The sequence below is a fragment of the Schistocerca nitens genome, chromosome 3 (assembly GCF_023898315.1).
Source record: "Schistocerca nitens isolate TAMUIC-IGC-003100 chromosome 3, iqSchNite1.1, whole genome shotgun sequence".
In the NCBI taxonomy this organism is placed as follows: Eukaryota; Metazoa; Arthropoda; class Insecta; order Orthoptera; family Acrididae; genus Schistocerca; species Schistocerca nitens.
Window position 1 is genome coordinate 832,927,308 of NC_064616.1, and position 288,358 is coordinate 833,215,665.

At 43.3% G+C, this 288,358-nt stretch overlaps 1 protein-coding gene across 1 annotated transcript; it reads right to left on the bottom strand.

Annotated features, from left to right (window-relative positions):
• Positions 1–22,627: 22,627 nt before the first annotated feature.
• LOC126249443 (uncharacterized) lies at positions 22,628–186,594 on the bottom strand. The gene is made up of 14 exons (XM_049951097.1): positions 186,469–186,594; positions 115,750–115,833; positions 115,554–115,651; positions 89,079–89,233; positions 88,870–88,999; positions 88,183–88,361; positions 79,670–79,823; positions 71,742–71,872; positions 55,981–56,107; positions 46,467–46,554; positions 45,424–45,964; positions 45,301–45,341; positions 44,778–44,931; positions 22,628–23,177 (listed from the first exon to the last, which is right to left on the bottom strand). Exons 1-14 carry the CDS (start codon positions 186,592–186,594, stop codon positions 22,672–22,674), a joined length of 2,514 nt encoding a protein of 837 aa, XP_049807054.1. The 3' UTR covers positions 22,628–22,671.
• Positions 186,595–288,358: the final 101,764 nt, after the last annotated feature.

The window sequence follows — 288,358 nt, forward strand, 5'->3', positions numbered from 1 at the left end:
AGTAGAGTTGCGTAGCATGTAATGATTGTCATTTGTCTGTGTAGTGTAGTCTTCCACAGTCTTTGGTATGGATACGAACTGTGATGGCTGTGTGCAGATGTGAGCCAAGAAAGTGACACTTTGCTCTCAGCTCAAGGCTGTGATGGCTTCAGTTACACAGCTTGAGACTGCCGTGGATGGGCATCACTGTTGTGGACCAGCTGTGGGGTTCCAATGGGTGTCCAGCACATCTGAGTCTGCCGATCGGTCTACACTGGTGGCCAACCCAGTTACTGCTCGCACTGAGGTTGACCCATCACCTGTGGTTGAGTGGCAGACAGTGAAAGACTTGCCAGGTGGTCGCACATAAGGCCTCCCCGGTTAGTCTGACAAACAGTTTCCAGGTGCTGTCTGTAGCTGACACTCTCCCCCAGATAGATGCAGTCGCTTGTTCTGTTTCAGAGGAAACCTCGCAGCCTGCAAGAACCGAGCAGTCGTAGAGGGTGGGATTATTGATAGTTGATAGCTCCAATGTTATGGGGCCTCTTAAGGACATGGCTGCGAAGGAGGGGAAGAAAGCCAATGTGCACTCTGTGTGCATACCAGGTGGAGTCATTCCAGATGTGAACTGGTCCTTCCAGATGCCACAAAGAGCACAGGGCGCAGCCAACTGCAAGTGGTGGCTCATGTTGGTATCAATGATGTGTGTCGCTTTGGATCAGAAGAGATTCTCTCTGGTTTCGAGAGGCTAACAGAAATGGAAAAGGCTGCCAGTCTTGCTTGCGAGATGAAAGCAGAGCTCACCATTTGCAGCATAGGCAACAAGATTGACTGCAGACCTCTGGTATAGAGCTGAGTGGAGGGTCTGTATCAAAGGTTTTGATGATCCTGTGATCGGGTGGGCTGCAGATGTCTCAACTTGTTGCATAGAGCAGTTGGGTTTTGGATTCCGCTGAATAGGTCAGGAGACCACTACACGCAGGAGGCAGCTACATGGGTAGCAGGTGGTTGTTTGGCATGGCCTGGGTTTTTTAGGTTAGAGGGTCTCAGGGTAACACAAAAAGGGCTTCAGTCTCTTAAGGGTGCAGGTTGAAAACAGGGAGAACGTAGACCCAGGAACCATTGCTATAACAGTTGTAAACTGTTGTAGCTGTGTTGGAACAGTACCAGAGCTCCAGGTGCCACCAGCAAGCACTGATAGTCAACTCATTATAGGTGCTGAAAGCTGGTTAAAGCCAGAGACAAGTTCAGCTGAAATTTTTGCGAAGGATCTAATGGTGTTCAGAAAGGATAGATTAAACACAGTTGGCGGTGGTGTGTTTTTTTCTATTAGAAGTAGTTTATTTTGTAGCGTAATTGAAGTAGATAATTTCTGTGAGTTAGTATGGGCAGAGGTCACACTGGATCCTTTCACTGACCTCCAAACTCAAATGATACAATTTCTGAAAGGTTCAATGAGAAATTGAGTTTAATTTTGGACACGTACCTAACTAATACAATTATAGTTGGTGGTGACTTTAATGTACCCTCAATATGTTGGCAAAAATATGTGTGTAAATACAGAGGTATCCATAAAACATCATCTAAAATTGTGTTAAATGTATTCTCAGAAAATTATTTCGAGTAGTTAGTGTACAAGTTACATGACAAATCAGTCAAATCTAAAAGCTATAAATTCCACTATATACCTAGGAATTACAATTATGAACAACTTAAACTGGAAATAACACACAGAAAAAGTTGTGGGGAAGGCAAACCAAAGACCTTTTTTTTTTTTTTTTTTTTTTTTTGGCAGAACACTTAGAAAATGTAACAAATCTACTAAAGTGACTGCCTACACTACGCTTGTCTGTCTTCTTTTGCAGTACTGCCATCTGGCACGGGATCCTTACCAGATAGTAGCATTAACGGAGTACATTGAGAAAGTTCAGAGAACGAATACAAAAATATTTTGTCGACACTGAACTACATAGGTAGAAATTATTATCATAATAAAATAAGGGAAATCAGAGCTCACACGGAAAGATATGGGTGTTCGTTTTTTCTGCATTCTGTTGTTGACTGGAATAAGAGTGTTATTGTGAAGGACGTTCGATGAACCCTCTGCCAGGCATTTAAGTGTTATTTGCAGAGTATCCATATAGATGTAGATTTCACATTTAATGTAACTAGTCTGTGTATTAGATAGAATGTTTATTCCACAAATCCACAAGGAAGAGATCCTCAGGGATGCAGAACATGTCATAAAACAGGAATACATAACACATATTTACAAAAAAGACAGATGCTAATGTTCCTTCCACAAGTCCTCTGTGAAATGATCATGGAATAAAAATAAAAAAAAAAAAAAAAATCATCCGCTGTTAGCTCTTAAACAAACCTAGTTAAAAATAGTCACAAATGTACACACACTGATGTACATTAAAATCTAGGCTCTTGTAGTCATCCATCATCAACAGAAAGCAGTTTGCAACACATTTATATTGCTCACATTACCGCAATGAGGTCTGCAGAACATAAGTCAGACTTTACATTCCAGTCTCATGATTTGATATTATTAATAACATATACATGAATTAGATCTACTAAGAAATTTGTCAATGTAGCTGAAGAAGATGGCCACCAATATATCCTTTAGACTTTTCTTAAATTTAAACTAATTAGATGATTAGATTTTTAAAGCTTCTGGCAAGCTACTAAAAATGTGTGTTTCTGAATAATATACACCTTACGGGAGTTTTAATATCTATGGATTGGAGGATAAAAAAAAATCACATATTTCAAATTTGCTGATGATGTGGCCCTGTTGTACAGATCTAAGGTCAACTGATACAAATTAGTGACAGTGCGGAGTTGGCAGTGATCAGAATTGTCCGCCCCCAGTAACTGAGTGGTCAGCGCGACAGACTGTCAATCCTAAGGGCCCGGGTTCGATTCCCGGCTGGGTCGGAGATTTTCTCCGCTCAGGGACTGGGTTGTGTGTTGTCCTAATCATCATCATTTCATCCCCATCGACACGCAAGTCACCAAAGTGGCGTCAAATCGAAAGAATTGCACCAGGCGAGCGGTCTACCCGACGGGAGGCCCTCGTCACACGACATTATGATTATAGTGAGCAGAATTGGCCTCCCTAAGAGTGAAGTCAAGGGACTGCCTCTGGAAGTCCAAATCCGATCATATTAAATGGTCCATAATTTTAAATATCTCGACATAATCTTTACAGAGAATGCATCACGTGAGGCAGAAATCAAGGCGAGGATCTACGCCAAAAACCAATCATATTTCAGTCTGAGAAATCTGTTTAAACTGTGCAGTCTCTCAATGAATTTCAAACTCCACCCATACACAACACTTAACCAATCCATAGGGCTGTATGGTTGCAAAACTTGGAATGTCCAGGAAGAAGTCTTAAATAATCTTCTCGTTTTTCAGTGAAAAGTTTTGAGGAAGGTCTATGGAATGGTACAAAATGAGATCACTGAAGAATGAAAGAGACGGTATAATTGTGAGCTGGATGAAATCTACAATAGACCAAACATTATACCCCTGATGAGAAGCAGGCAGCTTTCACAGACAGGACATGTCACTCAGATAGATAAGCGCTGTTTACCTTTGATATCCATGGATTTTACTCCCTGTGGAAGAAGAAGAAGAAGAAGGAGGAGGAGGAGGAGAAGTGGAGAGATGGAATCCATGAGGACATGCTGGAGATTGGTATAGAGGGTGAGTGGCTACAGAAGACAAATCAGAATCTACTGGAAGAGGAGCCTTGTAGCTGTGTGTCATTCTCTGGGCCTGATGTCAACATGTAAAGTACATAAGTAAGGGATTACAATTACGAATTTCTTAAATTGGAATGATCACACAAATAATTTTGTGCAGAAGCTGAACCAAAGACAGCATTTTATTGGCAGAAAACTTAGAAGATGCAACAGGTCAACTAAAGAGACTGCCAACACTATGCTTATCCATCATCTTCCCAAGTACTGCTGCACTTTATGGGTTCCATAACGCATAGGATTGGCAGAGTATATCGAAGAAGTCCAAAGAAGGGTAGCTTGTTTTGTATTACCATGAAACAGGGGAGAGTGTCACGCATATAATAATCAGGTTTGGTTGGCAATTATAAAAACAAAAGTGTTTTTTGTTGCAGTGAGATCCTTTCGTGAAATTTCAAGCATCAACTTTCCCCTCTGAATGTGAAAATATTTTGTTGACACCAGTTGACATAGGAAGAAAGGATAATTGTAATAAAATAATGGAAATCACAGCTCACATAGAAAGATTTAAGAGTATGTTTTTCGTGTGTGCTGTTCAAGACTGGAATGATAAAGAAACAGTGTGAAGAGGCTTCAATGAACCCTGTGCCATGCACTTGAGTGAATTGTAGAGTAGTCATGTGGATGTAGATATATATACAGATAATTCTTAATTCAAGTCTGGAGTCCATAAACTGAGCTCTTGATTTGAAAAACATGTATATTATTTATAACAAATTTAATTAAGGAATAAATACAGTGGTGAACAGTAATTAGCATCCCCAATTTATTGAACAGGCATCTGCAGGATGTTCTTGAGTTCACACCACAAATAATTCATATTACATGCCTTGGACTATGAAAACTTTAGCTTTGCTTGATGATTTAACACACACACACACACACACACACACACACACACACACACACACACAGAGAGAGAGAGAGAGAGAGAGAGAGAGAGAGAGAGAGAGATTATGGGACGGAAGTAAGCAATTTTATTCCAGGATTACTTATGTCTGATAACACCCACATATCAAACAAATATTTGTTAAGGCACATAAATAGTTCTGTGATATGATCCTTGCAATTGAATTTATTGTGAAGTTTTAATCTCAATAATTTAACAGTCAACTTATTATCTGCTTGTTATCATATTTTAGACATATACTGGGAGGAAACATCTTACAAATTCTGAACTGCATAAAGTGAGTCTTTTCAAAGTCTAGTGACAAAGTAGATGTGAAAAATCATTTATTAACATTCATGAAGATTTCATTAAATGAATTTTCTAAAGTATGCTCAATTTGCTACTTACTGTAATGTTTGTATCATCTGCAAACAAAACACAGTTGGCATCTGGAAATGTTACTCATGAAAGGTCATCAATATACACAAAAAAAAAGCAATGGTCTGAAGATGGAACATTGTGAGACACTACATGTAATTTAGGTCCTTGTTGGATGTTGAGTGGTGGCTTAATAAAAGACTCTTTCCTGTTCACACCCTTATTTACTGTCAGAGATAAAATTTCAACCATTTTGCAGCATTTCCTGTTGCACCAAAACATTCTAAATTAGTTAAAAGTTTATTGTTACCTACATAGTCTAGTGTCTTTCAAAGATCACAGAGTATACTTGTTACCACTAATTTACTGTCTAACAAGTGAAGTACATTCTTTCTGCACATGCAAAACAGTCTTCTTAATACCACAACCCTTTAGAAATCCAAATTGTGGTTGGTTGATTGGTTTAAAATAGGGGTAAGGTACCCAACTACGAGCTCATCGGTCCCTTGTTCCTAATAAAAAAATGCCACAAGTGTGAGAATAAAACGGACGAGACATATAACACGAAATGCAAAGAAAGGAAAAACCACAAGAATGAAGGAAAGGCAACAAACATTAAAAGGATCCAAACTCTGACTTCATAATATTTGTAGTCATATGGCTACAGAGTTGCTAGTATATTACCTTTTCTAAAATCTTGAAGACTACTCGCAAAAGTGAAACTAGACAGAAGTTTGATGTTATTTCTTTATCTCCTTTCTTACACAGAAGCTTAGCTTTAGCATATTTCAGCCAATGAGGAAATGTTTGATGAAAAGGCAGAAGCAAATCTAATTGGTGACATGTCTTCCATTTTATCTGGCAGGATAAGAGTACTGAAACTGAAAACTGTGTGTCTGTGGAATTCCAGCCCACACCCAAACTCTGGAGGTTTAACTGTACTGCAGTGAAGCAGACTCAATATTTTAGTATTGTGGTCAGCCAACTACATTTCTCTGCTGTCCTATTTTTGATCTTTCACTACTGACTCATTTTTTTTTTTTTTTGCAGGCATTGTAACTGACAACATTCTTTAGATGCATGGCATGTGAGGTAGCACCACACCCTCCTCACTGGGTGAAACATAAATGGTATCTGGGGGTCCCTAAAGATGTATAGGCTCTCTGCTGTTTATTTACTTATTTTTTTTTATTTATTTACGCATCAAGTTCCATAGGACCAAGTTAAGGAGCAAATCTCCAAGGTCATGGAATGTGTCAGTACATGAAATTGCAACATAAAAGTAATAACAGATAAAAATAAAATATTTATGAACCCAGAAAAAGTCAGGCCACAAGTTTAAGCAAACACAGTCAACAATGTGACATGAATCAGATCAATTTTTCAAGAACTTCTCAATAGAATAGGAGGAGTGACCCATGAGGAAACTCTTCAGTTTTGATTTGAAAGTGCGTGGATTACTGCTATGATTTTTTAAATCTCGTGGCAGCTTATTGAAAACGGATGTGGCAGTATACTGCACACCTTTCTAAATAAGAGTTAAGGAAGTCCGATCCAAATGCAGGGTGGATTTCTGCCAAGCATTAATTGAGCAAAAGCTGCTAATTCTTCGGAATAATTTGGTATTGTTAACAAGAAATGACAGATTGGCAGCAGAGCTTCACCATGCCTTTCTTTAAGAAGGGAAATCCCACTGAGTGCACCAACTACCATCCAGTTCGACTGCTCTGCCATGCCATGAAAATCTTTGAGTGTGTTTTGGACCAAAGGATCTGCAAGATCACACAGGTTTCCAGAAACCAAGGTGGATTTGTGAAGAACTGTAGCACAACTGATGCGATTCATGCTGCAAGACTCTTAGTCAAGAAATATCATGAGAAAGCCAAGCCACTGCATCTAGCATTCCTGGATCTCAGAAAGGGCTTTGATCGGGTGCCACACAGTCTCATCTGGCCAGCACTTCGACAGCGTAATGTGCCGGAGCAGCTTATTAACTTGGTGCAGTTACTTTATGCACAGCCAAGAAGTTATGCCCATACAACCTCAGGACTATCCAAGGACTTCCCCATCACAGTCTGATTCCATCAAGGTTCTGCATTTCCACCACTTCTGTTCGTATTCTCGTAATGGACACCATGATAGCTAATCTGCACCGGCCATTACCATGGATCCTACTTTATGGTGATGATGTGATGCTGGCAGCAGAAAACAAGCTTGATCTCCAGAGCCTAACTCATGAATGGAGTGACCGGTTGGTGCAACATGGTTTGTGCCTTAATTTGAAGAAAACCAAGCAGATGAAATCAGAAAGACATGAAATGGGAACCATCACGATTAATGGTGAAGACCTGACTTGTGTGAGTAAGTTTAAGTACCTCGGTTCCACGATCACCGTTGATGGCCGACTCACCGAAGAGGTCATTACCAGAACTCAGGCAGCCTGGATGAAGTGGCGAACAACAACCAGTCACTTGTGACCACAGGATGAAAGAGAATTTAAAATCAAAAATCTATCGCACTGTCATCCGACCAGTCGCCTTGTATGGTTGCGAGTGCTGTCCGACTACAGTTGAGACAGAACGCCGCTTAAGTGCAATGGAAACGAAGATGCCAAGATGAACAGTGGGCCTCAGTAAGTTAGATCACATTTCTAATGACAGCATTAGGAAACAGTTTGGTGTTGCACCAATCCAAGACAAGATGCGTGAGAGTCGTCTTCAACAGTCTGGGCATGTTTTACAGGCCGGGGTTGACTCTGTTGCCAAGGTGCGTTACACACTTGAAGTCATCGGCAGTAGACCCAAAGGACAACCTGAGCAACGTTGGGCTGATACAATTCATAAAGACCTCAAATGCATGAACATCCACCCAGATGCAGCCCGTGATAGAGCGAAATGGAGACAAAGGACCCATGTAGCGGACCCTGCAGGCACATGGAACAAATGCTGAAGGAAAAAAGAAGAATGTCAAAATACCCATACTAGTGGACAGGGGTCAATAAGAGGTTCACGAACTTACACCACTTATTGCCCAAACTGCCCATTTCTGACTAATCTATATACACAATTTACCAGACGATCTGAGCAGTCCTCTTAGATTTTTTACAGATGATGCTATAGTTTACCATCTAGTAAACTCGTCAGATGGAAATGTATTGGAAAATTTTTCAGACAGTACAGATGGATGGTGTGAAATAGTTTCAACTGACCCAAAACAATAAAAAGTTTGAGGCCTTCCACATGAGTGCTAAAAAAATTCTGTTAGATTTTTGTTACATGATAAATCACAAAAATCTAACAGTTGCCAATTCAAATAAATATATAGAAATTAAAATTATGGTCAACTCAAATTGGAACCAACATACAGGATATATTGTGGGGAAGGCAAACCAAAGACTGTTTTATTGGGAGAACACTTAGAAGGTGCAACAAATCTACTGAAGAGACTGCCTACATTATGCTGGTCCAATTTCTTCTGGGGTATTGGTGCGCAGTATGGGATTCATACCACAAATGTTTGATGCAGGATGTTGATAAAGTTCAAAGAAGAGCAACTAGTTCCGTATTATTGCAAAAGTGGAGTGCATGTCATGGATGTCAGTCATTAAGACAAACACGTTTTTTGTGCTCTAAGATCTTTTCACGAAGTTTCAACTCTAACTTTATCCTTAGAATGTGAAAAAAAATATGTTGGCTCCCCCCTACACAGAAAAAAAATTACTGCTTTGATAAAATTAGAGAAATCTGAGCTTGCGTATTTATTTTTTGCATGTAATATTTTGGTAAGGAACACTCAAGAAATAGTCTGAAAGAGTTCTAAAATGTGAAGTGCAGAGCAGTCATGTAGATGTTGATGTAGACTCAGAAACTTTTCCTCAAAGTCCGCAACACATAAGTTCATTGAAATGCAACACAAAGCATCCCACAAACACACCGTCCATTTGTTCATAGTAGTTGCCATTGAACAAGAAGTAAGGTAATGCGACATTGAGCTAAAGTGTCTAATTAATGTGGCTCTAAACTTCTAATTGGTAACTACATATGTCTAGTGGCACCCTAGTGAAGAGGGACATAAAAATGAGGCGTACAATTAATTAACCTTTTCTGAGGCACAGCTCCTAAACTTGTACAAAAGTCCCTCGTTTTGTATTTAGCATTAGTATCTCCTAATGTGTGCAGTTAGTACTGCTGTTAGGTATTTGGTCCAACTACTATGTCAGTCTTCTTCTTCTTCTTCTTCTTCTTCTTCTTCAAGTTACTTAAAACGGAGTGGAATGGTATGTCTGCCTTGTCTGGTTTCAGAAAGTCAACTAAATATGGTAGCACTTCAGCACCTGCTCATAATTTCTTGACAGCTGTCTCTTGAAAGGAACTCTGAAGGAGTTTGGACATTTCCCCTCCAAACAGCTGATGGGATCCCCTTCTGTTTGCTTGTACACAAAGGCTTGGTGACTCAGCTCACAGCTTTGTCCGTAAGTCTTTCATGGTGTCATCCTTGCATAAAATTCTCTGCTTATCACATTTGAGTTGTTGTTGTTGTGGTCTTCAGTCCTGAGACTGGTTTGATGCAGCTCTCCATGCTACTCTATCCTGTGCAAGCTTCTTCATCTCCCAGTTCCTACTGCAGCCTACATCCTTCTGAATCTGCTTAGTGTATTCACCTCTTGGTCTCCCTCTATGATTTTTACCCTCCACACTGCCCTCCAGTACCAAATTGGTGATCCCTTGATGGGTCAGAACATGTCCTACCAACCGATCCCTTCTTCTAGTCAAGTTGTGCCACAAAATTCTCTTCTCCCCAATTCTATTCAATACCTCCTCATTAGTTATGTGATCTACCATCTAATTTTCAGCATTCTTCTGCAGCACCACATTTTGAAAGCTTCTATTCTCTTTCTGTCTAAACTATTCATCGTCCATGTTTCACTTCCATACATGGCTCCACTCCATGCAAATACTTTCAGAAACGACTTCTTGACACTTAAATCAATACTCGATGTTAAATTTCTCTTCTTCAGAAACGATTTCCTTGCCATTGCCAGTCTACATTTTATGTCCTCTCTACTTCGACCATCATCAGTTATTTTGCTTCCCAAATAGCAAAACTCCTTTACTGCTTTTAGTGTCTCATTTCCTAATCTAATTCCCTCAGCATCACCCGACTTAATTAGAATACATTCCATTATCCTCGTTTTGCTTTTGCTGATGTTCATCTTATATCCTCCTTTCAAGACACTGTCCATTCCGTTCAACTGCTCTTCAAAGTCCTTTGCTGTCTCTGACAGAATTACAATGTCATTGGCGAACCTTCAAGTTTTTATTTCTTCTCCATGGATTTTAATACCTACTCCAAATTTTTCTTTTGTTTCCTTTACTGCTTGCTCAATATACAGATTGAATAACATCGGGGAGAGGCTACAACCCTGTCTTACTCCCTTCCCAACCACTGCTTCCCTTTCATGTCCCTCGACTCTTATAACTGCCATTTGGTTTCTGTACAAATTGTAAATAGCCTTTTGCTCTCTGTATTTTACCCCTGCCACCTTCAGAATTTGAAAGAGAGTATCCCAGTCAACATTGTCAAAAGCTTTCTCTAAGTCTACAAATGCTAGAAATGTAGGTTTGCCTTTCCTTAATCTTTCTTCTAAGATAAGTCGTAGGGTCAGTATTGCCTTACGTGTTCCAACATTTCTACGGAATACAAACTGGTCTTCCCCGAGGTCGACTTCTACCAGTTTTTCCACTAGTCTGTAAAGAATTCGCGTTAGTATTTTGCAGCTGTGACTTATTAAACTGATAGTTCAGTAATTTTCACATCTGTCAACACCTGCTTTCTTTGGGAATGCTAACCAGATGGTAGAATTTTGTCAGGACTGGCTCTCCCAAGGCTGTCAGTAGTTCTAATGGAATGTTATCTATTCCCGGGGCCTTTTTTCGACTTAGGTCTCTCAGAGCTCTGTCAAACTCTTCACGCAGTATCATATCTCCCATTTCATCTTCATCTACATCCTGTTCCATTTTCATAATATTCTCCTCAAGAACACCACCCCTGTATAGACCCTCTATATACTCCTTCCACCTTTCCGCTTTCCCTTGTTTGCTTAGAACTGGGTTTCCATCTGAGCTCTTGATATTCATGCAAGTGGTTCTCTTTTCTCCAAGGGTCTCTCTAATTTTCCTATAGGCAGTATCTATCATACCCCTCATGAGATAAGCCTCTACATCCTTACATTTGTCCTCTAGCAATCCCTGCTTAGCCATTTTGCACTTTCTGTCGATCTCATTTTTGAGACGTTTGTATTCCTTTCTGCCTGCTTCACTTACTGCATTTTTATATTTTCTCCTTTCATCAATTAAAGTCAGTATCTCTTCTGTTACCCAAGGATTTCTGCTAGCCCTTGTCTTTTTACCTACTTGATCCTCTGCTGCCTTTACTATTTCTTTCCTCAAAGCTACCCATTCTACTTCTGCTGTACTTCTTTCCCCTGTATTTGTAAATCGTTTCCTAATGCTCTCTCTGAAACTCTTTACAACCTCCGGTTCTTTCAGTTTATCCAGGTCCCATCTCCTTAAATTCCCACCCTTTTGCAGTTTCTTCAGTTTTAATCTACAGTTCATAACCAATAGGTTGTAGTCAGAGTCCACATCTGCCCCTGGAAATGTCTTACAATTTAAAATCTGGTTCCTAAATCTGTCTTACCATTATATAATCTATCTGAAACCTGTCAGCATCTCCAGGCTTCTTCCATGTATACAACCTTCTTTCATGATTCTTGAACCAAGTGTTAGCTATGATTAAGTTGTGCTCTGTGCAAAATTCTACCGGGCAGCTTCCTCTTTCGTTTCTTACCCCCAATCCATATTCACCTACTACGTTTCCTTCTCTCCCTTTTCCTACTATCGAATTCCAGTCACCCATGACTATTAAATTTTTGTCTCCCTTCACTACCTGAATAATTTCTTTTATCTCATCATACATTTCATCAATTTCTTAATCATCTGCAGAGCTAGTTGGCATATAAACTTTTAATACTGTAGTAGGCGTGGGCTTCATGTCTACCTTGGCCACAATTATGCGTTAACTATGCTGTTTGCAGTAGCTTACCCGCACTCCTATTTTTTTATTCATTATTAAACCTACTCCTGCATTACCCCTATTTGATTTCGTATTTATAACCCTGTATTCACCTGACCAAAAGTCTTTTTCCTCCTGTCACCGAACTTCACTAATTCTCACTATATCTAACTTTAACCTATACATTTCCCTTTTTAAATTTTCTAACCTACCTGCCCGATTAAGGGATCTGACATTCCACACTCCGATCCATAGAACGCCAGTTTTCTTTCTCTTGATAAGAACGTCCTCTTGAGTAGTCCCCGCCTGGAGATCCAAATGGGGGACTATTTTACCTCCGGAATATTTTACCCAAGAGGACGCCATCATCATTTAATCATACAGTAAATCTGCATGCCGTCGGGAAAAATTACGGCTGTAGTTTCCCCTTGCTTTCAGCCGTTTGCAGTACCACAACAGCAAGGCCGTTTTGGTTAGTATTACAGGGACAGATCAGTCAATCATCCAGACTGTTGCCCCTGTAACTATTGAAAAGCCTGCTGCTCCTCTTCAGAACCTCACATTTGTCTGGCCTCTCAACAGATACCCCTCCGTTGTGGTTGCACCTACGGTACGGCTATCTGTATCGTTGAGGCACGCAAGCCACCCCACCAATGGCAAGATCCATGGTTCATTGGGGGGGGGGGGGGGGTCACATTTGAGTAAGAACTTCAATTTTCAAAATTTCTCATTAAACAGGTGAAAAGGAATACAAACTTCTCAAAAATGAGATCGACAGGAAGTGCAAAATTGCTAAGCAGGAATGGCTAGAGGACAAATGTAAGGATGTAGAAGCATGTATCACTAGGGGTAAGATAGAAGACACCTACAGGAAAATTGAAGAGACCTTTGGAGAAAAGAAAACCACCTGTATGAATACCAAGAGCTCAGATGGAAAACCAGTCCCAAGCAAACACGGGAAAGCAGAAAGGTGGAAGCGGTATACAGAGGGTCTACACAAGGGTGACGTACTTGCGGGCAATATTATGAAAATGGAAGGAGATGTAGATGAAGATGAAATGGGAGATATGATATTGCATGAAGAATTTGACACAGTACTGAAAGACCTACGTCGAAATAAGGCCACAGGAGTAGACAACATTCCATTAGGACTACTGATAGCTTTGGGAGAGCCAGCTATGACAAAACTCTTCCATATGGTGAGCAAGATTTATGAGACAGGCAAAATACCCTCAGACTTCACGAAGAATATAATAATTTCAATTCCAAAGAAAGCAGTTGCTGACAGGTGTGAAAATTACTGAACTATCAGTTTAATATATCACAGTTGCAAAATACTAACATGACTTCTTTACAGACGAATTGAAAAACTGGTAGAAACTGACCTCAGGGAAGATCAGTTTGGATTCCATAGAAATGTAGGAACATGCGACGCGAAACTGACCCTGTGACTTATCTTGGAGGATAGGTTAATGAAAGGCAAAGATATATTTATACAAATTGTAGACTTAGAGAAACCTTTTGTCATTGTTAATTGGTATACTCTCTTTCAAATTGTGAAGGTGGCAGGGATAAAATACAGGGAGCAAAAGGCTGTTTTCAATTTGTACAGAAACCAGATGGCAGTTATAAGAGTCGGGGTGCATGAAAGGGAAGCAGTGGTTGGGAAGTGAATGAGACAGGGTTGTAGTCTATCCCCGATGTTATTCAATCTGTATATTGAGCAAGCAGTAAAGGAAACAAAAGAAAAATTTGGAGTAGGAATTAAATTTCATGGAGAAGAAATTAAAACCTTGAGGTATGCCGATGACATAGTAATTCTGTCATAGACAGCAAAAGACTTGGGAGAGCAGTTGAACGGAATTGACAGTGTCTTGAAAGGAGGATATAAGATGAACATCAGCAAAAGCAAAACGAGGATAATGGAATGTAGTCAAATTAAATCAGGTGATGCTGAGGGAATTCGATTAGGAAATGAGAGACTTAAAGCAGTAGATTAGTTCTGATATTTTTGCAGCAGTCTACTAGTGTCAGAGAGGTACCTTTGTTTAGGTTAGGATCAGGATTCAGGCAATCTGTTTTGAGGTAAGTCAAAATAACAGAAGAATCCCACAAAATGCTTAAGAATGCACAGAAAAGTAAGGTTAGCTTATTTCATCAAAATATTAGACGGTTGGGTAATAATGTAGAAGAGCTTCTTGTCAGTTTGGGAAATTTAGAGAGCTCTGAAAAGATAGACATCCTGTGCCTATGTGAGCACCATATAACCACAGGTTTAGATAACTTACATATACAAGAATACACTCCAGCAGCTAATCAAGTTGAACTAGTGTGGGAAAAGGAGGAGTTGTTATATATATTAAGACAGAACACAAGTTCAAAAACAATGAGACAACTAAATTTTGTATTGATCAGCATACAGAAATGTGTGCTTGTGAATTAATGCTGAAAAACAGTTCACTTAAATTTTAACTGTATACAGATCCTCACTGGGAAATTTTAGAGCTGTTTGTAAGGCATATGGATTCCCAACTAAGCTATCACACAGCAGCAAGCACTTAACATATAATGAAGGCTTTCACAACCGGATGTTTCCGCTACAGAGAATTCTTCCAGGTTGTATGGCCATGGTCCATGGAACTTTTCTATCGCTGACATTTCATCCAAAGCTATGTTGGACATCTTCGGAGGTGGTCCTGGTTGAGCTGAGTGTTGCTGACTGTCTTGCCGGCAAAACTTAGCACAATCAGGAGCACCTCTGAAGATGTCCAACATAGCATTGGATGAAACGTCAGGGATAGAAGAGTTCCATGGACCACGGTCATACAACCTGGGAGAATTCTTGGTAGCGGAAGCAGTTAAACAGTCTGGTGATTTCAATGTAGATTTTCTGAAGGGTTCCGATAGGAAAATGACCTGAAACCTCATTTGCATGCTGCAATTTTTTCTCAGCAGTTAACTTTCCAACACAAGTGGATAAAGGCAGTAGGACTATACTTGATAATGTTTTCTTTGATGAAGCTCAAAACAAGAAAATAACTGTATCCTCAAAACAAATGCTCTCTGCTGCTGCTGGTGCACAGTTTGTTAGGATAAATAACTTAGTGCCTCAGAGTACAGATACTCGTTAGTGGAATTCAGTTAGAACAATTAGTTATTCAAGGACAAACATTTTTAATAGTAGTTTACAAGAGATGGCCTTGGATGAAAATTATAATGAACGAAACGCTGACATAAAATTTAATCTAATCCATGATAAATTCATATCATTACTTGAAAATAGCTTTCCACATAATCTAATCAGAAAAGAAACAGCCATGTAAAAAACTATGGATGGGTAGAAGGATTAAAGGCAAATTTACCTGTTGGCAAGAATAAGTAAAACTCTTGCAGTAGTTTCACACCACACTAGCTACTAAAATTTACGAACAATTACAATTAAAAAATTAAAAAAAAAAAATTAAAAAGATGCACATCTATATTACAAAGTGACTACCCTGGACCCCGAAAACAAATTCCCAGTTGCAGGTTGTCTGTCTAACAGCTCCAGGGGCAACAAAAATTTGATTTTCAATATTTCAGGTAACTACTGGCTAATTTAAAATGTTGTCATAATCTACTCACTAAGAGGTATAGTCTTATGTTAATAGTGTACATTAGAAGACACATATTACAGTTAAAAACTGTGTGTTTGTCTTGAGTCAGCATCACTGGAGTTCATTCATCCAGTATCTGAGAATGAGAGCACTCAGTAATTTCCATGAAACTTTACACCTAATTTCAAACTTTTTTGAAACTTTTTCTCATTAAATCCTCCCATCTCTCCATAAAATGATGAAAGGAAAAATGTTTGTTTACCACATTTTAACTGTTCATGCAGTTTAACTTAACAGCATCAGGTATGACATTTTAATTTATTACTATTTTACTACTACATGTATTCACAACACACTTTGCAGACAGTATCCACTAAACGTATTTGCAAAATTATATTGCTGTACGACACACAGTCCAGCAGATATTATGTAAAACATTGAGATGCATGAAAACTTTGCTCAAAATGTAGTACAACAAATCACCCTGTATATATTCATCCAGCGTTTGATAATGAGAACACATAGTGACTTCTAACCAATGTTAAGCTAATTTCAAACCTTTTCTAGATGTCTGCACACACACACACACACACACACACACACACACACACACACACACACACACACACACACGTTGAACTGAAATTGATTATCTTTAATAAAAATAGCACAGCTGTGTGTTTTATAATGCAATTTGTAACCTATTCTAGAATGGAATCCCACCTGAGCAACAATAACATCCTCAGCAAATCACAGTGTGTGGTTTCAGAAGGGATGCTCAACTGAGAATGTAATTTGCATGTTCATTTGACAAATTTTACAAGCACTAACAACCAACACAGCACAAGCTGGTATTTTCTGTGACCTGTCTAAGGTGTTTGACTGTGAGGATCACAATATTCTCCTGGATAAATAGTTTTCTGCAATTTATAGTGAAGCAAACCAATGGATAATGCCATACCTAACTAAAAGAATGCAGAAAATTTTCCTTAATAATTTAACAAATGTAAGTTGGTGAGATTGTTGTCAATGGGGAGGAATCACTTTAAGGGTTCCACAAGACTCAATTTCAAGTCCCCTACTGTTTCCTGATACACGTAAATGAATTTCTATCTAACATACAATAAGCAGAATTGGTTCTTTTCGTAGATGACGCTAGTAATGTAATTAATCCAAGCATAAATACAGAAACACACGAAATGGTAAACAACATTCTTGAAAGCACCATTGGTTTTCTGCGAACAGTCTCCTGCACAATTTTAAAAAGACACATCATCTTAAGTTCTGCACATCTAGGGTCCTACACCAATGATAAGTGTAGCACTTGGTGAGGAAATAAGAAACTGGGTGGATACTTCAAACTCTTAGATGTCCATATTCATGAGAATTTAAACTGGAAAAAGCAAATTTTGCAACTTCTAAAAGAACTTTGTTCAGTCACATTTGCAATTAGAATTATTGCAAATCTTAGAGAGAGAGAGAGAGAGAGAGAGAGAGAGAGAGATATCATTAAGTTGAAATATTTTGATTCAATAACATCATATGGAAGAATGGTTTGGCGTAGCTCACCTTAATGTGGAAAGACTGTGCATTGCTCAAAATTTGCTGTAAATTACCCACTGCAGTTCAGAAGGAACAATGATACACAAACACGGGTTTGACAAAAATATGGAAACATTGCAAGAAATGCATCTTCAACATAAATGCCGATGCTAGCACAGCCAGAAGGTTGCACTGTTGTATTTGACCGAGAATGGCACAAGTGCAATGTCTTCAATACTTTGCAAGTGCCAGTTATGGTCAGAAAAGTATTCTATTTAGTTCTGTTGTAATTAAGTCAATTCGAACTTGGGCAAATTGTTGGTGCTCATATGGAGGGTGCTTCCAAACCCAGGTAGCCAGAGTGTTTGGTGCTTCAAGAGGCACAATATTGAAGATTTATAGTGCATACGGGGGAAGACTATCATTATCTGCTAAGTCACAACACGGATGAAAGTACATGTTTAGTGATTGTGACAGATGGTCTCTGAAGAGGATTGTGGCGAAAAATTAGGTGACAATGGCTTCAAAAGTCACTGCAGTACTGAATGTCTCATTGTTAAACCTTGAAGCATCAAAACATGAAGGATGCTCAATAAGCAGGAAATTGCCAAGTTAGCTGGAATTCCAAAACCATTTATCAGTGATGTAAATGCCCGTAAACAAGGTGGTGAAACATTAAAACTATGACTATGGATCAATGGAAGAAAGTCACTTTGTCTGATGAGTCTTTTCACACTGTTTCCAACTCCTGGCCAACTTTACGTCCCAAAAGTGAAACATGGTGGAGGTTTGGTGACTATTTGGGCAGTCATATTACGGTATTCCATGGGCCCCATGAATACTCTGCAGTCACATTACTGCCAACGATTGTGTGACCATTTTGTTCACACAGGAGTGGTTTCGTGAGCATGAGGATGAATTTTCACCTCTCATCTGGCCACAACAGACACCCGATATCAATATTATTCAGCCTTTGTGGTTTACTTTGGAGAGAAGGGTACACAATTGTTATCCACCTCCATTATTATCTGAATTCCCATTATTTTGCAGAAAGGATGCTATAAGAGTCCCTCGAGAATGAGAAAAAAGCAGTATTTATCCTTTCTGAGATGAGTCGAAGCTGTTTTGAATCCCAACAAATTTCCTACAAGATATTAGGCATGATGATGTGGTGTTGTGTTTTTGGTGGTTCCAAATTTTTGGTCAATCCCTGGAATTACAATACCAGAAGAAAAAAATGACATTCATTATCCCACACTAAAGCTGACTTTGGCACATAAAAGGGGTACACAACGCTGCCACCAAAATTTTGGATTACTTACTCAATGATATATCTCTAGCAGACAGAAAAGTTACATTTGAAAACAAATTGAAGAAGTTTCTCCTTGACAACTCTTTTTCTGTAGAAGAATTTATATTTCTGAAATGTGGTTGGTATGGAATTACTAATTCACAAATGTATTTTAAAAAATTGTAAAAGTTCAGCATATAGCAATATTTACATGTTGTTGTTGTTGTTTTTGTCTTCAGTCCTGAGACTGGTTTGATGCAGCTCTCCATGCTACTCTATCCTGTGCAAGCTTCTTCATCTCCCAGTACGCAATGCAACCTACATCCTTCTGAATCTGCTTAGTGTATTCATCTCTTGGTCTCCCTCTACGATTTTTACCCTCCACGCTGCCCTCCAATGCTAAATTTGTGATCCCTTGATGCCTCAGAACATGTCCTACCAACCGATCCCTTCTTCTAGTCAAGTTGTGCCACAAAATTCTCTTCTCCCCAATCCTATTCAATACCTCCTCATTAGTTATGTGATCTACCCATCCAATCTTCAGCATTCTTCTGTAGCACCAAATTTCGAAAGCTTCTATTCTCTTCTTGTCCAAACTATTTATTGTCCATGTTTCACTTCCATACATGGCTACACTCCATACAAATACTTTCAGAAATTACTGCCTGACACTTAAATCTATACTCGATGTTAACAAATTTCTCTTCTTCAGAAATGCTTTCCTTGCCATTGCCAGTCTACATTTTATATCCTCTCTACTTCGACCATCATCAGTTATTTTGCCCCCCAAATAGCAAAACTACTTTACTACTTTAAGTGTCTCATTTCCTAATCTAATTCCCTCAGCATCACCCGACTTAATTAGACTATGTTCCATTATCCTTGTTTTGCTTTTGTTGATGTTCATCTTATATCCTCTTTTCAAGACACTGTCCATTCCGTTCAACTGCTCTTCCAAGTCCTTTGCTGTCTCTGACAGAATTACAATGTCATCGGCGAACCTCAAAGTTTTTACTTCTTCTCCATGAATTTTAATACCTACTCCGAATTTTTCTTTTGTTTCCTTTACTGCTTGCTCAATATACAGATCGAATAACATCGGGGACAGGCTACAACCCTGTCTCTCCCTTCTCAACCGCTGCTTCCCTTTCATGCCCCTCGACTCTTATAACTGCCATCTGGTTAAAGTACAAATAGCCTTTCGCTCCCTGTATTTTAGCCCTGCCACTTTTAGAATTTGAAAGAGAGTATTCCAGTCACATATCAATGTGTAATGCCAATGTGAAAACAACTGTTTTGACACCATTACATTTACTCATACAAATGATTCATTGAGCATGTAACTAACTTATACTCTCAGATATTATGGAAATGCTATGTGAACTCAAATCAGACACTGTGGAGGGAAGATTTTTTTCACAAAACACTATTGACAAAGTTTAGAGAACCAGCATTTTGCATGCATGAGCAAGAGAGAGAGAGAGAGAGAGAGAGAGAGAGAGAGAGAGAGAGAGAGAAATCAGTCCTAAACTTACACAGTAGTTTTAGTGAAACCATTTTATAAACAGCAGCAACCTACAGTGTTGTCAATTTGTGCAGATCGTCAGACCTACAAATATAAGTGGTACCAAGTTTGTTTTTATTTTAACACATTACTCCTCAGTAAGTAATGTACCTGCTTAGCAGACAGGGTATTTTTAAAAAAACTCAAAGTCATTTCATATAAAAACTTTTACTCATTCTGCACACTCTACTAAGGAAGACAGAAATTAGTCTGATGTGAGAAATGTACAAATATTCACAAACAACTTTATTAATTTAATTTTATTCAGAATTCACCCCTTGCGAAAGTGTGTGTACTGAATACGCAGGATGTAAAACAAACAACAACTTTTGTTGATATGCTATTGTGAAAAACAGTTCTGCACATTGAACACCAATGTAATGTCACGGAGTGCTGCATAGTCTCTAGAATGCACTTCCCCATGACAACTTCCCACTCTACAATGGAACTGGTGTAAGAGTCAAATTACACTTATTGATGAACCCACAGGAACGAAAATGCATTGTGTAACATAGTAACGCATGAATATTTTGAACTTAAGGTGTTGGTGACAGTACCTACTGAGTGTTAACCCTTTGACTGCTTCAGGTGTGCTCTCTGCATTCCGTGCTGAGGTGACCTTTGTTATGCCAGTACTGCTCACCAAATGGTGGTGCCTATGCCAAGAGATGGTACTCCAACTGATGTAAATACTTATCCTATATTTTGGAAAGTATTAGGTGACAAAATATGATTTTTGCACATCTTACAATCCAGTATCTTTGCTCAGTAAAAGACTGAATTTCTTTTGATTATGTGCCACAGTTACCACACTGCATAAAATTAAGAAAAATATTGTGCAAAATTTTAAAGATTTTGCAGAGGTAAAAAACACATTGTATTAACTTTGTGTATGGTTGATTTTAGCTAATATACTGTGGTAAATGAAATGTAGTCAAGATACCGAAATTTTATTTAAAACTGAGAGTAGAATGAGGTATCATTTCGTTCTCAAGTTATTGGGTCTTCTAGCCGAAGGACAACTGCACGAAATGTGCCCATAATAATCACTATGTATCAAAGGATTCAAGATACCGAAATGCATTTTTCTTCTTCTTCTTTTTCTTTCTTTCTTTTTTTTTTCTTTTTTTTTTTTTTTTTGCAAATGATAGTACGCAATTAGGCATGTATGTTGTATGATAAACACTTTAAACTTTATTATTCACAGAGAGATGAAAGTAATTTGGCCACAGCAATGAGAGGTCAGTAGCTCAGGATGCAGACAGACATTCATAGCACTGTAGCAAAACCAAAGTGATGTGCTTATACGTGTCCACAGCACCACAGAAATGGTGTAACAGTATGTATACAGATGCCTACAGCAGCGAAAGGATTAATTAACATGTCAAATGCTATTCAGGGTTTTGTCCCTAATTGTCATTTTTTCCCCTTCCTTGTCTACAACATTTGGTTGGCATCATATGGGTATGCTATGGTGTAGTTATGGCAGGGGAAAAGCTACAGAATGTAGATGTAAAATATCATGATGAATAAGCTAAAATAAAACATTAACACAAATACTCTGTTTCTCTCTTTTGCTACAAGACGGCTTGTGTGTGAGTGTTATCTAGCAACAAAAAGATAATTAGAAAGCAATAATGAACCTGCGTTTCCTGAAAACCTGTAACGAAACCTGCACTAACTTATTAGTCCACAGTACAATATTTATTAACCCAGTCCAATATCTGACAAATGATTGTTGAATCTTTCATTAACTGCATTATTAACAATTTTCAGGCAATCATAGTGCATGATCATTCATTATATGGTTTCCTGTAATGATACAAATGGTGAACATTTTCACTTTTCTGCATTATTTGATTTCATCTTGTGTCTGTAGCATTGTGGAAATTAAACAGTTTTGCATATTTTCTGCAAGCATGAAATGATTTGACTTTACTCTCAATACATTGGGGAGTTCATTTGACATCTACTAAAGTAAGAACTGACAATATGCAATGTCAAAGAAATTTATTAATGAAATCAAAACAGAATAAATATTTAGATGTATATAACTGAAAACTTCTGTTTGAAAGATATGCAACATAAATAATTAACAAGTGTTGTAATTTTTATTGTGCTTTTAACATTCTGCATCATGTAACAATAAAGCATGATTTTTTTAAATTGTGTTCAGATTTATGACAAAGTTTTTATAATAATGGGATGTTACTTGAAACTTTCAGAGATTTGATCTCCAAATTTTATTAGCATAGATACAATTTCATTCTTGATTCATAAATATGCAGTATCGTATACACAAATTCTATCAATGTTACTACATCTTGTCTATGAAAGAACAGTTTAAGTTATATGTTGAAGGAGATGTATGTACATGGCACTTAATTTTATAAATCTTATTTTGTGCATAATGATCAAAGTGACATTGATCTGATAACTTGAACAGAACAATTTAAATCTGTTAGTTTACATAATTTTTCACCATTACATATTCATTGTCATCACAGCTATCAACAATCACAGACATACAGGAAATCTTCAGTACACTTTACAGACATAACAGAATTTGGAATCTCACCTTATGAATATTGTGCACACTGATGAAATGAAACTGGCATATTCCATTTAGGAGAAGCACTTTGAGGTACAATTCCAGGAGACTGACACAGTGTTCCTGGCTGGAGAATATATGGGCCTGTTGCAATATTGTAATATGCATATCCAGGATAGAAGCTACTTTCAGCAGGAACTGGCTGTGTCAGATTGGTGGTTTGAGCTAGTGATGAGGTGTCATTTTTTGAATCAGTTTCCTGAGTAATAGCTAATGGTATATTAGTAGCTACTGGATAATGAAAGTAAGGCACTGATATAGGAACAACTTGTGTCTCTCCATCAACTGGGTACACTGGCATGTACTGTGTATTATACATTGTCAGACATGGCTGGTTCATACCAGTTCCTATTGTGTGAGCAGGAGATCCCATGTTGCCACTAAAATTGGAGTTTTCACACCCATGGTCCATTATAATAGCAGATCCTTGTGGATCATCTGTGAATTTCTGTTGTCCTGTTTGCTGTAAATGACCTGAAAAAGAAGTTCACCATTTAATACAGGAAAATCCTATTCAGAAAATTGTTGAATCAGTATGACAGATGGAGTGCCTTCAGGAAGTGGAGCTATCATTAGACCAATAAAAATTCATACAAATAAATTAGTACTTCTAGGTTGCAGCACAACAGGTGACTTCTTTAGCAGAGAGGAAAAAGGAGGGGTGGGGGTGGGGGTGGGGGGTGGAGGTTGTCACATACAGTCAAGTTGAAAAGGGGCCCCATGAGTCATGATGTAGAGGGTCATCAGTTGCAAGATGGCACAGCTATTCTTGAATATTATCACCATGCTCAACAATGGGTTTTTATGCTCGCGCAGCTGCTGCTTCAGCCACCACCACCACAGCTACAATGAAGTTGTCTGCTTTCAAGTCATGGGTGGGATTCAACATGAGAAGTATTTGAGATCTGAAAAGGTTTTTATGGAAAAACTGGCATGTAATACAGCACATGAAGAATTCTTGGAACAAGTGGAAAGGGTAAAGTTCTTCCTTCAGCCAAGAACAGCAGAAGAATTAAGAGTGTTTATTGGCTTGATCAGGTAATACCATATATTTATTGCTAAATTTAGCAAAATTGCGAAGCCATTCCATGAGCTATTAAAGGAAAGAACAACATATGAATGAGGTGAAGGACAAAACACACTGTTTGATGAACTGAAGAAATTTGTTTAACCCACCATTGCTTCAGTATCCAGACTTTGTGAAGCCATCCACAGTGATGACTGATGCATGCAATGCAACTCTGGGGGCTTTTTTGCCACAAGGCAAGAAAATTGGTGAAGACTTTAGCATTACATACACATCCAGGTCACTGAATAAGGTGGAATTGAACAATAGTACCACAGAGGAAGAATTGTTGGCTCTATTATATGCAGTGAAACAGTTCTGGCCATACATATATGGATGAAGGTTTACAGTGCTAACAGACCATAAACTGTTACGGATCCAGGTCCGAGACTCCTGAAGTCTAGACTTGAAGACTATGATTTCGAGGCTATATATAAACTAGGCAGGTTGAACAGTAATGCAGATGTTCTGGGCACAATAAGGCCTGGAGAACAGGAACAAAGAGACAAGAAACAAGTAGTTCATAAAAATACTAATGTAGGTACAGAGCAACTGAGGAAGATAACCTCAAGAGTTTGCAACAAGCACAAATAGCCCCAGAGGTAGGAAGAGAAATAGAAAACGAAGAGGAAATAGTCCAGAAGAGAAGCAGACTATATTAAGAGATGCATAACAACCCATTTCGAGGTCACCGAGATATGTGTAGAACTTTTGAGAGAATAAAGTCTCATAAGCAGTGCCATGGAATAAAGCTTGTTATTTATGACTATATACAGGAGTTTCCATCATGTTAGAGACATAAGTATACACAAGCAAAAACAACAACACTCTCAGAGATCACAGACACAGCTGATACTGTGGGTCATTACATCAAGTACAGGTAAGAGATACGTTAACTTGTCAGGATGATATAAGTAAATTTATTTTAGCAGTTCTGATTAGAAAGGCAAGATACAGTAGCTGAAGTGCTTGTGGAACAGATAGCACTAAGGTATGGAATTCCACTAGTCCTGGTAATGGACCAAGGTTTGAATTTCTTGAGTGATGTTTTCAGAAGAGAGAGTATAGTGTTAAAGTTTAAGCAGATAAAGACTACAGATTATCACCTAGAATCCAATGGTGCACTAGAATGTTGTCATAACCTGTCAAATATCTAAGGCATTTTGAACAGGGGATCAAACTTAGTGGGACAAGTGGGTGCAACATACAATTTTTGTGTTTAATACCACACCACATAATAGCAGAGGATCCACACATCGAACTATTGTATGGAACAAAAAGAAACGTACCAGGGATACTGCAGCAGGAATCAATGCATGCAAGTTACAATTATCAATCATATGTGAATACACTGAGGGCAAGAATGCAGGAAGCACACAAAACATTGAGAGAATTGACAGTAAAGAATAAGAGAACAAGTTATGAACAATAGAATGAAAAACAGAACCTGAAAGAATTTAAGATCAGTGAAAAAGTATTGCTCTTCAATTAATCGGTAAGACAAGACAGATCTAGAAAGCTAAATTCACAGTGGTGGAGGGCCACATGAAGTAATAAGGGTTAATACTCCAAATGTAATAATAAAGGTTAAAAGGAAGGTACATGCAAACAGATTGAAACAATACTTTTAGTTTCAGGCATGGCACATGCAGGAGGAATGTCACTGCTGCTGCTGCTGCTGCTGCTGCCGCCGCAGCCGCCGCCGCCACCACCAATAGTAGTAATTGCCTGAAGTTCCAACTAAGAGCAAATGACCAGGGATTTTGAAATAACTAACATAGGTAAGTCTTCAGGACTGTATTACATAATTTAGGGGAAGCCGAAATGTACAGTACTACTTGAAGAATTGTAACATGTGTAAATTTAATACTATAACAGATCAATTTCAGAAGACTGAAAGGTGTGGAAAATTGGCAATGCAGAGATGTAGGGACACAATTAATGAACTGACTGTGGGATTAACTGAGTGTCACCTGTTAGATGAACAACTAACAGAACAGAGACAAAGTCACAGGGCAACAGAAATCAGTCCAGCAATTAACAAGGCACAAGAGCAGAAGAAAGAGAGGTATCTTTAACTTTGTTACACAGGTAAGTAAAATAATAGTTTGAACATTAAATGAAGCTTATGCTATGTATTGTAAGGAACACATAGAGGCCGTGGGAAGGAACTCTTAAAGACTCCAAAGTTGACTAAAGAATAAGTGGCAGTAGTAAGAGCAACACTGCCTGGAGTCAATAGAATAGTAAATCCAATAAAGGTAAATGAACACGCCTTAAAATCAAGTCTGAAAAGACCTGAAATATCCACTAAGTCATACGTTAAGGAAGCAGACATTAAATTTAACAGGGTAACAACATTTGTAACAATATGTGAACAGGTGTTGCAACTGCCAGATGAATTTGGGACAAAGGAAGCAGAATATGAACAAATAAATGCAATTGTCAATGCACAGGAGAGCATATTGCAGCCACACAAGTCCAATTCAGATTGTAAAATTTCTCAGTTTAATAAGAGAAGAGTTAAAAGACAAAGTTTTATGCTCCTCTAGCTGTATCATCAGAATACCTCTTATCAAAGTTAATTGATGTAGGTGTATTCACAGCTGGACGTATATCAGATTATGTAGTAATTGTTCTTTTAGTTGATAATGATAGGTTTAATTTGCATAAAATGTTTCCTTCTTCAGTCAAGAGGAAAGTACAAATTTATCCAGCCTGAAGCAGAGTTTTTGTTAACTGACAAAGCAACAAGACAGTACACACGTCTGTCGCCTGAACAACTAAATTGTTAAGAATTAAGTAAGAACAAACAGCTGTACAGACATACGTTTGCACTACTATAAACATTTTTACAGTAAATGTAAAGCATATAGTACAGGGATGTTCATACAGGTAGACTAAATTTATGCATAAATACTACTAATAATGCTCTTGTCAGCCTACATCAAGCAACAAAATCCTGACAATAGCATATTTTAACTGGTATGTGTACAGTTTGCAACTTAGCACAGACATGACTTTCAACATTAGCCGATGGGTTACCATCATTTGGCGATGGGTTTTTATCAATTGAGTGGTGCTGAAATCTTTACCTAGCCTTGCCAATCATTACACTGTGGCATTCTGCAACCTGTGACATAGCATTTACATATGCACCAGAAGATGCAACTCAAAATTTGTGAAACCGGTTGGGGTGGTTTATAAGTGACCTAAACAAATACAGCCACAGCAGACCATTGGCCATTTCATTCAGTTTCATTTTAATAGTTTTCACACACACACACACACACACACACACACACACACACACACACACACAGATATATATATAAAAACTGCCCACTGTAGGAAGTGTCAAGCAATCATGTTTAACTATTTTGCCATGTTTGCCCCAATTTTCAAATTATCTGTTGTGTGATAAATAATAAAAGACAAACATTTCCTTGTTAAATTTATAATTATCTTTAGATCATGTTGTCGCACAGCTTGATGATTGCGAGTGGCAGGGAAAAGGTTCGATGACCTGGAAATAATGGACAATGAACAGCAAGAGGAGATGAAACATTTCAGACACTTCTCATTTCTATCATTACTTACATAACATAATACTTATTATATTGGTTATAGTAGCATGCTGCAGACAATGTACACTGATCAGCCAGAATATTATGACCACCTACCTAATAGCCAATATGTTCACCTTCGGCATGGATAACAGCGGTACGGAAGCACTGAGGCCTCGGTAGGTTGTCACCACATCTGCAAACACAAGTCACCTAATTCCTGTAAATTCCAGGGAAGGGGGAGGGCGGTGTGATGAGCTCTGATGCCATATTAAGTCACATCCCAAATGCGTTCAATCAGGCTCAGATCTGGTGAGTTGGGGGAGGGATAAGGGTGGGGGCAGCACATCAATTGGAACTCCCTACCATGTTCCTCAAACCACTCAATCACACTCTCAGCCTTGTGACATGGCACACTATCTTCCTGAAAATGCCACTGCCGTCGGGAAACATGATCTTTGTAAAGAGGTGGATGTTGTCTGCAAGCAGTGTATGATACTCCTTAGCCATCATGGTGCCTTGCATGAGCTCCACTGGACTCATGGATGCCCAATGTCAGTGTTTTCCTGGGCATAATGGAGCCACCACAAGCTTGCCTCTGTCCTGCAATACAGGTGTCAAGAAGCTGTTCCATTGGAAGACTACAGATTCATGCCCTCCCATCAGCATGATGAACAAGGTATTGGGATCCATCAGACCATGCAACACACTGCCACCTCACCAAGGTCCAGTGCCAATGATCATATGCCCATTTCAGTCGTAGTTGCCAATGTCGTGGTGTTAACATTGGCACATGCATGGGTCATCAGATGCAGAGGACCATTGTCAGGAGTGTTCAGTCACACTTGTACTCTGCCCAGCATTAAAGTCTGATGTTAGCTCTTCCACAGTTTGCCGCCTGTCCTGTTTTACCAGTCTGCCCAGCCTACAACATATGACAAATGACATCTGTAAAGAGGGGTGGCTGCCCAACCCTATGATATCATGTGGTTTCCCTTTGGTTTCGCACATGTTGAAGACACTCACCACCACATTCATCAAACATCCAACAAGTCATACAGTTTCCGAAATGCTTGTGCAAAGCCTCCACGTCATCAGAGTCTGCTCTTGGTCAAACTCAGATCGATTACATGTGTCCCCATTCTACACACAGACAGCACAATTGATTCATTGAGGAGGAGGGGAGGGGGGGTGTCATCAATCATGTGATTCAAAAGCTACTTGCATAAGATAGAGGGTCCATTAAAAGGGGGCAGATCCCATCAGAGGGGTTGAACTATAAAGCAAGGAAATTAAATCACACACAGTAGAAGGCATAGAAGGGTAGGTCAAATCTAAAAAATTGGAAAAACAGAGGGTTAAAAGAGTGGTCTTTGCACGGTGGAGGGGTCGTGGCTCCCAGACCTAGAGAAGAGAGCCCCAATCACCATGCCTCTGCTCCAGGAGTAAAGCAAAACCTTATTACTGCAAATAAAAACCACTTTCACATAGGAAACTAAGGATCAGTTCAACTGTTGTGTCTAGACAAGACAGCCTAGACACAATGAGAGGAAGCCGAAAGGCACGCGGTTAAACTCACGCAGGCTGGTGTGAGGTCTGAAACAGGATACGTAATGAATGCTATAAAGAAAAGTACGTAGCTTCTGGAATACTTAACTTTAATCCACATTTGTAGAACATCGCTCTTGATGATACATTAATAGAATCTCAATATCAATTGAATACGGCGCCTTGCTAGGTCGTAGCAAATGTAGCTGAAGGCTATGCTAACTATCGTCTCGGCAAATGAGAGCGTATTTGTCAGTGAACCATTGCTATGAACGTCGGCTGTACAACTGGGGCGAGTGCCAGTAGGTCTCTCTAGACCTGCCGTGTGGTGGCGCTCTGTCTGCTATCACTGACAGTGGCGACACGCGGGTCCGCCGTATACTAACGGACCGCGGCCGATTTAAAGGCTACCACCAAATAAGTGTGGTGTCTGGCGGTGACACCACATCAACCATCCATGAATAGTCTGGTAACATTAAAGTCAAGGAATCTGGAAGGCTATACTTAGTATCAATGGCCAAAAGAGGATGACATGCCACCAATATGTGGGATACCATCAGTCTGGCTGCCCAAGCACATTGTGGTGATGGCTCATGACAAGAGAAAATAATAGGTGAGCCTAGTATGACTGATGCGTAGACGGCATAAGACAATGGACTACTACTGAGAGGAGTGGAAAGAATACCTCCAAACTGCAATAGTCTCCTTGATTGTGCAGAGTTTGTTACTGAGAGTAGTAGTGCACTAGATGTAAATCCACTTTTGGGCAAAGAGAGATTTAATGTATATCCACATATCTACACCTAGAATCATCAAAGGAAATTGGTGGGGGTGGGAGAGGGGGTGGGAGAGGGGGTGGGAGAGGGGGTGGGAGAGGGGGTGGGAGAGGGGGTGGGAGAGGGGGTGGGAGAGGGGGTGGGAGAGGGGGTGGGAGAGGGGGTGGGAAGCATCTGCTCCTCTAGCCAAATGGTCAGCCAGTTCATTCCCTGGGATGCCTGCATCATAGGACCCAGAGGAAGGCAACAGAGCAAGTGGCATGCCCAAGGGCAGACATAAGATCTTGGATAGCAGAGACAAAAGGGTGACGAGAGTAGCATTGGTCTAAAGATACAAACTGAGTTTGTACATACTAAAACACTGTGGAGGGAGGCATGAAAAACCAAATGGAGGGCCCTGTTAAAGGCTAGCAGTTCTGCTGTGTAAACTCTACATGATCCCAACAGTAACTGTTGTTTAATGCCAGTAGATCCCACCTTATCAAACCTTTTAAAACCATCAGTGTAGAAGACGGTAGCACCATGGAACTCCTGTAGGATTGAATGTAAAAGACACCGGAACATCACAGGGGCGACATAGACCTTAGGATTCTGAAATAGGTTGGTCCTAATCAGTGGTAAAGGCACCATCCAAGGCAGGGTGTGGGAGGAAATACATGGAGAACTTTCCAGTAAGTCAAGATGGAGATCCTGACAGAGGTAAGTGAAACATATTTTAAGCAGCAATCCCACCTGAGGGTGGATATGAGGTGGGAGATGCCCCTCATTTACAAAGATGACAAGATAAATGGGACGGTCCGGGAATCGTTGAATGGCAATTGCATAACAAACCAGGTGTTGGCTCCATAGTATTTATAGAGGGGGAATCCCCATTTCTGTGGGGAGACTGTCAACAGGACTAGTGCTAAAGGCACCCATAGCCAGACACACCCCATAACAATGAACAGCGTCATATACTTTAAGAGTAGAAGAATTCACCAAGCTATAAACCTGACAACCATAGTCTAGTCTGGACAAAACCAGAGTGTGGTAAAGATGGAGAAGAGTAACACAGTCTGCACCCCAAGATGTATGGGCCAGAAAGCAGAGAGCATTAAGCTACCACATGTATGTGGTCTTCAGTTGGAGAATATGGGACAGCCACATCACCTTTTTATCCAAAATAATGCCCAAAAAACAGGATTGTGCTCCAACATCTAGGTGCTGGTTGCTTAAATAAAGTTCTGAATCGGGCTGTACTGTGGGTTGACAGCAAAAATGCATAACCCGCATTTTGAAGGGAGAAAACTGGAGACCACAGGAGAGGGCCCATGCAGAGGCCCATCAGAGGGAGCTGCACAAGACGCAACAACCGTTGACATAGAACACCTGGGTAACCAAACGAAGAGTGTGACACTTAACACAGAATCCTGTGGGATACTGTTTCTCCTGGACCTGAGAGGTTCTGAGTGAAGTACCTACTCGAATCTGAGGAGCCGAGGGGATAAAAACTAGCAGATAAAAATTGGGAGGGGGCTGTGAAAGCCCCAGTCATGGATGGTAAATAAAATGTGATGGCATCAAGCTGTGTTGTATACCTTATGTAGGTTTGAGAAGACTGCGACAAGGTGCTGATAGTTAGTAAAAGCCTGTTGGACTGCTGTATCCAATCTGAGTAAACGATCAGTTCGAGATCATCATCTTTGGAAACCACACTGATATGGGGACAAAAGGCCCCATGATTCGAGTACCCAACATAGTCTGAAGCAACTCATTCTCTCGAGCAGTTTAGAAAGTACGTTGGTCAGGCTAATCTGGCAGTAGCTGTCGAGAGACCTTGGGTTCTTCCCAGGCTTAATGATGAAGATAACTATGCAGTCTCGTCATTGCAAGGGGGAGGCACCCACGAGCCAAATGCAGTTGAAGACCCTGAGTAGATGTTGCCTCTGGGTAATGTCCAAGTGTTGGATGATGTGGTTGTGTATGGAATCCACATCTGGGGCAGTGTCATGTGATGAGGTAAGAGCCTGCAAGAATTACCATTCAGTGAAGGGTTCATTATAGGATTCAGTTTGTTGGAGGTGGGTGTGTGGGTTGGTTTGGGCGAAAACATGTACGAGGGTGGGTGGGCGAAAACGTGTGCGAGGGTGGGTGCGTGGGGGAACGTTTGCATGGGTGGGTGGGGGAACGTTTGGGTGGGTGGGTGGGTGGGTGGGGGAACATTTGGGTGGGTGGGTGGGGGTGGGTGGTTGGGGGGGGGAATGTTTTGGTGGGTGGGTGGGGGGGAACGTTTGGGTGGGGGGGGACGTTTGGGTGGGGGGGGGAAACGTTTGGGTGGGTGGGTGGGGGGAACGTTTGGGTGGGTGGGGGGGGGAACGTTTGGGTGGGTGGGGGGGGGGAACGTTTGGGTGGTTGGGTGGGTGGGTGGGTGGGGGGGGGGAGGAACGTTTGGGTGGGTAGGGGGGAACGTTTGGGTGGGTGGGTGGGTGGGTGAACGTTTGGGTGCGTGGGTGGGTGGGTGAACGTTTGGGTGCGTGGGTGGGTGGGTGGGGGGCGGGAAAACGTTTGGGGGGATACGTCCATTTGACAATGGCCAGCTTTTTGGGGCGTTATACACTTCATGCATCAAGCATCTGCCCTGATACCACCCTCTCCGATCAGGGGCTCTCCCTATGGGTACCACTGAGCCACAGCTGGCACAGCACCCATTGTCGGGAGGTCCGATGCTCATGGATGACAAGGAACTACCCTTTGGCATACATGCGGAGGGAACAGCTCAGGTATCTGTAGTGTGATCCCTGTGTTGGCAAGAGGTTCAGCGAGATGGGGACATAGCAGCACCACCACATGGACTGCTGCATGTTTTGGTGACTGAGTGGGCTGAGGGAGGAAGGGGGGCTACCACAGGAAAGTAATAGGGGTAGGAAGGTGGGGGGGGGGGGAAGAGGAATCTACATCATAGGCACTAGGGAGGGAGTTATTGACCAAATAGCTCACACTAAGGACAGAAAATTTAGAAGTGGTTGTCAAACCTGAATAGGGGACCAAAAATGCTAAAAGTACAAAAGAACAGGCAACAAGAACAAAACTGCAACAAAAACAGGGAGCACGGTGGATAGTCAGGTCAACATAAATTAAAAAATCCCAAGAGAGGGGAAGGAGGAGACAGTGAGGAAGGAGTCAGGATGGGGGAGGGAGCGGCATGGTGAAGGAAATGCAGCCCGCAATGGAACAATGGGCTGCAATAACTTGGGTCCCCTCGTGCGCCACACACATACTCGTAAAAGAATCACAAGCCCCCTGCGGGGACAGACAGCACGCTCACTGATACTACACACAATGTGCGTGTGACTAGCAGTCATTCCTCACCAGATAATACAGCTATCATTTGGAAGGGTTTATATCTACAGGATGTTGGTAGCCATAATGTTCTGGCCGATCAGTGTAAAATGCTGCAGAGATTGTTTCGGAATGATATGGTAGAGAATTATTTTGACAATAACGACTGTTGTGGGAAAATTTGTGTTATATCTACCCAAGTAAAGTAATGCCCAGACAATATGTCATCTCAACACTCTCTGAACATAGGGACAGATGAGAGAGTTATTTTTGCAAGTTGATATTCTGGCTGCTATTAATTTTATTTATCAACTGTCATTTTTTATTTGTAATTCACTGTTGCTACTTGAGTTTAAGTCCAATAGAGCCATGACAGCAGCGGTGGCAGCCAGAAACATTTGCATTGTGTATGGGAATAATGCCACTGGACAGAGAGTGGCAAGAAAATGGTTCTCATTTTAAGGAGGATTGTTCATACATTAATGACTCTCCATTTTCAGGATGACTTTTGGGTTGAAGATCATTAGAACACATTAAGACACAGTGGTCCACATCAGTGTACTCAAGAACTGTCAAATGTTATAGACTGTGATCATTCCACCACTGTGTAGCATTTGCATGTAATGGGGAAGGTTCAAAAATCTGGTGTATGGGTACCGCATGCTCTAAGCCAAAATCACAAAAATTAATGGGTGACTACATGTGCACTTCTAGTTGCTATCAACTGGCTTGTGAACAACACTGGCCATTCCTTTCCAAAATCATTACTGATGATGAGAAATGGTCTCTAAGATAGCATAACGAAAAGAAAGGAATGGTTGAGATCAAACAAAGCAGAAATTCCCCATACAAAGACCTGTGTGCATCCAAAAGAGAGAATATTATGCATCTGGTGGGACAGCGACAGTGTGGTGTACTACGAATTGCTTCCCGGAGGTGTAACCATCACTGCTGAAAATTACTGCCAACATCTGAAACATCTTGCAGATATAATCCAAGAACAATGACCAGGAAGACTGCTTGAAGTGATGCTACTCCACAATAATGCCCACCTGCATTCTGCCGGACTGACAATAAATACTATACAGGGGTGGGTTGGGAAGTCATTCTGCACCCACCTTAGTCACCTGATCTTGCATCCACAAATTTTCACCTTTTCCATTCTCTACTGAACAAACTTCAAGGAACTTGTTTTCTGTATGAAAATAGGCTCAGAACATTGTGCAACAAGTTCTTCACTTCAAAATCATGTGATTTCTATTGACTCAAAATCAAAAAGTTATCCGAGTATTGGCAGTAACGGAAAGAAGCAGACAGTTTCAGTGGACATAGGAGTGAGAAGTGATAGCAGATGGAGGCAGCCGGTGTTAACCTAATGTTGCTGGGTCAGAATTAAATAGCTGCTAGGCTCTGTTGATGATAGGATCAGAGGTGGGTTTGAGTAAGCAGACAGAACAGTGATAGAGAATCATGGTCTCTGTGCAATGATTTGATTTTAAGCATGGAGGTACCTCATCCTGTAAGGTCAATTTGTACTAAACATTTGGTATAAACTTCAATGTTAATTAATCGTTTCTAGCATTTATTTTACTTGTCATCCACCTATTTCCTTAACTTTTATCAGGGCATTCACATCAGACAATCAAGTCTCCCTCTTAATTCGTCAACTGAATGAATTCTCTGTAGCACAAAGACCAGTTGCTCAATCCCTGTCAAAACAGATGCTTGGGACATGACAATGCCAGTGTGATTGAATTTAGATGTAAGGCCATAGGTTACACTTTTGAACAGAATGTGCATCTCAGGAATGGAGGAGGACTTTGATGAGGGATCTGATACTGAACTGGAGCTGCAATTGTTTGTGTTCGGATATAATTATATGAGTGACTGAAATTGGAGATGTGAGCTAAGTTATGCATGCATTTTGGTAAAATGAAATATTTTGAGGATTACACTTTGAGCTGAACAGTCACAGTTATCTGAAGTTACAATCCTCAGAATAAATTTATTGCTTAAGTAAATGTGAAGACAAACAGTATTTTTTTCAAAAGTAAAATATTTGAGTATAGGGCTATGGTCCATTGTGGGATTGGAGTTACAAGATAGAGTTGATCATAAAAATTGAGCAAATGAATAACAAAAGCAAAATGTTCTATAAATAAATATAATGCTTTGGCACGTGAGGAACGACTTATATAAACAAATGTACATAGGCAAGGAATGAATGTTATCTCATAGTGGTAACTGTTGTAAAGAAGAGCAAGAGGAGGGAATCAATCTTTAAACACCCAGTAGATATTGCTGTACTGAGAAAATAATAATTATAATGGTTGAATAATATGACCCCAATGTTGAATATGACATCCTATTTTTGCCTCTCTTCCTCCTCATTTCTCAAAAGCCTTGTCCTCAATTAACCTGGAGTCTGTGTGCTTTGTCTTTACCCCTCCCCCCCCCCCCCCCCCCCTTCAATTTCCCAACCATCTTCTTTCTTGTCCTGGAGAATTTCCTGTGGTTCCAAAAGCTAGGGGTTTTGTTTGTACCAAGAGCTGCACTTCATAAAGGCATGAAGGCAAGTACTGACCAGCCCATCTGGAACAGTAGTTTGTTCAGTATTGTCAACAGACCAATCATGTATGTTCCAAAAAATGTAAGGGTAAATACAATAGTAAATGAAATAAGATAAAAATTAATTTAAATATGATTTGAGAGACAGGAAATTTCTTACACAATATCTTCTCCAACACAGCACATCCACCAACTGATAACTTATGGACAACAAAATTCAGTCTTAAGCATAGAAGACCAAAGGAATGATATAAACATTTAATATGTTGTCAGTGATTAGTCATTAGGGATGCAGCACATATTTAGATTTGGTAAAGCTGTTTTTTCGAAAGAAACAATATTTGCTTTAAATGATATGGGGAAGCCACAAGAAATCTAAAGCTGGATGGACAGGCACAGATCTAAATCCCCGTGCCACCTTGCTCAATAAGACAACAAAAATTAAACAGTAAACAATCTATGGAAGCACAATCATGGAATTAAGTAAAAACTAAGTGGCAAGGAGGAGGGGAAGGGGGTGGGGGAACAGGAAAATTTTAGTGCAGCACTGATTTCTAAGTCAGTGGAGAAATTCCACTAACACTATTGTACAGGGAGGACAGAAAGGCTGCTGTAGCTCCTTTAAAATAATATGCTAGAATTCTCTTGCAGAGCAAGCAAAAATCTACCCACTTTAAAGAATCAGAAAAGGTTCGGGGAAACAAAGATCACTTTTTCACATGTGATATTTCTGGAATAACAGTGACAGGTAAACAGATTTTGTCTTCCTAGGCTTCCAAAAAGTAAACGACACTGTCACAACTGTTAACCAATAAAAATATGATTATACAGAGTATCTTCACATATACAGGATGAATCACCTAAAACTTGCACCGCAAATACTGCAGAAATAGGATGTGACACAGATGTGCGGTTTTCACAGAATGGCTAACAATATGAGCCCCTTACTACCAGTCCAATCAACGGATTGTAATAATACATAGAAATTTTATTTCCTTGCAAACATATACTTTTTAAATGGAACAATGCCTATTGACATTAACAGACCAGAAGTAGGGTAAATTAGAATGTCAGTAGTGTTTGTTGCAGGATTTTAGTGCAAGTTTTTTTCAAGATATCATATTCTGAAACCTTCCCACACTGACACTTGTACAATACTTGTGGTCACACACATTGAAGATCAACATAAGTGCATACACATGTTATGTGGATTCTGACCAGTAACAAGACAATTGATCATCACAGGTTGTGTTCAAAACGACCGCTGGCAGTGGCAAACACTTACAGTCTGGTATGGAACGACTGCTGCACACGTGCTAGCATTTTAGTGGAGATGTCCGAGCACTTTGCAGTAATACATCATTTTTTATCATCAAGTGTAGATGGTGAGTCCTTGATTCAGTTTCTTTCAACTGTCCCCACAGAGAAAAATCTATAGGCATCAAATCCAGGGAATGGGTCAGCCAAGGGACAGGTCCTCTGTGTTTAATCCAACGATTTGGAAATAAAACATGGAGACACACTGTAGTACTTTGTGAACTACGGGCTGAACAGCCATCATGTTGGTACCACAGGTTCCTTCTAGTCTGCAGAGGAAGGTCTTCTAGCATCCGTGGTAGATGGCATGTAAGGAGGTTGAGATACTTGTGCACGTTCAGTGCTCCATCTATGGAAAATGGGCCTATTAGCTGATAGTTCACTATCCCACACCACACATTTACACTCCATAGACACTGACATTCCAGCTGACAAAGCCAATGGGGATTGTCAACAGACCAATAATGCATATTTCAGTGGTTTACCTGGCCATGTTTGGTAAATGTGGCTCAATTCACTACACAAGATATATTGCACATCTGGGGTATCCTGTATTAATGTCGATGTACAAAAGTTAACACAGTTCTCATAATAGTTTCCATGCTTCTCTTGGTGGAGACAGATGTGATTGGAATGGAACCTATGTTGGCGGAAAACGTGTAGGACACATGCCCGACTCTTGTCACTGTCTCATGTGGTTGCGCACACAGAAGCTAACATGGGAATCACCTGTAACAGCAGCAAGAATATCAATTTCCCTCTCTTCCATAGTCACTTGTTTCCTTCTGTAACTTTGCGCAGATGTTGCGCTACCATTTTCATGTAACTGCTTGAAGAGGTTGAAGATGGTTGATGTATATTGGGATATCTTGTGGCTTACACTGTACAAGAATGAATTGCATTCTTCCTACACTCTCCATACACCATCAGCATGTCAGATTTTTCTGCATTGGTAAATACTATCACCCACCCAGTCCCTACCGCTGGGACTGTCAGATGCTAACCGACTAGCAAGTCACAATTTGGTCAAGGAACACATAAGCACACTGCAAGCAAACATAACAGCATCATACCTAGTAACTATGCAGGCTGAATGGCACAAACAAGTGTTGGTGTGGAAACGATTCAAAATACGATAACCTGTGATCGACTTACACTAGAGTCTGACAATGAACAATACTGACATTCTAATTGACTCTACTTTTAGTTTGTTAATGTAAATAGGTAATGTTACAATTGAAGAAATGTGTGTTTGCATTAAAAACACACTTCTAAGTATTATTACAATCTGTTTACTGAATAAGATGAGCCCCTAACTACCAACCCATTCTGCGAAAACTGTAGGTCAATAGCACTTTTCATTTCCACAATATTTGTGGTACAAGTTTTAGCCGATTCACCCCTTGTGTGATGGGCTCCAAGAGGTTTGACAAATAAAATCCAGTATTGTATACTACATGTTTAACTGAAAGTAAGTTACATCAGCTACACTCTAAGAATGTGTACATTAATGGGCCAAAAAATTATGACCACTGCCCATCGCAGTGTTGGATGGAGCCTGGTGGTGTTGCGGGTATGTTATTTATTAACAGAAGTATGTAAGCCAAACAGACACAGATGGGAGATCACCTTAGCAGTGATACAAGCTGAAAATTGGGAAATCCATTGAGATAGGGCAGATTGTTGTTATGCACAGCCTGTGAATGAGTATATCTAAACTGGTGGAGCTGGATGAATGTTCATGTACTACTGTCATTAGCATCTAAGGAAAGAGGTAGGAGAATAGTGAAACTATCTCTGGGAATTAAATGGTCAGACGTATATGAATCCTCACACAATGTGGGGGTCAGAGGCCTGTCTGCTCTTTAAAGTAGGATACATGGCGATTTGTGGCATCTCTGCCGAAAGAGCACAATGCTGGTGCACACAAGTTTTCCAGAGCACACCATTTATCCTACATTGTTGAACATGGAGCTCCACAGCAGATCAGCCGCTGTGTGTTCACATGCTGACCCAATGACCTCATCAATTACAATTGCAGTGGGCATTGGACCATCAGTATTCGACCATTAATCAATGGAAACATGTTGGATTTTTGGATGAATAACATTTCTGCTACATTAAGTTCAGGGTCATCTCCACAAACGCCATCATCGAGGTGAATGGCAGCTCAAAATGTGCAACACACCACGGACGTAGGCTGGTGGGAGCAGTATTATGCTATGGGAGACATTCTCCTGCACTTGAAGGGTAATTGAAGACACACTGTGTGGTGTATTTTTTCCTCTTCTCCTGCTGATGTATATTTTGTAGGGTTTGTGGTGGGTCTTATACCAGCACTAGTGGGAAGTCTTGCCCCATGCCGATATAACTGGGCAATATTTTGCTGACCCTAATACACTGCCAAATGAAAGTAGTATACCTCTATCCTCTCTTCTCAGAGTAGCTTGGTGGTCTGGATCCTTCCATGCCACCTCCCTGTTGATCCAACTGCGGTGAAGATTCCTGGAATGCTTCCGCAAGTTCTCTCTACTGCACTACTAAATAAATAGCCACACTTCTCACAAACAAGGGTTAATTTTGCCCACCATTTTCACTATTTCTTTTAACACAACAAACAATTGCTATGTTAATACCACTCTCGAGTACATTCAAAAAAGTCCGTAAATGCATACTTTAGGACTTGAGAGAGCAAACCAGATAAACAACTACTGCTGTTCAATTGTTCATTATGCCCGTGTTGGTGTGTGTTTACTCCATGGCTCTCGGATTTAGGCACTTGCTGGGATGTTTACAAATACCCCAGAACACAAGAACTCACTGCTGTGAACCACCTAAATCCTTTGATGCTTGATGTCTTTATGTCTTCCCAGATGCACTGTCATCTTTCAGCAGTATAACTGTACAACTCTCTGAGCCAGGATACGATACTACAGTGGTTTGAAGAGCATTATAGTGAACTCACATTGATGTGTCTGACCAAATTCACCTAATGTAAATCCTATGGAGTCCATCTGGGTTGCTATTGGGTGCCATCACTGCGTACGCAAAATCAGTGACCCTATATTTACCTGAATTACATGTGCTGTGCCGGAACATTTAATGCTACACCCTACCAACAAACTGTCAGATCCCTGATATGCAGAATCAGTCATGTATTTCATTCCGAAGATGGACAAACAAGGTATTAAACAGATGGTCATTATGTTTTGGCTCATCAGTGTAATTTAATCCGGCTATTTTGTTCTGGTCTGTACAATTCGAAATGCTTACAAATTTCATTTATTAGTATTTAACTATCAAGATAACTTCATGAAAGCTGATGACTGTCTGAAAATTCAAGGGTAGTATGTGTTTAAAAAAGTTTTAAAATAGTTTAAGCCATTTGGTCACAAGCTGTAATAGTTACAAATGTAAGATTCAGATCATAGTGACCACAACATTAGTATGATTACTCTTAACATCAAATATTTTCTGGTTAACTGTTGTATTTTATAGTAGTAATAACTGACTTACTCTCAACATTCAACAAATCAACAAAGGCACAGTGGTTACAACAATGGGCTTGTCATTAGCACTTAACTGTTTGAATTATCCATCATTTCTGTTCAGTTGGAATTGATAGACTAAATTCTCTACCATTTGTGATCAGTCTGAATTGTGACATCATAGTGATTTTCAATTCTTCCACCTCAACGTCAGCGAATGATGTAAAACACCCCAACAGATGAAGGATAACTTTCAGAGTTCGAACATCATGTCAGTAATGCTTCTGAAAATGAGTGTTATGATGACAGTGATGACTGTCCAATGCCTGTTCGAAATAGTGTACAGACTTCTATTTCTAAAAACGGGAACATAGAATGGTAGTCGCAGCCACCAGCACAACACAGCCGCCCACCTGCTTCGAATGTCATCAACAGTATCCCACGAATAATTTAAGTAAAAAGTTCATCTGAAGTAGGATTCTGTACAGTGCTTGAGAATGATTTAACAGGGTTGTACAATATGAGGGAGGAATGAGTTTATGGTCAACAATGGACAAACCTTGATGATTCTGTTTTTCATGCATAGTTAAGGCTCTTATTTCTTGCAGGTGTATGCCACTCATATGGGCAATGTACAAAAAGTCTGTGGGGTAAGGATACTGGCTGGAACATATTTCAAGTAACCATTTCCCTTGAAACATTCTGTAAAATATCGCATGTTTTGTGGTTTGATAAGAAATCTACACGAGAGGAAACACGATGTACTGATAAACTTGCCACAGCTTCTTGTATTTGGGAGAATTTGTTAGAAGTCCTTCCTAAACTGTATAATCCTGGAGATGTCACAGCCAATGAGCTGTTAGTAGCATTCAGAGGATGCTATCAATTCAAGCAGTACATCCCAAGCAAACTGTCAAAACATGGGATCAAAATATGGACTGTGTATGACAGCAAATCTTCATATGCCCTGAGAGCCCAAATTTCTATAAGAAAGGAGAGGGGAGGGGAGGGGAGCAGCAGCATGAGGGAAAAAGTAATAAGGGAATGAGAGTAGTTGCTGATCTTGCCTCTGATTTGCAAGATCAGAATGTAACATTTGACAACTATTCTATGTCATACCATTTGGGACAACTGCTCCTGAAAAGGAAGCACAGGGTGTATATGCTGGAGAAAGGGGGAAGTAATTTACCGGATTTCCCTGTTAAAAACACACTTTTTCATTTTAAGTGAAGTATACTTTCCCTTGGAACTGCAAAACTTGTCAATCCTTTAAATGTTACAGGTGTTATACATGGATGAAGAATTTCCCAGCACTTTGGGAAACAAAACCCAGCAAAAAACAACACATTTTAGAAAGATCTTTTATGTGCAGCTACATGTATACTGCATAGGTTTGTATTATTAAAGTATAAATACGAATTCCACAAAATATAGTATGGTAGCTCACGAAGCACTAAAATTAAGATTGTGCAGCACAATGTGCTTTTGTCAGCCAATTGTCGTTTGTGCCACATGATGTCAGCCAATAACAGCAGATATTCAGAGCATAGGATATGTAATGTAGCCAGCCAATACCAAAATCATGATTAACAATGTGTGGAAAACTCTGGTTGAAAATCATGAGTTATTTAGGAATAAAGGAGACAAATCATAAAAAGGCAGAAGGCAGGAGCGCTCATTGTCGATAGGCACACAAACCAAAGGTACGGAGCTTGGCTAGCTTTTGGACTGCACTTACTTTTTGTAGCTGTAGGAAAAACGTATGCACATGCATAGCCCCATGCGCCCCCCACCACACACACACACACACACACACACACACACACACACACACACACACACACACACAAAGGAAGGAAGGTTATGAATCTCTCTCTCTCTCTCTCTCTCTCTCTCTCTCTCTCTCTCTCTATATATATATATATATATATATATATATTCTCTGTGTGTGTGTGTGTGTGGGGGGGGGGGGGGGGGCGTGCACGCTTGTTTTTTCTCTTAGAAAGTGCATTCCGAAAGCTAGCCAAGCTCCATACCTTTTGTTTGTGTGCCTATCGACGACACAGCACTTCTGCCTTTCAATGAGTTGTTTCCTGTATTCCTCATCACTGTTAATGGTTTCATATTATTTATATTTTTATAGGACTGCACACAGTATACCTACAAGAAAAGCTGAGCTTTCAACATATAGCATTGTTACCTTGTAAGATGCATAAAAAGCAAATGTGCCACTAAAATTTTAAATAAGGGCATAAGTGGTTGGTCTTCAAAGTGTTAAGATTTGAAGAGTCAAATGCTCTGTGATTTAAGAAATTCACTGCACATTCTTGCACATAATATAATTTATCTTGCACAAAAGGAAATTTACTTTGCAAGTAACACTTCTTACACAACCACTCACAATATTTTCTCATGACCTGGTAGAAACGTACATAGTTGTGACATCATGCTCATCGAAAGGAGTCTGTTGTTATGAAGTATTGCATAGTCTTCATCCTAAAGCCTTTGAAACCTTTTGCTGTCAGCAGACACTTGTGTGTGCACCATGTTTTGTTGTTGAAAATGGTGCATTTTCTGTGCAACTTAAGTTTTACTTTGGTGCTGCTCTCTGTTTTGCTTTATTGCTGCAGTATTACTCTGCAGAAGCTGGATAATGTAAAATTCTTTGTTAGAGTGTCAGGTCTTACCAGTCAAAACTACAAAAATTTAACTGAAAACTACAACCATGAAAAATTCCTGGAATTCTAAAAACTTCCTGGGTTTTCTCCCACATTAAAAAATTCCTGCATTTTTCCCAGGACGTATACACCCTGAGTGCAACAATAAAATTGAGTAGAGGAAGATTATTTTCAGAGGAACATGGAAGACGCTGGTAGCAGAGCACTTTGCATCAAGGAAGCATTTTCCAAGAATGGTCAGGAGCATCCAAGAGCCTCGAGGAGTGGCAGGTGGGCCCAAATCAGCAGGAACATGAAACCCTACTAAATGTGCACACTAAGTTCTGTCCTTCAAGCAATGACAATAAAATAAACATGTTGTGTGGAAAGTGCATTAAACATGTATGCAAAACACATCACCTACTTGTGCCCAAACAGCAGGGAGTAAGAAGAAAAGAACGTGCTATGAATGGACAGACAGATGTTTATAATAATCTTTTGATGGAACTGTCCATTGTTTCTAATTTACCCTATGAATAGTAAAATAATATATTTTCTCCCGTGAAGTTCTGTATTATTATTATTATTATTATTATTATTATTATTATTATTGTATTTTATTATTATTAACAACATAGTTTAATATAACAAGAATGTCGATGGCTTACAATTGTATGAAAAATTGTGCGTGCGAGTAGCTTTTCTGCAGGAATTTAATATGTCTGGTGATACTGAACTAAACAGTACATTTGTATAGTAAAAGAGAACTGAACAGCAGCATTAACTGTTAATGTTCGTATTATACAGCTCTTTCTGACCATTTGCCAGCAATACTGTTGTCTTTAGGGGAAAGCATTGTCACTGAATGATCATAAGGTTATACAGAACGGCTTAGTATTTGCAATTTGAGCATTAAAAGACAGTTCTCCCTAAATATAGATGTATGCAAGGTAAAGCCCATAAAAAAGAGAAAGAACTCTGGTACTGCATTACATGATCAGTGGTTACTTTAGGAGGTTGTCACCTTGTTCAACAGTGTTACATAATTATGTAAAATAAACTTAACATGAGAAATTAGTAGTAAGAGTTCTGTGGTAGTGTAATGCATCCGTAAAGAAAGAGAATCTCATACAAGATTTTTGTGTGAGCAAATCTGAGAGGAATACTCCAGCATTTGGAGTCTTATCAATTAGGTGGATATTAGACTGGGAACAAATTTAGATATCTGCTGTTAAAATTTTACCAAGTCAGTAAACCTCATACAGAACTGTAACAAAAAACTCAGGGAACTGAAATTTTAAACTTTAAAAGAAAAGTGACTATTTCCTTGCAAAAGGCAATTGGATAAATCTAGAGAAGCAGTTTTGGAAGAAGACTGTGAAACCATTTTCTAGCTTCCAGCAGTGTCCTTGTACGAAAGAGCCACAAGAATATTGTCAGCAAGATTGAAGAGCTTAAATCTGCATAAAATATAAATTTTCCCCTTGCAAATCTTATAGGACACAAAATCACAAATATAAATAGAATATACCTTCTGCCATGCACACTACAGTGGCTTGGGTAGATTACACTGTTTCAGATATTTAAGCAAATGGTACCAGAGGAATTAAATCTGCAGTACACTGATGTAATACTTAGAGACAAATTTCCTTTGATTTTTATAAGCCATACTTTCATAACGAAACTTCATCAAAGGTACAGCAAAACCACTGTAACAGTTTCTTCACACGAAGACAGATAGCAAATCTAAATATAATTATTGTGAATTACCTGTGTATGGTTGTGTGGAGTGACAAGGAACTGTGCTGCTTACTTCATTTTCTGGGGCTGTAAGTGTTGCTGCTGCTGCTGCTGATGATGATGATAAACTTCCAGCATATGGGTCAATATGGACTGGCAATGGTAAGCAGCTCTGTCGAAACCACTGAAACGAGCAGTCACTACTACATTTGCACAGTTTTAGTTAAGGTTCATGTTGGTTATAATGTTAGTAATTTAAAAACAGCTATATATTCTATTTTATTTGATATTGCACTGAAAGAAAGTGCACGTCATTTACACTTTATTCTACTTTTCAAAACTGGCTTACTTAGACAAAACCACAGTTATTCTGAATAACAATTATATTAATTCAGTGGTTATATAGCACCAAGACTTCAACCTTTTATTGGTTTCACATAGTTTTGCTCAGCTAAAATTTCATTTTAGTATGTGAAATTTTTCTTGCTCATGATTTTTTTTTTTTTTTTAATCTTCGTTAAGAACTGACTGATTATATTACTGCAATACTTACATCACACCCAAGGTTGTAGTAGAATCTCAGGGTCTGGATATCTGATACAAGAAAATAATTTTGTAGGTTTCTTTATTCTGTGGTCAACGTACACAACATTTTCCATGAATAACAATTACTTACCATGAAGAGGTAAATCACTACCATCAGGCAAAACAGACTTCTGAGCTACCATATTCAATGCCTGAACTAAATTTCCCGTCAATCCCTTGGCTGCAGGACCCGAAACGGTTGTGCGAACACAATCTTCAGTTCCTTCCGATACACGTGGTGGTAAGTGACTGACAAATTGAACACTAGGGCTTAAAACATAGACAGGGTTTGCCTTGAGGCAGGAACTGCCAGGACAACAACTGCATGCAATATGGTTAGGAGAAACTACGGTCTGAGACACTGTTTCACTTGCCGACACATTCACTTCATTAGTAAGAATGACTGGAGGCTTTGTTGGTGTTGTTGAATCTGGTTCTGGTGGAGGAGATTCTGCGGTATTTAAGCACCTTTCTTGAGCAATAGTGCATTCTGGATGGTATCCGCCAGCTGATGTAGATGGTACTAGTATCTGCGTACTAGGAACATGCTGAGTTGAACAAAAATCTTGTGTTCTTGGTGACTCTTGACCCACTACAGGAAGTTGTGCAAGGTTTCCATTAGCTTGAAAATTCTGAAAGAAAATGAATATACAAGATAAGGGTAAACAATAGCTTACAGCAATTATTTTAATACAGTTATGTAGAAATTATTTTAGACAAGCAACTTCAAACATTTATGTATTCATAATAGCACATACATTAATGACAGGTAATAATAAATTAGTGACGAGCAATATTCAGTTTTAAATAACGGTGTATCATGTTTGCCTCTTACAAATTCAAAATCTTATCATGCAGGTTTCATACATTACAGAATTTACATTATAGGCACTTCTGGACTACTTCTAAAATATATTTCATATTTCTCAGCCAACCAAGAGCTCCCATTTTATGGGCAAAAACAATTATTCATAATATCAAGGTAGTTTGGTAGGGAACATTGTAAGAAGCGATTTCCAATAATTCTCATAGTGGTTTACAATTTGTTTTGTGAATATTACATTACATTACATTAAATAGGTAAGGGCTTTTTGCCTTTCAAAAATTCAAATTTTGATAATCAAAACTACTTACTATACTATGTGAAGGATTGCAGTTAGCAACTTGATAATTGCTATAATTTATTTGACACTGGGATGTCAGTAGTTGATCGCCATTGCATCTGAAACAAACCTTACCATTACTGAGGATAAATTTTCATATATGTATAACAAAAAATTATTTGCAGATATTTCCATTCTAGTTTTAGTACTGTGTAATTTAGCTACTGAAGCTTTTTGTAAACTAGCTGCATTCATCAGTCCAGTGCTTGCATGAAACCACCTCAAACTGAAGCACCCACTGCAGTATCCAAAACAATCTGTGACTTAATCACTGGTTTCATGTTCATCTATTTGTTGTTGTAATGGAGAGTGAGCTTCTTGTCCTCAAGTTTGACAAGTTGCTTATGCATACCACTGATTACACATTGCTGTGCCAGGCTTTAATGTTACATACATATTACTGGCAAAAATTGCAAAAATAAGTTTTATTACACTTTTACTGTTGCCCATGATACCCGTGGAAATAATTACAAACACTAAACTTCCAAATCACGAACACCTTAAATTAATAACTGTGCTACAAAAAAGGTATTTAAATTTATGTTAGGAGATTGTTACAACATTGCATACTAACTCCTCATCATCAAGGAGTTGTGAAGTGGGAACCATCAATTGGTGGTAGCATTGGAGGGTGAACCAAAGTATGCATTTACAGTTCCATCTGATCATTACCAATACAGCAAAATCCCATTCAGACTGAAGAATGTTTGGCCCGTTAGCTGGGGTGCTATGAATCCTGAAACCAAAGCAATGTATGGTATACTTGACGACATTACACTATTTTCCAAGGACATCCCAAGAGCAAGTGGGACATCTTTAGTCAATTACAAGTGGCACAATTGACACTTAGTTTAAAAAGTGTCATTTTGTGTTCAATGAAGTTTGCTATTTAAGCCATGTTATTAGTCAGGCTGGTGTGCAAACATACCCCCGGCTCATACAAGCTGTGCCTGAATTTGCAACATCTAATATGGTTATGGTACAATTTCCTACACCTGCTACGGAAAGAGAGATGGAGCAGAGAACCTGATAGCCTATGCTTCCAGGCAACTAAATAAGGCAGAAAACAACTACTCAACCACAGCCAAGGAGCTGCTTAGTCCGATTTATGGTACCAAGTACTTCCGTTGTCACTTATATGCCAAGAGTATCAGAGTTATCAAATGGTCGATGGACCCTGAAAATCCAACTAGCCAGTTGATTCGATGGACTTTACAGTTCAGTGAATTTTATTTTGAAATGGGAAAATGCATGGTAATGCCAACAGACTGAGTTGTAGGATAAGTGCAGTGGAATGTGCTGGCATTTCTACATATGAGCGGCGAAAGAAACAGGCTACTGACAGACTGTCAGCAGTTTGTAACACATGCTCAGTTCTGTGCTGAAGATTGAGTTTTGTAGAAACAAAGTATGGACAATATATAGTTGTTGCCTGTGAGTTTACATGGTGAAGTCTTGAGACAATCCTACAATTCTACCTAAGCAGGTTGACAAACTACCGATTGATACACCACAGAACATTATTGATGGAAAACACTCAAAAAAGACAGAGCAATATGTGAAAAACTAACCTGTGTGCAAAGAGCTGAGCTTAATCATGATCAATTTCATTGTAGACATTATCAGAGATCAACAAACCATTCCATATGATTGGTATGGATATTCTTGGGTTCTTGACACATACACCAGCAGGGAATTGATGCGTTTTGACTATAATTGATCACTGATGGCGATATGGATTTGTGATTGCTGTGCCACATCAGTGAACAGGTATGGTAGCTCAGATAATAGTTAACCACTGGATCTTTAAGTTTGGGGCATTGGAGACATGATAAACAATCAAAGAACGAACTTTATGTATAAGTTGATGAAACTTTTATATTGACTTTTACAGATTCTGAAGTAGTTGTTGAGTGCACTGAATCTGCAAGCAAATGAGAGGATGTAGTGAGTGCACAGTACCATAGGGAAAATGTTATTTGCATAGGCACCATACTGACTGGAATGTTCTACAACCATATGTGGTAGCAGACTAACTCATACATGCCCAAGTATGGAATTCTCACTGGATGTGGCAATTCATGGAGAGAAAATCACTTCACACCAAACTGAGTACACCACACCATGGTGAACATGTGTCAGCTGTATGTAATTTCAGTAAAAGACTTCGAGGGATTTGGCACCAGGTCATTATAAAAGAAGACCTAGAGCAGCAAGAATGTGCACGGAAGAGGTGACCAAGCTGTCCAACTACCGTGACAGGCAGTAGGTAGTGGTTATCAACCCTTCCGTTCTGAAAGGAAAGCTAAATAAATTCATCACACAATACAAGGGGCTCTATCAGGCGATCAAACATACTTATTTGGTCAATATAAAGTTACAGCTCCCTACTCTTATCACTTTGGTGTATTGCACATGTATTGAAAGCAGTATACTGGAAGTTATTGGAGGGTCCAAAATAGGGCTTTCCTTGTGGCATTCTGTAGTTGGCATTCCATGACACATTTGAAGAACTGTAATAAATGCAAAACTCGTAGACCTACAGAAAAGGTGACGCTATAGTTACACTCAGAATGGAACCTTGTTAGAAGCTATGGGATGGTAGGGACCCTTAAGGTACGTCCTTTGGGTAGTGGTGTACTCTTCACCCAGCAATTTGATGCGATATGGGCTAACCATGAATGGACATTAAAGACAGACTTCGCTGCCTCGGCAGTGAAATATGAAAAACACCAACTGGATGACGTTTTTGAGAAGTTGCAGCTCTTTATTTAGAACAAGTCAGTGTTAAACGACACTTTCTAAGATTTGAACTATTACACACCCGACTGGCAACACAAGAGGATGGCTTCTTACCATGGTATTACCATAAGGGTAATTCTGATATCATCCAGGATGGAACCAGTTACAGATTCGGGTACAAATATTGATTACATACATACAGAGGGTGTCACAGTTCGAGTGCTGTCATCCACTCTTACTTGGTAGTATACAGTGCTCTGAAGAAGTTTGTATTATTGAGGGTGAATGACTAAGTCCAGCACACTACTTTCTATCCTTGAACTGCTACAGTGTAAGGCCAAGCAAGTAATATTATGACCCATAAAGCTGATACAATCGATATGAGGGTTTTGAGAGCTCAATCTGTTTTGCACAGAGAAACCCAGGTGTAAGTGTCCTTGGGATGTGATGTGTAAAATAAAATACTTCCACAGGGGTTAGGCTCAAGCTGACTGCTCTCACTGGCATACCCGGTAATCATCCGCTCATGCAACGACCTTGGCACTTAATACCAGAACGCCCAGCTTTGAAGTGTCCACTGGAATGCCCAGTGGAGGTGAAGCGAGCACTAAGGTTTTTACAAAATGTAATGATATTTTGTATTAATTGTCTTTAATCCTGCTTTTATTATTTTTTCATGTATAATAATTAAGTGGGCAAATTTTTATTTGAAAGTTTTAAATTTTATTTTTATGTTATGCCATACAAAAATACATGAAACTGCATTAATGGTACATAATATTAATTACATTTTCAGTGTCCACTTTTACATCACCCAACAATAGGTATTAAATTTTATTATCATAGAATTGCTTAGCTATTCATTAATTATCCTTTTACCTTGTAACAAATATGTGTTTTACTAGACACAGCTATATGGAGAACTCCACTGGGTGTTCTAGTGTTAAGAAACAAGCAATGGTTAGAGTTACAAGGATGAGGTCGAGGTCTAATAATCAATGGCATCAGTCATGATTAGCCCCACTTTTTGGTTACCTGCCACCATTAACAGAACCATATCCTCTAATATCACATATTCACAATGCTATTTACCCAACATTCCTTTCAAAATTCTTCCTGGAGAAAACCTGAGCCACATGAATGCTACCCTGTATTCAACATTTCTTGGTTCCTTGAACCAAAAGCTAGCCACCCAGGATGGTTGGATTCTGATAGGCCAACTATTTGGGCATGTAAAGCAGTACCATAAGGAGCATCAACACAGACTCGTCACATTGGAAACCTCCACCTCAGTTGGACTCTAATGTGGTTGATAATAGACACCATCTACTGCTACCTGAAGTATAGTCTCTCACAGATCCAATCCCTGCTGATCTTTCACCTTCAAACTACCAATTGTGTCGGCACTGATGAAGAAGCAGCTCAGCTGTTGAAAAGCTGGAAGTGAACTCCTGTAAATAGCATTAGCAAAAGACTAAATAGGCTGTGTCTAAAATTAACTGCATACAATTTTACTAGTTCCAGGATCAACCACAGTGAAGAATTTGGAGGGATGAATTCTTGTAAGTGAAGAAGAATTTAATGCCGTGAACCAGAGCAAGGAACCACTGCTACACTCTTATTATTTGCCATAACATACCAATACAGCATTACGCCACACCATCAGCCTACGAGCCGCAACATGACTGTCCAGTCGATGACCAATGAAGTTACCGTACCTGGGACTCTTCAATGGCGTTGCAGCAAGTGGCATATGGGACACCTGTGATGACCACTCAGAACACCCACCCCAGTGTGTGCATAAAAATACTGGCTGGCCATGCAGGCTGAACATCAAACTAGCAGATCATCGAGTTGTCATCCACTGCAGTGTGGGTTTCACACACCTGTCATCCTTACTGGGACCCCTGCCTGTAGATACAGCCATAACACTGATGAGCTGAGGGTCAAACTGATGTACTCCCAGCCACTGAGCCACTGGACGGACACCAACACTAGTGGGTACTTGTCACACACAGAGACTGGGGTTTGCACTCCGGATATTTACTCCTCCGTCACTTACCACAGCTGAGCAGGTGTTTTCATGAACCCAAAAATTTAGTCTGTTGATAGAATCTGTTATAAATTCCTTAACAACCTAGACAGATGGATTATGAAAAAGGAGATGTGTGTCATCTGCAGACAATATAGGTATAGTGTAGGGCAGATTCAGAGGTAGGTCATTGATAAATAGCAGAAAAAGTAAAGACCCTAGGACTGAAACTTGAGCGACATCACAATCAGTTTCATTGAACAGAACTCTAATGTAGTCTTTGTTTGAGAATTCAACCACCTGCCTCCTGTTACTGAGGCATGACTGAAACAACATATTGCAAGTGCCTGTGTACAGTGCAACTGAAGTAATCTGTGATGAAAAATTAGAAGCAATACTTGAGAAATGCTTGTTAAAAGTTGCACTTATCTCCTTTCCATCTGATATTTTAGTCCCATTGTGCATTAGATGATCTGGACCTTCTTTAAAACCTTTAGTTCCAAGAGTGCCTCTAACAACATCACAAGTAACTGTACCTATGTTCGAGTTCTTTTATATCATTACTATTTGCCATTTTCTTAGCTTTATTTATAACTTGCCCAAGTATCTCTGTATTTTTTATAAAATATGTGAAAACTGGGATCATCTGTTGCTTTGTAGCACTGGAGGTGATTATTCCCTTTATAATCCACAGCTTATCAACTGATTTATTTATGTTAGCAGTTACTTGTCTTTTAAGGGGTAAGGCAATATTAAAATAATGGGCCACTGTGTGAAGAAATATTTTTGTTTTCATGTTAGTATCATCCTCACTGAACACATCCTTCCAGGATCCATGACACACGATAAACTTAAACAATTTTAAATTTTTGGGTTCTTTAATTAAAGGCTTGTACATAATTTTTGGCTTGTCAGTGGTGATACAGCATTGCAGCTCCAATTTTATTGAGACCCCTTGGTGGTCAGAAAAGCTATTTGATATACTTTGAACATTTAATAATGGAGTGAAAGAATTATTAATAAAAGCTGCAACAATAGTTTTACAAAAGGTAACAGTTATTCTAGTAGGCTTACTCTCAGTATTTTGCTTATCAAAATAAGTCACGCGGTTGGTCATGGAAGAAATCTACCATCTGAATTGCTTTGGATAGCCAGATAGTTTATTCCTGAGTTACCATTACAAGCAACAGTGTACAATTTTATTTACATTGTAATCTTCAAAAATCACTTCCCTTTGCTTTAATGATTTAAAACATGCATTTATCTTAGCAATTCTTCACATGGTTTTATCACTTGCACCAATGATCAAAGCCAATCTTCAGACTAATCAATCAGAATCATAATTTTTCTTTCTGTTGTCTCGTGGGTCCTTTTGTTCATTCATATTAACAGTAATATTAGGAGTTTTTCTGTAACTAAGAAGCATAAAACTTCATCTAGTATAAACTGTTTATTATTTGGTTCAGAAGTTATCTTCAGCAGTATACACTCAATTCAATATTTTTGATACCTGAAATTAAGCTTCAAACGTGTTTATGTTAATTTGGTGTTTTATTTTACGATTGTTTTACCAATGCACAGCTCAACTTCCCTCTCATCTACTATTTACTGTGGAAGTAAAAAGAGTTAAATTCAATTAAATACAAATTCAACTAGCACACTGTGTAGACCAATCTGAGCAAGTTATTCGTTTATATGCACAATGTATGATGACTTGTCGTCCTCGTCAGACTGAAGACTTGTTCGCTGCGGCTCTCTGTGCATTTTTTTTAGATAAGTGGTGAAAAGTGATTTGCAATAATCAAATTATAAAAGTTATGCAAGAAGAAAACAATGTGGTGTTGCATAAAGTAAGGGATTTGGAAACACAAGTAGACCACTTTGAACAAGCTGTAGTGGAAAATTCGAGTTATGATGCATGTGAATGTTGTATCGTCAGTAACCAGTACCACGTAGGGAGCATTATTCTGCTAGAAAAAGTTGGCAATAGTGGTTATGTAGGTTACTGCGAGAGGCAGCCACAAGAGACTGTTTTCTCCAACAACAAGCTGCCTGAGGGACTCGCCCCCTCATATTGGCATCGCCACTGCCATACCCCACACAAATAGGAGGCCACTGCAAGGAGCCTTTTGTCTCCTGAGTTCAGAAACCAGTGTGAGTCTCTAGAGTCTTCAGTCAATGGTCTACGTCTGAAGTCTGCTTATCTCATATAGAGTAAAAGTGTAACAGGCTTGGGCCTCTTTTTGTTATCAGACAGTGATTAAGTTCAAACAGGACTTCTTGTTTCAAATTGTTAACAAAACAACCTTATCCCCTTCAAAATACTCTCCATTACAACTAATACCTCTGACTTACCGCTACTTTCATGTTCGAAACTTTTTTGCAGTCATCTTTAAAAATAGCTGTCATGCACACATGGCAGGCTGTTTGTTAAAAACCTACAAATATAGTAACAAGGCAGTTATTAACAGAAAGCTGGGTAAAAAAGGACAGTAAAAAAAGTGAAAGTGATAACAAGATACGGGATGCTGTAAATATCACCAATCTCCGAATAAACCTGGTCTAAAAATTTGACTTTAACAACCATCAATGAAGTGGTGTGGGCCTGCAGCTACAAAAAAAAATTTAACATTACACATGTGGCAAATACAAACATAGGTAAAGATGTTATATTCTGCACTATACTTGGGTGAAGTGAATGTCATCTCTCCTAACAGACATGTTGGCTATGGATGACAAGTCAAAACTGTGTGTTGGACTAGAAAATTAACACACTTTTTGTGAATAGTGCACTACATATCACATTATCAAGTCTCATGGACCTTCTCACAGCTTCAGCTGGTCACTGGCTTCCCCTCATACCTGCCAAACTTTTCACAGCCTCTCTCACAAAGATATTATATTTGTGGTATAATCCAATTTATTTTATCGGCCACTTCTTGTCGCCAGGCTTGAGGGGGGAAAAGTTTTGCTGAAAACATCTAGGAAACAGTCTAGAAACGTTTTGAATTTTTTCCCCCCATTACTATTAAAATACTAAATAGAAGAAGTTAACTATGCTGTGATATTAAGTCATTACCTAATATGAACCTATGGGTTACTAAATAAGATTTCTGAAGGTGTACAACAAGAACCACAAGGCAATGTGAAAGGTCAGTAACTTTACACACAATTGTGTGCACGCTGCTTGCATAGGCAGGTATCAAGAGTCAGATCCCAACGCTTATAGATATTTTAACGTTATAGATGTAATTATTTATGTACTTTTGTACTGAATGCAAGACAGTATGGGTTTGAGTGTAGACTTTAAACAAGTATACCCATGACCGGAGGAAACATAGGGGGAGAAAAAAAGAAAGACTTGACAACTAATTTACTTAATATTTAAACTATTTACTGAAATTAATGGTTTTAGCTAATTGCCATAAAGTATTTATTACACCTGTTAACATCAATTACATGAATTATGAATGAAAACACAGAACACTAGTATAATATTGCACAATATTTTGGTTTTTGGCTGTTATGCCATCATCAGATATGAAGATAAATATGTGGTGCAGTCAAATTTTTGTAGGATCAAAGATTTTAGACTAGTGTAGCTATAGTGAATCTGGATTTCCAAAGGTGAAAATAGCTAAAGTTTGATTTACGAATAAATAAAGACATTACTTCAGTGAAAATGTGATGTAAGATTATTGAACTAAGGTAAAATATATGACACATTAACTGATGAACTATACAACAAATTATGACAATTGTTCTTGGAAGAAAATAAACTGAATGATAAACTTTTGTGACACGTTCCAAGGGAGTGGTAGAACAAGGTAAGATTATCTTTAACTGGTCCTAAATTACAAATACATAACATACACTAGTGACAGTAAGCAGGTAAGAGAAGCAGCTGTGATAATATAATTTCTCTTGCCTTCTAACTGAAGAAGGAGTAAGTGGAGCATATGAGTAAGGGGGGAAATTTACAACATGGCCCAGATGGTATTATACAGACAGCAGCGTCAAGTAAGGGAACTGCACCTGATCATTTAGCACTAAGCTTGAAAAATGGTCATATTGCACCCCAGCATGAACACTGGCAGCTCAAAAACACAAAACATGAGAAACTCAACTTAAAGAATTAATTCCATTAAAACTTATACCGAAATGGGATAAGCATCCTTTAAATTTCTAGGAAGTATTGTTGGCAGTAAATTTCATTATATTTTATGTGCATGTTGGATCACTTCATACATAATTTTCATTAACTAAATAAAATCACCCTTTTTCTTGCTAGGGTGTGATATGTTTATTAATTTGTATCATACCAAGGTAGTCCATCTTTTTTCCTTTGCGGGTGTGATGTGCTAATTCATATTGCATCTTTTAACAATGGCCTCCTTTAAGCAGATGGAATGCAAAAGAAGGAACAATTTTCATCTCTGATAACAGAGATAATCTGTATATGCACTAATTTTAAATCTTTGACCCAACAAAAATTTCACTGTTTCACAAATTTATTTTTGTACCCAATGATGACTTAACAAGCAAGAACTGTTTTGTGAAATAAATAAAAAATATAGTAGGATATTACTCCAGTGACGAGCCCTTTCATTCATACTGTGTAAAATATTCTACAAAGAACCAAAGGAACATTTGATCAGTGAAATTACGTAAACAGATGGTTAGCAGGATTTTAATAAAACGTGGATCTCACCTCTTTTCATTGTGCAGAGGCAACTTCTGCGTCATAAGAGTGGAACTAACATTTGAACTTTGGATACGACATAAGTCTTCTTTCACTTTTCGAGGCTTACCGGCTCGAGTTTTTTTAAGTTTTGTTCCTGTAACATTGATTATTTTCCTCACAAATGATATCTGAGTGTCCATAACACAAATTATGCAGGGTGAACCCTAACTCCATTGACAAAATTTCAGAGTTTGTTCAGAGAGATTTTTTCAAGTATTTTGGTATAAGAGACATTTTGCCTCAAGTGGCTCATTATGAAGTAATCCTGTAATTACGATTTATTGATCTGTTACCATAATTACCTTTGTTCCTATAAAAATATTGTCACAACAGTGGAGGGAAAGCCTGTAATATACAATCACCAAATCTGCAACAGAGCAGAGTAACACAATCACCCTCAGATGAAACATATTTATCACAGCACATTTAATCTGTAAGTGTACAGAACTGTAAATTACAAATGCAGACCTGTTCCCTTACCAGTGTTGTTCAAAATGTCTTCCATCATGATCATGGCAGAACGCAAAGTGGCACCACTGGCCGTCTTATATGCTCAAGAATCACTAGAGTTTGGCATATTATTACTGTGGCTGTGATAGGATGAAGTCCAAGGTACATATCACCTGGAGTTTTGTAATCTGGGCTCTTCACATGGCCCCAGAAGAACCAGTCCATTGCTGTCATGTCTGCTGATTGAACAGGTCATGGAACATGGCCACCAAAAACAGTCCACTGTTGCCAAAAGAAATGCAATTACTCTAATGAGCCACCAGAGACCAAGGGTTCCTTAGAGCAAAACACTCAGCAAAAATCCATGAACAACCTCTGAAATGTTACCAGTGGTGTCTGGATTCAATCTGTAGTAATAGTAGCTGAGGATAAAACATCAATACATATTAATTATTCTAACAAACAACTTTAACTTACGAAGTTTAACGAGACCTATGCTGCTGCTGAACAGTTTCATAAATTAAAATGTGATCTTACACTGTAACACAGGGAGATACCATAAAGCAAAATGTGTGGCAACACCGAGAGATACTTGACTGAGTATTAACTTGTCTCTGGAATTTATCTTTAAGACATTCCATTACATTGTAAAATTTTGGTTTTTCAATGTGATTAACCTTTTCAAATAATGCATATATTTTCTTTCTTTGTTATGGTGAAAGCGTAGCTATTGTACAATAGCTTGTCTACAGTTACAGTAGTCATACTCCACATACAAACGGACAAATGTTAATAGACTCATGAGAGTAAGTTAGTATACTGCTCCCAAAAGTAACAAATTATGAACTGACTCTTGTGGTAACCAAGTGGAATAACTGTCATATTTAATATAAAAACTGAGCAGTTTGAACATTGCTATCTCCATATGCAAACCAGCTCACTGACCTCAACCTGATAATACCTTAGAATTTGAGGCGGAAGGGAAACTACAGTGCAGTTGTGGAGATAAAGACTTTACAGAAACCTGAACTTCTAGACTGCTGTTTTAAGACTTAACCACATGCACTAGTATTTAGTATATAAGATAAATAATTTTTTTTATTCTTAACTATCTGCATGTTACCTATTCAGTGCTATTTGGTAATTAGAAATGAAGAGTCCTCCACATTCAGATCCAAAAATTGAACACAATCAGCAGAAGAGAGATAAAAATGAATCATAGAAAGGATGGACAAACTAAATGTTAAGAGTAACTCCATGTTGCTCATGCTGCTGTGTCCTAGTTCAAAAGTACTATAAAGTAGGACAGTTCTGGTCCTGTCCTGAGGAAAGCCATTCTTATACCCTCCCTAATTGGTGTGGAAAAATTGGAACAAACATAAATCTGATATGGTAGGCTAATATTTCAAGCTATATTTGCTCCCCTAAATAAGAGTCCAGTGTCTTACCAACTGTGCTACATTGCTTGGCAGTGGGGTTACAGATAACACCAAACAATGGATGAGATGCTGTTTATAATATTTAAGGCAAACATTTAAAAATTTAAGACAAATTCTCAAAACAATTTTCATGGGGGGGGGGAGAGAACATATGTCACCCTATTGACAAGTGTGACAATACTAGGCACAGCTTTCTTGTAAATGCGACCAACAGATAATATGCACCAACTTGGTCATAAATATATTTTAAGTTGTTGTATGCTAAAGAATACACCTATGGTTGTAGGAAAACGTTACTTCACACACTGAGTGCAGAACGGGCCCAACAGAGTAAGGAGAATGTCCGTCCTCTTTCATGACCCAGAACACAACATGTATTGTATTTTAATCGGCTATCTTGTTTTTACTAAATAGATGAGTTCATTGTTAGTGCACATCTATTTGACCTATCACGACAACTGTGTATTTTTCGAAGATATTTAACAGCTTTAATCCAAACAATTGTGGTAAATTGTCATAATATGGGGCCTTAACTAGATTTTGCCTGATGTAATCGCAGACAAATGTAAAGTTATGATTTAGGTGACAAAGTCAGAACAGTATCCAATCAATGTGAAATTCAAGCTGGGTGCTTTGCCTACAAAATCACCTTTGAGACAACATCAGAAACTGCCGAGAACAGGTAACCACATGATGCCATTACACTGCAACTGCAGCAGCAGCAGCAGCAACCCCAGTGTCAAGTAATCAACAACTGACAAGTGGGGGTGTTAGCCACACGCCAACAGCAAAAGCAATGCTCTGGCTTCATATGCCTTCAGTGGATCAGCAGGACGCTTAATGTTATGTAGTAGTGGCTTGTTTTTGAAACATTGGTTTTTAGGCTTATGATGTGTTTATCAAGAGTATAAAAATGAATAATTCAGATGGTATTTGTCATAACAGTCACCTGTGGTGGTGAGTCTTTATTTAGTGTAATTAGTGTTTATCCAGTTACAAGGGAATCTTCCAATCCAACACTTCGAAACTTACCCTGAAATTTTTCATGGAGGAAGAATACACCAACAGGAATGCACTGTCAATGCTTTAGCTGCTAAAACACGCTGCAAGTATTTTTTTAAAATAACTGTTAAGGTAACCCATTTCTGCTACATGAAGAACCACTTGGAACAGTGGTTTATACAGCCCTTCTTGCCCAGTATGTGAATACACAAATGCAGCAGTGACCAAGAGGATATGGCACCACCTATCACGAAGTTCAAAGTGCACACAAGTGAATTTTAAGCACTTAAACTATACCAAAAATTTCTGAAATTATATATATCACCACAAAAATGTGAAGTGTATTGTATGACAAAAAGAAAAATTCATTACACCAGGCACACCTCATAAAATAAAAGTTAATGGAATCAGGCACTTCACCGTAATTAATAGTTTTATTTACACAGAAGTGGAATGGAGTAAGAAATGGTAATGGCCATCATTCTGCATATTGTGCTGCATACCATGCATACTTGATCAAAGTCATAAAATGTGGTAATGCAAACTGACAATGCAGAAATTACTGAAGGTATCACACTATTAGTTCCAGGTGAAATCTGGATTATATGAATTTTGTCATTTCCCTAATGACAGGCATTATTATGTCCAGGCCAAGAGACCAACATAAGCAATGCATATTTTCTGCAAATGGCAAGCCAATGTTTTGGACTTAACAATAAACATTATTCTCTCCCATTTTTCCAGATTTTGCTCTGTCAATTGCAAGACTTTTGCAAGTAAACAGTCTTTTTTTACATTTCTGATCCTAGTTTGGCTTGATGTTCTTGAATACTGAGATAAAGCTATGGGAACAGTAATCCACTGACATTTATTGTTAGTATTGTTGTATACAAATGTGTCATAGTACTCATAAACTGCATAAGCGACTTCTTCTCCCCCCTCCCACCCCCAAAAATAGTAATGAGGTCCAAGTCAGCTAGACACTGTAAAAGTCATGAATGCCATGGAGCTGAATTTATTTGAAATGAAGAAAGAATGGTAAGACAAAATTCCACTTTCATTGTGACTTTGCTTTTTTTATCAACATGACCAGTTTTGGAAAAAAAAAATATTACCATCTTCAAGTGTACAAATTAACTGAAACAAGGGAGGAAATGAGGTACAAGTCTGTGTAGTATACACAGAACTGAAAAAAAAAATTAACTATCATTGGTAATTCACTTACAAGCATAGCTGAAAGAGTGCAATTGGTTTGGTATGTTTAGAAAAGAGGGAAATGATTTGTGTGGAGACCTTTAACTCTATGCGAGTGAAAAACAGGGCAAAAGTCGAAAGAACTAAAACCAAACAATGGAAAGAGGAACTCACATAGTCAGCTGCAAGGTGGACACATCCTGAATATTTGAAAGGAAACCGAAATCTTGGAAAGTTCACACCCATGCCCGTTATGCTCTCTTAATGAGCAAATCATGTTAAAGCACTAGGTTCTGTTGAACAATTACAACTTCCTGAAATAACATTGTAGTGCCACCCTATTTTTCTCAGATCTCTTCTCAGGTTTCTTGCATCTTGCTTATTGGAGCTATCATTTTCACAGGTTTTAAAGTTTTCCTACCCCTGTTTACAACCAGAAAAACCAATAAATGCTAATTAACAATCACATACGTAAGTTAAAAATATATATGTCATTATTTAAATGCAGAGCGATTTAAAAAGTACAAAGACCATTTTTAGACTTACAGAACACACGCAAGTGATTTATAAGGTCTAATTAAAACCGCAAGAGACACAAACAGGAAAAGACAAATGTATGGACAATTGTCTGATGCATCTCTGTTACAGGGCTAACCTAGAGAACAGAAACTTTTCAAGCAAAAACCCCTTTAGCTTACTTTTAAATAATTGATTATTGCCTCATAGGAACTTAATATTAGTTGGAAATGAATTGAAGATTTTTTTGCTAATATACAAAATCTGATCAAAAGTATCCGTACACCTGGCTGAAAATGACTTACAAGATCGTGGCACCCTAAATCAGTAATGCTGGAATTCAATATGGCGTTGGCCTCTCCACTGCCTCCGAATTTTACTGTTGACATTACACATGCTGGCAGATGATGTTCAGCGGGCATTCGCCATACTCTCACGCTGCCATCGGATCGTCACATTGTGTACCATGATTCGTCACTCCACACGACGTTTTTCCACTGTTCAATAGTCCAATGTTTACGCTTCTTACACCAAGTGAGGCATCGTTTGGCACTTACTGGCATGATGTATGGCTTATGAGCAGCTTCTCGACCATGAAATCCAAGTTTTCTCATCTCCTGCCTAACTGTCATAGTACTTGCAGTGGATCCTGATGCAGTTTGGAATTCCTGTGTGATGGTCTGGATAGGTGTCTGCGTATTACACGTTACAACCCTCTCCAACTGTCGGTGGCCTCAGTCAACAGTCAACAGTCAAGATCAGCCTGTATGCTTTTGTGCTGTATGTGTCCGTTCACATTTCCACTTCACAATCACATCGGAAACAGTGGACCTAGGGATGTTTAGGAGTGTGGAAATCTTGCGTACAGACATACGACACAAGTGACACCCAATCACCTGACCATGTTCGAAGTCTGCGAGTTCCCCAGAGCGCCCCATTCTGCTCTCTCACAATGTCTAATGACTCTTGAGGTCGCTGATATGGAGTACCTGGCAGTAGGCAGCAGCACAATGCACCTAATCTGAAAAACCTATGTTTTTGGTGGTGTCCGGATACTTTTGTTCACCTAGTATACATAGTCCACTCACAAAGTGACCACCTCTCAAAAGCCTGAATAACCACCTTTTGCAGCACGGACCACTGACGGGCGTACAGGAATACATCATTGAGGTTCTGGAAGGTACTAACAGGGATGTGGTGCCACAATGACTCCAGTACCATGGCCACATATGCTAAGTTTCTCAGTTGAGGCGGTCCCACACATTCTTGATCGGGTTTCAATCTCGGGAGTTTGGTGGCCAGGGGAGCACGGTACACTCATCCTAGTGCTCTTTGAACCATGCATGTATCTGCTAGTGGTTTGACACATTGCACTATCCACCTGGTAGAATTTATCATGCTGAGAAGAAAATGAACTAAATGTAGGGGTGGACATGGTCCCCTAGGAGTAGGTGCATGCTCTTGTTGATCTACTGTGCCTTCCAGAATGATGGCATCAGCCAGGAAATGCCACAAAGACATTCCCCAGACCATAACATTTCCTCCTCCAGCCTGGAACCTTCCAACAATTGTTGCAGGGACATACACGCCAATGCCCACAAGTCTGATGGAGCATAAACTGTGATTCATCTAACAAGTCCACCTGTTGCCATTTAATCGATGTCCAGTTTTGGTATTGGCATACAAATTACAGCCTTTGTCACTGACAAACAGCAGTCAGCATGGATGCATAAACAAGGTGCCTGCTGAGTAGGCCCATATGCAGCTGAACGGTCATTGAGGAGAGAGTGTTGGTAGCACCTTGGTTCATCTGGGTGGTCAGTTGCTCAACAGTTGCATGTCTATTTGCAACCCCTACGTCTCCACAGCTGTTGTTCACCCCATCATCTATGGCCCATGGTTCACCAAAGTTGCCTCGGCACTGGTTTTCGATAGGCCATTTTATCATGTTCTATGCTTTAAACATGGTGGCACATCAGTCATTCACAAACTTGGCCATTTCACGAGTGCCTGCAACCTGGGCCTGAGTGCTAATGATCATACCCTTTTGGACATCAAATATATCACCATGTTTGCACATTATGATGACCATATTGTCTTCCACATCCCCGACATGCTTTATACACCCTCCACTACTAATGCTACCAACTGCTGTCTGTTAGTGATTATTGCACATTGATGTCTAACACAGGCAGTGTTCACAATGTGTCTGGACCATGTATTTAACATCTTTTTGCACCAAAGAACAATTCTTCAGGTCAAAATTTCCTTCTTGTGTTGTGATGTTGGTAAACCTTATCTGTTTCACAATGACTAGGTTTGTGGAGCATAGATGTCATGGTTAGAGAGAGATTGTGAGGCAGTGGTTAATATCCCTACATACTTAAAAAGATTACAATGTGAGGTTCTTGGAAGCACCCCATACACAACTCTGACAACCTTTTACTGAATGGAAAAGATACTTTTCAAAAGCAGCAAACTGCCCCCAGATGATGGTTCTGTAACCCATCAGCAAATGGAAGTAGCCAAAATATGCAGATTTGGAGACACTGATGTCACTGATTTTGGAGATTATCCAGATGGTAAATCATGCTGAGTTAACCCTTTTCAAGGTTTGGAGGATGTGGTGTTTCCTGTTAAGAATGGTGCATGGGTGCCTTGGAATTTCAAACAGTATGCCCTCTGTATCTGCTGGCTCTGACATGCAATATTAAACTTCTGTGGGCTTTTGTGATAAGAGTGAAACAATGTAATTGTTTTTGCCAAGGTCCATTGCTAGCAAATTTACGTGACCCGGTTCAGAACACGTGAAAATAACTGGTTGGCATTAAACATTGAGTCAGTGGATGTTTTACTGTCTGTCACAATGGTTGCGTTATCTGCAGAAATGGTGAACTTGCTTGCTTTGTTGGAGGACAGAGGTAATTTGTTTACATGAGGGGGGGACCCAAAAGTAATGGGAATTGGCTTCAGTGGGCACGGAGAGTGGGGGAACCCACTGTTTGACCAGGTGTCCGTTACGGTCACGCCACACGAGTCAGTGTGCTAAGTTGTGTCACTGAGTGCATGGATTCACCCATGACAGTTTTTTTAGTAAGACAACTTTTTTGAGTTCAGTGAAAACATGATAGCAACTTGTTGAAATTTTGTTTCCTTTTTGAGAAATTGGTTGCGGAAACTATGGTAATGCTTAAGACTGCTTATGGGGTTGCTGCACTAAGTAAAACCAGAGTCAGAGGTTTTCATGTTTTAAAAATGGACAAATTTCAATTTAAGACCAAGCTCACTCAGGATGACCCTCAACTTCTACAAGTGACAAAAATATCAACAAAATCAATGCCCTTGTTCGTGAGGACCATAGATGAACCATTTATCAACTCTGCGAGAAGCGTGGAATATCATGGAGTTCAATTTAGAGGATTTTACCATAAGATTCGCACGAGTAGGATTGCAGCCAAATTTATCGCTTGCCTTCTCAGTCGAGCAAAGGGAGCGATGACTTCAGCCATGTTTTCAGCTTCAAAATCAGCTTAAAGACGACCCTGAATTTTTTTCCCAAGGTGATTACTGGTGATGAATCGTGGTGCTGTGGATACAACCCTGAAACAAAGCAGCAATCAAGCCAGCGGAAGACAAGTGGCTCTCATTGTCTCAGAAAAGCTCACCAAGTGAATTCAAACATCAAGACGATGTTCATTTGTTTCTTCGATTGCAGAGGTGTTGTGCACGTGGAGTTCATTCCCTGGGTCAAACTGTCAACCAGGGGTTCTAGTTGGAGGTTTTGGAAAGACTGCGGGAGAATATCTGGAAGAAAAGGGCAGACCTTTGGCACACAGGCCATAATGACAACTTGCCGGCCCGCATCGCCCTTTCCATAAAGCAGTTTTTGACGAAAAACTGGCATGACACTGATTGTCCAACGGCCCCACCCCTCCTACTCACCGGATCTTGCCCCCTGTGATTCCTTTTTGTTCCCCAGATTCAAAAGGGGTATGAAAGGAAAGTGCTTTGCCACTGTGGAGGAGATAAAACAACTATCACTGGAAGGCATAAAGAAATCTCGATAAGTGAATTTAAAATCTGTTTTGAACAATGGAAGGATTGTTTGAAGAAGTGTGTTGAGGTCAATGGAGAATACTTTGAATGTGATCAAAATTTGGTGTAAAAATATTAAGAAATAAAGACATTATGATTTCCCTTTCCCTCTGCCTCTGTGAGCAACACATTTCAACAAATTAAATAGATCACATCACCACACCCTTTCAGGACACTCATACTTTCGGAATAACAACAACCACTTCTTCATTTGTGTAGCCTGTTGTGTAATTACACCAACTGCGACATGGTCACGTATACAAACAGTGATCCAACACTGTCAAATGTTTTTTATTTCAGTCTTTGATCACATTATGAATTCTTTAGATGATCGGTTTCAGTCTGTAATGACCATCCTCAGATCTTTTTTACACAATGTCCTAATCACTTTAGGACATGGTGTAAAAAAGATCTGAGGATGGTCATTACGGACTGAAACCGGTCATCGTGTAAAGAATTCATATTGTGATCAAAGACTAAAATAAAAAACATTTGTTGTGTAATTAGTTTATTGAGGCTCAGTGTGTACGCAACCACTGAAATGCTTTTTCTCGTCACGACGAGCCAATTAAAATATTGTTATTTGTGAGTGCTAGCCTGCAGTGGAAATGTGATGTCCACGTGTACATAATATAATGACTCTTATTACATCCCTATTCAAGTAATGATAAGAAAACGTATGTACTTCAGATCTTGGACGCTTTTTACAAGGATGACTAAGGGGATCATAGCTGTGGAAATTACGCCTTTTCCACTTTTTGTAACAAATCTTAGAGATACGTCAGCTTAACAGGCAGCAAGTTGATAACCTTGTTTTACTTTCCTGCCTTGCTTCTAGATCACATAGTTTTATAATATTCCTTACTTCCTTATTCACTACCCTCACGATGAATCATCTGTCCCTTCTAATGATCTTAAAACTTTGTGGAGGCAGAAGATATTATCCCAGTGACTAACGGCTCATCAATTATTGAACTGCGCATTGTTCTTGACAAAATACACAAAACAAAAAACTATACAGATATATGTATTGAAAACTATTATGTACTAATGAAACATGCTGAAGTGAGCATATGGCAGGACTGCCTTTCCACTCCCCACCTCACCCTCCCAAAGTGCTCACATGTTGCGAGATACTGTGCCACAACCACAATGCCACGTGACATGCTGCAGGCATGTGTTGCGTCGCATCCCAATTTGCACGGTCCTAGTCAAAACTGTGAAGTTACAAAAATGCAAGTAGTGCTGTGCCATGCCACATGCGCTATATACACCTCAATTTGAGCTTAGCGGAATGAGCAACTCTGAATTTACAGTACGAGAAAACAGTGTAAAAGTTACAAAGTCTTATTAGGTAAAAATTGTGACTTCATTTAAACTGTGCTAACAGTCTGCTGACAACTATGGGTAGTGGGATCAGCCTGAGTTATGTGTAGAAAAGACAGCTTGTACAGTTAATATGAGGATTAAAGGGGCTGAAGGAATAAAACAAAGAAGGAGCAACACTCTGTTAGAGAAATATTGTGATTTATTCTCCGACACTCCATGGAAGGTTCAGAATTTTGAATGTATTTTGAACATAAAGCCATAGATACACAAACCTTATCCACTTCAGTAGCAATTTTTGTTATGGCTTCAGATTGTGTGTTATGAAAGCAGTTAATAAATTAACTGAATGTGATGCAATTTAATACACAGCCTCTGAAAACGTTGTAGCAGAGTATCCAGCATTTCCATCTGAGAAAGATATGGGCTGGTTATGCGAACAATGAAGGAAAGTGCTGCAAAGAGAAGGAAACACGTAACAAGAAGATAAAAGATTTAATTTTATATTGGGGACATAGTATTAGCTATAACTAAAGTCAAGCAGCTTGGATAAAGACATGAATATTTTTTTCAAACTTTGTCATGGCTCTTTTGAAATAGTGGAATACCTCAACACAACGGCTGTAGATTAATTTATCCTCAGTCAAAGATATTGTTATGTCAGAGAAACATTTATAATTTGACAGTGTATAAAAGCTGAGTAATAGTTGAAATACTTGAGTATTGATGGAGTGGATATGGATAATAATTAACAATTGTCTTATTTACATGCAGCTTGATTTTTTAAAAATTTTATTAAGGGATACTGTTTCATAGCATTTGGGAATGTTTACTGAAGAAATCTGGAGGACAGGTGCATTTATTGTTTTCATAATTTTAAGGGCGACTTATTTTTTAATAGTCTAGAGGTATAAAAGGTCTGCTGACGAAAGTGTAGCGAGATTAGAATATGAGGTTTCTACACAATCATATATGAGGTATTGGGGGGAAGGGGGGTGGGGGTGGGGGGGGGGGGGGGGCGGTAGCGGATGTAAAATTCTTTTGTTGCCATGAAAAATTGGCAATGTTTACCATTTGGATATGGGAGATAGCATGCTTGCCCATCTGCGTATTTTTGGCTATTTTAATTAATACGGAGTGTTTATTTGCAATAACTTGTGTTAAATTTTAACTAATTGTTCCATGTATTGTTATCATGTGAATTGGAAGTGGATAAACAATAAGGTGAAAAAAGTCATGGGATGCCACCCAATATCATGCTGGAACTCCCTTTGCCCAGTGTAGTGCAGCAACTCTGTGTGGCATGGACTCAACAAGTCGTTGCAAGGCCTTGCAGAAATAGGGAACCATGGTGCTCTATAGCTGTACATAGGTGTGAAGTGTTGCCAGTACAGGACATTGTGCAAGAACTGACCTTGTGATTATGTCTCATAAATGTTCGACGGGATTCATTTTGGATGATTTGGGTGGCCAAGTCATTAGCTCACACTCTCCAGATTATTCGTCAAACCGATCGCGAATAATATTAGCCTGGTGACATGGCGCATAGTCATCCATAAAAATTCCATTGTTGTTTGAGAATGTAAAGTCCATGAATGACTGCAAATGGTCTCCAGGTAACTGGACATAACCATTTCCAGTCAATGGTCCATTCAGTTGGAGCAGAGGAAGCAGCCCATTTCATGCAAACACAGTCCACACCATTATGGAGCCACCACTAGCTTGCACAGTGCCTTGTTCACAATTTGCATCCACAGCTTGGTGGGGTCTGTGCTGCACTCAAACCCTAACATCAGCTCTTACCAACCAAAATCAGGACTCTGCTGACCAGGCCACTGTTCTCCAGTTGTCTGGGGTCCAACCGATATGGTCACGAGCCCAAGAAGAACTCTGCAGGTGATCTCTTGCTGTTAGCTAAGGCACTCAGGTCTATTGTATGATTCTATAGCCAATTAACACCAAATTTCACCACACTGTCCTATTGGATACATTTGTCCTAAGTATCACATTGATTTCTATGGTTATTTCACATAGTGTTGCTTGTCTGTTAGCACTGACAACTCCATGCAAGCACCGCTGCTCTCTGTTGTTAAGTGAAGGCCACTGGCCACTGCGTTTTCTGTGGTGAGAGGTAATGCCTGAAATTCCGTATTCTTGGCACATTCTTTATACTGTGGATCTCCAAATATTGAATACCCTAATGATTTTCGAAATCGTATGTCCCACACATACAACTCCAACTACCATTCTGCATTCAAAGTCTGTTAACTCTTGTCATGCAGCCATAATCACATCGGAAATCTTTTCACAAGAATCATCAGAGTACAAATGACAGCTGTGCCAATGTGTACATGATACTACCACCATCTGCAGACATGCATATCACTATACCATTACTTGTCACCTCAGTCTATTACACCACATGCATAATCCTGATATAAGACAATAATGATAATGATGAAGACGGACTGTATTTAGTTTGTGGTGTGCTCAATTGCATGGTTATCAGTACCCATACAAATTTCCGATCGTTTCAGTGTCCAGTCCTCCTGCGTAGTTGAATGATGATGAAATGAAGAGGACAACATGAACATCCAGGCTCTGGGCAGAGAAAATCCCCGACCCCACTGGGAGTGGATCCTGGGACCATGTGATCCAGAGGCAGCAATGCTAGCCACTAGACCACATGCTAAGGCATTGACTTGAGCATTCAGTCTTTTTAATTGGATGCACAGCTCTTCAAACATCTTTTACAGTCTGTGGTGTTTTTTTTCCCCTATTGCAGCTTGTTTCAAAATGACTGAAGCCTACGTGGGCTAATTTGTGCTTTAAAAAAAAAAAAAAAAAAAAAAAAAAAAAAAAAAAAAAAAAAAAAAGCTGTTTCAAGTCAGAGCATCTAATGTCACTAAGGAGGTTCAGTCTTAGTGCAGGAGATGAGCAATTCAGCTCCTATGTTGGCAATTTCTTAGCTTTGTGAATGTATTCAGACTTTATGTGACTTGGTTTGCAGCATGCAAGTCTGCCTGGTTGCCATTCACCTCTCACCACCTCTCACCTCACCTCGTCACACACAGTGCAAATGGCCATAAATGTTGCCTGCTGCATGCTTTTGTATTTATTTCCAAGATTGCCTTATGTGATGAGGAAATAAAGAGTTTTTGTTGAACAATAATGGTTCAGAGCTACATGAAGAAATTTCCAATTTTGAACCCTGTGATGGTAAGCTACTTAGTTTCATTACATTTTTTCTCTAAGTGTACATATTGTTTATTGTATAACAGAAAGCTAATTTTTACAATATACATTATAGATGAAGAAGACATTTCTGATGAAGTTTCAGTAAGCCCTCAACATTAAACCACTGATGTTGCTGCTGTATCAGAGATCCCCCTGTTTGAACTCAACAGTCTGCCGCTTTCAGCTAGGTGGTGGACAGATGGATGACACTACCACTTCACAGACTCCAGTTATTGAAGAATCATACAGGTTTCAAATTCAGAACTATTGTGTGTTTTATTGTTTCACCTGCTTTTTTGATGAACTGCTGAAGATGGCAAAACAAGAAACCAACTTCTATGATAGAACAACAATTGCAAGCTAACTGAAAAAGCTAAACTGAAGCCTCAGTCAATTCAAGCACTGTGAAACCTGACTAACTGTGGAAGTGGTTTCTCATGTGCACCTCATTAGAAAATTGAAACTGATTGACTACTAGTCTACGAATTCTGCATTACAGATCTCATTTGCCAGAAAGTGTCTACCGAGAGATTGTTTTCTATCAGTGCTGAGAATGTTACATTGAGTAAGTAATGCAACTTATTTCAAAATATCAAGACAGGTATGATCCCGTTCACAAGGGAAGACCCACCTTTGATGGATTCACGATAAAAAGTGAAAGAGCGTCAAATCATGACAAAATTTCACTATAGCCGAAGGTATTGCCCCTTTTTGTGCAGATCTAGTTTTGAGACCTAAATGAAAAATGAGAAACAAATATGGGACAATTTTTTTAATTTTGTATCTGGCAGTAAGACAGATGCTAATAACAACATCTGGCATGTAGTAAACAGATTGAGTGAAAGTTTCCATGGTAAAGGCCATATTCTAAACATGGCTCATTTTACACTAGCCCTGATCTAAGGCAGAGGGGTACAGTACTGGAAAAAAACAGAAAATATCTAGTTGCCCAGATGCTGGAGAAATGAACTAGTGAAATGTAGACACACTAGAGATGTACCAATATTTCTTTTGACGATGAGATATAAAATGAGAGCATCCAGTGTTGATGTTAGAACAAAATTAAGACTGACAGAGAAGATTAAGCATGACTGTAGTTTGGATTATAATAAAAAAACAAGGCTGGTGTGCACCTTAGCAACCAGCTATGAAACTACTACCATTTTTGAGAGGAAGCGAAGTGGGCGAAGGAAGGTTTTTTTTTTTTTCTCCACATTTTAATGATGATTATCATAAATTCATGTGTTGTACATACACTGTGTACACCTACTACCAAATATTTTCAAATTCATTACTGAACTGGCTTTGGAGAACAAAGGGGGCCTGATAATTAAAATAGTTCACCTATAAACAGACTCAGTGGATGATTTTTCCTAACGGTATTTCTGCAACAGGAACGTCAAAAACTGCCTCAGAGGAGATGGAAAGTTTGTGTAAAATGGAGCTAGGTGAGCTCTGGGAAAGTGTCAAGGATGGATACCAGGCACTATTGTGAAGATTGTGATGTACAGCTTTGTTTTCCAAAATGCGCCAAAATTTTTCGAACTAAACCATATGTAACTAAGTAATTTTCAATGAAAAAAACATATTCTGAAAGAGTTTTATTTTTAGTATCAACAACTTCTAATCCTATCACCACATAGGGAATAAGGATTAATTTTTTTTGTTGTGAAGCAAAAATATTTTTATTTCAATAGTATAAAAAAAAATGTTACTAATTTAGTCTATGTTTCTTAGCAGTATTTGACAGAAAAAGGCCCACTTTCAAATGCAATAAACTGAAATTCTGTGTGGTAAAACCACCTACATAAAGTTTAGAAAAATTATGCTCAGTAGCAGTACCACAGCTGCACAGTCCTCAAAGTCTTAACTAGAGAATAGATTACAGTGTTTTGACAGCAAACTCACTCAGGAACTGAAGAATACATGAAGTTAGTGGGGCATTAGTGCTTTGTGAAAACTGATGGCAGTTTGATTGGAGTCTTCATTCCTCTGTTTATCTGTTGACTACATTCCTACTACAACTTGCTACTACAAACGTATATTTGCTGATAGCGATCTTTATGCCTCACTCCAATTGAGTCATAGATCATCAATATATCAGAAATCATGTCACTGTCAAATGTCGTCCCTTTATCAGATTCTCACATTCCATCTATTGGTATCCTCTTGGAAAATGTGATCTAGATTGCAACTGTGGTTAGTTATCTGTTAGAGACATGTAGGTTACTCAATAAATAAAACAAATAGATAATAATAAAACAAATAGATAATAATAAAACAAATAAATAATAATAAAACAAATAAATAATAATAAAAAAAATTAATGTATCACTAGCCACAGCACAGTTACTTTGTAGTTTAGAGACAGACTTTTACTTATTACTTTTTGCAGGTTAAACTTCCATCTCTCATTTGCTAATTTACATCAACTACATGTTCAATAACAGGGTTATGAAGTATACATACCAAAATCATAAGCAGCATTTAATGCTAATTTCTGCAAAACATTTCTTACACGAATTCGGCGAGTTGGTTGAGGCAACGGAGGCCTTTCATTTTTTGGCAAGGGTTCCAGTTGACTGTATTCAACTGTACACCTGAAATTAGAAAAATTCTAATTTCAGCATGGTTAAATGCAGCAAAACATTCACACACTCTTAAGTGTCTTGCAGATCATTTTATGTGGCAAATGGTTGAAATGCGTAACATGTGACTAACAAGGGAACATTCCCAGGTGTAAATAAACCATCCTGATGAAACTAGGCAGGAATGCAGACACGTCAAAGAAACACTACGTACTTTTTTGTTTTAGCACAATTTCACTTTTAAGAAAGAAAACTTTGTACAATACATGATATTTACATGATTGCCAATAAGAATTTGGGAATCATGTTGGATTTTTTATATTGTGTTGTCCATCATGTGTATTAGTTGAAGAAATTCTATTCAACTTATGTGCATGGTGTTGAAAAGGATGTTAGGATGTTTTGAGCATTCATTTACAAATGATCATTATTGTAATGAGTTATCTACTATTGTAAATTATCAAAATAGTGTGTGTTGGAGGGAGGGGGGCGTCGGCGGGGAGAGAGGTGGTGGGGGGGCGCGGGGGGAGATGTGGGGGGGGGGCGCGCCGGGAGAGAGGTGGTGGCGCCGGGAGAGAGGTGGTGGCGCCGGGAGAGAGGTGGTGGCGCCGGGAGAGAGGTGGTGGCGCCGGGAGAGAGGTGGTGGCGCCGGGAGAGAGGTGGTGGCGCCGGGAGAGAGGTGGTGGCGCCGGGAGAGAGGTGGTGGCGCCGGGAGAGAGGTGGTGGCGCCGGGAGAGAGGTGGTGGCGCCGGGAGAGAGGTGGGGGGGTGGGACCCCTGCAATGGAGGGGCTCTGGTGTCTACCAGGACACTGGCCACTGGACTCATCCTGAAAGCCCCTGTCACTAGGCAAACGCCACAGTGGTGCACTGGGTAGAGTAAACGCGCTGTCAAACGATAAACCAGAGCTAGAGCAGCGTTGAGCAATCTGCACCCCAGTTATTGTAGCTCAGGCAGCAGGGAGCATTGAGGTACTGCCAGCACTTCCACTTAAGCTGACGAAGGTGAGGAAGCCAACTCAATTGGGCGTCGAAAACCAGTCCTAAAAGTCGATATGTCTCCACTACAGTAAGTGGATCATCATTATGGTAAAGTTCTGATTCCCAAAAAACGGCACGACGCCGACAGAAATGCATGACACGTGACTGTGCGGCCGAAAACTGGAAACCGTGGGCTAGAGCCCATGAGTGCGCCTTGTGGATGGCGCCTTGCAGGCACCGCTCAGCAACACCAGTACTGATGGCGCAGTACGAAATGCAGAAGTTGTTTGCATACAGAAGCGGAGAGACGGACGGCCCTACAGCTGCTGCTAGACCGTTAATGGCCACTAAAAATAGAGACACTAAATACAGAGCCTTTTGGAACCCCATTATCTAGTATATGGGAAAGGAACTATTGGAGGCACCAACATGGATACGGAAAGTACGAAGCCACAGGAAATTTTGGATAAAAATCGGGACCCCCACTCTTATGATGTGGCAAGGATATACTGTCATCAGGTCATGTCACACGCTATTCGTAAATCAAAAACGAAGGCAACCAGGTGTTGCTGCCTGGAAAAAGCTTTTTTTTTTATGGCTTTAGGGCGCAAAAATGCTACAGTCATTAGCGCCCGGTCTGTGACTTACGAAAAGCTAAAAAAACGAAACTGGAAACCAGCAGCAATGGGAGCAAAATTCAAAAAAGTGGGGAAACCAAAAACAGAAGAAAAGCTTAAAAAACCACTACAGAAGGGGGTTTTTTGTCCCCAAAAAGAGCTTCAAATTACTGACGTCATCTCACTGGCACTAATGAACTCGAGAACGCGATCGACTGATCGCGTGTCATCTGCTAAAATGGAAGAAATATCAGGCGACAGCTGTAGATGGGCGCATAACGGAGTAAAATAGGTGCACTCAACTAAGAGGTGTCCCACCGTCCATAGTTGAGAGCAGTGGGGACAGAGTGGGGGAGGATCACCGCTTAAAAGATGTCGATGGCTAAAAAGACAGTGCTCTATCCAGAGTCTAGTTAAAATTACCTCCTCCCGACGACGAGTTCGGGAGGAAGAGGTCAAAGCACAGGGAAGAGCTTTCACGTCACGCAATTTATTATTGAGAAGTGTCGACCAATGTGCGTGCCATAAAAGAGCAACACGACGACATAAAACACTCCATAGATCGGTGAAGGGAATCATGCGAATAGCTGGCCGAAGAAGAGAGACTGCAGCCTTGGCCGCTATATCGGCCACCTCATTTCCACAGATATCAACATGTCCTGGGATCCAGAGGAATGCCACAGAGATGCCCCAAGTGGAGCAAGTGGAGGCAGTCCTGAATCCGGTGGACCAGAGGATGGACAGGGTAGAGAGCTTTGAGACTGAGGAGATAGCTGAGAGAGTCTGAGCAGATAACATACTGTATCCACCGATGGCGACGGTTGTATTGGACAGCCTGGAGAACAGCGTAAAGCTCCGCAGTGTAAACCGAACACTGGTCGGTGCGCAGAGAGCAGCAAATGCCCGACGATAAACAAGAGAAGGGGGTACCATCCTTGGGAAACTGACAAAGTAGGCAGGTCCGGGGCCTGAGCCAAGGCGGTGCTGTACCTCAAGTTGTCAAGAAAGTTTTAGGAAAGTGGAAGGAAAGAGAATGGAGCAGTTGATGGAAGCGGACTCCCGGTGGTAGTAGGGAGGAAGGGTGGCCAGCATACCCTAAATCCAAGGAGGCATCAAAAAAAATGTTATGGGCCAGATTTGCAGGCATGGAAGACAGATGGCTAGCATAACGACTCAGAAGGACAGCTCACCAATTGGACAGCGGACGTTCAGCAGTCTCAGCATAAAGGCTTTCCACAGGGCTGGTGTAGAAAGCTCCAGACACTAAACGTAATCCACGGTGGTGGATAGAGTCGAGACGCCAAAGAATAGATGGCCGAGCAGAGGAGTAAACCATGCTTGCATAGTCCAATTTCAAATGCACTAAGGCGCAATAGAGGCGGAGAAGGACCACTCGGTCCGCTCCTCAGGAAGTGCCATTCAGGACACTGAGGGTGCTGAGGGATCACAGACAGCGAGCCGAAAGATAGGAAACGTGGGAGGACTAGCACAGTTTTCTGTCAAGCATAAGACCCAAGAATTTAGTGATGTCCGCGAACGGAAGGTTGACAGGCCCTAGATGTAAGGAAGGCAGAAGAAACCCCATACGACGCCAAAAATTAACACAAACTGTCTTACTGGGAGAAAAGCGGAAGCCGGTTGAGAGCTGTAGAAGATCGTAAAATCGTCCACAAAGAGGGAGCCCGAGACATCAGGAAGGAGACAATCCATAACTGGATTTATGGCAATGGCAAACAGTAAAACACTTAGCACGGAGCCCTGGGGTACCCCGTTTTCTTGGGAGAAAGTACGGGAGAGAGTAGTGTTCACCCGCACTTGAAATGTGTGCTCTGCCATAAATTCACGAAGAAAAAGGGGCAGCCGACCTCGAAAGCCCCAAGAGAACAGTGTGCGGAGGATGCCTGTCCTCCAACAGGTATCGTATGCTCTCTCCAGATCAAAAAATATTGCTACTGTTTGGCGTTTCCGGAGAAAATTGTTCATGATATAAGTGGAGAAAGCAACAAGAGGGTCAACTGCAGAACAATGCTTTCGGAAACAGCATTGGGCAGGTGTTAAAAGACTGCGGGACTCCAGCCACCAGGCTAAACGGCAATTCACCATACGCTCCAAAACCTTACATACACTACGCGTGAGAGGAATGGGGGTGATATCTAGAGGGGAGATCAGCTCTTGAACATACAAGGTACCAGGGCGAATAAGAGCCACTGCCATCCTTAGCCTAACATTCCTCCCATGGTGTGGCCAGGGAGGAGAACGATTTGGGGTCGTACTTCTGTAGTTTGAACTGAGCCCATGAACGCTAGTGTCTGACCACCAGCAAAGGATGGATGATGTGCAATGCTTCATCACGTGTCATCCACCTTGATGCCACCAACTTCAACCAGGGAACCTCCCCACAGGCACCACCCAGCCGCAGCGAAGGCCATCTGGCAGGATGGCCATTGCCCAGAGTCCTGATTCCCTTTCTTCCCATTGCATTTGTGTGCAGAGAAGACAGTTCAAATGCCTATTTGTGTGATATAATTCGTCAAATTCTGTGTTTATAATCCGTACAGTAATGGTAAATAAAGGGCTGTAATATGAGCCATTTTCAGAAAGTAAGTTTACTGTGACCATAACACACTGTGGTAGTTTGTTTTTTGAGGGTTGGAAACAATGTGTGGTAAAGGAGGATCTCCTGTCTAGGGCAATCATCACAGGAACACAGTAGTATGTAAACTTACATTATTGTGTCCAGTTGCGGAAAGATGCTGGTAAGAAATCCCACTAGGTGCATGCTATGTGCTGTGATCTGCTTCCTACTCATGGAAGTAATAACACCTACCAAAACTTCTACATGGATCAAAACGGTTTATGATGAAGATGTTATGAACAGGATGCGTGTTTAAGTTGTGTAGGGAGTTTGGTCAAAGCAGAACAAATGTTCATGATGAACAGAGGAAGGGAGACCTTCCATTTCGACTGATTTATAGGTGCAAAAACTATCCGCAAAAACCACTGACTGACAGTGGATGAAATTTCTGCAATAGTTTCACAACTCTCTGGAACTTACACGGGACACTCACAGAAACATTGGGATACCAGAAACAGTGTGCAAGATGGTTCCCAAAATAGCTGATAAACCAGCACAGGAAAAAATTGAGTAAATAGCACCAGTGAGTTTCTTAAGGGACTTGAACTGGAAGAAGATTTTAGGAGCTCTATAAGGACTGGAGATGAAACATGGCTTGCTCATTACACACTTGAGACAAAAAGACAGTCCCTAAAGTGGTGTCACACCAATTCCCCATCTACCAAAAAATTAAAATCTCGAATTTCAGCCAAAAAACCATGGCCTCTGTTTTGAAGAAACACTATTCACGAATTTCTGTGGCACTAATTTTGGTGACACCAACAGCTAGTACTTGGACAGAATTTCTTTGCGTTTTGTGAAATCTCTTTCAATAATAATCTGCTACAGTAGTCATTTAAAGATTCACACAGAGCCATTTTGACAGCCAAATGTGTTATAAATGGTTCAAATGGCTCTGAGCACTATGGGACTAAACATCTGTGGTCATCAGTCCCCTAGAACATAGAACTACTTAAACCTAACTAACCTAAGGACATCACACACATCCATGCCCGAGGCAGGATTCGAACCTAATGTGTTGTAATTAGCATTTATCTATCTGTAGATATATGTTTTATTTTCACTTATTGTGCAGTATTCACCATTTCTTTAACAGTCTCCTTACAGTGACTGTATATCATAGCGAGTCCCTCCAATCAAGATCTTTAATATGTACACCATTCTCAGCGCTTTGTCAATTACCATCCTAAGCTTTATCCACAGTTCCCCAACATGCTCCTACCCAGAGTTAAATTCTTCAAATTCCTTCCTGAGATACTGTTTAGTGCCCTACATCATAAATCACCAGCATCCTTGAGATACTTTTTTTTTACTTTTTCATGTCTGAAGATAAAGATTTTTGCAGCACAAAATCAGGCTTCGCTGGTTCCCTACTATAATTAATTGGGGGGTACACTTACTGGCACAGTGTCATCAGATGCTTCATGTCCTGATATTCGCTACAATCACATCTCTCATCATTATCATCTATAAGGCCCCAGTTGATCAAGTTTGCCCTCACTTGTGCTGTGCCCACTCTGATGCGATTCCAAATCTTCCATCTCAAGCTCTTGCCACTCTGTATCTTCTGTACTGTGGAGTAGTCTTTTCGAAGTTTAGCAAGTTATTGGTTCAGTCTTTCATACCCACTGGAAGCATCAAACAAGGCGTGACACTAATTAAAGGTATACTTAATCTTCTCAATGTGTTTGTGAGCAGCCTTCGTGAGTTGGGATCTCTAATCCAGGCACTTAATATAATTTATAAAGCTAGTTATTAGTCAGCATGTCTCATATATGCTTACACTGGCCTTTTTTTTTCCTGTGAACAAATCTGGATCACACTGGGCAAGCACACACTGTCATGGAAGAGCACAGTGCCTGACTGTGCTTTGCAGAACCTTTGATCTTGCTCCCCATTTGCCACTCGATATTTTTTTCAGCATGTTATTTCTTGCTACTTTCTGGTGGGTCTTCTTACAGAGATGTTTGTAAGTCAATGACCAGTCCAGTATCACACTCACATATGTAAGTTTACCTGTGTGTAACAGAGCGATGTCATTCCAAGTTACGTTTAGCATTTGATTTGCTTGTTTTGGGTGAAGATTGAAGGTGCTGAATTGTGTCCGAGGGATTTGGTTCGATGGAATTTTTTGCGATAATATTCTGACATGATGCTTACGTTTTGTTCTACCTCCTCAAAACTTTCCCCAAGTTGCAATGAGCAGATCGTCACAGGAAATAGGTCATTTAATTTGGTGTTGGTTGGTCATTGGTATACATGCTGAATAAGAGGGGAGCCAGGACACTATCCTGGAGGTGAGCCAATTTTTCTGCTGCTGCCATTGGCTCTTTCTGATCCCCCCTTCCCAGCCCAATCTGTAAGTGGTTGTACCCCGTTCTTCAATGGCTGCCCCAACAGGCTATTAAAGTTTCAATGCCATTTCTTAATCACATACTTATGTGAAGGTGATATCTTTTCCAATATTATTAATACACTACCAAAACTTCAGGAAAGAAGAAGCAGCACTCTTGTGTACTGAGAAGGGAGGGATGGCAGTATTCGTGTAAAGATTTAATAGTAAGCAGCAGACACCAAATTCTTTTTCTCTCTTTCCCAGGAATCCCTTTTGTTTACCATGATGTCCTGTTTTGATGTATACAGTTACATTATGTTTTATAACAAGGTATGTTTTTGCACTATATTTTCCACTCATTTCACATATATACATATTCACTTCCTCATTTTGAGCTCTGCAGGTGTAAAACTGTCTTTGGACCACAAAAACTATCATTAATATTCCATATACAGGAATACATTGCTCTTACCTCAACTACAATTTACCTGAAACATAATTTACATAGAGTAACCACTTTTGCAGTCTTTGATGAAAATTTTGTTGTAAAGGGTTTTTACTGGCTGCCAGGAAACATACATTGGATTAAGGAAGTTGTCACCTAAAGCACATGTACTACTGCTGTTAACTGCAATGTTGTTCTCGAGAAAGGAGTTTTAATAATAATATTAAAAAATAAATAAATAAAAATAAAAAAATAAAAAAACAATGTGGTTGTAAATAGTATTTTATTACTGAACACCTGAAACAAAAGTAAGTTATTGTAGGATGATAGAGTAAAATGCCATTTAATATTGCATCAACGACATCTTAGGTTTTGCACTGCATCTCTTCTGCATTGTTTAATTGGCAAGCTGTTTTAGGCAAGATAATGATGATAAATTCATTTTGTACAACCCCCCCCACATTCATATGTTCCTATGAGTATCCACTGAACTGTGTGTTGAACCAAACTATTGTACCCAGTGATGACCATCAAAATTAACTGTGGTACCTACAATAACCCACAATTATTGCAGAATGTCCACAATGTACTTTGAAAACAGGATATTAGCACATATTTCAACAGCTGTGGCTACAGTAGCAATTGTTTACACATTCTTGCAAAATGTTATTTTTTTGAAGATATTCTAAGCAATTATAAATTACATAAGTATCTTCTTGTATGCAGGTCTAGTATCTCAATTTACCCATTTACCTACCTTACATTTGTTTGGGGTATTATACCGGCATTCACACTTACATTTTTGCAAGATCTTCCACATACACAACAACTGGTCCCTCATCTGGTTCCATATGTTGTATGTAAGCATAAAATAGTTTTTCTGGGTTAAGTTTCACCAAGCACCTGACGCCTTCACCAAGTTCATTTCCTTGAAGAATTCCATATTTTTTGTCTAACAGAAAAAGAAAAACCAACATAAAAACAGCTAAGTCTCACATTCAGTAACATAATCAAGTTCAAAAATACAAGGACTGAATGGACTTTCATTCGAACATCAAACTCCATTTACTTAAATTTAAAAAAAAACTGCCAAGAGAGAGGGGAAAGAAACAAGAGGCTACATACAAATGTAGAATCTGCTGTTGAAAACTGAGAGCTACAAAAAATAATTATTCAACTTGCGAATAAAGCAAAAGTGTCTGATTTTTGGGAGTTGAGTGGCACAAGCTTACTCCATTGCACTGATAATAGCTATATGACAAAAACTAATCTCGCAGTAGGACTACAATGCATAATGCATGTTGTTTTTTCAAGGATGTTGGGAGGGACATAGTAGGGCTGCTAAGTGCAGTTGGGAAGTTTAAGTGAAGGGAAGGGGGGGGGGGTTAGGGAATGGAGCAGGAAAGCGGAGACGTAGAGAAAAGGAAAAAGACTAAAAGACTGGTGGGTGCGTCGGTGCAGGATGGGAGCAGCAAAGGGGATAGGTGGGTGACAGAGGAACTAGAGAAGGTCGAGATCATGTGAGTAAGGGAACATAAGACATATTGCAGGTAAAATCCTAATCGACACAATTCAGGAAAGTTTGTACTGGTAGGAAGGACCCGGATTGCACTGGCTGTGAAGAAGTTTAAGTGAAGCACATTGTGTTAGCCAGCACGTTCAGCAACTTGCTGGTCCCACTAACTCTTGGCCATAGTTTGTCGGGGGTCATTCATGTGGACAACACCTTATTGGTTGTCATGCCTATGTAGAAAGCAGCGCAGCAATTGCAGCTTAGTTTGTAGTTCACACAATTGCTTTCAGAAGTAGCCCTGCCTTTGACTGGATAAGGGATGCCTATGACCAGACTGGTGGTGGTGGTGGTGGTGGTGGTGGTGGTAGGAGGAGGAGGATGTATGGGACAAGTTTTGCAGCTATGTCTATTTAAGGGACATGAGCTATGAGGCAAAGGGTTGGAAGCAAAGTTAGAGTAGTGATGGACAAGCATAATGTGTAGGTTCAGTGGTCAGCAGAATACCACTCTGGGAGGGGAAGGGAGGGAAGGGTGATGGGTGGGATATTCCTCATTGCAGGGTACAGAGGTAGCTGAAACCCTGGCAGAGAACGTGATTCGGTTGCTCCAGTCCTCGGTGGTTCTGAGTTACAAGGGCAGTGCTCCTCTGGCTGGACAATGGGTGTGCGGGAGGTGGTAGATGACTAGAGAGACAAATCATTGGAGATCTGATTCTGTACAAGGCTGGGTATGTAATTTTTGTTTGTGAAGGCCTCAGTGAGACCCTTAGTATATTTGGAGAAGGACTGCTCTTCACTACAGGTGTTACGAACACTGGTGGCTAGGACGTATGGATGGGATTTCTTGGTATGGAATGGGTGGCAGCTGTCCAAGTGGACACTTTGCTGGGGGTTGGTAGGTTTGATATGGACGGAGATATAGCCATCCTTGAGGTTGAAGTCAACATAGGGATAGATAGCTTGTTGTGTTGAGGACGACCAGGTGAAGTGAACTGGGGAGAAGGTGTGTAAGTTCTTGAGGAAAATGGATAGAGTGTGTCATTACCCTCAGTCCAGATCACAAAGATATCAACAATGAACCAGAACCAGATGAGGGGTTTGGGATTCTGGGTGGTTAGGAAGGATTCCTCTAGATGGCCCATGGAAAGATTGGCGCCATACAGGTGCCAACTGCTGTACCATGGATTTGTTTGTAGGTGATGCCTTTACGGAGAAGTAACTGTGGGTGAGGATATAGCTAGTCATGGTGACTGGGAAGGAGGCTGCAGGTTTGGAGTTATCTGGGCATAGTACAATGTAGTGTTCGATAGTGGCAACACCATGGGCATTTTGGGTATATTAGTGTAGGAGGTGGTGGCATCAACAGCGACGAGCTGGTACCATGTGGTAGAAGAAGAGGAACTGAGGAGAGAGAGTGGAGGAAATGATTGGTGACTTATGGGTAAGTTATGGGTAAGTTACGAGTAAGAGGCTGAAGGTGTTTATCCGCTACAGCAGAGATTCTATCAGTGGAGGCACAGTTGGGTTTATTAACTTCAGAAAGCACATAGAAGGTAGGACTGCAGGGGGAGGGGGGAAGGGGGATGGGGGAAGGGGGGAGGGGGGAAGGGGGGAGGGGGGAAGGGGGGAGGGGGGAAGGGGGGAGGGGGGAAGGGGGGGGACTCTAAGGAGAGGTTCTGGGATAGGCCTAATGATTTGAGAAATAGTGTCACTGTGGCAGGGTTTGCAGGTGGAAGAATCTGATAGCTGGTGGAGTCCCTTCACAAGAAAATCCTTGCAGTTCAAAACCACACTGGTGAAGTCTTTGTCGGCAAGAATGATTATTAGGCCAAGATCAGTTTTTAGGTGGTGGATTGTGGTTCTTTAAATGAATGTATAGCTAGTTTCCATGTTGAGGAATTTTCTCCCCATACTTCTTCCACCCCATATTTGTTATAATTTTGTTCTCCATACCTTTATGCATTTTGTTGTCCCCCAAATCATAATGGATCCCTACTCCTACCACTTTTACCAATACAGAAAAGTTTCCGTATCTGTATCCCAAATCCAGCCCCCACATATTGTTCCTGCAGTATTGCCTAGCACATGAAGCACCCCCCCCCCCCCCCCATATAGCCTTAATATCAAATTACCCACCTATGGTTGCAAATCCTTCAACAATGACCTCTATCTGTTCAAATTGTCAGTCTATAACCCTCACCAACTGAGTCCTGTAAAACTATATAAATCAGGCCCAAACCACCTTCCAATACCTCCTCCCCAGTCATAGAATTCACCTGTTCTGCAGTCACAAATGCCTACATCTCATCTCCCATACTGATACTCTTGCCTTCCAAGAACTAGAGCAGCATGAACAATGCCACCTCAAAAAACTCTCAAACCTATCCACCTCGTACCCCCATCTTGGACTACCACTATCCACCACCTCAGACAAGAGCCTCCATACCTGCCTCACATCCCATCAAAGTCAACAAACCATGCTTTGCAGACCTACATTTACCACACCTTCAAAATCTCCCTCCCACCACCACACAGAATGGAGAACCTAACTAGAACAGAACCACAGTAATAAACATTTCCTGCAAAGTCTTCATCCCACCCAATTATCAGTCCTTTCCAAACACCTTATCTTTTGCCTCACTCCCAAATACAATCATGCTGGACCTGTTAAAGACACACTCTCCTCCTACTGGTACCCACTGGCGATTCAGCTCTGATGACGAGGTAAAAGAAGAGGTTCATAACTTCCTGAACAGCATGGCATCGAGCTGGTATGGCACGGGCATACAAAAACTGCCACAGTGTCTACAAAAATGCATCAACAGAAATGGTGATTATGTCAAAAAAGAGCTAAATGTTCAAGCTGTAAACTGATGTAAACCATTGTAGAAATAAACAGGTCTATGTACTTATAAAAAATAAGAGACCTTACTTTTGGGATTACCCTTGTACTTAATGCTAATAAGAAATAATTTCGCATAGTTGGGTTTGAAGTGCTGCCCACAACACACTAGCCAGCAATGTTAACTGCTACACCAGCCCGCATACAGCACAGATTGCGGCGATGACCAGAAATTATTTGGTTCTTTTTTAGCGATCTTTATATTATCTTGTGCAACTGTAGTTATTTAAGGCTTTGCACATTAACAGCCAAACATTTTTCAGACAGCATCTCTGTCTATATCTCTACACTTTGTTATGCACTTCCTAAAATTCAGAGCACTTCTTATGTCACTGACAAATGGGTTACTTGAAATGAACTGGTCATTTGAACAAGAATTTTTATACTGAGGCGTTTCAGATGCAGCCTAACTTCAGAACATCTGTCAAATGAAATACAAAGACATAAGCACAAGCATAGCTAACAGGTCATTAAGAGCAAAGATATTAAAGGCATTACACAAATATTCAAACATAATCATACCAAAAGAAATTGGCCTTCATCCAAAATATGATGTTGCAAGCCTACATCTTCACCATCAGTACTCAACTGATGGAGATTCAACTGTTACAAAATCTAGCTACCCACATATGCCACCATGGGGAATAGCTGTATGGCTGCAGTGGCACTATTTGCATCCACGGAGATAAATTAACAACTTGAAAACTAAATAGTATTGTAAATTTGTAAAGAAATGGGAATGAATATGTATATGTAACACTAAATACAATAATCCTAAATTATTTATACAAAACCGAATTACTGCATCACATAGTTCATTTAGGGCTTGTAGGGAAGGAATAAGAAGAAAAGACAACAGGATAAGGAAAGAGCGGTTGAAGGGGGTGTTGGTGGGGGGACCGGGGGGGGGGGGGGGGGGCAGCATATTGGGGCAGAAACAAACCATCACAATTAATACAAATGACCAAAGCATGTAAAGCGAACAATATAATCCTAAGTAAGTTTACTTTGTTGATCTAACAGTGTTTGCTAGATTACTAATTAATTCAGTGGTGTATAAATTGGTGTATAAATATACTGTCAGTGTAGTGGCACCATTTACATAATAAACATGCTTCTCCCCATCCCTGATGTCTGTCCTTAACCACCAGGCTACTTGGATGTGTATTTCATTGAGCACTTAGGATGATTTTGTTGCTTTATGGATTTTGGTTCTTTGTATGAATTGCGATTGGTTTGTCACTGCCCCAGTATGCTCCTCCTTCCTCCCTCTCCCCCTTTCCTGTTATTCATCCTTCCCCTTCCCTTCCAGCCTAAAATGAACCATGTGATGCATTAACATACTTTTTCATATACAATTTTGAAGTATTTTATTTAATTTTACATACAGATCTTTGTTCCCATTTTCTTACAAATTTCCAGTACTATTTTGTTATCAAGATGCTCATTTATTTCTGTGGATTCTAGTAATGATACTGTACCCATATAACCATGCCACCTGGCTGCATATTTTGGTAGCTAGGTTATGTAATGGCTACTCTCCATCAATTGAGCTCTGATGGTGAGGATGTATGCTTGTGATACCACATTTTGTAAGAAGGAAATTTTATTTAGTGCATTTTTTTTAAATTTCTGTGACACCTTCAATATCTTTACTCTTAATGACTTTTTTAAAGTTATACTTGTGCTTGTGACTATTTCATTTGGCAGACATTCCAAAGATGTGCTGCACTTGAAACACACCAACATAAACATTTTCGTACAAGTGACACATTTACAGCAGGACTACCTGGGTGATGAAAACATAGCTGCAGGCTGGAGGGCAGCAGCACACAGTAGCCATTGCTGAGCTGGCAGGAACTCATGGCTTGATCTGGACTGTGGAGGTGGTGGCAGGTGGTAAAGGCTGAAGCTCAAGCAGTTAGACAGTGGTCATTGCTTCACGGCACGAGATAGCAAATGTAGCTGTATGATAATGACTGGCACTGATTAAATGTCACAGATCTAACTGGTTGTCATCTGCAGAGCTGGTTTCTACTGAGGGTTTAAATATTGTGACCCAGTGCCGAGTTTGCAGAAAAGTCATGCTTCTGTGTCACCTGGAAACCTTTGGAGTGGAGGTCGACAACCGGTGTCCGACTGTTGTTATACAGCAGCCAGTGAAATTGTCAAAGATTCTGAAGTGTTGTTCCTCTCCCAAGTGACTGGCTGCTGAATTTCAGCATCAGTGGGTGCACTGTCTGGCTAATTGTAGCTGATACCTCATTTTGGTTCTGGGCTGCTTTCCATGCTGCTAGATTTTTAGGCTGCTGCATTTCCTCCCTCCTTACATTAATCCAGCCCCCGTTCACTGCTCAAGAGTGTGGTTGAAACAGAGACACTGTTTTTTCCCCCACCATCATTTCTACACTTTACATTCTACTGCACAAGATCAGAGTGTAACACTTTTTCGGAACTTTTCCCGTTTGTTGTCCTTACTGCCTTTTCATATTACATTATGTACAGTATCTCATTCTTGTGATGCTTAAGCACATATTTCTAGGTCCACTTATGTTTTTCCCCATTTTCACAATTTAACTTCACTTACTGTGGTTGAGTCACTTCTTCACTGGTCCTGAAATATCTGCTACGAACCCACAAGTTGAAGAAAGGTGGGTTTTGGGTGATTCTACATCTGAGGTGGCAGTACACAATACTTATTATTATTAGAATTATGCAGGAAGTTGGTGTGCTAATTACTATGGTGGTGATGTGATGGCAGTGTTTGGTTTGATATTTCTTGATACGATTGAGAACAAGTTCCATAGTCATGTGACCATTTTGCGCTGCTATCATCTGGTCCAAGTAAAACAGAAGGGTTAGGTCTATTGTGCCATTTAAGTGGCTTTAGTTTGGCAGGATCCCAAAGTATAGGTCCAGCAGGTAGATTAATGAGTAAGTTGTTTAGGGTGTGGTTCTGGTGATAGTGGCACGTAACCAGAAGACACATCCCAAGATGTCACATCGTGTACCATTTATAAGCACTCTCTGCCCTTCTAGTTCTGTGCATTGCCAAAGTGATCTAGTTAGTAATAGGTGCACAAATGATAACTGCTGGTTTTGGTACTGAGAATATCTAGTGTAATGCTATATTTTGAAAGAATCTGGTTTCACTTTTAATAACCTCCCTGAGGAACTCTGTCACACATTTAACAATGTGTACTTGCATGACAGCAGGTATTTGTTTTGTGGGGGCATTTTAAATAATTCAACCGACAAAGAAAACATCCTTTATAAAAACTCTTGAACCTAAAACTTAAATGCCAAAGTCTGATGCGCATGCACATGTAGCATTGCTGTTTTTCTTCTAAACTAAATTAGACCTGCTATGAGTCAACTAGCATTGCAAATAAATTTCACCTGAAAATTGTTTTCACTTACTAGCTAAACAAGAATATTTTTCTTGAGCCTTTCTCATAAAACCAACCAACACTAGTTCGTAAAGCCACCTCGTGGCCTCAAGGCATGTGGACGCACCTGAATAACTGCAGACACTTGCTTAGTTATACGTTTATCTATCTTCAACCACTTCCATTATTTCTCCACAAGGGACTGCCAGTAATTTAGACAGTGCTTATGGTTCACGCTGGAATGGTAAAATTCTTCCCCGATGCACAACTGCGCTTCGGGTCGGGAGTTGTAGCTTGACATTAACTAGAGAATGTCATCTTTACTAACTGATAATGTCCCTGGTGAAGCAAAATAAATTTTAGTTTTCCGTTTTTGCACATAAGGATTAGGTAACATCGCCAACTGCCCGAAATAGTACTTAGGAAGGCACCCAAAACAGAGGGGCGGAATTGCTTATCTTTCTAGGGCCCTTGTATTCATCTTTTTTAATCAGATGACATATTTTGTAACCTTGCAACAAAATCTCTAACAAAAGATACATCATCACACAGAGTAGGTTGGCCTAATTCAAAAGGGGAGAGCATTTTTGGCTCTAGACAAACTCTTACAGAGTAAGCCGACATTTTTGTGGATTTTCAAGTCGCACACAGCCACAACAAATCATAGAAAGATGTCTCAAATATTGTGGCTACTATTTATGTAATGAATAAACATTTTCCCCACTGTATTTGAAACGTTTTCAGTTTTACTATTCGCTTGTGGCTGTAGAGAGAGCGGTTGTCGGTAGCCAATGTGACAACACTGTAGCGGCAAGTGACAGATGTCAACTATCAAGTAATTTTAATCACAATATAGTTGATCATGATGTGTTTAAAGGGACTAAACTACTGGATCATCAATTTATGAGAGAAACATGTAAAATGGTAAAAAGTGAAAAGTGGGGACTTGGCTGCTCCAGCTAAATAAGCAAGTCAAAGATTTTGAAAAAAGTCGTGACAGTAGTTTTAACGGAGTACAGTTGAGGAATGGTTCTCGTGCAAGTTATCTGATGCCATCGTGAAATCGCCACTTATTCCATATGCATAACTGAGTGACATTTTCAGGTGCAACAAGCATATAATGCTGAAAATGGCAAGCAGACATGAGTAGCAATGACGTGGAGGTTTATAAGAAGAAAACAAATACAATGTCATTCTGAGATCAAGGAAACACTGACAATGAAAGAGGACAGTTTGAATACCTATTTGAGAACCATAGATACTGGAATTAGGAGATCAGCACTTTGCAGTCATTGGTGCCTGGAAACATGTTCAGAGATTTTAGGAGCTGCACTGGGAAAAGAAGAGAACTTGAAAGGTAGGTTAGAATATTGTAGTTTCCAGTTATAAGTTTTTAAAAACAGACACTGATAATAGTTACCAACAAATTAATGCTTTTATTTAGTAATTAATTTGCTTAGTTCTCTACTGCAAGGAAACAATTTCCAACACTCCAACACTAACATTACCTCTTTTCATATCACTCCAGGCATCAAATTCTACATTTCTGTATATATTTGCATCTAATGCCTTAGCAACCTTGTACGGAAATGGAACTAGTCCACATGCAATTAAATATTTCATGTTGCTAAGCAATTCATCATTTTCAATAGTCTCCGGTTTTGGTGAATTTGTAAACACATTAAGACTGGAAAAAGAAAAGTGCATGTAATAATTGTGCCATGAAAGTTATTGAGGAAGACAGATCACAGTAAAATTACACCAAGGATATCATTAAAGTAGACCTGGAAACTTCTTGTACCTCTGCTGACTAACCACTCTCATGTTGTGCAGTATTACACTTAAAATTCAAAATTACACTTAAATTCAAAATTACACTTAAATTCAAAGAATGCACCAATACTTCCATATGTTACTTTCTCATAGTGTAAATTGGTAAATGAAAGGGAACAATGAAGGGGAATGAAGTTAGTGAAGTAGTAGAGTGAAAATAAGAATAAAAATTCAATTTAACAGTGCTCAATTCTAAGGCTATGCAAAAAATGAAAGAAAAAATTCCCTCATTAATGATTTGTTAATTCCTCTGGGTAATTTTGGTCATGGTTTACACATTTCACAACTTTCAGATTCAGTTGAATAAATATAGTAGTTAAATTCTGAAAGTAAGGGTACACTAACAGATGGTACTAACTCACCTCTCTGTGTCCTCAAAATCCGCAAAATTTTTTTTCTTTGCAGTCACTGACTTCCGTAACATTATTTCTACAGCAGTGCTTACATCATTCATCAAAAAAACATTGGAATAGAGTATTGTATAAACAATTGCTGGAAAGAGAACAAACCTATAAGCACTGCTTTTAATGTAAGATTATTTATTTATGTTTTAATTTGTTGAAATACTTACACTGGCAAAATCCAGCATTATTAATATAGGAATTCAGGTACACAGAATCATAATGTGTTTCTGATGAATAACATAAAACAATTTGTTCCTGATAACCATGTTTTGTAAGAGGTATTGGTGGTTTCCCAATTTGCTGGAATATGTGCACATCACGCCTACAACAGAAAATGCAAATGCATGTGCAAAAACATACAACATATTTAGAAAGACTGTATTTAAGATTTTTATTTCAAACACAATCACAGTCTATGAAAAGTGTTACCAGTTTTAGGCTACATCATCTATCTATAGATGCTGCTTGCGATTTAAGTACAGTAAAAATGGAGTATATGTGGGTCATACCTAGTTATCATGTCAGCAATTAATGAAACACTGTCACTCTGTATTTTATTACAACGTGGTATACGTTTTGGACTGACATAAACTGTTTTATGGATTGCTCCAGTTGTTAATTGTCCTTTCTTGTAATTTTTATAATCTGACATATTATTGCCAAACTTGACAGTTGTTACAGTTGGCAAAAGATGCTGTATGGTCACAGTTGCTATGTTATCATGTCAGGCTCTATATATAATCTTTGCAATCTGTGTGTCTGTGGGTAGTTATGTGTGTCCATCAATCTGTGTGTCTGTGGGTAGTTATGTGTGTCCATCAATCTGTTCATCCAAGGGGCCATCAAGGCTCTGTACTGTGTATGTCGATTTCTCTCTCTTCAAATATGTTCACTGTTAAACCTTTAGGCATTTTGTGTAAAATTTTCCATCGCTAACTCCATTCATTCTGCATTGTAGTTATTGTTCTTTAAGTGGTTGATGAATATAGACTGATTATTTTTGCTGTTTTCCGTGTGCGCTCGATATCTTATACTGTCTTGCAGCACCTGTCCTGGAAAAAAAAAAATCATCTGGGAATAGACCAGATCTATAGTGGTGAACACAGGATTAAGGATGAGAATCAAAGCAGACAACTTAAGGGAATTCCACCCCTGGCTTTTGCTGATGCTCCGACTTAACTGCAAATGACATGCAAGAGGCTTCTATACAACTCCAAGCACTGCATTTAACAGCAAAGAATACATGTTTATTGAACAACATCGGGAAGACCAAATTCATTATCACGGTTAAAAATATCCCTAGAATGATGTGTCAGCACTACCAAGCACACCAACATATCCAAAGCTGTGAAGTACCTTGTAGAATGGAGGTCAGTGACATGGTAGCTCTCTAATAAAGGAAAATCTAACTAGATAGGGCATACTAAGCTTGATGAAAAATGTCCACCTCAAAACCTCAATCAATGAATATCAAACTAAGACACTGCAACATAATAGTCAGATGATCAGTCATCTAAGCAGCACAGCACCTATCCCTAACCACGAAGACATCAATATGAAGCCTGTGATAACCGTAAAGGAAATTCCTGTGAAAGAGTGAGAAATTATGTAGGAATGCCTTCGATATAGCTGTCTCCAGTATGGTAACTTTATCGAGAGTACAATTATATTGTATGCACCTACTATGGAAGAAATTTATATGGTTTCTAGATTCGAGTGTCCAGATAAGGTGGAAGTTGAGATCACTTACTATTACTTCTTTCCTGCACAGCTTGTAAGAGCAACACTACATCTGCTGCTATGGTGTGTTTGCTCCTTCCTCAGTTCAATAAGTGGAATCATTGTCTATTTCCTCAAAGGGTCAGGATATTAGCCATCATTCCATATATTATTTAAAGAATTAAAATTAAAGGTTAATGTGTCACAGCATGCCACAATGCGTGGCCTTCATCTCAACTGGAAACTGGAGGGTGGGTGGGATGGTTGGTTTGGTTGGTTCGGGAAGGGGACCAAACAGCGAAATCATCGGTCCCATGATCTAAGGCGGCAGAAGTCAAGGGAGGAACAACACGAAGAGCACAGTTCAGTTAAGGGGGAAGGGAAAGCAAGCTGGCAAACTGGTAAACAGAACAACAGGGCAGCAGGAAAAGGAAAGAACAGGAGAGTGGGTGGGAAGAAACTGGGAGAACAGTGGTGCCCCAGAGACACTACCCACATTGGAGCACCAGCATTGCCACCAACCCATCCCAATCCCCACACCATACCATGATCATGACAGTGAGGACAACACCAGGGGAAGAAGACACAAGAGAAGGAGAAACAAAACTGCATGACAGACCGAACAAAGTGGAGGGAAAAGGCAGGCAGAATCTGGCCAGTATACAGGCACAGTCAAGGCCTCCTTAACCAGTGCTTACACTAACTGATGGACTCCAATTCCAGAATAAAATCAAGGACTTATTTCTGAGAGTACAAACCACTTTTGCAAAGAAAACCGAGAACAGACGTAACAATTCAAGGGTTGACTGCTACCACCTGAGACCAGGAAGGTGGGGCAAAATATGGATCACCATGAGGAGAGCCCTGCATCTAAATAGGGGGGTGGGGGGAGGCAGCTCATTGCAGAGGAAAAAAACGTGGGTCACCTTAGGTGGTCAATACAAAGACAGCAGAGGATTGTTGAGTCCCGCTGGATGAGGCAGGGGGAAGAACGCCACATGGTGGGAGTCTCCTTGATTGCATGAAGTTTAATGGAAAGGGGGGGGGGGGGCTCCTAAGAGCCAGCCCACAATTCAGCATAAAAAGGGATTTGATATAATGCCACTACTCTGACCCCAAAGGGGTCACAGAGAACTGGTCAGAGATTAGCTGGCCACCACCCCAGCCAGATGATCAGCAAGTTCATTAGAGGAATACCTACGTGGCCAGGAATCCAAAGGAAATCAACCGAACAAGCAGAATCACCATGATCAGCATGAAGGTCGCGGATTGGAAAGACCAAAGGGTGACAGCAAAAGCCTGAAAGCCTCTCGTTGTGTCCGTACATAACAAGACTCAGGTGAATGAAGAATGTTTAATGAGTGAGATGATCATCAAAGGAAACTGCAACAAAATGGCAACACAGAGAAAAGGCCTGCCGAACTGCAGTTTCCAATCAAAGCAGATGATACATTGGACACTGTCTTCCAAAAGCTGCACCGGTAAAAGATCCCAAGATTCAAAGACCCAGTTGTGCTGACAAGCCACCATCATTCTAGTAACTTGCAGGGGATATTGGTCAGGCTGATTGGCCAGTGATTATCAAGGAACAATGAATCCTTGCTGAGCTTATGGGCAGTAACCACAATACTGCCCCTTCATTGAGAGGGGAAAATGCTTTGGAGCCAGAGACGTTAAACACCTGAAGGACATATTGTCATTGTGGAGGATAGATGTATTAAAGCAATTGGATATGGATGGAATCGGGGCTAGGAGCTGAATCGTGGAAGGAGGAGAGTGCCAGAAGAAGCTCCCATTCAGTAGATGCTTCACTGTCTGATTCCACCTGTAAGGGACGAAAAACATGTGGGAAGCTTCAGCCTGCTGTTTCCAGAGGAGGAAGGCAGCTGGATAGGAGGTCGACACTGATGCAGGCACAAAATTGGTCGTGAGATGTTCCACGAGAACTGATAGATCTGTACAAAGTCCACATGGAAGGGCGAGGAAGACCGCCACCGTCCACCTTTGAGGGCGTGAAGTGTAGCCCACACCTATGACAAAGGGAGAAAAGAACCTAGAGAGGACGCAAAGCAGTCCCAACACACCCATTTGGTTTGTTTGATTAATGTGTGGATTATCTTATCAGACAGATCATGGACAACTTCGTCAGTACAACCTGACAAAGAAGGTATAAACATGACCTGGGACATATATAGAGGCTGACCAGCATGATGGAAAGCCCAGTGGGCTAATGTGGTCATCAGGAGGTGGGAAGGGAATGAGAGAATCAAAAGAAATTTGTCATGATCACAGAGGTCATCATGTGGTGACGAGTGTAAGGAAGGAAGAAGGGGAGGGGAGGGGAGGGGAGGGGAGAGAGCAGGATATGAATGGCAGAGAAGTGCCATATGTGGAACTGAAATGAAGAGGGGAAACCATCATTAAGAAGGGATAGGTTGTGGTTCACAAGAAACTGGTGATGGGAATTAAAAACTTTGAGGAGCAGGAAGGGAGTCACTGAAGGAGGGCGGTGAGGACAGCAGATGTAGTTGGCCTGTTAGGATGGAGACAGAGAATGCAAACCATGACCACAGAGTCCAAGTGGACCTGGACAGCTACTGCTTTCAATGTGGTATAAAGTGGGATCCATGTAGTAACAATATCCACATGAACCAATGTGCAAACGCCATTATAAGCCCTCAAAGTGCCGACCCAGTTCCGATAAAGCATGTAACCCATGAAGGGTCGGTGAGTTAATATCAGTAAAATGAGACACAAGCTGCTGAGTAAAAGGCAATAGGTGACTGCAACTCTAGGAGGTGACAGTAGTATCAATCACAGTTCCATTGAAGAAGCACAAAGCATGTACCACATGGGAAGAGAACAGGCTGGAGGCAATCACACCACAGGGTCACCATCCATCACCAACAAGGATGGGTTACGTCCATAAATAAGAAGTCAGACTCTGGTTGCAATGGGGGAGATGGTGCCTCTGGGACCATGGGGGAGGGGCTTATCCTGGGACTTGTGCCTCTGCTTTTCTTTCCTAGCTCAAGGAGGACAGAGAAGGCTTTTGCTAGATGTGGAACCGACAGGGGAGGGGACCTTGGGGGACTCAGATTGTGTGTCTCTTGGCCGTGACACCGGGCAGAGGGGTCCCAGGAGTGAGCCCCATCACCGGTGGATGCCAAAGAAGGGGGAGCGACACCCTGGAGGGGTGGGCGTGGGAACTGCAAGGAGGAGGGGGAGAGGAGAGCAGAGGGGGGACAGTACTGGGGTAAGGAAGAGGGAGGACAGGAAATGGATGTAACAAAGGTAAAAGTCAGTCATCGACACAGGATGAAGTCTGTCATATTTCTGATGGGCCTCAGTGTAAGATAAACGATCCAGGGACTTGTACTCTTGTATCTTCTTTCCTTTCTTATAAGGCAGAAAAGGAACAAGATAATCAATGGGAAGTGGCCACTATCACAGCAGTCATCATGTGGCAACTAGTGTAAGGCAAAGAAAAAAGCACTCAAATGAGTAGGGGAATCATCAAAAAGAAGGCATAGGTCGTAGTCCACAAGAAATTGGTCAATGACTAGCCCCCCAACTAGACAAAGAAGCACTGCCCCACAAAGGTTATGGACATTAAAATCCCTAAGCAGGCAGAAGGGAGAGGGGGGTGACTGAAAAAGGGTAGTTAGGGCAGCCGGTGTAGGTGACCCATCGAGAGGGAGGGAGGGAGGGAGGGAGGGATTGCAAACCATGACTTCAGAGCCCAAGTGAACCTGGACACCGACTGCTTCCAATGTGGTATGAAGTTGGATCCAAATACTAACAACGTCAGAATGGACCAATGTGCAAAGACCGATTCTGACAAAAAGCACAAAACCCAAAAAAGGTCAGTGAGTGAGCATCAGGAAGAGATTCCTGGAGAACAACACAAGCTGCTGAGTAAAAGGCAATAACGGATTGCAACTCTGGGAGGTGACTGTAGTACCCATTACAGCTCCACTGAATAAGCATGGAGCAGGTATCCAAATCTGAGGCAAATGGGCTGGAGCCAATCATGTTGCAGGTCACCATCCATCACCAATGACGACACGGTGACATCCCTAAATAAGAAGTTAGAATCAGGTTGTAAGGAGGGAGAGATCACCTACAGTGGCACGGGGGGAGGGTTTGTTTTCTTCTTTTCTTTCATAGGTCGGGGGGGGGGGGGGGGGCGGGGGAAGGACATGGAGGTAGAACTGGCTTCTGCAAGATCTGGAACTGAAAGAGAGCGGGTGGACTTTTGGGCACACAGACTACGTGTCCCGTGGCTGAGGTGCACTGGCAGGCCTCTGGCCTGAGGGATGTGGGGGAGGGATACCAAGAGGAAGCCCCATCACTGGTGGGGGCCGAAGAAGGAGGACACTCTCCGGTCGGGGAGGGGAGGGAGGGGGGGGAGGACTGAGGTAAGGAAGAGGGAGGAGGGAGAAAGGACATAACAGTGGCAAAGGTAGAAGCCATCGAGACAGGTTGAAGTCTCTCGTATTTCTGATGACCTTCAGTGTGAGATAAACAATCAAGAGATTTCTATTCCTGTACCTCTCTCTCCTTCTTATAGCCAGGAAATCTGGTGAGTGTGGAGAGTGACAGTCATGACAACACACACCAGTGTCTGAACACATGGGCTCCCCTCATTGAGTGGGTGTCCACTTCACTCATCTTACTGAGAGACTCCATTTGCTGAACTCTTCCTCGATATTCTCCTCAACAAACAACAGTATTGTGGTGATAAATGTGTTCCTGTCAGTGCTAGTACAGACCAGGTAGTTGGGAAAGTGTTTCACCCCAAGCTGGCGAGCTTGGCTCTCCTCCTAGAGTGTAGCCAGTGAAAGGAAGGCCGCAAGGTCATAAGAAACAGCATTAAATAATCCATTAGCAACTAGGGATATGGCCATAGAAGAACAGCCCCTTTTTTTAGAGCTTGATACATTTCATACACAAAGTATCCACCCTGATACAACCTACTCTGATCAGGGGCTCTCCCCATGGGTGCCACCCAGCCACAGCAAGGGCTGTCTGACAGGACAGCCATTTCCAGGAGTTGCAATGCTCCAGAATGACAAGCAACCACTCCTGGGCATACATTGAGAGGAAACAGCTCTGGTATCTTAAGTGTGATCCCTAGGTTGTCAGGTGGCTCAGCCCGATGGCTATATAACAGCCCTACCACACAGACTGGCTACACGTGTTGGTAATCTAGCAGGGCAGAGGTGGGCTATGACAGGGAAGGAAGAGGGGGCAGGAAGGGGGAAGGAAGAGGGAAGAGGTACTCACACCACAGATGCTAGGGAGCAAGTTCATCCCCAAACAGCTAGGGAGCAATTTCGTCTCCAAACAGCTCACGCTACGGAAAGAAAATTTAGAAGAAGTGGGATCAAGGCTCAAAAAGGGGGACTAAAAACACCAAAAAAAGAAAAAAAAGGGCAATGGGAACAAAACTGTAAGGAATATAGGAAACAAAGTGGATAGCCAGGACGAAATAAATAAGAACACAAAGGAGATGGAGGGGGGCATTTGGGAAGGAGCGAGGACAGGGAGGGAGGGGCACAGGGAAGGGAATGCAACCCAGGAAGGAAGAATGGGCTGAAATAACTCTGGGTCCCATGTGTGCAACGTACGAACTCACGAAATAACTGTGAGCTCCCTACCTGTGTGTGTGTGTGTGTGTGTGTGTGTGTGTGTGTGTGTGTGTGTGTGTGTGTGTGGCATCTTTTTAAGGATAGACAGGACATAAAGAAAGTTTTAAGTGAGGTCAGGATTGAAACAAAACTTTAGTTTGAGAAAGAAACTAAATGACTTAAGTCTGGCATATTGTTTCAGCACAAACAGCCGTTTATTAAAAATCTTCAGCAATCGGCAAAAATTTTATTCCCACCAAATTTTATATTAGTCAATGTGTCTATTGCATCACAATATTCAAGGACTAAGAAGCAAAATTAATGCAACTGCTTATATGCATTGATGAATTAGAATCATCAAACCTAATTGACAGTCCCATTCTGAACATTACATGAGCATTGGTACAGATACAGGGGTCGGACAAGAATACGGAAACACCAAAAAACACAACACATTACCATGCCTATTACGGTGTAGGAAACCCACTGGCATCCGAAACAGCTTCCCGTTGTCTTGGAATGGATAAATACAGGTCTTGTAGGGTTTCCAAGGGGATCTTATACAATTTTCCTGCAAAATAGAGCAATTTCAGGTAATAATGATTTGTTTTGTTTTAGGGCACAAAAACAACTAGGGTCATATGCACCCATGATGGAACTGTAGAACTAGAGGACAAAAGAAGGAGTTAAAAATGACTACACATGAAGCCCAATCAACGGAAGGAAAGACTGTTAAAGACATGGACTTTGAGTATTTTGTGGACCTTTCTCCATAGAGAGACAGAGGTCCTGGACTAAAGATTAAATGTCCTTCACCATATTACGACGATGGGTAAAAAGTAAAACACAGTCAATACCCGATGTGTCATTTGCTAAAATGGCCGATCACTCAGACGGCAAACATAAATGAGAACATAAGTGGTTTTTAAAAAAAGGAAGACATTCGGTCAGTAAATGGGAAACCATCAAAGGTTGAGGGCAATGAGAACAGTCTAGTGGGGGAGCACCACTTAACAAATGGCGACGACTCAAAAGAAGTGCCCAATACACAACCTATCTAAAATGCTCTCCTCATGGTGAGATGGCCAGGAGAAGGTCATCCAAGCCACTGGGAAAGGTTAATTCTCCTGAGCTTGTTCTCATGGAGGGAGGGCCAGTGGTGATGTCAAAGTGACACCACATGCTGACAGACGGCAACACAAAATCAGCACATGGAATGGAAGAACTAGCAGGCTGAGGTACAAGGACTGCAACCTTGGCAGCAGCTTCAGCGGCCCCGTTTTCCATCAGACCAATGTGACCGACCAGGATGCACATAAACATCACAGTGACTCGATCAGGAGTGAGCAAGTGACAGCTTTCCTGGACTCGTTGCACTAATGGATGGACAGTGTACAGCACACACAGGCCCTGAAGGGCACAGAGTCAAAGCAGATGACACGATCGTAAAGCCTGTGTCGCAGGATGTACCGCATGACGTGATACAGGATACTGAGCAGTGTTCCGGAAGTTGATACCGAAAACTGAAAACTGTTGGTGCCAATGACTAAGGCACACCTGATACCATGGTCAGTCAGAGCCATCAGTGTACACAAAGGTACTATCACAAAGTTCTGTGCAAAGGTTGTGAAACTTACAGTGACAGAGCGAGGCTGGAGTAGTGTCCTTCGGAAATGAAAGAAGGCCAAGGTGATCACAGGCTGCCACACGAAGCCAAGGTGGTGAAGGGTTCACACCTACCAGGAAAATTGCTTTGAGCATGAAGTTAAGCTGCCAGAGCAAGAGCCAGAAGCGAACTCGAGGAGTTAACAGAACAGTGACGCACCCCATACTGGTGACCCAACGAAGGAGGTGGCACAGGTTGGGTGACCAGGCATGGCAGATGAACAGCACGAGTATCTGCTGAGGAGAAAGTAATGGTGTTACGACAGCGATAGTATGGCAACTTCTGCATACAGACTCTCAACCGGGCTAGTGTAAAAGGCGCCAGTGGCCAAACGGATGCAATGATGGTGGATAGAATTGAGATGGCGTAAGAGGGACAGATGGGTAGATGCAAAAAATGGAACGCCCATACTCTAGTTTCAAACAGACAAGGGACCAGTACAAAGAGAAGAGGGTGGTCCAATCCGCTCCCCAGGAAGTGCTGCTGAGGACAGATAGGACACTGCGGGACCGTGTACAGCGGGCGGCCAGCTAAGGTATGTGGCAGGACCAAGAAAGCTTCCTATCAAGTGTGAGCTCCAGGAATTTTGTAGTTTCAATGGACATAGGGCAACTGGCCCAAAATGTAAAGATGGTGGAATAAATAAACTGAGCCACAAGAAATTCATAAAAACTGTTTTATCAGTGGAAAAGTGAAACCAATGTTGATGCTCCATAAGTAAAGACGATCAAGACATCACTGAAGATGCCACTCCAGGAGACAAGTGCGTGGAGTACTGTAACAGATCACAAAATCGTCAACAAAATGGGAGCCAGAGACGCCCAGCAGGAGACAGACCATAATAGAGCTAATGGAGATAGCAAAGATTATGATGCACAGGACGGAACATTGAGGCACACAGTTTTCCTGGATAAAGGTGTCAGACAAGGGAGAACTCACACGTACCTTGAAAACTCTTGTCTTTTAAAAATTCCTGAAAGAAACTGGGCAGGTGGCCAAGGTAGCACCATGTGTAGAGAGTACGGAGGATACCAGTCCTCCAGCAGGTGTCATAGCCACAGTCTGGTACATCCACACCAAACTATTCAAGACATGGGTTGACGAAGTGATGAGATGATCAATTGCACAAGAGCATGCTCAAAATCCAAACTGTGCAGTGGCTAGTAAATTTCGAGACTCGAGCCACCACACAAGCTGGGCATGAATCACCTTGAAGATACAGCTGATGAGGGAAATGGGGTGATAACTAGAAGGACCGGGTGTCCTCACAAAGCTTCAGTATGGATATAACAGTAGCTTCATGCCAGCATCTGCGGAATGTGCACTCTGCCCAGATGCGATTGTACGAATGAAGGAGAAAATGCCTCCCTGCAAGAGAAACGTTCTGCAGCATCTGAATGTGAACATTGTCTGGCCCTGGGGCGGAGGATTGGGATGCTGAGAAGAGAAGGGTATTGCCTGAGCCACCCCCACTCATTTCCCATGGAGGAAGGCATGGTGATCAAAATCTCCACAAAATAGTGGCCCAAGGTGTTGGAGATAGCAGTATGGTCCACTATGACATCATCTGCTATGGTCAGGCAAGAAACCAGGGAATGGACCTTGGTCTCAGAGAGCCGATGGAGTTTACCCCCGTATGACAGAAGAGCAAGGACAAGTAAATGAAATCCAGCTAGCTTTTTTGCTATCCCAAAGAACATGACAACACTATGCATGTAACTGTTCATAATGAATGCAGTTTGCCACCATAGGATGACAGTTAAAAATGCATAGAACACGTCTCTGCATGCGAATTGAATCATGGCATGCCTCAGTCTACCAAGGGACCCAGATATGGTGCGTAAAGAGGATCATTTTTAAGATATTCTACCTGGTCATCACAACTGGGGAAATGTTGTTCGTGGAAGGTCACCAGCAAGGATCTTTGTAAACACAGACATGCACACCTCAGAAAACTTTAATACTGGCTACAGTGACCACAATGCACAGCTACTTGCCGTATGCGGAAGTATTGACTTGTCTAGGAATGGAAGTGTTATCTACAAGAGAAAATTCAGCATGCAAAATATTGAGCACTTCAAACATATGCTAAGTACCCACTCGTGGAATAAAATCCACAACAATTACAACACAGATGAAAAGCTGGATAATTTCAAGGAAATTTACAGGCATTGTTTTGAAATTGCATTTCCAAAAAAGAAAATAATTTGTAAAGGCCCCAGCAAACCCAAAACTTTGATTACGGCAGGGATCAAAGTATCATGTAGAAGAAAAAGAGAACTTTTTGCACTATCAAAAACAGATAGCAGTCCTGAATTTGCCCACTACTTCAAAAAATACAAGTTAACTCTGAGTCGTGTAACAAGGGAAGCAAAATTAAGGGAAAATGACAAACTTATTATGGAATCATCAAACAAAGCTAAGAAATGTGGAACACAGTACAGAGACTTACGGGAAAGGTGGAAACACACAAAAATATTGTATTGTCACAGGCGGGCAACAAGATCACAGATTCAAAATTAATTGCTAACCACTTCAATACTTAATACACCAATATTGCTGGTGAGCTAGTGAAGGAACAAATGGGAAAAACATCAAACAAAATATTACAGGAAATTTCTGGAAATAGTGTAACAAATACATTCATGTTCCTTCGACCAATAAGTAGGGAAGAACTGTTAAACACCATAAAGTCATTAAAAAATAAATATTCAGCCGGAGTTAATGATGTGCCAGACTATATTATAAAAATATCAGCTGAACAGATACTCACACCACTGGTAGATATATGCAATTATTCACTATCTAGTGGTATTTTTCCATAACAGTTAAAAACTGCAAAAGTTGTACCCCTTTACAAAAAGGGTGATCGGTAGCAGACGGTCAACTATAGGCTTGTGTCACTCCTCTCAGGTTTTTCAAAAATCATTGAAAAACTAGTTCTGTCACATTTAACTGATTTCTTTAACAAAAAAAATATGATCTCAGGATATCAGCATAGCTTCAGGCCTCAGTGCAGTACTGAAACAGCCATTTTTAGTCTCACAAATCATATTTTAAATTCAGTGGATAATCACAAAAATTTTGGGGGGATTTTCCTGGATTTAACAAAAGCATTTGATTTACTAGACCATGAAATTCTCCTAAGAAAGTTAGAGTGGTAAGGTGTAAGAGGCCTGCCACACAAGTGGCTGAAATCCTACCTAGAAAATCGCTCTCAGATAACAGAGGTAAAACACATGGGAAAAAACGAACTCCAAGCTTATCAATCGAAACCTCCCACATTAACCAACGGTGTACCATAAGGCTCAATTTTACATCCCTTTCTCTTCTTAATTTTCATAAATGACTTCCCCCTACACGTTCAACACTCCGAACCAGAGCTATTTGCAGATGACACGAGCATATTAATTGAAGGTGAAAACGAAATGGCTCCAAGTTTAAATGCCAAAGTCACAAATGAAAATGTCACAGAGTGGTTTATGAGGAATAAATTACTGACAAACCCCTTTTTTTTTAAAAAAAAAACTGTTGTCTTACACTTCCATACACAACAAAATAAAAACCCATTAAAACCAAACATGTCCATGGAAAACCAGAGAATTAACAGTGTCACTGAAACAAAATTTCTTGGCATCTACTTACAAGACAATCTTAAATGGAATTCCCACATCACATCATTAAATATTAAACTATTGAAAATGACTTATGCAATGAGGATTATATGGAACAACACAGATCCTGAAACAGTTAGAGCGGTGTATAACAGTTGCATACACTCCCTACTGAGATATGGCATCATATTCTGGGGAAATTCTCCTCATAGCATAACAACATTCTGGAAACAAAAAAAGATTGTGAGGATAATGAAAAATGCTAACAGACAAAAATCATGCAAACCATTCTTTAAAGAACTGGGGATTCTACCTCTACCATGTATCTATATGCCAGAAGGCATGCTAAAAGTGGAAATTTATTTATTCAAAACAAATCTGTATATGAACACCATACAAGGGCAAATAGTGACATACACAGACACCATTGTTATACCACACTGTGCAAGAAAGATGTATATCACTCAGGTTCTCATTTGTTTAATAAGCTGCCACGTAACTTAAAGGCCATAAACAAAATCCATAGCTTTAAAAAATCTGTAACTTCATATCTCTAGGAAAACTGTTTTTACTCAGTAACACACAGTATCTTGAAAAATAAGTTAATTTCTGTTGTAACAATATAAAAATGTAATGTGACAATATAGCAATATAACAACTGATAAATGTAACAGCAGTATATTAATGTAATGTCATTTTGTCCAACATCTAGGGTATAGTATATGTAACTCAAAGATTCAGGACATAAATAAATAAATAAATAAATAAATAAATAAATAAAAGGTGTAGAGACTCCAGTCAGCTTTAGAAAGCTGCCATTTGTGTATGCGCATGGGGGGGGGGAGGGGGGAGGAGGAGGGAGGGAGGGAGGGAGGGTAGGAGTCACCAAATGGATACCACAGGGGAAACAGTCACCCAGGTAAGCATCAGAGGGAATGTACCACTCAAGATGATGGGCAAGCTGGGCAGTGCAGAAGGAGAGGTCCAAATGCGCGTCTGGAAGGAATGTGGGTGCTCCCATGTTAAGGCCGATGAGGTTTAGTTGATTGAGAAGGTCAGCCAAGAGGGCACCTCACTGACAGATTCTGGGAAAACCCTAAAGGGAATGATGCGCATTAAAATCACCGAGCAGCAGAAAGGGGCAAGGAAGTTGCCTATTAAGCTTGAGTAAATCTGCCCTGGTAATACCAAATGACAGAGGGATGTAAATGGTACAAAGCGAAAAGTTCAAGTAAGGAAGCAAAACGTGGACTGCAACAGCTTGAAGCCAGGTAGTCGGGGAGATGGGATGACTATGATCATCATCCCAGATGAGCAACATGAATCCCACTCGAGATGGAATGCCATCATTAAGGGGAAGGTCGAAGAGGACCTGGAAGAAATGGAGAGCTCAAAAGCAGTCATGAGGGCACAATTTAGTTTCCTGGAAGCAGATAACAAGTGCATGCTACGATTCCAAAAGCAACCGTAATTCATCCTCGTTGGACTGAAGGTCGCAAACATTCCATTGGAGGAGAGTCATGATGAGGAAAGGGGAGGAGGGAAAAAATGAAGAGGGTGTCACCTCGACAGCTGCCTAGTGCCGGCCTTCGAAGGCTCACTGCTACAGGGTGCAGAGGCTGAAGGATCCTGCTCCACGAGATCTACAGAGGTATAGGCATTCCCCTTCTCTGTCTGTGGAGTCCAGGGCAGAAAAACGGTAGGCGGTGCACAGAGGTTAGCCAGGCGAGGGTATCACGTGGTGACACTGTCTAAGAGGATCTCTGAATCAACGAAGGAGAAGACCATATGCCTTTGTTTGATTTCTTTGAGCCTTTGCAGTTGGCATGTGGTGATTCAGATGTTTGTTGGCTGGAGGAATGGAAGAAGTCTTCGCAGGAGTATTCCTTCCATCCTGTCCAGCCTCCCGATTGTGTAGCAGGTGACTTCACCCTATAAAGCCAAAGTTTGGTGGCTTGTTGCACAGCTGGAGGAGACAGTGTTGCTACCATGACATTGGGAGATTTTAGAACTGTGGTGCTGACTTTGAGGTCACATGTCTGTATGACATGTCCTTCGTGACGCAAAATGTAACAACAACAGTACTGTAGGTGCCACATGGTAGAACTCAGGTTTTCCGACTAGCCAACAATTTGAGAGTGACTGGTAAGGCACTTTTTCCTACACCCACATCTCCTGGATGGTCCGCTCATCGAGATACACAGGACAATCTTGGGAGGAGGCAGCATGGTCACCACTGCAATTGATACAGCATGGAAGAGGAGGCAGACAATCACCCTTGTTTGCATCCGTATCACAGGTTACACATTTGGCTCGGTGTCAACAGGACATTTGAGTGCGGTTGTAACAATGACACAGGTAGAAGCACTTGGGTTCAGAATGTACGGTCCAACTGTGATAACTTCATATATCCTGCTTTGACCTTGGCCGGAAGAACCACTCTATCAAAAGTGAGAAAGAGAGTGCGTGTGGGCACTAAGGTAGCCTCTACCTTTTTCATCACCTGATGGTCTGCAGTGACACCCTGATCAGAGATGTATGTTTGGATTTCTGCCTCAGTCAGACCATTGAGCAGCCTAGTGCAAACAACACCACGAGAATTCAGTGTTCAATAGGCCTCGACATGAACGGGATAACTGTGGAGGAGCAAAGCTGCAAGCAGTTGTTGTGCTTGAGAATTAGAAGTTGTCTCCAAAAGCTAAGTGCCATAGTGCAAACAAGAGCAGGATTTCACATGGCTGGCAATTGCATCAACACCTTTCTGCACAATAAATGGATTTACCATAGCAAAGGACTGACAATCTTCAGTACGTGAAACCAAAAGGAACTGTGGTGAAACTGGAAAAGTCTTTGAATTGTTAACCTCATTCTCTTTACGTTTGGTAGATGTTGACTGTGAAGAAGATTGGTTCATTGCAAGAAAATCCCCATGGTTGCCAGCATCTCAGATGGTGTGCTCCTTCCAACTGCCCCCCTCCTGAACACCTACCAGAGGAACCAATCGGCAATTTGGAAAGCTAGCAGCTAAAGCAATCGCGTCTCCCTGTGCGTTGCCTGTACCACGGGATACGTGCAAACCATACCTGTCAACCTGCGGCTGGGAATCATGCGTTCTCCATTCACCTGTTATGCATCAGACACATGGGCCGGCCTTCAGGAGCGAGCGTACAGGGAGGAAAAAGAAAAACCTCAAACACCAAAGCGGCGGAAGGATAGTGGAAGGGAAACAAAGAAAAGAAAAAAAAGAAAGAAAAAGAAACAAAAAATGGTGGAGAGACTATTCTGATGTCTGGGATGTTCTTGGAGATATGTTCTTCATTTCCAGTAGCTGACATGTTCCCCAAGAGAGGGAAAAAAGAATAGCAAGTGAATATACATGCAGCATGGAATGGAAAAGCTGCTGCAAAGGCTGGGGCCCTGTGGTAGCCAAGCATTAACCCACCGAAGAGTGCTAAGCCCCTTGTGGAGGTGACAATGGAGGTGGAAAGTGATCATGCCACATTCTCTCCAAAGTAGACCACAAAGGCTCAATAATACTGAGATCCGATGATTGTGGTGTACAGAAGAGGTGTCATAGATGATCACTGTGCTCACAAAACCAGTCCTTGACAATGTGAGTTGTGTGAACCGCCCCTGTCATCTCTGAACACACCATTTCCATTGGGAACAAATATTTTACTATGGAATGGGCCTGGTTGACCAAAATGGTTATATAATCCTTGGCAGTAATATGAGCTTGCTGAGTAACCGTGGGGGTCATGGAATACCATGATGTGGCTTCTCAGATCATCAAAGCCCTGTCATATTTCACTCTTGGTACATAAACTCCATCAAAAGTTGGCAACAGTGTGAAATAAGACTCATCCGACCAAATGACTTTCTTCCATTGCTCTGTAGTCCAAATTTTGATGCTGGCAGGATTTGCAAATTTGACATTCATTTTTGCAGTGAGTTCTGCAGCTGTCATCCTCTTAGTTTTCATCAGAATTGTGTCACAATCACTCAACACACACTTTCATCCACATTGTCTCAGTGGATGATATTTTTCCACTTTCCTCGTATACAGCATAAATCTTCAATTTGGTGCCTTTTACAACACCAAACACTTTGGCTACCTTGGTTACAGAAGTAGTTACCATATGAGCACCAACAATTTGCCCACATTCGAATTCACTTAGCTCTGATACAATGCAATCACAACTACACAGAACACTGTTCTGACCAAGACTAGCACTTGCCATGTACTTAGGACACTGCGCAGATGCTGTTCATGGTGAAATACAACAGTGCAACCAGCATGCTTGGCTAGTACCTATATTTATGTTCAAGTATGCATTTCTCAGGGAGTTTCCATATTTTTGTCCAATCCCTGTTAGTCAAGTGTTATAGTACTTAGGTAAGAATCTCACTTTTGTAGAGCAGAAGTGGAAAGGAGGAGTTGTCACATTAATCAGGAACTGTTATAAATTTAAGAACACAAACATTCACAAGTTTTGCCAAGAGCAGCACAGAAGTAGAATTTTGTAATAAATCATTCATAACAGTTAGTGTATCTTGAGCACTTGCAGTTAATTTTAATTTGTTCATACATCACCTTCAAAGGTCTATTGGCCTATTTAACAGTGAAAAAAACAAAGGTGTTGCTGGTGATTTCGAAGTAGATTTCCTTAAAAACTCTTCCAGTAAGAATTTATGACCATCAGCAACACTATCATTCAACTTTATACCTACTGTGAACTTTCCAACTATGGTAGCCAATTGCTCACAAACTGCAACTGACAATGTTCAATACAAAAGGCTAATGAAGAAAATTATTGACCATCCAGTCACATTAATGTGACCACTTGTCAAATGCTTGAATAACCACCTTTTGCAGCGCAGACTACTGAGAGACATGCAGGAAGAGAGTCAGTGGGGTTCTGGAAGGTACTGACAGGGATATGGAGCTATACGGACTCCAGTGCTGTGACCAGCTGCACGAGGTTTCTCAGTTGAGAACCCATGATGCGAACAGCCTGACTGAGGTGGTTGCTCACATTCTCGGGAGCTGTTTGACATTTTGCACTCACTGATCATCTGCCTGATGTACAGATCCGAAAAGGCCACCTGTCGCCACAAGGTATATGTCCAGTTCAGATGCTGGCATGCAAACTCCAGCCTTCATAGCTAATAAATACCAATCAGCAAGGGTGCAAGAACCAGTTGTCTGTTGTGAAGGCCGATACACAGCAACGTTCCTTGAACAGTCATTGAGGAGACACTGCTGGTAGCCCCCTCGATTCTTCTGGGCAGTCAGTTGCTCAACAGTTGCCCATCTGTTCATCCGAACACATCTTCACAGCAGTCATTCACCAATGTTGTATACGGCCCATGGTGCAACACAGTTGCCTTGGTGCTAGTTTTCGATAGCATTGTTTTGCCATGCACGGCATACTTTAACCATGCCAGCATGTGAATGGTTTACAAACTTTGCTGTTTTGGAAATGCTTCCACCCTTAGCCTGAAAGCCAATAATCATGGATGTCAGATGAATCGGTTTGTTTCTCCATTATGACAATGACTGCACTGTTTTCCGTGTCCAACCCCCCCCCCCCTTTCCCTGACACTTTACCCCTTGCCTGACACACCTTATTTACTTTCCACTGCTAGTGTTGTCACCTGCCATCTGAGATGGCATGCTGATGTCTAATAGAGACAGTTATCACATTAGCCATGTATTACAAAATCAGTAGTCAATGGCTTCTCAGACATGAAATTTCTTTTGTTAAATTACTAAACAGGATATAAAATCTACTAAATGAGTTCAAGACAGCAGTGAATAAGTGAAAACTTTATTATTCTACGATACTGTTCAATGACATGAACCAGAATGGTCATGTACATGAATGCAAACTGCAGCACTTTATCAATAAAAAGTCCTTTTATTGTTTGAATACTGTTTTCCACCAAAGCTAACCCAAAGTCTGCAAAAGAGCCATGAATTATTCAAGGAATAAAGGTAACTTGTAAGTCAAAAAGAAATGGTATTTTTCAGTCAAACTACTCTGATGGTTATGCCATAGCTCATTACAAGACATGATGCAAAATATAGAAGACAGTAATCAGATATGAAAGCAAATGTATTGCAAAAGAGAGATAATCAACTCGGATAACAAAATAAATACAATATGGGTTATGGTGAAGGAGGAGACTGGTGTGAGATATTCCATGGTAGCAGCTACTTAACCTGACAACCCAATTTTTTCAGTAACAGTTATGAAATATTTGTTAAACGGTTTTGCAGTGCTGAATGCATCTATTACCAATGTATCATTTATACTTAATGCTATCTGTTGCTCTTAATGTATGGTCCCACCAGTCATTATAAACCTCTTCAGTAAAATGAATATGACCCTCACTACAGCAGCAGAAGTAACGCCCACCATAAAATCTTAAAAAATCTAGTGGTTATGAAACAGTATCAACAAAATTACTTTAAGAGTGTACTTTTGAGTTTAGTAATACTGTATGTACTGAATTATAAGACGAAGTTTTCTCCCAAATTCATCATTTGGAAAAGATAAGGTCATATTACATTCGCAGGTTAAACTTTAGGTGCTAAGGTTGAAGTTTTCATATTATGTAATATGATTACTATAGGGGATGACTTAGATTTATGGATGAAGCTTCGACAATTGAGGTCACATGCATATTTATTTCTAAGAATTTGGATGGGTTGTTTAGTATCACAAACAATGTCTAATCTGACTACAGTTTATTTTAATGTACTATTAATTAAGGCATTAAATTTTTTCTTTCACAAGAGTTTGGTACTTGTTGTTAGGGCTTTTCTGTAATCTATTAACTTCATGTGAGGTGAGCCAATATTGCACACTAACTTAGTACAAAATTTTTTGAATGTCTGCAAGCCAAATATAAACTTCCTGTATATTTGGTTCAAATGGCTATGAGCACTATGGGACTTAACATCTGTGGTCATCAGTCCCCTAGAACTTAGAACTACTTAAACCTAACTAACCTAAGGACATCACACACATCCATGCCCGAGGCAGGATTCGAACCTGCGACCGTAGCGGTTGCGCGGTTACAGACTGTAGCGCCTAGAACCACTCGGCCACACCGTCCGGCTCCTGTGTATTTGTTCCGATTTTTGTCGACTGCGCTTCAAAATCACTAACTGGCCAATTGTGTGACTATCAATAAAATAAATACACAACAGTTGAGGCAGAAACTTCACAATATCTTTCAACAGATAGAAGAAGTCGACAGTGTTAAAATTCTTGGAATTAAAGCTTGGTAATGAATTCAGCTGGGAGGAGCATACCACAGAACTGCTAAAGTGTCTGCACAAATCTCTTATTTGTAGTGTGAAGATAGTCAGATGTAGGTGATAAAAATAAAACAGACTAGCATACTTCCATATTTTCATTCCATAATGTCAAATGGGATTATTGTTAAAGTCCCAAAATGTGTAATATGAACATCCTGCAGACGCTCATTTAGGGAACTAAGGATACTAACTACTACTCCTCAACATATTAATTCCTTAGAGAAATTTGTCATTAAAATATCTCTTGAAACCAACAGGTCAATCCATAGGATCAGTATTGGAAATAAGAATAAACTTTCATGGAGATTTAAAGCCAGTTTGATCCAGAAATGTGTCCCTTATTCAGGAACACACATTATCAATAACTTGCCAGCACCCACAGAGAGCTTAACTAGCAAAGTTCAATTTAAGAGAAGCCCAAAGGATTTATTGGTGGCCTCCTACTCCTACTCTATTGATGCATTTTTTGACATTATTAGTAACATACACACATCAGCTGGTTCTGCTAAGACATTTTAATATTACATACAATCTGACTTCTGTACAAATTCAGTGCAGTAATGCGATGATTGTAAATAAATGTTATAAACTGACTTTTCTATTTCATGATCCAAGGCCCCACCAGCCTACAAAACATTTACATTTTTCATCACAAGCTGTTTATTACCTTTTAAATTGAAATATGTTTAAGATTTTTTGACTTGCTCTACATCCATGAGCACCATTTTCTTTTTTTAAAAAAATGTTAATGTGCATCCCTGTATTCAGACACTTTTTATATCTCAGAGGATTTTTTCACTGTGGATCAATTGGATGGTTAAGTACATCTAATCTAAGTCTAGCCTCAGAGCCGTAACAGGAAATGCACATAGTTGTGTGTCCAATTCCCACACAGAATTTCAGGCTTCTTCACTGTTACAACTGAAGTTAGCTCTTTGCCTCTCCCTAGTCTCTTGATATGCCTGGAAATATGGAAATGGACTCGTGGACTATCTTCTGTCATGAAAGTACTGCACTGTGCTCTGGGCTGTCTCCACTGGTGTTACTTTCAGGACGCCATTGTCCTGTATGGCAACTAATGGACATGACATCCTTTTCCCTGAGATCATCTTTACCGATTCCCTTACTTCAATGGAGGATGTCTACTAGTTAATGGACTTCAGAACCTCACATCAAGGTCCCTTCTTGTCCTCATTAACTTTCTGTCAGGCTTTTGCCCTCACTTTTGAAAGGCTTGAAGAGCTCTTGCTTGGATCTCTGTGCCACTGTTTACCTGTCTCTTATTGCACGCCAGCACTGTTTGTTCCACATGCCGCATATGAGGGCTGAAGATTTTGCTGTGGATGCATCAATGGCAGAGCTGATCACATGTGTAATGTGACACACTGTGTGTTCAAATAAACCTATATGACTGTATAGCACCCAGTTTGCCTTTTTGATCATTCATTTAGGCAATTTTATTTCTGGTTCTGTTCTTTGTATACACTGAGGTGACAGAATTCATGGGATACCTCCTAATATTGTGTCAGACTTCCTTTTGCCCAGTGTAGTGCAGCAACTCAATGTCGCTTGGATTCAACAATTTATTCGACGTACCCTGCAGAAATATTGAGCCATACTGCTTCTATAACTATCCATAACTGTGAAAGTGTTGCCAGGGTAGTGAACTGACTTCACTATGTCCCATAAATGTTCAATGGGATTCATGTCGGGTAATCTGGGTGGCCAAATCATTTGCTCAAATTGTCCAGAATGTTCTTCAAACCAATTGCGAGCAATTGTGGTCAAGTGACATGGCATATTGTCATCCATAAAATTTCCATCATTGTTTGAGAATGAAGTCCATGAATGGCTGCAAATGGTCTCCGAGTAACTGAACACGGCCATTTCCAGTCAATAATCTGTTCAAATGGACCAGAGGATCCAGTCCATTCCATATAAACACAGTCCACACCATTATGGAGCCACCACTAACTTGCACAGCGCCTTGTTGACAACTTGGGTCCACACGGCTTCTTGGGGGTCTGTGCCACACTCAATCCCTAACATCAGCTCTTATCAACCAAAATCAGGACTCGTCTGATCAGGCCACTGTTTTTCAGTTGCCTGAGGTACAACCAATATGGTCACGAGTCTAGGAGAGCCACTGCAGGCGATGTCTTACTGTTAGCAAAGGCACTCTTGTCAGTTGTCTGCTGCTCATTAACATGAAATTTCACTGAACTGTAGTAATGGATATGTTCGTCGTATGTCCCACATTAGGCCATTGGCCACTGCGTTGTTTGTGAAGAGAGGCATTGCCCAAAATTTGGTATTCTCGACACACACTTCACATTGTGAATCTCAGACAATTGAATTCCAGAATGATTTCTGAAATGGAATGTCCCTTACGTCTTGCTCCTACTACAATTCTGCACTCAAAGTCTGTTAATTCCCATTGGGTGGCAATAATCACTTCGGAACCTTCACACATCAATCACCTGCATACAAATGCTGGCTTCACCAATGCACTGCCCTTTTATACCTTGTGTACACATACTACTGCCATCTGTATATGTGCATATTACTATTAAATAATTTTTGTCACCTCAGTTTAATGTGGACAGAAACTGGTAAATGGTTGTTGTAGTGGAGGTCAGCTACCCTTCCCACTTAGCAGATTCTGTGAGAGCATAAGAGAAAACATCAAGGGCAGATAATGACCCTGGGGTGTGCTACAATGTGTCATTTTCCCAATCTTCAGGAGGCATATGTTTTCTGATCATCAGAGATTTGTAGGTGGAGTTACAGGCCCAGATCTATCGCCCAAAAGGAATCATGTTTGGGGATGGTGGTAGAATGACTTCAAGAGCACCTCACTATGTATGGATTCCTGTGGCCGGAGATCAATGGAACAAACTGTTACCTTGAACAACATTACATGTACTTTGATAGCAACTAATGATGCTTTAGTACCTATTCTATTGCACTGACTTCTTCCCCTGTACTTTAGCTTTTTGGGAAGAAACAGAATGCTTGACAAAGTGTACCAACTGTTGTTGATGAGATTGTAGCTTTTGGGACACTGTCATTATGTTGTCAGTCTTCAAAGTCTGTGGAACTGATTCTCTGGCAGTTGTCCACTTACTGGTGCTGTAACTCTACATGTGCTGCAGCATAAGAAATCGTTGGTAGTCTTATTTACTGCTTGTGCAAATAAGGTAATGAACTATGAAAGCAGTAGAGGCTTAAGTTATTTCTTTCCTTCAGCATATGGCACATGTTTTTAAATTTGATACTGTACTTTTCTTCGATGTAGACTGGATCCACTCTCTGCTCCAAACAATGTTTGTTAGACGATTTAGCATATATTGGTGGAGACACATATTCTATACTTTGCTCATGAGCTGCTTGGCTGTTAAAAATCACTATAGGTTTTTCCTCGAGGCTTCCATTTACCCCCTTCATCATGTTCTGCACATCTGTAACACCGTTTTCTTATCTGCCCATTCTTTTTGTATTTCAATGACACTCGCTAATTAGGTCACCTGATTCCACTCCACGGTTGGAATTTTGAGTTTTATGTAGTTCAGCTACAATGGGAGAGTCAGCAAGCTTCTTAGATTTATGTAACTTTGTTACTTTCCCAGGAGTGACAGTTTTGTTCAGCAACTTATTTCAGATTCTCCCAATTGGTTCTGGGCTACTTTTAATAGTTACTCTCTACACCTTTTTGTAAGTAAAATGGGGATATCTTATCAAACGTGTCTTCTGCACTTTTAATTATCATGAAAACATTTTGAAACGCCTGTGTTCTGTTACTACTAAGTGTTTCTTATTTTTGTAGATGAGCGCTCAGGAGGGTTAATCTCCAGAATTCTCTGGTAGGGTTGAGTAAGTACTCACTATTGGTGAAGCCAATCCACTAGGAAACTTTTTAAGAATTTATAACCTCCATTGGCATTCCACAAGCAGCTAGGGTAAGAGGAGTCCACCCACAGCACTACTTACCTGGGTAAGTTTTGTACAAGTGAGGTGAGCTAGGTGCTTCAGAAGCTATCCAGTAACAACTGTTTCACCTCAACAGCCAGCACACAGCCTCTTTCACTGTGACACCACAGGGTGGTTGCTGAAGCATGCACAGACCTTCATGTTACAGAACAGCATTTACCAGTCACCGCTTAGGAATCCCATGTCAACCAAACCTGCCAGCCCAACCAACAAAGACCGTGCTTTCCGAGATGCTTGCCATTTGGCATGATCTTGGTAACCACTTCATGAATGTGACAACTACAGAAACTAACAAAACATGCAGAACATTAGTAGTATTAGAAATGTTAATATGATGCTGATTTAGGTTCAAAATTCAAATGGCTCTGAGCACTTTGGGACTTAACATCTGTCGTCACCAGTCCCCTAGAGCTTAGAACTACTTAAACCTAACTAACCTAAGGACATCACACACATCCATGACCGAGGCAGGATTCAAACCTGTGACCGTAGCACCTGGAACCGCACGGCCACACCGGCCGGCTGCTGATTTAAGGGTCAGGAGTATTTATGCTGTTGGTGGAATGCAGCAGCTGAAAGCAAATCTGTGTGCCATATAAATAATTTCACTGCCACTCTCCTAATTCGCATACATACCATTCAACTGGAAGGATGTTAGATTAAGGCCACAAGACCACTCTGACAGATTACAGTTCTACCAATGGATTCCAAGATAGAACACCGAAGAGCTGCAATTCATAACTAACTTCTTATTTACAAATGAGATGTGATTTCACAGAGAGCGTGATGATTAATTACTACAATAACCACGTGAATGTATATGCAAATTCTTGAGTGGTTGTGGAAGCAAACATTGGATTTAGTATCACTGTGTGGGGAAGAACTGTGGGCGAGACTCATAGGGCCATACATCTTACCGAACAAACTAGCAGGTGCTGTTTATCACATACTTCTGCAAAAAAATTCTAATAATAATAATAATAATAATAATAATAATCACCCATGCTGAAAGAAAACACATATAGTTCATGCACAAAGGGGAATCACCACATTCTCTATGCCACATGACAGTACCTAACACCTTGATTAATGGATGTTGTATTGGTCGACAACTAAAATCATTGGTGTGAATGACTATCAGCAAGGTGCACACATTAGAGGAGCATCTGCCCCACACATATGACCAAGGGCATGCAGGTGTATTTGGACACGTTCATATTTCTATGGTGGGGGGGGGGGGGGGGGGGCTGAAGAATATAAAATAAGTGGAAACCACACTGAACACATGCTGTAGCATTGACAGACATATGGCTATCACAGGACAGAATGGCCCACATTTTGTTTTTTGTCATTGTGTTTACAAGGACTTTTATAGTTTTTAGTGGTATTGATTTATTTGTCCATATAAATCTTTTTTTAAGTACATATATTGTACACAGGATACTGGACAGAAAACCTTTTTAGCTATTGGATTTTCAAATGTCAAACATAAATTTTATAAATTTTTATGACAAATTGGATCTATACAGTTAATAATTACAAATTTTTGAAATACTGTATATTTATAACTTATTTCTACAATTAAAGATACAAATTACATTTTTTCTTGCATAAGATACTGTGAGACTGAATAGTAGCAGTTTTTCAGAAGGTAGGATGTCACAGACTTTTTAAAGCTTTGTAGTTCAGTAAGAGATTTTATATGTCTTGGTAATCTGTTGTAAAGTTTTGTTCCTGCATGATACTGTTTCCTGTAAGAATATGCAATATTCTTTCCAGAATATTTTTTATATTTTAAACATTGGAAAATTTGGGATGGAATAATGAAAATAGTGGAGATGGTGAGCAGCAGATAGGCACAACGAAAAGACTTTTGAACAAGGAACAAGTAAGCTTTCGGTCAAAAAGGCATTCATCAGAATTACACACACACACACACACACACACACACACACACTCTCTCTCTCTCTCTCTCTCTCTCTCTCTCTCTCTCTCTCTCTCTCTCTGCCACAGCCTCTGTCTGTCGAGGCCAGCCTGTTTAAGTTTGATCATATACCTTGTTTTAATACATTTTGTTCGTTATACATTTCATTGTCAAGCATTTTAGACAAAGAAATGATACAATAAAATTGTTTAATTGAGTTCAGAATAAATCTAAGTGTCCTAAATAAATTAATTTCCTCAAGCAATATTATTATGCAGAACACCTTATTGTGAGAATTAATCAATGTATTCTTCGACCTTGTTTTCTGTAAATTATGACAGAGACTGTTGTACATACAAAGGATGGTATACCTCACATCTTATCAGTGCTTTTAGTTGCAAGCCTTCAGTGTGGCAAAGGCTAACAACTTGCTTCTATGTTTTAAGCTTTAGAATAACACTCAAAGAATAGTGCAGCACACTGTAAAGCAGTCTCAATAATGTCACTACTCAAGTCCTAGAATCCTTCATTAAGAATAGAAATATTACTTCAGAGTTGGAGAAACTTGTTTCCAGTTCCTACATTAAATAGCACACAACAATAACAAAAGCTGAAATGCTTTTGAATGTTTCAGTCACATTACTAGACCTAAAATGAAGTTTCTGTATTGTTGAGCTTTCATGTGGAGCCTTTGGAGTAGTTACGAGCTGTAATTTGTGGGGGAAAAAACATGCCTAGTAATAAAGAATGGAATTTTCTGTCATACCGGTAAAATTCTGCAATTGCCTGCAGTTCCAAAGTACCACCAGCTTCATTCACATTTCGAATTTTTTTCACATAGTCATCAAACGAACCGTCTACAAACTGTAAAAAGAAAAAGAAGAGAAGTGTGAATGTCAACACCAGAGAGAAAGAGAGAGAGAGAGAGAGAGAGAGAGAGAGAAAATTTTCCATCAACGTACCTTACTGAATTTAATCCTTTGTCTTAACATATAATCCGTACAATGTTTACGGACTATTTTATGAGCAGCCTGTGTGAAGAAAATCTGAAAAACAAAGAATTATGTAAACCATCTTTTTTAAGAAAGCATAAGTAAAACTATCTTATTTGAAGAAAGCAAAAGTGAACTTTTATAGGCTCATCATTTGCTTAAGCAATTACAGTGCTTAATATTACAAAGGAAGAGCACTTTCTCTTCTAAATTCTAGGAAAGGACTTGTTCTTAGTTGATTCAATTTACAAAGAATGAACGAGAATTCACTGGGGTAGTGTTGGGTTGTGGTTATTAGTTGTTGTTGTTGTGGTCTTCAGTCCTGAGACTGGTTTGATGCAGCTCTCCATGCTACTCTATCCTGTGCAAGCTTCTTCATCTCCCAGTACCTACTGCAACCTACATCCTTCTGAATCTGCTTAGTGTATGCATCTCTTGGTCTCCCCCTACGATTTTTACCCTCCACGCTGCCCTCCAATGCTAAATTGGTGATCCCTTGATGCCTCAGAACATGTCCTACCAACCGATCCATTCTTCTGGTCAAGTTGTGCCACAAACTCCTCTTCTCCCCAATCCTGTTCAGTACCTCCTCATTAGTTATGTGATCCACAAACTCTTCATTTAAAGCCGATTAACTTCTAAACTAGTCACATCCAAATACACATTTAGACAAAACCCAAAACTGAATATGTACTTATTGTGAAAGATTATCTGTTTTATGGTGTTCCACAGCCTGATAAGTTCCCTTAATAAATATGAAAGTATGCATTTAGTGAGTGGAACAAAATCTTCCTTCATAAGCAGTTTTCTTGAGAATGTTAACTGATACACTTAAGTCATCTTAGAAAATTTTTTTCTAATGATAATATTGGATCCAAATCTGAGGCAAAAGCTGATCATCTCAACTCACCCCTGCACTAACACCACTATTCAGTGCTGGGAAACTAACATTTAAGAAGGCATTATGCTATTAACAATAACTAACAGCTTAATAGAATGACAATAGAAGGAAAACTGATCCAAATGCAAGTCGAGGGAGTGGGGAATCTGATTAACTAGTTCTCTCCACTACAAAAGAAATACAAACTTCTGAAGTGCCAAATTTAACTCAGGTGTATCGTCGGACACTCAAAAAATCAGACTGAACAGCCACCTTGCCAGTTGCGAAACTCCCCCAGACTTTAAGGTATGGGACAAGGTAATACTGTCATATTGTACCCTACGTCAAGCCCAAATGTGAAAGCAGGGTTGTCATTTATGTCTAACAGCTCTCTCAGCATGTTTATGGCTAAAGTCAATATACAGACATAAGAGAATAGCTTCTGGGCAGAGATTGCTGCTATTCCTACACACACAGTATTGCTAAATACACACATCACAAACATAAGAAATTTTGAGGACTTTCCATAAATGAAAAATACTAAATAACAAATAATTGCTGGTCATTGGGTTTGAAATGCCGGCCCATAGCATGTCAGTAATGCTAACTGCTATGTTACACTGCACGCAATATAGCTTGTGGCAATATCTTATACTGCATGCTGTCGTCAGCACTCCAGACTAGTTTATCCTGTGCAAGCCCTTCATCCCTGCATTACTACCACAACATACATTCATTTAAATATACATTTTGTATCTGAGCCTTAGTCTCCTACCACCATTTTTAACTCCTCAGCCCCTCCCTCTCTGCCCCAAATTGACAACTCCTTGATGCCTGACAGGATATGTTCCATAAACTGATCCCTTTTAATCAAGTTGTCCCATAAATTTATATTTCCCCAATTTGATTCAGTTCATCCTCTTTTATTGTTTGATCCACCCACCTAATCTTCAGAATTCTTCTATTCAGTAACACCACATTTCAAAATCTTCTAGTCTCTACTTGTCTGAACTGTCTAGTGTGAAATTTTACTTCCATACAAGCCTATGCTTCAGATAAATACATTCAAAGAAAGATTTCCCAATAGCCTACTTAAATTTATATTACATTGTTCACAAATTCTTCTTTTTCAGAAATGTTCTCTCACTATTGTTAGTCTGCATTTTATATCTTCCCACCTTCGCGCATCATCAGTTATTTTTCTAGTGTTTCATTTCCTAATCCAATTCCCTCAACATCACCTGTTTTACTTTTGGCTACATCCCATTACCTGTTTTTTACTCTCTTCAAGACACTGTCCATGCTCCTCCAAGCCCTCTGCCATCTCTGACAGCAATACATTGCCATTAGCAAATCACAAGTTTTTATTTCTTCTTCCTAAACTTTAATTACATTTCTAAATTTCTCCTTGCTTTCCTTCACAGCTTGCTCTATGTGCAGATTGAATGGTAATGGGGATAGGCTAAAACCCTGTCTCACTCCCTTCGCAACTATGGCCTTCCAATGCCATTTAACTCTTCTATATGCAATCTGTTTTTTGTACAGGTTATAAATAACCTTTTGATCCTTTTATTTTACCCCTCCTACCTTCAAAATTTCTAAGAGTGTAATCCAGTCCACACTGTCAAAAGCTTCCTCTAAATCTAAAAATGCTATATATGTAGGTTTGCCTTCCTTCAATCTCTCTTAGAAGATAAGTCAGAGTCAGTATTGCCTTGGGTGCTCCTACATTTCTCTGGACTGAAAACTTCTCTTCCCTGAGGTAGGCCTCTACCAGTTCTTTTTCCATTCTTCTGCAAATTATTTACATTAATATTCTGCAACCATATAAACTGATATGGTGAGTAGCAACTATTCTTTTTATTATATTGCAATAGTCTCATTGTTTCTAAAATGGAAAGGTTGTGTATTTCCTAATTTAGCACTCCTAAAAATTAAGTTACTAGAGCCTTTAATCCTGTTCTCATTGGACTGAGTCTAGAGCACTTGAAAGTCATGACACAGAATATTAAATAAAATGTGTGCAAGCTGAATGGAAGTTCTAAAGCTTTTCTTCCAGTACATCTGTCTGGTTGATCACTAATAAACCACATAAAAAGTATAATCTGTTTTAAAATGACTTTTACAGCTGTAGGCATGAAAACTATTTAAATAAAAATTTTAGTAATAGTTTAAAATGTTAAAATGGAAACAAGCAAGCAGTCAAAGCTGTAAATATGATTGAGATAAACAAGGCCACTTTATTAACCAGAAAGCACTGACCCATCAATTCAGTCATATTACCAACAACCTAACCAGTAATTTGGGCAGAAGACTACGCAATACACAAATCTTCAAAATCTTTTCCACTCATCACCTAAACCACTGGAAAATTTGTTACCAGGGAAACCTGCTGCTCTCTCGTCAAAATATGAAAGGCAATCAAGTAAAATTTAGTGCACCAGCACAGGTAGGCCACAATAGTGAGTCCCAGGAGAAGCACCTGTGTGTCTGAGGACAGTGCCCCCACTCTCAATCATGCTGAAGCCACTTCTTTCTATCCGTGTGACTGGCGTGATGACTGCCATAGTAAGACTTAACTTCAACTGCCTTAATTTGTACCTAGTGTCACTCATTATCCCCACACTTGGTGCTTTGTCCACTGGATACATTGGCTGCACTGTTCTTTATGACACTCAAGTTACTTTTAACCTGTGCGCCTTGTACCTAGTCATCATACACCTGCATTTTCCCCGCACATGGATTGAGGCATCTTTGTAGGCGCATGCCCCTGTTACAACATGGGCACATGAACAATTCCATTCACAGCAAGAGAGATGGACACATGCTACTCTTGTCATTAGGCTGCAGGTGCAGATGCAGATGCAGATTAAGTTCACCTGTATGGCTGACCAGTTGGCAGTGGGTTTGTTTATCAAAGCCAGGTAGGTGAGTTGGTGATCTGCATAAGTGCGGCTGAAGCATAAACATGCCCTCTAAAGGGTAGACTGACAACCTAACATTACTGACAAGGTTTACTATAAGGAACATATATCCCTTAGTGGATTTTAACATTTACAATGAACAGGTTAAGAATGTGCGAGCATGTGTATTTTATTTATCTCACAAAATTTGCAATCATAATGATGAATTCTAAGTATGAGAAAACTTTACATTAAAGAGAAAGTATAATTCAACAAACCAACATGGTTATAAAGTCCTTCACTGTATATTATGAATGCATATTTTTGCTTTGTTTAGAGAGTTAGTTAGACTGAAGCATTTGAAAGTGTCTGAAATGTCTGCACATTTTGTTGTTGCTCTGATGAAATCGATTCCCTGGCTAAGCTGGGTGCACTGGGAGTTGCAATTTGTGAGGTATATAGGGAAGCAGTTTCTGCAGTATACTGATTTGCAACATACAAGGACTAGCTGGCAGATAATGAAGAAACGGACATTAGATGAAAAGTTTCCAATTCAATCTTTAAATCAGAAAGTACTTTACAGATATACATTTATGCTAGAGACTGAAGACTTGGTGCTAAGGTTAGAACGATTTTCAGAAATATCTCCTACAAAGAAAGGAAGGTGATCACCATTGATGAAAATGATTCCCCAAGTGCAGCAGGGTAAGGGCATCGTCATTTATAGGGTCAGTTACCCTGAGCTTGAGTTTTAGACATCCCTATGAACATGTAGCTGTGTTTTTCATAGCAGCTTTTCTAAAACCTTGAACTGTTGTCATTGAACGTGTAAGGTCCGATTCCTTTACTTTCCTCCCTCTGCTACATCGGAACACTTATACGGAAGGAAAATACAGAGATGCTATAACAGTAGTAGTGAGATTAGCACTGACACTTCGAATTATTGCTACTGGGGACAATTACTCCACTTTGAAATTCCAGTTCAAGGTATCTTCTGCATAAAGCTATCCTCGCCCCAGAATTTTGTGAAGCTCTGGCTAAATCCCTGGAAGGCTACATTAAGGTAGGTTGATGGCTGAATAAAGTTTCTTTCTCTGGAAAATGAAACACTTATCTCATTTTTGTTTAGTTTTTAACTTTGCTTTATGCAACATACAATGACTTTCTTTTTATTACAGAGACCTGTCTCAACACCTCTGTGGGACAAATTTATTTTCATAAAATATCATATAAAGTTGATGGTCATTTATCTATTTTAGCACTAAAAACTATAACATATTTGTTTCATTTAGTTTGTTTTGATTGCCGACATGAAAATTACACTGCTAGAGAGAATGTATTTTTACAGGACAGTTTTTTTTGTGGCCCCTCATCATTTTGACAAAATGTCATCTGGAAAGTAGTCATGAAGAAAATTTCTTATTTTGAAGTACTTTTTTGTGGGTAGGGGTTGTATACGGCATTGTACTTACATTTGCTGTCCTGTTGTGGATCTCTAGTGGATCTCTCTTCCTACTGAAATTGTGTACAAAATTTCCGACACTTTTTCACATTTAACTCTCATCTTTTATTTCCTCAGAATTGTAGACGTGCCCATATGGGCACGCACGCGTGCATGCAGTGGCGGGTCTTATTTTGTTTTGTCGTAAGTGTTTAATTACATTATTTTCTTTCTACCGTCAACTTGCTAATTCTAGAAAAGATTAATTTGATGTAACATAAGATTTTAAAGTGAAGTTTCTTTCACTGTTTAGGGAATTTGGCAGGTGAACATGTGGTTCTACTGTACTCTGACAACTGTGGAAGCAGCTATTTCAATTATAAACACTATTTCCATGTTCTTTTATTTGCTCATGTTGATGCAAACTATTTGTGAACTGAAGCGGCTCATAAATGAACCATTACAGCTTTTGCACATCAGAGCCTCACAATCACTCTTCTACAACATGTATATGTCTGAGGTATGAATGAAAGCTTTTTATTTTAAGTTTTTAGGACAGCTACAATTCACCATCAATTTTAATAGACCAGTTTCGCTCAACTTAACAATAGCTTTGTCAGAAACTGTGGAATTTACTAATTTGGACAGAAAATTCCACAGTTTATGATTATGCTTTTGTTAAATTGAGTGAAATCGGTAACAATAATATTGCAACTCGTGGCTGTCCTATAAACTTGATTTCAACAGTCACTGTTTTCTCTATGAGCAATGGCTGCTCTGTCTTTCTTTTGTCCAAATTTAATTTTGTTGTTTCCAGGTTGTTGTTACTTGTGAGGAACTGTACACAGTCACTTCATTTCACTCTGTCTTTACAAACTGTTTAATTTACCAGCCAGAAAAAATGAAATGCATGATAATACTTTTCAAATTCCGTGTGTTTATCATTAGACCACTCAGCCAAAGTGCTCATAAAATAACAAATTGAAAGATTGTTTTGACAATAATTTAAATAGTGAGCTTTAGTAAAACAAAGCACAAAATGGACAGAACCACGGGAGGGTCACAAATGCTGTACGTGTCTCCATCTTAGATGGGGACACTCCTGTGCCTGGAACTGCACCTCCACCTCTACCTGTGCACGGTGATCTGTGTGCACAACCTAGAGGCATGTGTGACTTCACACAGGTGTGCGCGCCTCCTTCCTTCTTTGTGCAACAGCTGCATGCACCTAGTCTACACGGAAAATTGCACAGGTGTAAACACCTTTAGGGAATCCGAGCAGACAAAATTATTCTGTCAGCTGCACCTCTATCTGCTTCAGTGCCTGTAAGATAACAGAGCTCTACACTGCAGAATGTACATTTGTCAGTACATCTAATCCTAAACATACTGCTGGGCATACTTCTTAGCAGATGACAGTACGGACCTGCTTAGATACGTCTCTGTAAATGACCAATTTTGAGGCTAATCTAAAAAATTGAGAAGAATTTGTTTAAAGTCACGCATATAAGATTTCTTGTACTTTATTAAATTTAAAGACAGCCTTGGACACACAACTAACTAGGGACAGTAAGAGAGACAGGGGTCTGAATAGGTTAGTTGAGGAAAACCACACAATACAGCCATTGCCCAGCCATCACACGACAGAGCAATGTCTTTAGTGCCCGTGTGAAAACAGATAGACGAGTGTCAGGAAAATGCACAAAACAGGAAGACAAAACAGCACTTACAACACAGGTAACAAAAGCTAAAAAATTATGCGCTTACCTGTACAGAAACACAGAACGAAGTATTGCGTCAGTAGTACAACATTAACGATACAGGAAGAAAGTGGTATAAGGAGCTAAAACAATATAGCAGATGGGCAACAAAGGAGAAGCTAGACACATTGCAGTGCACTTAAACCTCCAGCCTAAAAGTTTAGGCCAGAGTCCATACACATGTCAAAACTTTAAAACCTTAGTCACACTCATCATCAGCTAACATAGAGGGCACATCCCCACCAATATTTGCTTCTGCCCTTGCATAATGATATAAAATGCACTCCATTAAAATATGGTGGATAGATATGTGCACGCCACAAGCATCACAAAACGGGGGATCCTCTCGTCATAGTAAAAAGCAATGTGTGAGACGGCAGCATCCAATTCTAAGACAAGTGAGGGTCACTTCATCCCGCCTGAGCAACTGGCAGGAGGAACACCACAGCCGTGTTGTTGACTTCACCAAACACAGCTTATTGGCTGTTAGCACCAGCCATTCCTCATCCCACAACTGCATGCACTTCCTGTGTAGTGCAGAAATGACAGCCTGCAAGGGAATAGGACTCTCTGCTGCATCTTGTCCTCTGCAGGCCTCCTTGACAGCCTGATCAGCCTGTTCGTTTCCCTATATCTCTACATGACCTGGCACCCAGCAGAATGACTCCCGCTTACCCTGCCAATGGAGCAAGTACAGTTGGTCACATATCAGCCAGACCAGTTCCTCAGCTGGATACAGGTTCTGTAACGATTGTAAGGTACTCATGGAATCAGAGCAAATGAGAAAGCATTTGCCCGGAATACAACGCATTTGCTCCAGAGCCATCAGGATTGTGTGGAGCTCCGCTGAGAAAACAGTATACTTGTCAGGAAGGCGAAACCTTGTGACATGGTCGGGGAACATGACAGAGCAGCCAAAGGAATTCCCTTGTTTGGAGCCATCAGTGTACGCTACTGTTAAACTGTGATGCATATCTAAAATGTTAAAAAACAGATATTGAAATGTAAAATCTGACATACAATCTATCTTAAAATTTGTCAAGTCTGAAATAAGTCTGGGCCTTCAGAGATGCCAAGATGGAAATTATTCCCACTGCGATTTAAAACATGAAAACCGGCCACAGCGATCTCTAGAAGGCAACCCTGTGTACAAATACCATAGGGCCTCATTGCCTGTTGCCTGTTACTTGTTACGAAAAAGTATTTCCAGTGGAGGCTGAGCAACTAGTATAGTAGGCAGGAGTGTATGGTGTGGACAGTGTTTTATACGCCTGGCACACCGGAATCAGCCGTGGCCTGATGTGAAGTGGCGGTTCACCAACCTCTGCACAGAGGCTTGGTATGGGGCTTGTTCTGAATGCCCCAGTGGCCAACTGAATCCCTTCATGGTACACCACGTCAAACATCTTTAAATAAGAGGGTCTCACTGACCCATACACCATGCAGCCATAATTGAGCTGAGATCACACGAAAGCCACAGTACATGGGGAGCAGACAGGACTTGTCTGCTCCAGTTTTATGGGGCAAAGACATTTTAGAATACTTAAAGCCGTAAGTAACCCTTTCTTTCCATGTCCTTAAGATGTGGTAACCGCGTAAGCTTAGCGTGAAATATGAGGCCCAGAAACTTCACTCTATCTTTACAATTAAGACAGTGTCTCTCATCCTCAACTCAGGAAAGTTTAAAATGGAACGAGAATGGTTAAAAAGAACACACATAGACTTCTCGGTGGAAAACTTAAAACTGCTCGTTTGCGCCCATTCATCCAAATGTCTAAGACTTGGTTGCAACTGATGTTTTGTCGTTGCGAGGCTTTAAGGAGATCAAAACACAGAGAAGTCATTCACAAACAAAGAACACTGGACAGAACTTTTCACTATGGATGTAATGCTATTAATGACTATGACAAAGACAGTCATACTTAAGAAGCTACCTTGACTGACACCATTCTCCAGCTCAAGAGTTATCAGACAGGACTGAATAAAAATGGAAAGACAACCATGAAAAACCCATTCATAAAGCTTCTCCAGGATAAAATGCCCCAAATAGTACCATAGGCCTAGCCCACCCGGCTAGCCGTGCAGTCTAACGCACTGCTTCCCAAGCTGGAAGGCGTGCCGGTACCCGGCACATATCTGCATTGCAGGTTAGTGTTGAGATCTGGTGTACCGGCCAGCCTGTGGATGGTTTTTAAGGTGGTTTTCGATCTGCCTCAGTGAATGTGGGCTGGTTCCCTTATTCCACCTCAGTTACATTATGTCGGCAATTGCTGTGCAAACACTGTCTCCATGTGCACGTACACCATAATTACTCTACCATGCAAACAGTGAGGTTACACTCGTCTGGAATGAGAGATTCCCAGGGGGCAGGGGAGAGGGGGAGGGCCACTGGGGGCTGAACTGCACAATAACCCTGGGTTCGGTGTATGGCGGTGGTAGGGTGAGTGGACTGCAGTAGCCTGTCGTGTACCACTGAGGGCTGCAGCAGGGACAAAGCCTCTCCGTCGTTTCTAGGTCCCCAGTTAAATACATACATACATACATACATACATACATACATACATACATAAAACGGCTGAAAGCAAGGGGAAACTACAGCCGTAATTTTTCCCCAGGGCATGCAGCTTTACTGTATAATTAAATGATTGGGTCCTCTTGGGTAAAATAGTCCCCCACTTGGATCTCCAGGCAGGGACTACTGAAGAGGATGTCATTATCAAGAGAAAGAAACCTGGCATTCTATGGATCGGAGCGTGGAATGTCAGATCCCTTAGTCGGGCAGGTAGGTTAGAAAATTTAAAAAGGGAAATGGATAGGTTACAGTTAGATATAGTGGGAATTAGTGAAGTTTGGTGGCAGGATGAACAAGACTTTTGGTCAGGTGAATACAGGGTTATAAATACAAAATCAAATAGGGGTAATGCAGGAGTAGGTTTAATAATGAATAAAAAAAAATAGGATTGCGGGTAAGCTACTACAAACGGCATAGTGAACGCATTATTGTGGCCAAGATAGATGGTGGTGGTTAGTGTTTAACGTCCCGTCGACAACGAGGTCATTAGAGACGGGCCAAGATAGACACGAAGCACACGCCTACTACAGTAGTAAAAGTTTATATGCCAACTAGCTCTGCAGATGATTAAGAAATTGATGAAATGTATGATGAGATAAAAGAAATTATTCAGGTAGTGAAGAGAGACAAAAATTTAATAGTCATGGGTGACTGGAATTCGACAGTAGGAAAAGGAAGAGAAGGAAACTTAATAGGTGAATATGGATTGGGGGTAAGAAATGAAAGAGGAAGCCGCCTGGTAGAATTTTGCAAAGAGCACAACTTAATCATAGCTAACACTTGGTTCAAGAATCATGAAAGAAGGTTGAATACATGGAAGGGGCCTGGAGATACTGGAAGGTATCAGATAGATTATATAATGGTAAGACAGATTCAGGAACCAGATTTTAAATTGTAAGGCAATTCCAGGGGCAGATGTGGACTCTGACCACAATCTATTGGTTATGGATTATAGATTAAAACTGAAGAAATTGCAAAAAGGTGGGAATTTAAGGAGGTGGGACCTGGATAAACAAAGAACCAGAGGTTGTACAGAGTTTCAGGGAGAGCATAAGGGAACGATTGACAGGAATGGGGGTAAGAAATACAGTAGAAGAAGAATGGGTAGCTTTGAGAGACGAAATAGTGAAGGTAGCAGAGGATCAAGTAGGTAAAAAGATGAGGGCTAATAGAAATCCTTGGGTAACAGAAGAGATATTGAATTTAATTGATGAAAGGAGAAAATATAAAAATGCAGCAAATGACACAGGCAAAAAGGAATACAAACGTCTCAAAAGTGAGATCGACAGGAAGCGCAAAATGGCTAAGCAGGGATTGCTAGAGGACAAATGTAAGGATGTAGAGGCTTATCTCATGAGGGGTATGATAGATACTGCCTATAGGAAAACTAGAGAGACCCTTCGAGAAAAGAGAACCACTTGCATGAATATCAAGAGCTCAGATGGAAACCCAGTTCTAAGCAAACAAGGGAAAGCAGAAAGGTGGAAGGAGTATATAGAGGGTCTATACAGGGGCGATGTTCTTGAGGACAGTATTATGGAAATGGAAGGAGGAGGTAGATGAAGATGAAATGGGAGATATGGTACTGTGTAAAGAGTTTGAAAGAGCAGTGAAATAGCTAAGTTGAAACAAGGCCCAGGGAGTAGACAACATTCCATTAGAACTACTGACAGCCTTGCGAGAGCCAGTCCTGACAAAATTCTACCATCTGGTGAGCAAGATGTATGAGACAGGCGAAATATCCTTAGACTTCAAGAAGAATATAATAATTCCAATCCCAAAAAAAGCAGGTGTTGACAGATGTGAAAATTACTGAACTATCGGTTTAATAAGCCATGGCTGCAAAATACTAACACGAATTCTTTACAGATGAATGGAAAAACTGGTAGAAGGCGACCTCGGAGAAGATCAGTTTGGATTCCGTAGAAATGTTCAAACACGTGAGGCAATACTGACCCTACGACTTATCTTAGAAAATAGATAAAGGAAAGGCAAACCTACGTTTCTAGCATTTGTAGACTTGGAGAAGGCTTTTGACAATGTTGACTGGAATACTCTCTCAAATTCTGAAGGTGGCATGGGTAAAATACAGGGAACGAAAGGATATTTAAAATTTGTACAGAAACCAGGTGTCGGTTATAAGAGTCGAGGGACATGAAAGGGAAGCGGTGGTTGGGAAGTGAATGAGACAGGGTTGTAGCCTATCCCCGATGTTATTCAATCTGTATATTGAGCAAGCAGTAAAGGAAACAAAAGAAAAGTTCGGAGTAGGTACTAAAATCCATGGAGAAGAAATAAAAACTTTGAGGTTTGCCAGTGACATTGTAATTCTGTCAGAGACAGCAAAGGACTTGGAAGAGCAGTTGAACGGAATGGACAGTGTCTTGAAAGGAGGATATAAGATGAACATCAACAAAAGCAAAACAAGGATAATGGAATGTAGTCGAATTAAGTCGGGTGATGCTGAGGGAATTAGATTAGGGAATGAGACACTTAAAGTAGTAAAGGAGTTTTGCTATTTGGGAAGCAAAATAACTGATGATGGTCGAAGTAGAAAGGATATAAAATGTAGACTGGCAATGGCAAGGAAAGCGTTTCTGAAGAAGAGAAATTTAACATCGAGTATTGATTTACGTGTCAAGAAGTCGTTTCCGAAAGTATTTGTATGGAGTGTAGCCATGTATGGAAGTGAAACATGGATGATATATAGTTTAGACAAGAAGAGAATAGAAGCTTTGGAAGTGTGGTGCTACAGAAGAAAACTGAAGATTAGATGGGTAGATCACATAACTAATGAGGAGGGATGCAATAGAATTGGAGAGAAGAGAGATTTATGGCACAACTTGACTAGAAGAGGGGATCGGTTGGTAGGACATGTTCTGAGGCATCAAGGGATCACCAATTTAGTACTGGAGGTCAGCATAGAGGGTAAAAATCGTAGAGGGAGACCAAGAGATGAATACACTAAGCAGATTCAGAAGGATGTAGACTGCAGTAGGTACTGGGAGATGAAGAAGCTTGCACAGGATGAAATAGCATGGAGAGCTGCATCAGACCAGTCTCAGGACTGAAGATCACAACAACAACAACAACAACAAAAAATAAATAAATACATACATACATACATACATACATACATACCGTAGACCTTCTCAATGTCAAAAAATATACCTAGAAGGTGATGCCGATAGAGGAAAGCCAATTGTATAGCTGCCTTCATGAGGCCAACGTTATCAAAGGTGGAGTGATGCCTCCTGAACCCACACTGAAAGCGACTAACAAGTTACTTGGATTCTAAGATCCAGACAAGTCGGCAGTTTATCATCGGATCCAAGGTCTTCACCATGCAACTAGTAAGGGCAGCACTATGGTAACTACTTGGGCATGTATGATCTTCCCCAGATTTTAAAAGAGGAATTAAAATTGTCTCTTGCCACGAGTTGGGGAAGTGACCTGATGCCCAAATGGCATTAAAACGTGCAAGGACAATATCTTTGTTTCAGATTGTGAGGTGCCACTGCATACTGTAATGGATCCCGCTGTCACCAGGGGATGTGTCACGAACCACCACCAATGCAGAAGCCAGCTCCCACATGAAAAATGGCCAGTTGTAACCTTCATAGCAGGTGGACCGGAAATACAATTTACACCTCTCAGCAACCACTCTATAGTGTTGGAAACCTGGGTCCTGACTGGCGTTGCTGTAACTGTGGCAAATCAAGCTGCCATGGTCTGGCTAATGTCTCCCAGATTGGTTTGGAGAGTGCCGTTTCTCATTACAGAAGCCATGGGGCACCTGCCTCCTCTCCCAGAAATTCCCCTGATCATCTTCCACAAAACAAAACTTTTGATAGAACGATTAATGGTGTTCAGGAACTGTTGCCATGACCTCTTCTTGCTCTCTCAAATAATTCGGCAAAACTTTGCTCTCACCACCCGAAAGTCTGCAATATTCTCTGTAGTTGGCCGACGCTTGAACCTACACAAAGCCACACACCTGGCCCTGATTGCAGAGCGGCATTCGGCACTCCAAGGGACAGGTTGCCTATTCTGTTGTCCCAATGACTGTGGGAGCGATGCTGCAGCAGTGTGGAGGACCATTTTGGTAATATGATCCACCCATGCCTTGACATTCGCACAATATTCGAACTGGGCCTACTGGCTATAAAGTGTTCAGTCAGCTGTACCGAGCACCCATCACAGCAGTTTCCTTTCGGGCTCCACCGTATCTGGCAGGTGAATCCAGAATGGGCAGTGATGACTTCCGTGCAAGTCATCGACCACTTCCCAGTGAGCAATGTGAGCAAGAGCTGGAGAGCAAAGCTAGAGATCAATGGCAGAATGACCCAGTTGCTGTGCAGAAGTGAGTGCTTTGTCCTGTATTTAGTAATTATGCACATGATGGCACAAGAAGTCTCTTAATTGTTCTGCCCCTGGGGAAGGTAGTTGCAGAGCCCCAAAGCACATTCTGTGCATTAAGATCACCACAGAGGATGAAGGGGCAGGGTAGCTCTGTAATAAGGTCAATTAGGGCCTCTTCATCAAGTGCATCATGTAAGGGCAAGTAAAGGGAACATATTGTCAATGGATGATGCATGTGCACTGATACAGCAACTGCTTGTAAAGTCTTAAGAGAGAGAGGTGATGAGTGTTAGTACTGACAAAAATACCTACACCACCTCTAATTCTCTCTCCACTCGGGTCATCCTTTTTGTGGAGATCATAGCCTCATAGCTCAGGGGTGTACGATTGATGGAAATGAGTCTCCTGGAGAGAGAGAGATACAGTGGTCTACCCTGAGATAGAGACGGAGTTCCTCCACATGCGTCCTGAACCCCTGCAGGTTCCACTGTAGGATGGCAACCATTTCATCGACGTGGTTTTAATTTACCCCTATCTCTGCACTGCGGACGTGAATCACTTTTAGAGCGAGAGGGAGTGAAGGGGCTGCCTGAATCCAAAGCATCTAATTCCATGATGTCCTCCTCATTAGTCAGACGTGAAAGAATGATGTCTGATGGCACTTGGGACAGCTTTTGACCTGAACGTCGTGAACCTTTCCCTGCACCCTGTCCCTTCGAGGATGAGGGGGACCGGGGCCATTTAGAGGCACTCTGCGGCTTGTGTGTCGTCTTGACAATCACTACGGAACTACTGCTGGTCTTTCTGTAATGGCTGCTTGGATTGCTTTATCCTTACTTGTTTTGCCTTGGTGCGATTGATTGGATTAATTAATCAATTAATTAATCAATTAATCAATTAGTTAATAGAGTATGGGACCAAACGGGGAGGTCAACAGTTCCACGATTCCAAAGTGGGTTACATAAGAAAGAGGGTCTGCTAAAATTGGACGGATTCAGTCAGAGGAGTCAAATTATAAAAGAATTAACATTAAACACACACAGTAAAAGCATAAAAGGTGAGACCAAATCTAAAAACTGGAAAAAAAAGGGGGGGGGGGGGGGTAGTCATGGGGTCACAGACCGTGAAGACTGCAAAAGGAGTCGCAACCACAACCAACCTGCACCTGCTCCAAGACTGAAGGAGAACCTTTTATCTGGAAATAAAAACCACTTTCATGGATGAAACCGAGAACCAGGTCAACCATCCGTGGATCGTCCACTAATATTAAATTCAAGGAAGCAGGAAGACTATACTTAGCACAAAGGGTCGAAAGAAGGGGACATGCCATCAATATGTGAGATATCGTCAGTCTGATGCCACAACCACATTGTGGGGGTGGGTCGTTATGTAGGAGGAAACAATGGGTGAGCAGGGTATGGCCAATGCATGAACGGCATAAAACAGTGGACTCCTTCCGAGAGGGGCTGAAAGAAGTTCCTCAAACTGCAGTAGATTCCTTGATTGTGCAGAGGTTATTAGTATGAGCAGTAGCGCTCCAGATGGCATTCCACTGTTGGGCAAAGAGAGATTTGACATAGATCTGCATACCTGCAGCTGCAATCATGAAAGGAAAGGCGGTAAGTATCTGCTTCTCTAGCCAAATGGTCAGCCAATTAATTACCTGGGAATCCCACATGACTTGGGATCCAGAGAAAGACAACTGAACAGGTGGCAAGCTCAAGGGCAGAGAGAAGGTCATGGATGGCAGAGACCAAGGGGGTGACAAGTATCATCGATCGATAGCTGGCAGGCAGCTCATGGAGTCAGAGCAAATTAAAACACTATGGAGGGAGAACTGAGGAACAAAAAGGAGGGCCCCGTGAATGGCTAGAAGCTCTGCTGTAAATACACTACATGATCCTGGCAACAAATGGTGCTCAAAGCTGGTAGGAGATGTGAAAGCATACCCCACCTTATCAGTAGTCTTAGAACCATCAATGTAAAAGATGGTGGCACCCTGGAACTCTGCAAGGATGGCACACACAAGATGCCAGTAAACCATAGGAGCAACAGAGACCTTAGGACCCTGGAAGAGACCGGACCTAATCTGTGGTCTACGCATAGTCCAGGGCGGGGAGGGGGGGGGGGGGGGAGGTATGGGAGGAAATACATGAGGCACAGTCCAGCGAGTGCAGATGGACAGCCCGGCAGAGGGTTGTGGGACGCATGCCAACTGGCAATCCCATCCATGGGCGGGCGTTAGGAGGAAGACATCACTCATCGGCGAAGAGCACAGGGTACACAGGATGGTCAGGGAATTGGAGACTGTGTAAGACGCAAGGAGTTAGCTCTGTTGTGTGTGTAGAGGGGGAATCCCTGCTTCTGGGAGGAGACTATCAACAGGACTAGTGCGAAAGGCACCAGTAGCCAGACACACCCCACAATGATGGACAGGGTCAAGGAGTTTCAAAGTGGAAGGAGCTGCTGAGCCCTAAATCTGGCTACCATAATCGAGTCTGTACAAAACCAGAGCACAGTAAAGATGGAGAAGAGTGGAATGGTCAGCACCCAAGATGTGTGGGCCAGGAGGTGTGGCATCCATGTCAGCTTGTAATAAAAAATAAGGCCCAAGAAACGGGGCTGTGCTACAACATCGAGGAGCTGGTTGCCTAAATAAAGTTCTGGATCAGGGTGTACTGTGGGTCGATGACAAAAATGCATAACCCGGGTTTTGGAGGAGGAAAACTGGAAGCCATGGGCGGCAGCCCACACAGAGGCCCGTCGAATGGCACCTGAGTGGGAGCTGCACCAGATGCAAAAATCGTCAACGTACAACACTGTGGTAGCCGGAGGCCCAACAGAGGCCACAAGCTCCTTTATGGCAATGAGGAAGAGTGTGACACTTGGCACAGAACCCTATAGGATACCATTCTCCTGAATCTGAGCGGTGCTGAGTGAAGTGCCAACTCAAACCCGGAAGAGCCAGCAAAATAAAAACTCGTGAATAAAAATCTGAAGGGGACCACGGAAGCCCCAACCATGGAGGTTAACTAAAACGTGATGGCGCCAAGCCATGTCATATGCCTTATGTAGGTCAAAGAAAACTGCGACAAGGTGCCGGTGGTGAGTAAAAGCCTGTCGGATGGCTGATTCCAATTGGAGTAAATGGTCAGTTGGAAATTGCCCTGCCCAGAAGCCACACTGATACAGTGACAAAAGGCCCCGAGATTCGAGTACCGAACATAATCTGGAGTTGACCATCCTTTGGAGCAGTTTACAAAGCACATTAGTAACGCTAATGAGGTGGTAACTGTATCGCCATTGTGACAGAAAAGCACCCATGAGCCAGATGTGACTAAACACCCTGAGGAGCTGTTGCCTCTGGGGAATGTCCAACTGTTGAATCATCTGATTATGAATGGAATCTGGCCCTGTTGTCATCTTGTGAAGAGCTAGGAGCCTGCACCAATGCCCCTTCAGCAAAAGGTGCATTATACGGCTCAATGTGGTGCGGGATGAAATGGAGGGGGGTCTGTTCAACACTGTGTTTCTGATGGAGAAAGGTAGGAGAGTAGGAAGTGGACGACATATCATCACAAAGTGTGTTGCAAGGTGTTCCGCGAGGACCAGTGGATCAGTGCACTGAGCTCCTTGAAGGCTCAGACCCTGGACACTGGACACTTGCTGGTGGCCCAGAACACTACAGAGCTTTGACCAAACCTGTGATAAGGAGGTATACGTCCCAAGAGAGGAAACGTAAGGTAACAAGCCTTAGCTCAGAGATGCTTAAAAGTGAGGAGGTTGGTCTGGGAGGGGTGTCGCTTAAATCGCTGCAGCGCTTGTCAGCGGTCCTGGACAGCGATTGCAACATCCTTGGTCCACCACGTTATCAGCCGATGATGAGGGAGCCCTGTGGATAGGGGGACAGCAGTGCCAGCAGCATGAAGAAGAGTGGAAGAGATGCCTTGCGCAACTATATCAATGGAATTCGAGAGGGTGGTGTCAAAGTCGACAGCAGACATGTATACAGGCCAATTGGCCCTGTGGAATGCCCAGCGTGGGGGCCCGTCTCCCTGGTGGCAGCAAGGGAATGATAGTGTCACTGGAAAGTGGTCACCGACACAAAGGTCATCATGGGATGATGAATGTAGGGAAGCCACGAGGGCAGGGGAGGAGATCGTGAGATCGATAGCAGAGAAGGTAGCTTGAGCAGCACTGAAGTGGGTAGGGGAACCATTGTTGAGGGGAGACAAATCGAAGTCTATGATAAGTTGGTTGATTAGTATACCCCAACCTGTTTAAGTGACACTTCCCCACAGTGGATGGTGGGCATTGAAATCACCAAGGAAGAGAAACGGGGGCGGGAGTTGCTGGATTAAGATAGACAGTGCAACATAAGCAAGTTGCTGATCTGGACGGAGGTAGACACTGCAATTGGTGATTGCCAGTCGTGTGCACTCTAACCACTATCACTTCCAAGGTGGCACATAGGGGGATCCAGTCACTAAGGACATCAGAGAGAACCAAAGTGCAGACCCCCACCAGATGCTATACCACGGCCAGCATGGTTCCGACAGAACGCCGGATAACCATGGAAAGTTGGAGAGTGGTCATCACGGAAATGCGTTTCTTGGAGAACAAGACAGAACACAGAATAAGAGGAGACAAGATGTTGCATCTCCGGTAGGTGACAATAGTATCCGCTGAAGTTCCACTGGATGATCGTGTGGCGCGAGTCCAAGGTAGGCATGAAGGAGCCGAGGAGGAGGAGGAGGTCAGGTCACTTTGTCAGTAGTTGTCACCAACAAGGTTGGGGTGACATCCATAAATAAGATATCAGACTCAGGTTTTGAGAGAGGAGTTGGCACCTCTGGGGGCACCAGGGGTGCCTTGTCATGGGATTTATGTTTTTCTCCTCCTCCTCCTCCTCCTCTTTCTGAGATGGAGGAGGGAAAGACACAGGGGGAGTGTACAGGCGGCTGCAAGGTCAGGGACCGAAAGAGAGTGGGCGACTTTGGGGCGCACAGGTGGTGTGCCTCGTGGCCGAGTGGTGGTGAGTCTTCTGGTCTGAGAGCTGCTGGGGCGTGGGAGTGGAAGGCAGAGGCAGAGGAAAGAAAGTAACAGGGGCAAAAGTTGAAGATAGTGACACCAGATTTAGTGTCTCATACTTTTGGTGAGCCGCAGCGTAAGACAGGTGATTGGGTGGCAGAAGAAGCTTTGATTAACAGGGAGCCCAACTGCATCTTGTTAACAGACTCCACTTCACCAAACTAGTCCTTGATAATTTCCATGAAAAACAATGGCTTTGTGGTGGTGAAAGTGTCCCCATCCGTCTTAGTACAGACGAGGTAATGGGGAAAGAGTTTCAGCCCAATACAGCGAGCCTGGCCCTCCTCCCATGGGGTAGCCAGGGAAGGGAAGGCTGTCAGGTCATACGAAGCAGCATTTAAGGATCGTTCACCATTCAAAGACGTCTGTGTGAGAATGGCCAGATTTTTGCAGCTTAATACACTTCATGTTTCAAGCATCCACCCTGATACATGACCAGGGGCTCTTCCCATGGGCGCCACATCCAGCCACAGCAAGGGCCCAAGAAGACAAGCTACCACTCCTAGGCATACATGTGGAGAGAACAGCCCAGGTATCAGTAGTGTGATCCCTGTGGTGTCAAGGGGCTCAGCCGTATGGGTACATAACAGCCCCACCACACAGACTGGCTACAAGTGCTGGTGACTTAGGGGGCTGGAGCGGGGAAGGGGGATCCACACCATAGATGCTAGGGAGGGAGTTCTTCCCCCTATGGCTCACACTAAAAAAATTTGGAAGTGGAGGTCAAATCTCAAGTGGGGACCAAAACGCTAAAAAAGAGTGAAAAAACAGGCAAAAGGAACAAAATTGCAACAAATACAGGAACCCAGGGGAACAGCCAGGTCGACCTAAATCAGAACACCTAGAAAGGGGAAGGAGGTGGCAATGGGGAAGGAGCGGGGATGGGGAGGGAGGGGGCAGGGAGAAGGAAATACCGATAGGGAATGAAGAATGAGCTGCAATAGCTAGGGGCCCTGTGAGCGCCATGCACGAACTCACAAAAGAACCGAGAGCCCCCTTGGGGTGCCTTGACATGTACATATGCAAGTACAGGTGGTGGTGGTGGTGGATGGTTGTACATTGGACAATGTCTGCATCAAGGTGTTGACATTAGGAACAGGTTTCTGCACCATGGAAGCATAGGAAGTGGTAAAGATTGGAAGTTTCATCACTTTATATTCCTTTTCGGCTTCAGCATAGGGGATCTGCTTGGTGACTTTTAGTTTCTGAATTTTTTGTTCCTCTGCAAGAAAAAGGCAATCTTGGCTCCAGACACTGTGGCTCCCAGAGCAGTTAACACTGACTGCTGGAGATAAACAGTCAATCCCAGATTCATGGGCTGCCTTCCCACACTTCCCACAGGTCGCTTTACCCCCGCAACTCAGTGTTGTGTGACCAAAACGCTGGCATTTTGTAGCACCGTATAGGGTTAGGTACATTAGGCCTAACCCTAAGTTGGAGGAAACCTGCCATGATGTGGTCAGGCAACATTGGACAATTAAAGGTAACAATGAAGGTGGCAGTCTTCTCAATTTCTCCATTATTCCTATGCATCCTTTGCTCTACATCCACTATCCCCTGTAATGCCCATTCTTGTTTATGGATATTGACATATCCGAACTTAATGTCATGGCATGTGACCACACCCTTGCTAGAGTTAAGGGAATTATGCAGTTCAACAGTTATACCACATACTCGCCCAATTTTTCGGTCTTCATAAGTAGTTCCACCTGCTTTGCCCTGTTAGTATCTAGCAGTAGGTAACCATTCCACAGCCACTTAATAGACTTCAGGCTTCCATCAAGTCCTTCCAAGGCTTTATGGATATAGAAAGGGGATACTTTTTCAAATGTACCCTCCTTCCTGTTAATGAAAAAAAAGACATTTTGATTTATGACTCCTTGAACCCTGTTACTATAATTCAACTGATGCAGGTTACCGGGAGGACTGGGTGTGAACACACCCAGGCACACACCCCGTCCACTGGGAGGAAAAGATGATAATTTCAAGGGTTCCATTTCAGTCCCACAAGCAGCTAGGGAAACAAGGGTCCACTCAGACAGAGCCCCACATGCCTGAGTAAGCCTTATAAAACTGAGGTGTGGCAGGTTCCCCAGAGGTTGCCCACTAATAAATGTTCCACTTCAACAACCATACATCTCATCAGCGCGCACCCCACCTCGAGACTGAGAGGATTCTTATAGAGGTTTTTACTGTCCTCGCAATCCGGTCATTGAAGCATGCCCAGATCTTATGGTAGCTGGAGACTGGCAGCGCTTACCAGTCCACAGCTTAGGAACCACAGGGTCACCAAGCCCGTACTCAGCAAACGAATGCTGAGCCTCTGAGGGCAGTCACTTCACTTCAAAAATGCTGTTAATGTGTAATATGGACCAATGTTGGAAATGACTATCGCAAGGTATTATGGAAATGGGAGATGCATTGTTGACAGTTGATTTTAAGTGATCAATGGCTGAACTGCAGCAGATGACATGTTTTGTGGCCCTGAATTTCAAGTAGTGTCCTAATCTAGCCACAATCTCAGGATGTGCAATGTATTGGAGAAAACAACGATCAACAATCTGCGGCAGAACTAAAATCACAAGTGCTTTGTTTGCTAACCTCTAGAAGTAAACACAAAATAGAAAATTTTCATCATGGGGTAAAAGCAAACTAATTTCTCTGCCACTGGTTACTTGAAACTAACATCATACTGGCTACACAGACTGTTGCGTTACCAACCAATGAGCAATGCTGTTTGGCAGTTGGTTTGCAATTATAGGTGACAAGCAGATTCCAAACAAAAACAGAATGGTAGGAAGAAAAATAACAGCAAATAAAGTCAATATGAAAGTATTAGAAATAAGAATTAGAAATAAGAAAACTACATTTATCAGTTAATTGGTTCAAATGTAACAATCACAGTCTTCTATTAAATTGAGAAACGTAAAAAAATTTCATAGCATTTGACGAGTTTTGAACCCACGACATTCCATGTGTGAGCCCCATATGCTAACTGTTTTGCCAAGTCATTATACTGCAAGAAGTTGTTATATTTGGAAAGGATCTAGTAGTCTGGCAAAGGATAATGGTTTGGATGTGACGCTGAGTGCACGCACTGACTGGAGAAACCATCTACAACATGTTAAGTGTCAACTGTCAAGTAATTTTAATTGGGCTACAGCACACAAAAACTAGTGTCAATGCTGTTTTCTGTTACGTGTTTCTGTGTTCTGCACATCGATCCACTATAGATGAGTGGTTGCTTTTCCCTTATTTTACGTACTGCCCCATACAGGAATTTCCAATATTGTTATGAAATAGCTACAGATTATTTTGAAAGATATGAATGAACTACACAAATGCCTGGCCACATCCAGCATCGTAAAATATTAAAATTGAACTCAAAATTACAAATACTTTTCAAATCATCAAATTTTGGTCATTTCTACATTAGGAATGTTGGGTAACAGTGTGGAGTACTCAAGCTGATATGTTAATGTGTAGAGAATTCATAGTAAGCAAAATTTGCACATAAATTCAGTTATTTGTTTATATCCATGCCCAGTTGTATACAAACTCAGTGAAGTGACTACTGGCAGTTTTCATACAACACATCATTTGTACAAATTGATTCACTGAACCATTTGTTGATAATTTTATAAGCTATTCTCATCAAGACAAGAAGTAAGGTTGAAACTGTAATGAGCTTATCTCACAATTTCCCTGTTTTATCTAGTTTCTGCATAGCATGTCCATAACAAATGTTCTGAAGTTTTCCAGAGAAATATTATTATTCACCTTCTCTTTTCAGCCATCTGGACTCTGCATATTGCCAAAGGTCTGGCCACAGAGCAGCCCTTGCTACACCAGCCTGAGGTTTTCACCTAAAATAAAATCCACACTGGTCAGCCACATCCTGCATGCCTCCTCCTCGTCCTCCTCCTCCTCCTCCTCCTCCTCCTCCTCCTCCTCCTACTCGGTCTCTGCTACCTTGGCCGCATCTCAGGCTGCTTAAACTGTCCTGCCACTCAACTTGTCATGCCAACAAATACTTACCAGCACCTCTTGCCTAGTGAGCCACTCTCTTGTAATGTCACAAGCAGGCTCATGGCTCATCTCAGATTAGACTCACAGAGTAGCTACAAATCAAAAAGTTTTTTGCTGTGGTAGTTTTGATGTGTTGCAAAGCCTGAGATATGGTTACCAACTCTACAGTGCATACACTACATGCACTCAGCAGAGAAGGCTTTAGTGTCACTTTGTATATATGAAAGCACAACCAAATGTCACTGTCCATCTGTGTAGATGCACTCGAAATTGGGGTAGCCATGGAGTACTGAATGGAACAGATGGCTGAGAATTGTTGGGCCTGTATTTTTCTTAGGATCATGGAAGTTATCCACCTGAATCACAGGAGTGGGTACACATCACTAGAAGTGCAGGGAACTATGCATACAGACAAAAGAGAAGTTTGAGGTTCTTACACAGATTATATAATCATACCCCACCTGGTCTACCCATTCTTGGGTGTTTCTTGAACAGGCTGAACAGTTGGCTGAAGCAGAGTCTAGTAACATGGATGGGTATGCATCTGACACATTAGGACTGCACAGTTTGCCAGAATTTGCTGGTGTCCAACTGTCTGAGGTGGGATACGAACTTCCACCAGGAGGCTGTCTCTGGGGCTTGTACGGAAGGCTCCAGTTGCTAATCTCACACCACTGTAGAGGACAGACTAACAAGCTCAGTACTGACTGTGGTGCTGATCTGCAACACGTCAATAGTCCAAGTACAATAATATCAAAGCTTTGTAGAATCTTAGAAAAACTGTGTGATTAGCTCTCCACGTGGTGTTACTGGGAAATCAGAGGGTATTAAGTTTCCTAATGCAATTTGCTTTTGGCTGGCATACATGTGGTAATAAGGTTAACTTACTGTCATGTAAAAGGCCTAAAAATTTGGAATTTTCAACCCTATGAAGTAACTGGTTATTTTGGTTAAGTTCTAGGTAAGGACACACAGTTCTGAGTTGACAAAAGTGTACGACAGACGTTTTCTCTAGAGAAAATCTATATCCATGACTCAGGGCTCAAGTTTTTCTGCTTGCTATGTGCCTTCCCAAAGATGGCTCTCTGCAGTACACAATGATTTAGAGCTATAATACAGACAAAGGTTGATCATATATAGTGAGGTTTAGGGGTCCCATGGCAGTGACTATATGATCAATTGCAATGGCAAAAAGGATTATGCTCTAAGCCAATTTCTGAGAGCCTATTTTCCTATAAATTTTGGCTTCTAAGGGTCGAATCTATCCGGACCTGGAACAGTCTGAGGGATACAAGATTCTGTATAAAAATGGGTAAGTATACTGCATAGGTGGAGGTTTCCACAGTTAAACAGGATGTGATAGCTTCCTGCCTTCTGCAGATCAAAGAACACAGTGATCAAGTGTTGACAATGTGTGAAAGCATGGAAGACTGCAAATTCCAGATGTATCAATTGGTTTGTGGAGGACCAGAATGCCTGAAAGCCACCCTGAAATTGCGATAAACGGCTTCTGGCTTCCATGCACATCCACAGTTTCTGGTTGATCATTCTGTCAAATAATTTACACAGCTCATTCATTAAAGAGTCTGATTAATAATTAGTCAAAATTGGAGGATGTTTCCCCAATTTCAGGACAGGAACAACAATACTCTCCCACTATTTGGAGGGAAATTCCCCTGCCCATCAAATACGATTAAAAACACATGGATGTGTTTTATGCTGGCATAGTTAAGGTGTTTAAGCATCTGATTGTGAATTTTATCATGTCTAGGGGCTGTGCCTCAATACACTGCTAAAGCACTGTGGCACTCCCATTCCCTAAATGGAACACTGCACGATTCAAGGCTAAGCACAGAGGAGGACAAGTAGTTTTGCTCTACCAGGTATTTATGAGTCAAGAAATAAGGGTTGTAGTTACTGAATGCAGACACGTTGGCAAAGTGAGCTGCAAAATATTCAACAATGCCTGAGGGACCTGTACAGATGTTGCCATTGAAGGATATACCAGGACTTCTGGGGACGGTTGGTGGCTACAGAGACAGTGGAGTTTTATGGGCTCCCACAAATTATACACACTATTTGCAATGCTCCTGCTTTCTCTTTTTAAGAAAAAGGTTTACATCCATTCTAAGTCTCTCTTGTATGCTTTAAATCTTCCCTGGAAGAATCCCAAGTGTGTTGAAGTGCCACTCTACACTGTCTTAGCTGCAGCTATTTCTTCTGACCACAGCAGTACAAATTTCCGGTGGGGAGATTGCTTCCACAGTGTGGATAATCGTGTCAAAAGCATCTTGTACCTTTTCTTCAATGGGGCTGCAAACTCTAATATCTATGGCACACTACGTCACATAAGCCATACTGAAATGTGCTGCAGCTCCAGTGGTAAGTAGGCCTACTTCCAGTCCCGAAATTAATTTCTTTATTACTTTACCCCTGCTAGACGTGTTTATGCTGCCCCCACAGAGGACTGTCAGTGTTCAAATCTCTCAGAAGAAGCATGGAGGCAGATGGTCCACTAGCTACAACACTTTGTGATACATTATCTGTCTGTCAGTAGACATATATTAAATACTGTTATCTTAACTGTCAGATGGACACTGAGTGCCAAAGCTTCTAGTGCAGTCTTTAGAGGCACCTGGTCACTGAAAGTGTCAGCTCGTATGAGCGTCTATGTTCCCCCACATGCATTTTTGGCATTCATGTGCATTTAATGGTAGAATTCATAATTTTTATTAATAAGGAGTTTAGTTTCTGAGAAACATGGCTCCTGAGTTACCACACTGACTGCAGAATGGTTATCCTTTAGTTTGTGGAGTTCTGCCAGGTGGTAATTGTAGGCATTGAAGCTCCACTGCAAGAACATCAGATTTGGATCTCTGAAAGCAGCGAAGGGGAAACAGGATTACGAATTACTTTGCTGTTGATTATTGCTCCATCTGGATGTATGGTTTTGCATCTGTGCTCGAAGGCTCAACTTCAGGGGAAGTGGGGGATAGATTGACTGGAACAGCATAATCTGGTTTCAATTTCTGTTGGGAGGAGGGGGGGGGGGGTTATTCTCATTGCATCCATTGTGTATCTGAAGAGATTCTCTCTGGTTTCCGGTGGCTATCTGAGTTGGTGAAGACTGCCAGTCTTGCTAGCGAGATGAAAGCAAAGCTCACCATCTGCAGCATTGTCAACAGGACCGATTGCGGACCTTTGGTGCAGAGCCAAGTTGAGGGCCTGAATCAGAGGCTCAGACGGTTCTGCGACTGTGCAGGCTGCAAATCCCTCGACTTGTGCAATAGAGTGGTGGGGTTTCAGGTTCCACTAAATAGATCAGGTGTCCACTGCACACAGGAGGTGGCTGAACGGGTAGCAGGGGCTGTGTGGTATGGACTGGGCAGCGTTTTAGGTTAGACAGTCTTGGGAAACATCAAAAAGGGCTCCAGTCTCAAAGGGTACAGGGCAAAGAAATGATGAGAATCGACCAAGCAACAGTCGGTATTGTAGTTGTAAATTGTCATAGCTCTGTTGGAAAAGTACCAGAGCTTCAAGCACTGATAGAAAGCACTTAAGCTTCAAATCATTATAAGAACAGAAAGCTGGCTAAAGCCAGAGATAAATTCTGCAGAAATTTTTACAGAGGCACAAACCATGTTCAGAAAGAATAGATTAAATAAAGTAGGTGGTGGTGTGTTTGTGTCTGTTGGTAGTAGTTTATATTGTAGTGAAGTTGAAATAGATAGTTCCTGCCAATTACTATGGGTAGAGGTTATACTCAACAGCTGTACCAAAATAATAATTGGCTCCTTCTACCGACACCCCTGACTCAGACGATATAATAGCTGAACGGTTCAAAGAAAACTTGAATCTCATTACAAACGAGTACCCCACTAATACAGCTATAATTGGTGGAGACTTCAATCTACCCTCGATTTGTTGGCGAAAACACATGATCAAAGCTGGTGGTAGACAAAAAACATCTTCTGAAATTGTACTAAATGCTTTCTCTGAGAATTACTTTGAACAATTGGTTCATGAGCCCACACAAATTGTAAATGGTTGCGAAAACACACCTGACCTCTTAGCCACAAACAATCCTGATCTAATAGAGGGCGTCATGACAGATACTGGGATTAGCAAACACAAGGTCATTGTAGCAAGGCTCAAAACCATATCAACCAAAACCACTGAAAATAAACACAAAATATATCTATTTAAAACAGCGGATAGAAATTCTGCTTGATGCCTTCCTAAGAGAGAGTCTCCATTCCTTCCAAGCTAATTACGTAAGTGTAGACCAGATATGGCTCAAATTCAAAGATACAGTATCAACAGCAATAAGAGAGGGGACTGATCCACCATGGTATGCAAAACACGTCGGAACACTGTTGCAGAAGCAACGAAAAAAACATGCCAAATTCAGAAGAACACAAAATCCCCAAGGCTGGCTAAGTTTCACGGAAGCTCGAAATTTAGTGCAGACGTCAATGCGAGATGCTTTTAATAGTTTCCACAATGAAATATTGTCTCAAAATATGGTAGATAACCCAAAGAGATTCTGGTTGTATGTAAAGTACACCAGTGGCAAAAAAACAGTCAATATCATCATTGCGTGATAGCAATGGAAATGTTACTGATAATGGTGCCACTAAAGCGGAGTTATTAAATACAGTTTCCCATAATTCCTTCATGAAAGAAGATTAAGTAAATATTCCATAATTCGAAACCAGAACAGCTGTTAGCATGAGTGACTTAAAAGTAGGTATCTTAGGTGTTGCGAAACAACTCTAATCACTTAAGAAAGGCAAGTCTTCTGGTCCAGATGGTATACCAATCAGGTTCCTTTCAGAGTATGCAGACACAATAGCGCCTTTCTTAGCAATCATATACAACCACTCACTTGACAAAAGGTCTGTTCCTGAAGACTGGAAAGTAGCACAGGTCACGCCAATATTCAAAAAAGGAAATAGGAGTAACCCATTGAATTACAGACCCATATCACTGACCTCAATTTGCAGTAGGATTTTGGAGCACATACTGTAATCAAACATTATGCATCACCTTGATACATAACCAACATAGATTCAGAAAATATTGATCTTGTGCAACACAGCTAGCTCTTTATTCCCATGAAGTAATGAGTGCTGTCGACAAGGGATCTGAGATCAATCCCATATTCCTAGATTTCCAGAAGGCCTTTGATACCGTTCCTCACAAGCGACTATTAAATCATGTGCATATGGAGTACCGTCTCAGTTGTGTGACTGGATTCATTATTTCCTCTCAGAGAGGTCACAGTTCGTAGTGATAGACGGTAAATCATCGAGTAGAACAGAGGTGATATCTGGCATTCCACAAGGTAGTGTCATAGGCCCTCTGCTGTTCCTGATTTATATAAATGATCTAGGTGATAATCTGAGCAGCCCCCTTACATTCTTTGCAGATGACGCTGTAATTTACCATCTAGTAAAATCATCAGACGATCAATTCCAATTACAACATTATCTAGAGAGAATTTCTGTATGGTGCGAAAAGTGGCAATTAGCACTAAACAAAGAAAAGTGCGATGTCATCCACATGGGTACTAAAAGAAATCAGATAAATTTTGGGTATACGATAAATCGCACAAATCTAAGGGCTGTCAATTCGACTAAATACCTAGAAATTACAATTACGAGCAACTTAAATTGGAAAGACCACATAGATAATATTGTGGGGAAGGTGAAACAAAGACTGCGCTTTGTGGGCAGAACACTTCGAAGATGTGACGAACCCACTAAAGATAGAGCCTACATTACACCTGTCCGTCCTCTGCTGGAATATTGCTGCATGGTATGGGATCCTTACCAGGTAGGATTGACGGAGGACATCGAGAAAGTGCAAAGAAGGGCAGCTCGTTTTTTTGTTATTGTGCAATAGGGGTGAGAGTGTTACTGAAATGACATGCGAGTTGGAGTGGCAGTCACTGAAACAAAGGCGGTTTTCTTTGTGGCGAGATCTATTTACGAAATTTCAATCACCAACTTTCTCTTCTAAATGCGTAAATATTTTGATGACACCCACCTATGTAGGGAGAAATGATCATCTTAATAAAATAAGAGAAATCAGAGCTCAAACAGAAAGGTTCAGGTATTCCTTTTCCCCCCTCACGCACCATTCGAGAGTGGAATGGTAGAGAAGTAGTATAAAAATGGTTCGATGAACCCTCTGCCAGGCACTTAAGTGTGAATTGCAGAGTAACCATGTAGATGTAGATGTTTTGTTTTAGGGTGCAAAAACCACTAGAGTCAAATGCGCCTATGTCAGAACCATAGAACATGAAGATGAAAAATGAGTTAAAAGCAACAACATGTTAAGCGTAATCAATGGAAGGAAAGACAACTAAAAACAGGGACTTCAAGAAAGGTCCATAAAATACACCACAGAGACAACAGAAGTTCTGAACTAAAGATTAAATGTCCTTCGCCATATTGGTACGATGGATAAAAAGTAAAACGTGGTCAACAGCCCTTGCATCGTTCACTAAAACTGCTGATACCTCAGACGGCAAACGTAAATGAGAACGTAAGTGGTTAAAACAAAGGACATTCTGTTAGGAAATGGTGAACCGTCAAAGACTGACCACAATGAGCATGAAGTGGTGGGGGATTACCACTTAAATGGTGATGGCTAAGAATACAGTGCCCAATATGCAACCTAGCTAAAATAATTATCTTGCAGCGAGAGGGCTGGGAGGTCAACCAATCCTCTGGGAGAAGTTTAATTGTCCTGAGCTTGTTCCCACAAAGGGACGGCCAGTGGTGATGTCAAAGTGACACCATATGCTGACAGACAGCAACACAGATATCACTGGAGTGAATGGAAGAACTAGTGGGCCAAGGTACGAGGACTGCAACCTGGGCAGCAGCATCAGCAGCCTCGTTTCCCGTCAGACCGATGTGACCAGGGACCCGCATAAACATAACAGTGGCTCCATCGAGAGTGAGCAAGTGGAAGTTTCCCTGGACCGATTGCACTAAGGGATGGATGGTGTACAGCACACAGAGGTTCTGAAGGACACAGAGAGTCAGCAGATTACACAATTGAAAAGCCTGTGTCACCATATGTACTGCTTGGCCTGATACAGGGTGAAGAGTTCTACTGCTAATACTGAGCAGTGTTCCAGAAGCAGATACCGAAAATCGTTTGTGCCAATGATAAAAGCACACCAGACACTGTGGTCAGTCCATGCACCAGCAGTGCACACAAAGGTACACTTGCAAAGTTCCGTGCAAAGGTCAAAAAACTTACGGCAACAGAGTGAGTCTGGAGTAGAGTCATTAGGAAGCGAATGAAGTCCACGGTGGACACTGGCTGGCGCATGAAGCCGAAGAGGTCACTGCATCCATGGTATTTTTGATGAAACCTTGGGTCTTTCTTAGTGACACTCACCTATGGGAGCTCAGCGTTTGTTTGCTGAATATGAGCTGAATATTAGATGGTGACAGGTGAGCTCCACCAGTCCTCTAGCTGTAAGCTCAGAGTGTGCTTTAGTGACCACTATGCAATTGGAACACTGTCACAAGGAATGGGAATCTTGGCTTAACCAACTGGATCAAGAGGATGGTAGAAACCTCAATCTCAAAGTGTGCTGCAGACTGATTAGATGAACAGCTGTTGAGGCAGAACATCTGGTGGACCTCTGCTGCACCTCAATTGCATAAGCCTTACCCATTCATGTGGGGCCCTGTTTATGTGGACACTTACTACTCTAAATGCTCATGTGACTTTCACAAATCTTAAATCATTTTTTTCTGCTCCTAGTGGTTTGGGTGGTCTATTGGACAGTATTACCATCCAGACCCCACAGAGATCTCATGTGAATAGTCCACCAGAGGCATCCAAATATCAGTGTAAGCAGTACTTGTACAGACCACATCCCCCAGTATATAATGTGTGTTGTTAGAAATGCTTAAGGTTCATCTGAAAAACTGCCATCTTTCTGCATCCGTAAATTTCCAGAGGGACTTGCGGGGCAACTTAAAATCAATCAAAAGGCTGCACAATGGTACATTCCTGAATGAGACACTGAGAGTTAGCCAAGTAAACAAGTTGGGAAATATTGTCGTAAGTGAGCTCCACAATGTGCTAAATTGTTTAAATGGGTTATAACATGCCAGGACATTATGGATACAGATACCAAATAACTCCAACAGGAAATGAAAACAAATGGGGCACTGAAGTTCAGAATTTCATGAAAAGGTTGATGGTGAATTCCAGAAACAGCGTCTTTTATCCTGACATTCATTCCACCAAAGTGGCCAGAGTACAATACGACACACTTTCTCCGTCTTGAATTTAGACCCTATGTACCAAATCCAATTCACAACTTTGTGTGTCAATGCTTTTGTCATTCCATCATGGGTTGCAATGGTCTGACTGTGTGAGGACAATGTAGCTCCGCTGACCACAAACCCGGTATTCGTCGCATTGTTCCACCCACGTGTGGAAATTTCTCCGAAGCCCATCCAGTTTGGAGGAAAGAATGTCTTGTCTCTGTGGACGAGAAGAAAATACAAGAGATTAAAGTGATATGAAGATGATGTTTAAGGCCTTGCAGCCAACCACTTTCATGCAGTCATCTGCGTATGTGTTGAAACAACCTTTATGGAAACTAGTGTTGGCACCCATATGATGACAGCGGAGCAGGACATCTACCTGCAGTTAATGTAACTGCTCATCTGCACATCAAGTCTAACAACCAATCATTACTACACCCGAAATAAAGGTCGCAGCACAGGCTATTGCTCAAAAGAATAACAGATCCTTACGACAGATGGAAGAAGAGAACCAAAAACATATTTCTGTTACAATGGGCTAGCCTCCACTTCCAAAATCCAAGCCGAGGACAAAGAGCAACAGGCCAAAACAATCAGGTATGAAGCCACCAGACCATGCAACCACAGTCCTGTGATGGATCAGACAATGACAACACTATCAACTGTCTAGATGCCAATGTCTGCCTGAGGGAACCAGCAAGTCTGAAGTATAACCTCCCCCCCCCCCCCCCCCCAATACACCAATCCCCTTTCACTGCAATCTTTCCACCACAGAGGGAATGACAGAGGAAAACCTCACCATTTAGTTGGCTTCAATACTTCAGAGGAACTTTAATGAGTTCAAGACACATGAAGGAACAACACATTAGCTCAGGACAGCTTGATGTGCATCACCCTTCAAGACATTTTAAATTCTGACACCCCAGAGCAATGTGGCTACATTCTCCACAAAAAGGATGGCTTTAGTGGAGAGAGCACTTAAGGAGGAGTTGCTATGCTCGTAAAAAAGGCTACCAGTCCTCACTTTTCTCCCTCACAATCACCTTACAAGCAGTTGCTGTTCCACTCTACCTGCCCCCACTTTAAGTGCTAAGATAAAGCAGCTCTCCATTAACTCCTTATTCAGCTCCACCAACACTTTCCTCCTCCAATGTGATTTCAACACACACCTGTCCCAGGACTAGAGCAAATGAGAGTCTTCCCATGTCCTCATTGCATATTTGTTTAACATGGGGTAAAGCACACACTTCAGCACTGCAACAGGGCCATTCACAGCTGTCTATCTTATCTACCTTTCGATATGCTCTCTGGCTCTTGCACACAGTACTCAATGGAAAGTGGTTGATAAATTGCATCAAAGTGATCACTTCCCAATCTAGATTCATCTGCCTGACAAAATGGTGGGAAAAAAAGAGAAGCCACCACAATGGGTGCTCAATAAGGCAGACTCGGCACTTTACAGCCATTTTGCTGTGTTTGAACACTGTAACAGCATCCGGAATGGGTGGATCATATTACCAAACTGCTCCACCACACCATTGAATCATCTATTCCACTGTCTCCAGGCCAGCTCAGCTGAAAAGGTGGACTGTCTGACAAATGCCACTCTGCAATCAGGACCAGGTGAGCAGCTCTGGGTAAGGTTCCAAGTGCCAGACAACTGCAGAGAACCTCACTGACTTTTGGATAGTGAGGGCAAAATGTCACTGAATTATTACACACACTGGAAAGAGGTAGTGGTAACAGTTCATTACTACCATATACTGTTCTGCTAAAGTTACAGTAATATGGAAGACCATCAGAAGGATTTCTGGGAGGGTAGTGCCCAGTGGCTGCTGTAATGGGGAACTGAAGTCTCCAGACCAAGCTGTAGGACATTGCCCAGACTATGGAAACCTATTTTGCTCCAGTTACTGCCACTACCAGTCAGAATTCAGCCTTTCAACGCTACAGAGTGACTGCTGAGATTGACTGATTAATTGAGAGGAGTGACTGCTGAGAGGGACAGTTGGGACATCAATTCCACCAGTGGTGAATACAACTGCCCTTCACCACGTGGGAACCACATTCTGGATTATTTGAAGATTGTGACATATCAACTGGTTACGATAGGGTCTATTATAGTACGTTACAGCATCTGCTCGCTCTTTTTAACCTGTAGCAAGAGGCAGTTTTAACTCCTCTTTTAAAATGTGGGACAAACTGCACATACCCAAGTAGCTATCATAGTGGTTCCTTCTCTAGCTGTTAGGGAAAGACCTTTGAGCGGATGGTCAGTCAATGCCTTGTCAGTATCTTAGAATCCAGGCAGCTCTCTGGCTGCTTTAAGTGTGGGTTCAGGAGATATCCTTCTGCCATTCATAACCTGGCCCTCCTGAAAGCAACTATACAACAGGCTTTCCTGCACAGGTATCACTTAGTAGGTATGTTTTTTGACATCAGGAAGGTCTACAATACTACTTTAAGACATTATCTTGGGCAGCTCCATGAATGTATTTTTTGAGGTTGTTTTGCTTTTGCTTTTTCTTTCTTTCTTTCTTTTCATTTTTAGGGCATAAAGACAACTGGGGTTATAGGTGCCCACATCATAACCTTAGACTGCCAATGAGGAAAAGGAGTTAAAACCAACTACACCTGAAGGTCAACCAAGAGAAGGAAAGAACTAAAAACAAGAACTTCCTTTGGAGAAAAGTCCATAAAATAAGCCATAGAGACAGCAAAGATCCTGAATCAAAGATTAAATGTCCTTTGCCAAATTGCTATGACAGATAAAAAGTAAAATGCGCTCAATAGGCGAGGTGTCGTTAGCTAAAACGACCAATAACTTAGCTGGCAAACATACACTAGAATGTAAGTGGTTAAAAAAAGGGGTGTTTAGTCAGGAAATGGCAAACCATAAAAAGTTGACAATGAGCACGTAGCAATGGGGGATGGCTAGAAGGTCTCCTTGCAGCAAAAGGGCTGAGAGGAGGTCAGCTAAGCCGCTGCAAGAGGTTTAATTCCATGGAGTTTGTTCATGAGAAGAAAAGACCAGTGGTAATGCCAAAGTGACACCACCTGCCAACAGACAGCAACACTGAGATCATCCAAAGGAATGAAAGAGCTAGCAGGCCAAAGGAGGAGGACTGCAACCTTGGTAGCAGCATCAGTCACCTCATTTCCCATCAGACCAGGAACAAACACAAACATCAGAATGACTCTCTCAACAGCAAGCAACTGTGAGCTCCCTTGGACTCATAGTAACAGATGGACTGTGTACAGCACACAGAGGTTCTGAAGGGCACCGAGAGTATCTGAGCATATGATACAATGAAAAAGCCTGTGTCACTGGATGTACTGGGTGGCCTGATAGAGGGCGAAGAGTTCTGCTGTAAATATTAAGCAGTGTTCTGGAAACCGATACTGAAAATTGTCAGTGCCAATGACAAAGGTACACCCAACACCACAGTCAGTCTTAGAGCCATCAGTGCACATAAACGTGCTATTGCTACACTGCGTGCAAAGGTCGAGAAACTAACAGCAATAGATCAGATTGTAGTAGTTACCTTTGGAAGCAAATGAAGTCTAATATTAACACAGGCCGCCGCATGAAGCTAAAGTGGTGTAAGGTTCACACCCACTGGGAATGTGGCAGGTAGCATGAAGTTAAGCTGCCAGAGCAGTAGCCGAAAGTGAAGTCCGACAGGCAACAGAGAAGGGCACACACCATAATGGAAGTGAAGGCAGTCATTGAAAAAGAGGGCATAGGATTGGTGGCCGAGAATGGCACACAAACTGCATGCATATCCACTAAGGAGAATACAATGCCGGTATGACAGTGGTAGTTCGGTAGCTTCTGCACAAAGACTCAACCAGGCTAGTGTAAAAGGCACCAGTGGTCAAACGTATTCCACTACAGTCGATGGAATTATGATGTCATAAGGTGGATTGACATGTTGATGACTAAACGAAACACACATTGTCTAGTTTCGAATGGACATGGGATAGGTACAAATGGAGTAGGGTGGTCCGATCCACTCCGCAGGAAGTATTGCCAAGAACACATTGGACATTCTTGGACTGGGTACAGAATGTAGCCAGGGACACGTGGGAGGACCACAAAAGTTTTCAATCAAGCATGAGCCCCAGGCATTTCATAGTTTCAGCATACGGAAGAGCAACAAGGCCAAGATGTAAAGGTGGTGGAAGAAACCCATTGCACTTCCAGAAATTGGTACAAACAGTTTAGTCAGTGGAAAAGTGAAAGCCACTGTTAATGCTCCACTAGTAAAGATGATCGAGACATTGCAGAAGATACTGCTCAAGGAGAAAAGTCCATGGAGAACTGCAACAGACCGCAAAGTCGTTGATGGAAAGGGAGCCGGAGATGCATAGTGGGAGAGAGGCCATAAGGTTAATAGGTATAGCAAAGAGGACAGTGTTCAAAATGGAGCCTTGAGGCACCCTGTTCTCCTGGATAAAGGTGTCTGACTAGGCCGAACTCACATATACCTTGAAAAATCTGTTTTACAAAAATCCTGAATGAAGCACAACAAGCAGCCTCTGAAGCTTGTGACTAAGCAAGCTGGTATCTTTTTACTTCCTCTCTTATTTTGCCATCTGCCTCCCTAAATTCTTTTTATTTCCACTTTTGCCTAATTACCATTAACATTCATTCATGTGTATAATCTGCATTTTCATAAAAGAAAGGTTGCCCCTCAGTCTTAAGAAATATAGCGCCAGATCTAATTTTTTGCATGTACTTAATTTCCTAATTTATTTTGACTATTCATAGTTAATATCTTTGTTATAGGGTGAAATCGATAATTGTTTTGCGACTTAGATTCTGTTGTTGACTTATAAACAAATATAAATTCTGTAATAATTATAAACATTTGGAAGAACAACTATTAGTATTCCTTAAGCATTGATTTGGCTCCATTCGGAAACTTATTAGCAAAGCCAGCCATTATTGAATTCCAAACTAATTACCAGTTTGTCAAAAGAATTGTTTGCATAACTATATCTGTTAATTTCATTATTTAAACAAATAATTTGGCCTAAACTTTGTGGTAGAACGAACTGTTAAAGAGCAGCATTTTTTCAACAGAGTCAGTTAACTGAATGAGTTATGTTTTAATAGTAATTTCTGTAACTTAAACATTGAACAATGTATAGTTTAAGTGCCCATTATTGTGAGGACATATAAAGGCCCATTTTTGGGTCACAAGATAGTCAGTCCACAGCCGATTTTCAGACGGGAAGTCGGTATCAATCAGAGTAATGTGTCAACTGAACAGTGGAATTAGTGTAACATAAATAGGCCGTGTGTTAAAAAAAAAATGACAGTGTCTGTTCAATTTATTTGAGAAATAGCGAACTGTGTGGTTAGGTATTTACTGCTCATAGATGTTCAACAGCAAATTATTGTAGCAGTATGCTGATGTTTGCCTGCAAACTATTAATGAGGCTTATCAAAAGTTAACTAATAGTGAACTGGCCATATATCTGTATAATATTGGGGGATTGTGACCAGTGAAAGTAAAGATCTATGAAATGCAACTTTGCAACTGTTGACTACAGCATTTATAGTAGTCAGTGTAACTTCCGCCCCCTATTTTTCAGCCAGTATAAAAATGCAGTACATAGACACCGAGGACTATCAATGAAGAAACAAAGCAGGTGAACGTCACAAGTTCCATGTGTATCGATTACAGAGGATACTAGTCCTCCAGCAGGTGTCACAGTTACTTTCCGCATCAAAAAACATTGCCACTAGCTGGTATTTCTGCAGAAAATACCATTCACAACATGGGTTGACAAAATGATGAGATTGTCAATTGGAGAACAGCACATTTGAAATCCACATTGTGCAATGGTTAATAGATTGTAAGATTTGAGCCACCATACCAACTGGTTATGATGCGTATGTTCCATAACTTGTGAACACAGCTTTTGAGAGAAATGGGGTGGTAGCTAGAAGGAAGGTGTTTGTCCTTACCAGGCTTAAGTATAGGCATGACTGGCTTCACACTAGTGTCTGGGAAATGTATGTGCTATCTGCCCAAATGCAGTTGTATGTATGAAGTAGAAATTGCTTGCTGCAAGAGAAAGGTGCTGCAACATCTGAATGTAAACGTCATCCAGCCCTGGGGTAGAAGATCGGGATGAAGCGAGACCATGATCTAGCTCCCTCATAGTAAATGCGGCGTTGTCACATTCATGATTCCAATAAGAGAAAGGTATTGCCCGAGCCGCCTCCACTCATTTCCAGGGAAGGACGGCAGGGTGATAGTAGACGGAGCTTGAAATCTCCTCAAAATAGCAGTCTAAGGTGTTGGAGATAGCAATAGGGTCCACTATGAAATCATCTGCTATGTTCAAACCAGAAACCAGTGAATGGACCTAGGTCTCAAGAGAGCCAATGGAGGTTGCCCCATATGATGGAAGAATGAGTGAAACTGATAAAAGAACAAGTAAATGAAATCCAGCTAGCTTTCTTTGCTACCTCAAAGAATGCAATGATATTGCGCATGCAGCTGTTCATGAGGAATACAGTTTGCTATCGTAGGATGACAGTTAAAAATGTGGAGAACACGTCTCGGCACACAAATTGCGTCGCAGCAAGCCTCATTCCTTCAAGGGGCCAGGACATGGCATGGTAAAGAGGAAGTGCAAGGAAAGGAACATTCAGCAGCAGTAAGGATAACATTTGTAAGATATTCTACCTGGTCACCACAACTGGGTAAATGTTGTTCTTGAAGGTAGCCAGGGAGGAGTAAAACCTCCAGTTGGCCTTAGAAGCTGCTAATTGGGTTTACATACAGGTGGGGTAAGAGTCAGGAAATGGAACAGCGCACAGGAGATAGTCTCTCAAGTACACTCCTGGAAATGGAAAAAAGAACACATTGACACCGGTGTGTCAGACCCACCATACTTGCTCCGGACACTGCGAGAGGGCTGTACAAGCAATGATCACACGCACGGCACAGCGGACACACCAGGAACCGCGGTGTTGGCCGTCTAATGCCGCTAGCTGCGCAGCATTTGTGCACCGCTGCCGTCAGTGTCAGCCAGTTTGCCGTGGCATACGGAGCTCCATCGCAGTCTTTCACACTGGTAGCATGCCGCGACAGCGTGGACGTGAACCGTATGTGCAGTTGACGGACTTTGAGCGAGGGCGTATAGTGGGCATGCGGGAGGCCGGGTGGACGTACCGCCGAATTGCTCAACACGTGGGGCGTGAGGTCTCCACAGTACATCGATGTTGTCGCCAGTGGTCGGCGGAAGGTGCACGTGCCCGTCGACCTGGGACCGGACCGCAGCGACGCACGGATGCACGCCAAGACCGTAGGATCCTACGCAGTGCCGTAGGGGACCGCACCACCACTTCCCAGCAAATTAGGGACACTGTTGCTCCTGGGGTATCGGCGAGGACCATTCGCAACCATCTCCATGAAGCTGGGCTACAGTCCCGCACACCGTTAGGCCGTCTTCCGCTCACGTCCCAACATCGTGCAGCCCGCCTCCAGTGGTGTCGCGACAGGCGTGAATGGAGGGACGAATGGAGACGTGTCGTCTTCAGCGATGAGAGTCGCTTCTGCCTTGGTGCCAATGCTGGTCGTATGCGTGTTTGGCGCCATGCAGGTGAGCGCCACAATCAGGACTGCATACGACCGAGGCACACAGGGCCAACACCCGGCATCATGGTGTGGGGAACGATCTCCTACACTGGCCGTACACCACTGGTGATCGTCGAGGGGACACTGAATAGTGCACGGTACATCCAAACCGTCATCGAACCCATCGTTCTACCATTCCTAGACCGGCAAGGGAACTTGCTGTTCCAACAGGACAATGCACGTCCGCATGTATCCCGTGCCACCCGACGTGCTCTAGAAGGTGTAAGTCAACTACCCTGGCCAGCAAGATCTCCGGATCTGTCCCCCATTGAGCATGTTTGGGACTGGATGACGCGTCGTCTCACGCGGTCTGCACGTCCAGCACGAACGCTGGTCCAACTGAGGCGCCAGGTGGAAATGGCATGGCAAGCCGTTCCACAGGACTACATCCAGCATCTCTACGATCGTCTCCATAGGAGAATAGCAGTCTGCATTGCTGCGAAAGGTGGATATACACTGTACTAGTGCCGACATTGTGCATGCTCTGTTGCCTGTGTCTATGTGCCTGTGGTTCTGTCAGTGTGATCATGTGATGTATCTGACCCCAGGAATGTGTCAATAAAGTTTCCCCTTCCTGGGACAATGAATTCATGGTGTTCTTATTTCAATTTCCAGGAGTGTATATGTCAGAGACCACTCAAGACGAAGGCAAGCTGGCCGGTGCAGAACGAGAGGTCCAAATAGGAATAGGCATGTGTAGAGTCTGAAAGGAACGTGGGTGCTCCAGTGTTCAGGTAGATGTCGAGTTGATTGAGAATCCTCATTGTTGGATCCAATGCCCCAAACGTTCCATTGGAGAAGAGTCATAATGTGGAATGAGGAGGAGGGAACAAATGAAAGGCAGTCACCTCAGCAGATGCTGAGTGCCAACCTTTGAAGACTCACTGCTACAGCGTGCAGAGGCTGGAGAATCCTATTCCATGAAATCTAGAGGCATCGGCATTCTCCATGGGTCAGCTTGCAGATTCCAGGGCAGGAAAATGGTAGGCGGTGTGTACCGGCGAAATGGAGATCGGTCGGGTGAAGGTCTCACATGGTGACACCTTTGAAGAAGATTTCCAAGTCAGGAAAGGAGAAGACCGTTTGTCTGCCAACTGTAAACGCTCCAAGAAATCTAATAAAGGCAAAGTCTTAGAGGGTTATTGCCTAGAGGGACATAGGAAGTCTTCACAGGATTATTCCTGTTTGTCTTTTCTGGCTTGTCGGTTGTGTAGCAGGTGATTTCACCACCAAGGATGAAGATTTGGTTGATTGTTGTGCAGCTGTAGGAGAACGAGATGGGGATGCTACTCTGACACTAGACGATTTTACAACTGCAGTGCTGAACTCGAAATGAGAACTCTGCATAGCCATGTCCTTCATGGAGTGAGATGTAGCACGAACGGTAATAAAAGTGCCAGTTGATAAAATGCAGGGTTTTCAATCAGCCAACAACTTGTCAGAAACAGGGTACGGTACGTTTTCCTTCACCCAGATCTCCTAGATAGCTCACTCATCCAGATACATGGTGCAGTCACGGGATGAGGCTGCATGGTCGTCAATGCAATTAATACAACAAGGACAAGGACACAGGCTATCGCCCTCATGAGCATCCCTACCACAAGTAAACACATGTGGCCATGTTTTGCCAAGACATGCGAGTGTGGTTGTAACGTTGAAACTGGTAGCAATAAATCGGGTTTGGAATGTACAGTCAGACTGTGATGACTTCATACATAGCCTGTTTTGATCTTCAATGGAAGCATTGCTCTATCAAATGTGAGAAAAAGAGTAGGCACTAAGGTTGCATCAATCTTTTTCATTACTCAATGGACTGCAGTAACATCATGAGCAGAGAGGTAAGTTCATATTTATCCCTTAGTCAGACTATCAAGCAGCTGCGTGTAATTAACATTATGTGAAGAATTCAGCATTCGATGGGCCTCAACACAAACAGGATAGCCATGGAGGAGCAAAGCTGAAAGCAGGTGTTGGACTTGAAAATCACAATTGATCTCCAGAAGCAAATTCCCATTATGTAAGCGAGAACAGGATTTCATAGGGCCTGCAATTGCATCAACACTTTTCCGAATAATAAATGAATTAACGGTAGTAAAGGACTGACCTCCTTCGGTATGTGACACCCTGAAGAACCAAAGTGCAACTGGGAAAGTCTTTGAATCTATAGCCTCATTCCATCTCCGTTTAGTAGATGTAGACTGAGGTGGTGATTAGCTCACTGCGAAAAAAATCGGCCACAATTGCCAGCAACTGATGGCACGTTCCTTCCAACTGGGAGCCTCCCTCAGAGGGGGGGGGGGGGGGGGCGTTCACCTGCCTTAGGCGATTGTCCACACCTCCTGAACTCCTGATAGAGGGATCAATTAGCAAATGGGATGGTAGGGACCAATTAGAAACTAGGAAGATAACAGTTCAAGCGATCACCCCTCCATGGGCCGGCTTTTTCCGGGTCACATGCAAACTCTACCTGTCGATCCACAGATGGAAATTATGCATTATCTAGTCACCTGTTACATGACAAACACATGGGCCAGCCTTCAGGATTGCACAGAGAGGAAAATGAAAGAATGAGAAGTCTCAAATGCAGAATTGGAGGAACGGGAGAAGACGAAGAAAGAAAAACAGATGAGGGACTGTTCCGATGCTGGTCTATTGAAACTGCAACACGCATTCCTGAAAGATCTAAGAGATGTTCCCCAAAGGAGGGGAGAAAGAGTAGGAGGAGGATAGACATGAAGCACGGTTAGGGAAGGGGTGCTGCAAAGGCTGGGGTCCCTGGTAGCCAAGCACAAACTTACCAAAGAATGGTGAGCCCCCTGGGGCATCTTTCCATCTTGGTACAGCCATTCCACCAAACAAACAATTTTATACAGCCTCTCTGATCACCTTGAGCAGGAGAACGGTGTACCTCAAGGTAGTGTTCTAAATGCCTTTAGCATAGTTATTAACAGTACCACGTTGGTCGTCAAACTTACTATCCAGTGTCATTTGTTGACAACTATTGTCTTTCATTCCTCCATTAACTTACGACGACGACAACTCATCAGTTGCAACTGCATATTTGATGGTTTTAATTTCTCCACTGAGAAGTCTGTGGGCATTAGTTTTAATCATTCATTTCCATTTTAAATTTTCCTGAGCTGCAGATGGGGGACACTGCTCTTAATTTTAAAGACACTGAGGTTTCTGGGACTCACATTTGATTCTAAACTTACAAGTATATGGTTGTCATACATTAGGGATCTTAAAATCCAGTCCCTAAAAGCACTCAATATTCTCGAATGTCTTAATTGCAACACATGGGGAACAGACTGAACTTGTCTGCTCCAGTTTTACAGGGCCTTCGTGTGAGATTGGCTTGTTATGTGTGCATTGTGTGTGAGTCTGCATGACCCTAATATCTAAAAATGTTGGTCATGGTGCTTCATGAAGGAATTTGGCTGGCCACTAGGTCTTTTAGACTCAGCTCTGTATCGAACCTTTGTGATGAGGCTACTGACCCTTCACTTCACATTAGCTGAAGACTCCTCATGGTGCAACAAGCATATAAAACATTGTCAATGCCACACACATTTTAATACCATACCATTGCTCAGTCACCAATGGAGAGCCTTTTTAATAATCGACAACGAGCAATGATTTGTAACATTTGGTGTATTTAGGTAAGATGAATTTGTTGCATGGCTGAATGCTAGGGGGCCCTGGGCATAGGGCATGCCGCAGCCAGTCTGGCTAGTTGACCATTTCTAACCAACCAGGTACAGTGCCAAGCAGCTTTACCGGAAAAGGGAAAAATCACAGTATGGGATTCTGGAAGATGCATCGATTGCTTAAGAGGCCAGCTGTGCTCTCAGCTATGGCGGGCTTTGAGAGAAACTGAAAGATGGATTCTTACAGCTCTCTGACAATCTATAATAATTAACAATCAATTATTGATGCAAATCTGATTCCATTTGCTATCTCAGAAAAATGAGGTGCATAATGAACCTCTGAATTAAAAACTTTTGAACACTTCATGGGATTGCAACAAATAAATCTCAGATGATTGCACTGTAGCTGTCATCTGTGAAAGCTACGTGTCTATCTATTTCACTTCTTGATTTACTATGTCTTTTATATATTTTTAATTACATAAATGTTTGTCTGAACATGGTATCCACCACAATTAAACAGCAAATGGATACCTCATATTTTGTCATACTTGTGTATTTATTTAATGAACCATTTATTTAAATGTCTATTATAAGTGCAATTAAAAAACTGTGCTAATTTAAAAGTGGTCAATTTCATGTTTTAGCAGACACCACAATTGAAAAGAGAACCGAAAGAGGATTCTGTCAAAAAGACGTAAATAATTGTTTAATCAATATTTAAGGACAATCTGTTATTTATTGTGAGCAAACTTGTGCAAGAATGCTTGCTAACTTATTTATGAACTAACTACTACTAATATTTATTGTAAATGATGCAAGTGTAACCGTATGTTTTGACATTTCTTTATTTAAATATTGTTCCAACTATTTGACCACAGCTGACCTCATGCCGGCCACTCAAACTGGATGAAGTAACCTTGACCCACCTTTGAATGGGGGCAAGGTACCCTAACAGATGGCTTCTTACTCCAGCAAGAGGATACCCCAATCTGTGATGCCTATGGTGTGTAAAGCACTGCATTTTATTTTGAGATAAGAGAATAGAAGCAAATATCTGGGGGGGGGGACTGTCCTCTATTTTAGCTGATGGACGAGTCTGGTGAAGGTTTTAAGGCTTTGTGAAGTGTCTGGGCTCTGCGCTAAGCTTTCCAGCTGGAGATTATAGTGTCTGCAGGATGGCTGGCTCATCCTTTTTGTTTCAGTGATCAGCCAGCCACAGGAATCTACTGATTTCTTTTACTTCTTTCCCTTGGTTTTTCCTTTTACCGTATATTTTCAATCTGACAATATACATGATGTGTGTGTCGCAAATTCTTGGGGCACTGACACGGTGACCCACTACAGACTGTTTAAGCTCCAAGCATACATATTAGGTTCCCAAATATGTGAGTGGCTCCAAGACTAACAGAACCCAGTACGTCATCCTCAAAAGCAAGTGTTCATCAGAGACAAGGGTATCTATCATGAGGAGCACCCAAAGAAGTTAGTTGGTTGGTTTAAAAGAGGGAAGGGAAGGGACCAAACTGCGAAGTCATCGGTCCCTTGTTCCCGGTAAAATAATTCCACATGAGAAAGAAAAAAAGAAAGAAGGCATACAATACAATAACAGGAGAAAGGAAGAACTAGAAGAACAACACAAGGACAGCAAACACTACCATGGACAAAATGGGAAAAGAAAACCACAGAGAGGTGCAAGAAACAGGTAGAAGGGGTAAAATCGAGAGCAGATGACCATAGCTTGCCGACCATGAGAATAAAAACGAGAGGCCAGCCACTCTGCCACACTGCAACCAGCCAGCAATGAACATTGTTCAGAATGATCCCCAAGAGTAATAGCATAACCAACTCGACCATCAACCATCGAACCACCAGTATAGACCACGTCAGAGATGTGAAATGTGGCAAGGGAGGGCCTCAGGAAGGACTGAGTCCTTCGGGTCCTGAGCCAAATCCAGCTGTAGGCATGAGCGGGGCGCACACCACGGGGTCATATGTATATAGGCCCTGAAAAGAGGTGGGAGACGAGGAAAAACGCAAGCTCAGAGAGAAGAGCCCGGACGCAAACCGTGGTCAAACACCCTGACCGGGGCCACCATTCTGGAAGACGGACAACTGAGTTGGGGAACAGGAGAAAGCAATTTGGATGCCCAGGCAAGCTACAAACATGTGCAGCATAAGCGGCCAGTAGTCATTGGCGGCAGATCTGCAATGGAGGGACACCAGCCTCCATAAGTAGGCTGTTTACAGGGCTTGTGCGGAAAGCACCAGTTACGAGTTGGATCCCGCAGTGAAGTATGAGGTCAAGCAGCCTCAACATGGAAGGTGATGCCAAACCATAAGCCAGGCTCCCGTAATCAAGACGGGACTGAATCAATGCCTGATACAGTCGTAGAAGGGTAGACCGATTGGCACCCCCGCTGGTGTGACTCAAGCAACGAATAGTGTTAAGATGCCACCAGCATGTTTGTTTAAGCTGCTGAATATGAGGGAGCCAAGTCAACCGGGTATCACAAAGCAATCCCAAAATCTGATGTGTCTCCACCACAGCAAGAGGTCCGCCATCAAGATAAAGCTGTGGATCAGGGTGAACAGTGCGACACCGGCAGAAATGCAAGACAAGTCTTGGCGGCAGAAAAATGGAAGCCATGCATTACGGCCCAAGACTGCACCTTGCGGATATTGCCCTGCAGCTGCCGTTTAGCAACTGCAATTTCGAGTGCAGCTGTAGTACAGACAAAAGTCATCAGCATACAAAAAATCTGTGACGGATGTTCCCACAACTGCAGCTAGCCCATTGAAAGTAACTAAAAAGAAGCAGACACTCAAGACAGAGCCTTGCGGGACCCCATTCTTCTGGACTGGGGAGAAACTATGGAAGGGACCAACTTGCATGTGGAAGGAATGAAGTGACGGAAAATTTTGAATAACACCACGGGGTCATATGTATATAGGCCCTGAAAAGAGGTGGGAGACGAGGAAAAACGCAAGCTCAGAGAGAAGAGCCCGGACGCAAACCGTGGTCAAACACCCTGACCGGGGCCACCATTCTGGAAGACGGACAACTGAGTTGGGGAACAGGAGAAAGCAATTTGGATGCCCAGGCAAGCTACAAACATGTGCAGCATAAGCGGCCAGTAGTCATTGGCGGCAGATCTGCAATGGAGGGACACCAGCCTCCATAAGTAGGCTGTTTACAGGGCTTGTGCGGAAAGCACCAGTTACGAGTTGGATCCCGCAGTGAAGTATGAGGTCAAGCAGCCTCAACATGGAAGGTGATGCCAAACCATAAGCCAGGCTCCCGTAATCAAGACGGGACTGAATCAATGCCTGATACAGTCGTAGAAGGGTAGACCGATTGGCACCCCCGCTGGTGTGACTCAAGCAACGAATAGTGTTAAGATGCCACCAGCATGTTTGTTTAAGCTGCTGAATATGAGGGAGCCAAGTCAACCGGGTATCACAAAGCAATCCCAAAATCTGATGTGTCTCCACCACAGCAAGAGGTCCGCCATCAAGATAAAGCTGTGGATCAGGGTGAACAGTGCGACACCGGCAGAAATGCAAGACAAGTCTTGGCGGCAGAAAAATGGAAGCCATGCATTACGGCCCAAGACTGCACCTTGCGGATATTGCCCTGCAGCTGCCATTTAGCAACTGCAATTTCGAGTGCAGCTGTAGTACAGACAAAAGTCATCAGCATACAAAGGAGCTGTGACGGATGTTCCCACAACTGCAGCTAGCCCATTGAAAGTAACTAAAAAGAAGCAGACACTCAAGACAGAGCCTTGCGGGACCCCATTCTTCTGGACTAGGGAGAAACTATGGAAGGGACCAACTTAGATGTGGAAGGAATGAAGTGACGGAAAATTTTGAATAACACCACGGGGTCATATGTATATAGGCCCTGAAAAGAGGTGGGAGACGAGGAAAAACGCAAGCTCAGAGAGAAGAGCCCGGACGCAAACCGTGGTCAAACACCCTGACCGGGGCCACCATTCTGGAAGACGGACAACTGAGTTGGGGAACAGGAGAAAGCAATTTGGATGCCCAGGCAAGCTACAAACATGTGCAGCATAAGCGGCCAGTAGTCATTGGCGGCAGATCTGCAATGGAGGGACACCAGCCTCCATAAGTAGGCTGTTTACAGGGCTTGTGCGGAAAGCACCAGTTACGAGTTGGATCCCGCAGTGAAGTATGAGGTCAAGCAGCCTCAACATGGAAGGTGATGCCAAACCATAAGCCAGGCTCCCGTAATCAAGACGGGACTGAATCAATGCCTGATACAGTCGTAGAAGGGTAGACCGATTGGCACCCCCGCTGGTGTGACTCAAGCAACGAATAGTGTTAAGATGCCACCAGCATGTTTGTTTAAGCTGCTGAATATGAGGGAGCCAAGTCAACCGGGTATCACAAAGCAATCCCAAAATCTGATGTGTCTCCACCACAGCAAGAGGTCCGCCATCAAGATAAAGCTGTGGATCAGGGTGAACAGTGCGACACCGGCAGAAATGCAAGACAAGTCTTGGCGGCAGAAAAATGGAAGCCATGCATTACGGCCCAAGACTGCACCTTGCGGATATTGCCCTGCAGCTGCCATTTAGCAACTGCAATTTCGAGTGCAGCTGTAGTACAGACAAAAGTCATCAGCATACAAAGGAGCTGTGACGGATGTTCCCACAACTGCAGCTAGCCCATTGAAAGTAACTAAAAAGAAGCAGACACTCAAGACAGAGCCTTGCGGGACCCCATTCTTCTGGACTGGGGAGAAACTATGGAAGGGACCAACTTGCATGTGGAAGGAATGAAGTGACGGAAAATTTTGAATAAAAATCGGGAGCTGGCCCCTAAGACGCCCCCCCTCCCCCCCCCCCCCCCCCCATGAAGTGTGGTGAGGATGTGATGTCACCATGTTGTATCGTATGCCTTCCGCATGTCAAAAAAGATGGCAACCACATGCTGACAGCAGGCAAATGCCATACAGATGGCAGATTCCAGGCAAAACAGATTATCGGTCGCAGAGCGGCCCTGACAGAACCCACCCTGAGACGGAGCCAGAAGGTCCCGAGACTCAAGTAGCCAATTCAACTTCCGGCTCATCATGCGTTCGAGCAACTTGCACAGATCTTTGTGAGGTTAATGGGGTGGCAGCTGTCCACCTCCAGTGGGTTCTTGCCCGGCTTCAACACTGGTATGATAATGCTTTCCCGCCACTGAGACGGAACTCACCTTCAACCCAGATACGGTTGAAAAGGTCTAGGAGGTGTTGCTGGCAGTCCACCGAGAGGTGTTTGAGCATCTGATAGTGGATGCGATCCGGACCAGGAGCCGGATCAGGGCAAGCAGCTAGGGCACTTTGGAATTCCCACTCACTGAATGGACCATTGTACGATTCGGGGTGGCACGTATGGAATGAAAGGCTCAGATGCTCCAACCTGTCTTTCAGGGAGCAGAAGGCCAGTGGGTAATTCGTAGAAGTGGGACTCTGAGCATAATGCTCGGCTAAGAGTTCTGCAATCTTGTCCGATTCAGTACAGACTGCTCCATTCAGGGAAAGCCCAAGTACACTGACGGCGATCTGATACCCATAGAGTTGCCTAAGCTTGGTCCAAACCTGCGATGGATAGGTACGGATGCCAATGGTGGAGACATACCGTTCCCAGCACTCCTGCTTCCATCGGTGAATAAGGCGTCAGGCTCGAGCACGAAGCTGCTTAAAGGTAACGAGGTGTTCCAGTGACGGGTGCCGCTTATGACATTGGAGGGATCACCTGTGATCTCTAATTGCCTCGGCAACCTCCGGTGAGCATCAAAGCACAGTCCTCTGCCGAAACAATGGCGGCAGTGGTCGTGTTAACCACCACATCAATGGCGTCATGAGAAAGAGGCTCAATAGGCGTCCACACACGAACAGCGGCAGCCTCTAAAGGTGTTTGAAGAGGTACACACTCGCTGTAAAGAGAGTTAAGGACGTAAATGCAGACTCCACCAGATATCCTCGCATAAGCTGCCCGATTCTTATAATAACCCTGATAGCCACGGAGGGCGGGGGTTCGCAGTGCAGGAAACAAAGTTTCCTGGAGAGCAATGCAGAAGAAAGGGTGAAGGCTGATAAGTTGTCGGAGCTCAGCAAGGTGGTGGAAAAAACTGCCGCAATTCCACTGGAGGATTATAGGATCATGAGGCTGGGAAGGCACTGAACATTCAATGAGGTGGTTTATGCCTCACGGTCACCTGCTGCCACAGACTTATTCAGTTAGTATAAGCGGACAAGGAAAAAAAATTCCCGGATTTCCGGGTTAAAAATACACTTTGTCCCTGATGAAAACACACTTTTTCCGTGTCATTAAGTGACAGTATATTTTCTTCGGAACTGTAAAACTTTTCAATCCTTTGAATGGTTACGTTTTTATACACGGGCGTAGAATTTCCTGGCACTTTAGAAAACAAAACTCATGGAAGAAAATTCCTTTTGGAAAGATTTTAAATGAGCAGCAACATGTACACTGCATATTTTCGTATTATGAAAGTATAAATTCAAATTCAACCAAAAACCCACACGTTACTTTTAGGACCATTGAAATCTAGATTGTGATGTGCTTTTGTAAGCCAGTCATAGCCCATGTAACGTGATCCCGCCAGCCGATGACAGCGGATATTCAGAGCATAGGACACGTGATGTGGTCAGCCAATAGCAAAATCACTGTTACGTAGCGCGGATACACAAGCAAGGAAAATTAATGTTTTAAATTAATATACAGTGTTGCTACAAGAAAAGCAAAGCTTTCACATATAATATTGGTCTCCAAGGTTAATAAGCTGCAAGAGAAGCTAAGCTTTCATATATAATGTTGATATTTTTTGCGCGTGTTATGCTTTAATACATATCACACAAATGTGTCAGTAATTTTTTAGCAGAGTCCAGTGACTTGTCCTCAAAGTTTTCCACAAATAAATTAGCCACCGCAGAGGAGAGAGAGCTTCCCGTAGCACTACATCACATGAATGTCTGATCTTTGGGCTCTTAATACTTCTAAAAGGCTTGTCATCATCAAACATTCTGTCATTTAAGAAATTCATCGTACATTCTCGCACGTAGTTCAACATGCATAAAAGGAAATTTACTTTGAAAGTAATGCTTTTCAAACCACCATTCGCAATATTTTCCCGCGACCTGTTAGAAATCTGTTCGTTTCAATAGTCATCAGAGAACGCCAGATAATAGGGGCATCACCGCGCTTTGGCAGCTGCTATGACGCAAGAAGCCTGTATGTTCATATGTGTAAAACACTAAAAGATCTTACATTATGTCATAAAAGACAAAAAGACATCAGAGGATACTGCAAGAGCATCGGATTTTCGTGAACCATACTAAAATGGCACATTTAAAGTGCATACTTAAAGAGCACATTCGTATGTCCAGATTCCCAATGAAGCAGGCCTCGACCTGATATTAAGCTTTTCAGTGTGGGTTTCAGGATGTAAATTTTCTTTGAGTACCAGTACTGTATTAACTCATTTTTTATTCTTTACTATGGCATAATGCCGTATGTACTTGAAGATGAAAACTTACACTTGAAATGCAGCGAGCAGTTGAAATTAGCAAATAGTGTGGAGCTAAACACTTCGTTTCAAACACATTGACTGCCTCAGCATAAAAGATTAATGAAAACCAAATTTCTTTAGCAAACCGACAAAAATAACTTCATTATTCTACAAGGCGATTAATGCATGGCTGTCAGAAAAGTGGAAATAAAATGAAATCTGAAACTAAAACGTATATTAGTCTTCCATAATTATGTGAATGTATTTTAATTCACTTAATAGCTCCCGGCCACAGAAATCCATTTTATTTTCATTTGATGTGAGAGCAGTGAACAAACAGGAAACAGCATAATCACTAAATGTAAACACGAGTCACACGGAGACTACACACTTCCCCACTATAACTCTGACTGCTCTGAGCATCCGCACCGGATCTACGATATTTCCGAACCAGAGGAGTCGGATACATAAAACATTATGTTCGAGGAAATGTAAGACATGTTATTTGGTCGTAAGTGTGCCAGAGTGCAGTGCCACACCTCTTCGCACAGCATTCTTCTAATGCATGTCACTATTTCACTCTGTGGAATTGAAACATGTATATTTTGTACTGGGTGCCATCAAACTATATTCACTACAGTGGAAATTAAAATGTCCTGTGGTGCCTCTCCTGCTCCCTTGTAATCGGGAGAACAAGAACCCTTCAGAAAATTTGCAATCTTTATTGTTTGTTAGCTAATAAATTTCTGTTTAGGGTGACATAAAATTAAACATAGGGTACGTAAGACCATTCCCAGCTAGCACTCAAGCTTATTTCAAGGTGGATATTGAGTTTAGGTTCAGTTGAAAATTCAAGATTGAAAAATCAACCTGTTACACAGCTTATTTCAAGGTGGATATTGAGTTTAGGTTCAGTTGAAAATTCAAAATTGAAAAATCAACCTGTTACACAGTTTACATCAAGCTGTAAAAATTTAGCTTGAATTAAAATAATTTTCCCAAGCTTGAAATAAACTGTAATTTACCTGGAAGGCTGTACAGCAGATGCGCGCGCAGCATAGCTTCCATAGACGTCCACGGGAAGCGCCACAAGCGTTTATAAGCCTTGCAGTTGCACTGACACTGCTAGGTTTACGGCCATTTTATTTTTGTGACGTGCGTTAATGATTGTTGACTGTTGTGAAGTTTGTTTTATACTGGAAAATATTTCGGAAAGTGTGTGGCGACCCCTGCCTTACTGCTACACCGGGTCTGAAGAAGATATATAGTGTATTACAGGTACGCTGGTGCATTTTTTCTCTAGTGGTACGTTAATATTACAAATGTTAAATATTATTACGTAACGTAAAGAAATATCATATTCTTTTACGTAGAAAAATTGAACCTGGATGAAAGTGAAATGGATTACCAGCTAAGAAAACATATTAAAAGTTGTTCAGCAAAAAGAGGTCGTTTTAAACTAGCTCTCTAGTATGTGGCACCAATAAATTAAAACTTAATGTTATTTTACCTTTTTAAAATCTCGCCTTTTTATATATATCGCCCTATTACATTTGTTTACTTGTAAATACTTGCGTGTGTCACACCATGAATGAATAATCATGAAGTGTGAAAAGTTTCTTTGCTAATACAAATAGTAATGACATGGTGAACGGGAAAAGTGCATCAAGAACCAGTCACTACATAGGTGTCAGTCTTTTTTATTTAGTAGCTTTGACTGGTCTTCAATTGCTGTTAATTTTGTTGTTCCCTAGGTGAAATAATACTGCAAGGCCTACTGGTATTTCTTACTTTTATTGTTAGGCTATTTGTAATGTGGCTGAAATCTAATAAACGGCAATATTAAAATATGACAAGGACAACATTTTTTGTTCTTTTACATTTCAGTTCCACTGAACTGGTAATTTCTTAGATTCATTTCGATTTCATCTTTTATTTCATTTTGATTCAGTTTTACTCACCAAAATATAATTGTGGATAGAATAAAACGTCTACATTTTTCTAAACGTTAGTTTCCTTATAAGCTTACAGTATGAGATGTATATGATTTCAAGTAATTGCTTCTTTATAATTCAGATTAAATGGTCCTGAAACGGTTAGAAATAGTGATGTGTGGCTTCTTCATGAAGTCATCGCAAAATTACCCAAATGTCATATTTACTTTCAAAATTTCAAACAAAAAGTTATTTCAAATTACTTTAAAAACTGTTTGGAATGAAGTCACCAAAAGCAGCTGCTTACTCAGTGACATTTATACTAGTTAATGATTCTTACTACATCAGTGAGTTTGAAGTTATTTTGCTAATCTGGGGCATAAATTATATTTAGGTTGATCAGTTTCAACGTTTTACATTTTTTATGTTTAGGTATGGCTAACATTTTCTTTTACCTGTTACAGGAGCATTATACCAGCAGAAGTCAGTGATATTTGATCCTGCTCTGGTCTGTGTACTGGGGCCGGAGGGGCTTCAGAATAATTGAATTTTAAATTAAAACAATTTTAAACACTTTGAAAATAAATTTTTTTAAACATACATGTCTTGATAATTTTTTTCACACCATTTCCATTCTGATATTTATTTAATTAATTAGGTTCAATAAATTCAGATTAATAATTATGTAGCTTAAAACAAGCTGTAAATACCAGGCTGTATTCCACGTGTGTAGATACAGCTGGAGCCAAACTTGATAAGTCAAGCTGGAAATATAGCTTCAACTCTGCCAACTTTGATGTTTGTTTCAAGCTTGAATCCAACTAACAGGCCGGAATATTCCAGCTTTGATCAAGCTTATAAACTTGAACTTTACATCTGGAAACAAGTTTGAAACCGGCTTACTGTGCTATCTGGGTTAAAGACAAGAGAGACACAATACAGTACACATTTCTTCAATCCTTAGCTCCTAGCATTGTTTTCTCTCTAACCTTGCTAGAGTTTTACATGGCGTGCTTTCCTTTCTGCGAAATGACTATTACCTTATCAAAGCTCGTCAAACGTTTTGCGACATGAAAAATCGAAATATCGTTGACTAATACTGCATAAGCTGTTAATACAAATAGTACTCAAGACTGGTGTGGTCACACACACACACACACACACACACACACACACACACACACACACACACACACACACACACACACACATTTTTATAACACGACAATATAATTCACGATGTCTCAAGCACGAGATCAAAAATAAGTAGTACGAGATTTTTATATAAATTTGGAATCCTCACATTCTTCCCTAATTTGTGTGATGTCCCTGTTTCTTCTCCTTCCTCGTTCCAACAAACAATCTTGTCATGACTAATTCTCGAACTATTCCTGCCTTTGTCAAAACTTATTCACCGGTTAACTTCACTAATCCTGCCAGAATCACTGGTTTAGTTATCCCCAATTATTCTCCGGTTAGGCATTGTTATGTTCGTACAAACCAAGCGGCTGCTGGACGGCGACTGTACAACTGGCCCTTACTAGTGTAGCAAACTGACCAAAAAATTGGACAAAATTTCATTTTCCTGGATACACCGAGAAGATAATACGGAATCTTTCTTAATTGTTATTCCTGTTAGTCATTTATTTCCACTCTGGTAGTCTGAATCTATGGATTTCCCTAGTAATTATAACAATGCTGATCACTCACAAACCCAATCAACAACGTAATCAGACAGCGATTGGCGTTCACTTGTTCTGCTTTACTCCGCTCAGCTTGCATAGCCCAGTCCACTTTTGCCTGCAGGAAACTTTATTTCTAAATGCAATGAGGATTCCCCCAACAGAGACATCACGAACACTATGCACCCATTCAAAAATCAACTTATGATTTTTTTTATTTGTTTATTTAACTATGAGACCAAACTGCTGATGTCATTGGTCCATAGGCTTACACACTACTTAATCTAACTTAAATTAACTTACACTAAGGACAACAAATACACCCATGCCCGAGGGAGGATTCGGACCTCCGACGGAGGGAGCCGCGCAAACCATGAAAAGTGGCCTCAGACTGCACGGCTTATGATTCATTCAGAAATCAACAGGAATGCGCATCAAAATCATATCAGTAATTGATAGACCAATGTGCGCTGGATGCTAGACGCTTTGTGAAACAAGGTTTTTCTCCTCAAGAATACGAATTTGGCATCCCCGCCCCCCTCCCCAGGCCAGCTGCGCATGCGCGAATCTGGCAGCTTGGGCGCGGCAGTAAAAGTTTTCCCCGATGCATCTAGCTGCTTGCTGCGACTGTTTACACAGCCAACAGCCCCATTTCTGTAGCCAGAAACGGGAGAAGGTACTACTCATACGTCACTTAACTGCGCATACGCATGAGCCCGCTCGTAACTGCTAAAACGAATCTAAACAGTTGTGATGTCACGCTCATCAGAGGCAATTTGTTGTTATGAAGCATTGCATAGTCTTCCTAAAGCCTATGACACTTTTTGCTGTTGGCAAACAGCTTGCGTGAGCACGGTGTTTTGTTGTTGTATATGGCACATTTCCTTTGCAATTTATGTTTTATTTTCGCTTCTCTCTCTCTCTCCTCGTTCACATTTCATTGTTGCAGTATTATTCTGCAGTTGCAGGATACAGTAATATCCTTTGTTAGAGTATCCATTCATACCAGTCAAAACTACAAAAATTTAACTGAAAACTAAAACAACTAAAAATTACCAGAATTCTAAAAAATTCCCGGGTTTTTCCCGGTTTTCTCCCGGATGAAAAAATTCCCGGGTTTTTCCCGGATCGTATACACACTGTTATTGCCTGAGCAGTCTATCTACTGTGTCTAAGGGTCCATCGAGATCTAGGTCCTCAGCAGACGCCAGACTCTCCACCTCATCCTCAGACGCAGAGCTTGTAGCTAGCGGTGGTGTGGGTCTCACCACAATTTCCTTGTTCCTGGGGGACTTTGATTTCACTACGCACACCAGTCCTTGGGTTGCTCTAGCTGGGAGGGCTTCTTTGAGGCAGTCTCTGGAATGGAGGAGGACCGCGAAGCCCTACGACCAGCTCCCTGTGGCTGCTTCAGCCACTGGTAGGAACTTGGGAAGGGAGTGACCCAAGGGACCCCTTCCTAGTTAGAGAAGCCAAAGAAGACTTACACTTCTCTGACAATGGTTGGGGGGTGCTGCTCCCGAGGTAGGTGGTGTGGGAGCAACAGGGAGGGAAGTGCCCCCCACCATCAAGGGGGCAGGTGTAGTCTTATGGCTCTGAGAGCTGGCTGTAATTGGTACAACAGATGTGCGTAATCAAAACCAAAGACCCCCAGGAACAAGGAAATTGCGGTGGGACCCACACCACTGCTAACTACAAGCTCTGCATCTGGGGATAAGGTGGAGATTCTGGCGTCCACTGAGGACCTAGATCTCGGCGGACCCTCAGACACAATAGACATAGTAGACTGCTCAGGCAATAAGTCTGTGGCAGCAGGGCTGTAACATTAGTGATAGCAGCGGCGGTGTAAGATGTTGTCATGCGCACGGGGTGGAGTCTTTCAAATTTCCTTTTAGCCTCGGTGTAGGTCAGTCTCTTGAGAGCCCTCCATTTTATCATAGCAAAGACACCCTAACACTTTGGCCCCATTACAATGATCTATGTCCGATTTCCTTAATATATTTCAAGCAGACTTTTAGTTGTACAGACGTTGATGGTCTAACAGCCCACATGTACTATTGAAAGATTTGTGAGGATCTATGTTCTTATGAACTCTTAGGAATTCATTTAAATCACACATGAAGAGCCCATTTGCCTGGGTAAGCCTTCTAGAGCTAATGTGAGTATATTCAATAGAGTGCCTGCTACAAACTGTTTTGCCTGAACAGCCATCAATCTACGTTTTTAAAATATGGAGTCTGTACCACCTTCACAATCCAGGCAGTTAGGTCAAGCCCCCAGCTCTGTGAAATGAACAATGTTAGAAAAAGTTCAAAGTTTACAGTAACAAAGAGTAGGTGGTGCTGATCAGCTTACATTTCAGAAATCCAGGCTTGCTATGCCTATACTCCCCAGCTATCAATGGCTAATTCCCTGAGTGACTTGCAACAAGTAAGAGGAAATAGTACTTCTACGGCTTGGGGGCCCACATTTCTGAACACACCCTAACAAAATAGCTGTAATGTATCCAGATGGGAGGGGAGGGCAACTTATCTCTTGACCTGTAAAATACAGAAGATACATCAGGTTGCTACTCCATCGTCACAATACAAAATATTTTGAACTGAAGCATTGTGTATCAAAATTTGTACGTCACAAGCACCACACACACAGGTAAGTCCTCTCACCAAAGAAGAAATCCCTGTGTAATATGGCAGAGCCTATTTGGAAACGTGTAAGTAGCACTTCAGCATACCTCTGCAGCTGGGAGAAACTATGGTCAATAGTTTGTTTCACAATCTCAGCTGCTTATTCCTCAAGTCTAGCCACTGCCCTCTTACTGGTGCAAGGCTTCCTTCAACTCCTGGAAGGACAGGTATCATTGTAACCTACCACATATGTAGACACTTTGAAATGGTGGTGGTTATTGTGGCTAACAACATTTTTTTCTCGTTTACCGCTCAGGGGTGGTAGTTGTTTCAATTGATCAACGTTAAGTTTCATTAGATGGCCAGAGAACCACAGTGCAGTACTTCTGCCATGTATTTACGATGTGAGCCGATATTTCAAGCACTGCTGGTGGTGTCAGTGGAAGCATCGTACATTTCTCTCTTCAGCCCTTCTTTAAATCACTGATTTTGGTAGTAATGTTTAAATTTGTGTGTTTACCTTCCATAAATCTACATGTAATATTACTTTTTATTCAAATAGAATTTTCTGTACTTCACAGGTGGATTTCTGTGTGAGAGTGGCACTAACCCTCGCCCTCCTCCTCCATCCAGTATGTCATGGGGGAGGTGGCGCAGAGCAAGCATGTTACGTAATACTATTTGATGAAATTTCTTCCAGTGACAACAGTGTGGACAGTGATGAAAGTGATGATTATGACCCAGCATTTACTTCTGTTGAGAGGTGTAAAAAAAGTTTAATGCTGCTTCATCCTCTGTATACAAAAATACTTTTATCATCTCAGATCAAGGCACATCAACTATACGTAGACAAAAGTATTCGCCACGAAAGCAGTAAACATCAGCCTATTCACTCATCATCCAGATGATGTGCAGTTTGCAGTTCAAGAAAAACCCTCGTTTGAACTGTGTGGATGTGTCCAGCATGCAAAGTGCCTTTCTGCATGAGAGCAGGCAAGACCTGAAGAGATACCATGAAAATTAAAAGGAAGTTATAGCAAACCTAAACCACCAACTATCAAACTTTTATACTACAATGGGGTAGATGGTTAGCTGCAGTGCCCCATTTAATGCCAATATTTAGTAGTAGTAGTTGTTGTTGTGGTGACGTTTTACGACCCTACTGTAAAAAACATCACAATAACAAAACTAAAGTGTTATATGTGGATCAAATTTGAAATATGTAAATTATTGTTCACGCTCCTCTAGGATAAATTTTTATGGCATTTACCTGCACCTCTAAGAGTTAAATGAATGATTGATTGATGGGGGTTATGGGACTAAACAGCACAAACATCAGTCCCACAATTCAAAAATTACTTTTGTAAGATAGAGGTGTCCCATAAAAGTGGGAAGATCCAGTCAGAGGTGTCAGAATACAAAGCAAGGAAGCTAAAAGCACACACAGTAGGATGCATAAAAGGGTAAGCCAAATCTAAAAACTGGAAAAACAGAGGGATAAAAGAGCGGTCTTTGTAAGGGGGAGTGGTCATGGGTCCCAGACCCAGCAATTGCAAAGAGAGGCCCAAACAACAACCACCCTGCCCCAGCTCCAGGGGGAGAGCAAAAACTTATAACTTAAAATAAAAACCACTTTCACAAAGGAAACTGAGGACCAGTTCAAAAATACCTGAATCATTTTAATACTGAAGACATGGAATCTGGAATGTTATACTTAGTAAGAAGGGCCAAAACAAGGGGGTATTCCACAAATATCTGGGATACCGTCAGTTTGTTTCTTCAACCACATCGTGGAGGTGGCTTATAGTGCAAGAGAAAACAATGGGTGAGCCTAATATGATCGATGCGTAGACGGCAGGAGAACAGTGGACTCCTACCAAGAGGAGTGGAAGCAAGAGCACCAAAGTGCAGTAGTCTCCTCGATTGTGCAGGGTTTATTACTAAGAGCAGTAGAGCAACAAATGTCGCACCACATTTGGGCAAAGAGAGATTTGGTGTATAGATGTATATCCACATATCTGCACCTGGACTCATGAAAGGGAACTGGGGAGGAGGTAACTATCAGAGTCTCGAGCCAAATCGTCAGCCAGTTCATTCCCTGGGGTACCCAATGACTCGGGACCCAGAGAAAGACAACTGAGCAGGTGGAACAGCCAGGGACAGAGAGAAGGTCACGGATAGTAGAGACTAAAGGGTGACAAGAGTAACATCAGTCTATATAGCCTGCAAGTTGCTCATTGAGTCAGTACATACTAAAACACTGTGGAGGGAGGCCTGAATAACATAATGTAGGGCCCTGTTAATGGCCAACAACTCTGCTGTGAACACGTTACACTACGCCAGCAGTAAATGGTGTTCCAAGCCAGTAGGAGATGTAAAAGCATATCCCATCTTCATTTTAGAATCAACTGTGTAGAAGAAGGTACCATCCTCGAACTCTTCAAGAATGGAACACACAAGATGCTGGAATATCATAGTGGCAGCAAAGACCTTAGTACCCAGGAATAGGTTGATAATCTGTGATCTACACAGGGGGGGCGGGGGTTTAAAGGGACCAAACTGTGAGGTCATCGGACCCTTTTTCCTGGTAAAAAAATTACACAACAGAAAGAAGAAAAGAAACGAGATTTACAGCACAAGAGCAAGAGAAAGGAAGAACCAGAAGAACGACATGAGGACAAACAACACTACTACGTACAAAAACAGGAACAGAAAACCACAGAGAGAAGCAAGAAACAGGTAGAAGGGGTAAAAACAACAGAGCAGATGACCGTGGCTGGCCAATCATGAGAATAAAAAGGAAAAGCTGGCCACTCTGTATCACATTAAAACATCCACCCTAAAAGCATTAGAGTGGAGAACACAAAGGGACAAAGGACATGTGTGAAAACTTGTACAGAATGATAAAACCCACCGTGGCATATAAAACGTAAAACCAAATTAGCCGATGAGGAGTTGTCAGCTAAAATTAATGGCAAAGAGTCTGGTAACCGATGAGTTCGTTGCAGGGCAGCCAAAGAAGGACAGCTCACCAAGATATGGGCCACTGTCAGCCAGGCGCCACACCAATACTGAGATGGGTCATCACGGCACAGGAAGTAGCCATGTGTCACCCAAGCGTGACCAATGCGGAGCTGGCAGAGAACCACAGAGTCCCTGTGAGAGGCCCACATGGAGGACTGCCACACATTTGTAGCCTCCTTAATGGCATGCAGTTTGTTCTGCATGCTGAGATTATGCCATTTTGTCTCTGAAAGCCGCAAAACCTTGCGGTGTAGTACTGAACGCAGGTCAGTTGCAGAGATGCCTATCTCCATAAGTGGTTTCCGCGTAGCCTGTTTGGCCAGCCTGTCGGCAAAATTGTTGCCCGGGATTCCAAAGTGACCTGGGGTCCAGACAAACACCACTGAACGACTTGACCGTTCAAGGGCATAGATGACTCCTGGATGGTTGCTACCAAAGGATGACAAGGGTAGCACTGGTCAATAACTTGTAGGCTGCTCAAGGAGTCAGTACACAGAAGGAACAACTCCACAGGGCATGAACAGAGGGGCTCCAGAGCATGAGATATAGCCACCAACTAAGCAGTGAGAACACTGCATCAGGCAAGGAATGCTGTTCAATATGTCTTCCATGGACATACGCAAAGCCGACGCGAGCATCAGCCACCAAGCTCTCGGTGTAAACCACTTTGTGGCATCGGTACTTGTCAAGAATAAAGAGGAAGTGGCAGCGGAGACCTATGGGGTTAACAGAGTCCTTAGGGCCAAGTGCAAGGTCTAGGTGAAGCTGCAGCCTAGGTCTACACCATGGAGGTGTAGATGACTGGACCTGAAGTATAGGTGGTAAAGGCACGGACCCCAGTTCCGAAGGGATCAGACACTAACTGCAATTGGAAGCCCTGACCTGGGCCGCAGATGTGGCAGATGAGCAGCCGTGGGTGGGAAAAGTAGATGGTGATTCGAATAGGCAGGAGAACTACAAACGTGTGCTACATAACTAGCCAGCAGTTGTGCGTGCCTAACCTGCAATGGAGGGACGCCAGCTTCCACAAGGACGATGGTCACCGGACTCGTCCTAACAGCTCCTGTCGCTAGGCAAACGTCACAGTGGTGCACTGTGTCAAGTAGACGCAATGCTGCAGGTGCCACCGAACCATAAACCAGACTCCTATAGTCAAGGTGGGATTGAACAAGGGCTCTGTAGAGCTGCAGCAGTGTAGAGCTAACTGCACCCCAGTTGGCGTTACTCAGGCAGTGAAGGGTATTGAGGTGCTGCCAGCACTTCCGCTTAAGCAGACAAATGTGAGGAAGCCAAAACAATCTGGCATTGAAAACCAGTCCTAAGAATCGATATGTCTCCACTACAGTGAGTGGATCGTCATTAAGGTGAAGTTCTGGTTCTGGATAAATGTTACAACACCGACAGGCGTGCATAACACATGCCTTTGCGGCCGAAAACTGGAAACTGTGGGCTAGAGCCCATGACTGTGCCTTGTGGATGGCTCCCTGTAGACACCGCTCAGCAACACCAGTACTGGTCAAGCAGTATGAAATGCAGAAGTCATCTACATACAGAGAAGGTGAGACAGATGGCCCTACAGCTGCTGCTAGACCATTAATGGCCACTAAAAATAGAGAGACACTCAAATACAGAGTCCTGCGAGAACCCATGATCCTGGATATAGGGGGGGGGGGGGAGGGGGGGAGAACTATGGGAGGCACCAACTTGGGCATGGAAAGTTGGAAGTGAAAGGAAATTCTGGATTTAAAAAAATCTGGAGTAAGCCTTCAAGACCCCTCTCGTATAATGTGGCAAGGATATGACGTCACCAGGTCGTGTCATACGCTTTTCGCAAATCAAAAGAGACGGCAACCAGGAGTTTGTGTACAGCGTCCCTGTCAGAAGCCGGCCTGACAAGGAGCCAGCAGGCTATGTGACTCCAGGACCTGACCCAACAACCGACACACTATACATTCCAGCAGCTTACAAAGAACGTTGGTGAGGCTGATGGGCCAATAGCTATCCACATCAAGTGGGTTTTTACCAGGTTTGAGCACCGGAATGATGGTGCTCTCCCACCATTGTGATGGAGAGAAGCCATCGCACCAGATTCAATTGAAGATGACGTGGAGATATCACTTGCAGTCAGGTGAGAGATGTTTAATCATCTGACTGTGGATACGATTTGGCCCACGAGTTGTGTCGGGGTAACGTGCAAGGGCACTGAGGAGCTCCCACCCTGTAAATGGGGCGTTATAGGATTCACTGTGGCGTGTAGTGAATGAGAGGACTTTCCCTTCCAGCTGCCATTTGAGAGTGCGAAAGGCTGGGGGGTAATTTTCCGATGCAGAGGCTCGAGCATAGTGCTTTGCGTTGGTAGATATCACACCATTTATGTTAACACCGGGAAGACCTGTTGAGGCCTGGTACCCGAAAACATGTTTGATCTTGGCCCAGACTTGGGAAGGTGACATATGGCACCCAATGGTCAAGACATCTCTCTCCCAACACTCCTGCTTCCGTCATTTGATGAAGTTGACAAACGCGGGCATGGAGCCGTATAAAGGCTATGATGTGCTCCAGGGAAGGGTGCTGACGCTCCTCAATTGCTTCAGTGGCTTCCGGCCACCACCAAGGTACTGTCTTTCACCGGGGGCTACCTAAAGAGTGAGGGATATTGTTTACTGTCACAGAAATGATTGCTGTAGTCACCTGCTCAACCATCACATTGATGCTCCCGTGTGGGGAAGATTCCATGGTGACAGCAGAGGTGCAAGTTTTCCAGTCCGCCTTGTTTAAAGCCCATCTGGGCAGTTGTCCATGGGCCTGACACTGGGGCAGTGACAGAAAGATGAGGAAATGGTCACTACCACACAGGTCATCATGTGCTTTCCAGTGGATAGATGGAAGAGGTCCTACGCTGCAGACTGATAAATCAATGGCCGAGAAACTACCATGAACCACAATGAAATGTGTGGCAGCCCCAGTATTTGAGAGGCAGAGACTGAACTAAGACAGTAAAGTTTTGACATCTCTGCCTCGGCCAGTAAGCACGGTGCCACCCCACAAGGGGTTATGGGCATTAAAATCTCCCGGAAGTAGGAAAGGTTTAAGGAGTTGATCGATCTGTGCAGCAAATACATTCAGGCATACTGCACCATGCAGAGGTTCAAATGGCTCTGAGCACTATGGGACTAAACATCTGTGGTCATCAGTTCCCTAGAACTTAGAACTACTTAAACCTAACTAACCTAAGGACATCACACACATCCATGCCCGAGGCAGGATTCGAACCTGCGACCGTAGCAGTCCCGCGGTTCCGAACTGCAGCGCCTAGAACCGCATGACCACCGCGGCCGGCGCACCATCCAGAGGAAGGTATACATTGTAGGTAGTTATTTCCTACATCATTCTTATTCTGACAGCCACAGCTTCAAGAGGGGTTTGAAGGGGCACAGGTACTCTGCAGACTGAGTTTAGGACAAATGCAAACTCCACCTGACAACCAATTATAGTCACAACAGTTCCTGTAGTATCCCTTATAGCTGCGGAGGGCAAAGCAGAAAGCAGGTGTAAAGCTTAACAGTTGCCGTAGCTCAGCCAGGCGGTGGAAAAAAATCACCGCAATTCCACTGGAGGATGATGTGATTGTGAGACTGGGAAGGCATGGAACATTCAATGAGGCAGTTTATGCCTCAGGGTCACCTGCTGCCACCAACTTTTTGCCTGAGCAGTCTATATCCATTTTGTCTGAGGGCCCGGTGGGATCTAGGTCCTCCGCATACACCAGAACGTCCCCTCATTTGCAGATGCAGAGCTTGGAGGTAGCAGTGGTATGGGTGCCACTGCAATTCCCTTGGTCTTGGGGACCTTCTTTTCTGGTTTCTCTCTCTGTTCCTTGGGTTTCCCTGGCTGGGAGGACTTCACTGATTCAGTCTTCGGGACTGAGGATGAGCGTGAAGCACTATGACCATCTACTTTTGGTCTCTTCAGCCACTGGCAAGTGCCATCTTTCCCACTAGCAGAAACCTGGGAAGGGAGTGACACAAGGGACCCCTTCCTAGTGAGAGTAGCCAAAGAAGTTGTAAGCTTAGAAGTGGGGACAGACGTCCCTGTTGGTTGGAGGGGGGGGGGGGGGGGGGAGTTGTTGAAGTAGGTGGTGCAGGAGCAACAGGGAGGGACAGCACCAAGCCGGGTCTTATGTCTTATGCCGTATGTATGTCAAAGAAACCTCTTCAGGAGAAACTGTCTTAACGTAGCACTGTCTGTGCGGGCATGGAGGTTAGCGTACTCTGGATCTGGAGGGCTAAGCCAGCTGTAGCGTAGCTGCCAGCAGGGTCACCTGTGCCAGACAGGCTGAAGGGGAGGAGCCAGACCAACTGTGTCCCAAAACGACTTATCGAAAACCTGTCTCCTATCCTTTTCCTATCCCTAGCCCATCTTTTTTCATTTCCTTTCCATTTCCCCCACTCAACCAATGGTGGCGGTTAAACCACATATAGTGGTGTGGAGGAAATGCCAAGCCCATATACCAAACGTAGGGTAAATCGTCAGTGCCTGGGCGATAAGGTGGCAGCCTCACCAAGGCAATTTGAAGCAGTGGGCTGATCACCTGCACCCTTCTTAAATTACCCCATTACTGAAACCGAGATGAGAATACAAAACCGGATGGATAAACTAATGACAACCTTTGGTATGAAAAATAATATTGCCTTTTAAAATATACAAACCTTGAGTGATAGTAGCAAGCTGAAACAAGTGACCAGGGAAATGAATAACTATAATCTTGATATCCTGGGATTGAGTGAAGTGAGGTGGCCAGAGTTTGGTGAAATACAGACATTGGATGGAATTAAGTTTTTATACTCAGGATGTGAAGAGGAAAAGGAACACTGGGATGGAGTTGGGCTATTGTTGACCGAGGCAGCAAAGAAGAGACTTCTAGAATGGAGACCTATGTCTAGTAGGATCATGACCACCAGATTTAAGATGCGGATCTGAAAGTGACCCTCATCTAATGTTATGCCCCCACAGAGACATCAGATATCGAGAAGGAGGAAGAGTTCTATTATCTGCTACAAGAGACTGTAAGGAAAGTGAGCAAGAAAGATATCCTCATTGTTATGGGAGACATAAATGCCAAGGAGGGAGATGACAATGATGCATTGGAACAGATAATGAGGGTACATAGCTTGGGTAAAATGTATGATAATGGGGAAAGATTTAGTGACTTCTGCTCAAACCATGACCTTGGAATAGGAGAGGGGGGGGGGGGGGGACGACCTTGTTTCCTCATCGGAGATATCATAAGAATAAGATAACATGGGTATCCCTAGATCGTATTACAGAAAATCAAATTCACCACATCACAGTATCCAGGAAGTTCAGGAAGAGCCTGGAAGATGTACGGAATAGAAGAGGAGAAGATGCAAGGAGCAACCACCATCTTGTTACTTCCAGTTTCCAAATGCAGATTGTGGCTTCCAGAAAGAAATTCGAGCCAATAAATAGAAGATTCGACATAGGTAAACTGAAAGATCCACGGATAGCTGAGGGGTTCCAGCTGGAACTCCTGAATAGATTCCACACGCTGGAACTGGAGATGACAAGAGGATAAGGACATGGATAAAAAGTGGATAGAAGTTTTGTGCAAGTAAGTGAGAGACAACTTGGCTTTAAAAATCGTCTGTTGAGAAAAAAATGGCTCTAAGCACTATGGGACTTAACATCCGAGGTCATCAGTCCCCTAGAACTTAGAACTACTTAAATCTAATTAACCTAAGGACATCTCTCACATCCATGCCTGAGGCAAGATTCGAACTTGTGACTGTAGCAGCACCGCGGTTCTGGACTGAAGTGCCTAGAACCGCTTGGCCACAGCGGTTGTCTGTTGAGAGATTGGGTGTCCGAACATACCTGGAGGAAGATCACCCATAGAAAGGAGGCCAAGGGAAGAGTAAACCAAAGCAGGACCAGACAACAAAAAGCACAGGCACAAGCTGATTATAGAGCAGCAGATAAGGAAGTGAAAATGCGTGTGAGAAGAGACCACAGATGATGGATAGATGAACAGGCTGATAGAGCAGAACAGGCAGTGTGGAGGGAGGATGTGAAAGAACTATATGGTATCACTAAGATGCTCTCAATGAAAAGCTTCCAGAGGAACCAAGCAGTAAGGAATAAGAAAGGTGAGATACTAGCTATACATGAAGAAATATCACGTAGGTAAAAGGAACATTTTAGCAAATTTCTAAACAGAGACCTTGGCAGTGAGGTAGAACAACAAGAAGAAATGTAATACAATGATCCTAGTTGCAGCATTGGTGTAAATGCACCTACAAAAGCAGAAATTCATATAGCGCTGACACAGATCAAGGATGGGAAGGCACCAGGACCATATAATATAACATCCGAGATGCTGAAAACAGACTTGTACACTATTTTGAGTTATTGCACATCCTCTTAGAGAAGATATGGAGAAAAGAGAAACTGCCAACCGACTGGAAACAAGGTATTATCGTGAAAATACCCAAAAAAGGCGATGTTACTAACTGCAACAACTGGCGGGGCATTACCCTATTGTCAATACCAAGTAAGGTACTTTCGAGGAAGCACAACTGAGGAGAGAGCAGGTGGGTTTTATAAAACATCGAAGCTGTGTGGACCTAATAAATAGTTTCAGAATTATTGTGGAACAAAGCATGGAGTGGCAAAACACTCTACTTTACCTTTATTGACTTTGAAAACTTGCAAAATATGGCATTCCAACAAAGATTATTAACACCATCAAGGAAATGTATGAAGACTACGAATGCCAAGAACTACATAATGGATAACTAACAGAGCCTTTAAAAGTAAGATTACAACAAGGGTGTATTCTTTTCCCAACACTATTTCTTTTGGTGTTGGACCATGTAATGAAGAGAGTGATGGGGGGGACGGAAGACAGGTGTGCAATGGGGGATGCGGAATAGGCTCAAAGATCTAGATTTCCCAGACAACCTCTGCTTAATGGCACAATGATATTGAGACATCAAAGAGAAACTGGCCAGGTTACAGAGAGAGGCAGAAGCTGCAGGCCTCAAGATCAATGTTTGCAAAAGCAAAGAAATTTGGATAAATTCAACCATCACTACTAAGCTGGGCATTAATGCAGAGGACGTAGAACATGTCAAATCTTTCCTCTAACTCAGAATTATAGTCACGACTACAGGAGGCACCAAGGTCGATGTCCGTAGTCGCATCCGCAAAGCAAATCGTGTGTTTGTACAACTGTACACCATTTGGAGATTTAGGAACATCTCAAACAAAACCAAACTCTGGCTTTTCAATAGCAGTGTGAAGGCTGTTCTGTTGTATGATTGCGAAACTTAGAAAGTGACTAACCACATAAAAAAAACCAGCTCCAAGTTTTATCAACTGCTGTCTCCAGTGTATTTTAAAAGTGAGATGGCCAGATATAATGGCAAATGAAGATATTTGGATAGAGACAAATCAGCAACCACTCAAAATGCAAATCAAGGAAAGAAAATGGAACTGGAATGAGCATACATTTAGGAAACCAGATAGTGCTGCTGAAAGGGTGGCATGGGACTGGAACTCTCAAGGAGTTCGAAAACATGGTCATTCCAAATAGACCTGGAAAAGGACAATCGAGAGAGAAGCTGCAGAGGGAACGACAGGAACTAAGTGAAGTGAAGTGATGTCAAAGAAGACTGAAAGGTGTTGGCGTATAGCGAATGCCTGTCAGATTGCCGTTTCCAATCAAAGTAAATGGTCAGTTTTAGATCATCCTTCCTGATCAGGCTATTCAATCAGTAACTGTCGAGACACTGGGTTCTTGCCAAGCTTAAGGATGTGGATAACATGCTGTCTTGCCACTGCAAGAGGAAGGCACCCTTGACCCAAATGTGATTTAAGACCCTGAGTAGATGTTCCCTCTGGGTAATGTCAAAGTTCTGGATCATCTGGTTGTGGATGGAATCCGGGCCTGGGGCCGTGTGATGTGAAGAGGCAAGAGGCTGCACAAATTCCCATTCGGTGAAGAGTTCATTATAGGCTTCAGCTCGGTGGGTGTTTAAACAGAGGGGGTTTCTTCAACGACAGGAAGAGGAAGTCAATGCCATCGCAAAGTGTGTCGCGAGATGTTCTGCAAGGACCAATGAATCAGTACAAAGAGCACCCCGCAGTGTAAGACCCTGGACTGTTGATTGTCACTGGCAGCTTAGAGGGCTATGGAACTTTGACAAAACCTGGGATGAATAGGTGTACGTTCCCAAGGAGGAAACATACCATTCCTAGCAGTGGAAACTGCAGAGAAGAGGGAGGGGGAGAGGAGAATGGGATGGGGATGGGACCAGGGTAAGGAAGAGGTGGGAGAAGTAAGCATGTAACAGAGGCAAAAGTAGAAGAAATCTACACTGGGTGGAGTGTCACATTTTTGGCGAGCCTCAGCATAAGGTAGACTATCGAGGAACTTTTACTCTTGGATCTTCTTTTCTATTTTGTAAACTGAGCAGTCTGGCTATCATGGAGAGTAGAGATCATGACGATTTAAACACCATGGCAGAACACAGGGGCTTCCCTCATGGAGTGGGTGTCCACAGTCACCACACAGATGGTCCCCTGTACAGTGGAAAGATCTACATCTACACGATTACCCTGCTATTCACAACAAAATGCCTGGCAGAGGGTTCAATGAACCACCTTCAAGCTGTCTGTCTACCATTCCACTCTCAAACAGTGTGCAGGAAAAACGAGCACTTAAATTTTTCTGTGCGGGCCCTGATTTCTCTTATTTTATCGTGATGATCATTTCTCCCTATGTAAGTGGGTACCAACAGAATGTATTTGCAATCGGAGGAGAAAACTGGCAATTGAAATTTCATGAGAAGATCCCACCGAATGAAAAACGTCTTTGTTTTAATGATTGCCACTCCAATTCAGGTATCATGTCTGTGGCACTATCTCCCATATTTCGGGATAATACAAAAAAGCTGCCTTTCTTTTAACTTTTTCAATGTCATCCGTCAGTCCCTCCTGATGCTGATCCCACACCGCACAGCAGTTCTCCAGAATAACGCAGACAAGCATGGTGTAAGCAGTCTCTTTAGTAGACCTGTTGTGCCTTTTAAGTGTTCTGCCAATGAATTGCAGTCATTGGTTTGCTCTACCCACAACGATATCTACCTTTTCTTTATTCAGGGTCAATTGCCACTTTTCGCACCATACAGATATCTTATCTAAATCATTTTGCGATTCATTTAGGTCATCTGATAACTTTAGAAGGTGGTACATGAAAGCATCGTCTTCAAACAATCTAAGAGGGTTACTCAGATTGTCTCGCATGTCGTTAATATAGATCATTAACAATACAGAGCCTGTAACACTTCCTTGGGGAACATTGAATACCACTTATGTTTTATTCTATGACTTTCCATCTATTACTAAAAACTGTGACCTTTCAGACAGGAAGTCACAAATACAGTCGCACAACTGAGGTGATAATCCATAGGCACATAGTTTGGTTAGAAGACACTTGTGAGGAACAGTGTCAAAAGACTTCTGGAAATCTAAAAATATGGAATCAATTTGACATCCCCTGTTGATAGCACTCATTACTTCATGTGTATGAAGAGCTAGTTGTGTTTCACAAGAATGATACTTTCTGAATTCTTGCGGACTATGTGCCAATCAATCGTTATCTTTGAGGTACTTCATAATGTTCGAACACTGTATATGTTCCAAAACCCTACTGCAAATCAATGTTAGTGATATGGGCCTGTAATTCAGAAGATTACACAATTTTGGTAAACATTTTTGGAAAGCAGTGATCAATTAATTGTTATATTTTGACTAAAGTTCAGTCTTGATCACTCATGTATGTTTTAATGATATAGGTAACCGGTTTCTGTTCTTTCTACAAAACCATCATCAGACCCATGGCTCCCTTAGGATGGTAGGCGGAGCTCTCCTCGCTGCTACGCAGCGAAAGTAGAAAGGTGTTTAGTTGTGAAAGACTTAATATATGCATAGTAACTAAATTTGCTATGGACCATGTAGATATTTCATGTCAGATAGGAATTTGTTTGAAAAGTAATATTAAACCTATGTCAAATTTAAGATTCTACAGTGAATATTAATAGAATGGTTATTGAGACCATTTACTTTTACTAAGTCCTCAAGGCAATAGTGTGTTTTTTTATCTGTTATATTTATGTAAATAGTTTATTCTAATCTGTTAGGTGGTGGTGGTGGTTAGTGTTTGATCTGTTAGGTCCAACCTTGACGTGAACATACTGCATTCAGGTGCCGGAGTTCATTGCACTCGTGTGGCAAAGTATAGGTTGTGTGTGTCCGTTAAAAGTTACTCATACCTATTTTCTTGAACAAGAATGTCAATCATTCTCTTGCCTAATTAGGCTGGTGACCATTTTCCTTTATCCTGTGAACAGTGTGGATAGGTTAAATATTTTTTAACATTGTTTAAATATTTATGTACTTCTGATTTTCATTTCCGATAAGCCACCTCCATTAGGTATATCACGGTCAGCACAACTAATATCCTTTCAGAGGGTAACACTGCTCTGCTTATTCATACTATAATTACTTGAATAAAAATAATTTCATGATACGAACTTCCTCCAGCTTTGAGGTTATGGTATAGCAGTAGTGGACAGTAGTGTTATAAACTACCAAGTTAATCCCAAAAAAGGGGACTATATAATTAATAATGAAAGTTGCAGAAGTCCGGAGGGTACGGAAGCTAGTGTCCAAAACTCAGACCAGATTCAAGCACAAAAGCACAATCTCCACCAAGAAGACCATCTAGCAGAAAGGTAGAGAGGGGAAAAAAAAGAACAGGGGAAATAGACTTGCAACACGGAAAGGAAGGTAGTACTACAAGAGCTGTGACCCTGTCTTGGCCAAGCATGTAGTGAAAAAAGTGATGTGACCCCCTGGAGCAGAACAACTTTTCTTGCTCCCCTTTTTCACTCACAGGCATTTGGCCTTTACTGCCCAAAGGACTGTAATATTCTTTGCAGTTGCTTGGCATCTGAACATCACAGACCTGACCATCTGGCTTGGGGTGCAGAGTGATATACAACACACCAGGGAACAGGTCATCTTTGTAGGAGGTCACAAAACTTTTCAATGGTCACACGCTCCACAGCCAGCCAGTTGACTGTACTTATATTACCACCACCACCACCACCACCACCACCACCACCACCACCACATACCTGTTCTGAAACTGCTCTAAATAAACAAGATTCATCTCTTGCTGTGTGCTTGCGATAAAATCCATGTGACTCCAGCCACTGGTCCATTGGATCAGAATTCTTTGCACAGAACTTACGACGTGCCATGATCTGCAATAAAATAGACTGGATGTTATTTCCTATAGGGTGAGTTGAGGAAATGTATTTTTAATCCCACCCCTCTCCCCTTCCCCTGCCCCCTGATACACTAAGCTATCAAGCAATGGAAAATGGCATTCTATCAATACTCTCAAAAATAAAATGATAAATCTTCTGTCCTTAAACCATCTCTAACAACACACACAAACCACTGTAGGATGTCAGTGCTCTGTATTCTTCTGTAAAACAGATGCAGTGGAATATCAGCTCTTAAAATAATTTTGCCCCCAACAAGGACACTGGTGTTGCCCTGTTAGTCCATTTTCCACAACACTGGCATGGTTGTTCCAGGGACCAGTCTAACAGTTAGGGTGAATCATTCCTGATTAAAAACCAACTTACCTGTTTACAGGAAACTATCCCACTGTTCTTTGATTCATGTCTAGTGCATGACACACTACATTCTCCGAGCCACACAACACCTTTGTTCAGCAGAAATACATTTGATGAAACATTGAGAATAAATCCTAAAAGGTGACTACACACATTCTGATGGAAGATTTGTGATACAGGTGTCTGGCATGAGATCTATAGCCAGTGCAAGTGGGACACTATTGGACACTTGAGGTAAGAAAGATTCTGGGCTGCATTGTAAAACATGGCTGATCCTGCCCACATGGCAGTTTATTGTATACTGCCTACTGAAATCATCTTCACAGCTGAGAAATTATGCTAGGAAGCCCTTTCCATAGGAGCAGGATTTTCTAAGGATAAGTTAATAACAAGGTAATTCTTCCCAAGAACAATTCCCTGCATAGTGGCAGTATTTCAGTTGTTGTTGTTGTTGTTGTGGTCTTCAGTCCTGAGACTGGTTTGATGCAGCTCTCCACGCTACTCTATCCTGTGTGAGGTTCTTCATCTCCCAGTACCTACTGCAACCTATATCCTTCTGAATCTGCTTAGTGTATTCATCTCTTGGTCTCCCTCTACGATTTTTACCCTCCACGCTGCCCTGCAGTACTAAATTGGTGATCCCTTGATGCCTCAGAATTTGCCCTACCAACCGATCCCTTCTTCTAGTCAAGTTGTGCCATAAATCTCTCTTCTCTCCAATTCTATTGCATCCCTCCTCATTAGTTATGTGATCTACCCATCTAATCTTCAGTTTTCTTCTGTAGCACCACACTTCCAAAGCTTCTATTCTCTTCTTGTCTAAACTATTTATCGCCCATGTTTCACTTCCATACATGGCTACATTCCATACAAATACTTTCAGAAATGACTTCCTGACACTTAAATCTATACTCGATGTTAACAAATTTCTCTTCTTCAGAAACGCTTTCCTTGCCATTGCCAGTCTACATTTTATATCCTCTCTACTTCGACCATCATCAGTTATTTTGCTTCCCAAATAGCAAAACTCCTTTACTACTTTAAGTGTCTCATTTCCTAATCTAATTCCCTCAGCATCACCCGACTTAATTCGACTACATTCCATTATCCTTGTTTTGCTTTTGTTGATGTTCATCTTATATCCTCCTTTCAAGACACTGTCCATTCCGTTCAACTGCTCTTCCAAGTCCTTTGCTGTCTCTGACAGAATTACAATGTCACTGGCAAACCTCAAAGTTTTTATTTCTTCTCCATGGATTTTAATACCTACTCTGAACTTTTCTTTTGTTTCCTTTACTGCTTGCTCAATATACAGATTGAATAGTATCAGGGAGAGGCTACAACCCTGTCTCATTCCCTTCCCAACCACTGCTTCCCTTTCATGTCCCTCGACTCTTATAACTGACACCTGGTTTCTGTACAAATTTTAAATATCCTTTCGTTCCCTGTATTTTACCCGTGCCACCTTCAGAATTTGAGAGAGTATTCCAGTCAACATTGTCAAAAGCCTTCTCCAAGTCTACAAATGCTAGAAACGTAGGTTTGCCTTTCCTTTATCTATTTTCTAAGATAAGTCGTAGGGTCAGTATTGCCTCACGTGTTTGAACATTTCTACGGAATCCAAACTGATCTTCTCCGACGTCGGCTTCTACCAGTTTTTCCATTTGTCTATAAAGAATTCGTGTTAGTATTTTGCAGCCATGGCTTATTAAACCGATAGTTCGGTAATTTTCACACTGTCAACACCTGCTGTCTTTGGGATTGGAATTATTATATCCTTCTTGAAGTATAAGGATATTTCGCCTGTCTCATACATCTTGCTCACTATATGGTACAGTTTTGTTAGGCCTGGCTCTCCCAAGGCTGTCATTAATTCTAATGGGATGCTGTCTACCCCCGGCGCCTTGTTTCAACTTTGCTATTTCAGTGCTCTGTCAAACTCTTCACGCAGTATCGTATCCTCCATTTCCATAATACTGTCCTCAAGAACATCGCCCCTGTATAGACCCTCTATATATTACTTCCACCTTTCTGCTTTCCCTTGTTTGCTTAGAACTGGGTTTCCATCTGAGCTCTTGATATTCATGCAAGTGGTTCTCTTTTCTCCAAGGGTCTCTCTAATTTTCCTATAGTCAGTATCTATCATACCCCTAGTGAGATAAGCCTCTACATTCTTACATTTGTCCTCTAGCAATCCCTGCTTAGCCATTTTGCGCTTCCTGTCGATCTCATTTTTGAGACGTTTGTATTCCTTTTTGCCTGTGTCATTTACTGCATTTTTATATTTTCTCCTTTCATCAATTAAATTCAATATCTCTTCTGTTACCCAAGGATTACTATTAGCCCTCATCTTTTTACCTACTTGATCCTCTGCTACCTTCGCTATTTCGTCGCTCAAAGCTACCCATTCTTCTTCTTCTGTATTTCTTTCCCCCATTCCTGTCAATTGTTCCCTTATGCTCTCCCTGAGACTCTCTACAACCTCTGGTTCTTTCACTTTATCCAGGTCCCATCTCTTCAAATTCCCACCTTTTTGCAATTTCTTCAGTTTTAATCTACAATTCATAACCAATAGATTGTGGTCAGAGTCCACATCTGCCCCTGGAAATGTCTTACAATTTAAAACCGGGTTCCCGAATCTCTGTCTTACAATTATATAATGTATCTGAAACCTTCCAGTATTTCCAGGCCTCTTCCATGTATACAACCTTGTTTCATGATTCTCGAACCAAATGCTAGCTATGATTAAGTTATGCTCTGTGCAAAATTCTACCAGGCAGCTTCCTCTTTGATTCCTTACCCCCATTCCATGTTCACCTACTATGTTACATTCTCTTCCTTTTCCTACTATCGAATTCCAGTCACCCGTGACTATTAAATTTTCATCTCCCTTCACTATCTGAATAATTTCTTTTATCTCATCATACATTTCAACAATCTCTTTGTCATCTGCGGAGCTAGTTGGCATATAAACTTTTACTACTGTGGTAGGCGTGGGCTTTGTATCTATCTTGGCCACAATAATGCGTTCACTATGCTGTTTGTAATAGCTCACCCGCAATCCTATTTTTTATTCATTATTAAACCTACTCCTGCATTACCCCTATTTGATTTTGTATTTATAACCCTGTATTCACCTGACCAAAAGTCTTGTTCGTACCGCCACCGAACTTCACTAATTCCCCCTATATCTAACTTTAACCTATCCATTTCCGTTTTTAAATTTTCTAACCTACCTGACCGATTAAGGCATCTGACATTCCACATTGTGACCCGTAGAATGCCAGTTTTCTTTCTCCTGGTAACAATGTCCTCCTGAGTAGTCCCCGCCCGGAGATACGAATGGGGGACTATTTTACCTCCGGAATATTTTACCCCAAGAGGATGCCATCATCATTTAACCATACAGTAAAGCTGCATGCCCTCGGGAAAAATTACGGCTGTAGTTTCCCCTTGCTTTCAGCCGTCCGCAGTACCAGCACAGGAAGGCCGTTTTGGTTAGTGTTACAAGGCCAGATCAGTCAATCATCCAGACTGTTGCCCCTGTAACTACTGAAAAGGCTGCGTCCCCTCTTCAGGAACCACAGCAAGCTTTTAGTACTGTGTTGGAAATGACATCAGTTCCATGTGAGCATTTACTATTGAGTAAATTTATTATTTTCCTAATTTCATTAGGAGAGGTGGGCTGAATTTCAGTTTTATCAAATTGCATAGGTACTGCCCCTTCCATATACTGCCTTGCTTTTCTAATGAATAGCTGGATCATATTTTCTCTACAACACTTACATTATTATTAAAAATGTTTTCTTATTCTGACTTCTTGTTGAACTTTTCATTGTGTTTGATAGAAATACAGTCTTTCTGTGCTCTCAGTTGCCCTGTTTCCCTTTGAACAATATTCCAAATTGTTTTAATTTTATTATCAGATGTGCTAATCTCAGACCTAATGCACATACTTCTAGTCTTTGTAATAACTTTTCTTAATACAGTGCAGTAGTTTTTATAATGTTTCACTGTTTCAGGGTCAGTACTCCTCCTAGCTCCAAGATACATTTCCCTCTTCTGTTTTCAAGATATTTTTATCCCTTTAGTAAGCCATGGCTTTTTACATGGTTTCGTGGAATTATATTTCACTGTATTCTCAGGGAAACAGTTTTCAAATATACTCTCACAAAGGTATCATGAAATAGGTTAAATTTTAAATTAGCATCATGTTCCCTGTACACCTCATCCCAGTCTAACTGTTGCAAGCTTTCCCTAAAATTTTGAATTGTTAAAACATTAATCGAATGCACTATTTTTGGAGGACTGTTTTGCATTACTGTATGGAGCTATGTCATATACTGTAACTGGCCGTGCATCATTATCAGATAGACCCTTCTTGACTGGAAAAGTTTTTATTTGATTAAATTCATCTTGGTCTATTAAAACATTATCTATCAGTGTGCTGCTTTCCTGCACAACCCATGTAGGAAAATCAATAACTGATGTCAAATTGAAAGAACCATGTAATACTTCAAGGTCAAGCTTTCTATTTTACTCTTTTAGAAAATCTACATTGAAATCCCCACAAACAATAATTTGCTTTCCTTTGTCTGATAGATAGCACTATTTTCACGGTTCTTTAACATGATGTTAATATTGCCAGTTGGCGCCCTGTATAGACAAATTATAGCAATTTTTTCCATCCGTGATTTCAATTCCATTTACCTCAATATCTTTCTCTATGGATAATTTTTCATCATATGGCATACATGTAAAATTTATGCTATTTTTAACATAAATGCAACTACCACTATGTTTATACAATTTCTGACAAAAATAACTACCCAATACAAAATTTGGAAAGCATAGCATATGAAGTTTCTCTTTGTCAAGCCAATGTTCAGTAAAACATAATACAGAGGTGTGTTTCATGTCACTTTCCAACAAAATTTGAAATTCGTTTACTTTGTTGGATAGTGATTGTACATTTTGATGAAATACCGTCAGGTTTGGAGTTAAACACGAGTTCTGAAACTTACTATCCTTAATACTTATATTTATATTGGAATTTCTGCCTGGAAGATAATTTTTATTTTCAATTTTCAGTTTTGAATTTTAACCCCCTCCACACGGTATCAGTTTGCCTTGTTCTTAATGATTTTACAGATGTCTGTAACCATTTTACTGAAATTCATTGAGCCTAGTCCGTTTAAAAGCATGCCATCCTTTCCCAAGCATTTGTCACTTACAAATTTTTTGGGGTCAACGAATATTGTGCCGAGTTCGTCACATTGTTCCCTGATAGCACTGTTTATGTTGCTTATATAATAACTGCTTACTGACCTGTGCAGAATTCCACTTACAACCAGTCTTGAGTTTGTGTATAATGCTTTGGCTGAAAAAATGATTTTTCTCGTCTCACTTACAATTTCTTCCTGACTGCTGCTTCGTATTGAATTCGTCCCAAGTAGTCATTTAGAATGCAAATTGAAGAACAGAAAACTTCATCTTTCTCATTTTTAAAGTAGAGAATAAATGAATGCACTGTTGCTTGCTCATTGACCCAGTGGTACCCTTGTATTGCATCCTGAATTACAAATGTAAAATTTTCTGCAAAATCAGTTAGCACTATGCATTCAGTGTCATGAAGTTGTGCTTTTTTGTCCTTCAAAAACTTACTTTGGATTTTAGAAACATAGTGGTGACTTCAGAGTTTTTGTAAGTTATCAATTAAAGATTTGAAGTACTCCTCCTGAGATTTAACCACTGTTATCATTTCTGTACTGTCAGTTGTGACCTACTGTTTGAAGGTAATACTTTCTGGCATTTCCTTATCATTTTCGTGAAACAACATTACCAGGGCATTTATTACACAAACTAATCATGCAGTCGGTGTCACAGACCATTAAATCTAGTAATTCTTTGTAGTTAAGATCACTAAGTTTTACACCCACAATCATCAGTTTGACATTTTGATGATATAAACAAACATATGGAGTGTGTCCCTGAGGATCCAGCCAAAATACACCACTTAGGGCGGAGGTCACAAAATCTTGACCTTCCAATTTTGCATTCAGGATGAGAATTTTTGAAAGCTACATAAAGTTCATTTCAATTTGACAGCACTAGTCGTTCTGCTTTGTTACTTTAACTCCATTTATAACATTCTACTGTTTTCATCATCTTCAAAAAACTGCTGGATCTTTTTAATTGTTTCTTCACTTATACCTACTCCTTTCTTCTTTCCTAAAACTGGAAGAAGAATGCCTTGCTCTTTCAGTAATTTTCAGGTTAGCTCAACCAAACGATGAGAAATGTTGAATCCATGAACTATTTCTTTTCTTGAGCATAAGTGAGGGAGAAAACTTAAAATTTTAACTTTTTATTCTTTACATGTCACTGAACATTTAATTTCTCTATTAAGCTCCAATATTCAGTGGCAGATGATGCTGGTTGTAGGTTTTCTTCTTCTTCTTCTTCTTCTTCTTCTTCAGAAATAATGTTGGTATCTGAATTATTAAAGAACGATTCCACATCCATTCTAATTTTGTCTGAAATTTGTTGTACCTTATTTTCAATAGCTGCTTTTCTTTTTCTGCTACGTATAACTTAGAACAAGGAAAATCCAATATGCTAATAGCTTCCTCTTTAGGAATATAAATGTCATTAACAAGGTTACATGATTCTGGTTCTTGATTCATAACAAATATTTTTGAGTAACACTTTGGGCAGAGAAAATTTCCAGGAATCACATTAAGTTTCACTTGGAAAGCTGTTCCACTCTCACATAACAAGGACAAATGTTCAAGTTTTATTTCATTCAAACCTTTAGTAATAGGCTTTTTATGAACTTTAAGTGGATCACAGCACTTTCTTCCAAAAATGTGGTTCTACTTCAGAATTATTTCTTCTCGCGATACTCGCATGCTGATGTTACAGAAGAACTTACTCAAAATTTAAACAAAGTTTGTCTAACTGCATCGAAGCCATTGAAATTTGTCAAGTTTTTTGAAACTGAGCCATAAAATGTTTTGTGACACACTTCACTTGCTATCTGTCCAACAGAGAACTGCTCATCCATGTTATTGCATTCCAGTTAATTTCTCAAAATTAATCACAAATTACACACAGAACAAAGCACATAACACATTCTACACTCTCGAAGTATGTACATCCACTCTAACAGAGGTTTCAGAACAGACTGACTACAACAATGCCACACCCAGCAATAGTGTAATTCTACAATGCCACACCCAGCAATAATGTACTACTTTATTGATAATAAACCTAAGCGTAAATGGGAATATTTATTACCACAGAACAAAAGCGAAAGCTCCTATTGTTTAATATTGCATTATTAAAAACAAATACTCTAAATGAATATTGGGTGGTAGTGTTATATATACACACACAGGTCCATTGATAGTGCCCGGGCCAAATATATCATGAAATAAGCATCAAATGAAAAAACTACAAAGAACGAAACTCGTCTAGCTTGAAGGGGGAAACCAGATGGCACTATGGTTGGCCCGCTAGATGGCGTTTCAATAGGTCAAACGGATATCAACTGCGGTTTTTTAAATAGGAACCCCAATTTTTTATTCCATATTCATGTAGTACGTAAAGAAATATGAATGTTTTAGTTGGACCACTTTTTTTGCTTTGTGATATATGGTGCTGTAAAAGTCACAAATGTATAAGTATGTGTCAACACGTAACATTCCACCAGTGCGGACGGTATTTGCTTCATGATACATTACCACGTGTTAAAATGGACCGTTTAACAATTGCAGAAAAGGTCGATATCGTGTTTGTGTATGGCTATTGTGATCAAAATGCCCAACGGGCTTGTGCTATGTATGCTGCTTGGTATCCTGGACGACCTCATCCAAGTGTCCAGACCGTTCACCGGATAGTTACGTTATTTAAGGAAACAGCAAGTGTTCAGCCACATGTGAAATGTCAACCACGACCTGCAACAAATGATGATGATGTCCAAGTAGGTGTTTTGGCTGCCGTTGCTAATCCGCACATCAGTAGCAGACAAATTGCGCGACAATCGGGAATCTCAAAAACGGTGGTGTTGAGAATGCTACATCAACATTGATTGCACCAACACCATATTTCTATGCACCAGGAATTGCATGGCGACGACTTTGAACGCCGTGTACAGTTCTGCCACTGGGCACAAGAGAAACTACGGGATGATGACAGATTTTTTGCACGCATTCTATTTAGCGACGAAGCATCATTCACCAACAGCGGTAACATAAACTGGCATAATATGCACTATTGTGCAACGGAAAATCCACGATGGCTGCGACAAGTGGAACATCAGTGACCTTGGCGGATTAATGTACGGTGCAGCAGTAAGGAAGGAAGGACAATTGGCCCCCATTTTATCAATGGCAATCTAAATGGTGCAATGTATGCTTATTTCCTACGTAATGTTCTACCGATGTTACTACAAGATGTTTCACTGCACGACAGAATGGCGATGTACTTCCAACATGATGGATGTCCGGAACATAGCTCGCGTGCGGTTGAAATGGTATTGAATAGCATATTGCATGACAGGTGGATTGGTCGTCTAAGCACCAATACCATATTTCTATGCACCAGGAATTGCATAGAAATTCCTGGTGCAACTGTGTAATAGCAGGCCCCACGTTCACTGGATCTGACATCCCTGGATTTCTTTCTGTGGGGAAATTTGAAGGATATTTGCTATCGTGATCCACCGACAACGCCTGACAACATGCGTCAGCGCATTGTCAATGCATGTGGGAACATTACGGAAGGCGAACTACTCTCTGTTGAGCGGAATGTCGTTACACGTATTGCCAAATGCATTGAAGTTGATGGACATCATTTTGAGTATTTATTGCATTAATGTGGTATTTACAGGTAATCACACTGTAACAGCCTGCGTTCTCAGAAATGATAAGTTCACAAAGGTACATGTATCACATTGGAACAACCGAAATAAAATGTTCAAACGTACCTATGTTCTGTATTTTAATTTAAAAAACCTACCTGTTACAAACTTTTCGTCTAAAATTGTGAGCCATGTGTTTGTGACTATTACAGCGCCATCTATCACAAAGTGAAAAAAGTGGTCCAACTAAAACATTCTTATTTCTTTACATACTACATGAACATGAGATAAAAAATGAGGGTTCCTATTTAAAAAACGCAGTTGATATACGTTTGACGTATGGCAGCACCATATAGCAGGCCAACCATAGCACTGTCTAGTTTCCCCCTTCAAGCCAGACAAGTTTCGTTCTTTGTAGTTTCTTCATTTGACACTTATTTCGTGAGATATTTGGCCCAGTCACGATGAATGGACGACCCTGTGGTGTGATTTTTTTATTTATTTCAGATATCAATGTTGTAATTTTTACAGTACATTGCTATCATATAGGTATACAAACTGTACAAAAATCATTTTTATTCAGTCCCACCTGAGATAACTAAACCCCAAACTTCACAAAAAATGAAAATTTTCAAATTTCAAAAATTCATAAAAAATTAAGGAAACATTTGTAAGTGTTCTTGCTCTGTATGAGGCTAGTAGTGTACGATATCTAACTATAAGAAAAAATACACCCACATAAATCACTCCTTGTTTGTTATTTTTGGGCCTAAAACTGGATTTTTGAAAATTAGGTGGTCATTTTGACTTTTGTGTAATAGACAATGTTGTAGATGACACTTTTCAAAAACAATCATGTCAACTGCAATTTTGTAACTTAACCCACTGCAGAGATATTCCAATTTTCACTGATGTCTCCAGACGGAAAAATTGTCGCGCACCTACAAATAAAACTGGCCACCATCCAGTAAAGGTGCAAGATAAATTATTTTAAAAAACCCGTTTTGAACTGCTCAAATATAGGGCAATCACACATTTAAAAAATTAAAATATTTAAAAATGGTCAAGCAACCATCAATGGACCACTTCATATAGATTGACCCATTAAGTTTAATTTCTATCAATGTTATTGGACATTGATCTTAGTCTAAAAAAGTACTACCACAAGTTTCAGCCCCCCCCCCCCCCAACTTAAAAATTTTGCTATTATCCTAGTCAGTTTACCCTTCCCTTTCCTACTGAGATGCAGGCCATGTCTTGTGAAGTCCCACCTACCAATACCAGCAACAGGAACCAAACCTATGCCTGACAAAGTAGCTGCCCGAAGTAGCTGATCTAGCTCCATACTGACCCTCCTGACAGAGCTGTTCAATTGGAGCCAATCATAGCGCATCAAAACAAGAACCAAGCCAATATTTGTGCAATTTGTTGCAGATGCTATTTTCACCAGGTCACACTCAATATTGTAGCCCTGATTCCTATCAATATTGTTTCCCACTCCACCCACTACCACAACATGATCCTGCTTTGTAAAACCCTTGCACAATGATCCAACATCCTCTACCACTTGGCTAAGACATGCACTGGTGATACGAAGACAGTGGAGCAGAATGGAAAGATTACTGCCGCCAGACTTGGATATAGTTTTATCAATTGTTGTTGAGGTGAAGATTGAAATCAAAGCTCAGTTTCTGAAAAGTATCTAAACAGCATAATTCCAGCATATTTCATGTGGGCAGAACATTTTTATTTGCAAATACAACCTCCATCCCCAAATATTGTAATATGATCTGTGTAAAATATCAGCTATCTACATTGCATCATTATTTTCCATGAAGTAGTACCTTGGTAAAATTAGTGAACTACTCATATACATTCATGAATTAGATCCATCAAATCCAGTTGCCAATCTGCATGCTTAATCATCATGTGAGCACAGCTATAGATATGATATGTTACTTCTGTAGAACAGATCTGGAGAAAAAGAGTTGCCACATTCAAGACAAAATATGATAGATGTAAGAAAGTATAAATAAATTTTGGTCAGAGCATATACATACATAAGCATGGAAAATGGAAGTAAAATTTCAGTCAGTGTACACAAGGCATTTGCAGCGAATTTTATGATATTAATCAGAACACCTTTAAAGTCCTTTTGTCGAATTTAACAAAGAGTAAAAGATATCACACTTTCAATGAGATGTTTGTTCTTTTAAACAATTTTACCAGGAAGTTTTTGATTATTTTACAGATTTTCTTAAAAAGAAAAAACTGTTCCTGTAAGAACTTATTACAACCAGTATATCATAAGTTACTGTCCCCTGTAAACTTTGCAACTTCTCAAAAACAACAATTAATGATATTGTTATAGCCAAGTGTAACAAAATAATACTACAGGACCAGTAGTCAAACCCCCCCCCCCCCACTCATACCATGCCATACAATTACTTACAGCAAGTGGTAATATTGACCAGGAAACAAAATTTACTAAATCGGAATCCGAGATAGCAGTTAATAGCCAAGATCTGATTACTGTAATTTGTCAAACTTCTCAATGAAATGAAATGTTTAAAAATGCTGGCGATATGAATAATAAAATGCAATACAGTTATTAATAATTTTCTCCATCTATTTGAAAACTTTTCACCCTCAAAGTAATTAAGATTAGGTGAAAGTTGAATAGAAAACATGGGTTACTCCATTGGCGACAAGGAAGTGGGACAGGATCACTGTTGTTCACACACGTAAATGATTTGGCAGACCAGTGGGCAGCAATCTGCAAGTGTCTGCTGATCATGCGGTGGCGTACAGTAATATGTCGAAGTTGAGTGATTGTAGAAAGATACAAGACAACTTAGATGAAATTTCTAGCTGGTTTGATGACTGGCAGCTAGCTCTAAATGAGGAAAAAATGTAAGTTAATGCAGATGATTAGGAAGTACAAACCTGTAATGTTCAGATACGGTATTACTAGTATTCTACTCGACACGGTCAAGTTTTTCAAATATCTGGGCATAATATTCATCATTTGGATTTGCAGCTCCTTGTGTTTACAGTTAATATTGTGGGATGTAAGGTACGCCACTTATGCAAAACACCATTTTTTTTCCAAGTTCCCAAGCATTTTTCAGCACCACTGTGCCATCAGTGGGTTTCCATTTTATTTAATCTGTAATGTGAACAGTTTTACTAAATGATTACAGACTTATGTGGATAGTTAGTTCAAACAATAATGAGTTTCTTTTTGTTAATACCTTTACACTTTGCTTGATTTTTCAGGACCACTTGTGTATTATTTATTACAGGTAGCTTTTCATCTGCAACCAAACGATGTTTATGAGACATTTGGTTGGGAGTTAACCTAGCAACTAAACTTGATTTAGTTTGTCACAATATTTCATGCTTATATTCGTTTTCACTTACGTTTTCATGTGGCAAGCCCTTTTATTCTCAGCGTCATGGTGAGGTGTTGTGAAGCACACGTCAATATAACACGTATTTTCACAAATAAGGTCGTAAAAGCACTTTGCACTTCACCAAAACACAGTGCAATTGTGGTTGTTGTGTGTCCCAGCCCAGTCAGTGTTCATTTGTTCACCAGTGACTTTGGCACCAAATTTGAATTTTGTTAACATTTTATCTGTTTGTGTTGTCTTTTTTGTAAAGTTTATTTAATGTGTTAAATAGTGTGCCCTTGCAGAGTGTAGTGTATTCATTTAAATCTGTTTTCCTTCTGCTATTGCCTTGTATACGCGGATGTTTTCCTCAATGGTCAGTTTGCTGTATAGGCTGTGGCTGGGTTTTAGTATTCTTTAGTCTGTTTCTATGGTAGTTGAGTGGTGATTGTGGGCTATTAGGTGGTCAGCAAATGTGCTATGGGAGCTGTTGCATTTTAAAGCTCTGAGATGTGTGTGTGTGTGGGGGGGGGGGGGGGGGGGGGCACTATTTTCATTTTTTTACTGTTTATATATTTTTTTTGATTTAACTTGTCTACCATATGGGTATCAACCATTTTCTACTGTTATTTGTTTTATTGTGTTTAGTTCTTGTGTGTAGTTGTGTTTGTTCATGGGTGTTCTGTTTTCTCTATGGTGCATGAATCTGAAGTTAGTTTGCTAATGTGTCAATGGGTTGGTTGGTTGTAAGGACCAAACAGCAAGGTCTTCAGTCCCTTGTTTCAAATGAGGTCCATTCAAACAGTTTGACATCTCAGAAAAGTCAGAACGATAAAACGGAAAAGGCTAAAAAACGTAAAAGTGCAGTTGTGTCATCAATGGTAAAAACAAGATGAGGGAAGTCAGCAAGAGAGCAACCCCAACGCTATGCTAGAGGCAGGAAATATCCCACCTATGAAGCAGTAGAGGCAAGACCACCTGCTATTTAAAAGCGTTCAACAGATAGAACGTAGAAGTGCATAAGGGAAAAGGAGACTAACCAATTCTAAAAAGTGATAAAAACAGAATACAAGGGAAAAAAAAGAGGATCTTGGCCAGGGAGGGGAGTTGGGAATCTCCCGACACAGCTTACAGTGAGAGACACCCCAACCCTCACCACCCTGCCCCAACACCAGAGTGAGATTAAAAAAAACCTTACAACTGAGAATAAAAATCACTTTCACAGAGGAAACTGAGAACCAGTTCGACCATCCGGGAATCATCACCCAATATTAAAGGTAAAGGGCGGGGAAGTCTGTATTTTGTACACAGAGCCAAAAGAAGGGAGCATTCCACCAAAATGTGGGCTACTGCCTGGAAGCCTTCACAACCACAAAGTGGGGGTGGCTCATTACGCAAAAGAAAACCATCGGTCAGCCTGGTATGGCCGATGCGGAGACGACACACGGTGGTCGAGTCCTTTCAGGAGAGGTGGAAGGAAGAACGCCACGGGACAGGTGTCACCTTAATCGCACAAAGTTTATTAGACAGGGAGTTGGCCTTCCAAGAGTTGGCCCATGATTATGCGAAGTGGGATTTGATGTGAAGCCGTAAATCCGCTGCACGAGGGGTTACAGAGAAAGCGGGTCCCCCAGCCAAACGACCAGCAAGCTCATTACCTGGGATACCCACATGGCCAGGGACCCAAAGGAAGTCTACGGAACAAGCAGCACGGTGAAGATCAGCGAGATGGTCATGGATGGCCGAGACCAAGGGATGGCGGGAAAAACACCAGTCAATAGCCAGAAGGCCACTCAGAGTCCATACATAACAGAACGTGGTTGTGTTGGGATTGTTTAATAAACGTAAGGGACTGGGAAACTGCCATCAGTTCCGCAGTAAACATCCCAAATGTAGATGGCAGGAGATGATTTTCCCGTGCCAACAGAGGACGTGAAGGCATATCCCACATGATCAGCAGATTTAGAGCCATCAGTGTAAAAAACAACAGCATCCCGAAACTCCCACAAAATTCGGCAGAAGAAACAACAGAATACCATCGGGGGAATGGAATCTTTCGGACCTCGACAGAGATCCATCCGAATTCGGGGCTGAGGAACTAACCAATGGGGGGGGAGGGGTTGGAGAGGGAGCATGGGAGACAAGACAAAGAAGAAAGCTGAAAATCACGGCGGAGAGAAGCAAGGCGGAGCCCAACCAGTAAACCTGCCCGAGGGGGGGAATCAGGTGGGCGACGTCCGTGGTCTGGGAACAGTATAGAATAGGAAGGATGAGTGGGAGAGGAATAGACAGTGATTGCATAAGAAACCAGAAGCTAGGACTGATGAACAGAAAGGGGTGGGGAGGGACCCAGCTTCAACTAGTAGACTATCAACAGGGCTAGTAGGGAAGGCACCAGTGGCCAAACGGATACCACGATGGTGGACCGGAGCCAGCAGGTGCAGTGTGGAAGGAGCAGCCAAGCCATAAACTTAACAACCATAGTCTAAGCGAGACAGCACTAAGGCCCAATAAAGGCAGAGAAGAATGGAGCGGTCCACACCCCAAGAGGTGTGAGCAAGGAAGCGAAGGACATTGAGTTTACATAAACATTCTACCTTCAGAAGTCTCATATGAGGCAGCCAAGTGAGCTTGTTGTCGATAAGAAAACCCAGGAAACGAAACTGTGGGACCACAGGTAATCGTCGTGCATCGAGATAGAGCTCCGGATCGGGGCGGATCGTAGTACGGCGACAGAAGTGGACTACCCGCGATTTTAAAGGAGAGAATTGAAACCCGTGTGAGAGGGTCCATGCAGAGGCACGCAAACCCGAACTAATAGGAACTGGTGGATAAATATTGGGAGTGGGCCCCGAAGGTCCACTGATGAAGTGTAAGTAAGCTGTGATATCGCCAAGCCGTGTCACAGGCCTTGTGAAGGTCGAAAAATACTGCAACCAAATGGCGGCGCCGGGAAAAAGCCAGCCGAACTGCAGATTCCAAGCCAAGTAAATGATCAATCGCAGACCGTCCGTCTCTGAAGCCACACTGGTAAGGGGACACTAGATCCTGAGATTCGAGGACCCAATTGAGCTGACGGGCTACCATCCATTCAAGTAGCTTGCAAACAACATTTGTCAGACTAATTGGCTGATAGCTTTCGACAAACAGGGGATTCGTACCAGGCTTCAGGACAGGAACCACGATGCTATCCCTCCACTGAGAAGGGAAGTCACCCTGGAGCCAAATACGGTTAAACACCCAGAGAAGATGTTGCCGTTGTGGAGCAGTGAGATGTTGGAGCAGTTGGTTATGAATGGAATCTGGGCCATGGGCCACATCACGAGAAGAAGAAAGTGCGCAAAGAAGTTCCCATCAGTAAAAGGTTCGTTTTAAGATTCTGAGTGACAAGGGGTAAAACATAAGGCGGAAGCTTTGGCTCGCCGTTTCTGGTGAAGAAAAGCAGCCGGATAGGAGGTCGATGCTGATGCTGTTGCAAAATGGGTCGCAAGATGTTCCGCGAGAATCAACGGATCCGTGCAAAGGCCATCTGGGAGGTGAAGGCCTGGGAGGGTGGACTGCCGATGGCAACCTTGGAGAGCGAAGAGTAACCCATACCCGTGACATAGGGACAGTAGAACTGAGGGAAGAAACAAAGCATTCTAAACACATCCATTTGCTCTGTTTGATTAAGTAATGGGCTTTAGTGCGAAGGCATTTAAAGGTAAGAAGACTGGCAGCTGATGGGGTGCCTCTTAAGGTGTTGCAAAGCTCGACGGCAATCACGGATGGCAAAGGCAATGGCCGTACTCCACCAGGGGACTTGCCGGTGGCAAAAATGGTCCAGACGAGCACGGTACAGCAAGGATAGCAGCGCGAACATCGCGTCAGACATGTCACGTAGGACGTCATCAATACAACCCGACCAATAGGGAGAAAACATGACCTGTGCAGTGTATGAGGCCAATTGGCGCATTGGAAAGACCAACAAGGTAACCTGTCCATCGGGGAGCGGGAAGGGTGCAAGAGAATCAACGGGAAATGGTCACTATCACGAAGGTCGTCCTGTGGCGACCAGTGTAATGGAAAGGAGGAGGGAGGGAGAAGAAAGAGAAAGCTCAATGGCAGAAAAGGTACCACGACCAGCACAGAAATGAGTAGGGGGAGCCATCATTAAGAAGGCACAAGTCGTGGTCTGTGAGAAGACCCCGAGTAGATGGAAATGCACTGCCCCACAAGGGATGATGAGCATTAAAATCCCCGAGAAGGAGGAAGGGAGGAGGAAGTTGCTGAAGAAGGGCAGTTAAGGCAGCAGGTGTAAGAGTCCTGTCAGGAGGGAGATAAAGATTGCAAACCGTGACCTCAGAGTCCAGGTGGACCGTAACAGCAACCGCTTCCCATGTAGTATGAAGAGGAATCCACGTGCTAGCAACGTCAGTACGGACCAACGTACAAATGTCGCTAGAGGCCCGCAGGGGGCCGACCAGATTTCGACAGAAAACATTGAACCCACAGAGGGTCGGTGAGTGATCATCACTAAAATGAGATTCCTGTAGAACCACACAAGCTGCAGAGTAAGACGAAATAAGGGATTTCAACTCCGGAAGGTGACTGTAATATCCATTACAATTCCATTGGAGAACCACAGGACAACGATTCAAATGGGGGTTGAACAGGCTAAAGCCAGTCATGCCGCCAGGTCACCACTTGTCGCCGACAAGGAGGGGGTTGACATCCATGAACAACAGGTCAGAATCAGGTTGCGAAGCCGGGGATGGGACCTCTGGTGACACCAGAGGCTCCTTGTCCCGGCACTTATGTTTCTTCTTCACTTCTGTTTGAGATCAAGGAGGGCTGTGCGGCATAAAGGAGCCAGCTGTAGCAAGACCAGGAACAGAAAGAGATCAGGCGACCTGGGGGCCTACAGACCGTGGTTCTCACGTGGCAGCAGATCTTTGGCCTGGAAGGGGTATCCCGGGAGGGGCACCCCTGACCAGCAGACACCGAAGAAGTGGAACACTTCTCTGGTTCGGGAGTGGGTGCAGTGCCCGGAGGAGAGGGTGTGGGAGCCGCAGGGGAGGGGGGCGGGGGGGGGGGGAGGAGAGGGGTTCAGGACTGGGGTAAGGAAGGGGTGAAGATGTAACTAAAGCGTAACTAGACGTCATGGGCACAGGGTAAAGACGTGCATACCTCTTACGAGCCTCAGTGTAGGTTAAACAATCAAGCGACTTTTACTCCTGTACCTTCTTTTCCTTCTCATATACTGAGCAATCTGGTGAACGTGGAGAATGATTGCCATGACAAGTAACACACACAGGAGGGGGAACACAAGAACTCCCCTCATGGAGTAGACGTCCTCAGTCACCACAGAGAGGGACCTGCGAACAGTGGTCAGACCTGTGTCCAAAACACAAGCACTTGAAACACCTCATAGGAGGTGGGATGTACGGCTTCACGTCACATCGATAAACCATAATCTTTACTTTCTCAGGGAGGGTATCCCCTTCAAAGGCCAGGATAAAGGCACCAGTATCAATGTGATTGTCCTTCCAACCCTTCTGAAGGTGCCAAACAAAGTGAACACCCCACCATTCGAGATTGTCCTGAAGTTCCTTATCAGTTTCAAGGATGAGGTCCCTGGGAAAAATCACACCTTGAACCATATTTAGAGACTGGTGGGGGTGGGGGGGGGTGGTGGTAATGGACACAGGAATTGTGCCAAGATGGTTACAGGCACAAAGGGCTGCAGATTGGGCAGCTGAAGCAGTTTTGATCAACAACGAACCCGACCGCATCTTGCATAGAGAGTCCACTTCGCCAAACTTTTCTTCAATGTATTCCACGAAAAATAAAGGTTTGGTATTGGTGAGAGAATCCACATCAGTCATGGTGCAAACCAAATAGCGGGGGGAAAGGTTTCGCCCCTAGCCGACGGGCCTGACCCTCCTCCCAGGTGGTAGCCATGGAAGGGAAGGCCGAAGGGGGCAGGAGAAGCAGCACTGAAAGAATCAGTTCCACGGGGAGAGACAGCCGTAGAAGAACGGCCACAGTTCTGGACCCGTATGCGTTTCATTTCCATAGCGTACACCCCGATACCACCCACTCCGATGAGGGGCTCTCCCCACGGGCGCCACCTAGGCACAGCAAGGGCCGTCTGGCATGGTGACCATTGCCGAGGGTTCCGATGCTCCAGGATGACAAGCACCCACTCCTAGGCTTACATGAGGTGGTCACAGCTCAGGTATCAGAAGTGTGATCCCGGTGTGTTCAGGGGGCTCAACCAAAAGGGTACATAGCGACCCCACCACACGGGCTGACTACCGTGCTGGCTATGCATTGGACAACGACGTGAAAGAAAAGGTGGAATGAACTAGGAGAGCACACGTTGGAGACACTAGGTAAGGTGCTCTTCCCCAAATGGCTCACACTATGGAATAGAAATTTAGTAATGGCGGTCTAACCCCAGAGGGGGACCAGGAAATGCCAAAAGTATGAGGCGATTACGCAACAAAACCAAATTGCAAAACAAACATAACCTGGAGGATAGGGGGCCAACATAAACAAGGGCACCAAGAGAGGGAGAGGAAAGGGCAAAGGGCAAGGAGCAAGGAGAGGAAAGGTGGGGAAGGGCAAGGAAATGCAGCCCTGGAAAGAAGGAAGGCTGCAATAGCTCAGGGCCCCATGCTCGCCACACACATACTCACGAAAGAACCGTGAGCCTCCAGGGGGGATGCGTCAATGGGTGGTTCGATAGGTTGTGAATGGTGGTGCTTGTGGTCTCCTGAATATTGTGAAGTTGTGTGTGTCGTTTGTTTTATGTGTGGGGAGACCTAGAAAATGTAGTGTGTTGTTAGTTTCTGTTTCTAATGTGAAGTTAATTTTTGGGTGTAAGTTGTTTATTTCATTGTGTAGCTGTTCTATGTGGTTCATCAACCAGGCATATTATGTCATTGATGTAACAGTACAGTATATAATTTTGTAGTTTTTTTTGTTTTATTGTTTGTCTGAAGATCATGTTCTCCAGGTTGTTCATAAATATATTAGCTAGGAGGCCACTAATTGGTGATCCCATTGGCAGCCCTTCATGTTGAGAATAAAATTCTCTGTTGAACACAAAATAATTTTGTGATGTTATGGTCTTGAATGTGATTGTTATTTCATTGATGTGTGTGTCTGGTGTGTTTCCTTGTTGTTTTAATCTTTGTGTGATGATGTTGATTGTTTCACTTATTGGACGACAAGTGTACATTGATGTGATGTCAAATGATATGATTGTTGCTTTGTCTGGTACGTGTATGTTCTTGATTCTTTTGATTAATTTCTTTGATTTTTCCAGTTTCCCATCATCAAAAGTGTACAATTTTTTTAGTAGAGAGAGAGAGAGAGAGAGAGAGAGAGAGAGAGAGAGAGAGAGACTGTGTGTGTGTGTGTGTGTGTGTGTGTGTGTGTGTGTGTGTGTGTGTGTGTGTGTGTTTTGGGCTAACGTAAGGGATAGGCTGGTGCATTTTAGAAGTTGATGGGCCTTAATGGGATATTATCCTTGTGAACCTTTCGTAGGGAATTGAGGGTGGGGGCCTTTGGATTTGTATGTGTCATCCTTTTTACCTGGCCTTTTGAGAATGTATTTTTGCTGTTTTTCAGTGTCTATTGAATGTTTTTCTGGTACCTTGCTGTTTGGTCACTGGTCAGTTTTGTGATGTTGTTGTCTTTGAGAAAATCGTGTTTTTCTGTGTTCTTTTTCATCCCTAATTACAGTAATTTTCCCTTTGTCTGCTCTTGTTACTACAGCATTGTTCTGTTTTAATTTTTGTTTTAGATTGTTGGCTGTGATTTCATCTGATGTTCTATGATTAGAAATAATTATGGATTTGTGTGTTCTGATTATCTGTGTTATTTCTGCAGTTGCTAATTCTCTAGTCAAGTTTCCATTAAAATTTGGTGTGCTCAGTCTTTCTTGTTCCTTTGTAATGTGTTCCGATTCTGTTATGAGGTTTTCTATTGTTGTGTGTGATATGTTTGTGTAAATGTTGTGTTTTGGCCATTTTTCTAGTAGACTCTTCTCTTGTTCGGTAAGATTTATGTCAGTTAGGTTAATGATTCTGTCATGGAATTTATATTGTTCATTGTGCTTGCTTTCAGTGGGTATGTTTGTGCTGTTAATTATTCTGTTGAGTTTTCTGTTTTGTTTCTCCTGTTTTTCTTGCATTACTTTCTGTGTGTATGCTTTTTCTCTCTCCGTTATTTCCTCAAAGTGAACTGGTATTGTAAATTTTTTGGCCAATTCTAAATGTGTTTGGTAAAGTTCAGTGTTGGGTGATTGATTTTTAGCATACAATTCTCTACTTTCTTGCTTTAGCCACATTATGTCCACTTTCTTTGGTGCAGATGACATGCTATTTACAGAGTTTTAGATATAGTCTGGAATTACATTATGAGCTAGTCAGTTTTTATTAAACTGTATATTGAGGGTTGTCTTCTGAATCTTCATTAAGATGTGCCTGTATTTGTTGTAGAGCTTGCTGGGGAATGCCTGGATGGGCGACGAGATATTCATCAAACTTCCTGGCAGATTAAAACTGTGTGCCCGACCGAGACTCGAACTCGGGACCTTTGCCTTTCGCGGGCAAGTGCTCTACCATCTGAGCTACCTAAGCACGACTCACGCCCGGTACTCACAGCTTTACTTCTGCCAGTATCTCATCTCCTACCTTCCAAACTTAACAGAAGCTCTCCTGCGAACCATGCAGAACTAGCACTCCTGAAAGAAAGGATACAGCGGAGACATGGCTTAGCCACAGCCTGGGGGATGTTTCCCGAATGAGATTTTCACTCTGCAGCGGAGTGTGCGCACCCGGGCGTGAGTCGTGCTTCGGTAGCTCAGATGGTAGAGCACTTGCCCGCGAAAGGCAAAGGTCCCGAGTTCGAGTCTCGGTCGGGCACACAGTTTTAATCTGCCAGGAAGTTTCATATCAGCGCACACTCCGCTGCAGAGTGAAAATCTCATTCTGGAAACATCCCCCAGGCTGTGGCTAAGCCATGTCTCCGCTATATCCTTTCTTTCAGGAGTGCTAGTTCTGCAAGGTTCGCAGGAGAGCTTCTGTAAAGTTTGGAAGGTAGGAGACGAGATACTGGCAGAAGTAAAGCTGTGAGTACCGGGCGTGAGTCGTGCTTCGGTAGCTCAGATGGTAGAGCACTTGCCCGCGAAAGGCAAAGGTCCCGAGTTCGAGTCTCGGTCGGGCACACAGTTTTAATCTGCCAGGAAGTTTCATATCAGCGCACACTCCGCTGCAGAGTGAAAATCTCATTCTGAAAACATCCCCCAGGCTGTGGCTAAGCCATGTCTCCGCTGTATCCTTTCTTTCAGGAGTGCTAGTTCTGCATGGTTCGCAGGAAAGCTTCTGTTAAGTTTGGAAGGTAGGAGACGAGATACTGGCAGAAGTAAAGCTGTGAGCACTGGGCGTGAGTCGTGCTTTGGTAGCTCAGATGGTAGAGCACTTGCCCACGAAAGGCAAAGGTCCCGAGTTCGAGTCTCGGTCGGGCACACAGTTTTAATCTGCCAGGAAGTTTCATATCAGTGCACACTCCGCTGCAGAGTGAAAATCTCATTCTGAGATATTCATCATTTGGATCTGCAGCTCCTTGTGTTTACCGTGTTTGCAGTTAAAATTGTAGGACGTAAGGTCTGTCAGTTATGCAAAACGAATATAGGTGCAAAATATTGTGACAAACTAAATTACGTTTGGATGACAGGTTAACTCCCAACAAAATTTCTCATCAACATTGTTTGGTTGCAGATGACAAGCTACCTGTAATAAATAATACACAAGTGGTCCTGAAAAATCATGCACACCAAGTGCAAAGGTATTAACAAAAAGAAACGAATTATTGTTTGAACTAAATATCCACATAATTTTGTAATCATTTAGTAAAAATGTTCATATTACAGATTAAATAAAACGGAAACCCACTGATAATGGCACAGTGGTGATGAAACATATTTGAGAACTCTGAAAAAAAACTGTTTTTTCATAACTGGTGGACCTTACATCCTACAATCTGGGCATAACATTGCAAAGTGATAGGAAATAGGACGAGCATGTGAGAACTGTGGTAGGGAAGGTGAATGGTCAACTTTGGTTTATTGGAAGAATTTTAGGAAGAAGTGGTTAATCTGTAAAAGAGACTGCGTATCAGACACTGGTGCAACCTATTCTTGAGTACTGCTTGAGTGTTTTGTGATCCGTATCAGGTCGGATTGAAGGAAGACATTGAAGCATTCAGAGGTGGGCTACTAGATTTGTTACAGTATGTTTGAACAACACGTAAGTGTTATGGAGATGCTTCATGAACTCAAATGGGGATCCCTGGAGGGAAGGCGACATTTTCAAGAAACACTTAAGAAAATTTAGAGAATCAGCGTTTGAAGCTGACTGCCAAATGATTCTACTACCGCCAACATACATTGCGCATAAGGACCATGAAGATAAGATATTAGGGCTTATATGGAACCATATAGACATTCGTTTTTCGCTCGCTCTATTTGTGAGTGGAACAGGAAAGGAAATTGTACACCGTACAGTGGCTTGTGTAGTATCTATATATGTGTAGATGTAGAAGTAAATATTTCTTGCAGGACAAAAGGAAACTGCATCTACCCATCTGAATTAGGTCTGATGATATTGTAGCTTATCACAAAGCACACTGGAGAAAACTGAAGACAGTAATCCAGGCATTGAAACTAATGCACTGTAAGAAGAGGATAGCCCATCAGGCAACAAAATAAACACAATGTGGAAAACAGTGAAGGAAGAGGAGACTCATTCTTGGAACTTTGTTAGTAAGTTTTTGTGGGCTATCGGCACCCGTCTTTAAGTGTATGATAGGTCCAATTTTAAACAATTCAGTGACACACTCTTGTGGGTAGAAAAACCCACCTGCATTTCATGTCCTTTATTTGTCAGACTTGGTGTGTGTTCCACACACTTTAGCAATATTCTAAAATGGGACACAAGTGATGTGTATGCAGTCTTCATTGCAGACCCCACTATATTTTCCCAGTATCTTGCGAACAAAGCAAAGTCTCCAACCTTTAGTACAACCGAACTTACATGATCATTCCATTTGATATCTCCACAAATTATTACATCCAGAAATTTTTACAAGTTGTCTGATTCAAAATGTTACTCATTTATTTTTAGTCATAGCATAGTTAGTGCTTAATGAAGTGTACACTTTTAGAGTTCTGAATGTTTTAAACAAGTTGCCAATCTTTTGCACCTTACTAAAATCTGTCTCGATAACAGTGCAGCCTATTTTTAATAATACTTTATTAACTTCATTATAGATAACTGCATTATCTGCAAAAACTTTGACACTACTGGTAATATCTGCCAGGTCACTAACATACAACATTAGCAGCAAGGGTCCCAATACACTCCCCTGCGCATGCCTGAATTAACTTCTTCATTTGTAGATGACAACATTATTTTGTGTGTGTGCTGCTTCAAACTTCTACAAAACTGCACACCTATAAGAACAACTCTTAGCATAAACTACATACTTTTTCCAAGGGTACTGACAAATCAAACTCTGGATGAACGTTCTACAGGAAACAATATAAATGTAAAATTCTTGAAGAAACGTTTCCGAAGTGATCACTTCGGCAGCAGCAGCAAATAAATTGATAACAGTACCAAAAATTCCTCCAAGACTTAAAATATCTTACATGGACATAGACAAGAAAGTAATCCATAGTGAAGACTCCAACTGACCAATGGGTCAGGGTAACAGAAAAGAAGAAAGAAGATATTTGAGGAATTGACAATGATCCCGAATAAAACTACACAGAAGAAAGAAGAGATCAAGATAATAAGTGCAACTGTGAACCTGTTTGCCAAAAATGTTGTCCCAGCAACTGTATTTTTTTGTTTTAGGGCACAACGACAACTAGGATCATATGTGCCCATGTCAAACCTGTTAAACACGAAGAGAAAGAGAGGAGTTAAAAACAACTACACATCAACCCCAATCGACGGAAGATAAGACATCTAAAGACAGGAACATGGAGAAAGGTCTATAAAATACGCCATAAAGAAACAGAGGTCCAGAACTAAAAAATTAAACAGCCTCTGTCATATTGCTATGATGGATAAAAAGTAGAATGTGGTCGACAGCCCATGAATTGTTCACTAAACCGGCTGATAATTCAGACGGTAAACACAAATGGGAATGTAAGCAGTTGGTTTTTTTAAGGGGGGTGGGGGGCATTCCGTCACGAAATTGCGAACAGTTAAAAGTTGGGCCAGTGTGAACAAAGTGGTGGGGGAGCACCACTTAACTAATGGCAATGACTATAAAGGTAGTGCCCAATATGTAACCTAGTTAAAATGACCACTTTGTGACGAGAGGGACCAAGAGGAGGTTGTCCAAGGTGCTGGGAGAGGCTTAATAATCCAAAGGTTGTTCGCATGAAGGGAGAACCAATGGTGATGCCAAAGTGATACCACCTGCTGACAGATGGTAACACAGAGATAATTGGAGGGAATGTAAGAACTAGTGGGCTGAAATACAAGGACAACAGCCTTCTCAGCAGCCTCGTTTCCTGCCAGACTAACATGACCAGGTACCCTACATAAACATCATATTGGCTCCAGCAACAGTGAGCAAGTGACAGCTTTCCTAGACTTGTTGCACTAAGGGATGGATGGAGTGCAGCACACAGATACTTTGAAGGGCGCCGAGAGACTGAGCAGATAACCCAATTGAAAAGCCTGTGTCGCCAGATGTACTGCATGGCCTGATACAGGGTGAAGAGTTCTGCTGTAAATACTGAGCAGTGTTTCAAGACGCCAATACAAAAAAAACATCGGTGTCAATGATGAAGGCACACCCAACACCATGGTCACTCCGAGAGCCATCAATGTACACAAAGGTACTGTCGCAAAATTCCACACGAAGGCAATGAAACTGAAGGCAACAGAGCGAGACTAGAGTAGTGTCCTTAGGAAGCAAATGAAGGGCGAGGTGAACATGGGCCACTGCAGAAAGCCAATGTGGTGAAGGGTTCACACCTACCGGGAAAGTTGCAGGGAGCGTGAAGTTAAGCTGCCTGAACAAGAGCCAAAAATGAACTCCAGGAGAAAACAGGAAAGAGGAATGTGCCCCATACTGGTGATCAAAGGAATCGTCAAAGAAGGAGGCATAGAATGGGTGGCCACATGTGGCAGACAAATGGCGTACATATGTTTAATGAGCAGAAAAATTCTGGAATACCAAACCACACTGCATAGAATGTTGGAAGTAACAAATATCAGAGAGACGCATGCTAACACAGAAGATGGAATTAACAGCACAGCAGGGACCCCTCTCTATCTTCCACATTGAAACCCTGACAACCCTCTCTGGATCTGTCTATCACCAACTGCATTTTCCACCATCTTTCATACACTTGCGAACCACCTAAGTCTTGTTCTCTTTGTAACGGCAAAATTCCAGATAATCTTTGACACCAGAGCATTTGCTGTTTTGAATATGTATCTTTACAACAGCAGCATTTTTCTCTCTAAAAGATTATATCAATTTAGGCTCTGTGCATATCCTCACTAGGATTTAATCATATCTGTCCTTCAATATCTTGTCTAAGAGATCTCAATGACCAGCTTTAAGTCCCTACTGGCTAGACCTATCTTAGTCACATTACTCAATGTGTGTAATTATTCTGATTTGATAATCTTACTTTTTCATCTTAACATGGATAAATTATTCTGATCTTATGACAAAAGTTCTTTTCCTAACCCGATACACCTGGGGCATAAAAATAAGACTGTATTAAAACAGACCACAAAAAAGGAAAACTGACATTGACCCAAATGTTATTTGACCACCACACAGCATTTCACCAGGCATCTTCCCATCCTTACTCTGACCTTTGAATTGAATAACGTTACCCCTTAAATCATCTGATGAATATGAAGGAAGTATTGTGTTGTCAGCAGAGAAGCAGTAACAGCAGAATTGTTTGGTCCGGAGTGCTCAGAGACTTTGAACACTGACTAGTCATTGGATGTCATCTGAGTAACAAATCCAGCATATATTCCAAGCCTTCTAAAGCGTACATGCGAAGAAAACCATGACCTGGGAGACCTCATGTACTGACCGACATTGAACGTCTAGCATTGCAGAGGGAGGTTGTAAATAAACATGAAATCGGAGGAGAAATTACTTGCGAGTTCCAAAGTGTTACCAACTGTACTACTAGCACAATTAATGTGCATAGAGAGTTAAAACGAATGACGTAAAATGGTCAAGTACGTCCTCATATGCTACATTTTCTGTAGTAAACGCTAAACGATGCTCGAGATCGAATCACACTATACCCTGTGGCAAACCAATGGAAGGGTTCGGCTTTGGTGGATAGATAGGATGGGTAATACACAATGCGTACAAAGGTAAATAAGGAACAATAAGATTGGAAGAATAAGAACAAAATGCTCAGTCTAAAAAGGCTGTAACATAAGGAGGCAGACTTTCGCCCCCATCGCTCAATCTGTACATTACAAGAGTGGGATTAAAATTTGGGGTAAAACATTATCAATGACAAGATTTGATGGTGACATTGCCATTCTCAGTGAAAGTAGGAGAGAATTACATGATTTGTTGAATGGAATGAACAGTCTAATCAGTACAAAATACGGGATGAGAGTAAACCAGAAAAAAAAGTAATGAGAAGTAGCAGAAATAAGAACATTGAGAAACTCATCAAAACTGGTGATCACAAAGTAGACGATGTTAAGGACTTCTGCTAACTTGAAAGCAAATTAACCTAGAATGTACAAAGCAAAGAGGACATAAAAAGTAGACTGCTACAGACAAAGCGGGAATTCCTGGCCAAGTTAAGTTTACTGGCATCAAACATACACTTTAATTTGAGGAAGGAATTTCTGATTATATGTGTTTCAAGAACAGCGTTGTATGGTAGTAAATGTCAGACAGTGGGAAAATTGGAACAGAAGAGAATATGAATGTTTGAGATGTGGTGCTACAGAAGAATGTTGAAAATAAGGTTGACTGATAAGGTAAGGAATTAAGAGATTCACCACTGAATTGGGGAAGAAAAGAATATATGGGAAACACTGACAAGAATAATGGACAGTGTGGTTGGACATGTGTCAAGGCATGAGGGAATAACCTCCACAGTACTACAGGAAACTGTAGAGGGTAAAACCTGAGGGGAAGACAAATATTAAAATACATACAGTAAATAATAGAGGACCTAATGAACAAGAGCTACTCTTGAAATGAAGAGGCTGGTGCAGGAGAGCAATTCATACCATGCCTCATTAAAACAGTCACAATACTTATTTGAAGGGAGGGCGGGGATGAAGGGGGGGGGGAGTATAAGGGACCTACAGTTTAACTCTGATGCAAAACCATGATGCAAATTAGCATATTTCACATTAACAAAGCAATGCCACAAGTGAAAGAAGCAATTAAAGTTTGCTCTCCAGAAGGTGTCAGATCGGCTTTCTTTGGCTACTTTCAGTCCCTTGTAGTTTATAGACTAATATGTTGCAATAAAACTAACAGTCAAATGAAATTTTTACATCATAGAACATGGCTATTCAAACCTTGACAATGCCCTCCAAGGGTGCACTGCAAACACCTATTTGAAGTTTTGTCTGCTCACAGTATTCTCACTACACATATACACATGCTGGTAGTTGATCAGAGCCAAACTTTGACATGTACAAACTAACAGTGATTACCGCAATTACAACATCCCTTTCGCCGAGGTGGGTTGTTGCCTACATCTGGGGGAAGGGGAAGGGGGGGGGGACAATAGCAGAAACATTCTATTGCAAAGATCCAAACAGCAAATATAGCACACCTGCTGACAGAAATGCAAAATACTCAACAATAAATGAGGGCATAGTATTTGCTCCCTCCACATAGAGTGAGCAACAACAACAATGACGAGATGCCAACAACTTGCACTCCAAGGCCATGTGATCTACATTGATCTCTTACTTTACAATGTACTGAAGCTGATAAGGAAACAGCTTTTAGAGCAGAGTTAAAAACGTTGTTTGAGAAATGTTTATCATCCAGGGATCATCTCACAATGATAAAGGATTTGACATCATTAACACAATAAAAACAAATCGCTTTAATATACACATACACAATATTTACGTATGTCCTTACATGGATGGGAGAGGAGGTGAATATGTTAGCATAAAGAAATACTATGCCCTCATTTATTGTTGAGTATTTTGCATTTCTGTCAGCAGGTGTGCTATATTTGCTGTTTGGATCTTTGCAATAGAATGTTTCTGCTATTGTCCCCCCCCCCCTTCCCCTTCCCCCAGATGTAGGCAACAACCCACCTCGGCGAAAGGGATGAGTTACAAGAATAGTTGAGAAGCGAGTAGTGTTTGTAGGTATTTGCGTGTGTGTTTTTCAGAAGTGTAATATAATGAAGCTTTCAGGTTCTGGTAACGTTCTAGTTTCTATTTCTTGTGTATGATGTAAACTCCTTGTGGACTTTGATGGCTGCTTCCTTATCATATAGCAAATGAGGTGGCACGTTGTTAAGGCACTGGACTAACTTGGGAGGACCAAGGTTTGAACTCTTGTCTGGTTATCCTGACTAGGATTTTCCTTCGTTTCCCCAAGTTGCTAAGCTGAATGCTCAGATAGTTCCACAATTGGCTGGGAACTATATTTTTAGTCTCAACTATGAACTTAGCCGACCCATAAGCAGATCACACTAAAAACTGGAAATTAACAAACTACTGACCTGTACGGAAATATGGCTTACATGAAAACTAATGTGAAAAGGGATTGCAGTGATAAACCACTGCCACTCACAAAAAAAAGACACCATTATCCAAATAGCTTGGCATTTGTGTTGCATATTTCGACTGTGAAAAGCAAAAACCACTTGCAACTAAGAGTGCTACAGGGATTAGACATTTTGAACACTGATAAATAGGGGGGGGGGGGGGGGGGAAGCACAATGGCAATACTCAGCTAACAACAAGATTTTTCTTCCAATCTTACTTCATAATATTTTCCAATAAATGTTCACACATTTATCAGCAATAGGAAGGACAGCATGCATAGTGATTTCATGTTTGCTGCCCTCCTTCACTTTCACGTGTGTCGTGCAACTCTAAGGGGAATCTCCAAGTTTTCAACACTAAGGACAGTAAATTAGAGACCAAGAGTTAGAACCCAATACTCAAAGAAATTACACCTATATACCTACACTAAACATATTAGCAATGTTCCCAAATATAAAATTTAGTTACCATAAGATATTTATTAAAATAAAATAGAGTTGAAAATGCGAACATATTCTAAATGTTGCTCTTCGTATTCTGGTGAGTTGTGAAAATTTGTACGTGATATGCCAGAAGGCGAGGAATAACAAGGGGGAGCGATTCTACGCGACTTTACTCAACTAAAATATTATGTAACGTGGTATTTCTCTTATCAGCAAGTAAAATTTATTATTCCTTGGAATGAAGCAATTGAAATTCACGGATACATTAACCCTGGCAATCTTACTATCTGGGGAAAAAAAAACATGTACACTGAGTCATTTTCTAGAATATCTCTCCCTCTCGCGCTGTCAGCATTTGTTTGAACCGAATTAGCAGAAAAAACACGACTATAACATCATGAATACTGCGTTTCGGTCGACTGGAACAAATCTGATGTCTATGCATGCGAAACGTAGCAGAGTAACAAATTGAATTCGTACTTACCCACAATAGCGACACCGACCTACAAATGCGAGGCCCTAGCACACGAAACAATGGATCGCACGTAAGTGTTGACTGCTCTTATTTACCACACCGTCACACTTGTTTCAAATGGGGAGGTTTATCCCGGGTGTGTTTGACCAATCCCGCGCCGGGACTACAAAGATTGTACATATCACATGTGGAAATTCAACAATAATCAAATGGTTCCGGGACGGAAATAGTGTGTTGCCAATGCCACTGAAAATTCTATATTTAGGGCCCTATATATCACTCACTCTTATGTTCGAACAACACAAAAGTAAACAAATGCTACAGTAGAGTTTCGGTCTCAGACTTATGCTATTACTGCTTATTTCATTCTGTTCCTTCATTCATTATGAAAATTTGCAAGTTTCAGACATATCACTTGTCAACAGACCTCACATACTCTACAGTCTACACTAAATAAAGTTTGAGTTTGTGCACAAGAGACCTTGCCCTAGTGGTATTCGCTGTTTTTCTCCTTCCTTGTTGCTAGTTTCTGTTATCTACCTCTTCACTCTGCAAACCACCGTGAAGTGCATGGCAGAGGGCACTTAGTAGGGCAACACATCATGTATTTTTTTATTATTGTTATTGATCCATGGATTTTTGCCCGTTACAATTACGTACTCAACATGGAAAGAATTAGTGCTTGCCGGCCGCGGTGGTCTTATGCTATGACTGCTTATTTCATTCTGTTCCTTCATTCATTATGAAAATTTGCAAGTTTCAGACATATCACTTGTCAACAGACCTCACATACTCTACAGTCTACACTAAATAAAGTTTGAGTTTGTGCACAAGAGACCTTGCCCTAGTGGTATTCGCTGTTTTTCTCCTTCCTTGTTGCTAGTTTCTGTTATCTACCTCTTCACTCTGCAAACCACCGTGAAGTGCATGGCAGAGGGCACTTAGTAGGGCAACACATCATGTATTTTTTTATTATTGTTATTGATCCATGGATTTTTGCCCGTTACAATTACGTACTCAACATGTAAAGAATTAGTGCTTGCCGGCCGCGGTGGTCTCGCGGTTCTAGGCGCGCAGTCCGGAACCGTGCGACTGCTACGGTCGCAGATTCGAATCCTGCCTCGGGCATGGATGTGTGTGATGTCCTTAGGTTAGTTAGGTTTAAGTAGCTCTAAGTTCTAGGGGACTGATGACCACAGCAGTTGACTCCCATAGTGCTCAGAGCCATTTGAACCATTTTTGAATTAGTGCTTAAATGCCACTATGCGTGCTGAAATCTGTCCAATATCTTTTTCACAAGCCCTACGGGAGAGACATGTAGAGTAATGAAGAATATCTCTGGACTTTTCACTGCTTCCTGAAACTCTGGAAGTATGCTTTTGCGGGATAATTATCACTTTTCCTCAAGAATCTGATGATTCAAGTTTTTCAACATTTTAGTGACACTCTTCCACGTGGCAAAGAAAACTATGATCATTTGTGTTATCCTACTTTATATTCGTTCATTATCTCCTGTTAATCCAAGTTAATGTGGGTACCACACACTTGAACAATAATCTAATATGGGACGCACAGGTTACCGTATTTGTAAGCAATCTTCTTTATAGACTCATTGCATTTTCCCATTATCCTCTCAATGAATCAAAGTCTGTCACGTGCTTTACCTATGATTGAACCTATTCAATTTCATATGCAAAAAAAATTTTATACCCAGGTATTTATATGAGCTGACTGATTCTGACTGTGAGTAGGGTACTGATGTAGTCATAGAATATTACTTTCCTGAGTTTTGTGAAGTGTACAGTTTTAGATTTCGGAACATTTAAAACAAGTTTCCGGTTGTTGCACCACTTCTAAATCTTATCAAGTTCTGAATGGATATTTGTGCATCTTTTCTTTCAGATTATTCTTCATTGTTGACAACTGCATCAACTGCTAAAAGTTGATATTACTAATAATATTGTCTGCCACGTTCCACTACTTCTGTCGGTGTCTCTAGCCAAGATAACATGCTCCATGTTCCCTATCAAAAAATCCTTCATCGATCCAAAAATTTTGTTGCTACCCCATAAAATAGTACTTTTATTTGTGGGAGTGGTGTAATTGACTAATCAATATGCAATTTTTCTTTAACTTTCCGGTGTTCTTTGAGCTTTCTGTTCTTGTTAGCTTGCTAATGTGTTCACAGAGTGATTTTTGGCTGTACGTAATGCAGGGTTGAGAATGATAAGTCACCCGATTGACTTTTGATCCTAGAAATATACTATAGGGGCAATAGCTTTCAAATTGTGCGATCAACTTCGTGCAGTTCATGGAAATTACGCCAGATGTCGTTGCGAGTTCATTGCTTCCGCTGTGAGACCGTCATCTCAGTTTGCCGCGATGGCGGACAAAGGAAGGTCGATCATCGCACAAAAGACAAAGATTGTGTTTCTGTTCACGGCGACGAACAGCGTTACATTGACACTGAGAAGGTCTCGTGCTCATTTCGGCACACAATGGACTCCCAGCCCACAGACAATACGCAGATTACATAAAAATTTGAAGATACTGGATCTAATTTGGAGTGTCAGGGACCACATGCACATACTGTACGTTCGCCGCAAAATGTTGAATCAGTTCAAGTGGCTTTGACGTGTAGTCCGAGTAAATCAACAAGAAGAGCCAGTGCCGAGTTCGGAATTTCACGCCGATCTGTACAATGAATTATTCAATCTGACCTTCACTTATATCCATACAAGATGACTGTGTCACATAAGCTTATTGCGAGAGATAAGGAGCGGCGACTGCAGTTTGCAAGTTGGTCAATTGAGCAAGACCAAGAGGCAGTGCTGCACAACACACAGTTTTCTGATGAAGCTTATTTTTACATGAACAGTGTTGTGAACAAACAGAATGTCCAATTCTGGGTATGCGAACCTCTGCAAATAATACACATGAAAGACACCTACAGGGAGAAAGTGTGCGTGTGGGTCGCGATGTCAAGCCGTGGAATAATTGGGCTGTTCTTCTTCGATGCTACAGTAGCTGATGAACATTATTTACATATGCTGTAAAACCAGTTCTTTTCTCAACTCATGGCCTCATGTCTTCCATTGCAGACAGAATGGTTCATGCAGGATGGAGCATGCCCCCATATTGCCAAAGTTGTGCTTGATTTTCTACAAGAAAGACTTGGGCTCAGGGTACTGTCAAACAGATTTCCAGAACGTTATGCAGACATTAACTCATGTGGCATTTTCCTTGGGAGGGTTCCTTAAAGAGAAGGTGTACCAGAAAAAAACCGAAAATCCAGTGCAACTGAGGGCCATCATTGTGGAGCTGTGCCGCACCATTCCAGAAGATTCGTGTAGAAGAGTCATCACAAATGCACGTGTGCCACTTGAAGAAGTTGTCAACCAAAACAGCAGTCATGTTGAACATGTGATTCATTAGGTTGTACTTCCAAACTGTATTCTTTACTTCTACATCAATAAATTACAAATCTTGTCAAAAACAAATATGTTATCCATAAAACAAATCAGGTGACCTATCATGTGCCACCCTGTATTATCATAACTACAATTTCTGTATGTACTTTATATGTAGACTGCAGTGGTCCTACATGATTGGTGACCCTAAAGAAGAAATTGTGTTAATTTGGACAGGTTATTTGCATGGATACTTTCTATTATGGCCGACATGAATAACCTACTGCATGCCATCGACAGTGCCATCCATGACATTAAAGACGATATTGAGCTTCTGCGATGCCCATCTCCTGTATGTCAACCACCGGATTACATACCAAACGCTGGACTGGCTTGGAACAACCCGCCAACATCTGCGCCAGTTATGCCATGAGCAGCTACAGTAATGCAACCGCAGAACAATGTTTCACATAGTCACGCTGCTGTGTTAAGTGACATTAAACTCAATGTGAACATGCTACCAGTTACAGTCCCTACACCTACGTCAGTACCCCATATGAGCACAACAGCCATTCCATCTATTTGCTCCCACAGACATTCTGCACCATGTTTACAATTGCAGGCTCCACTGCTTGTACCTGACCAATCAGATATATGGTTTACGATAATGGGAAACACAACAACAAATCTGCAAACATATCAAACAGTTCATTTTAGTGATCAGTAACCTCAGTCAACAAATGACTTTTTTGACATCGGATGTTATCTTGTGCTCCCATCCCAGCATGCCTACAACACTCTGCTAATGGTGCTGACTACACATTACACAAAACTAATGGATTAGATGCTCATGCATATCCCTTACCATGAGAGGTGTGATGAATACACCATATGGATTGTCGACACATCTGCACAGAATGATTCACGCCAGAATCATCTTGGGCAGTTTGCTACTACACATCTGGTAACAACAATTCCTACCAAAATGGTGGCTAACCTTAATTGCTCATGAAGGGGAGCCATTATGCAAGTTTCTCCAAGATACTGACAGAGCGTAAACTACGCTTGAATTGTGTGCCATGGTGGCTGCCACAACGATCATCGTTCCTATCGAAGACAGCTAATCCATGCCGAACCCGTCCAACGAATCGATGCTTCATTGCAATGCTGCATCGAGCTTATCTGAGGATCTACCTCCAAACTCTTTGCACCACTGAGGAGAAGTTGGCTAAGACATTTTAGATACATTTCTGCTACGAACAGTGGCTGCATGTAGAATGTGTCCACACCATACCCTTGCACCTGAGTCTCATAGTTACGAGCTACCTCAGGTAGACATTAGCTAGTTTCACAGACATTTTGGTTATAAGGCTATGAAGTACTTGAAACCATGCTCATACCGGAACACCAATCTGGTTTAGGCGCAACAGATCGTGACATCCAAATACAGCGTCTACCACAGATGACCAGTTGGTGACCTACAATACACAAGCCATGTAAGCCTACATATTGTGCTGCCAGCTGCAGTACGATACTGACATTGTCACTTCCAGCATGACTACACTCTAACTGCATCACAGAGACTATTCGTCACTGACTATTCTTCAGGTTTAGTGTTTTTAATCAACACAGGATTAAACATCAGCACACTGCCGACCATGTACTCTCCTGACGCCAAGCAAGCTGTAAGGTCCGTTTAATGGCAGTCAATGGATCCATCATATGCACATATGGTCCCAAGACTTGGGTGTCTAACATCAGACTCACCAATCACTGCAAGTGGACATTTGTGTTAAGTGACATTGCTCAACCAATTTTGGCCACAGATTTCCTCACACAAGCCGCTTTGACTGTGAATTTATAGAACGCTTGCCTGATACATTCTATTGATAGTCACACTATTCCCAGTGTAAAAGGTCGTTCGACAACACACACTGCTGACAGGGTAGACAACTTAAATACTTCTGTACTGGACAATGAAAGGGGCCAGTGGGTATCCAAGATACATCACATTGAAAATGATTATGCAACAACCAAGCATGAAACTACCAGTCTACATACAGAAAACAGAGTGTTAGACGACACTCTGAAGATCACAGAATGCAAAATACAAGCAGCCCACAAAACACTGGAGACGCTCAAGACATCTTCATAGCGCGACCTTGTCTCAGAAACAGAAAAGGCCATAAAGCCACAGGGCGTGGTCACACACACAATGATGCACCATATTCATACCACCCCCAGTCTGCCTGTTTCATTATGTGACCATCAAATCTCGCCAGAGCGACTACATGAGAAAGTTATTTCGACTATATGCTTCAGAACAGAGTCACACGCTATTCAAACAATCGTTGGTCCTTACCACTCCATGTCGTATGCAAAAAGGATGCTTAAAGGTGACCTTGTGGCAATTTCATGTAGTGAATGCTTGAACAATCCTGGATAGTGACCCAGTACTAAACATCCAGTATTTACCCAGTGATCTGGCAGGTGTGACCAGTTATGGAGGGTACCAGGGAAATAAAATACCTGGGGTGGACCAAAACCAATAGGTGTGAGAGCCAATGGCTTGGAAGAAAGGCAGAGGAGCACCCAACCATCAACTGCTGCCTTGCAGTCACTAGAGGGATCTACAAAGGCTAAGGATGTTCCCCTGAAAATGGAACCAGCTATCTGGGGAGCTGTAAGGGGCAACCCCTAAAATGGTTGGGCAGAAGATTAAGAATCTTCCCCTGTAAAAATCACTTGTTGCGAATGCTAACAAAGGACTAAGCCAGACAGATATTTTGATGACGACCCTAGCCAACAGAAAAGGGATAAGAGATATGTACATAGGAACGTGGAATGTATGGAGCCTATATCAAGCTGGAGCCCTACGGCAGCTGCTAACGCAAGTAAACAACTACGGTATAAAACTATTGGCTCTTCATGAAATTAGGTGGATGGGAAGTGACATAATGGACTCAGAAAATTTCACTATCATCTATAGTGGCAGAACGACGAATACCTTTGGTACAGGTTTTTTGGTCGCTGAAGTACTGAAATATTTCCTCAGCAAGGCTAAACTTTACCGACACCATCTCCCAGGAACCACCACAATACGAACACCTCTCACAAATCCACTGGATGCACTGGCAGGCCATAACACTACAGGCAAGAGCCCTCTCTGGTGGGCACTGTAGTTGGAAACTTTTTTAAGGACTTACAAGAATGCCTCGCCGATGCTGTTGTGCTCACTCACCCTGTGCCAGAGCGCACTTAGCTTTGTTTGTTGATGCCAGCGAACACTCTCTAGACACAGCACTACACCAAAAAGTAAATGGACAGTGATAAACTCTGAGTTTCCTTTCTCAAAAACTTCAATACAACCAAACACATTGGAGCGCTTATGACAGGGAGCTTTTTGTGATCTACTTGAGATTTCGGCATTTCTGTCTCCTTGTCGAGGCCCTACCTGTTTCCATTTACACTGACCACAAACCCATCATGTCAACATTCCAAAAGATCAGTGGTAAGTGCTCTCCATGTAAATTTAGACACATCGAATACATTTGCTAATTTGCAATGGACGCCCATCACATATACAGCACTGATAACATTGTAGCTCACTACTTTTCTCGTATCAGCGGTCTAATGCCTGTTCTGAACAACAGTGACCTCGCCACTGTTCAGTCTCTGGATCAAAAACTTCAAATGTTACTGAATGCCCCCTCCATCGGCCTATGCCTCCAACTGTTGAATGCACCTGGTGGCACAGCAAGCATAAGCCAGTAGTATCTAGAAACAAAGCTAGACCTTACATCATGCCTCAGTTTTGACTGATGGCTTCCGACAGCATCTGCTACCTGGCGCACCCTAGGCCACAGTCAAACAATTGACTGATCGGTTCGTGTGGCCTTCAGTCAGGGAAGATGCACATGCCTGGGCTTGTGTGTGCATTCAGTGCCAATGCAATGAGATCAGACATGAAGATATGAGACATTTTCCGGCGTTAATAATGAGGTCTGGGCACGTCCACATTGTTCTAGCTGGCCCTCTTCCCCCATCTGAAGTCTACAGACATTTAATCTGGTGGTGGATAGATGCACACAACAGGCAAAGGCTGTTCCAGTCAAGGACATATCTGCTGATATGACAACCATGATGTTCATCGAGACCAGTTGGCACATTTTGGTTGCTCTCCCCACATCACTAAGACCAAGGGTGAAAGTTTGTGTCCAACCTTTTGAATGAACTGTCAAAATTGTGCAGTTTGCATCGCTATCATACTACAAGCTACCACCTGGCAAGCAACAGTATGGTTGAGACATGGCACCACACGTTAAAGGCTGCCTTAATGTATGCACATGCACACTTTGACTGAGGCATTCCCCATAGGTTCTCCTAGGACTATGAACATCCTCCAACATGGACCTCAGTTACTCGTCAACAGAGATGTTATATGGCGAACCGCTGCACTTCCCAGCAGACTTCCTCATCCCCTCATCACTGCAAGGTGATCCACAGCTTGCCATATGGTACAACAACTGCAAGATCACGTAGCACAGATATATTGCTCTTCTGTGTCGTGCCATGTATCACCTGGTTTTTGCTTCACTAGCAGACTGCTCTCACGTCAGTGTTGGGGAAACAAGGACATCAACACACATTATGGGTTGCCTAAATCAGGGGCAAGTATATATTCGAGGGTAAACCTATTATTCTCTTTCGATTGAAAGAGGATTATTACCCCCTGGACATAATCCACCCTTTTGATTGAAGGTTCAAAGAAGTGTGCGAATTCCTAAGGAACCAAATTGCTGAAGTCATCAGTCCCTTGACTTACACACTACTTAAACTATCTTACACTAAGGACAACACACACACCCATGCCCAAGGGAGGGCTCGAACCTCCGGCAGGAGGAGCCACACAAGTCTTGACATGGCGCCTCTAACCATGTGGCCACTCTACACGACGATTGACAGGTCCTTAACCTATTGTTCCCTCAGCCATCCCCTTCCATCTCCCCCTCCTCCCCATCCCTCTTGGAACTCCTCTTGCTGATACAGGAACACTTTCAATATTAATTCGATTGACTAATTAATTAAATCAATCAATTAATCAACGCAATCCCCTGGGGAACCCTCCATCCTTCCCTCTCCCATCCCCCACCTGGAAATTGGCGTGATAAAGACTCAGTTGAGTGGCCATTTGGCGGAAAATCGATTGCAGTGTATAGAATATTGCTTAAAATTATAGACAAAGTGTGGAATATTATTTATTTAGACAATTCATGGAATACAAGACTGTGTATGAAAATAGTTTATTTATTTATTTAAAGAATTTAGTGGGAAATCGATTGCAGTATATCAAATATTGTTTAAACAATTTAGACAATGTGTGGAATATTGTTTATTTAAACAGTTTATGGGGTATGAGACTGTGTATGGAATAGAGTTTATTTATTTATGTAACGAATTTGCCAGGGAATCCATTGCACTGTATGGAATATTGTTTAAACAGTTTAGACAATATTTGAAATATTGTGTATTTAAACAAATTACAGGATGAAAGGTGATATATATGGAATGTTTCAACAATTGCGATGATTTTTTACTCTGATTGCATAAGTAAACACGCATTTATAGAACCGCTTATACATATCTGAGAACCTTTCTTGATTCTCACCACGTGCGGAGGCTGCCCAGAGTAAGGTTGCACTGGAGGTCCCCGTGAAGTGACACGTCCATCAGCAGCTACACCATGCAGCAGACTTTGGCTGTCAGTGGCTCCACAGCTAGGTGAAGTACCTCACTGATCCCTAAACAAAAGCTTCAGATGGCGGCAATTCTTTGATATTGACAGCTGGGATGCTCTTGTTTCATCCCCGCCTGCCATCTCAAGTGGTCTGTATACATAAACCTACCTGTCAGACACGAGCACAAGTGAGAGAGGGCTTGCATCCAAAGCAAATACCTGATTGGGAGCCTATCATGAAATACTGCTGAAGTTAATAATTAATTAATTCCTGATCACATGATTGTGATGTAGGAGATATAAGGCAGACATGGTAGCTACATTGCAAACACAAATTGATGATGTCACAAAACTAGAAGCAGGCTGACTCAAAATACACTTTAAAAAAAGATCGCTGTATACAAGAGAAAGAGAGAGCTGTAGTTTGCTTTGAAGGTGGCATAGGAACTAGCATGTGATATTTCATTCTGCCGTGGGCTCTAAGCTTCCCCGGCCTCTCTGGCGCACTTTCTTCTGTTGCATTTCACAAACTGTTTCAGGATTTATTAAATCTGGTGCGGAATACCAATCTGGAAGATTTGATATTTTGCACCAGATTTAATAACCTCTGAAGCAGTTCATGAAATCTTGAAGATTATATCCAGGGGGGTAATTACCCTCTTAGGAGAATAATAGGTTAAGGACCTGTCAATCAAAAGATAACAACACGTTTAACCCTGAATGTGTTATTGCTCCTGACATAGGCAACCCGCAATGTGTGCTGATGTCCTTGTTGCTCCACTACTCACATCACATGTTGTATGTGTTTCGTCTGTCCACTGTCACAGCCTCCCTACTCTGGTCCTTTCCCGATTCTATGGTGAAGGGAGCACACGAAAGATATCCTCCAAAATGGCAAGTGCTCTAAAGTCTCTATCAAGCAGTTAAGACTGCCTGGATTTTGCCGGCAACTTCTGTCAGCGCCATGCTGACACCAGGGGAACCACTACCTCACACTCCTCCTCTGCTGTCTTTTACCGACCTTCCAACCTCCACTCCCCAGAATCAGCTGTGTCAGCTAGTGTAGTTATGTATCCATCATGCTGAGTCATCCACACATGAGCTGGCCACATGGTAAAGCAGAAATGCGCGTTTGTCTCTGGTGCTCCATACTTTGCGGGGGGGGGGGGGGGAGGGAGTTCTGTGTGGTGGGAGTGAAATAATTGACTAATCGATATGTGACAAGTGGAATGTTTGTTTAACTTTCGAATGCTTATTGATCTTTCTGTTCTTGTTAGCTTGGTAATCTGTTCACGTCGTGCTTTTTGATTATGCGTAATTCTATCATACCGATAATTTGTGTATGTGTTTTATATGTGGACCATAGTGTTCTTACATAATAATAATCGTTGGTTTGATACCCATTCAAATGCTTTCTGGCATTCAAAAAATCCACTTGTTTGCTTTAATCCACTGCTTACAGTGTGGCATGTGAGAAAAGTGTGCCGGCCGGAGTGTCCGAGTGGTTCTATGCGCTTCAGTCTGGAACCGCGCGACCGCTAAGGTCGCAAGTTCGAATCCTGGCTCGGGCATGGATGTGTGTGATGTCCTTAGGTTAGTTAGGTTTAAGTAGTTCTAAGTTCTAGGGGACTGATGACCTCAGATGTTAAGTCCCATAGTGCTCAGAACCATTAGAACCTTTTTTTTTTTTTTAGAAAAGTGTAAGTAGGGTTTCGCATGATCACTGTTTTGGAATCCATGCAGGAAGGCAGGAAGGCATGAAGGAGACCATTATCTTCAAGATACCTCATTATGTTGGAGCTCAGAATATGTACCAAGATCGCACAATTGATTAATGGCAATAAGATTGAATGGTTGTTGCATGGATAACTTCTGCTACCCATTTCATAGATGAATGTGACCTGAGCTTTTCCCAATCACTGGGCATAGTCATTTTTTCAAGATATCTTATCTACAGTGTATTACAGTTAATATAGGTGCTAACTCACCTTCAAGTTCTGTATAGGATTGGTCAGGGACACCATCCGTCTCCAGCACCTTGTTTAATTTTAGCGATTTTATCTGCTTATAAATGCCACTACTATCTACATCACTCATATTTACAGTGGTGCAAGAATGTGAAGACTTTGATTCTTCTACAACTGGCTCGCTGGGGGCAAACTGATTGTGTTTGGCATACTGTCAAACTCTTGTTGTTCCGTGAAGGCATGCTAGCTGCTGCTCCCCCCTGACTTGCATCTATCAACGATTCTAGCGTCCACAGCCTTCCTCTGGTAGAGAGGCCATGGTGTTACTCTATACCACAACCGCCATCCTATACAGAGCTGTTGTAACTTTACTTGGGCGCTCATAGATGTCCACGAGTGCATACTAGTAATACATGTCATCGAGCTGTGGCGTGTCACCACCAGACAAACAACGCCTGCTGCCAGCTGGTCCTGCCACCTTGCATGGCGTCACTTCTGCCACGTTAGCTGTCATGATCTCACTGACTGTCTCAAGACTGCTGAGATGAACAATTCAGTGCATTCCAATCCTGGATGCCACGTCCGCACCCTTGCTGCTGCTGCAGAGAAGATGATTCAATTGTAAAACGAAAACTAGCAAATGTCTAAACCGCTAGTGATGTCTCATTAGCGCCAGGGCGCCTGACAGGCCTTCAGCACCATGTTCCTTGCGTCATCACCTTGCATCTGTAAGGGTCACAGCCCATCGACCCTTACAAGTTACCTACGAGGCATGCTGCACTGAGTTTTCTAATGTAAATGATGTCATATGGAATTGTTACATTGTTGTAGATTGTAGGCAAGTGATAATATACTTCGTTCTGATGTTCTTTTGGCATCAAGCAGCTTGTGGCACGCAACATCACATGAGGAGCTGTTAACGAATAATTACAGAAACTGACAAATTAAATTTGTCAAGACAATTACATAATCTTTATTTACATTATCAATTATGTTTAGTGCATCACACTGTTTGGGGACTGAAGCATAAAATTAGTGAACTACCTATTTGTGTCGATCAACTGTATTTGTATAACATCGCTGGCATAATCAGTTACTTTCATCATTAGGTGACAACTGGTTGACATGTATCGAGTGTCACGAGATTGAGTTAAGCATCTTACATCTGTAGAGTAGGTGTGGATTACGGAAAAGTTGTTGTTACTACATTTATTAGAAATCATCATTAATTAAAGAACAAAAGTCAATAAATTTTACTTAGAGAATCATGTAGAAACATGTACAACAAAAGTAGGATTCTCTAACAATTCTTTTATAAATGTTGCTGCATTCTAAAGATGTGCAGGAAATTCTAACCTGCCCATGAACCATCTCAAGTCTTCATTGATATACTTAATAGCATGAAACAGAGGAATACTCATTACTGGTGATACCATGCAGATTTTTTATCTTATTTTGGTAAATATTCACTGCAGTCACTAAAACGGTTATTCAATGCAATTTCTATAGTAGATGTTTAAACGTTTGCAGCTAAACGCTGTAATGAAGGTACTGACATTACAGACAAGTCTAATCAGCAAAATCATATCGTAAGCCAATAAACTTTATAGGATTTGTCGAGGAAATGATTACAAGTTGGGATGTGAGTGAAAAGAAATTGATGAAGTAGAAAGAGACATGTTCAGAACAAACGGACTGCGGTTTATTTCCAGATATTTAATTCTAAAGGATACAGATTCAATACTGCAGCGAAACTGAGGGCACAGCACCCAAAAGAGGAGCAGGAGAACACATCTGGTTGGGTCGAGAGTTGGCTAAAGAGAGATGTCGGCAATACCAGCGCACCTTCACCAGTTCGCCCTGCGTCTCCCACATCACTATTCACAGTTTCACAGCCCCCTGACTGGCTGTTGAAGGGTACTTTACAAGCACGCCCTCATTAGCAGAGCTGTAGTGGAGTGTTACCTCGTCAGCAGTACTCGCTATTCATGTGGACTGAGTGCAGGTGGGCGGCAATATCCAGTGACATCTGGAGTTGTATCGGCGCAAACCCAACCACAACCCTACAGTGAGACACAATTCCGCTGCATCGGAAACAAAAGCTTGAAAAATAAACTTGTATAAACACTAATAAAATTTTTCCCACCAGTCTGGCAGTCCTCCATGAACATTCCGTCCCCCTTCTGCACGAGCAGGATGTTGTTGTTGTAGTTGTGGTCTTTAGTCCGAAACTGGTTTGATGCAGCTCTCCATGCTACTCTAGCCTTTGCAAGCCTCCTCATCAGGATATAACTCTCAAAATTACTTGACATAGATACAATGGTTAAGAATGTTGATTTAGGCAAATGCTCCTCTTAATAGGTTGCACCGACATTTAAAAGGGGCTGTTGCCTAAGGAGGCTGACTTAAAATAGATGTTAATGTTACATAAATTCGATGATGTGCTTTTGACTTAACAAAATTATTACAATGAGTTGTAATGCAGATGGCCACATTTAATTAATAATAAAACAAACAAATGCGGCCTGCTGAGGTGGTGTGCTGATGTGCGGATATAGTGGCGTGGAGGTGACGCCTGTCGCACGATCGTGTACGAAGCCGTCAGGGGCAGCGCAAGGGCTGCTGAGTTGCACCATCCTGGCAGTGGCTAGGCTGGCGCGTTGGCGACTCCTGAGTGGAGTGATAGAGTACCGTGATCGGAACTGACAGTGCTGATGCTGTCGAGGATGGTTGGCTTGTGTGGCAGACTGGTCTCGCAGGTTACGGGAGACTGTAGCACTTCATGAAGGGGGCACATCAATGGAGGCTCATGGTGGTGTTTCAGTACAAAGATGGGGTGTTAACCCCATTGTATGTATTGTATTGTATGTTAACTGGGGGCCTAGAAACGACGGAGAGACTCTGTCCCCGCAGCAGCCACAGTGGTCCACAACCCCACAACGACTACCACAGTCCACGTCGCCCCTCCTCTGCCCAACACCGAACCCAGGGTAATTGTGCGGTTCGGCCACCGGTGGACGCCCCCAGGGAATGTCTCACACCATACGAGTGTAGCCCCTGTGTTTGCATGGTAGAGTAATTGTGGTGTACGCGTACGTGGAGAACTTGTTTACGCAGCAATCGCCGACATAGTGTAGCTGAAGTGGAATACGGGGAACTAGCCCGCATTCGCCGAGGCAGATGGAAAACCGCCTAAAAACCATCCACAGACTGGCCGGCTCACCGGACCTCGACACAAATCCGCTGGGCGGATTCGTGCCGGGGACCAGGCGCTCCTTCCTGCCCGGAAAGCCGTGCGGTAGACCGCACGGCCAACCGGGCGGGCGTGTTAACCCCATACTATTGGTACAGTTCATTAGATTTCCTACAGACTCTAGCAGGCACGGCTCATAATTAGAGGACCTGAGGCGGAGCCACAGCAAAATGTACATTAAAATAAATTCTCAATACCATATTGGAAATCTGTGGTAATGTCTTATGGGACCAAACTGCTGAGGTAATCAGTCCCTAAGCTTACACACTACTTAATATAACTTAAACTAACTTACGCTAAGGACGACGCACACACCCATGTCTGAGGGAGGACTCGAACCTCCTACGGGGGAGGCGTGCGAGCCGTGACAAGGCGCCCAAGACCACGCGGCTACTCCGTGCGGCAATACCATATTACACAATTCAGATTATAAGAATGCATTTAGCATATTTCCCACGCAGATTTAAGTAATGCCAGTCAGTGTATTTGGAACTCTTGATATGTGGTGCCACGTGATTTTTTCAAACAGTTAGTAGCTAGTCTTAAAGCTGCGCCTTGAAATCCGGCTTAGCTGTACGCAGCAGAGATGTGGAGCACAGGCGCCGACTCCATGGGGCCTGAGGGAGCCCGAGCTCTGTCAAAAATTCGTTTGGGTGGTGGAGCCCCCGCCCCCCCCCCCCCAATAATTTAAGAAAATTGTTAGTTATATTATGCTTTGTAAAATCACAAAATTATGTCAGAATTTTTCATTTTCCTTGTTTGACGATAGTTACCTTTTAAAATACATTCAGTAATGAGTTAAAACAAATAATTATTACGGTAGTAAGCAGGTTAACTGAAAACGAGTGGCGTGGATCATGATAGTGTTACGGTGCTGCGGGCATACTTAGAATTTGTCCCGGTGCGTGAACCTTCGGGTAAAGTCTGGCGCAGGCGGTCCAGCGCTGCGGCCATGACGACATCAAAAGGACTGCAGCAGAAGCGCCTGGAACCCTCCACGTCGCGTCGCCTCTATGCTTCGAGACATTACGACGCCGCGGTTGTGTAAAGCACACCCTGCTGTCGCAGTCATTCAGTGTGGATAGTTTCGTTCAGTGCATGCTGCAGACGTGGTTAGAGTTCCAACTTGAGTGTCTAGTGGACTACTTTACATGACTACATTTTATTCGTTTACTTTAGTCTCTTAGTGTATTGTGAATTAAGTTTGCAATGGATAAATTTGTTTACCAAAAAGGCGCGCTTGGAAGTTGATGATACTGCAAGTCAGTCTCCAACAATTATTGTGTCGTCAATTGCTTCGTCGTCTTCAGCTGAGAACCATTCACAGCCGAAACCTGGACAATCTGGTAAGGGAAGATCATTTCAGAAGTCTTGGTTGATCAAATATACACGGCTAGAATATGAAGCATCTACCGAAAAAGTTTTTTGCAAAATCTGCAAAGAGACAGATGCTAAAAATCTATTATAATTTTCTTCAAAAAAAGAAGATGCTTTTACTTCCGTAGGGTTTTCTAACTGGAAAGAGGCTTTGGAAAAATTCCATCTTCATGAAAATACGTTTACGCATAACGAAGGTGTTCCGAAACTAAATTCTATCACTAACCGAGGTGTGGCCTCCAAATTGAATGAACAGTTAGATAGTGATATGAAGAAAGGCCGTTTAGCTCTTGAGACAATTTTTACTACCGTGCAATTTCTGTGCCGACAAGGACCAGCAATTAGAGGGCATTAAGATGTAAATTCAATTTTTTTTCTATTGTTGGAATGACATACCTGAGTTTAAAGATTGGTTAGGGCGTTCGGGGTGTAAGTGGACGTCCAACGATATTCAAAACGAGATCATTGATCTACTAGGAAAGTCTGTGTTGAGAAAGGTATTGGCTTCAATCAAGAAGACTGAAAATTTTTCTGTTCTGGTTGATGAAACAAGTGATTCTTCGATTCACAAACCAGTGTAATTTTGTATTCGTACTGTCGATGATTCCTTAATCATCAACGAAGACTTTATTGGCTTATACGAGACCCCCAACACTGAATCACAAACTCTGTTTAGTATTTTAAAAGACTTTTTGCTCGTCTTTATTTGTCAATGGATAACTTAAGAGAAGAGTGCTGTGATGGTGCCTCGAATATGAGAGGTAAGTTCAAAGGACTAAAAAAGTTAGTTTTGGATATACAACCAAAAGCAAATTATGTGCACTGCACTGCTCACAGTTTAAACTGGGCAGTTGTAGACAGTCTCCGCCATCTTACATCTAAGAGGGATATTATGGCTTTAGCCAAGGACTTAATAAACACCATTAGGGAATCCAACAAAAGGATGGGACTTGTCAGAAGCATACACTGTGAGAGCGCCAACGACCAAGCTGGTCTACGACCCCTTGACCGACTCTATGGACTATCCGAGCTTCTAGTATGTTGAGAATAGTGAAAAACTTTGAACAACTTCTAGAGTTTTTTGAAACATTTTCTGTAGAGGACAAAACAGATACGGGTTACAAATGTGCAGGCTTACTTGAGTCAATGTTAAAATTCAAGACTTATTTCTTTTTACGTCTTTACTGCCATGCAATGATGTCGATGAAAAAATTCAATGCCCTCATCTAAGTGTTGCTGATCTGGAAAAAATATATGAGGGCCTGATTTGTATATTGAATGGAAGGCGTGATAGTTTCGGACACTTCTGGGAATTGTGTTTAAAAGAAAAACCTTCACAAGTTGATGACCCTTCGCTTCCTCGGAATCAAAGTATACCAAAGAAGTATAAAAAGAACGAAGTCAGAATTAAATTAGCTTTTTACGAAAATACCGTTCGTGTTTGTGTTTTGTTTCTTTTTTCAAAGCCAAAAAGTGTGTCAGGCTTGTCGAGTTTCCCAGAGTGTCGAGTTATCGAGTCCAGTTTTCGGAGTTCTAATGTTGATCATATGACTCTAAAATTCTTAAAAGAACTTTAAAACTCACTATTTTTCATCTAAAATTTAGAAAATTTCCCGGGGTAGTACCCTCAGTATGCACCCCCCCCCCCCAATGTTTTTTTATAAATCGGTGCCCCTGGTGTGGGGACATGGTTTCCTCTGAGTACAGCTCTTATGGATGTCCCAAAGGCTCTGGTGTTTCAGCCTAAAGGTGTCCTACCAACAGGCACACAATTCTCACGTTCCACTGCTTACATCAAAAGGGAATGAAGAGTTGCTCGAACTTCGCTATCGACTCCCCTTTCTCTGTTTATCTGTATTATGCTTTGATGCGTCTTTAATCGACGTTTAGTATTATTGTTCTGATAGCGTTTAAAGTGGCCTGCACACGTTCAATATTTATTGACAATTCTAGTTTGTCAAACCTTCAATATATTGAAGCGACCTCGCACTATCAATATAACCCTTAGAAAAACTGTCGGTTGACATCGCAATTTTACAAGGTTAAGATGTGGAACGCCCAAAAGAAAGCGTGTGTGCAGTTATATTAGCTGTAGCTTGCAAGCAACTGAAAACAATGAAAAAGATGAAATGAGTCTGAGAATGGTTGAAAAAAAAAAAGGAGTGACTGTTCACTTGTTAATTTACTGACTGAAGTCAGAACAATGGAGCTAAAAGACTTCATAAATTATTTATTATTTTCCAATGAGCCCCGCATCGTATTTCAAGTTATTTGTGTTGATACTAGATAAAATAGAGAAACAAAATAGGTAAATGAGAGAGGCAACAGCAGTCGACAAGAGGTTAGGAGCAACTTACAGATTTATGGGCCAGGCAGTTCATTCTAATTCTCGAAGCTCAGTGTTGTAATATCAGCTAGCACAATGAGTAAAATTCCGTGGAAACCTGTGAAGTAATTATATCTGCCTGACAAGGACCTGTTTAGGCAATTAGCGTAAAATATTTTTTTCATGCTCTGTGATAATTTGGCGAAACGGACGTGTATTTCGCAGACCTCTTACTAATCATTGCAGATATATGACGAATTTTTCGAAATAGGAGTGTTTTCCCAAATTGCTATGTAATACACCAATATGTACTATATTTTCAAATTAATGAAGTAAGCAGTGTCATAGAGAATCCTCCGTTAACCATCCTAAGTGGTAAACACAATGATTACCCTTGCACAGGCCTATTAAAATTCTTTTTATATTAAAAGGCGCCTTAAAAACTGAATTTGAGGCAAGATATACACAACGTCGTATTGAAAAATAAACAGTTTTCACTAACGCCACGTGGCTGATTACTAAGCTCTGTCAGCATCTGAATAGAGATTATTGTCAAACCGTCAATACTTGACCTCGCAGGTTAGTATGTATTGACAATACTGAGAATATTTTGAGATCTATCAATATTGCTCGTCAATATAACTAATATTGATGTCAAAGCGCGTTCTCAGATGGTCAATATATTGACAATTTGACAATACTATTGAACGTCTGAGGGGATTTTAGACAGATTTTTGTTTCTGCCTTTGGCCAATGTACCTACTGCTGCAATAAGTTTGCCAAGGTTTCGCCAGAGTGCACGAGAGTACAGTAACATAAATATCACCACGTAGTGACAGTTTCACGAATTATTAGTGGAAAAAGTGCGCGAAATGTACCCCTTGCGCGAAATATGTCCTGTTACTTTAGTTTCCTTGGCCGGCCGAAGTGGTCGAGCGGTTCTAGGCGCTACAGTCTGGAAATCGCAGGTTCGAATCCTGCCTCGGGTATGGATGTGTGTGATGTCCTTAGGTTAGTTAGGTTTAAGTAGTTCTAAGTTCTAGGAGATTGATGACCTCAGAAGTTAAGTCCCATAGAGCTCAGAGCCATTTGAACCATTTTTTTAGTTTCCTTGTTTGCTGACTGCAGGTAATGTGCGTTATTAGCAAGTTTCTTTTTGTGAGTGTATTATGCACGAGTTTAGTTTTACTTTCTTGCAAATAACAGCAGGATATCACGAGTTCAAAAACAACATACTATAATATGAATTCAGCCTGCAATTCATCAGGTAAAATTTTGGTACATTAGAATGAAAGTGAAGAGACCCGATGTTAACATGAATCAAGAACAAAGACAGTGTAAATCTAGGCAAAGATACACAAACAATTTTAACGGAGCACTGCACCACGCATTTGAGCGTTTGTGTGTGCTGTATCACATACAATGCGTCAGGCGCGGATCTAGGGGGAGGGGGGGGGGGGGGAGCACACGGGGTGTCTGTCCCAGGCGGCAATTTCAGGGGGGCGCCAGATTCGTATTCTTGAAGAAAAAAAAACCTTGTTTCACCAAGTGCCTAGTTAGTCCATCGATTATTCATATGATTTTGAAATGCTTCCCTGTTGGTTTTTGAATATTTTTGAACACCCTCTAAACTGATTTCTGAATGTATCAGAAGTTGATTTATGAAAGTATGCATAGTGTATGTGATGTCTCTGCGAGGGGAATCCCCATCGCATCAAGAAATAAAAGAACTTTCCCGCCGACAAAAGGGGATGGGGCTATAAGGGCTGAGCCAAATAAACCCAAACGGGTGAATACCAGTCGCTGTTTGTTCATGTGGTTGATTTGGTGTGTGAATGATAAGCGTCGTTTTAATTATTAGCGAAATCCATAGATTCAGACTACCAGAGTGGAAACAAACGACTATGAGGAATAACAGATAAGAAAGATTACATATTATCTTCCGGTGCATCGAAGAAAATGAAATTTTGACAATTTTTTTTTGCCAGATCGCTACACTACTAACGGCCAGTTATGTAGTCCCTGGTTACGCGGAAAACGCGTTGTACGAACACGTAATAACGCCTAACTGGAGAATAAATGCGGGATAACTGAAACGGTGATTCTGGCAGAGTTTGTGAAGTTAACTGGAGAATAGTGATGACGAGATTGTTTGTTAGAACGAGGAAGGAAAAGAAAAGGGGACATCATAAAAATTATACGGTATGCCATTTTCAAGTGACTGAATGTATCTCATTAAAACATATTGCAGGACATTTATGGCCTATTTTGAGCTTGATGTCCTGCAATATGTTTTAATGACATTAACTCAGTCACCTGAAAATGGCATAAAAGGCGGAACCCTGGGCCATAATTAAATAAACAACAATACATCAAATGGCGGTGTGTTCATCTAAAAATTATATGGAAGAATATGACGATTCCAAATCTACACTCCTGGAAATGGAAAAAAGAACACATTGACACCGGTGTGTCAGACCCACCATACTTGCTCCGGACACTGCGAGAGGGCTGTACAAGCAATGATCACACGCACGGCACAGCGGACACACCAGGAACCGCGGTGTTGGCCGTCGAATGGCGCTAGCTGCGCAGCATTTGTGCACCGCCGCCGTCAGTGTCAGCCAGTTTGCCGTGGCACACGGAGCTCCATCGCAGTCTTTAACACTGGTAGCATGCCGCGACAGCGTGGACGTGAACCGTATGTGCAGTTGACGGACTTTGAGCGAGGGCGTATAGTGGGCATGCGGGAGGCCGGGTGGACGTACCGCCGAATTGCTCAACACGTGGGGCGTGAGGTCTCCACAGTACATCGATGTTGTCGCCAGTGGTCGGCGGAAGGTGCACGTGCCCGTCGACCTGGGACCGGACCGCAGCGACGCACGGATGCACGCCAAGACCGTAGGATCCTACGCAGTGGCGGTGCGGTCCCCTACGGACCGCACCGCCACTTCCGAGCTAATTAGGGACACTGTTGCTCCTGGGGTATCGGCGAGGACCATTCGCAACCGTCTCCATGAAGCTGGGCTACGGTCCCGCACACCGTTAGGCCGTCTTCCGCTCACGCCCCAACATCGTGCAGCCCGCCTCCAGTGGTGTCGCGACAGGCGTGAATGGAGGGACGAATGGAGACGTGTCGTCTTCAGCGATGAGAGTCGCTTCTGCCTTGGTGCCAATGATGGTCGTATGCGTGTTTGGCGCCGTGCAGGTGAGCGCCACAATCAGGACTGCATACGACCGAGGCACACAGGGCCAACACCCGGCATCATGGTGTGGGGAGCGATCTCCTACACTGGCCGTACACCACTGGTGATCGTCGAGGGGACACTGAATAGTGCACGGTACATCCAAACCGTCATCGAACCCATCGTTCTACCATTCCTAGACCGGCAAGGGAACTTGCTGTTCCAACAGGACAATGCACGTCCGCATGTATCCCGTGCCACCTAACGTGCTCTAGAAGGTGTAAGTCAACTACCCTGGCCAGCAAGATCTCCGGATCTGTCCCCCATTGAGCATGCTTGGGACTGGATGAAGCGTCGTCTCGCGCGGTCTGCACGTCCAGCACGAACGCTGGTCCAACTGAGGCGCCAGGTGGAAATGGCATGGCAAGCCGTTCCACAGGACTACATCCAGCATCTCTACGATCGTCTCCATGGGAGAATAGCAGCCTGCATTGCTGCGAAAGGTGGATATACACTGTACTAGTGCCGACATTGTGCATGCTCTGTTGCCTGTGTCTATGTGCCTGTGGTTCTGTCAGTGTGATCATGTGATGTATCTGACCCCAGGAATGTGTCAATAAAGTTTCCCCTTCCTGGGGCAATGAATTCACGGTGTTCTTACTTCAATTTCCAGGAGTGTATATAAAAATTTCGTACTACTGCTACTTTTCGATCTCATGCTTGAGAAACTGGAGCATATGAATGACATGTGAAACTCTTTCCTAACACAAAACTTTTTGCTTGTAGTAAGCCTAATAGGCATTTGATATTGGTACTTCGTGAATTATATTTTGTCGTGTTATTTATGTAAACGAGGTAGAGAAAAATGACCATTTGTGTCAAAACAGTGTAGCTTATTTGGCGTGTGCTACAATTGCTGCAATATTAGAAAGGCCTATTACATTTTATCTAGCAGACAGTGACAAAATGGACGTAATCAAATCGAGAAACCACACCAGTCTTGGGTACTATTCGTATTAACAGGTTTTCCAGTATTAGACAACGGCATTTTGATTTTTCATGTAGCAATACGTTTGACGAACTTTGATGAGGTAATACATTCTTTCACAGAAAGGAAAGCATGCCGTGTAAAGCTGTAACAAGATTAGAGAGAGAACATTTCTGGGATATAAGGATTGAAGAAATGAGTGCTGTCTTGCTTGTCTCTTGTCTTTACTGATTTTGTGTTTCCTATATTTAATTTTATGTCACACAAAAGAGAAAATCATTAGCTAATAGGGAATAAAGAGTGCAAATTTTCTGAAGACTTCTTATTCCCCCGGTCACAAAGAATCCCACCCAGTACTAATTGTGTGTGTGTGTGTGAGCGCGTGTGTGTCAAACCGGCCGACAGGGAGCAGGAGAGGCACCACAGGACATTCCTGTCCTGAGTATAGGTTTGATGGCTTCCATTACAAAATATACACATCTGAATTCCAAAGAGCAAAATACAGTGACGTGCGACTGAAGAATGCTGAGTGAAGAGGTGTGGCACTGCACTTTGGCACACTTAAGACCAAATAACGTGTCTTACATTTCCTCGAACATACAGGGTGTTACAAAAAGGTACGGCCAAACTTTCAGGAAACATTCCTCACACACAAAGAAAAAAAAATGCTATGTGGACATGTGTCCGGAAACGCTTACTTTCCATGTTAGAGCTCATTTTATTACTTCTCTTCAAATCACATTAATCATGGAATGGAAACACACAGCAACAGAACGTACCAGCGTGACTTCAAACACTTTGTTACAGGAATTGTTCAAAATGTACTCCGTTAGCGAGGATACATGCATCCACCCTCCGTCGCATGGAATCCCTGATGCGCTGATGCAGCCCTGGAGAATGGCGTATTGTATCACAGCCGTCCACAATACGAGCACGAAGAGTCTCTACATTTGGTACAGGGGTTGCGTAGACAAGAGCTTTCAAATGCCCCCATAAATGAAAGTCAAGAGGGTTGAGGTCAGGAGGGCGTGGAGGCCATGGAATTGGTCCGCCTCTACCAATCCATCGGTCACCGAATCTGTTGTTGAGAAGCGTACGAATACTTTGACTGAAATGTGCAGGAGCTCCATCGTGCATGAACCACATGTTGTGTCGTACTTGTAAAGGCACATGTTCTAGCAGCACAGGTAGAGTATCCCGTATGAAATCATGATAATGTGCTCCATTGAGCGTAGGTGGAAGAACATGGGGTCCAATCAAGACATCACAAACAATGCCTGCCCAAACGTTCACAGAAAATCTGTGTTGATGACGTGATTGCACAATTGCGTGCGGATTTTCGTCAGCCCACACATGCTGATTGTGAAAATTTACAATTTGATCACGTTGGAATGAAGCCACATCCGTAAAGAGAACATTTGCACTGAAATGAGGATTGACACATTGTTGGATGAACCATTCGCAGAAGTGTACCCGTGGAGGCCAATCAGCTGCTGATAGTGCCTGCACACGCTGTACATGGTACGGAAACAACTGGTTCTCCCGTGCAGTGACGTGGTCAACGTTACCTTGTACAGCAGCAACTTCTCTGACGCTGACATTAGGGTTATCGTCAACTGCACGAAGAATTGCCTCGTCCACTGCAGGTGTCCTCGTCGTTCTAGATCTTCCCCAGTCGCGAGTCATAGGCTGGAATGTTCCGTGCTCCCTAAGACGCCGATCAATTGCTTCGAACGTCTTCCTGTCGGGACACCTTCGTTTTGGAAATCTGTCTCGATACAAACGTACCGCGCCACGGCTATTGCCCCGTGCTAATCCATACATCAAATGGGCATCTGCCAACTCCTCATTTGTAAACATTGCACTGACTGCAAAACCACGTTCGTGATGAACACTAACCTGTTGATGCTACGTACTGATGTGCTTGATGCTAGTACTGTAGAGCAATGAGTCGCATGTCAACACAAGCACCGAAGTAAAAATTACGTTCCTTCAATTGGGCTAACTGGCGGTGAATCGAGGAAGTACAGTACATACTGACGAAACTAAAATGAGCTCTAACATGGAAATTAAGCGTTTCCGGACACATGTCCACATAACATCTTTTCTTTATTTGTGTGTGAGGAATGTTTCCTGAAAGTTTGGCCGTACCTTTTTGTAACACCCTGTATATGTTTTATTCGTCAACCTCTTCAGTAAGATGTGCGCTACAAAATGAACTTTTTTTTTTTTTTTTAATTTTTGACGTCCTATCTCAAACACTCGAGTGGAAGGGAGGCGGAGGGTGCCACTATCAAGTTTCCGACCGGGGTCGGAAACATCGTAGATCCGGGGCTGCAATGCATAGTTTTGTAATACACAAGTATAAATGTGACAAGTATGGTGTATAAATTTCCATGGCGGTTGCTCGGGTTGCTCCCCGCCCAAGCAACCCGAGATGAGTCCCGCTCAGGCAGCGGAGGTGAGCGGATCACTGCACGCTAAGCGCTCGCCATGTTAATTACGCTGTCGCTCCTCAGTATGCCTGGACGACGTGGAAGGGGAAGTAAAGCCGCCTCCCGGCTGCAGTTGCTGGGGCTCGTGCTCGGCGCATCAGATGATGCGGGACGCAGGAAGAAGAAGACGACGGAACGGAAGGAGCAGTGCTCCCGCTGCCAGAAACTTGGCCACGTTACCAAGTACTGCCAAAAGCCAGAGGCGTGTCTCCGGTTTGCGCAAGCACACGATTCGCGCCATTGTACGAAGGACGCCACACACTGCTGCAGCAACTGTGGCGGTGCTCACGCAGCGAATTACCGAGGTTGCAGATATATCAAGAACTGGAGTCGCGGTGAGAAGACAAGACGGAGACGCAAGACCACCAAGAAGGCGGATACGACGGCGGCCGCTGCGTTCGCCTCCCCCCCCCCCCCCCCCCCCCGCCATCGGAGGATCCTCGGTAGTGGGTCTGCGCCGACGACGACGAAAAAATTGCTGCCAAGAGTCCTGCATGACCGAGTAATCGAGCACAAAATACGAGGTGGGGCGAGCACACCCTAAATGAATAGGCTGCCCATACTGGTTCTAGTTAACCGAGCATAGAAGCCGTGACCGAATGCGTACACACAAACTTCAGACACATTACACGTATGAGACTGCAGCCAGTACGCAGTACGAGCTTCTCATTTGTGGTGTCTCTCTCTGTAATCATGCAGCGCGAGGAAGCCAGCGCAGTAAGACGTAAGATTGAAACCAATGTTCACACAATGAAGAAACGGGAAGGTCTAAAAAGCCAAGTATGGAGTATATTTCTGTTGGTTGTAGAGGAAAACAGTGCGTCTACTGGGTACGTATCGTGCATAAACTGCTGTCCGCAGCTCGTGGTCGTGCGGTAGCGTTATCGCTTCTCACGCCCGGGTCCCGGGTTCGATTCCCGGCGGGGTCAGGGATTTTCTCTGCCTCGTGATGAGTGGGTGTTGTGTGATGTCCTTAGGTTACCAGAATGAGATTTTCACTCTGCAGCGGAGTGTGCGCTGATATGAAACTTCCTGGCAGATTAAAACTGTGTGCCCGACCGAGACTCGAACTCGGGACCTTTGCCTTTCGCGGGCAAGTGCTCTACCATGTGAGCTACCGAAGCACGACTCACGCCCGGTACTCACAGCTTTACTTCTGCCAGTATCTCGTCTCCTACCTTCCAAACTTTACAGAAGCTCTCCTGCGAACCTTGCAGAACTAGCACTCCTGAAAGAAAGGATATAGCGGAGACATGGCTTAGCCACAGCCTGGGGGATGTTTCCAGAATGAGATTTTCACTCTGCAGCGGAGTGTGCGCTGATATGAAACTTCCCGGCAGATTAAAACTGTGTGCCCGACCGAGACTCGAACTCGGGACATTTGCCTTTCGCGGGCAAGTGCTCTACCATCTGAGCTACCGAAGCACGACTCACGCCCGGTACTCACAGCTGTACTTCTGCCAGTATCTCGTCTCCTACCTTCCAAACTTTACAGAAGCTCTCCTGCGAACCTTGCAGAACTAGCACTCCTGAAAGAAAGGATATAGCGGAGACATGGCTTAGCCACAGCCTGGGGGATGTTTCCAGAATGAGATTTTCACTCTGCAGCGGAGTGTGCGCTGATATGAAACTTCCTGGCAGATTAAAACAGTTTTAATCTGCCAGGAAGTTTCATATCAGCGCACACTCCGCTGCAGAGTGAAAATCTCATTCTGGAAACATCCCCCAGGCTGTGGCTAAGCCATGTCTCCGCTATATCCTTTCTTTCAGGAGTGCTAGTTCTGCAAGGTTCGCAGGAGAGCTTCTGTAAAGTTTGGAAGGTAGGAGACGAGATACTGGCAGAAGTAAAGCTGTGAGTACCGGGCGTGAGTCGTGCTTCGGTAGCTCACATGCTACAGCACTTGCCCGCGAAAGGCAAAGGTCCCGAGTTCGAGTCTCGGTCGGGCACACAGTTTTAATCTGCCAGGAAGTTTCATATCAGCGCACACTCCGCTGCAGAGAGAAAATCTCATTCTGGAAACATCCCCCAGGCTGTGGCTAAGCCATGTCTCCGCTATATCCTTTCTTTCAGGAGTGCTAGTTCTGCAAGGTTCGCAGGAGAGCTTCTGTAAAGTTTGGAAGGTAGCAGACGAGATACTGGCAGAAGTAAAGCTGTGAGTACCGGGCGTGAGTCGTGCTTCGGTAGCTCACATGGTACAGCACTTGCCCGCGAAAGGCAAAGGTCCCGAGTTCGAGGCTCGGTCGGGCACACAGTTTTAATCTGCCAGGAAGTTTCATATCAGCGCACACTCCGCTGCAGAGTGAAAATCTCATTCTGGAAACATCCCCCAGGCTGTGGCTAAGCCATGTCTCCGCTATATCCTTTCTTTCAGGAGTGCTAGTTCTGCAAGGTTCGCAGGAGAGCTTCTGTAAAGTTTGGAAGGTAGGAGACGAGATACTGGCAGAAGTAAAGCTGTGGGTATCGGGCGTGAGTCGTGCTTCGGTAGCTCACATGGTAGAACACTTGCCCGCGAAAGGCAAAGGTCCCGAGTTCGAGTCTCGGTCGGGCACACTGTTTTAATCTGCCAGGAAGTTTCATATCAGCGCACACTCCGCTGCAGAGTGAAAATCTCATTCTGGAAACATCCCCCAGGCTGTGGCTAAGCCATGTCTCCGCTATATCCTTTCTTTCAGGAGTGCTAGTTCTGCAAGGTTCGCAGGAGAGCTTCTGTAAAGTTTGGAAGGTAGGAGACGAGATACTGGCAGAAGTAAAGCTGTGAGTACCGGGCGTGAGTCGTGCTTCGGTGGCTCACATGGTAGAGCACTTGCCCGCGAAAGGCAAAGGTCCCGAGTTCGAGGCTCGGTCGGGCACACAGTTTTAATCTGCCAGGAAGTTTCATATCAGCGCACACTCCGCTGCAGAGTGAAAATCTCATTCTGGAAACATCCCCCAGGCTGTGGCTAAGCCATGTCTCCGCTATATCCTTTCTTTCAGGAGTGCTAGTTCTGCAAGGTTCGCAGGAGAGCTTCTGTAAAGTTTGGAAGGTAGGAGACGAGATACTGGCAGAAGTAAAGCTGTGAGTACCGGGCGTGAGTCGTGCTTCGGTAACTCAGATGGTAGAGCACTTGCCCGCGAAAGGCAAAGGTCCCGAGTTCGAGTCTCGGTCGGGCACACAGTTTTAATCTGCCAGGAAGTTTCATATCAGCGCACACTCCGCTGCAGAGTGAAAATCTCATTCTGGAAACATCCCCCAGGCTGTGGCTAAGCCATGTCTCCGCTATATCCTTTCTTTCAGGAGTGGAAGTTCTGCAAGGTTCGCAGGAGAGCTTCTGTAAAGTTTGGAAGGTAGGAGACGAGATACTGGCAGAAGTAAAGCTGTGAGTACCGGGCGTGAGTCGTGCTTCGGTAGCTCACATGGTAGAGCACTTGCCCGCGAAAGGCAAAGGTCCCGAGTTCGAGTCTCGGTCGGGCACACAGTTTTAATCTGCCAGGAAGTTTCATATCAGCGCACACTCCGCTGCAGAGTGAAAATCTCATTCTGGAAACATCCCCCAGGCTGTGGCTAAGCCATGTCTCCGCTATATCCTTTCTTTCAGGAGTGCTAGTTCTGCAAGGTTCGCAGGAGAGCTTCTGTAAAGTTTGGAAGGTAGGAGACGAGATACTGGCAGAAGTAAAGCTGTGAGTACCGGGCGTGAGTCGTGCTTCGGTAGCTCACATGGTAGAGCACTTGCCCGCGAAAGGCAAAGGTCCCGAGTTCGAGTCTCGGTCGGGCACACAGTTTTAATCTGCCAGGATGTTTCGTATCAGCGCACACTCCGCTGCAGAGTGAAAATCTCATTCTGGAAACATCCCCCAGGCTGTGGCTAAGCCATGTCTCCGCTATATCCTTTCTTTCAGGAGTGCTAGTTCTGCAAGGTTCGCAGGAGAGCTTCTGTAAAGTTTGGAAGGTAGGAGACGAGATACTGGCAGAAGTAAAGCTGTGAGTACCGCGCGTGAGTCGTGCTTCGGTAGCTCACATGGTACAGCACTTGCCCGCGAAAGGCAAAGGTCCCGAGTTCGAGTCTCGGTCGGGCACACAGTTTTAATCTGCCAGGAAGTTTCATATCAGCGCACACTCCGCTGCAGAGTGAAAATCTCATTCTGGAAACATCCCCCAGGCTGTGGCTAAGCCATGTCTCCGCTATATCCTTTCTTTCAGGAGTGCTAGTTCTGCAAGGTTCGCAGGAGAGCTTCTTTAAAGTTTGGAAGGTAGGAGACGAGATACTGGCAGAAGTAAAGCTGTGAGTACCGGGCGTGAGTCGTGCTTCGGTAGCTCAGATTGTAGAGCACTTGCCCGCGAAAGGCAAAGGTCCCGAGTTCGAGTCTCGGTCGGGCACACAGTTTTAATCTGCCAGGAAGTTTCATATCAGCGCACACTCCGCTGCAGAGTGAAAATCTCATTCTGGAAACATCCCCCAGGCTGTGGCTAAGCCATGTCTCCGCTATATCCTTTCTTTCAGGAGTGCTAGTTCTGCAAGGTTCGCAGGAGAGCTTCTGTAAAGTTTGGAAGGTAGGAGACGAGATACTGGCAGAAGTAAAGCTGTGAGTACCGGGCGTGAGTCGTGCTTCGGTAGCTCACATGGTAGAGCACTTGCCCGCGAAAGGCAAAGGTCCCGAGTTCGAGTCTCGGTCGGGCACACAGTTTTAATCTGCCAGGAAGTTTCATATCAGCGCACACTCCGCTGCAGAGTGAAAATCTCATTCTGGAAACATCCCCCAGGCTGTGGCTAAGCCATGTCTCCGCTATATCCTTTCTTTCAGGAGTGCTAGTTCTGCAAGGTTCGCAGGAGAGCTTCTGTAAAGTTTGGAAGGTAGGAGACGAGATACTGGCAGAAGTAAAGCTGTGAGTACCGGGCGTGAGTCGTGCTTCGGTAGCTCACATGGTAGAGCACTTGCCCGCGAAAGGCAAAGGTCCCGAGTTCGAGGCTCGGTCGGGCACACAGTTTTAATCTGCCAGGAAGTTTCATATCAGCGCACACTCCGCTGCAGAGTGAAAATCTCATTCTGGAAACATCCCCCAGGCTGTGGCTAAGCCATGTCTCCGCTATATCCTTTCTTTCAGGAGTGCTAGTTCTGCAAGGTTCGCAGGAGAGCTTCTGTAAAGTTTGGAAGGTAGGAGACGAGATACTGGCAGAAGTAAAGCTGTGAGTACCGGGCGTGAGTCGTGCTTCGGTAGCTCACATGGTAGAGCACTTGCCCGCGAAAGGCAAAGGTCCCGAGTTCGAGTCTCGGTCGGGCATACAGTTTTAATCTGCCAGGAAGTTTCGTATCAGCGCACACTCCACTGCAGAGTGAAGATCTCATTCTGGAAACATCCCCCAGGCTGTGGCTAAGCCATGTCTCCGCTATATCCTTTCTTTCAGGAGTGCTAGTTCTGCAAGGTTCGCAGGAGAGCTTCTGTAAAGTTTGGAAGGTAGCAGACGAGATACTGGCAGAAGTAAAGCTGTGAGTACCGGGCGTGAGTCGTGCTTCGGTAGCTCACATGGTAGAGCACTTGCCCGCGAAAGGCAAAGGTCCCGAGTTCGAGTCTCGGTCGGGCACACAGTTTTAATCTGCCAGGAAGTTTCATATCAGCGCACACTCCGCTGCAGAGTGAAAATCTCATTCTGGAAACATCCCCCAGGCTGTGGCTAAGCCATGTCTCCGCTATATCCTTTCTTTCAGGAGTGCTAGTTCTGCAAGGTTCGCAGGAGAGCTTCTGTAAAGTTTGGAAGGTAGGAGACGAGATACTGGCAGAAGTAAAGCTGTGAGTACCGGGCGTGAGTCGTGCTTCGGTAGCTCACATGGTAGAGCACTTGCCCGCGAAAGGCAAAGGTCCCGAGTTCGAGTCTCGGTTGGGCACACAGTTTTAATCTGCCAGGAAGTTTCATATCAGCGCACACTCCGCTGCAGAGTGAAAATCTCATTCTGGAAACATCCCCCAGGCTGTGGCTAAGCCATGTCTCCGCTATATCCTTTCTTTCAGGAGTGCTAGTTCTGCAAGGTTCGCAGGAGAGCTTCTGTAAAGTTTGGAAGGTAGGAGACGAGATACTGGCAGAAGTAAAGCTGTGAGTACCGGGCGTGAGTCGTGCTTCGGTAGCTCACATGGTAGAGCACTTGCCCGCGAAAGGCAAAGGTCCCGAGTTCGAGTCTCGGTCGGGCACACAGTTTTAATCTGCCAGGAAGTTTCATATCAGCGCACACTCCGCTGCAGAGTGAAAATCTCATTCTGGAAACATCCCCCAGGCTGTGGCTAAGCCATGTCTCCGCTATATCCTTTCTTTCAGGAGTGCTAGTTCTGCAAGGTTCGCAGGAGAGCTTCTGTAAAGTTTGGAAGGTAGGAGACGAGATACTGGCAGAAGTAAAGCTGTGAGTACCGCGCGTGAGTCGTGCTTCGGTAGCTCACATGGTAGAGCACTTGCCCGCGAAAGGCAAAGGTCCCGAGTTCGAGTCTCGGTCGGGCACACAGTTTTAATCTGCCAGGAAGTTTCATATCAGCGCACACTCCGCTGCAGAGTGAAAATCTCATTCTGGAAACATCCCCCAGGCTGTGGCTAAGCCATGTCTCCGCTATATCCTTTCTTTCAGGAGTGCTAGTTCTGCAAGGTTCGCAGGAGAGCTTCTGTAAAGTTTGGAAGGTAGGAGACGAGATACTGGCAGAAGTAAAGCTGTGAGTACCGGGCGTGAGTCGTGCTTCGGTAGCTCACATGGTAGAGCACTTGCCCGCGAAAGGCAAAGGTCCCGAGTTCGAGTCTCGGTCGGGCACACAGTTTTAATCTGCCAGGAAGTTTCATATCAGCGCACACTCCGCTGCAGAGTGAAAATCTCATTCTGGAAACATCCCCCAGGCTGTGGCTAAGCCATGTCTCCGCTATATCCTTTCTTTCAGGAGTGCTAGTTCTGCAAGGTTCGCAGGAGAGCTTCTGTAAAGTTTGGAAGGTAGGAGACGAGATACTGGCAGAAGTAAAGCTGTGAGTACCGGGCGTGAGTCGTGCTTCGGTAGCTCACATGGTACAGCACTTGCCCGCGAAAGGCAAAGGTCCCGAGTTCGAGTCTCGGTCGGGCACACAGTTTTAATCTGCCAGGAAGTTTCATATCAGCGCACACTCCGCTGCAGAGTGAAAATCTCATTCTGGAAACATCCCCCAGGCTGTGGCTAAGCCATGTCTCCGCTATATCCTTTCTTTCAGGAGTGCTAGTTCTGCAAGGTTCGCAGGAGAGCTTCTGTAAAGTTTGGAAGGTAGGAGACGAGATACTGGCAGAAGTAAAGCTGTGAGTACCGGGCGTGAGTCGTGCTTCGGTAGCTCACATGGTAGAGCACTTGCCCGCGAAAGGCAAAGGTCCCGAGTTCGAGGCTCGGTCGGGCACACAGTTTTAATCTGCCAGGAAGTTTCATATCAGCGCACACTCCGCTGCAGAGTGAAAATCTCATTCTGGAAACATCCCCCAGGCTGTGGCTAAGCCATGTCTCCGCTATATCCTTTCTTTCAGGAGTGCTAGTTCTGCAAGGTTCGCAGGAGAGCTTCTTTAAAGTTTGGAAGGTAGGAGACGAGATACTGGCAGAAGTAAAGCTGTGAGTACCGGGCGTGAGTGGTGCTTCGGTAGCTCAGATGGTAGAGCACTTGCCCGCGAAAGGCAAAGGTCCCGAGTTCGAGTCTCGGTCGGGCACACAGTTTTAATCTGCCAGGAAGTTTCATATCAGCGCACACTCCGCTGCAGAGTGAAAATTTCATTCTGGAAACATCCCCCAGGCTGTGGCTAAGCCATGTCTCCGCTATATCCTTTCTTTCAGGAGTGCTAGTTCTGCAAGGTTCGCAGGAGAGCTTCTGTAAAGTTTGGAAGGTAGGAGACGAGATACTGGCAGAAGTAAAGCTGTGAGTACCGGGCGTGAGTCGTGCTTCGGTAGCTCACATGGTAGAGCACTTGCCCGCGAAAGGCAAAGGTCCCGAGTTCGAGTCTCGGTCGGGCACACAGTTTTAATCTGCCAGGAAGTTTCATATCAGCGCACACTCCGCTGCAGAGTGAAAATCTCATTCTGGAAACATCCCCCAGGCTGTGGCTAAGCCATGTGTCCGCTATATCCTTTCTTTCAGGAGTGCTAGTTCTGCAAGGTTCGCAGGAGAGCTTCTGTAAAGTTTGGAAGGTAGGAGACGAGATACTGGCAGAAGTAAAGCTGTGAGTACCGGGCGTGAGTCGTGCTTCGGTAGCGCACATGGTAGAGCACTTGCCCGCGAAAGGCAAAGGTCCCGAGTTCGAGTCTCGGTCCGGCACACAGTTTTAATCTGCCAGGAAGTTTCATATCAGCGCACACTCCGCTGCAGAGTGAAAATCTCATTCTGGAAACATCCCCCAGGCTGTGGCTAAGCCATGTCTCCGCTATATCCTTTCTTTCAGGAGTGCTAGTTCTGCAAGGTTCGCAGGAGAGCTTCTGTAAAGTTTGGAAGGTAGCAGACGAGATACTGGCAGAAGTAAAGCTGTGAGTACCGGGCGTGAGTCGTGCTTCGGTAGCTCACATGGTAGAGCACTTGCTCGCGAAAGGCAAAGGTCCCGAGTTCGAGTCTCGGTTGGGCACACAGTTTTAATCTGCCAGGAAGTTTCATATCAGCGCACACTCCGCTGCAGAGTGAAAATCTCATTCTGGAAACATCCCCCAGGCTGTGGCTAAGCCATGTCTCCGCTATATCCTTTCTTTCAGGAGTGCTAGTTCTGCAAGGTTCGCAGGAGAGCTTCTGTAAAGTTTGGAAGGTAGGAGACGAGATACTGGCAGAAGTAAAGCTGTGAGTACCGGGCGTGAGTCGTGCTTCGGTAGCTCACATGGTAGAGCACTTGCCCGCGAAAGGCAAAGGTCCCGAGTTCGAGTCTCGGTCGGGCACACAGTTTTAATCTGCCAGGAAGTTTCATATCAGCGCACACTCCGCTGCAGAGTGAAAATCTCATTCTGGAAACATCCCCCAGGCTGTGGCTAAGCCATGTCTCCGCTATATCCTTTCTTTTAGGAGTGCTAGTTCTGCAAGTTTCGCAGGAGAGCTTCTGTAAAGTTTGGAAGGTAGGAGACGAGATACTGGCAGAAGTAAAGCTGTGAGTACCGGGCGTGAGTCGTGCTTCGGTAGCTCACATGGTAGAGCACTTGCCCGCGAAAGGCAAAGGTCCCGAGTTCGAGTCTCGGTCGGGCACACAGTTTTAATCTGCCAGGAAGTTTCATATCAGCGCACACTCCGCTGCAGAGTGAAAATCTCATTCTGGAAACATCCCCCAGGCTGTGGCTAAGCCATGTCTCCGCTATATCCTTTCTTTCAGGAGTGCTAGTTCTGCAAGGTTCGCAGGAGAGCTTCTGTAAAGTTTGGAAGGTAGGAGACGAGATACTGGCAGAAGTAAAGCTGTGAGTACCGCGCGTGAGTCGTGCTTCGGTAGCTCACATGGTACAGCACTTGCCCGCGAAAGGCAAAGGTCCCGAGTTCGAGTCTCGGTCGGGCACACAGTTTTAATCTGCCAGGAAGTTTCATATCAGCGCACACTCCGCTGCAGAGTGAAAATCTCATTCTGGAAACATCCCCCAGGCTGTGGCTAAGCCATGTCTCCGCTATATCCTTTCTTTCAGGAGTGCTAGTTCTGCAAGGTTCGCAGGAGAGCTTCTGTAAAGTTTGGAAGGTAGGAGACGAGATACTGGCAGAAGTAAAGCTGTGAGTACCGGGCGTGAGTCGTGCTTCGGTAGCTCACATGGTAGAGCACTTGCCCGCGAAAGGCAAAGGTCCCGAGTTCGAGTCTCGGTCGGGCACACAGTTTTAATCTGCCAGGAAGTTTCATATCAGCGCACACTCCGCTGCAGAGTGAAAATCTCATTCTGGAAACATCCCCCAGGCTGTGGCTAAGCCATGTCTCCGCTATATCCTTTCTTTCAGGAGTGCTAGTTCTGCAAGGTTCGCAGGAGAGCTTCTGTAAAGTTTGGAAGGTAGGAGACGAGATACTGGCAGGAGTAAAGCTGTGAGTACCGGGCGTGAGTCGTGCTTCGGTAGCTCACATGGTAGAGCACTTGCCCGCGAAAGGCAAAGGTCCCGAGTTCGAGTCTCGGTCGGGCACACAGTTTTAATCTGCCAGGAAGTTTCATATCAGCGCACACTCCGCTGCAGAGTGAAAATCTCATTCTGGAAACATCCCCCAGGCTGTGGCTAAGCCATGTCTCCGCTATATCCTTTCTTTCAGGAGTGCTAGTTCTGCAAGGTTCGCAGGAGAGCTTCTGTAAAGTTTGGAAGGTAGCAGACGAGATACTGGCAGAAGTAAAGCTGTGAGTACCGGGCGTGAGTCGTGCTTCGGTAGCTCACATGGTAGAGCACTTGCCCGCGAAAGGCAAAGGTCCCGAGTTCGAGTCTCGGTTGGGCACACAGTTTTAATCTGCCAGGAAGTTTCATATCAGCGCACACTCCGCTGCAGAGTGAAAATCTCATTCTGGAAACATCCCCCAGGCTGTGGCTAAGCCATGTCTCCGCTATATCCTTTCTTTCAGGAGTGCTAGTTCTGCAAGGTTCGCAGGAGAGCTTCTGTAAAGTTTGGAAGGTAGGAGACGAGATACTGGCAGAAGTAAAGCTGTGAGTACCGGGCGTGAGTCGTGCTTGGGTAGCTCACATGGTAGAGCACTTGCCCGCGAAAGGCAAAGGTCCCGAGTTCGAGTCTCGGTCGGACACACAGTTTTAATCTGCCAGGAAGTTTCATATCAGCGCACACTCCGCTGCAGAGTGAAAATCTCATTCTGGAAACATCCCCCAGGCTGTGGCTAAGCCATGTCTCCGCTATATCCTTTCTTTCAGGAGTGCTAGTTCTGCAAGGTTCGCAGGAGAGCTTCTGTAAAGTTTGGAAGGTAGGAGACGAGATACTGGCAGAAGTAAAGCTGTGAGTACCGCGCGTGAGTCGTGCTTCGGTAGCTCACATGGTACAGCACTTGCCCGCGAAAGGCAAAGGTCCCGAGTTCGAGTCTCGGTCGGGCACACAGTTTTAATCTGCCAGGAAGTTTCATATCAGCGCACACTCCGCTGCAGAGTGAAAATCTCATTCTGGAAACATCCCCCAGGCTGTGGCTAAGCCATGTCTCCGCTATATCCTTTCTTTCAGGAGTGCTAGTTCTGCAAGGTTCGCAGGAGAGCTTCTGTAAAGTTTGGAAGGTAGGAGACGAGATACTGGCAGAAGTAAAGCTGTGAGTACCGGGCGTGAGTCGTGCTTCGGTAGCTCACATGGTAGAGCACTTGCCCGTGAAAGGCAAAGGTCCCGAGTTCGAGTCTCGGTCGGGCACACAGTTTTAATCTGCCAGGAAGTTTCATATCAGCGCACACTCCGCTGCAGAGTGAAAATCTCATTCTGGAAACATCCCCCAGGCTGTGGCTAAGCCATGTCTCCGCTATATCCTTTCTTTCAGGAGTGCTAGTTCTGCAAGGTTCGCAGGAGAGCTTCTGTAAAGTTTGGAAGGTAGCAGACGAGATACTGGCAGAAGTAAAGCTGTGAGTACCGGGCGTGAGTCGTGCTTCGGTAGCTCACATGGTAGAGCACTTGCCCGCGAAAGGCAAAGGTCCCGAGTTCGAGTCTCGGTTGGGCACACAGTTTTAATCTGCCAGGAAGTTTCATATCAGCGCACACTCCGCTGCAGAGTGAAAATCTCATTCTGGAAACATCCCCCAGGCTGTGGCTAAGCCATGTCTCCGCTATATCCTTTCTTTCAGGAGTGCTAGTTCTGCAAGGTTCGCAGGAGAGCTTCTGTAAAGTTTGGAAGGTAGGAGACGAGATACTGGCAGAAGTAAAGCTGTGAGTACCGGGCGTGAGTCGTGCTTCGGTAGCTCACATGCTACAGCACTTGCCCGCGAAAGGCAAAGGTCCCGAGTTCGAGTCTCGGTCGGGCACACAGTTTTAATCTGCCAGGAAGTTTCATATCAGCGCACACTCCGCTGCAGAGAGAAAATCTCATTCTGGAAACATCCCCCAGGCTGTGGCTAAGCCATGTCTCCGCTATATCCTTTCTTTCAGGAGTGCTAGTTCTGCAAGGTTCGCAGGAGAGCTTCTGTAAAGTTTGGAAGGTAGCAGACGAGATACTGGCAGAAGTAAAGCTGTGAGTACCGGGCGTGAGTCGTGCTTCGGTAGCTCACATGGTACAGCACTTGCCCGCGAAAGGCAAAGGTCCCGAGTTCGAGGCTCGGTCGGGCACACAGTTTTAATCTGCCAGGAAGTTTCATATCAGCGCACACTCCGCTGCAGAGTGAAAATCTCATTCTGGAAACATCCCCCAGGCTGTGGCTAAGCCATGTCTCCGCTATATCCTTTCTTTCAGGAGTGCTAGTTCTGCAAGGTTCGCAGGAGAGCTTCTGTAAAGTTTGGAAGGTAGGAGACGAGATACTGGCAGAAGTAAAGCTGTGGGTATCGGGCGTGAGTCGTGCTTCGGTAGCTCACATGGTAGAACACTTGCCCGCGAAAGGCAAAGGTCCCGAGTTCGAGTCTCGGTCGGGCACACTGTTTTAATCTGCCAGGAAGTTTCATATCAGCGCACACTCCGCTGCAGAGTGAAAATCTCATTCTGGAAACATCCCCCAGGCTGTGGCTAAGCCATGTCTCCGCTATATCCTTTCTTTCAGGAGTGCTAGTTCTGCAAGGTTCGCAGGAGAGCTTCTGTAAAGTTTGGAAGGTAGGAGACGAGATACTGGCAGAAGTAAAGCTGTGAGTACCGGGCGTGAGTCGTGCTTCGGTGGCTCACATGGTAGAGCACTTGCCCGCGAAAGGCAAAGGTCCCGAGTTCGAGGCTCGGTCGGGCACACAGTTTTAATCTGCCAGGAAGTTTCATATCAGCGCACACTCCGCTGCAGAGTGAAAATCTCATTCTGGAAACATCCCCCAGGCTGTGGCTAAGCCATGTCTCCGCTATATCCTTTCTTTCAGGAGTGCTAGTTCTGCAAGGTTCGCAGGAGAGCTTCTGTAAAGTTTGGAAGGTAGGAGACGAGATACTGGCAGAAGTAAAGCTGTGAGTACCGGGCGTGAGTCGTGCTTCGGTAACTCAGATGGTAGAGCACTTGCCCGCGAAAGGCACAGGTCCCGAGTTCGAGTCTCGGTCGGGCACACAGTTTTAATCTGCCAGGAAGTTTCATATCAGCGCACACTCCGCTGCAGAGTGAAAATCTCATTCTGGAAACATCCCCCAGGCTGTGGCTAAGCCATGTCTCCGCTATATCCTTTCTTTCAGGAGTGGAAGTTCTGCAAGGTTCGCAGGAGAGCTTCTGTAAAGTTTGGAAGGTAGGAGACGAGATACTGGCAGAAGTAAAGCTGTGAGTACCGGGCGTGAGTCGTGCTTCGGTAGCTCACATGGTAGAGCACTTGCCCGCGAAAGGCAAAGGTCCCGAGTTCGAGTCTCGGTCGGGCACACAGTTTTAATCTGCCAGGAAGTTTCATATCAGCGCACACTCCGCTGCAGAGTGAAAATCTCATTCTGGAAACATCCCCCAGGCTGTGGCTAAGCCATGTCTCCGCTATATCCTTTCTTTCAGGAGTGCTAGTTCTGCAAGGTTCGCAGGAGAGCTTCTGTAAAGTTTGGAAGGTAGGAGACGAGATACTGGCAGAAGTAAAGCTGTGAGTACCGGGCGTGAGTCGTGCTTCGGTAGCTCACATGGTAGAGCACTTGCCCGCGAAAGGCAAAGGTCCCGAGTTCGAGTCTCGGTCGGGCACACAGTTTTAATCTGCCAGGATGTTTCGTATCAGCGCACACTCCGCTGCAGAGTGAAAATCTCATTCTGGAAACATCCCCCAGGCTGTGGCTAAGCCATGTCTCCGCTATATCCTTTCTTTCAGGAGTGCTAGTTCTGCAAGGTTCGCAGGAGAGCTTCTGTAAAGTTTGGAAGGTAGGAGACGAGATACTGGCAGAAGTAAAGCTGTGAGTACCGCGCGTGAGTCGTGCTTCGGTAGCTCACATGGTACAGCACTTGCCCGCGAAAGGCAAAGGTCCCGAGTTCGAGTCTCGGTCGGGCACACAGTTTTAATCTGCCAGGAAGTTTCATATCAGCGCACACTCCGCTGCAGAGTGAAAATCTCATTCTGGAAACATCCCCCAGGCTGTGGCTAAGCCATGTCTCCGCTATATCCTTTCTTTCAGGAGTGCTAGTTCTGCAAGGTTCGCAGGAGAGCTTCTTTAAAGTTTGGAAGGTAGGAGACGAGATACTGGCAGAAGTAAAGCTGTGAGTACCGGGCGTGAGTCGTGCTTCGGTAGCTCAGATTGTAGAGCACTTGCCCGCGAAAGGCAAAGGTCCCGAGTTCGAGTCTCGGTCGGGCACACAGTTTTAATCTGCCAGGAAGTTTCATATCAGCGCACACTCCGCTGCAGAGTGAAAATCTCATTCTGGAAACATCCCCCAGGCTGTGGCTAAGCCATGTCTCCGCTATATCCTTTCTTTCAGGAGTGCTAGTTCTGCAAGGTTCGCAGGAGAGCTTCTGTAAAGTTTGGAAGGTAGGAGACGAGATACTGGCAGAAGTAAAGCTGTGAGTACCGGGCGTGAGTCGTGCTTCGGTAGCTCACATGGTAGAGCACTTGCCCGCGAAAGGCAAAGGTCCCGAGTTCGAGTCTCGGTCGGGCACACAGTTTTAATCTGCCAGGAAGTTTCATATCAGCGCACACTCCGCTGCAGAGTGAAAATCTCATTCTGGAAACATCCCCCAGGCTGTGGCTAAGCCATGTCTCCGCTATATCCTTTCTTTCAGGAGTGCTAGTTCTGCAAGGTTCGCAGGAGAGCTTCTGTAAAGTTTGGAAGGTAGGAGACGAGATACTGGCAGAAGTAAAGCTGTGAGTACCGGGCGTGAGTCGTGCTTCGGTAGCTCACATGGTAGAGCACTTGCCCGCGAAAGGCAAAGGTCCCGAGTTCGAGGCTCGGTCGGGCACACAGTTTTAATCTGCCAGGAAGTTTCATATCAGCGCACACTCCGCTGCAGAGTGAAAATCTCATTCTGGAAACATCCCCCAGGCTGTGGCTAAGCCATGTCTCCGCTATATCCTTTCTTTCAGGAGTGCTAGTTCTGCAAGGTTCGCAGGAGAGCTTCTGTAAAGTTTGGAAGGTAGGAGACGAGATACTGGCAGAAGTAAAGCTGTGAGTACCGGGCGTGAGTCGTGCTTCGGTAGCTCACATGGTAGAGCACTTGCCCGCGAAAGGCAAAGGTCCCGAGTTCGAGTCTCGGTCGGGCATACAGTTTTAATCTGCCAGGAAGTTTCGTATCAGCGCACACTCCACTGCAGAGTGAAGATCTCATTCTGGAAACATCCCCCAGGCTGTGGCTAAGCCATGTCTCCGCTATATCCTTTCTTTCAGGAGTGCTAGTTCTGCAAGGTTCGCAGGAGAGCTTCTGTAAAGTTTGGAAGGTAGCAGACGAGATACTGGCAGAAGTAAAGCTGTGAGTACCGGGCGTGAGTCGTGCTTCGGTAGCTCACATGGTAGAGCACTTGCCCGCGAAAGGCAAAGGTCCCGAGTTCGAGTCTCGGTCGGGCACACAGTTTTAATCTGCCAGGAAGTTTCATATCAGCGCACACTCCGCTGCAGAGTGAAAATCTCATTCTGGAAACATCCCCCAGGCTGTGGCTAAGCCATGTCTCCGCTATATCCTTTCTTTCAGGAGTGCTAGTTCTGCAAGGTTCGCAGGAGAGCTTCTGTAAAGTTTGGAAGGTAGGAGACGAGATACTGGCAGAAGTAAAGCTGTGAGTACCGGGCGTGAGTCGTGCTTCGGTAGCTCACATGGTAGAGCACTTGCCCGCGAAAGGCAAAGGTCCCGAGTTCGAGTCTCGGTTGGGCACACAGTTTTAATCTGCCAGGAAGTTTCATATCAGCGCACACTCCGCTGCAGAGTGAAAATCTCATTCTGGAAACATCCCCCAGGCTGTGGCTAAGCCATGTCTCCGCTATATCCTTTCTTTCAGGAGTGCTAGTTCTGCAAGGTTCGCAGGAGAGCTTCTGTAAAGTTTGGAAGGTAGGAGACGAGATACTGGCAGAAGTAAAGCTGTGAGTACCGGGCGTGAGTCGTGCTTCGGTAGCTCACATGGTAGAGCACTTGCCCGCGAAAGGCAAAGGTCCCGAGTTCGAGTCTCGGTCGGGCACACAGTTTTAATCTGCCAGGAAGTTTCATATCAGCGCACACTCCGCTGCAGAGTGAAAATCTCATTCTGGAAACATCCCCCAGGCTGTGGCTAAGCCATGTCTCCGCTATATCCTTTCTTTCAGGAGTGCTAGTTCTGCAAGGTTCGCAGGAGAGCTTCTGTAAAGTTTGGAAGGTAGGAGACGAGATACTGGCAGAAGTAAAGCTGTGAGTACCGCGCGTGAGTCGTGCTTCGGTAGCTCACATGGTAGAGCACTTGCCCGCGAAAGGCAAAGGTCCCGAGTTCGAGTCTCGGTCGGGCACACAGTTTTAATCTGCCAGGAAGTTTCATATCAGCGCACACTCCGCTGCAGAGTGAAAATCTCATTCTGGAAACATCCCCCAGGCTGTGGCTAAGCCATGTCTCCGCTATATCCTTTCTTTCAGGAGTGCTAGTTCTGCAAGGTTCGCAGGAGAGCTTCTGTAAAGTTTGGAAGGTAGGAGACGAGATACTGGCAGAAGTAAAGCTGTGAGTACCGGGCGTGAGTCGTGCTTCGGTAGCTCACATGGTAGAGCACTTGCCCGCGAAAGGCAAAGGTCCCGAGTTCGAGTCTCGGTCGGGCACACAGTTTTAATCTGCCAGGAAGTTTCATATCAGCGCACACTCCGCTGCAGAGTGAAAATCTCATTCTGGAAACATCCCCCAGGCTGTGGCTAAGCCATGTCTCCGCTATATCCTTTCTTTCAGGAGTGCTAGTTCTGCAAGGTTCGCAGGAGAGCTTCTGTAAAGTTTGGAAGGTAGGAGACGAGATACTGGCAGAAGTAAAGCTGTGAGTACCGGGCGTGAGTCGTGCTTCGGTAGCTCACATGGTAGAGCACTTGCCCGCGAAAGGCAAAGGTCCCGAGTTCGAGTCTCGGTCGGGCACACAGTTTTAATCTGCCAGGAAGTTTCATATCAGCGCACACTCCGCTGCAGAGTGAAAATCTCATTCTGGAAACATCCCCCAGGCTGTGGCTAAGCCATGTCTCCGCTATATCCTTTCTTTCAGGAGTGCTAGTTCTGCAAGGTTCGCAGGAGAGCTTCTGTAAAGTTTGGAAGGTAGGAGACGAGATACTGGCAGAAGTAAAGCTGTGAGTACCGGGCGTGAGTCGTGCTTCGGTAGCTCACATGGTAGAGCACTTGCCCGCGAAAGGCAAAGGTCCCGAGTTCGAGGCTCGGTCGGGCACACAGTTTTAATCTGCCAGGAAGTTTCATATCAGCGCACACTCCGCTGCAGAGTGAAAATCTCATTCTGGAAACATCCCCCAGTCTGTGGCTAAGCCATGTCTCCGCTATATCCTTTCTTTCAGGAGTGCTAGTTCTGCAAGGTTCGCAGGAGAGCTTCTTTAAAGTTTGGAAGGTAGGAGACGAGATACTGGCAGAAGTAAAGCTGTGAGTACCGGGCCTGAGTCGTGCTTCGGTAGCTCAGATGGTAGAGCACTTGCCCGCGAAAGGCAAAGGTCCCGAGTTCGAGTCTCGGTCGGGCACACAGTTTTAATCTGCCAGGAAGTTTCATATCAGCGCACACTCCGCTGCAGAGTGAAAATTTCATTCTGGAAACATCCCCCAGGCTGTGGCTAAGCCATGTCTCCGCTATATCCTTTCTTTCAGGAGTGCTAGTTCTGCAAGGTTCGCAGGAGAGCTTCTGTAAAGTTTGGAAGGTAGGAGACGAGATACTGGCAGAAGTAAAGCTGTGAGTACCGGGCGTGAGTCGTGCTTCGGTAGCTCACATGGTAGAGCACTTGCCCGCGAAAGGCAAAGGTCCCGAGTTCGAGTCTCGGTCGGGCACACAGTTTTAATCTGCCAGGAAGTTTCATATCAGCGCACACTCCGCTGCAGAGTGAAAATCTCATTCTGGAAACATCCCCCAGGCTGTGGCTAAGCCATGTGTCCGCTATATCCTTTCTTTCAGGAGTGCTAGTTCTGCAAGGTTCGCAGGAGAGCTTCTGTAAAGTTTGGAAGGTAGGAGACGAGATACTGGCAGAAGTAAAGCTGTGAGTACCGGGCGTGAGTCGTGCTTCGGTAGCGCACATGGTAGAGCACTTGCCCGCGAAAGGCAAAGGTCCCGAGTTCGAGTCTCGGTCCGGCACACAGTTTTAATCTGCCAGGAAGTTTCATATCAGCGCACACTCCGCTGCAGAGTGAAAATCTCATTCTGGAAACATCCCCCAGGCTGTGGCTAAGCCATGTCTCCGCTATATCCTTTCTTTCAGGAGTGCTAGTTCTGCAAGGTTCGCAGGAGAGCTTCTGTAAAGTTTGGAAGGTAGCAGACGAGATACTGGCAGAAGTAAAGCTGTGAGTACCGGGCGTGAGTCGTGCTTCGGTAGCTCACATGGTAGAGCACTTGCTCGCGAAAGGCAAAGGTCCCGAGTTCGAGTCTCGGTTGGGCACACAGTTTTAATCTGCCAGGAAGTTTCATATCAGCGCACACTCCGCTGCAGAGTGAAAATCTCATTCTGGAAACATCCCCCAGGCTGTGGCTAAGCCATGTCTCCGCTATATCCTTTCTTTCAGGAGTGCTAGTTCTGCAAGGTTCGCAGGAGAGCTTCTGTAAAGTTTGGAAGGTAGGAGACGAGATACTGGCAGAAGTAAAGCTGTGAGTACCGGGCGTGAGTCGTGCTTCGGTAGCTCACATGGTAGAGCACTTGCCCGCGAAAGGCAAAGGTCCCGAGTTCGAGTCTCGGTCGGGCACACAGTTTTAATCTGCCAGGAAGTTTCATATCAGCGCACACTCCGCTGCAGAGTGAAAATCTCATTCTGGAAACATCCCCCAGGCTGTGGCTAAGCCATGTCTCCGCTATATCCTTTCTTTTAGGAGTGCTAGTTCTGCAAGTTTCGCAGGAGAGTTTCTGTAAAGTTTGGAAGGTAGGAGACGAGATACTGGCAGAAGTAAAGCTGTGAGTACCGGGCGTGAGTCGTGCTTCGGTAGCTCACATGGTACAGCACTTGCCCGCGAAAGGCAAAGGTCCCGAGTTCGAGTCTCGGTCGGGCACACAGTTTTAATCTGCCAGGAAGTTTCATATCAGCGCACACTCCGCTGCAGAGTGAAAATCTCATTCTGGAAACATCCCCCAGGCTGTGGCTAAGCCATGTCTCCGCTATATCCTTTCTTTCAGGAGTGCTAGTTCTGCAAGGTTCGCAGGAGAGCTTCTGTAAAGTTTGGAAGGTAGGAGACGAGATACTGGCAGAAGTAAAGCTGTGAGTACCGCGCGTGAGTCGTGCTTCGGTAGCTCACATGGTACAGCACTTGCCCGCGAAAGGCAAAGGTCCCGAGTTCGAGTCTCGGTCGGGCACACAGTTTTAATCTGCCAGGAAGTTTCATATCAGCGCACACTCCGCTGCAGAGTGAAAATCTCATTCTGGAAACATCCCCCAGGCTGTGGCTAAGCCATGTCTCCGCTATATCCTTTCTTTCAGGAGTGCTAGTTCTGCAAGGTTCGCAGGAGAGCTTCTGTAAAGTTTGGAAGGTAGGAGACGAGATACTGGCAGAAGTAAAGCTGTGAGTACCGGGCGTGAGTCGTGCTTCGGTAGCTCACATGGTAGAGCACTTGCCCGCGAAAGGCAAAGGTCCCGAGTTCGAGTCTCGGTCGGGCACACAGTTTTAATCTGCCAGGAAGTTTCATATCAGCGCACACTCCGCTGCAGAGTGAAAATCTCATTCTGGAAACATCCCCCAGGCTGTGGCTAAGCCATGTCTCCGCTATATCCTTTCTTTCAGGAGTGCTAGTTCTGCAAGGTTCGCAGGAGAGCTTCTGTAAAGTTTGGAAGGTAGGAGACGAGATACTGGCAGGAGTAAAGCTGTGAGTACCGGGCGTGAGTCGTGCTTCGGTAGCTCACATGGTAGAGCACTTGCCCGCGAAAGGCAAAGGTCCCGAGTTCGAGTCTCGGTCGGGCACACAGTTTTAATCTGCCAGGAAGTTTCATATCAGCGCACACTCCGCTGCAGAGTGAAAATCTCATTCTGGAAACATCCCCCAGGCTGTGGCTAAGCCATGTCTCCGCTATATCCTTTCTTTCAGGAGTGCTAGTTCTGCAAGGTTCGCAGGAGAGCTTCTGTAAAGTTTGGAAGGTAGCAGACGAGATACTGGCAGAAGTAAAGCTGTGAGTACCGGGCGTGAGTCGTGCTTCGGTAGCTCACATGGTAGAGCACTTGCCCGCGAAAGGCAAAGGTCCCGAGTTCGAGTCTCGGTTGGGCACACAGTTTTAATCTGCCAGGAAGTTTCATATCAGCGCACACTCCGCTGCAGAGTGAAAATCTCATTCTGGAAACATCCCCCAGGCTGTGGCTAAGCCATGTCTCCGCTATATCCTTTCTTTCAGGAGTGCTAGTTCTGCAAGGTTCGCAGGAGAGCTTCTGTAAAGTTTGGAAGGTAGGAGACGAGATACTGGCAGAAGTAAAGCTGTGAGTACCGGGCGTGAGTCGTGCTTGGGTAGCTCACATGGTAGAGCACTTGCCCGCGAAAGGCAAAGGTCCCGAGTTCGAGTCTCGGTCGGACACACAGTTTTAATCTGCCAGGAAGTTTCATATCAGCGCACACTCCGCTGCAGAGTGAAAATCTCATTCTGGAAACATCCCCCAGGCTGTGGCTAAGCCATGTCTCCGCTATATCCTTTCTTTTAGGAGTGCTAGTTCTGCAAGGTTCGCAGGAGAGCTTCTGTAAAGTTTGGAAGGTAGGAGACGAGATACTGGCAGAAGTAAAGCTGTGAGTACCGGGCGTGAGTCGTGCTTCGGTAGCTCACATGGTAGAGCACTTGCCCGCGAAAGGCAAAGGTCCCGAGTTCGAGTCTCGGTCGGGCACACAGTTTTAATCTGCCAGGAAGTTTCATATCAGCGCACACTCCGCTGCAGAGTGAAAATCTCATTCTGGAAACATCCCCCAGGCTGTGGCTAAGCCATGTCTCCGCTATATCCTTTCTTTCAGGAGTGCTAGTTCTGCAAGGTTCGCAGGAGAGCTTCTGTAAAGTTTGGAAGGTAGGAGACGAGATACTGGCAGAAGTAAAGCTGTGAGTACCGCGCGTGAGTCGTGCTTCGGTAGCTCACATGGTACAGCACTTGCCCGCGAAAGGCAAAGGTCCCGAGTTCGAGTCTCGGTCGGGCACACAGTTTTAATCTGCCAGGAAGTTTCATATCAGCGCACACTCCGCTGCAGAGTGAAAATCTCATTCTGGAAACATCCCCCAGGCTGTGGCTAAGCCATGTCTCCGCTATATCCTTTCTTTCAGGAGTGCTAGTTCTGCAAGGTTCGCAGGAGAGCTTCTGTAAAGTTTGGAAGGTAGGAGACGAGATACTGGCAGAAGTAAAGCTGTGAGTACCGGGCGTGAGTCGTGCTTCGGTAGCTCACATGGTAGAGCACTTGCCCGTGAAAGGCAAAGGTCCCGAGTTCGAGTCTCGGTCGGGCACACAGTTTTAATCTGCCAGGAAGTTTCATATCAGCGCACACTCCGCTGCAGAGTGAAAATCTCATTCTGGAAACATCCCCCAGGCTGTGGCTAAGCCATGTCTCCGCTATATCCTTTCTTTCAGGAGTGCTAGTTCTGCAAGGTTCGCAGGAGAGCTTCTGTAAAGTTTGGAAGGTAGCAGACGAGATACTGGCAGAAGTAAAGCTGTGAGTACCGGGCGTGAGTCGTGCTTCGGTAGCTCACATGGTAGAGCACTTGCCCGCGAAAGGCAAAGGTCCCGAGTTCGAGTCTCGGTTGGGCACACAGTTTTAATCTGCCAGGAAGTTTCATATCAGCGCACACTCCGCTGCAGAGTGAAAATCTCATTCTGGAAACATCCCCCAGGCTGTGGCTAAGCCATGTCTCCGCTATATCCTTTCTTTCAGGAGTGCTAGTTCTGCAAGGTTCGCAGGAGAGCTTCTGTAAAGTTTGGAAGGTAGGAGACGAGATACTGGCAGAAGTAAAGCTGTGAGTACCGGGCGTGAGTCGTGCTTCGGTAGCTCACATGGTAGAGCACTTGCCCGCGAAAGGCAAAGGTCCCGAGTTCGAGTCTCGGTCGGGCACACAGTTTTAATCTGCCAGGAAGTTTCATATCAGCGCACACTCCGCTGCAGAGTGAAAATCTCATTCTGGAAACATCCCCCAGGCTGTGGCTAAGCCATGTCTCCGCTATATCCTTTCTTTCAGGAGTGCTAGTTCTGCAAGGTTCGCAGGAGAGCTTCTGTAAAGTTTGGAAGGTAGGAGACGAGATACTGGCAGAAGTAAAGCTGTGAGTACCGGGCGTGAGTCGTGCTTCGGTAGCTCACATGGTAGAGCACTTGCCCGTGAAAGGCAAAGGTCCCGAGTTCGAGTCTCGGTCGGGCACACAGTTTTAATCTGCCAGGAAGTTTCATATCAGCGCACACTCCGCTGCAGAGTGAAAATCTCATTCTGGAAACATCCCCCAGGCTGTGGCTAAGCCATGTCTCCGCTATATCCTTTCTTTCAGGAGTGCTAGTTCTGCAAGGTTCGCAGGAGAGCTTCTGTAAAGTTTGGAAGGTAGGAGACGAGATACTGGCAGAAGTAAAGCTGTGAGTACCGCGCGTGAGTCGTGCTTCGGTAGCTCACATGGTAGAGCACTTGCCCGCGAAAGGCAAAGGTCCCGAGTTCGAGTCTCGGTCGGGCACACAGTTTTAATCTGCCAGTTAGTTTCATATCAGCGCACACTCCGCTGCAGAGTGAAAATCTCATTCTAGAAACATCCCCCAGGCTGTGGCTAAGCCATGTCTCCGCTATATCCTTTCTTTCAGGAGTGCTAGTTCTGCAAGGTTCGCAGGAGAGCTTCTGTAAAGTTTGGAAGGTAGGAGACGAGATACTGGCAGAAGTAAAGCTGTGAGTACCGGGCGTGAGTCGTGCTTCGGTAGCTCACATGGTAGAGCACTTGCCCGCGAAAGGCAAAGGTCCCGAGTTCGAGTCTCGGTCGGGCACACAGTTTTAATCTGCCAGGAAGTTTCATATCAGCGCACACTCCGCTGCAGAGTGAAAATCTCATTCTGGAAACATCCCCCAGGCTGTGGCTAAGCCATGTCTCCGCTATATCCTTTCTTTCAGGAGTGCTAGTTCTGCAAGGTTCGCAGGAGAGCTTCTGTAAAGTTTGGAAGGTAGGAGACGAGATACTGGCAGAAGTAAAGCTGTGAGTACCGGGCGTGAGTCGTGCTTCGGTAGCTCACATGGTAGAGCACTTGCCCGCGAAAGGCAAAGGTCCCGAGTTCGAGTCTCGGTCGGGCACACAGTTTTAATCTGCCAGGAAGTTTCATATCAGCGCACACTCCGCTGCAGAGTGAAAATCTCATTCTGGAAACATCCCCCAGGCTGTGGCTAAGCCATGTCTCCGCTATATCCTTTCTTTCAGGAGTGCTAGTTCTGCAAGGTTCGCAGGAGAGCTTCTGTAAAGTTTGGAAGGTAGGAGACGAGATACTGGCAGAAGTAAAGCTGTGGGTACCGGGCGTGAGTCGTGCTTCGGTAGCTCACATGGTAGAGCACTTGCCCGCGAAAGGCAAAGGTCCCGAGTTCGAGTCTCGGTCGGGCACACAGTTTTAATCTGCCAGGAAGTTTCATATCAGCGCACACTCCGCTGCAGAGTGAAAATCTCATTCTGGAAACATCCCCCAGGCTGTGGCTAAGCCATGTCTCCGCTATATCCTTTCTTTCAGGAGTGCTAGTTCTGCAAGGTTCGCAGGAGAGCTTCTTTAAAGTTTGGAAGGTAGGAGACGAGATACTGGCAGAAGTAAAGCTGTGAGTACCGGGCGTGAGTCGTGCTTCGGTAGCTCACATGGTAGAGCACTTGCCCGCGAAAGGCAAAGGTCCCGAGTTCGAGTCTCGGTCGGGCACACAGTTTTAATCTGCCAGGAAGTTTCATATCAGCGCACACTCCGCTGCAGAGTGAAAATTTCATTCTGGAAACATCCCCGAGGCTGTGGCTAAGCCATGTCTCCGCTATATCCTTTCTTTCAGGAGTGCTAGTTCTGCAAGGTTCGCAGGAGAGCTTCTGTAAAGTTTGGAAGGTAGGAGACGAGATACTGGCAGAAGTAAAGCTGTGAGTACCGGGCGTGAGTCGTGCTTCGGTAGCTCACATGGTAGAGCACTTGCCCGCGAAAGGCAAAGGTCCCGAGTTCGAGTCTCGGTCGGGCACACAGTTTTAATCTGCCAGGAAGTTTCATATCAGCGCACACTCCGCTGCAGAGTGAAAATCTCATTCTGGAAACATCCCCCAGGCTGTGGCTAAGCCATGTCTCCGCTATATCCTTTCTTTCAGGAGTGCTAGTTCTGCAAGGTTCGCAGGAGAGCTTCTGTAAAGTTTGGAAGGTAGGAGACGAGATACTGGCAGAAGTAAAGCTGTGAGTACCGGGCGTGAGTCGTGCTTCGGTAGCTCACATGGTAGAGCACTTGCCCGCGAAAGGCAAAGGTCCCGAGTTCGAGTCTCGGTCGGGCACACAGTTTTAATCTGCCAGGAAGTTTCATATCAGCGCACACTCCGCTGCAGAGTGAAAATCTCATTCTGGAAACATCCCCCAGGCTGTGGCTAAGCCATGTCTCCGCTATATCCTTTCTTTCAGGAGTGCTAGTTCTGCAAGGTTCGCAGGAGAGCTTCTGTAAAGTTTGGAAGGTAGGAGACGAGATACTGGCAGAAGTAAAGCTGTCAGTACCGGGCGTGAGTCGTGCTTCGGTAGCTCACATGGTAGAGCACTTGCCCGCGAAAGGCAAAGGTCCCGAGTTCGAGTCTCGGTCGGGCACACAGTTTTAATCTGCCAGGAAGTTTCATATCAGCGCACACTCCGCTGCAGAGTGAAAATCTCATTCTGGAAACATCCCCCAGGCTGTGGCTAAGCCATGTCTCCGCTATATCCTTTCTTTAAGGAGTGCTAGTTCTGCAAGGTTCGCAGGAGAGCTTCTGTAAAGTTTGGAAGGTAGGAGACGGGATACTCTCAGAAGTAAAGCTGTGAGTACCGGGCGTGAGTCGTGCTTCGGTAGCTCACATGGTACAGCACTTGCCCGCGAAAGGCAAAGGTCCCGAGTTCGAGTCTCGGTCGGGCACACAGTTTTAATCTGCCAGGAAGTTTCATATCAGCGCACACTCCGCTGCAGAGTGAAAATCTCATTCTGGAAACATCCCCCAGGCTGTGGCTAAGCCATGTCTCCGCTATATCCTTTCTTTTAGGAGTGCTAGTTCTGCAAGGTTCGCAGGAGAGCTTCTGTAAAGTTTGGAAGGTAGGAGACGAGATACTGGCAGAAGTAATGCTGTGAGTACCGGGCGTGAGTCGTGCTTCGGTAGCTCACATGGTAGAGCACTTGCCCGCGAAAGGCAAAGGTCCCGAGTTCGAGTCTCGGTCGGGCACACAGTTTTAATCTGCCAGGAAGTTTCATATCAGCACACACTCCGCTGCAGAGTGAAAATCTCATTCTGGAAACATCCCCCAGGCTGTGGCTAAGCCATGTCTCCGCTATATCCTTTCTTTCAGGAGTGCTAGTTCTGCAAGGTTCGCAGGAGAGCTTCTGTAAAGTTTGGAAGGTAGGAGACGGGATACTGGCAGAAGTAAAGCTGTGAGTACCGGGCGTGAGTCGTGCTTCGGTAGCTCACATGGTAGAGCACTTGCCCGCGAAAGGCAAAGGTCCCGAGTTCGAGTCTCGGTCGGGCACACAGTTTTAATCTGCCAGGAAGTTTCATATCAGCGCACACTCCGCTGCAGAGTGAAAATCTCATTCTGGAAACATCCCCCAGGCTGTGGCTAAGCCATGTCTCCGCTATATCCTTTCTTTTAGGAGTGCTAGTTCTGCAAGGTTCGCAGGAGAGCTTCTGTAAAGTTTGGAAGGTAGGAGAAGAGATACTGGCAGAAGTAATGCTGTGAGTACCGGGCGTGAGTCGTGCTTCGGTAGCTCACATGGTAGAGCACTTGCCCGCGAAAGGCAAAGGTCCCGAGTTCGAGTCTCGGTCGGGCACACAGTTTTAATCTGCCAGGAAGTTTCATATCAGCACACACTCCGCTGCAGAGTGAAAATCTCATTCTGGAAACATCCCCCAGGCTGTGGCTAAGCCATGTCTCCGCTATATCCTTTCTTTCAGGAGTGCTAGTTCTGCAAGTTTCGCAGGAGAGCTTCTGTAAAGTTTGGAAGGTAGGAGACGAGATACTGGCAGAAGTAAAGCTGTGAGTACCGGGCGTGAGTCGTGCTTCGGTAGCTCACATGGTAGAGCACTTGCCCGCGAAAGGCAAAGGTCCCGAGTTCGAGTCTCGGTCGGGCACACAGTTTTAATCTGCCAGGAAGTTTCATATCAGCGCACACTCCGCTGCAGAGTGAAAATCTCATTCTGGAAACATCCCCCAGGCTGTGGCTAAGCCATGTCTCCGCTATATCCTTTCATTCAGGAGTGCTAGTTCTGCAAGGTTCGCAGGAGAGCTTCTGTAAAGTTTGGAAGGTAGGAGACGAGATACTGGCAGAAGTAAAGCTGTGAGTACCGGGCGTGAGTCGTGCTTCGGTAGCTCACATGGTAGAGCACTTGCCCGCGAAAGGCAAAGGTTCCGAGTTCGAGTCTCGGTCGGGCACACAGTTTTAATCTGCCAGGAAGTTTCATATCAGCGCACACTCCGCTGCAGAGTGAAAATCTCATTCTGGAAACATCCCCCAGGCTGTGGCTAAGCCATGTCTCCGCTATATCCTTTCTTTCAGGAGTGCTAGTTCTGCAAGGTTCGCAGGAGAGCTTCTGTAAAGTTTGGAAGGTAGCAGACGAGATACTGGCAGAAGTAAAGCTGTGAGTACCGGGCGTGAGTCGTGCTTCGGTAGCTCACATGGTAGAGCACTTGCCCGCGAAAGGCAAAGGTCCCGAGTTCGAGTCTCGGTCGGGCACACAGTTTTAATCTGCCAGGAAGTTTCATATCAGCGCACACTCCGCTGCAGAGTGAAAATCTCATTCTGGAAACATCCCCCAGGCTGTGGCTAAGCCATGTCTCCGCTATATCCTTTCTTTCAGGAGTGCTAGTTCTGCAAGGTTCGCAGGAGAGCTTCTGTAAAGTTTGGAAGGTAGGAGACGAGATACTGGCAGAAGTAAAGCTGTGAGTACCGGGCGTGAGTCGTGCTTCGGTAGCTCACATGGTAGAGCACTTGCCCGCGAAAGGCAAAGGTCCCGAGTTCGAGGCTCGGTCGGGCACACAGTTTTAATCTGCCAGGAAGTTTCATATCAGCGCACACTCCGCTGCAGAGTGAAAATCTCATTCTGGAAACATCCCCCAGGCTGTGGCTAAGCCATGTCTCCGCTATATCCTTTCTTTCAGGAGTGCTAGTTCTGCAAGGTTCGCAGGAGAGCTTCTGTAAAGTTTGGAAGGTAGGAGACGAGATACTGGCAGAAGTAAAGCTGTGAGTACCGGGCGTGAGTCGTGCTTCGGTAGCTCACATGGTAGAGCACTTGCCCGCGAAAGGCAAAGGTCCCGATTTCGAGTCTCGGTCGGGCACACAGTTTTAATCTGCCAGGAAGTTTCATATCAGCGCACACTCCGCTGCAGAGTGAAAATCTCATTCTGGAAACATCCCCCAGGCTGTGGCTAAGCCATGTCTCCGCTATATCCTTTCTTTAAGGAGTGCTAGTTCTGCAAGGTTCGCAGGAGAGCTTCTGTAAAGTTTGGAAGGTAGGAGACGGGATACTGGCAGAAGTAAAGCTGTGAGTACCGGGCGTGAGTCGTGCTTCGGTAGCTCACATGGTAGAGCACTTGCCCGCGAAAGGCAAAGGTCCCGAGTTCGAGTCTCGGTCGGGCACACAGTTTTAATCTGCCAGGAAGTTTCATATCAGCGCACACTCCGCTGCAGAGTGAAAATCTCATTCTGGAAACATCCCCCAGGCTGTGGCTAAGCCATGTCTCCGCTATATCCTTTCTTTCAGGAGTGCTAGTTCTGCAAGGTTCGCAGGAGAGCTTCTGTAAAGTTTGGAAGGTAGGAGACGAGATACTGGCAGAAGTAAAGCTGTGAGTACCGGGCGTGAGTCGTGCTTCGGTAGCTCACATGGTAGAGCACTTGCCCGCGAAAGGCAAAGGTCCCGAGTTCGAGTCTCGGTCGGGCACACAGTTTTAATCTGCCAGGAAGTTTCATATCAGCGCACACTCCGCTGCAGAGTGAAAATCTCATTCTGGAAACATCCCCCAGGCTGTGGCTAAGCCATGTCTCCGCTATATCCTTTCTTTTAGGAGTGCTAGTTCTGCAAGGTTCGCAGGAGAGCTTCTGTAAAGTTTGGAAGGTAGGAGACGAGATACTGGCAGAAGTAATGCTGTGAGTACCGGGCGTGAGTCGTGCTTCGGTAGCTCACATGGTAGAGCACTTGCCCGCGAAAGGCAAAGGTCCCGAGTTCGAGTCTCGGTCGGGCACACAGTTTTAATCTGCCAGGAAGTTTCATATCAGCACACACTCCGCTGCAGAGTGAAAATCTCATTCTGGAAACATCCCCCAGGCTGTGGCTAAGCCATGTCTCCGCTATATCCTTTCTTTCAGGAGTGCTAGTTCTGCAAGGTTCGCAGGAGAGCTTCTGTAAAGTTTGGAAGGTAGGAGACGAGATACTGGCAGAAGTAAAGCTGTGAGTACCGGGCGTGAGTCGTGCTTCGGTAGCTCACATGGTAGAGCACTTGCCCGCGAAAGGCAAAGGTCCCGAGTTCGAGTCTCGGTCGGGCACACAGTTTTAATCTGCCAGGAAGTTTCATATCAGCGCACACTCCGCTGCAGAGTGAAAATCTCATTCTGGAAACATCCCCCAGGCTGTGGCTAAGCCATGTCTCCGCTATATCCTTTCATTCAGGAGTGCTAGTTCTGCAAGGTTCGCAGGAGAGCTTCTGTAAAGTTTGGAAGGTAGGAGACGAGATACTGGCAGAAGTAAAGCTGTGAGTACCGGGCGTGAGTCGTGCTTCGGTAGCTCACATGGTAGAGCACTTGCCCGCGAAAGGCAAAGGTTCCGAGTTCGAGTCTCGGTCGGGCACACAGTTTTAATCTGCCAGGAAGTTTCATATCAGCGCACATTCCGCTGCAGAGTGAAAATCTCATTCTGGAAACATCCCCCAGGCTGTGGCTAAGCCATGTCTCCGCTATATCCTTTCTTTCAGGAGTGCTAGTTCTGCAAGGTTCACAGGAGAGCTTCTGTAAAGTTTGGAAGGTAGGAGACGAGATACTGGCAGAAGTAAAGCTGTGAGTACCGGGCGTGAGTCGTGCTTCGGTAGCTCACATGGTAGAGCACTTGCCCGCGAAAGGCAAAGGTCCCGAGTTCGAGTCTCGGTCGGGCACACAGTTTTAATCTGCCAGGAAGTTTCATATCAGCGCACACTCCGCTGCAGAGTGAAAATCTCATTCTGGAAACATCCCCCAGGCTGTGGCTAAGCCATGTCTCCGCTATATCCTTTCTTTCAGGAGTGCTAGTTCTGCAAGGTTCGCAGGAGAGCTTCTGTAAAGTTTGGAAGGTAGGAGACGAGATACTGGCAGAAGTAAAGCTGTGAGTACCGGGCGTGAGTCGTGCTTCGGTAGCTCACATGGTAGAGCACTTGCCCGCGAAAGGCAAAGGTCCCGAGTTCGAGTCTCGGTCGGGCACACAGTTTTAATCTGCCAGGAAGTTTCATATCAGCGCACACTCCGCTGCAGAGTGAAAATCTCATTCTGGAAACATCCCCCAGGCTGTGGCTAAGCCATGTCTCCGCTATATCCTTTCTTTCAGGAGTGCTAGTTCTGCAAGGTTCGCAGGAGAGCTTCTGTAAAGTTTGGAAGGTAGCAGACGAGATACTGGCAGAAGTAAAGCTGTGAGTACCGGGCGTGAGTCGTGCTTCGGTAGCTCACATGGTAGAGCACTTGCCCGCGAAAGGCAAAGGTCCCGAGTTCGAGTCTCGGTCGGGCACACAGTTTTAATCTGCCAGGAAGTTTCATATCAGCGCACACTCCGCTGCAGAGTGAAAATCTCATTCTGGAAACATCCCCCAGGCTGTGGCTAAGCCATGTCTCCGCTATATCCTTTCTTTCAGGAGTGCTAGTTCTGCAAGGTTCGCAGGAGAGCTTCTGTAAAGTTTGGAAGGTAGGAGACGAGATACTGGCAGAAGTAAAGCTGTGAGTACCGGGCGTGAGTCGTGCTTCGGTAGCTCACATGGTAGAGCACTTGCCCGCGAAAGGCAAAGGTCCCGAGTTCGAGGCTCGGTCGGGCACACAGTTTTAATCTGCCAGGAAGTTTCATATCAGCGCACACTCCGCTGCAGAGTGAAAATCTCATTCTGGAAACATCCCCCAGGCTGTGGCTAAGCCATGTCTCCGCTATATCCTTTCTTTCAGGAGTGCTAGTTCTGCAAGGTTCGCAGGAGAGCTTCTGTAAAGTTTGGAAGGTAGCAGACGAGATACTGGCAGAAGTAAAGCTGTGAGTACCGGGCGTGAGTCGTGCTTCGGTAGCTCACATGGTAGAGCACTTGCCCGCGAAAGGCAAAGGTCCCGATTTCGAGTCTCGGTCGGGCACACAGTTTTAATCTGCCAGGAAGTTTCATATCAGCGCACACTCCGCTGCAGAGTGAAAATCTCATTCTGGAAACATCCCCCAGGCTGTGGCTAAGCCATGTCTCCGCTATATCCTTTCTTTAAGGAGTGCTAGTTCTGCAAGGTTCGCAGGAGAGCTTCTGTAAAGTTTGGAAGGTAGGAGACGGGATACTGGCAGAAGTAAAGCTGTGAGTACCGGGCGTGAGTCGTGCTTCGGTAGCTCACATGGTAGAGCACTTGCCCGCGAAAGGCAAAGGTCCCGAGTTCGAGTCTCGGTCGGGCACACAGTTTTAATCTGCCAGGAAGTTTCATATCAGCGCACACTCCGCTGCAGAGTGAAAATCTCATTCTGGAAACATCCCCCAGGCTGTGGCTAAGCCATGTCTCCGCTATATCCTTTCTTTCAGGAGTGCTAGTTCTGCAAGGTTCGCAGGAGAGCTTCTGTAAAGTTTGGAAGGTAGGAGACGAGATACTGGCAGAAGTAATGCTGTGAGTACCGGGCGTGAGTCGTGCTTCGGTAGCTCACATGGTAGAGCACTTGCCCGCGAAAGGCAAAGGTCCCGAGTTCGAGTCTCGGTCGGGCACACAGTTTTAATCTGCCAGGAAGTTTCATATCAGCGCACACTCCGCTGCAGAGTGAAAATCTCATTCTGGAAACATCCCCCAGGCTGTGGCTAAGCCATGTCTCCGCTATATCCTTTCTTTTAGGAGTGCTAGTTCTGCAAGGTTCGCAGGAGAGCTTCTGTAAAGTTTGGAAGGTAGGAGACGAGATACTGGCAGAAGTAATGCTGTGAGTACCGGGCGTGAGTCGTGCTTCGGTAGCTCACATGGTAGAGCACTTGCCCGCGAAAGGCAAAGGTCCCGAGTTCGAGTCTCGGTCGGGCACACAGTTTTAATCTGCCAGGAAGTTTCATATCAGCACACACTCCGCTGCAGAGTGAAAATCTCATTCTGGAAACATCCCCCAGGCTGTGGCTAAGCCATGTCTCCGCTATATCCTTTCTTTCAGGAGTGCTAGTTCTGCAAGGTTCGCAGGAGAGCTTCTGTAAAGTTTGGAAGGTAGGAGACGAGATACTGGCAGAAGTAAAGCTGTGAGTACCGGGCGTGAGTCGTGCTTCGGTAGCTCACATGGTAGAGCACTTGCCCGCGAAAGGCAAAGGTCCCGAGTTCGAGTCTCGGTCGGGCACACAGTTTTAATCTGCCAGGAAGTTTCATATCAGCGCACACTCCGCTGCAGAGTGAAAATCTCATTCTGGAAACATCCCCCAGGCTGTGGCTAAGCCATGTCTCCGCTATATCCTTTCATTCAGGAGTGCTAGTTCTGCAAGGTTCGCAGGAGAGCTTCTGTAAAGTTTGGAAGGTAGGAGACGAGATACTGGCAGAAGTAAAGCTGTGAGTACCGGGCGTGAGTCGTGCTTCGGTAGCTCACATGGTAGAGCACTTGCCCGCGAAAGGCAAAGGTTCCGAGTTCGAGTCTCGGTCGGGCACACAGTTTTAATCTGCCAGGAAGTTTCATATCAGCGCACACTCCGCTGCAGAGTGAAAATCTCATTCTGGAAACATCCCCCAGGCTGTGGCTAAGCCATGTCTCCGCTATATCCTTTCTTTCAGGAGTGCTAGTTCTGCAAGGTTCACAGGAGAGCTTCTGTAAAGTTTGGAAGGTAGGAGACGAGATACTGGCAGAAGTAAAGCTGTGAGTACCGGGCGTGAGTCGTGCTTCGGTAGCTCACATGGTAGAGCACTTGCCCGCGAAAGGCAAAGGTCCCGAGTTCGAGTCTCGGTCGGGCACACAGTTTTAATCTGCCAGGAAGTTTCATATCAGCGCACACTCCGCTGCAGAGTGAAAATCTCATTCTGGAAACATCCCCCAGGCTGTGGCTAAGCCATGTCTCCGCTATATCCTTTCTTTCAGGAGTGCTAGTTCTGCAAGGTTCGCAGGAGAGCTTCTGTAAAGTTTGGAAGGTAGGAGACGAGATACTGGCAGAAGTAAAGCTGTGAGTACCGGGCGTGAGTCGTGCTTCGGTAGCTCACATGGTAGAGCACTTGCCCGCGAAAGGCAAAGGTCCCGAGTTCGAGTCTCGGTCGGGCACACAGTTTTAATCTGCCAGGAAGTTTCATATCAGCGCACACTCCGCTGCAGAGTGAAAATCTCATTCTGGAAACATCCCCCAGGCTGTGGCTAAGCCATGTCTCCGCTATATCCTATCTTTCAGGAGTGCTAGTTCTGCAAGGTTCGCAGGAGAGCTTCTGTAAAGTTTGGAAGGTAGCAGACGAGATACTGGCAGAAGTAAAGCTGTGAGTACCGGGCGTGAGTCGTGCTTCGGTAGCTCACATGGTAGAGCACTTGCCCGCGAAAGGCAAAGGTCCCGAGTTCGAGTCTCGGTCGGGCACACAGTTTTAATCTGCCAGGAAGTTTCATATCAGCGCACACTCCGCTGCAGAGTGAAAATCTCATTCTGGAAACATCCCCCAGGCTGTGGCTAAGCCATGTCTCCGCTATATCCTTTCTTTCAGGAGTGCTAGTTCTGCAAGGTTCGCAGGAGAGCTTCTGTAAAGTTTGGAAGGTAGGAGACGAGATACTGGCAGAAGTAAAGCTGTGAGTACCGGGCGTGAGTCGTGCTTCGGTAGCTCACATGGTAGAGCACTTGCCCGCGAAAGGCAAAGGTCCCGAGTTCGAGTCTCGGTCGGGCACACAGTTTTAATCTGCCAGGAAGTTTCATATCAGCGCACACTCCGCTGCAGAGTGAAAATCTCATTCTGGAAACATCCCCCAGGCTGTGGCTAAGCCATGTCTCCGCTATATCCTTTCTTTCAGGAGTGCTAGTTCTGCAAGGTTCGCAGGAGAGCTTCTGTAAAGTTTGGAAGGTAGGAGACGAGATACTGGCAGAAGTAAAGCTGTGAGTACCGGGCGTGAGTCGTGCTTCGGTAGCTCACATGGTAGAGCACTTGCCCGCGAAAGGCAAAGGTCCCGAGTTCGAGTCTCGGTTGGGCACACAGTTTTAATCTGCCAGGAAGTTTCATATCAGCGCACACTCCGCTGCAGAGTGAAAATCTCATTCTGGAAACATCCCCCAGGCTGTGGCTAAGCCATGTCTCCGCTATATCCTTTCTTTCAGGAGTGCTAGTTCTGCAAGGTTCGCAGGAGAGCTTCTGTAAAGTTTGGAAGGTAGGAGATGAGATACAGGCAGAAGTAAAGCTGTGAGTACCGGGCGTGAGTCGTGCTTCGGTAGCTCACATGGTAGAGCACTTGCCCGCGAAAGGAAAAGGTCCCGAGTTCGAGTCTCGGTCGGGCACACAGTTTTAATCTGCCAGGAAGTTTCATATCAGCGCACACTCCGCTGCAGAGTGAAAATCTCATTCTGGAAACATCCCCCAGGCTGTGGCTAAGCCATGTCTCCGCTATATCCTTTCTTTCAGGAGTGCTAGTTCTGCAAGGTTCGCAGGAGAGCTTCTGTAAAGTTTGGAAGGTAGGAGACGAGATACTGGCAGAAGTAAAGCTGTGAGTACCGGGCGTGAGTCGTGCTTCGGTAGCTCACATGGTAGAGCACTTGCCCGCGAAAGGCAAAGGTCCCGAGTTCGAGTCTCGGTCGGGCACACAGTTTTAATCTGCCAGGAAGTTTCATATCAGCGCACACTCCGCTGCAGAGTGAAAATCTCATTCTGGAAACATCCCCCAGGCTGTGGCTAAGCCACGTCTCCGCTATATCCTTTTTTCAGGAGTGCTAGTTCTGCAAGGTTCGCAGGAGAGCTTCTGTAAAGTTTGGAAGGTAGGAGACGAGATACTGGCAGAAGTAAAGCTGTGAGTACCGGGCGTGAGTCGTGCTTCGGTAGCTCACATGGTAGAGCACTTGCCCGCGAAAGGCAAAGGTCCCGAGTTCGAGTCTCGGTTGGGCACACAGTTTTAATCTGCCAGGAAGTTTCATATCAGCGCACACTCCGCTGCAGAGTGAAAATCTCATTCTGGAAACATCCCCCAGGCTGTGGCTAAGCCATGTCTCCGCTATATCCTTTTTTCAGGAGTGCTAGTTCTGCAAGGTTCGCAGGAGAGCTTCTGTAAAGTTTGGAAGGTAGGAGACGAGATACTGGCAGAAGTAAAGCTGTGAGTACCGGGCGTGAGTCGTGCTTCGGTAACTCACATGGTAGAGCACTTGCCCGCGAAAGGCAAAGGTCCCGAGTTCGAGTCTCGGTCGGGCACACAGTTTTAATCTGCCAGGAAGTTTCATATCAGCGCACACTCCGCTGCAGAGTGAAAATCTCATTCTGGAAACATCCCCCAGGCTGTGGCTAAGCCATGTCTCCGCTATATCCTTTCTTTCAGGAGTGCTAGTTCTGCAAGGTTCGCAGGAGAGCTTCTGTAAAGTTTGGAAGGTAGGAGACGAGATACTGGCAGAAGTAAAGCTGTGAGTACCGGGCGTGAGTCGTGCTTCGGTAGCTCACATGGTAGAGCACTTGCCCGCGAAAGGCAAAGGTCCCGAGTTCGAGTCTCGGTCGGGCACACAGTTTTAATCTGCCAGGAAGTTTCATATCAGCGCACACTCCGCTGCAGAGTGAAAATCTCATTCTGGAAACATCCCCCAGGCTGTGGCTAAGCCATGTCTCCGCTATATCCTTTCTTTTAGGAGTGCTAGTTCTGCAAGGTTCGCAGGAGAGCTTCTGTAAAGTTTGGAAGGTAGGAGACGAGATACTGGCAGAAGTAAAGCTGTGAGTACCGGGCGTGAGTCGTGCTTCGGTAGCTCACATGGTAGAGCACTTGCCCGCGAAAGGCAAAGGTCCCGAGTTCGAGGCTCGGTCGGGCACACAGTTTTAATCTGCCAGGAAGTTTCATATCAGCGCACACTCCGCTGCAGAGTGAAAATCTCATTCTGGAAACATCCCCCAGGCTGTGGCTAAGCCATGTCTCCGCTATATCCTTTCTTTCAGGAGTGCTAGTTCTGCAAGGTTCGCAGGAGAGCTTCTGTAAAGTTTGGAAGGTAGGAGACGAGATACTGGCAGAAGTAAAGCTGTGAGTACCGGGCGTGAGTCGTGCTTCGGTAGCTCACATGGTAGAGCACTTGCCCGCGAAAGGCAAAGGTCCCGAGTTCGAGTCTCGGTCGGGCACACAGTTTTAATCTGCCAGGAAGTTTCATATCAGCGCACACTCCGCTGCAGAGTGAAAATCTCATTCTGGAAACATCCCCCAGGCTGTGGCTAAGCCATGTCTCCGCTATATCCTTTCTTTCAGGAGTGCTAGTTCTGCAAGGTTCGCAGGAGAGCTTCTGTAAAGTTTGGAAGGTAGGAGACGAGATACTGGCAGAAGTCAAGCTGTGAGTACCGGGCGTAAGTCGTGCTTCGGTAGCTCACATGGTAGAGCACTTGCCCGCGGAAGGCAAAGGTCCCGAGTTCGAGTCTCGGTCGGGCACACAGTTTTAATCTGCCAGGAAGTTTCATATCAGCGCACACTCCGCTGCAGAGTGAAAATCTCATTCTGGAATCATCCCCCAGGCTGTGGCTAAGCCATGTCTCCGCTATATCCTTTCTTTCAGGAGTGCTAGTTCTGCAAGGTTCGCAGGAGAGCTTCTGTAAAGTTTGGAAGGTAGGAGACGAGATACTGGCAGAAGTAAAGCTGTCAGTACCGGGCGTGAGTCGTGCTTCGGTAGCTCACATGGTAGAGCACTTGCCCGCGAAAGGCAAAGGTCCCGAGTTCGAGTCTCGGTCGGGCACACAGTTTTAATCTGCCAGGAAGTTTCATATCAGCGCACACTCCGCTGCAGAGTGAAAATCTCATTCTGGAAACATCCCCCAGGCTGTGGCTAAGCCATGTCTCCGCTATATCCTTTCTTTCAGGAGTGCTAGTTCTGCAAGGTTCGCAGGAGAGCTTCTGTAAAGTTTGGAAGGTAGGAGACGAGATACTGGCAGAAGTAAAGCTGTGAGTACCGGGCGTGAGTCGTGCTTCGGTAGCTCACATGGTAGAGCACTTGCCCGCGAAAGGCAAAGGTCCCGAGTTCGAGTCTCGGTCGGGCACACAGTTTTAATCTGCCAGGAAGTTTCATATCAGCGCACACTCCGCTGCAGAGTGAAAATCTCATTCTGGAAACATCCCCCAGGCTGTGGCTAAGCCATGTCTCCGCTATATCCTTTCTTTCAGGAGTGCTAGTTCTGCAAGGTTCGCAGGAGAGCTTCTGTAAAGTTTGGAAGGTAGGAGACGAGATACTGGCAGAAGTCAAGCTGTGAGTACCGGGCGTAAGTCGTGCTTCGGTAGCTCACATGGTAGAGCACTTGCCCGCGGAAGGCAAAGGTCCCGAGTTCGAGTCTCGGTCGGGCACACAGTTTTAATCTGCCAGGAAGTTTCATATCAGCGCACACTCCGCTGCAGAGTGAAAATCTCATTCTGGAAACATCCCCCAGGCTGTGGCTAAGCCATGTCTCCGCTATATCCTTTCTTTCAGGAGTGCTAGTTCTGCAAGGTTCGCAGGAGAGCTTCTGTAAAGTTTGGAAGGTAGGAGACGAGATACTGGCAGAAGTAAAGCTGTCAGTACCGGGCGTGAGTCGTGCTTCGGTAGCTCACATGGTAGAGCACTTGCCCGCGAAAGGCAAAGGTCCCGAGTTCGAGTCTCGGTCGGGCACACAGTTTTAATCTGCCAGGAAGTTTCATATCAGCGCACACTCCGCTGCAGAGTGAAAATCTCATTCTGGAAACATCCCCCAGGCTGTGGCTAAGCCATGTCTCCGCTATATCCTTTCTTTCAGGAGTGCTAGTTCTGCAAGGTTCGCAGGAGAGCTTCTTTAAAGTTTGGAAGGTAGGAGACGAGATACTGGCAGAAGTAAAGCTGTGAGTACCGGGCGTGAGTCGTGCTTCGGTAGCTCACATGGTAGAGCACTTGCCCGCGAAAGGCAAAGGTCCCGAGTTCGAGTCTCGGTCGGGCACACAGTTTTAATCTGCCAGGAAGTTTCATATCAGCACACACTCCGCTGCAGAGTGAAAATTTCATTCTGGAAACATCCCCCAGGCTGTGGCTAAGCCATGTCTCCGCTATATCCTTTCTTTCAGGAGTGCTAGTTCTGCAAGGTTCGCAGGAGAGCTTCTGTAAAGTTTGGAAGGTAGGAGACGAGATACTGGCAGAAGTAAAGCTGTGAGTACCGGGCGTGAGTCGTGCTTCGGTAACTCACATGGTAGAGCACTTGCCCGCGAAAGGCAAAGGTCCCGAGTTCGAGTCTCGGTTGGGCACACAGTTTTAATCGGCCAGGAAGTTTCATATCAGCGCACACTCCGCTGCAGAGTGAAAATCTCATTCTGGAAACATCCCCCAGGCTGTGGCTAAGCCATGTCTCCGCTATATCCTTTCTTTCAGGAGTGCTAGTTCTGCAAGGTTCGCAGGAGAGCTTCTGTAATGTTTGGAAGGTAGGAGACGAGATACTGGCAGAAGTAAAGCTGTGAGTACCGGGCGTGAGTCGTGCTTCGGTAGCTCACATGGTAGAGCACTTGCCCGCGAAAGGCAAAGGTCCCGAGTTCGAGTCTCGGTCGGGCACACAGTTTTAATCTGCCAGGAAGTTTCATATCAGCGCACACTCCGCTGCAGAGTGAAAATCTCATTCTGGAAACATCCCCCAGGCTGTGGCTAAGCCATGTCTCCGCTATATCCTTTCTTTCAGGAGTGCTAGTTCTGCAAGGTTCGCAGGAGAGCTTCTGTAAAGTTTGGAAGGTAGGAGACGAGATACTGGCAGAAGTAAAGCTGTGAGTACCGGGCGTGAGTCGTGCTTCGGTAGCTCACATGGTAGAGCACTTGCCCGCGAAAGGCAAAGGTCCCGAGTTCGAGTCTCGGTCGGGCACACAGTTTTAATCTGCCAGGAAGTTTCATATCAGCGCACACTCCGCTGCAGAGTGAAAATCTCATTCTGGAAACATCCCCCAGGCTGTGGCTAAGCCATGTCTCCGCTATATCCTTTCTTTCAGGAGTGCTAGTTCTGCAAGGTTCGCAGGAGAGCTTCTGTAAAGTTTGGAAGGTAGCAGACGAGATACTGGCAGAAGTAAAGCTGTGAGTACCGGGCGTGAGTCGTGCTTCGGTAGCTCACATGGTAGAGCACTTGCCCGCGAAAGGCAAAGGTCCCGAGTTCGAGTCTCGGTTGGGCACACAGTTTTAATCTGCCAGGAAGTTTCATATCAGCGCACACTCCGCTGCAGAGTGAAAATCTCATTCTGGAAACATCCCCCAGGCTGTGGCTAAGCCATGTCTCCGCTATATCCTTTCTTTCAGGAGTGCTAGTTCTGCAAGGTTCGCAGGAGAGCTTCTGTAAAGTTTGGAAGGTAGGAGACGAGATACTGGCAGAAGTAAAGCTGTGAGTACCGGGCGTGAGTCGTGCTTCGGTAGCTCACATGGTAGAGCACTTGCCCGCGAAAGGCAAAGGTCCCGAGTTCGAGTGTCGGTCGGGCACACAGTTTTAATCTGCCAGGAAGTTTCATATCAGCGCACACTCCGCTGCAGAGTGAAAATCTCATTCTGGAAACATCCCCCAGGCTGTGGCTAAGCCATGTCTCCGCTATATCCTTTCTTTTAGGAGTGCTAGTTCTGCAAGGTTCGCAGGAGAGCTTCTGTAAAGTTTGGAAGGTAGGAGACGAGATACTGGCAGAAGTAAAGCTGTGAGTACCGGGCGTGAGTCGTGCTTCGGTAGCTCACATGGTAGAGCACTTGCCCGCGAAAGGCAAAGGTCCCGAGTTCGAGTCTCGGTCGGGCACACAGTTTTAATCTGCCAGGAAGTTTCATATCAGCGCACACTCCGCTGCAGAGTGAAAATCTCATTCTGGAAACATCCCCCAGGCTGTGGCTAAGCCATGTCTCCGCTATATCCTTTCTTTCAGGAGTGCTAGTTCTGCAAGGTTCGCAGGAGAGCTTCTGTAAAGTTTGGAAGGTAGGAGACGAGATACTGGCAGAAGTAAAGCTGTGAGTACCGCGCGTGAGTCGTGCTTCGGTAGCTCACATGGTACAGCACTTGCCCGCGAAAGGCAAAGGTCCCGAGTTCGAGTCTCGGTCGGGCACACAGTTTTAATCTGCCAGGAAGTTTCATATCAGCGCACACTCCGCTGCAGAGTGAAAATCTCATTCTGGAAACATCCCCGAGGCTGTGGCTAAGCCATGTCTCCGCTATATCCTTTCTTTCAGGAGTGCTAGTTCTGCAAGGTTCGCAGGAGAGCTTCTGTAAAGTTTGGAAGGTAGGAGACGAGATACTGGCAGAAGTAAAGCTGTGAGTATCGGGCGTGAGTCGTGCTTCGGTAGCTCACATGGTAGAGCACTTGCCCGCGAAAGGCAAAGGTCCCGAGTTCGAGTCTCGGTCGGGCACACAGTTTTAATCTGCCAGGAAGTTTCATATCAGCGCACACTCCGCTGCAGAGTGAAAATCTCATTCTGGAAACATCCCCCAGGCTGTGGCTAAGCCATGTCTCCGCTATATCCTTTCTTTCAGGAGTGCTAGTTCTGCAAGGTTCGCAGGAGAGCTTCTGTAAAGTTTGGAAGGTAGGAGACGAGATACTGGCAGAAGTAAAGCTGTGAGTACCGGGCGTGAGTCGTGCTTCGGTAGCTCACATGGTAGAGCACTTGCCCGCGAAAGGCAAAGGTCCCGAGTTCGAGTCTCGGTCGGGCACACAGTTTTAATCTGCCAGGAAGTTTCATATCAGCGCACACTCCGCTGCAGAGTGAAAATCTCATTCTGGAAACATCCCCCAGGCTGTGGCTAAGCCATGTCTCCGCTATATCCTTTCTTTCAGGAGTGCTAGTTCTGCAAGGTTCGCAGGAGAGCTTCTGTAAAGTTTGGAAGGTAGGAGACGAGATACTGGCAGAAGTAAAGCTGTGAGTACCGGGCGTGAGTCGTGCTTCGGTAGCTCACATGGTAGAGCACTTGCCCGCGAAAGGCAAAGGTCCCGAGTTCGAGTCTCGGTCGGGCACACAGTTTTAATCTGCCAGGAAGTTTCATATCAGCGCACACTCCGCTGCAGAGTGAAAATCTCATTCTGGAAACATCCCCCAGGCTGTGGCTAAGCCATGTCTCCGCTATATCCTTTCTTTCAGGAGTGCTAGTTCTGCAAGGTTCGCAGGAGAGCTTCTTTAAAGTTTGGAAGGTAGGAGACGAGATACTGGCAGAAGTAAAGCTGTGAGTACCGGGCGTGAGTCGTGCTTCGGTAGCTCACATGGTAGAGCACTTGCCCGCGAAAGGCATAGGTCCCGAGTTCGAGTCTCGGTCGGGCACACAGTTTTAATCTACCAGGAAGTTTCATATCAGCGCACACTCCGCTGCAGAGTGAAAATTTCATTCTGGAAACATCCCCCAGGCTGTGGCTAAGCCATGTCTCCGCTATATCCTTTCTTTCAGGAGTGCTAGTTCTGCAAGGTTCGCAGGAGAGCTTCTGTAAAGTTTGGAAGGTAGGAGACGAGATACTGGCAGAAGTAAATCTGTGAGTACCGGGCGTGAGTCGTGCTTCGGTAGCTCACATGGTAGAGCACTTGCCCGCGAAAGGCAAAGGTCCCGAGTTCGAGTCTCGGTCGGGCACACAGTTTTAATCTGCCAGGAAGTTTCATATCAGCGCACACTCCGCTGCAGAGTGAAAATCTCATTCTGGAAACATCCCCCAGGCTGTGGCTAAGCCATGTCTCCGCTATATCCTTTCTTTCAGGAGTGCTAGTTCTGCAAGGTTCGCAGGAGAGCTTCTGTAAAGTTTGGAAGGTAGGAGACGAGATACTGGCAGAAGTAAAGCTGTGAGTACCGGGCGTGAGTCGTGCTTCGGTAGCTCACATGGTAGAGCACTTGCCCGCGAAAGGCAAAGGTCCCGAGTTCGAGTCTCGGTCGGGCACACAGTTTTAATCTGCCAGGAAGTTTCAAATCAGCGCACACTCCGCTGCAGAGTGAAAATCTCATTCTGGAAACATCCCCCAGGCTGTGGCTAAGCCATGTCTCCGCTATATCCTTTCTTTCAGGAGTGCTAGTTCTGCAAGGTTCGCAGGAGAGCTTCTGTAAAGTTTGGAAGGTAGGAGACGAGATACTGGCAGAAGTAAAGCTGTGAGTACCGGGCGTGAGTCGTGCTTCGGTAGCTCACATGGTAGAGCACTTGCCCGCGAAAGGCAAAGGTCCCGAGTTCGAGGCTCGGTCGGGCACACAGTTTTAATCTGCCAGGAAGTTTCATATCAGCGCACACTCCGCTGCAGAGTGAAAATCTCATTCTGGAAACATCCCCCAGGCTGTGGCTAAGCCATGTCTCCGCTATATCCTTTCTTTCAGGAGTGCTAGTTCTGCAAGGTTCGCAGGAGAGCTTCTGTAAAGTTTTGAAGGTAGGAGACGAGATACTGGCAGAAGTAAAGCTGTGAGTACCGGGCGTGAGTCGTGCTTCGGTAGCTCACATGGTAGAGCACTTGCCCGCGAAAGGCAAAGGTCCCGATTTCGAGTCTCGGTCGGGCACACAGTTTTAATCTGCCAGGAAGTTTCATATCAGCGCACACTCCGCTGCAGAGTGAAAATCTCATTCTGGAAACATCCCCCAGGCTGTGGCTAAGCCATGTCTCCGCTATATCCTTTCTTTCAGGAGTGCTAGTTCTGCAAGGTTCGCAGGAGAGCTTCTGTAAAGTTTGGAAGGTAGGAGACGAGATACTGGCAGAAGTAAAGCTGTCAGTACCGGGCGTGAGTCGTGCTTCGGTAGCTCACATGGTAGAGCACTTGCCCGCGAAAGGCAAAGGTCCCGAGTTCGAGTCTCGGTCGGGCACACAGATTTAATCTGCCAGGAAGTTTCATATCAGCGCACACTCCGCTGCAGAGTGAAAATCTCATTCTGGAAACATCCCCCAGGCTGTGGCTAAGCCATGTCTCCGCTATATCCTTTCTTTCAGGAGTGCTAGTTCTGCAAGGTTCGCAGGAGAGCTTCTGTAAAGTTTGGAAGGTAGGAGACGAGATACTGGCAGAAGTAAAGCTGTGAGTACCGGGCGTGAGTCGTGCTTCGGTAGCTCACATGGTAGAGCACTTGCCCGCGAAAGGCAAAGGTCCCGAGTTCGGGGCTCGGTCGGGCACACAGTTTTAATCTGCCAGGAAGTTTCATATCAGCGCACACTCCGCTGCAGAGTGAAAATCTCATTCTGGAAACATCCCCCAGGCTGTGGCTAAGCCATGTCTCCGCTATATCCTTTCTTTCAGGAGTGCTAGTTCTGCAAGGTTCGCAGGAGAGCTTCTGTAAAGTTTGGAAGGTAGCAGACGAGATACTGGCAGAAGTAAAGCTGTGAGTACCGGGCGTGAGTCGTGCTTCGGTAGCTCACATGGTAGAGCACTTGCCCGCGAAAGGCAAAGGTCCCGAGTTCGAGTCTCGGTCGGGCACACAGTTTTAATCTGCCAGGAAGTTTCATATCAGCGCACACTCCGCTGCAGAGTGAAAATCTCATTCTGGAAACATCCCCCAGGCTGTGGCTAAGCCATGTCTCCGCTATATCCTTTCTTTCAGGAGTGCTAGTTCTGCAAGGTTCGCAGGAGAGCTTCTGTAAAGTTTGGAAGGTAGGAGACGAGATACTGGCAGAAGTAAAGCTGTGAGTACCGGGCGTGAGTCGTGCTTCGGTAGCTCACATGGTAGAGCACTTGCCCGCGAAAGGCAAAGGTCCCGAGTTCGAGTCTCGGTCGGGCACACAGTTTTAATCTGCCAGGAAGTTTCATATCAGCGCACACTCCGCTGCAGAGTGAAAATCTCATTCTGGAAACATCCCCCAGGCTGTGGCTAAGCCATGTCTCCGCTATATCCTTTCTTTCAGGAGTGCTAGTTCTGCAAGGTTCACAGGAGAGCTTCTGTAAAGTTTGGAAGGTAGGAGACGAGATACTGGCAGAAGTAAAGCTGTGAGTACCGGGCGTGAGTCGTGCTTCGGTAGCTCACATGGTAGAGCACTTGCCCGCGAAAGGCAAAGGTCCCGAGTTCGAGTCTCGGTCGGGCACACAGTTTTAATCTGCCAGGAAGTTTCATATCAGCGCACACTCCGCTGCAGAGTGAAAATCTCATTCTGGAAACATCCCCCAGGCTGTGGCTAAGCCATGTCTCCGCTATATCCTTTCTTTCAGGAGTGCTAGTTCTGCAAGGTTCGCAGGAGAGCTTCTGTAAAGTTTGGAAGGTAGGAGACGAGATACTGGCAGAAGTAAAGCTGTGAGTACCGGGCGTGAGTCGTGCTTCGGTAGCTCACATGGTAGAGCACTTGCCCGCGAAAGGCAAAGGTCCCGAGTTCGAGTCTCGGTCGGGCACACAGTTTTAATCTGCCAGGAAGTTTCATATCAGCGCACACTCCGCTGCAGAGTGAAAATCTCATTCTGGAAACATCCCCCAGGCTGTGGCTAAGCCATGTCTCCGCTATATCCTTTCTTTCAGGAGTGCTAGTTCTGCAAGGTTCGCAGGAGAGCTTCTGTAAAGTTTGGAAGGTAGGAGACGAGATACTGGCAGAAGTAAAGCTGTGAGTACCGGGCGTGAGTCGTGCTTCGGTAGCTCACATGGTAGAGCACTTGCCCGCGAAAGGCAAAGGTCCCGAGTTCGAGTCTCGGTCGGGCACACAGTTTTAATCTGCCAGGAAGTTTCATATCTGCGCACACTCCGCTGCAGAGTGAAAATCTCATTCTGGAAACATCCCCCAGGCTGTGGCTAAGCCATGTCTCCGCTATATCCTTTCTTTCAGGAGTGCTAGTTCTGCAAGGTTCGCAGGAGAGCTTCTTTAAAGTTTGGGAGGTAGGAGACGAGATACTGGCAGAAGTAAAGCTGTGAGTACCGGGCGTGAGTCGTGCTTCGGTAGCTCACATGGTAGAGCACTTGCCCGCGAAAGGCAAAGGTCCCGAGTTCGAGTCTCGGTCGGGCACACAGTTTTAATCTGCCAGGAAGTTTCATATCAGCGCACACTCCGCTGCAGAGTAAAAATTTCATTCTGGAAACATCCCCGAGGCTGTGGCTAAGCCATGTCTCCGGTATATCCTTTCTTTCAGGAGTGCTAGTTCTGCAAGGTTCGCAGGAGAGCTTCTGTAAAGTTTGGAAGGTAGGAGACGAGATACTGGCAGAAGTAAAGCTGTGAGTACCGGGCGTGAGTCGTGCTTCGGTAGCTCACATGGTAGAGCACTTGCCCGCGAAAGGCAAAGGTCCCGAGTTCGAGTCTCGGTCGGGCACACAGTTTTAATCTGCCAGGAAGTTTCATATCAGCGCACACTCCGCTGCAGAGTGAAAATCTCATTCTGGAAACATCCCCCAGGCTGTGGCTAAGCCATGTCTCCGCTATATCCTTTCTTTCAGGAGTGCTAGTTCTGCAAGGTTCGCAGGAAAGCTTCTGTAAAGTTTGGAAGGTAGGAGACGAGATACTGGCAGAAGTAAAGCTGTGAGTACCGGGCGTGAGTCGTGCTTCGGTAGCTCACATGGTAGAGCACTTGCCCGCGAAAGGCAAAGGTCCCGAGTTCGAAGCTCGGTCGGGCACACAGTTTTAATCTGCCAGGAAGTTTCATATCAGCGCACACTCCGCTGCAGAGTGAAAATCTCATTCTGGAAACATCCCCCAGGCTGTGGCTAAGCCATGTCTCCGCTATATCCTTTCTTTCAGGAGTGCTAGTTCTGCAAGGTTCGCAGGAGAGCTTCTGTAAAGTTTGGAAGGTAGGAGACGAGATACTGGCAGAAGTAAAGCTGTGAGTACCGGGCGTGAGTCGTGCTTCGGTAGCTCACATGGTAGAGCACTTGCCCGCGAAAGGGAAAGGTCCCGAGTTCGAGTCTCGGTCGGGCACACAGTTTTAATCTGCCAGGAAGTTTCATATCAGCGCACACTCCGCTGCAGAGTGAAAATCTCATTCTGGAAACATCCCCCAGGCTGTGGCTAAGCCATGTCTCCGCTATATCCTTTCTTTAAGGAGTGCTAGTTCTGCAAGGTTCGCAGGAGAGCTTCTGTAAAGTTTGGAAGGTAGGAGACGGGATACTGGCAGAAGTAAAGCTGTGAGTACCGGGCGTGAGTCGTGCTTCGGTAGCTCACATGGTAGAGCACGTGCCCGCGAAAGGCAAAGGTCCCGAGTTCGAGTCTCGGTCGGGCACACAGTTTTAATCTGCCAGGAAGTTTCATATCAGCGCACACTCCGCTGCAGAGTGAAAATCTCATTCTGGAAACATCCCCCAGGCTGTGGCTAAGCCATGTCTCCGCTATATCCTTTCTTTCAGGAGTGCTAGTTCTGCAAGGTTCGCAGGAGAGCTTCTGTAAAGTTTGGAAGGTAGGAGACGAGATACTGGCAGAAGTAAAGCTGTGAGTACCGGGCGTGAGTCGTGCTTCGGTAGCTCACATGGTAGAGCACTTGCCCGCGAAAGGCAAAGGTCCCGAGTTCGAAGCTCGGTCGGGCACACAGTTTTAATCTGCCAGGAAGTTTCATATCAGCGCACACTCCGCTGCAGAGTGAAAATCTCATTCTGGAAACATCCCCCAGGCTGTGGCTAAGCCATGTCTCCGCTATATCCTTTCTTTCAGGAGTGCTAGTTCTGCAAGGTTCGCAGGAGAGCTTCTGTAAAGTTTGGAAGGTAGGAGACGAGATACTGGCAGAAGTAAAGCTGTGAGTACCGGGCGTGAGTCGTGCTTCGGTAGCTCACATGGTAGAGCACTTGCCCGCGAAAGGGAAAGGTCCCGAGTTCGAGTCTCGGTCGGGCACACAGTTTTAATCTGCCAGGAAGTTTCATATCAGCGCACACTCCGCTGCAGAGTGAAAATCTCATTCTGGAAACATCCCCCAGGCTGTGGCTAAGCCATGTCTCCGCTATATCCTTTCTTTAAGGAGTGCTAGTTCTGCAAGGTTCGCAGGAGAGCTTCTGTAAAGTTTGGAAGGTAGGAGACGGGATACTGGCAGAAGTAAAGCTGTGAGTACCGGGCGTGAGTCGTGCTTCGGTAGCTCACATGGTAGAGCACGTGCCCGCGAAAGGCAAAGGTCCCGAGTTCGAGTCTCGGTCGGGCACACAGTTTTAATCTGCCAGGAAGTTTCATATCAGCGCACACTCCGCTGCAGAGTGAAAATCTCATTCTGGAAACATCCCCCAGGCTGTGGCTAAGCCATGTCTCCGCTATATCCTTTCTTTCAGGAGTGCTAGTTCTGCAAGGTTCGCAG

Bases quoted from the DNA above. Each gene is read 5' to 3' on its own strand.
- LOC126249443 (XM_049951097.1), bottom strand. From the start codon at position 186,594: ATGGCACGTCGTAAGTTCTGTGCAAAGAATTCTGATCCAATGGACCAG. The intron at 115,834-186,468 runs GTATGTGGTGGT...TTTGTTTTTCAG, and splicing joins TTAGAGCAGTTTCAGAACAG to ATTTTCTTCACACAGGCTGC. The intron at 71,873-79,669 runs GTAAGTGTGAAT...TTCTAATTTCAG, and splicing joins GTGGAAGATCTTGCAAAAAT to GTGTACAGTTGAATACAGTC.